The 288,358-nt window shown below is 37.1% G+C and overlaps 6 protein-coding genes across 11 annotated transcripts; 1 reads left to right on the top strand and 5 right to left on the bottom strand.

Annotated features, from left to right (window-relative positions):
• Nucleotides 1-31,324: 31,324 nt before the first annotated feature.
• CXCL8 (C-X-C motif chemokine ligand 8) lies at nucleotides 31,325-34,427 on the bottom strand. The gene is made up of 4 exons (XM_019720055.3): nucleotides 34,265-34,427; nucleotides 33,256-33,391; nucleotides 32,899-32,982; nucleotides 31,325-32,445 (listed from the first exon to the last, which is right to left on the bottom strand). The coding sequence occupies exons 1-4, from the start codon at nucleotides 34,326-34,328 to the stop codon at nucleotides 32,424-32,426; spliced, it is 306 nt and encodes a 101-aa protein (XP_019575614.3). The 5' UTR covers nucleotides 34,329-34,427; the 3' UTR covers nucleotides 31,325-32,423.
• Nucleotides 34,428-121,108: 86,681 nt separating this feature from the next.
• On the top strand, nucleotides 121,109-176,907 carry RASSF6 (Ras association domain family member 6). Of its 3 annotated transcripts, none has more exons than XM_019720835.3 (11): nucleotides 121,109-121,269; nucleotides 132,429-132,527; nucleotides 150,134-150,212; nucleotides 154,221-154,360; nucleotides 159,338-159,435; nucleotides 160,815-160,999; nucleotides 164,349-164,450; nucleotides 164,758-164,809; nucleotides 172,243-172,361; nucleotides 172,477-172,574; nucleotides 172,676-176,907. In XM_019720835.3, the coding sequence occupies exons 2-11, from the start codon at nucleotides 132,469-132,471 to the stop codon at nucleotides 172,749-172,751; spliced, it is 1,008 nt and encodes a 335-aa protein (XP_019576394.3). In that variant the 5' UTR covers nucleotides 121,109-121,269; nucleotides 132,429-132,468; the 3' UTR covers nucleotides 172,752-176,907. The 3 variants fall into 3 exon arrangements, with proteins under 3 accessions (XP_019576394.3, XP_074180561.2, XP_074180562.2); XM_074324460.2 differs by having other exon boundaries at nucleotides 121,140-121,322; XM_074324461.2 differs by lacking the exon at nucleotides 132,429-132,527 and having other exon boundaries at nucleotides 121,140-121,322.
• Nucleotides 176,908-178,603: 1,696 nt separating this feature from the next.
• On the bottom strand, nucleotides 178,604-213,625 carry LOC109440620 (alpha-fetoprotein-like). 4 transcript variants are annotated; one of them, XM_019720801.3, is made up of 14 exons: nucleotides 213,517-213,625; nucleotides 212,353-212,404; nucleotides 212,058-212,199; nucleotides 210,237-210,448; nucleotides 208,258-208,390; nucleotides 205,376-205,473; nucleotides 204,170-204,299; nucleotides 200,127-200,341; nucleotides 198,513-198,645; nucleotides 196,481-196,578; nucleotides 194,016-194,154; nucleotides 191,784-192,010; nucleotides 182,756-182,888; nucleotides 178,604-179,097 (listed from the first exon to the last, which is right to left on the bottom strand). In XM_019720801.3, the coding sequence occupies exons 1-14, from the start codon at nucleotides 213,596-213,598 to the stop codon at nucleotides 179,050-179,052; spliced, it is 1,842 nt and encodes a 613-aa protein (XP_019576360.3). In that variant the 5' UTR covers nucleotides 213,599-213,625; the 3' UTR covers nucleotides 178,604-179,049. The 4 variants fall into 4 exon arrangements, with proteins under 4 accessions (XP_019576360.3, XP_074180563.2, XP_074180565.2 ...); XM_074324462.2 differs by having other exon boundaries at nucleotides 200,127-200,308; nucleotides 213,517-213,618; XM_074324464.2 differs by lacking the exon at nucleotides 212,058-212,199 and having other exon boundaries at nucleotides 213,517-213,551.
• Nucleotides 213,626-217,212: 3,587 nt separating this feature from the next.
• On the bottom strand, nucleotides 217,213-230,896 carry AFM (afamin). Its single transcript, XM_074324812.2, is given in 11 exon segments — nucleotides 217,213-217,369; nucleotides 218,003-218,064; nucleotides 219,607-219,739; nucleotides 221,620-221,723; nucleotides 221,725-221,844; nucleotides 224,595-224,724; nucleotides 225,515-225,612; nucleotides 226,211-226,343; nucleotides 228,526-228,574; nucleotides 229,126-229,316; nucleotides 230,892-230,896. Coding segments are annotated over 10 exon segments (999 nt in total). The 3' UTR covers nucleotides 217,213-217,369; nucleotides 218,003-218,028.
• A 6,986-nt stretch (nucleotides 230,897-237,882) lies between these two features.
• AFP (alpha fetoprotein) lies at nucleotides 237,883-258,179 on the bottom strand. The gene is made up of 15 exons (XM_074318101.2): nucleotides 258,069-258,179; nucleotides 257,175-257,226; nucleotides 255,857-255,989; nucleotides 253,346-253,557; nucleotides 252,084-252,216; nucleotides 250,810-250,907; nucleotides 248,089-248,218; nucleotides 245,973-246,187; nucleotides 244,230-244,362; nucleotides 243,560-243,657; nucleotides 242,843-242,981; nucleotides 240,629-240,852; nucleotides 239,379-239,511; nucleotides 238,364-238,418; nucleotides 237,883-238,035 (listed from the first exon to the last, which is right to left on the bottom strand). The coding sequence occupies exons 1-14, from the start codon at nucleotides 258,151-258,153 to the stop codon at nucleotides 238,374-238,376; spliced, it is 1,830 nt and encodes a 609-aa protein (XP_074174202.1). The 5' UTR covers nucleotides 258,154-258,179; the 3' UTR covers nucleotides 237,883-238,035; nucleotides 238,364-238,373.
• Nucleotides 258,180-272,920: 14,741 nt separating this feature from the next.
• On the bottom strand, nucleotides 272,921-288,086 carry ALB (albumin). Its single transcript, XM_019720846.3, has 15 exons — nucleotides 287,971-288,086; nucleotides 287,223-287,280; nucleotides 286,240-286,372; nucleotides 285,293-285,504; nucleotides 284,640-284,772; nucleotides 283,748-283,845; nucleotides 282,126-282,255; nucleotides 281,005-281,219; nucleotides 279,670-279,802; nucleotides 278,469-278,566; nucleotides 277,278-277,416; nucleotides 276,440-276,663; nucleotides 275,090-275,222; nucleotides 274,375-274,442; nucleotides 272,921-273,095 (listed from the first exon to the last, which is right to left on the bottom strand). Exons 1-14 carry the CDS (start codon nucleotides 288,047-288,049, stop codon nucleotides 274,401-274,403), a joined length of 1,827 nt encoding a protein of 608 aa, XP_019576405.2. The 5' UTR covers nucleotides 288,050-288,086; the 3' UTR covers nucleotides 272,921-273,095; nucleotides 274,375-274,400.
• Between the last annotated feature and the right edge of the window lie 272 nt (nucleotides 288,087-288,358).

The raw sequence follows: 288,358 nt of genomic DNA, 5'->3' as shown, positions 1-288,358 counted from the left end.
GTGTGTGTGCCTGGAGAGAAAGTAGTCAGCTCTCAGTTTCTATATATTTGGCCTAGCCAAATTGAAAACTCAGCTTAGCAGTGGACCAGCTGATGTGGGAGAGACTAAAACAGAACGCTTTTAGAAGGTTGACTAAAACTGGAGCCCATGTGGTCTGTTGAAGGATCACTAAAGGCTCTAAACATATAAACACACACTGTAAGAAGATGACTCAAGGTCACTCTTTGGGCTACCTGACAAACCAATAAGGTATGTCCCTTAATTTGTCATGGCTTCCCTGACTCTTCCAAAATGAAGGTGTGATGAATTAATAACAGGTGAATGGGAGAAAACACTCAAAGCTAGGGAGTTGGGGGGAAGTCCAGTAATTTGTAAGTTGCATAACCAGGATAACTATTGGTTGCACCCATAGATAACATCTCTCTGCTTCGTGGGTATAATTTCATTGCTTAGAGGCTTTAGAATCTATTTCTAGTTGAAAAAAACAGTTGGTTTTTTTTCACTGTATTTGTGGAAGTATCTATATACTGCCTTGGTACTTTCTGTCCTACCTTCCTACTGAAGTCTTGCCTAACTCGGAAGATTGCGAATTTCCTCAGGTACTTCTAAGAATTCAACAACAGAGATGTGACCCTATGAGTTACTGTCGGCTGTGATGATAATCATCACTGTATTTCAGTTGCGAAAACCACCTCCACAACCTCCATTCTAACAATCCATTCTCAAAACACAAAAGATGTATTCAGGCCATAGCCACACCTAATGTTAGATTAAATGTTTTGGGGACTGGAGATTCAAACAAAGGTCTGTCATGTGGGGTCTCAGCTCCTGCTCCCCGCACAAAAGCGCAGGATATGGTGAGGCCAAAAAGGAACACCGATGGAACCATAGATAGGGAAGGCATACCACTATATTCTTGCTGGCGGCTGGATTGGAGACACAGGAAGCAGGCTCCACATGATCAGCAATCTTCCGTCCGCTTCTCTGCCAACCAACCAACCAACCAACCAACCAACCAACCAACCAACCAACCAACCAACACCACTTGCTAACTGCAATCCACGCTTGCTAACTTAGCCACGGCAATTATATCAGTGGCTAATGGCTGACCGGTAACAGCTGATGGCCAACCCGTTACAGCTGATGGCCATCTACTACCCAAGCCAGCACCTTTCCATGTGAGGCCGAGAGCCTGGAAACTGCTCTCTGGGACTCTGTCCCCACACGGTCTTTACAACCTCATGGGAGTTATGGTAAATCAGACCTGACTTTTTTGTGTATTGAATTGATAGTCTCCCCCAGAGGAATTCCCAGAGGAATGGCCCTGAAATTGTAGACAATAAATATTTTTGTTAACTTTCGTTAACTTTGTTTTAAAAAACAATCCTGTGCTTTTTTTTTTCAACAGAAAACTACGAAGTAGCAAATAAATAAACACACAAAAATGGGAGTTTTTGTAGCAAGACTAGTATACTGGGGCCCAAAGATCTTTTCCTACTGTTCGGCTCACTTCTCATGGTTTTCCTCAGTTTCTCATAGTTATTTTGTCATCTTAATTATGTAACAAATCTGTCTTGACTACAAAGAAAATGTACTGTTTGGTATTCTCTTTAAAAACACAGATGAATAAGCAGCATATACAAATTTCTAGGGATTTCCACAGAAAATCTCCTATTTCTTCTATGTTCCTATAAAAACAAAATTCTCTACCTTAATGGCAATGGACTATATGGAAGAGGCGAGATAGTCAAAAGCACCAGAAATGAACTTTTAGAAGTATCAATTATTTGCCCTATTAAGTAATCATAGTGAGAAAATGAAATGGCTTTGCCAAGAACAATATTTTCCAGAACTCCATTCTGGGAATTACCATAAAGAGAGGCTTCATTACTTAAAAAAAAACTATTTCCTGTAAGTTCATTCAGTATAAAATATAATGCAAAGCCACACTTGTGTATTCTATCTGCTTAACTTTTTGTCTCACCCAAGGCAATGAATGGATAAAGCGTGTTTTTCTTTCGAAGTGCTGATGATTTTGGTTCTGACACTACACAAGTCAAAAGATAACTGGCCATATGTTCTTAGGATGAACCCCTGGGGCACTACAGTGAAACCAAGAGTTGTGGCCTCAGCAGTAATTGGCAAGGCTGGTCTATGATCAGCTGTGAAGGAGGGGACTCTGTCTTCCTCTTTATCCAAATACATTCTCCAATTCTCTCCATTTTCCTTGTAGAACTTACCCATAATCAAAATATTTTTCCTCAGACAAAAGAGCTGAGCTGAGTTATGCATATCTTACTATAAAATTATATGTCTGGCTGGATGATAGAGCCACTGTTTTTTGCATTTTAATCAAAGTGTCTAATGAAGAATGAAGGGCAGTTATTTCCACACAAAAAAATTTCAAGCATGAGAAAGTAATGGGGAATTTGAGGGAGAAAAGAGGTACTTTCCAATCAGAGCCTAAAACTGCAACAATCTTACTAATAAAAAATTTGTAATGCCTGTGCTATGAGGACACCTAGGCTGCTTTGGGTTGGATGCTTTGAAAGTTCAACGATGTTGTTCTGTGTCTTAATCAATTTTCTGTGTTTTCTCATATATACCACTATCATTATACTAAGTTAAATTCTATTGCATAATTGTATTGTGATTAATTTATGCTCCAAATGACACATTTGTCATTCACTTAGAAAAACAGAAAACCATTTAGATCGTAAAGTCCCATTTTTTTTCTAACCACAATGAACAGGCTTCTACTTTCTCTTCTTTCAGTTATGTGGTGGTTTTATACTTTCCATTGAAGAGCTATTTTATTTTAGCTCATATTCCTCTCATGTTCTTTTTATTATAAGCCCCTTATGAAAAAGAACCATATTTTAAATAACTTGCACCATGAATTTTTAAATTGCAGTTGTCTGACATATTATTGTTGTGTTTGAACTAAAGAATAATAGGGGATTGCATATCTTATAGAAAACTTGGATTCAAAATAAGTAAAGAATCCTTAAAACTCATCAATAAGAAGACCAGCAACCCAATTAAAAAATAAATGGGCAAAAATTATGAGCAGACACTCTACTATAGAAGATATCCAAATGGCAAATAACTGTAAGAAAAGATGTTTAACATAGTTTGTCATTATGGAATTGCAAATTAAAACAACAAGATACCGCTATACAGTACACCTATTAGAATGGCTAAAACCCAAAACACTGATACCACCAAATGCTGGCAAGGCAATGAAACAACAGGAGCTCTCATTCATTGCTGATGGGAATACAAAATGGCATTGGCACTTTGGATTATAGTTTGGTGGTTTCTTACAAAGCGAAACACAGTCATAACCATATCATCCAGCAATCATGCTCTGTGGTATTTACCCAACTCATTTGAAAACTGTGTCTGTAGAAAAACCTACACAAGAATGTTTATAGGAGCTTTATTTATAATTGTCCAAACTGGATGCAACCAAGAAGGTTTTAATTGGTGAATGTATACAAAAAGTGCTGTGTCCATACAATGGAATACTATTCCGTGATAATAAGGAATGAGCTATTGAGCCATGCGAAGTCATGGAGGGATTTCATATGCACACTGCTAAGTAAACGAAGCCAGCCTGAAAAGGGTACATACTGTATTATTCTATTTGTGTGACATTCTGGAAATGGCAAAACTATAGAGACAATAAAAAGATCAGTGGTTGCCAGGGATTTGGGGGACAAGGGGAAGTAGTTTCGATAGGTGAAACAGGGGATGTTTTAATTAGGGTGCTGAAAGTTTTGTATATGATATTTTAATGGTGTATACATCACATTAGGCATTTGTCAAAACCCACAGAACTTCATAATGCAAAGAGTGAACCTTAAAGTATGCAATTAAAAAAAATTAGAGGACTAGGAGATTCCAGTATGGAATACAGAAAATGACAAAGCAATCTGTTATACAAATATATGAAATAACCTCATGAAGGAGTTAGGGAAAAAAGTTGCTGACCTAAGTAGCTTTGGAAATGATTGGCGTTTGTAAGAATTTTAAAGGCATATATAACAGTACATAATCGTGTACTCTAGTTGGTACAGGTGGCTACCGTGGAGGTACAGGTTAATAATTCTAAAACCACTATACAAGGAACAGGACAGTTACATAAAACTATAGTGGGAGCTGTTTTTGCACCAAGTTTTCTAGACTGGTACAATGATCTTGAAATAATGCAAATAAAATTATGAAAATTATGCGATAAAGCACACACAAAGAACCAGGCAGTATTGTGCACAGCTGGCCCACAATAGGTACTCAGTAAGAATGAAGTAATTGGTGTCTTTTTTTTCTCCACTGCTGCAAGTTAACTGTTTCAACATTTCAAAATTCCTCTTTGGGGCCAAGCTGTGCTCCACATCCATCGACATTTGGTTGGCTGGCTGCATCTTTGCAGAGCTGGCCAATGTGGGATGGCCTCTTCCCTGGCAAAGATGTAGATGACCAGTTGAAGAGGGTCTACCAACCACTGGGGACACCAACCGAGGAGCAATGGTCCACAAGGACCAAGCTGCCAGACTATAAGCCCTATTCGATGTACCCTGCCACAATGTCCCTAGTGAACATCATGCCCAAGCTCAATGCTTCAGGGAGGGACCTGCTTTAGAACCTCTTGAAATGTAACCCAGTCCAGTGCATCTCAGCAGAGGAGGCGCTGCAGCACCCCTACTTCTCTGACTTCTGTCTGCCCTAGGCTCCAGACCTTGGCTGTCAGGCTGGGGCCTGTCTTATCCTGGCCTTCTCTAGGGAGGGGAAGAAAAGTATGGCTGCACGGTGCACTGAGCTCCAGCTGTGCTGGGCCCACCAGGGTGGAGGCATCCTCACCTCAGTTCTTTCTCCATCCAAGAAGTTCATTTGTTATTCTGACAAAAATTTTGTAAGATACCAAACCAGAAGTTGGCTCTGTTTCTTCTATTGTGTGACCATCCCCTAGATTCTAACATGCTACTGCCCAGTCAAGCACTGAAATCTGCATAGAAGGAATTGTGCCCTGTTGGAATTTATAAGAAAGAAATAGTCTCTAAGTTTTTTTAATTTAAATATAGGTCATCTAACATAAATGTGGATTTGGTACAACAAATCTTATGGAGGAGTTCTATTTAACGGTTCCATTATCTATATTTATTGAAGGTAAATTTTGATGTCCTCTATCAATTATCTTGGATAAGGTTGAAAAAATATTAATGGTCTGAATATAAATTAGAGAACATATGGTATCTGTATGTTCTTCAAGAGAACATAAGGTCTCTCTCCATGTTTTTAATCATAACTTAATGAGAATTTATTAGTTACATGGAAAAAGAACAAAAATGCATATAGGTCAGAGAAAATGATGTGTTAATTAATACCCCAGATACAAAGAAAATGTATAAATTTGTCCCCTAATGTCCAGTTGGAAATCCTGCAAATGAAAGGTTATTTTGGTATCAGAAAAGAAATTTCCAACCATTAAGCAAGTTTTCTAAGGGAACATTCAGATTACCTATAAAGAATAAACACCAGATTGGGACTATCTTTCCCATCAGCAACTCTGGAAGCAAAAAGACACTGGAAATTCTGAAAGAATATAATTTTCAACTTAACATTCTATATCCAGCCAAACAATCAATCGTGTGTGATGGTAGAAGACAAAACACAGTTTCAGACAAGTAAAGACTCAGAAAATTTACCTCTTGCAATTTTTCTTAGGAAGTTCCCTAAAGATGTGCTTCAACAAAACAAATGAATAATTCTACAATGAGGGAAGACACAGGTTCTAGCAAACAATGAATTCAATCAGAGAACAAAGTGGTCAGAGAATAACCTATTCGTACTGGAAAAGGAGTTTTGGGGTCCTGGAACAGAAGGTTTTGAGAAAATATAATAACTGAATTGGGGGGGGTGCATAGGAAAGATAAAAACAAGTAGTAAATAAAAAAGGAAAAGAAAATTGACTGAAGATAAACCAAAATTTTTACAACAAACAATGTTATTATCATATGTACTTTTATTTTCAGTAAATATTTTTTTCATAGAATAGATAAACAATGTTTAATGATTTACAAATTTTATAGTTGACAAGTGCAGATGATTTATGGTCATAGAACAGAATGTGATAGACAATATAAGGAGACTAAGTTATCAGCTATTATAGCAAATAGTCAATTAATGTGTATAAATAAATAAAATCTTGACTCAAACACATTATTTAGAGATATAGCATTATATATCAGAACAAAACATCTAAAAGCTTTAAAAATGGTTGTTTCTGGGGACTGAATGTCGGAAGAGGGAAGAGATGTTCATTACAAGATCTTCTGTAGTCTTGATTTTTAAAATAGTGTTTTCATCACTAATAAAAATTTTAAAATAATGTAATAAAAAATCAATTATATGTTATTTTTTATTTAAATATTCCTAGATATTTCCTTTTTTACTCTCCCCAAGAATGCTGTTATCTATTTATAAATATTGAAGTGGTGTAATTGTCAGCTATAAAGAAATGTTATTCTTGCACTTCCTATTTCATGGAATGCAGGAATCACTGAAAATTTTCAAAAGAAGTTTGTTGCCACATTTCCTACTGAAAGATTTGAACAAATCTTAGAACTTTGAGTTCTATACACCCATATTTTTGGCAGCATTATTTACAATAGCCAAGAGCTGGAAACAACTCAAGTGTCCATCAATGCATATTCATAAAATAGAAAAAATGTGGTATATCCATACAACGGAATATTACTCAGCCTTGAGAAGGAAGGAAATTTTGACACGTGCTACAACATTGATGAACCTTGAGACATTATGCTAAATGAAATAAGCCAGTCACAAAAGGACAAATGTTGTGTGATTCCACTCCTACTAAATATCTGAATTAGTCAAATTCATAAAGACAAAGTATAATGGTGGTTGCTAGAGACTAGGGGGAATGAGAAGTTATTGCTTAATGGATAAAAAGTTTCAGTCTGGGAAGATGCAAAAGTTCTCCAGTTGGATAATGGTGATGGTTACCCAACAATGTGAATGTACTAATGTCTCCAGACTTTACTCCAAAAACTTGTTCAATTGGTAGATTTTACGTTATGTGTACTTTACCACACATACACACAATTTTTAAAAACTTCTTGTTCTAAAAAAAAAAAATGAATGAAACCTTTTTTGGGGTAAAAGAAGGCCTTATGTAAGTATTTAAAAAGTAATGCTTTAAATATTATGTATTTTTTGCCTTAAATAGAATTCAGCATGTAAAGCATCTGGCATACTGCCTGACACAAAGCAGAAACTTAGTAAATGATTAAGCTACTTGATTATGGCTAGCTATCAGGTGGAGTTTTTGACGTTATGTTGTTTTTGTATGTGTGGTTATATGGAGGTTGTTTTGTGCGATGGGCCTGGATAAGGCTCCAATCTCTGTTTGTATCCATTGTTCTACCCTTTTCTCAGAGAACTGTAACTAAGTGGGAGATAATTTTGTAAACTATTAACTCGGAATCTGTCTTTTTGGTTTTAACTATGTAAGGTCAAAGTGCCACAAAAAGAACTCCTAAATATCAGATCACAGATGATATCTAGTCTTCACCTAGAAATAGACCTTATTGGAGGAAGTAAGAGATTCAAGCAAGGTGTTTACAGAGTTATATAAGACTTTGCGAACTAAAGTGTTTCTAGAACATTATTTCCTTGGTGTATTTTTGTCTTCTTTTCATTTGATAACTTTAAAAATGCTTCATTAGGTCTCAATTATATTAAAGAAAAGCCAAAACAAGAGCTTTGTCCATTGGTGGCTCAAATATAAAAAAGAGTTACATGAACCTATGGAGCCTCTATGACAGTGACAGTAGGGGTCATGATGAGAATGAGCCAATAAAGGGAAACTCAGGAAGACAGAGTCCGGCACTTAGAACTAGATGATCACCTATTCACACTTTCATCCCTAACATCTGGCTACAGAGGTTCTGTATTTTGTTTTGTTAAGAGAAGCGATGTTTTCTTATACTATATTTTTGAAGAGGGAAGTTTTCAAAATGTTTTGGCTAGATGTTTAAATTTTTGGATTTGTATATTTCAAAGAAAAGAAAAGTGAATACCACAAATGAAACAAATTTTATGCTGTGGACTCTTACTTTGCCAACTGAATTTGCTTGTAGCATAATTTTATTTTACACTATACACACTCATGTCACAGCAATGTAAATTTTATTATGAGGGAGAATTTGACAACTCAGCATTTTAATTTCATAGAAAGAAGTCCTTTGTAAAATTCAAAGTGAAAATTCCAGAATACTGTGTTATATTTTCAAAAATTGCTAAGAGAGTAAGTAGATTTTAAATGTTGTCACCACAAAAAAGAAATTGTCATTATGTGACATGGTGAAAGTGTTAGTTAATGCTATTGTAGTGCTTATTTTGCAATGTATGTTATGTATATATTAAATCAACACTTTTTACACGTTAAACTCACACAATCTTATATATAAATTATATCTCAATGAAGCTGGAAAAGAATAAGAAAGTCAATGTACCAAAGTTTAGTGAGTTATGAACACAAAGTCAAGTGATTGGGTTTCAAATCCCAGCTCTACCTTCCCTGGTGGTCTAGTGGTTAGGATTCGGCACTCTCAAACCCCAGCTCTGCCGTTAACCTGCGTGTGTAATCTTGGGCAAATCATGGTATTAAGCGTTTCTTGACTTTAGCTCTTGCCCTTTATTTCTGCCTGGAATAAGACAAGATGGAGTTTATCATAGTTAAGTAATTTGCACAAGTTCACATCCTGAAGGGTTAGGACAGGATTTAAACTCAGAGTCTAATTCCAGAGGCTGAATTCTTAACCAATAACCTTTAAAACACACATATAAGGCTAATTGATTTTCTACAATGGTGCCAAGATAATTCCATGGGGAAAAGATTGTCTTTATAATAAATGGTGCTGGAATATCTGAATAACCACATGGAATAAAATGAATCTTGATCTCTTCACACCAAACACAAAAATTAACTTAAAATTTATTGTATCCCTAAACATAAAAACTGGAATTATCAAATTTCTGGAAGATAACACAGAAGATTTTTGTGACCTTGAGGTAAGCAACATTTTTTAGACAAGATATTAAAAGTACTAATCATAAATGAAAAAAATGTTAAATCTGACTTCATTAAAATTAAAATCTGCTGCTTTTCAAATAACACTGTTAAAAAAATGAAAAATCGTGTCACAAACAGGGAGAAAATATTTGTTATACGTATACCTGATAAGATTTATAATCAAAATATATAACTTATCCAGCTTAATAATAAGAAGACAAACTTTTGAATAATAAATAAGGAAAAGTTTTAAATAAGTACTTCATAGGAAAGCGTATAATTGTCCAATAAGCACATGAAAATGTCTTCAAGATCATCAGATCTTGATCATAACTTTGTCAAAATTCATCAAATGTTACACTTTAAAAAGATACCTTTTACTGTATGTAAGATACTATATCTGGATATATCTACTTTTTCATATCCTTATTCAAATGAAATGCCAATATGGCAACTCCTTGGATTTGTCACAAATGGGAAACAAAGTGCCATCTTCACTTCAAAATTTCAGGTCTTAAATCCGGAGAAGGAAGCCAAAACACTTTTGGAGCCATGAATATTGTCCAGGCTCCAGTTATTGCTTCCAATTGGACGTTCAGAAGATTTATAGACAAAAGACTCCTGGAGGAAATGCTACTTACTGTATCCTTATCTGATTCATTTGTTCAGTCACCCATAAAATGTGGGATAATTCCTACCACTTTGCTTCATCATTTGCTACTTCTGAGGCTCAGATGACACCAAACCCATCTGAAATTTTCCTTCCAGCAAGTGAGGCTCACCCAGTGGTATGAAAATTTTCAAAGATGACTAACACAGAGCCCTGTCTTCTGAAAAATAATTAAACTTGTCATGTTTTAAAGATAAATGACACTGTTTATAAGTGGGAAGCAAAAAAAAGACTAATTTTAAAAGTACTTGATGATTGTCTATTATTCTTATAATAAAATTTTAGAAAGTTAAAATACAGAAAAATTAAAACATCTTTATTAATGACTTTTCTCTCTTTAAGCTTAAAATACTTTTCAGAAGTAAAGGTTTTGTTTGTTTGGCTCAACATTCATTATTTATTTAAAATTAAATATATTCAAAAGGCAAAAGTAGTATGCTTTTCATGTTTCTCTAGTGGTTTAAAACAAATTGTCAAGAACTGCTATATTTCTAATCAGATATTTTATAATGATTTCCTAGAATAGTTAACGAAATCAACTATATTCATCTTCTAGAGACTTTATGTAAAATATATCAAATATACATTTTACATATTGAAAAATTTTTCAGGAAGCATTTCTTTGGATTACAAGGACATCAAATAATATAGCTTAGTTGTCTTTTTTTTTTTAATATCTGCAAATTTAATTTTCATTGAGATAGCCTCTTGAAGTAAAAGTTTGGAAACAAGTAATAGCAGTGCAGTAAGTGAGTATTGATCCTGGGAGAGGGTCATGCATGTTGTCAGAATGTTTTCTCTCTGCTCCCACGATCCCTGCACCAAGTGAAGGGCGAGATGGGACAGTGTCAAGGTGCATGTTGCCAAGGCCAGAAAGGACCACAGGCTCGGTCATCTTTAGAGCATTTCACCAGAATCTGTGTCATCATCAAAATATTTTGGCTTCTTTTTGCAGTTCTACCAAAGAAAATCATTTACTTATAGAAACTTTAGCTTAGAGTCTAGGTTAACAGAGGATTTTATCGAAACCAGCCAAATTTTCTTTTTCAGAATGAAACCACAAAAGTAAATATGGTTTGAGATGACTAATCTCCATAACAGGGAAGAAGGAAGTTAGGCAAGTAAAAACTCAGAGGGATTTTTGGTGAAGGAAATATTTGAATCCCCTTCTCTTTCACTTTAAGAGAAAAAATTCCATAAACATATTAAGCCTTTCAATGTTCAGTTATAAAGCTTTTAAAACAGAAAAGTAAAATATATATGTGAATATCACCTATCTAACCATTTCTGAGATTAAGAAATATAACATTTCATTAAGTTTGCTTCTAGTCTTTTTAATTTAAAAAATAATGTAGATACTGAAACCCCACTGATCAATCCTTTACCCCTTCACGGCCCAAATCCTAGAATGATGGTGTCATTCCCATGAATATGAAGATTTACTATACATGCATGTTTCTCTAAATAATAGATACAATAGCATTATTTGGTGCTTTAACATTTACATGAATAGTATTGTACTGAACATGTCATATGTTTAAAAAATTCAAACTATTTCTCAAAGTCTTACCCATGTTCATCCAATTAAATGGAGTTGTTTCATTTTAACTCTGTATCGTAGCATCGTTTATCAGTTTGACTACTAAGGGACAGTAGCTGTCTCCACATCTTACTATTGCCAACAGTATTTCATGAGCATCTTTATACATCACTACTTATGTATATGATTGAGAATTTCTCTAGGGCAGACACTTAGAGGGGATAATGCTTGCGGTAAGATGTGCGTATCTTCAACTTTAACTAGGTATTGCCAAACTGTTTTCTGAGGTGCTTATGTGCCTTTATATTTCCTCCAGCCCTGTTGGAGTTCTCGTTTCTTCACATCCTCACCAAAAATCAGTGTTACCAGATTTACTGATTGTTGACTGTCTGATGGATATAAAATACTATCTTTTTGTTTAGTTTAAATTTGATTTTCTTTGATAACTAATGAAACTAAGTATCTATTAAATTTCTGTGAATTATTTACTCATATTCTCATTCTTTTTTTTTCTATTGGATTGTTTGTCTGTGTCTCATTGATACGTAGCAGTTTGTGATATATTCCAGATACCAATTGTGAAGAATAAGACTTTTATTGTGTTTAAAATGAATCTGTTCAACCATTTAGATGTGCCAATTCAATTTTAATCTCACTGAGTCTTAGTAGAAAAGCTTTACAATTTATTTCACTTCTATTCTGAGTCTCAAGCATTACTCTTAAATATTATATGTACGTTCTCTTACCTATTTTATTTTATTTTTTTATTTTTATATTTTCCCTCCCCTCTCCTGCCTCCCCCAAGACCCCATAAAACTTCTCTATGCCTCAATAGTTTCATCTGTTAAATGTAGAAAACAATAATACAGACCTCATAGAGTTGTAATGAAGATAGGACACTTAGCATAATGCCTGGCACAGGGAAAGCATGCTGTGTTAGCTATAATTATCATTTTATAAAATTTTTTTATTAAGCTTATACCAATATTTGCTATTCGTGATAACTCTCATTGTTCTTGCCCTCCCCTGCTCTCTGACATCCGTGTATTTAAAAGTTATTCCACAGCCATTATCCTGAGCCAACATCCAGGTGATCAAACTGTGTCAAAAATGGAGAGAAGGAAATCATAATGAGTGCACAGTGCAGACATTACTTAACTAATGTAGAGATGCCAACATAGGGATGTAGAGATACACGTCTCATATACGTGCCACAAATTGCAAGGTTTCCCAGAAAACTCACAAGAAGTAGAACTACCCTCCCTAATAATTTGGTTGGCTTACTCAAGAGAGCATCCTCTCTATGATAGCTTTTAGCCAATCATCTTACGTTAGGGGGAAAAAAATGAAAGAAGAAAACACAAGACTCTTTATTTTGAAAACTATCTGAGGTTTTTGCTCTTGTAAACTTTGGCTTTGTCTTTGTTTATGGTGGCAAACTTTATAAGCAGTGATCTCCTGGCTGATAATAGCTCTCAAGATCAGATTATTAGACACTCAGACATTTACCAGCCACTTGTAAAACCATGGGTAGCTTGAAATGAACTGTGCTGATAGTATTTACACCTCAGAAACTGGCAAATGCTGCAAAGCAGGGCTTTTATTTTGGAGAGCTGTTACCAGCACAGCACTATTACAAGCTTTGTCTCCCTCACTGTGGCAGTCATGAAAATGTACCTCTCAGATCTCAAACTGCAAAGACCCTAACTCACTGTTGGCTGCTGATCTCCAAAACCTACCACTGCTGTTGCCCCAAGACAAGGCTTGCCGAGTTTTCTCCTAACTGACAATAAAGCATCACAGGGACACTCAGGTAGAGCCCTTCCTGGGAGGTGCAGATGTCCTGGCTGGTGACTTGGCTCTAGGATTCCCTGATGACCTTACTGAACTTTGCTGTGAAAATAAAGCAGTCATAGGTACTATTATTTGACACAGATACAGTCAAATGGGCCCTATCCCCCAGGCATTGGCAAATGCTGTGCAACTCTGAGTTCTCATAGACAACTTCCATTTCTCGTAAGGATTTAGTACTGTAGCCATTACCTTTATTTTATAGCCTAGATGTCAGCTGGAGCCTTCCTGACCTTGGAGATCTGCTTAAATTTCACCTAAACACTGTGCCAAAAGCTTTGTAAGTATCCAGAGTCTCCTGCTTGAATCTTGTGAGATTGTCAGAACTCCTCAATCTTCTGTGATCATCCCAGTGCAAATCCAAAACAATCACTAAATTACATCCCCAAACATCAACTAACTCCAAATTGTCTTTGTATTTAGAAACTTGTCATAATACTAGTTAGGGAGGAAAAGAGCCCATTGAAAATCATGTGGTCTTCTATATCTCATCGATTCATGTCCTCTATTCTTTCTCTTCCTTTCTCATTTCAAGTTTTTCCACTTTCTCACACGATACCTCTACTCAACATTTTGCACCCTTTGGAAAATTCACCTTTTCCCTTATTTGCCCATTATAGTATTTTTGTCAAAAATTACATTTTTTATGGGAAATTCTGATAAATAAAATAATTTATTTTCATTATATTTTCTTCCCTCCCTCTGTCCCTCTCTCCCACATTTTTCTCCATTCTCTGAGGATGTTGCATTTTTATCAACCAAAAGGATTAACATTTAATTTAACTGCAGCATAGTCACACTCAACAAATGATAACTAGTATCAATGGAAAAGTACTAGAATTAACTACAATGGATTTTCATTAGGAATTGGTGTGACTACTAAAAATGCTAATATAGTAAACAGGTCAAGATCGTATTTTACTGTTATTGTGGTGTTGATTGTGATGGTTGCTATTATCTATTGATACTCTGTCTCACTAGATCACTTTAAAAAGTGTTGACTCCTTTTATTAGGGCTTTCAGTGTTATCTTTAAAGAGAATTTTGAGTCTCATTTTGCTATTGTTAAGTACTAATGATTCTTTTCTTAAAAATAAAAACTAAAATGAAATATATTAAGTGCCCACCACTGTACCAAATGTGAAAACTATAAAATATATAACATAAATAAGGTATACATTTGCATCCTTTTGGGATTTGCCAAGCATTGTAGCATAAAAATACAGATTTGGAAAGGTCATTAAAAATCATCTAGTCACTTGTTCTTGTGAAAACAATCTGAAGAAACGGAACTACGAAACTTAAAAATAATTTGTCTCTTGCTTGAAAAAAGTGACATTTGTCAGCCTGATAAAATAATTTCTTCCTGTATAATTGCAAACATCCTCTCCAAGCCCATAGCCTGCATTTACTCCAGTAATAAAGGTGATTGTAGATAAAAAATATATCAGAACAAGAGCAGAACTTAGTCTGTAATAAGTTTATTATTAATATTTGTATCACCTTAGGTCTTGCAAACAAGTTATGCAACCGTAAGGAACACTTACACTTTTTTGAAGGGTGGGCATATTTTTTATTTTTATTTTTTTACTAGCTCTGGCCAAATGCAGACGTTGCATTTGTCAGTCTGAAATCAAGGCACATAGAATTAAGGATCACTTGGATGCTAAGAAAAAGTAGAACTAGGAAACTTAAAAGATTTCAGGAAGCTTTTTCTGAGCGTCTTTCAATTCTGGAGATAAATTCTAATGCTAAGGATGATACTACTTATGCTTTCAAGGTTCTATTGATATCTGATTTATTTTTAAATATAAAATGAGTTTGGGTCCTTTGGGGGAATAAAAAAAACTGGGTGTATTTACTGTACACATGACTATATTCTACACTCTGGGACAGCAAAAATCGTATGTGCCTGAGGAGAAAGAAGAAAGAAACTACTCATCGGTGCAAATTCAATAGAATTGGGAACCACCTGGAGGAACCTCTTATCTTGGTAAGCTTCAGGGCAAAAAAAGTAGGAGAAATATAGCATTTCTGCCACCCTGTGTGTGGTAGTTATATAAGTATAAGGACTGTCCTAGCAGATCATTTTCAAAGAACATATTCAACGTGCTAGAATTGCTAACATTTGCATCACTGTTCCATAAGTAAAGTGCTACTTTAGTAAGAAGTCATCTTATTCATCAATGACTACAAAGAGCTGGAGGAGGAATGGAAGACAACTATCATTCCATTTACACCAGAGAGACATAAAACTAGCAACATTTCTGATTCAAAGGGCAAGTGGAACTTCGTAAAAGAGCAGAATACGAATTGATAGAAATCCCTCTCCGCGGTATAATGGTTAAAAAAACAAAGCAATTGGAGATCCACCTGTGTATCAACACACTTGTGCAGGTGAACAAGGAGCACAGCCATCAGAACGGGTAAAATCAAAAGACAGAATTCCAAGTATTGGAAAGAATGTGGAGCAACTGGAACTTTCAAACTCTGCTGAGGGGAGTATGAATGGTACAATTAGGAAACTTGTATGGCAGCAACCACTAAAGCTGAAATACACGTTATGTATGACCCAGTAAGTCCTTAGGTAAACCTGGTAAAAATATGCACATACATTCCTGCAAAGACATGTAATAGGATGTTCATAGCAGTACTATTTGTAGAGGTGTTAAACTGGAAATTACTGAAAAGTCTATCAACAATAGAATATATACATTTATTATGATATAGTCTACAGCATTGCAGAATTGAGAATAAATTACTTATAATTATACACAAAAATATAAATGAACCTCCTCAGCGTATTGTTGATTTAAAAAGCCAGACACAAAAACCTACATACTATATGACCCCACTTATATGAAGAAGAAAAAGAGGCAGAAAGCCATGTGTCAGAATTATAATAAGCCTTGGGACACAGGATGTGATTAGAAAGAAACATGAAAGAGGATTCTAGGGTACCGGTAATGTTTTATTTCTTGATCTGAGAGCTGGTTCAGTTTGTTAAAACTCAGTGAGTTAAAAAACATGTCCAGTTTTCAGTATGTATGTTACACTGAAATGAAAATATTTAAAAATAATCAGAAAATATTTTGTGAAGGAGTGTAGAAGAATAGAATGTAGATGACAAGGGAAGTGGCTCATCATGGAATATGCCATTTCTTCACTCCATGGTACAAAGTCATCATGAGACCTTTAAAACTTCCCCAGATTCTGAAATGCTGACCAGTTTCTATTTTTGCTATATTTCTCCACAAGCTTAAGGAAGTCATAGCCACTAGGGGGATATACGGCTAACAGCAATAGTGAAATGATTTCTCAGTTCAGACTTTCTGTTAATAAGGTGTGTACATATCACTAGGTATTTTATGCAAAAACTATATTACTACAGAGTTAGTGGCAAAGACACTTTTAATAAAGTGTTTCCTTACTTTCAGTATAAATAACTGTTTACTCGTCTGAAAGGTAGTAATAGTCATGGAGGACTGAACAGTCAGAAGCAGATACAGTTTAAGGGGCAAGTACAGATAACAGTAAAGGAGAGGAGCCAAGGGTCACTACTGGAAATCCAACCTAGGCTATTGCACCTAAAGAACAAGTGGAAGAACGTAGTTAGGAGGGAAAAAATGGTTAGAAGCTAAGGTTGCCAAAACAAAGTGCAAGTGAAAAAGTATTACATGGTTCAAGAAAAAAACCATAAGCTTTGCTTTTGCTGAATGCTGGCCAAGTTTTACTGAGCTGTAGGTCAGTCAAAATAAAGTCTTGTGACGGGAATCTTTATCTCCATATTTTATTATCCATATATAGGCCTCATATTTAATGCAATCTTTCTCCACCTCCATATGTCTCTCTCCCTATCTCCTGTTTCGGTTTCCTACATCATCACAATACAATTCATACTAGGATCTTGTCAACACTGGACAAAGGGGAAGAGTAGGAAGTTAAGACTGGGTAGAGAACAGATGGTGGCTGAGAATGCACTTGAGCTCAAACAGAGATGAGGACAATTTAATCAACTGCAGCAACAAATCCCACTTATGGCACCTTTGTGGTTTATGATATTATGTCCAAATATTGGTGAAACCTCAGACAGTCTGTAGTATCAGAAGGTCCATTGGAGTGGGCAGAGAATTCCCAGTGATGGCTCATTTTGTACTGAGAGTGAAGGTATGTCCAAATGTCGTAGCATTTCTGTTAGGGCAATGGGGACAAGGAGGGTAAAGAATTGTCTTTAGACTTCAAGAGTGGAATTGCCTGGAACTAAACTGGTCTAGTTAGTCCAATTAATGCTTGAGGTTAAAGATAGAACCCTAAGCCTTGGAGAGGACTGAGGTAAATGATAGAGGAACTACAGAGAAAATGCAGAGAGATGTATGAGTAAATGAGTCCTGGCTTTTGGTCTAGGCCAGTACAGACACAGATAGAAGGAGACATTACACAAGGACTGATTAAGAGAAATTATTAGGAAAACATGATTAGATAGAAGACCATGGGAGCTAATGGGCTTCTGACTGACTTGCTGAAACCTGCTCCTGGGGAAGTCTGGTTTAGTGCTTATATTTTTATTCATCCTGCCAGTATTAGCTTAAGAACTTGGGAAAATTGAAGCTCAGGTTTAGCCCATCTGTTGAACCAGCTACAGGTAGCTGGGGAAAAGAGTGAAAGGGGGCAGTCATTCATGCTTTACTCTCTTGATTTCTTTCAGTCCCTGTACCTCTTTTGTTATATTTCTTTTTAATTGGGCATAATGAAGAACAGAGGAATAATTTGACTTTTAAATCATATTTATTGAATAATATTTTCTTTGTATTTTTAAACTCTCTCCACTATTCCAGACACAAAAAAACTAAAACATATTGTGTTTCATATATGTGGTCCAACATTGATTACCCAAACCTAATCTAAGGCAAGTAGTCATGAATGGAACCATGGAATTAATTAAAGAAGAAATACTTGTAGTGCCCAATTTTACTATCAGATTTTTTAAAAAGTTCCTTTGAGGGCTTAGTTTTATGAGTCGCATTGGTGATCCAAACTAGTAGCCAAAAAAGTTTGACTTGGTAAGTTTTGTGTTTTAAGATAATTTGAATTATTATAACTGCAGGCAGACCATGTGTTCTCCAGTTCACCACAATCCCTCCTACCTCCTGCTGATGGTCCTTAGCTGTTACACACATTAATCTAACCTGTTTGGTCACTGAATATGATTACCATTACTACGGTAGATCTTTGATGTATTTTGAGAAATACACCTAGAGATGCGGCAAAGTCTCAAAGTGCAGTGTACTCTACTACAAGGAAAGGAAGACAAAGCTGTACAGATGTGGTTAATGATTAGCTTAGCTCCGTCACTGCCTAAGGGACATGCTCCCCACACACCAGCTACATAGCCCATGCACCAGGTTCATTGCTACTGACAGAAAAGTACAAATTACTACATACTGTACGTTTGTTTGTTTATTTACCTTGCTTCCTATCTTTCTACTTATTTTTTTCAAATAGACTTATTTTTAAACAGCAGTTTTAGATTTACAGAAAAATTGAGACAATATTACAGAGTGCCCATATATCTCACACCCAGTTTCTATTATTAACATTTTACTTTAATTACTAGGGTACATTTATTACCAATTTTAATCCACCAATATTGAAACATTGTTGTTATAGACTGAATGTTCTATAACATTCATATATTGAAATTCTCACTCCTCATGTAATATTAAAAGATGGGGCTTTGGGAAGAAATTAGGTTATGAGAGTGGAGCCTTTTTGAATAAGATTAGTGCCCTCATGAGAAGAAACATGAGAGCCTGCTCAAGCTCTCTGCTTTCTGCCACAGGAAATTACAGCCAGAAGTTGGTGGACTACAACCTAGAACTTTACCGTGCTAACACAGATTCCCAGCCTCTGGAACTGTCAGAAATAAATGTCTGTTTTTTATAAGCCACCCAGTCTATGGATCTTTTTTATAGCAGCCGGAACTAAGTCAATTAATAATAATCAAAATCCATACTTAGATTTTCATAGATTTTACCTAATGTCTTCTTTTTCTGTTCTAGGATCAACCCAGAATACATTACATTAGCTGTCATGTCTCCTTAGGGTTCTTTTAGATGTAATATTTTCTCAAAATTTTCTTGTTTAAAATGACCTTGACAGTTTTGAGAAGCACTGGTCAGGTATTTTGTAGAATGTCTCTTTATTGGAACTTGTCTAATGTTTTTGTCATAATTAGACTAAGATCATGGGTTTTCAGGAGGGGTACCACAGAGTGCCATTGTCATTACATCATTGCATTCTATCTATATGATTTATCACTGTTGATGTTAACCTGACAGATGTAGTGTTTTTCAGGTTTCTTTACTGTAAAGTTACTCTTCTTCTTCCTCCTTCCACATCATATTTTTTTGTAAATAGGATGCTATGGGCAGTCCACACTTCACAAGCATATGGTTGTGTACCACCTCCTTGAGGAAGGAGTAGGTATGTAAATTATTTTGAATTCTTCTGAATGGGAGATTCGTCTATTCTATTCCATTTACTTTTTTACTCCACCATTTATTTATATCAGTATGGACTCATGAATATTTGCTTTATGGGGTTAGAATATACTACTTCATTTATTTCGTTCTCAAATTGTTTCAGTTTTGGCCATTGTTCCAGCTTTCGGTTGACTCCTGTTCCTCTTTGAAATGCCCTCATCAATGTTTTTCAAATAGAGGCACTACCTTTCTGACTCTGGAAGATGCTCAAGACCCATCTTGTATATTTCCAGCCCTTGTCTTATGATCAGACATTTCTCCAAGGAACACTGATTTACTTTATTAGAAAATGGTTCTAGAAAACAAGACCTGGGTTCCAGGCATGCTTGTTGACACTACAGTATCATTACTTCTAGGTCCTCTCATCTGACAAAGGAAAGAATTATATATGTGTTTCCTAACTTATTTATATATACATCTATAAGTGTTTCTATATGAATTCATCTGTATCTATATTAAACTAAACATGACATCATACTGATGTCTGCAACTCTAATACATTACTACATGAATCATTTTAACTTCTTCCCTTGCTTATCTGAAAAGTGCTATAACAGTGAGGAACGTAGCTCCCACCATCAGCCTTCTATTACTTAATTGTTTAATTGAATTGTTCAGTTACATGTGTAGCAGTATTAGAATTTTCAACCCCTGCCCCCTCATGTCATAGGTTTTCCAAGAGTCAAATTTCAAAACTTAAATCTATAAAAGCTAATGTACTATAGTATGTGTAATGAAAGTATAAAAATGCCATTTATTATATTCCCAATAAATACCACACAGAGCACACCAGATTTTAAAAATCAGAGTTCTTGTATCTTTGTCCACTATAAAATCTGGTCAAATTTTTAAATAATTGGAGAAGGTACAGATTAAAAAAATACAGCTTATACAAAATCTATGTAACACTACATGTGGAGGGTATAATTTAAATTCCAATAAGCAGATATTACTAACTCCTATCTCCATTTTGAAATAAAGAAAATGAAACAGAATTTTAGTAAGCTGAAAAGTGAAAAGATTCCTTCAGGAAAACAGTTAGTGCTAGAAAATGGACTTGTAAGTAGAAGTCAGACTCTTTTTCATGTTAGCAGAGGCCTCATTCAAGCTTTAGTGTAAGACCTTGTAAATATACATATATTTTTTTAGGAGCTAAGATATCTACTTATCTATCATCTATATATATACATATCTGTAAATGAAATTTATAATAAAAAATTTTGCTTAAGAAAATATACACATGAGATGGTTATTAAACACATCTGGCATGTACTAGAGAAGAATAAAATAACTGTGGAAAGTTGGTGGAGAAATAACACATACATCATGAGGAGACTGTGGGAGACCTGCAGAAACTAGTTGTTCCTTTAATCAAACATGTCTCTATATGGGATTCCTGTAAGGGGAAAGTTGAATACTTTGGGAAACATAAAGAAAAAGTAAGTCTAGGCAGAGGTACTACATATCGAATACTTTCCCATAAACAATTCATTTAGGGGAACATTAAAAATATAAATGTGAAGGCATTTAGAGTAATATGGGATGAATGGCAGAAGATTCATTTAGGACGCACACAGTGGGAAGAATCACGTATAATGTTATTAATATATGAGCCACATCATGCCCGAAGAAATAGAATTGCTAGATAAAGTCTAGCTTCAGCCCCAGAACCATGATCGTTTGCAAATCTATTAGAACCCTCTTCTAGATAACGTCTAAAGAAAACTTTGAGTTGAAATATCTGAATGTTTCTCATATTAATTTTTCAACATGCTCTGCTTTTGAAGTCTATCTGTATATATATATAGAGAGAGACAGATAGATAGATAAATAATATTTGTCTGACTCGATTTTTATCTATGGGAATGCAAAGAGCATGGGAAGCCCTCTTTCTCCACTCATTAAGAGATGGGTTCATTGATGCTTAAGTAAACTTTTGGAGAATTCTTGATTGCCCCATCTGTAAATCTTGCGGGAAGGAATCAGTCTGGTATTTACTTTGTTACGTTGAAAAATTCCCCATTTGTTGTTTGTGTTCTCTGCAAACTCAGCTGATATCTATGAAACTTGAAGCAATCGCAGTCTGGTTTTCTTTTAAGTGAGTAATGGAGAAATCGTTGCTTTCTTCAGCATTCTTTTGTTATTGCAGGATTAATACAGTCTTAAGCAATTCTTTCTTACTGTATTACTACCACAAGCAAAAAGCAAAATAGTTTTTCATCCTTTCTTCTGACATTTTCAAACATAGCCTGAATGGCAAAATAGATATATTACAGTAAAAAAAAGCACCAATTACTTATTACCGAAAACTTGAGAATAAAAAAATTTTCTTAGGTAGCTTTAACCTATGAATCTATTTCTTGATGCATTTCTAGCAAACAAAACTAAAGCAATTATGAAAATTACCTGATTTTATATGTTGTATTGATAGAGAAACTGACCTAAAATGGTTCCCTGCCACGTGGAACTGACCTAAGATGGTGGCCCGACCAGACAGAGAAGTCCCCAGCCTAAGCCCCAGACCACTTCTGCATAGTCCCCTCCAAGCCACACCCTGAGCCAATCACCAGATGACACCTACCCCTTCCCCAACTCCAGGAAGTCCCCAACTCATAAAACCTGATCAAAACCTTGCTAGGGGCTCAGTCTTTGGGAAGGATCCCGCCGAGCCTGCCGGCGTAATAAAGCTGACTCTCCTAACTCTCTGAGTGCCGCTTGGGTTTTTTCTGGTCCTGGTATCCGTAACATTCTTGGTTCCCTGACCTGGAAACCCAACTGCGCGTGCCCCCTTGAGCCACCGGTTTGGGTGAGAGCGGACTGTGGGGTGGCGGGAGAGCTGAGACGGGGCTAGGTGTGCCCTGCTGATTTTGGCAGGCCCAGGACCAGTGACCTCCCACCGGCTCTGGCCTGTGACTCCCTGCTGGACCCCAGTAGAGAGAAAGGACGGACAGCCAACCAGGACATCAGACACAGTAAGACCCCAGGGCCCGGACCCAGTTAGGCCTGCCAAAGGGCAGAAGGGGAGCCTGATCACCTCCTGCTGAGTCCCACTTCAGACTCTAGTTAGGGCCATTGTAGAGGAAGACGTCTTTCCTCCCTGAATGAATGTGTGTGTGCTTGGTCCCCAATGGGATTCTGTGTGGATCCACTGCCTGTTGGCAACGGAGCCCGAGTGAGCCCCAACCTGCGTTCTGTGGTAAGATTGTAAGGCATAATGGTGATTCGCACTCTCGGAGTGCAACTGAGCCCTGGGCTTATACGGGCACACCTTAGCCAAGACGTACCCAAGGTTCCCACTAAGGACACGGCCAAGCGGGTGCCTGATTGAGACCCTTCCCTTGTCTACGTGACACCGAACATCATGGGAGGGAGTCACGGGAAGCCCACGGTTCTAGATTGCATGCTAAAGAATTTCTGGGAGGGTTTCGGAGGTGACTATGGGGTCAAAATGACCCCCGGATGTCTCCGCACTTCATGTGAACTGGAGTAAACAAGTTTTGATGTGGGATGGCCGTCAGAAGGCACTCTCGACCTCCCCACAATTCGCCAAGTCTACATAGTTGTCACGGGGACCCCAGGACATCCAGACCAGTTCCCTTACATTGACTCGTGGTTGGAAATAGCCCAAATCCTTCCTTCTTGGGTATGGTTCTGCTCCAATAGTAAGGGACAGTCCACGGGGCCATGCCCAGAAAGACATGACTAAGACCATTTACCAGGGAGACCCCGATGAAGAACCACCACCACCTCCCTACGCTCCACGACCAACGGGTGGCAGGGCTCTGCCGTTTCCAGACACTCTGCCTCCGTCCGACTCCCCCCCACCCCCACCCCGCCACCAACACCCAACCTCTGAAGCCCTCCCCAGGGAGCCCCTGATCCTACACACGAACCTTCGCTGGGGCCTGCTAGTCGACTTCGGTCCAAAGACCCACCTCCGCTTCAGCTGCCCCTCTGGAAGACCAGAGGGCCAGACCAAGTTGGAGATGACGGGACCTTCCAGCCAGGCTGCCCTGTCATCTACTACCCACCCTTCTTCACCACTGACATGTTGAATTGGAAACATCATACCCCAGCTTACTTGGAAAAACCACAAGCCATGATAGATCTAATGTAATCTATCTTCCACACTCATCACCCAACCTGGGAGGACTGTCAGCAGCTCCTCCGAACGCTCTTCAACACCAAAGAATGCCGGCGGATCATACAGGGGGCAAGGCAGTGGCTAGAAGAAGCGGCCCCCAGAGGAGTCCTGGATGCTGCCACCTGGGCAACCGAGGCTGCTCAGGATGCACGGCCTGATTGGGACTTTAACACTGAAGCGGGGAGAGGCACAATCTGCCATTACCAGGATGCTCTCCTACAAGGGTTGCGGGCAGGAGCCCAAAAACCAACCAATATGTCCAAAACAGACGATGTAACCCAAAATGGGGAAGAAACTCCTGGCGACTTCTATGAACGTCTCTGTGAGGTGTTCCGAGTCTAAACTCCATTTGATCCAGAAGCCCCTGAGAATCAGAGGATGATAAACGTGGACTTCGTCGCTCAGGCAGCTCCTGATATATGCCAAAAACTCCAAAAACTCGAAGGGTTCACAGGAATGAACATCACCCAGCTCTTGGAGGTGGCTAACAAGGTGTATCGGAACCCTGAGGTTGTAGCTAAACGAGAGGCCGATAAGAGGATGAGAGAAAAAGTAACCCTCCTTGTGGCTGCTCTCCAACAAGGAGGGGATAGGTCCAAAAGAAAAGGGCCTCCCTGTCGGCAGACAGGCCCCCATCCTTGCGTCCCACTAAAAGAAGACCAATGCGCATATTATAAAGAACTGGGCCATTGGAAAAATGAGTGCCCCAACCATCGGAAGGGAAAGCTCTGGCCTCCCCATGATCCCAACCCAACCAGCCCGGAGCCCAACTTCATAGATTAGCGGGAATCGAGTCAGACTGAGGAGGACCAGGCTCATTCTAACTCGGCCCACATGAGCCCACGGTTGACTTAGATGTAGGGGGCCAAACAGTGACTTTTATGGTAGATACTGGAGCAGAACACTCGGTGGTCACCACGCCGGTGGCACTGCTCAGGGACCGCAGAGTCACCATAATGGGAGCCACCGGGGATCAAGCTAAGAGCCGACTATTCTGCCAAGCTCGGACTTGTAAATTAGGAGGACACACCATGTCGCATGAGTTCCTCTACTTACCAGACTGCCCAATCCTGCTCCTGGGACACAACCTCCTTACCAAGTTAGGGGCGCAGATCTCCTTAGAACCATCAGTCAAGCCACCATGTCACTGCAACCCCCGTCAGAAGGACTTATTCTGTCTATCACCACCCCGAGGGAAGAAGAATGGAGGCTTTATGGGACCGGCAGTGTAGAACAGAATCCAGAAGCATACAGGGCCAATTTCCCAGAGATTTGGGCTGAAGATAACCCGCCTGGGCTAGCAAAATATAAGGCCCCAGTTTTGGTGGAACTGAGACCCGGAGTCTAACCCCAACAGTTACACCAATACCCCATCTCCAGGGAAGCTTGGGCAGGAATTCAAGAACACCTTGCCTGTCTCAGAGCAGCAGGGATACTCGTAGAGTGCCAGTCACCATGGAATGCGCCCCTTCTGCTGGTAAGGAAGTCCAATGGAGAATACCGGCCAGTGCAAGATTTAAGAGCGGTAAACCAAGCCACAGTCTCCCTATATCCAGTAGTCTCAAATCCGTATACCCTCCTCAGTCAGCTGCCCGAAGAGGCCGGATGGTTCACCTGCCTGGACCTGAAACATGCATTCTTCTGCATTCAGTTGGCGCCCCAGAGCCAATCACTGGACTCAACCTGATACCGGCCAGCAGCTCCAGCTGACATGGACTCGGCTCCCACAGGGCTTCAAAAACTCCCAAACCCTCTTTGGGGAAGCGCTAGCCTCAGATTTAGCCACCTTCCCTCTAGAAGAATCCCGCTGCACTCTATTGCAATATGTGGATGATCTGCTCCTAGCCTGTGCCACCGAGACCTAGTGCCAAACTGCGACACAGGCACTCCTGTCCTACTTAGCCGAGGCAGGGTATAGAGTCTCCTGGAAGAAAGCCCAGCTCTGCAGAAAACAAGTACAATACTTGGGCTTTGCCATCTTCAAAGGACAGCAGGCCCTCAGCACCAAGCGGAAGAAAGTCATCACCTCCCTCCCTCGGCCCACAACCAGAGAGCGCTCCGTGAGTTCCTCGGAGCCGCCGGCTTCTGCTGGATCTGGATCCCTGGCTTTTCGGCAATAGCCAGCCCTTATATGAGGCTCTAACTGGTCAAGAAAAGGTCCCCATGCTATGGACAGAAGATCAAGAACATGCCTTCCAGCAGCTCAAGAGCTCACGTGGACAGGACCCAGCCCTCGGGCTACCTGATGCTGAGAGGCCATTCCACTTATTCGTCCATGAAAAAGACAAAATAGACTTAGGACTGCTGGCCCAAACAGTTGGACCATGGCTCCATCCCACTGCCTACCTCTCAAAGAAACTAGACCCGGTAGCAGCAGGTTGGCCACCATGGCTGTGGGCCCTAGCAGCCACTGTGATTCTCATCAAAGAGGCAGAAAGCTCACCTTAGTCCAGAGATTCATAGTTAAAGTACCCCACTCGGTCACCACCTTAATGAACAGTCAAGGACCCCAATGGCTGTCGAATGCACAGCTGACTCAGTATCAAGGGCTACTCCTAGAAAACCCTAAGAGCTCGTTAGAAACTGTGCATACCCTGAACCCAGCCATTTTCCTGCCAACCAAGGAAGGGTATCCAGAACGTGACTGCATAGAAGTTATCAACGAGGTCTATGCCACCAGACCCGACCTCCGGGACAGCCCACATCCTAACCCGGACCTTACTCTGTACACTGATGGCAGCAGCTTCCTGAGGGATGGAAAATGTTACGCAGGGTATGGGGTAACTACCACAGATGAGGTACTTGAGGCAGGGGCACTTCCATCGGGATGGTTGGCCCAACGGGCAGAACTATGGGCACTAATAAGAGCCCTTACTCTATCTGAGGGTTGAAAAGTCAACATCTACACTGACTCTCGGGTACCTTTGCAACCTCCATATCCATGGGGCTATATACAAAGAAAGAGGCCTTCTGACTGCGGAGGGAAATACTATTAAAAATAAACAAGAAATCCTTAAGCTCCCACAATTCATTTGGCTTCCCCAGCAGGTTGCAATTATCCATTGTCAGGGCCACCAGAGAGGCAATGAGCTCTCAGCAGTTGGGAACAGGCTCGCCGACACCATGGCCAAATCAGCAGCAATGGGAAGCCCTAGTAACTACTCTTGGTTACTAACACTACCACCATGTCCCTCCCGTTGTACACAGAAGAACTCAGACGGGCAAAGTCAGAAGGGGCCACCAGATTGCCACAAGCGTGGTGGTAACTGCCCAATAGAAGACTCTTCATCCCAGCCCTGCTAGGTCCTCAAGTAACCGCTAAATATCACAAGTTAACCCACTTAGGAAAAACTGCTCTTGAAGGCCTCCTAGCCAAAAACTTCTACATTAGCCGGCTGTCAGCTCTTTGCAAGTCAATCAGAGAATGCTGCCTCACTTGTGCAAAGAACAATCCAAAGTCCAGCCCTAACCCCATCCCTGGGATTCAGAGAAGCAGTACTGCACCTTTTGAGGACCTTGAAGTTGACTTCACTGACATGACAAACTGCCACAGTACCGGTCTGTACCTACTCCGGGTGGGTCGAAGCCTTCCCCACTCGGACTGAGAAGAGCCGCGAAGTAGCCAAGATCCTCCTTAGGGAGATTATTCCCTGCTACGGGATTCCACTTTCTATCCACAGTGACAATGGGCCGGCTTTCATAGCAGAACTCCTCTAGACGGTAACCAGAGCCATGGGCATCAACTGAAGACTCCATATAGCATACCGACCACAAAGCTCAGGGAAAGTTGAATGCATGAACTGTACCCTCAAGGAGACATTAGCTAAACTCCACCAGGAGACCTCCCTAGGGTGGGTGGACCTCCTACGACTAGCTGTCCTTCGGGAGCGCTGCACCCCTGGCAAATCTGGATTCTCTTCCTTCCAAATTATATTCGGGAAGCCCCCTTTCCTGCTAACCAGCTTCCTTGGCAACAACATTCGCCAGCTGGGGTTCTCCAGTCTCCAAAACCAGATGGCCGCGCTAGGCAAGGTCCTCACAGATGTACACGCTTACATTCTGGAAAGTGTCCCCATTTCTCTCGGGGCCCCTGTACACCCCTTTACCCTGGGAGACCAAGTCTGGGTCAAAGATTGGAAGTGCGAACCCCTCCGACCCGGGGGGACAGGCCCTCACACTGTTATATTTGTTACTCCCACCGCTCTTAAAGTTTCAGGCATTGCTCCATGGATCCATCACATTCGGGTTAAAAGAGCCCAGCCAGAGGACGACACCTGGATTGTCCAGCCTGACCCGGCCCGTCCACTCCGTCTGACCCTCAAGAAACAGCCCGGATGTGCCTCGCTGTCGTCTGCCCAGCCTCCATCTTCACTGCTTATTGGACTCCTATTGTTTCTAGCCTTTGTTGGTCCTCTTGGCTCCTACCCCTGGCCAGCCCACTCCTCACAATCCTCCTCCTTGCTACCATCAGGCCACGCATAGTTAACGCTGTCATACATTTCATAGAGACCTCCGTCACCCATCGGGCTACAGCCCGGATCCTTGCCCTGCGGGGTTATCATCCTTTTAGCCCATATGATCATCTCTAAGTTGTTACCACTTACGATCATGAACGGGGGTCATGATGGAGAAACTGACCTAAAATGGTTCTCTGCCACGTGGAACTGACCTAAGATGGTGGCCCAAGTGGAGAGAGAAGTCCCAGCCTAAGCCCCAGCTCACTTCCGCATAGTCCCCTCCAAGCCACACCCCAAGCCAATCACCAGACGACACCTACCCCTTCCCCAACTCCAGGAAGTCCCCAACTCATAAAAACCTGCTCAAAACCTTGCTAGGGGCTCAGTCTTTGGGAAGGATCCCACTGAGCCCGCCGGCGTAATAAAGCTGACTCTCCTAACTCTCTGAGTGCCTCCTGGGTTCTTTCCAGCCCTGGTATCTGTAACAGTATGTGCAATTATGTATTATAGAATTTTACAATTAATACAATTTTAAGGTGAATACTTTTTTTATTATTTCTTCATACCTTTTTATTTTGGATGTGTGTCTGTATCTTTACACTGATGTTACTACTTGGTAGAATTTGATTTGTGAATTTATAATTCACACAAATGGATTAAAGGTATGGGGTAATAGATTGCATGTTTAAGTTTGTGTCCAAATCTGTGTCTACACAAATGAAACCTGTGTCTATATACTGATTTTACTAATATCATTGAGGCAAAATGAAGTAAAAATTTTCAATTCAGCAATTGACTGCCTTTTCCTTCTCTCTAACTCTTGCTCTTATACTCTCTTACTCTTTTTCTTTTTTGGCTTGGGTACATAATACCTAATTTCTAATTTGATCCACTTATTTGACTTTTTGATAGAATACTTTGCTGTCTTGGAGACAGTGACAATATAGATGACAGAGTGGAAAAATCATTAAGTATATTTTAAAAGTGATAAAGATAATTAAAAAGTAGGTTTTTTTTAAGTATTTATTATTAAGATTCACTAGGTTGGTGCAGATGTCTTCACTTTACTGTCAGAGATGGACATTGATCATATTAAAGAAGTATATTTAACACATTAAGAGGTTTTGTTTAAAGCTGGGAGTTCTTTGATGATTCAATCTCCAAATAGCAATAAAAATTAGCCCCCAAGATGAGATTTTTGAGCTACTTTTATGACTTCCTACTCCTTTTTGGAAGGAGACCCAGGAAGAAGAAGGGCTTACAGTGTTCACAATTTAAAATGAGATGTACCTGGAATCCACCAAAAGTTTTCAGTTCCAAATTTAAGCTTTCTAGAGAATTCTATAGTCCTTTAGCATAGCTTTATCTGTCAGTATTTGTTCTGTTTCATGGCAAACTCCAGTCACACTGAAATTTTTCACTTCTCAAATCATGTCATGTTCTGGCTTACAAATTACTTCTCCACTGCTGTCTAGACCACCCTTCCCCACACACTCTTCCCCTTACACTCTTCTTCCCTTTGTGTGGCCAACTCCCACTCATCCTTCACATTCTAGTTTAGACTTTCTCAGGGAAACCTAGGCTAGTTATGCAACGTAATTCCTTGATATCTGCTTCTGAAGAACCCTGTACCTCTTCTATCGACATTTTATTAAAATTACTTGTTTGCTATTGGTTTTATTCATTATGTATGAGATCTACAAGATGAAAGATGGCAAGAGGGGGTGGGTACAACAAGTGACCTTGAATTTGAAGAGAAGAATATGAAAGTGCATTTAGGCAGAACTCCGAGGAAGAAGAAGCCCCACAACATGGCCTGAGAAGAGCACAGGCAGGGAGAAATCAACTCTAGAGGGAACCCTATTTCTAAGAATAGTAAATATCAGGGTTGAATTTCTAGTTAGTTCCTGCTTGTGCATCACTTATACATTTTTTACTAATTCTACTATGCTGCACACTTTTGTGTTCATGTGCACTGGAAATTAGAAAAGAGAATGGGCTTTGTTCCACACCACAGATAATGGTGGACCCATAGAGAGAATTGTAGCTGCAGGTACAGAGAGAGTGTGTCAGGAGCTAAATGACATAGGAAAACTAGGTTGCAATGTGAACTAGTGAGAAGATGAGAGAGGACTCTCTTCCTGACTCCCCATTGTAGAGCTTTAAAAATGAGTGGGTTTAAAATACCCAACAACAACAGCAAATTATCTGGGGGATAGACAGTATGAGTCAAAGTTCTAAGATTCTTATTTTTTGACTAACAATGTAAAGTTAAGCATTGGTTAATTGGATTTCTTAAAACTGTGGATTGCTATTCATCATTTCTGGAAAGTTTTCAGCCTTTGTCTGTTTAAATGTTATCTCTAATCCTCTCTTCTGCTTGTAAAAATCTATTTTGAAACTTAGAATACCTTATCTCTGTATTTGCCATGTCTTTTCCTTTCTTTTTCCAATTTACTATCTCTTAATCTCTCATATAAATTCCAGATTCAGTTCTTTGGGTTTGTTTCCTAGATCTCCAATTTTCTTTTCAGCTGTGTCTAATCTGAGTTTTTTAGTTAAATTACTGTCTTTTTTACTTTTAAGAGTTTTGTTTGCTTGGTCTTTATTCACACATTGAACTACTTTGCCTCATAAGTGTCAGTTTTATCCCTCATTTTGCTGAGAAGCAGCTTATCACATGTATCCTCTTCCCTCTTTACTGACATATGGGCTGTGCTAAGATGTATAGACACCTGGGCTGCTTCGTGGAAAATCTAGTCAGCCTTATTAGCAAAAAGGTATATAGTGCGATTTGAGAAAATTTCCATCATTTTATGAAAGAGACTACTTACCATTTGTAACTATCTCTGGAAATAAGTTCTATTTTTCTACAAATCAAGGTTTGCAATTTCCAACATAATATACAAAATGCTAAGAAGAAACATTTATGTTTTCTAAATCATGTAGTTTTATTTTAAAATACAATCAAAGATATAAAACAATAAATTTTAAAACTACCAAAGAAACACAAACACCTGATGACCTTGACAATAAATTTTATTTTAAATGTGTTATAGTTACATTTATATTTCTATACCATTGAAAACAGTAGAAAAAAATCTCTTTGGGAGCATGTAAAAGTATCTTAAAGTAAAAAATAGAGTGTTAAAAAACCACAAGTATTTAAATAAAATTATAAGTATCTATTTGAACATAATAAATAAGTTTTAACCAGCAATAAATTACTTTGTTAATATTGTCTGGTGAATTTTTGTTGTTTTAAGAAAGATAGACGTAATTCAGAATTCTGGTGACTCAATACAATATAGTATAACAAGACAATACAAGGAGTATCAAAAGTAGGATTGCTAGTTCAATCAAAATTTAAGATAAATAATGGTGTACTTATACTAAAAAATTATTCACTGTTCATCTGAAATAAAAATTAACTGGATGTCCTATTTGTTTGCTTTTAATTTTGCTAAATCTGGCAACCCTGATCAAAATAAAACAACTCTGATCAAAATAATTCTATATATTGCTTAAGATCTAAAATAAATATAAATTCATGACCATCATTATACTATCCTATCAACAATGTGGTTTTTTTTTCCCATTTTTCAAATTCATGCACAAATATGACTATATTTCATGCTTAAATAAATATATAAATAATAAATAGGGGCATAAGTTACATTTGGAAATAATTTACATGATCATGAAAAAGTTAAATTGCTTCCATGTGTCCTCACATTTCTGTGAGGTAAGATGATGGGCTGATACTTTTTCTCCAGGCTAGTAATAAAGAAGAAACCAAGGCACTGTTGAACAGGCACTCATGGATCTTGGCCAGCAGACGAGGGTTGCAATATTTAACCAGAAAAATAATACCAGATTTCCAGCTAAATTTGAACTTATGGTATACAATGAATAATTTTTCAAATATAAGTGTGTCCTAGATATTCCATAGGACATTGAAAAAAATCTATTCATTGTTTTACTCAATATTCAAATTTAACTGGGCATCATGTATTTTATCTGGCAACTCCACACCAGACCCACACAGTCCATGAAGCACTAGAGTAGGTTTGGTTGAAGTTTCAGTGGCATCTTTACCAAGGAGAACACTTTTTTTTTTTCATGGATTCTTCTTCTCAGCTCTGAAAATAAATAAAATAAAATTTAAAAATTAACATCGTTCTAGTAAGAAGTAAAGTATGTTCCTTAAAGATATGTTTAATGTAGATACTAATAGTCTTAGATAGTCATGTGTTAGAAATGGTCTATATTTTCAACTATAAATACAGAGACCAGATAAGTTATCATCCAAACCAGGACACTTCTGAGAATGAAAGGGAACCATAGTAATAACACAGGTAACAGGCATAAACCCAGACTTCCCTCAACAAATTGAGATATATGGTCTCCTCATTTGTCAATACTACAAATTCACTATTGCTGCTCTTTTTTTTTTTTTTTTTTTTTGATTACAGAGGCAGTTACCTAAAAGAGATTTTCAGCAGCAGCAGGAAATTTATAGGCTGACTCTTGGACTGTATATCTCAGGATAAATGAAGACTTTAAATTACGTATTTTTTAAAAAATCAACTAACCTCTTCAAAAATATCAGCACAATCTTCTGCACCCACTTTTCCTTGGGGTCCAGGCAGACCTCGTTTCCATTGTTGAGCTTTACACTGAAATGAGAGATGCATGATTAAAATAAATTATTTAGTGGGTTTCAGACATCCCTTTGCCATTCAAGCCACGGTTTCTTAAGTATGGGCATAAAATCTAAGTTTAAAGAAATGTTGAGCTACAAATCATGGAAGGTACCATATTAAAATGTCATGAGGGCAAAGGATTTTTCTTTCTGTTCATAGTACCTTGAACTTTATTGGACACTTCCACCTTCCTCAGTTCTAGGTTTTCTAAAGTAAAAAAATCTAATCACTTTTGAAAGTACTTACATGATTTCTGATTTTTCACAGTGTGGTCCACTGTCAATCACTCTCAATTCTTTGATAAATTTGGGGTGGAAAGGTGTAGAGTGGGTGTTTATGCACTGGCATCGAAGTTCCGTAGTCATTCTTGACAGAACTGCAGCTGTCAAAAAAAAAAAAAATCAAGCAATTAATAGTTGATTTTATCAATAGGCACAGCTCTGCTAGCTAGCTACTCCCTCTTTAATTCTAGTAAGAAAACTTGGTGACTGTGTGTTTTTTTCTTTGTTTTAAAACTAGTCTTTCTTGACAACATTGAATACTTTCTACATAAAGACTTGGGGTTGTCTTTGTGCAATGTTGACATCCTTATAATACTTTCTTCCTATTTGATATTGCATAATCTTCTGTGATATCACAATGTTATTTATGGCAAGCAAACTAAGATTCAACAATAGGAAAATTGCTTTCAGAAAGAATTAATAGAAATATATAAGTGAGTTGCACAGAGATGTCTTGTATTTTAGCAAAATACGAATGCTTAAGAGAAAAGAAAAAATTGTAAAACTATATACCATTAACATTCTAACTATATTTGTTTTATAAAAGGCATCCAAGAAGGTCTATAATCTGTCAGGATGTCCTTAAACCAAACAAGAATTGATAGTTGTCTGAAGCTTGTCAAAATAGTACATGGAGTAAAATTACCTGAGTTATCTTGCTCAATATTGATAAATAATATGGATAATAAGATGTACTCTAAATTATAGATTTATGTTAAATACATGCATACTGCAGAGTATGAATGGTAAGAATGGAATGTCTATATTAACCAAACTTCATACTTTTCTAAGTGTTGTATAGATATACAGTCTAAAAAATTACAACTTCAATTGAATTAGTTCACCGTAAATGACTACAATTATTTTCTTTTCCTGAATAAAAATGATGTTTTTATCAAAGCATTAAGATAATCTTGCTATCTGAGCATTACATTTAGACACAGCAAAACTCTGCAACAGAAAGATGGGCTTACCTCTACACAGAGATGCAGAAAGCAGGAAAGCAGCCAAGACAGCCACAGCCAGCTTGGGAGTCATGTTTACACCAAGTGTTTTCTTTCGGCTTTCTTACTGGCTCTTGTCCTAGAAGCTTGTGAGCTCTGTTGTCCCCAGAGACTTGTGTTGGATGGAGAGCTCCTGTGGCTTTTTATATTATCGCAACAGATAGTGAACATATGCACCCTCATGCTTGCATTATGTCAGAGGAAATTCCACACTACGCAATTTTCCGCCTGCCCTTTGAGTGCCTGAGTCATCAGCCTTCTCTAATTGGTCTCTTATCAAGTTTTCAGCATGACTGAAGTTTTATTTGATCTTGACAATAATTTAACTTTATTTATTTTATATAAAAACATGTCTCTTTTAAAACATGTGTGAATGTAATTTTTAAATAGTTAAGCCTCTCACTTTGATTCATCATTATCAGTTGTATTCCTTTTTATTTATAAATAAACTTATCATAGTACTATCTGCCTGCTGTTAGAGTAAGGTCCTTTATGATTATTCCTTTATGGCATAATCATTTCGGCAAATTATTATGTGCTGCAACGATGGAGGACGTAAGCTAGTCAACCACTTTTATTGGGAACACAATTTATGAAAAGTCCTTTTCTAAGCATTTTGGGAAGTTTCCAGGAGCACATAACAACTTTTCAAAAGATTTGGTTTTGCTAATGTGTGTTTAACAGAATGAAAGGGCACGCCTTTACACCTTTCATCCTGTTCCACAAATATTTATCAAGTAACATCTGAGTAATGTGGGATCTAGAGATAGATAAGATAAACTACTTGTTCTTAAAGAGTTTGGTCTATCGAAGAATAAAGCAATATAAGGATCTGACTATATTACAGAACAGAGAAGTGACACCAAGACATTAATTCCAACAGGGGCAGAAGGGCAAAATCTTCCATAAGCAGTTTCATCTGAGTAGGGCATTGAAGGATGAGAGGTCTTTCAGAAAAAAATGAAAGGGAACCACAGATTCTAGATAGGACACTCAAGTGGTAACATGCAGATATGCTTATGCTCCAGGAAGTGGTTCACTGGAGCTACTTGGTTGGCGTGGGATGAGGTAACCTTAGTGGAAAGGTAAGCGGTGTACGCTTCTGTGGAAAGAAATGTAGGTTCAAACTCTGGTTCAGCAACCTAATTTTTATGTGGCTTTTAAACTTTCTAAGTTCCAGTTTCTATATCTGTAAAATGGGTTTAATAACCCATGAAGATAAACATATAAACTTTCTGGCTTCACCTTTAAACTGGTGAATTATCATCCAAGAGCTATGGTTTATATTTCTCATTTTGTCAGATGATTGATTTCCAAATTACGAAGACATTCAATCAACAATTATGTCCTAAAATTCTCATTTGCTTTAGAGGCATTCTTAATGACAGACTGGTTTCTGGAATACCAAATTGAGATTATACCAGATTATATCACGTAATGTAACAATATAATAAAATTCAAATGATATCAGTTCAAGTTATGTTTTGCTATAATTAAAACTCCAGATCAAAATTTGATTGTATTAGAATTCAAGCTGACCTTTCAGATTGAAAGTCTGTAGTATGAGAAGTGTTAAAATCTATAGAATTTCAGAACATTTAAGGAAAACTAGTTTAAATACTGATCTAGGATTTAAATTAAATTATTTGACAAAAAGTGATTGAAAATTGGACCAAGAGTAATGAAGTTTCAGAATGTGAACAATTGTGGTTTGGGGAGAAAACTTCCTTTGCTGTAAGATTTGTGTAGCGAGCCCAGCTAACTTCTTAAATATCATTTCAGTTTACTTGACATCATAGACACTGTGTGTGTGTGCATAAATTAATTCTCATAACAATGGGATAAGTAATAATATCCTCATTTTACAGATAAGGAAACTCAATGTTTCCACGTTCATTTATTCAAGTAGTGGTAGAGCTGATAGTTCAAAAACTTAACTAGTTTTATCTCTGGTCTAAAAGCACATTCACGAAAGGGAGTTGAACATACTTTTTTTCAGGACACTAGAACAAAAAAGGCCATCTTTTTTCTGACTCAATGTAAGTTTCTTCCTCCATTCCTCTTGAGTCCTCAGAAATCCATCTGGGTTTCCTTGGATAAGGGGAGCATTAAGCAAGGGAACTTAAAATAGTAAAAGTCTACCTTTGGGAAAGTACACAGTTTATAAAGAATTCTGCTTACTTCAACATCTTTCTACTTTCCCAAGAAGCTCGATATAGCAGTGAGAGTGTCCACACAGGTTTATGTGGAGAGAGAATGCCATGTTTGAGAGCTTTTCAAAGAGGTTATTTGGTTTTTGAGCAATCGTGTTTCTTTTTATTCTTCCAATGTACCTAAGATTTGGACAAAATAGGACCTGCATTACATCACCTTCTGTCTCAAAGCAAATGTTTATTATAAATAATGTAGTTTCTATTGTTTTTAACTATACTATTTCGGGAATTTGATGGTTCACTTATTCATTTAATATATATTATCTTCTAAAGCCAGGTATTGTAGAAAGAGATGTAATTACTGTGTAAATAAGAGTTTATGGGATATCAAACATTAAGCTGTTTATTTAAGTTCCAACCAGCTCCTGAAACATTGGAAACACTTAACAGAGAAGAGCTTCCAGAGACCTTTTTCATAACCGTGGGAGTAAGTCTACTATCCAAGCAAGGGGAGAGCTCAAGAAAGAGCTAAAAAAAAATGGTGGGCATTTACTTTCTCTACATCTGTACATGACTCTTCTTTTCCCAACAAATTGTCCACAGGAAAACTGAGTGTCTTTCGGTATGTTAAACCATCTAAGTAACACACACTCCTCTTCAAATAGGGATTTTAGAATTACGGCTTTTTTGTAAAACCAAACAAAATTGTATTTACAAAACAAAGTAGAACAGAGTGGGAAAAACATGAGTTTTGAAGTGAGATGAACTTGGATTTGAATCTTGTCCCATGCTTATTAACTAAGAGAAATTGAACAAACTTATTATATGCCTGTGTTATATTTGCTGCTTAAAATCTGAGCCATATTTCCTAATCCCAGTAGTAAAGTCTCAACTTGAATCTGGAATTTTTTTTCTCATTTTCAGGAAATTAGTCTCATGTTAGCAATCCTGGAGGTTAAGAGAATTATAGACAAATGAGAGATCTGAATTTGACTCACAGTGTTATTACTGCAAAGGTCATAACATAAAATTCCTGCTCTCTGAAATTTTAGTCAATAAAACTCAGAGTTAGCCGAAAGATTTAAAATGTGTTCATACTGTCTGCAAATAAAAAAACAATTATTTGTACTTTGTTACTATGTTAACTTCATGTACTCAAGTATGTCAAGGACATTTCAGTTCCATCTCCAAATTCAAATATCTTGAATTAAAAATTTGTGAAACTACAAAGCAAAGTTGGTCCATGCTGCTAAAGGTGTTCTACTTTTTAAAGAAAAGACATTTTCCAAAGTCTTGACAAGTTGGAGCATCAAATAGTTAAATGCACTCATTTTGACCAAAGTCAAGTCAGATTATGCATGGGTGTTAGAAAAAAACAAATCTGTTTTCAAGCCTAGTTCCACCACTTATTAGCCAAACAGCCATGGGATGTTTTTCTAGCCTCAGTGAGTCTCAGTTTCCTCATCTGTAAAATGGGAATAGTACCAGTTCCATAGGATCAGAGTGAGATGAGGATAAATGAGGATATGTATGGAAAATGCAAAGAATGGGGACTGGCACATAGAAAGTGCTTCATAAATGTCAGTTTTCTTCCCCTCTAATCTGTCATTTAAGTCACACTTCACTTTGCCTGGAGTAGGAAAACCACACTTATTTTTAAAAGCTTACCAATCAAAAAGTAACTCTATATTGGCACAATAGATCCCCTAAAGCTTACATCTACCCACTTTTATTTGTTTCAATTGTAGGGTTTTCTTTTTTATACCTAATAATTCAATTCACATTTGTGTGTTTTTTAAAAAGTACGTTTGAGATACACAGATGGTTAGAATTGAGTATCATTTCCAATTCTATCTCCCAAATCCATGAAAATTTTGAGATGGAGTTTGAAGGATGGGATAGAAGTTAAGAGACTGGTTGTGGAAACAGAAATTTATTATGGACTTGGGACACCTAAGATCAGCCTGTCTTCAACAGGAAAAAAATAATTACACATAAGTATTTATTTGTAATCACTTCTTTTCTTTTTTAAATTTATTAAACAAAAGTTTTACATTTGTTAGATATATACTAAAATCTAAGAAAAGTTTCACTTTTGTTAGATTTATACTAAAACCATTTAGAGATCTGTTTACTGTAATGTTTACAATAAAAGATATCTTTGAAATGAGAATGATTAAATATTATTTGTCACTGGTATTTCTTTCGTGTGAAGATAATAGGAAATGAAATCACTTGACAAAAAGGGAAGTTGGTATGTTAGAAATGACTGGACTTATATGTATGTGTAATTATATCTTGAGGTGAATAGGACCTACACATGCAATTGAGTCAAGTGACAGAAGAAAAAAATAAAAGACTTTAAAAATGCTGATTCAAGGTGGTACAATTGTATAAGGATTTTTTCTTCTTTTTCAAAAGTTCCTTTATTATTTTGATCTCTTGTTTTTTACAGATGTGATTATTTAAAATGTAGAATTAAGATGAAACTTCACAATTTGAAGAAAGTAGCTTAAGTGGAAAAACAAGTCTTATGTTATAATTCCTATATTTTGTCTCTCACAGCTCTCCTTAAAACTTTGATTATTTTAAAGGTTTTGTTTGAAAATATGAACTTCACCTTAACTAGTTCTGCGCCCCACTTCGGCCTTAGGGATTGCTGAAGTATTTAAGTCATAATTTGACTGAAATCCAAACTCCATGTTAGTGGCTTCTATTAAAGAGAAGAGCACTCAACCTGCTTGTGTGCTTGTTTGTTGACATAGGTCGCACCCACTTGACTGGAAATTCCACGAGGCCAAACACCACGTCCACCCTATTTATACTGTGAGCCAGCTTCCAAGTGCCTGCACCAAACAGGTGCTCTATTAACATTCCTTGAATGAAAGCACAAATCCCCCGCTACTCAGAACCTTTCCCAACAAGAGCAATTTCAACAATAGGAGGTGAAAATGTTTATTGTTGTATATTTTTGTTCTCCCTGAGGACAACCCAGAATTCAGTATGGGAACTCCAGTTTTAGTTCATGCTCTCCTTTAGTGGTTAATAGATGAAATAGTGACCAGTTCAGCCAGGCAGCAATTTCCTCCTTTGGTGAATTAACCATACAATCTCTTTTAAGCTGCTCCCAGGCTGGGGTAAGAGGCACCATACAGCAGGCAGGTAAGGGATGGAGAGCATCATGCAGGGACTACAAGTGACTGGCATCCACTGATGGACAAGGGCTCTGCTGCTTCCTTCTTCCCTTTGCCTGTGTTTCATGGACTGTGGAGAATCCAGAAGACCACACAGACGGTATTTCCAGAGGCCAGTGAGTGGACATGAATGGCATCCCACAGATATAGTCTAATTAACATTAAATGTGCTCAGACTAAACAGATTAGCTTCCCTTTTAGGTATTACCTCTGTGGTTCTTAACCTTTTTTATTTTAACCACTTAATCCTTTGAAAATATAATGAAAGTTATGTACCCTCTGCTTACCCCTCAGCCTAAATGTACAAAGTCATGCATCAAGTTTCAGGAAGTTTACTGACCCCCATTAAAAACTTCTAAGGAGTACGATCGATAAAAGAGTATATAAATTGGAGGTATGATACTTAAGAATAGTGACTGAAGCCCAAGTTTCCTGTCTTTAAGTCATGTCAACTGAAGGAGAAAATAACATGTTCTGACTACTGCTTGCTGTCCCTGGATGTGTCCAAAACAGAGACTTCAGAAAAAGTTCTTCAAGTTCTCAAAGAGAAAGTGGAGACAGATCAGAATGAGGAGGAGGAAGAGAATCTTCACATTAAATTCAAGATATGATTGACCTTTAGTTTTGTTGTCATCCACAAGAATAAATCCCAAAACTGTCCAAAAAGATGAAAACTGAGTACAACTTTCACCTGAGGCAAGCTGCTTAAATAATCTGCTAAAAGGCCGTGCCAGTGACAAAAGATGGCTGAGGTGGAGGGCAAAATTTTAATCCTTTCGTAATTCCCTTCAGGTCACGAACTAGATATATAATTCAAGAAAGAAAGGGGGAAAACGGGATGTTTTCACATAAAAAGAAAACAAAATTAGAAAATAATTCAGATTGTGGGTTTAGAGATGTGGGCCAGTCTCTCAGAATTCCCTAAATTTGTGCAAAATAAGGCTATAAAACTTCTTAATCCATTTGTTCTTAATCTGGTGTCCTATAGTATCTGATTTCCAGGTATGAGTCTGTTTTGTCTAGGTGCTTTATTTTCCCGTCTGGCATAATTTACTGTTTTCCATACCTAGAGTGCTCTCTTGACTGGATCACATTACTCATCAGAATTAAATCCCTCCTTGCAGTCCCTAAACCAGGAATGAGGAAATTACCACTTGCAGATCTAGTGGAGTTTTGAAACAAAGGAAAAGCTCTCTACTCCAAACTTGTTGGATGAACTTTTCATGCACTTCCTTTTCTCCAGCTGTGGGGGGGGGGGAGTGGCGGGGCAGGGGTGGGCGGGAGGGTGGACCTGGAAAACACCACTGGTACCATCTCCTACACAGTTGTAGATGAAAGCAAAATGAGCAAATAAGGGAAAAACAGATAAGAAATAATACACCCAGCCAGAGAAGCAGGACCTTGAAAGCACAGACTAATGGGACCCAAAGAGAACTGAGGCAGGTATTGGAGAGCCAAGGTTAATGAGGAGAATTAAAATGGTATGTTTCTTTTCTGAGCTTGACTTACTTAGACTTCAGCAATGGGTGCAGAGTCCTCACTCAAGAATAATTGTACTAACGGGATTTATTACTAAGTATATCATGTTTTATTTTTTGTATTAGTCACAATAACCCCATGGTTTTGTATTATTTTTTTCCATTTAACAAATGAGGAAACAGACTCAGAGAGGTTAAGTAACTTGCAGGGGATCACCCAACAAGTAAGAGACAGAGGTAGGATTTGAACTTAAACAGAATTCCAGAGACTCTGTGTCTCCTTGGGAAGTTTCTCTCATGCGTCTGCAAGTTTCCCTACTTTCTCCTACACTCTCCTGCCTGAGAGGATTTAGAAGGCTGGAGGGGAGGATCTTGATTCAGTGACAGGACAGGGACAACATAATCCAGTAGAAGGATTAGTCCCTCCTGTCACAGCCTCAGGTATTTCATTTGTAAAATGAGGGAAATTGTTTCTACATATAATCCCTTCTGTCTAATGTATTATTCTAAGAAGGATAGTATCTCATATGTTGAGTAGATGGAGAACCTCCTCTGGGAAATTTGACTACTTGTGTTAGGAGAGGACACTTGCCCAAACCTGAGATTCAGCTAAACTTCAAGAGAATTTGCACTTGCCCTTAAATGTAGCTAACGAAAAAGTCTCATTTGCAAGGTTTTTATCTGACCTCCTGAGGGAAAGGCCTTAATTTTAAATTAAGGGCTCAATGAAGAAAAGGCCTAGAACTGGAGGTCATGGTAACCGTGTGAGTTACTAGAAGACTTCTAGCCTCCTACCCCCCAAGAACGAGAGGAAATGCTTCCTGTGCTCTAGTCTCTCCTGACACAGTTTCCTCTTACTTGGTTTCCTCATGACTCTTAATTTCAACTGTTGACCCTTTATTGTGAAACACGTAATGCGGTTGGAGTTGGAAACAATTTTTAAAAGAAAGAAAGTAAGCAAGCTCACCTGATTTGCTCCAAAGCAAAAACATCAAATTTAATGCCTATCCCTTGAAAATATATGTAAATAATGGCCTCACTTTCCCATTATTCATTTATTCAACATATCTTTACAGAACAGTTTCTATATCTCAAGCATTTTTTCCAGTTGCTTGGAAAATATTAGTGAATGACATGAATAGAAATGGCTACACTTACGGGTGTTTTAGGTGGATAATGTTTGTGGGGAAAAAAAAAAAAAAGTAGAGCAAGGCAGGGGGATCAGGGTTTCAGGTGGGTGAGGGGATGAGCAGATTACAGCATTAGAGAGCCAGGCAAAGCCTCCTTGAAAGTTGAGAATGGGCTAAGAATTGAGGGATACAGGAATTAGCTAAGTGGCTGTGTGGGTGAATATTTTAGGCAAAGGGACAGCTGAAGTAACAGTTCTAGTTGGGAGCATGGTTTATATTTGAAGAACAGTAGGAGGCCAATGCACCTGGGTTGGGATGAAGGGGAGATGAACAGGAAAGGACAGAGAGAATACTGGGCCAGATCAGATAGGATTTGTAGGTCATAAGGATTTCTGCCTTCACGCTGAGTGGAGAGCCATTGCAGGGTCTGAAGCAAACCGGTGACATGATCTGACACTCTGGATGCTAGGGGGGAAAGAGTTGGGGGTAGGGGGCAAAGATAAATCAGGAGGAGGAGTTAGAAGTTATTGTGGAAATCCAGGAGACAGATGATAATAGTTTACAGCAGGCCAGGGTGGTAGTAGCAGGAGTGGTTACTACTGGTCAGCTTCTGGATATTTTGCAGCCAGCACAAAATCTTGAGGGACTATGTATGAGATACCAGAAAAAGAAAATTCACTGATGACAAAGACTTTAAGCGCAAGCGATTGGAAGGACAGTCTTCACCAACTTGCACACTTGAGAAAGTATCTAAGCTAATATTACAGTGGTATTTGGGTATTGGGCAATTATTGCCTAATTGAACACTTCGGGCTGTGTCCTGAGTGGAGTTCGTCTATTAGTCCCCATAGTTGCCCGAACTTGTGCGTATTGCCGGTAGTGCAAAAAAGACAGAGGCAGGAAGGGAGGGTAGAGGGCGAGGGGTAGATTAATATTTATTGTGTTCCAGTCACTGTACTAAGCTCTTTTTTAAATAAAAATTATATGTTTAAGGTGTACAACATGATAATTTGATATACATACTGAAATGATTACTACTAAAGTTGAGCTATTTAACATATCTTCTCCCATAGTTACTGTTTTTTGTGTGTGATGAAAGAACCTGAAATCTACTCTCAGCAAATTTCTAGCATTCAGTACAGTATTATTAACTATAGTCACCGTGCTGTACACTAGATCTCTCTATTCATCTTATGTAAGTGCAACTTTGTGCACTTTGACCAACATCTCCCTATTTCCCCCACATTCCCACTCCTGGGAACCACTATTACACTCTCTGCTTCCATAGCCAACATTTTTAGATTCCACATATAAGTGAGATTATGCAGTTGTGTTTTTTTTTCTTCTGTGTTAATACTCTGTTAGTTTAAGATGTATGTGTTTATTTGATCCATTCATCCATTGATGGACATTTGAGTTGTTTGTCATATTATGGCTATTGTGAACAATGCTTCAGCGAACATGGAAGTGCAAATATCTCTTCAATACTGATTTCATTTTCTTTGGATATATGCCCAGAGGTGGGATTGCTGGATCATAAGTTAGTTCTCTTTTTAGCTTTTTGAGGGCTGTCCATACTGTTTTCCATTGTGGCTGTACCAGTTTGTATTCCCACCAGCAGTATACAAGTGTTCCGTTTTCTCCACATTCTGGCCAGAACTTGTTTTCGTTTATGTTATTTTTTAAGTAATAGCTATACTCACAGGTGTGAGATAATATCTCATCATGGTTTTGATTTGCATTTCCCTGAGGATTAATGGAGTCGAGCACCTTTTCGTGCACCTGTTGACCATTTGTATGTCTTTGGAAAATGTTTATTCAAGTCCTTTGTCCATTTATTAATCAGGTGGGTTTGTTTTTTTGTGGGTGGGGAGGGGGGAGATGTCTGTTGAGTTGTATGAGTGGATATTGTGGATAATATCGGATATATGGTTTGAAAATATTTCACCCCAATCTGTAGGCTGCATTTTCACTTTGTTAACTGTTTCCTTTGCTGTGCAGAAGTATTTTAGTTGGATGAATTCCCTCTGGTTTATTTTTGTTGACTGCACTTTTGGTGTCATATCCAAAAAGTCATTGCGAACACTAATGTCAAGGAGCTTTATCCCTGTGTTTTCTTCTAGGAGTTTTATGGTTTCAGGTCTTACATTTAAGTCTTAAATCCATTTTGAGTTGATTTTTGTGTATGGAATAAGGATTCATTTTCATTCTTTTGCACATGGATATCCAGTTTTCCCAACACCATTTACTGAAGATTTTTTTCCGCACTGGGTATCCTTGCCCTTGTTGAAAATTAGTTGACCATACATGTTTGGGTTTATTTCTGGGCTCTCTACTCTGTCTCATTGGCATATGTGTCTATTTTTATGCCAGCCTCATACTGTATTGACATACTATTCATTAACATCTATGGTTTGCAAACAGAGTTTATCAAAGGGGTGGGGATGAGGGGCAGGAGGATATTTGTCCAGGGCTTTGTATTCACAGAAACTGTCAAAGCTGGTCTTTGATGTTATCAGTGAACACGATTGCCCTCTCAGCAACACAGGTATATTGATAGGATTGAAAACAGACGATATTGAACATTCAGCTTTGAACTTTTTATCCCATCTTGGACACAGAGCCTGAATGCACTATGACGTGCTTATATAAACATTTTTATATTCTACTACATAAGATTGTTTTTCTAGTTTTGTTGAGATATAATTAACATACATCACTGTCTAAGCCTGAAGTAGTTTGTCTTATATATTTGTTAACGTATATTTTTAATCACATGAACATATTATATATAATAAATTATAATATAGTTATACAATCTTAAAAGTATAATTTATTAAATGTAAGCAGAAAGCACTACCTACCTTCATCAATACACCAAAATAAGGGAAAAAGAAATTTTGAAACAATAAGGTATTTTATCTTTCCTGTGACAAATTAGTGTTCCAGATGCCAATCTTAAGCTATGAACAAATTCCAACCTGGGTGCATTTGGAATCTTGGGGCTTGGTAGGTAATGTGTAGAGAGATACTGTAGGTTGCCCTTAATCGTATTTACATAGCAATGAAGAAAGGTTTCTAATTGGAAAAGGCTAACCCAAGGAGCCCAGGTGATGTTCAGTATGTCCCAGTATAAGCCCTGCCTTTCGGTCAGAGGCTGTATTGCCACACTCCCTTCTGCAAAAGGAGACTTGCCGAAAGGTGTGGCAAGAGTTTCAGGAAATGCAGATTGGGTTTTAGGCAAGCAGCTAGTCTATTCCTCAGATTTTCTCATTTCTTAGGAACTATACCAGTTCTCTTGCTCATTTTCTGTGGTGTGTGTGTGTGTGTGTGTACTTGCATGCGTGCGTGCGTGCGTGCGTGTGTGTGTTTGCTGTTGCATTTAAACACTCAAGCTTATCATTTTCCACATCTATCTCCTCCCAGTTTCATCTTCATCAGAATTTCTAAAGCCTGTTGGAAAGTCGGCCTTCCAAATGCTTCTCCCATGGACAACTTGAGGCTCAAAGTTGCTGTTCTGAATCGCCTCAGTTAGGAAACACCATGAGGATCAAGGTGCTGCCTCTGCAGCACTGGCTGGTCAGAGAGTTTGTGGAGTGTGTGTGTGTGTGTGTGTGTGTGTGTGTGTGTGTGTGTGTGTGTGTGTTGGGGAAGGGGGATATCTGTCTAACAACTTGTTTAGGGTAGGGAGGAGTGAAAGGAGAAAGGAAGAAAGGATGAAAAAAGAGATAAGAAAGGAAGAAATGGGTGAGGTTGTTAGGATACCTGTTTTTTTCTCCAAAAAAGTAGGCATTTCCTTAATGCCAAGGATTATTAAAATGGTCACATCAAAATATCTTTGGAATATGTAGCAACACAATGTATAATAGTATATTGTACATAGTACAGCCTTTTAAAAAAATGTGGTAAATTACCCATGACATAACATTTGCCACCATAACCATTTTTAAGTGTACAGTTGGTTCAGTGACATAAAGTATATTCTTATTGTTGTATAACCATTGACACCATTTATCTCCAAAACTCTTAGTACTGACTTTTGAATAAAAATGATCTTGGTTCAAATCGAGGCCCTGATACTTCATAGAAGCACTTATGTCTGAGGCCTCAGCCTGTCTCCTTTATAAATGGTATATTAAAAAGAAAAAAAACTTAACAGGTTGTGAGGATTAAACAATAATGTTTGTAAAGTGCTTAGTATAGTGGTAAATGACAGTGTTCATTATTGTTGTTATTATGAGTTCATGGAATCTCGCCCCTTGTTATTTCTCCATGAATGACATGATTCCAAACCTTTCTATCATCACCTAGGGACCCTCACTCCCAGATCCCTGAGAAAGAAACCCCAATGCTCCGTAGATTTCTATTTATTATTATTATTATTATGATTATTATGATTATTATTTTAGGACTGTGTGTCATTTCCTATAGCAGGGAAATGGGGCCAGGAAAAAAAAAAAAAAGTAGCTGTTAAGGCAGTCAAAGAGTAGTCTTTAGCACAACTCTGTTCCAACACAAATTATCAACCTGTTTCAAAAACTATAGAGCAGCAAATTCTCTGAAGCAGTGAGGCAGGGCCTGGGGTGGATTAGGGTCTGGGCAGCTGGTCGTGGCACAGCTTTAACAGGGCAGCCTCCATCCACTCAAGGACTACTTCCCTGGGTCCACATCTCCTTCTTGTGACTTTTGTAGCTCTGGCTTAAACCAATGAAACGAACCATCCAGGAGGGCACAATCTATTTACTCCCCTGGCTGGGCTCCCACCGCATGTCCAGCTCTCCCCTCCAAACCAATGCTTCCCATAGTGTATCTGAGCTTGGTGTCATAGCCTGTCAGGCCTGCTCTGTAGGAAATTTTAAGGCAGGTTAAGTTTCAAAAACTCCTGTAGGGATTGCAATTTATGGAACCATTCTGAGTTTCCATACATTATCCCATTCAGCTTTCAAATATGACTCATCCTTTCTCCCTCCCTCCCTCCCTTCCTTGTTTCCTTCCTTCCCTTTTCCCTTCCTTCCTTTTTTCTTCCCTAACAGTTACAGTTCCTGATTATAAATATGATTCACATTCAGTGTAGAACATTTGAGCAATAAGAAAATATAAAGAAAACAAAAGTTATCTGTAATCTCACCACCCAGAGATAAAGACTTTGATGTACATCTTCCAATACGGTTCGTATATTTATGAATGTATATTTCAAAATTTGGATTATACTTTATATACAATTTTGTGTTCTGTTTATTTCACTTTCCACTCTCTTCCAGCGTTTACTATTAGTCAATATCTACATCTCATGATTTTTAGCATTTGTGATATATTATAATATGTGGTTTTACCAAGTTACTTTTTGAAACTTCTCCCCTGTTTGAGCCCCTTCCCACTTTCCCAGCTCCACAGCACGAGGCTGAGCCCTCCTTTCTCTGGTGTGGCTCACCGTAGAAATTTACTCACTGGTCTAACCTCAAGCTTCATTTCTCCACCATCCACTCATTTTTGCCCAGGGAACTTACTAAAACGCAAATCTGACCACTCCTTTCCCTGGCTTTAATCTTCAATGTCTACCCCCACCCCATGGCCTTCAAGACACAATTTAGCCCCTGGACACGACAAGAGTCCTGCCCTACTGGACCCCTTCGGACCTCTCTAGGCTCCTCTCTGGACTTGTCTGTTTCCTCTCCCACCCTCAGCTTCATTCTTGGCTCTTTGAGCTCAGTGCACATTCTGTCTGGAACACCTTTTCTCCACCACCACCCCCTTTTTTTCCCTCAGCAAACCTGCTGGTCCTTTACAAAATCTAGGCATCACCATCCTCTCCCCCTTGCCCTCGACCTGCCCTCATCTGGCTTCCAGGCTCCCAATCCGCTCCCACCTCATTCTGTGAGCCTACCTCCAGCCTAGTGGCCACACCAGAATCACCTGGAAGATTTGTTGCAACACAAATCTTGGGACTATTCCCAGAGTTTCTGTTTCCAAAGGAGGTGGAGGCAAGAATTTGCATTCTACAAGTTCACAGGTGAGGTTGATGTTGCTTGTCCAGGAAATAGACTTTAAGTCCCAGTGTTGTAGCCTAATGTGCCGTATTGTAAGTGATTTCTTTTGTTTCTTCCTTCTGGACAGGGGCTTCAATGAAACAGGGTCTGAATTGAACCCCAAGGTCTTAGTACATGGTGAGCACATGAAATATCTCCTAAATAGAGGAACTCTTCCAGGAGACCTCCTGCCTCAGCAACCAAGTGGTAACTGTGACCATACAAAGTTGGCTTCTACTGTGGGCCCCACTGTGATGGATGCCTCAGGCATGACTCAATACCAATTCCTGTGCAATATCATTTACTGACACGCTCCAGGAGTCATGCCTCTGAGTCTCTCCACCATGCATGGAATTTCCCAAAGATTTTAGAAATCTCCCTCTAAATCCCCTTTCCTTGGTAAATTTTCCAGGGTCGATGCTTCAGAAAATAAGAATAAAGCATTGTTTTCTTTTGGATAAATCACCAATTGTGCAAATGTCTCTCATTAACTTTGCTATTAGGAGCCACAAAAATGTATGGTAGAAGTTACATGAGGTTTATCTTAAAATTGGGGTAAATTGTTTTTGTATATGTAAATTATTTATATTTTTGGTAGCGGGTAGGGAGCAAGAAAGGCAGAACTTAATGTCGAGGAAAATCTAGTGTCATAGAAAAAAAGCCTCTTTCAATATGACATAATGAAAATGTCTCTAACAGAAAATGAATTCTGTTCTATTTATTACCCTACATAACCACATCTGCTTTCATACAGATGACAGGTTGAACCTAAACCTAAAGCTACCAAATTTGGGAAAATGATTGTTCATTATATTTCCCGCAGACACATGAGGCCAGGAACCAAAGCACTGCTTCCCTAAAGTGTCCTGGTTTCATTTTCATGTGTTACCGGCAATTTGTAGGTGTTAAGACAATCTTTTAAAACGTGCTAATAATTTGCATATTAGTAATTTCTATTAAAACTGCTAATAATTTCTATAGGAGTAGAAGATAAAAGAACTCCTGCTGACTCCGTTTTCAAAGACCCCTCTGAAAGAAATTTCAGTTTCATTAGGTGAGCTTGCACTGGACTGCACTTGAAGTCAACTTTCCCTCCCAGCACTAAAACAGATGAAGCAGGCCATAGGAGTGACCCAATTGCCTCAGTACATATTATCCCCTAATTTCTTTGCAGCTGTTGCCTAGCCTTTATGGGGACACCCAATTCTATTTGTTTTCTTTATTCATTAACCCCATAATCACCAGGGCACCAATTACTTAGTACGTAGTACATGAACACAAGTGTAGGCCACTGAACTAAAAACAATGACAATTCAGATTTATGTTCCTCATGGGTGATCAACAATTAACTAGATGACTTATAGGTATGTAATCAGGAAGAAAATAAAGATAGCTGACAACATAGACACATTGCAACTAATTTCTACCTATAAACAATATCAAATATGGAGATGAAGCAGAATCTTTTCCCCCCTCCCTCCTAATATAGGAGGACAAGATTTACCTTGAACAGTTCAGGTGGCTCTTTCTTGAGTTCTAACCTCCTACTGAGGCATAGGTAGTAATTCAATAACCAGTAAATAAAACCCCAGGAGTTCTTTCTTGTCAAGCTGGCAGAAAGTGGGCAGTCCTGGATCTCAGCCAAAGGAAACATTCTGATCACTAGTTGACCCTGAGCTGGAATTCAGAGAACCTAAAAATCTCTACTTAGAGACACTCACATACACAAAATACTTTGCAGCCACAGTTGACCAAAATTACACAATGATAAAAATGATGATTCATTTGATACATGTAAAATTAAAAAATGATTTTCTAGGTAAAGTGACAAAATCATTTATTTGAAGTTTTGATGATTTGCTCTTAGGCATCAATTTGCCAAACTACACAAGTAGCAGAAAGTGTCAAGACTTTACCTACGATGTAATTATGACAGCGTTTTATTTCTTTCACAATGTTCTTAAAAGGCATTCTGTGATTAATTTTGCTCATTACCATGCTTCTTTCATCCATTAAGTTAATATTTATTGAATGACATTAAATGCCAGGGGATGTGTTAGTACAAATGAATTTTGTGAACATTTATTAATGCAGTCCACTAAATGTTTTATTAAGAAAGTTTAAACACTGAATTTAAGATATTTGTGATATCGATATTAAACACAAAATTTATATTCAGAAAGTTCAACCCCCAAAAAATACCTTCAAGTATAAAATATTAGTTCAGCCTGTAAATGATAAGAAATTACCATATACTTCCTTTTTTGTCAAACAAAAGCAAACATAAGCTATTATCATTATACAAAACTCTGAGTAATGTCCAAAGTGGGGCGGCGAGTGGGAGGAGTAGAGAATCCTCATCCTGTGCTTCAGTTTAGCTTCATTTATTCCCTGAATGATCATACTCTAACATCTCCTCATTTGTCCTGCTTAGTGCAGAAGAAACAAACCTATAATTATTGGGTAACCAGGCCTAACAGGCACAGCTGACAGCGCTAAGAACTCTGAAGGGCTATGACCACCATGTGCCTCCTACATGGATTTAATTTTTCCCTGATCCTCTCGTCCCTCTGCCAGTTATTGAACCAAATAATGTTGGGATGTCAGCAGATTGTAATTAGTGTTTGGAGGAGAAAGCATGGCTCACTCCAATACTTGTTTCCTTCCCTGCCATGTGTCATAGGCTTTAGTGAAATAGGCAACTTGGGGGTTGAGCAAATGAAGACATGAGCACAGGACAGGCTGTAGGTGTTAAGTTGCAGGCTTCCATACCCCCAAGCACCAGGTTGGAGCACCCTGGTCCTCAGGGTTGCACAGCATCATAACAGATTGTACAAGAAGCCATGGGATAACATGGCTATCTCCCTGGTACACCAGTTTTAACGGGTATAAAGGAAATTAAAATAGTACTTTCATGGTGCATTGAAATAACCATGGAAAATGTGTTATGTAGGCAATGTGGCTTAAATCTTTAAGTTAAAACAAATGTTTTCAAAGGTATTTCACACTTGTGTGGGCCATCAGGCTTCCACCGCCGGTCCTAAATCCCTAGGCTCCCTATGTACCCTCCTCCTGTGCTGTCAGAGGTACTTTGGCTGCAAGAGTGAGAGGTGCTGGTCCACTGACTCCTACTCACTCCCAGGAGCTCTGCTGTGTTTAGCAACTCATTGTAGCTATGTGTGTTTATTTTCTGTCTCTTACCTGATTGGGCACTCTGTGAGGACGGAGACTGTGTAATTTAAATCTACCTCCTGCATTGCACCCAACACATAGCTTGGTGCATTGCAAATGAAGTAAAACTCACTAATTCCACAACAGATGTTCCTTGAGGAATATTCAAGGGGAGAGTTAATTCCAATCAAAACTGTGGAGAAGTCTACTATCAAAGTTCCCAAACCACCCCAATTCTATGTTACACTTCTGGGGCTCAGGACCCTCATTTTTTGTTTTTTCCCCCTTTTCAAAATCTCACTTTTGATTTGTCTTTTACAATATGAAATAAATGATTAATAAAACATAAAGTGTTCACCCTAATAGAAAAATGTGTGTTCCAATGGGGAAAAAATCTTTTAACTAGAGAATTACAGGCATCAGTCAGTGGGTAGAAAGAAATTATGTTTGTCATTGGACATTCCCAGTTCTTCTAAATGGACACCAAGTAGATGATTATATATTCCAATGACATAAGGCCAGATTTGTAATCCTATGCTGGATTACATGAGTCAGATTAACCACACTTTTTTTATGAAAAAGGTATTTTAAAAAAATCCAAAATGAGCTGTCATTTATAGATGACATTACATACTGTGGAACCCATTGGAATTAGTTACGGACATGCATTTAAATCTATGTTTCAGTTCTCTGAAACATAAAGAAAACCCCTTGATCCTTATGGGTTTCACTTTACTCATCTATTAAATAATAATCTTAGGAAGTTATAGCAGAGAACATTTAACAGTATGTTTTCTACGTGCTGGGAATTTTCCTTAGTGCTTTCCCTGTAAGTAAGTCATTTAACTCTTACAACGACCTTAAAAAGTCGGTACTACTATTATCCTCAATTTGTTCTCAGATGAGGACACTGAGGCAGAAGAGGTTATACTGCTTATACAAAGTCCCATAGAGACTAAGTGACAGAACAAGATTCAAACTCAGCTATCAAATCCCAGAGCCTGCCTTCTTAACCACATACCATGAGCTATAAATCTCTTCCAGGACTAAGGATCTACAAGTCTCTTTCATTCACCCATGATGAACATCTGATAAAACAGCATTAGTCAATGAAGCATCATAATAAAGAAACTGCACAGTAGACAACACTTGCATAATAAATAAATTATGAAGATAATGGATTGTGCCTTGTTTGTCCAAGTTTCTCAGTCATCATAATAATTATTTGAGGGTGACTTATCTAAACCTCTTTGTTCTCAGGCTATTTTAAAATTTGATAGTATTTGGATTCTGGATGCTAAGATCACTAATAAATCATCATTAAAGTTGACATTTTTCTGCATTTTGCAGATCCCAGCAGAATGGATAAATTCATCACGTGTAATCCCGTTGCACATAAGAGATCGCAACTACTGGGCTACTCAGGGTCAGAGCTAAGATCTGGAAGCTATAAACATCCTTAGAAATCACATAGTCCAAATTCTACATGATAGACTATCTTTTTCATTTTTCACTTAAGCAAATCTTTTGTTGTGCATTCAGAAACTTAAATGAAGCTACAATTCCAGGAGTTCGAAATAGTTGGATGTATTTTTCATGAGCAAAGAGTTTTTATTTATAATGTGGAATATTAAATATTAAACATTAACAAAGGCTCTAAATATTAAAAGGGACATTATTAACGGCACAAGAACTTAGCTATATTTTAAGACCTCTGCAGAGAATCCTTATTCAGTAACTTGACTTGGATTTAGGACTTTATTTTATGAGCTGATCTACACAAATCATTTCCCCCTTATTTCCCTTTCACTGAGAGATTTGGGTTACTTTTTCACAATAAAGCATTTATAGAACTCTTAACTATTAAAATATTCTCATTGCCTGCTCACCAGACCATGTAAACCTCCCATAATGGAGTCTGTACTGCAATATTAAAGGCTGATAATTAAACGTACTAAATGTTTTTGGTAAATTTCTCCTTTTCTTATAGCTCTTTCTAGGTCATCTAAACTGACCAGGATGTCAGGGAAGTGGGTTCTGAAACGTCCTCGGTTTCCTGAGAAAGTCACTCAGTCTCTTTGGACATCAGATTCTTCATCTACTGAACAAGGAGTCAGCCATCTCCATCATCCCTTTCTGAAGTTGTCCTAGTGATGAATTTATACATGGAGCTGCGACAGTGTTGGTCTCATTTGAGGGAATTGTCAGAAAAAGTAAATGTCATATCTTTTAAAGTTCCTCAATTCAATCATCTCAAAAAGTTATGTATCCCCAGATCAGATATACTGCAATAAGCAATCATTATCAGCATCTTGAATGTTGAGCAATTGTCAACAATATAATTAATGTGACTCCAGGATGAATTTTCCTAAGTCATTTGTTGGTGCTTCTGAAATGCGTTTTCAAAGTAGATACGAGGTAGCATACCATATTGTTGAGCACCGTCCTTGAAGGAGAAACTGATCAACATTCCTCAAGCAGTAATCAACTTTGGAGAGCATTCATTGAAAAGGGAGATAATGCCAAAAATATTTCACGGGAGACTTAAAATATTTCTGTTTAGCAATAATATTCTTACCTAGCTTCCTCAACTCAGGTTAACCTGATCCCCCTATTGTTAGCTTGTGTGTATCTTTTGCAGTTATCAAGTCTGCCAAACCCATCATTACCCACATCTTTCTACCGTTGAACAATGTACCCACAATGGCAGTGAAAAATTGAGCAATTGTGCACCCGGAGTTGGGAGGATTTTGTTCCCCAGGCTGTGAAATGTGTGAGTATTAAGGACAGCCCCTCATGTTATCCACTACTTTCATGTTTTATGAAATAATTGTACCACTCAATTCCTAAATTATGATTCACCAGTAAATCAGAGTTCTCCTTTAGCAACGCTTTCAATGGTTCTTTGTAAATATCTGAGCTAAGAGCAGTTCATACCAGGATACTCACCCCTCTTCCACATTCTGGGGTTTAAGCCTAGGTCTAACTTATGAAATAAAAATGTGGACATGGACTTATCTTCACGCATCTCTAATTTAGCTCTACAAAGCACAGAATGCACTATCAGACAAACCTGGCTCCTAACCCTGAGTCTGACACACTTGCCAATAGTGTGACTTTTAGCAAGTCATTAAATGATGAACTCTCCAGTTTCTTGTATGTAAATCTGGGATAATTATAACTATCTTGAAAGATTAACCAATATATGAGTGAATGTAGAGCAATTACACAATTGGTATTCAATAAATAGTGCAACTATTACCACTATCATGTGCTGAGAGAGTGACTCATAGATGCTTAATTTAAAGACCTAAATCAAACAAAATCTTAAGTCTGCTTCCACTTGTTGAGAGTAGCAATGAGCCATGACAAATGTTTCACTTATTTAAAAATGTGAATATTTGTAATTTTCCAGGAAGTTGGTACAGAAGAGAGCCTGACATGGAGGACAACCTCATCTTCTCTCACATGCTATTGGCACTGCCATGAGGTAGCATTTCTTCTGATAATTTAGAAAACTTATTCTGTACATGAGACTATAAATGCTGTCATTTAGATATGCCAACAATTCCATCCAGAATTCTGACCTAGAAAGTGTAAAGGGTAATGACCATACTCTTTGACTTCATGAGTCTAACCCTAAAGATTAGCAATATAAGACTATAATTTTTTTGTTCCTTTTTTTAAAATATCAACACTTACTTAAGCATCCTATGCTTTTTCATATATGTTGTCTTATTTCATTCTAACTACTATTTGAGATAGGCAATATTACTCCCCATCATCTATGTCACAGAGTGAGCTATCAGAGGAAGGGGTGGGGTGTATAACCCCATTTCTCCTTGCAAGAAGAGGAGAAGCTATGAGGGACAGCTGTGAGCCATTATCAGCCTCCTAGCAGCTGGGGGATGGGTGCACTGGCCCGGAAAACAGGATAGGGAGAGGCACCAGTGGGATCTACTATATTCCCATTTTGCTGATGGTAGAGGGAAAATGAGGACCAGAGCACTTCAGTGACTTTACCATGATCCCATATCTGATAATGGAAAGCCAGATTCTAAGTCAGACTGCCTAATGCCAAGACAAGCTCTCTTTCTACCACACCACAGGTGATTTATTGAAAGATAGGATGGGAGCCGTTGTGAATTTATATAAACCTCTTATAAAGTGGTAGATTAGAAGAATGATTTCATTAAGTACATTGCTCCTGTAAAAATTATTTCTCTACATGTTACCCTTCTCAATTTCAGCGGATGCCCCCTTCACCTTTGTTTTATGGGAATTGGAAAACAAATCCATGGGCGTTCTATCTGGGTCACCCACAATTACATAAAGCTTGATTTCAAGTCTTCTCAGAAATTCATTCCAACTTGCATCCTGTCCTTTGCATCTGATCTCATAGAGCAATCTTTTTTCTCTCCTTGGAATAATGATCAAGTCTGGGACTTGACTCTGCAAAGCTTGACATTAAACAGGCTTGCACTTGCATGCCATATGTCCTATAGCTCTAGATTAGAGGACATCTATGGTCAGCACTTGAACTATGACAACTACATGGCATTACAATGGTGGAATGGTCAGCCCTTCAATTCAGTAAATTAAGGATAATGCTTTGTCTAGGGCATTGCATGGGCATAGACTTAAAAGAAGATCTTTGCTTTCAAGATACTTTTACATTGAAGCAAAATTAGAGAAATGCTGAGATACAGAAAATACTGGAACCAGGAGGAAAGACATTTATTCTAACTGAGAAGATTGGGACAGGTTTTTTAGAAGAAAATGAAATTAAACTAAATTTTGAATACTGAAGAAAATTTTAGCAAGTAGTGTCATTTGAAGGAAAACATGAATTACGAAACAGGTTTAAGAGACAGAATTTGACGGTAAAAGATTCCCCTCAAAAAGCAAAGGTCAGAACTAGAATCAGGAACTAAAACAAGTAAATTAACATCTGGAACCCAAATCTAACAGCCCTAAGTTTAGAAACACAAGGAGGGTCAGATTTAGGACCCAGAGGATAAACAAATCTAAAACCAAAACCTAGAGTCACAAGTAAGGAGAGAGATATATCTAGCCAAGAGAAAAAAGCAGAACCTAAGGATACTGTGGGAAGTTTGAAAAGCGTCTTATTGGAAAGAGAGCTTGGGCATGGTTGTAACAGGAAGGAGAAGTGAATGACTAGGTTGCTTTTGCCTCAACTGGTCAAGGTCACCCTGAAGCTTCCAATGAAAACCTGAATTACGAAACAGGTTTAAGAGACAGAATTTGAAGGACAAAGCTACTTTGGGGGATGGTGCTTCACAAAGATTTTTTTCCAAGAATCATTTTGAGGACCAAGAGCTCTTCCTCCAGTTCAGAAGACAAGCATACTGATTGGAGAAGTAAGATCTGATTAGCCCAGGGCTGGGTCCTGGAAAGCACAATGGAAAGAGCCATTCTCCTTGACATCTTAGGTCTAATATCACAGGTTAGCAATGGCCTAAAATATCTCAGTGTTCCTTTTCTTTCTTTTTATTAAAATTTTTTTTTCAAACTGTTATTAGCATTGCTAATACATCTAGTGATCTAGGTATCATCACATCAGAACTGATCTACTTTCAGCTACCTGAATGTCCTAATTTGAAGTAGTAAAGAAAGGAGAAGAGGAGAAAGGGGAAGGAAGAGCAAGAAGAAGATACTTAGGGTCAGAATCAGTGGCACTTATTCCAGGGAGTGAAACAGTCTTGATGTCCAAGCATAATGTAACTGAACAGTCATGATTTAGGGTTCCTTCAAGAGGTGAAGCAAAAGGAAGAGAGGAGCGGAAGGTAGTATTTCCAAGTGGCTATTTGAACTAGGCATGGTGCAAATTATTTTGCATGACTGTTATCTCCATTTAATCCTCTTCACATTGCAAGTTGGTAAGTTTCCAAAAGTAAAGCAACTCAAAATAAATCATGTTTCCTTTTCCTGCATGCCTCCAAACTGAAGTGTAGGTCAGCTTGGCATTTTGGATCAATTTTGGACCATTGAAAGGGTCTTCAATGACCTTTCTTTAGTTCCAGATCACAATTAAGAATGCCCTTACAAGATTAAAAATCATAAGTTTCTGTTTTATCTTTATACAGTTAATAGCAGATATAACCTGATTTATGGATGAAGACAGAATGTTAAAAAATTTATTATTTGCTTCTGTTTTTATTGGACCATTATCCATTATGGCTCTAAGAAAAGTATTGGTATAACAAAGTGTAACCATATACAGTTCCTGGGATGTAAACCATTACTAATGCCTCTGCTTCTTCAACATCGAGAAAGGCTGTTATATCTCAGTGAGGCCACTATCAGCTCTAATGTTGTTCGTATTCCTACAGATGTGAATGAAGATTAAAATATTAATATCATAAGTATATTATAAGACTACTTTCTACAAAGAAAATTAAGACTTAAACAGTTTACCCTTGATTAACCACTATGCAAAACATTATAATTTATTCAACAAAAGTTGGTATTTGAACATTTCAAGATGTTGTTGAAATGGATGAAGTTTCACACAACCATTTAAAATATTTAAGTTAACATAGAGATTCAAGGTAACAGTAAATAAAAATATTTTAGAAAATCAAATTCTGAACACAATTTTTCCAATTAACTGTCCTATTGACTTAGTCAGTTTTCTATTAATTAAGAAACTTTTTTGAGCTGTCTTGTGTTCTTTGAGTATAATCTACCTCAAAATACTATTTCTTGGGTGTCTGCTGTGCTCCCAGTCATAGGAAGGTATCCATTACACACACACAAACACACACACACACACACACACACACACACACACGCACACACACACACTAAAAAAGGTGATAAAGAGAAATTAAAGTGGAGAAGCTCATCACAAGACCCCCATGACTGTCTTTACCTCTAGCACTTAATACTAATTCAGTTCATTTTTATCATTGCTATGCATCAGACATCTTTTTTGATTAATTAATTGTTTAAAAACTAATTATTTGCCAGAGGGTAAGGGGGGTGGGGGGTGGGAGATGAGGGTAAGGAGGATCAAATATATGGTGATGGAAGGAGATCTGACTCTGGGTGGTGAATACACAATGGGATTTATAGATGATGTAATACAGAATGGTACACCTGAAATCTATGTAATTTTACTAACAATTGTCACCCCAATAAATTAAAAATAAATAAATAAATAAATAAATACATAAATAAATACATAAAATAAAGTAAAATTTAAAAAAACCACCTAATTATTACCAGCTAACGAAGGCAGGTAACAATGAAGCCTCCTGAGGTACGATGGTGAGTGAGATAAATACAGTTCCTGGTCTCATGGAGTATATAATCCAGCAGGTTCATCATTCTCCTACCCCCAATTTTAGATTCTGTACTTTAAAGTATGTAGCTCTACATTTCCCTAGGAAATTGTTTATATTTCTCTATTCCTTGGTCCAAATTGGTGACATTAAAAGTAATCTGAGTGGGTTTCTCTTCATCCTATCATGGGATTGAAAGTTGGCAGGCCTGTGCAGTGAAGCAGAATTCATTCCTACAGTAAATGTTTACTGAGTACTAACTATAAACTAGATGATGGGGTTACAATTTTGGCAGCAGTAGACATAATCTCAGTTCTCAGAGAATTTTATATTCTAGAAGGATAGATTTTTTAAAAATAAGTAACTAAATTATCATGTGATACAATATAGATCCCAAGAATAGTGTTCACCCTCTCTTCCCCTCCCACACAATGTAGTAAGCACAACCCAGCACAAGAACCCAATAACACCTTATAGCTGTCTATGGAACCCCACTTAGTGATGGTGGCTTTGAAGAACCCAATGTCCTATGCAAACTGAATCCATGTGTCCCTAGCATTATTCAAAATATCTATGTTCAATCTCGGCATTCATCTCTACAGGCAAAGCCTTATGGCCATTTCTGACAGACAGTCTATTCTGCAGAAAATCTGCAGGTGACTCATGGTGAGTATCTTCCTTGGTAGTCTGGGCTCACCTGCTCACAGGTACATTTGGCATCACAAGCGAGGAAAACAGATCTGGTCTCGCTGGCTGTGTCTCCTGAATTCTTTCCTGTCATTGGTTATGTGATTGGAAGAAAGCCACTTGGCCTTGCTTATCTTCAAACAAGAAATGAAGGACTTGAGCCAGAAGAGATACAAAATTCTGATTCTGCATTTACTTATTCACATTATCATTAAACTCTGATTGGAGGTATGGCTGAAGACACTGGTGGGGACAAATGCACATCTCCAGTTTTTGGTCACATTGCTTTTCAGTGCAAATAACTAATACAGCTTCTCCCCCAGTATAAATGTTTTTCAGCATTAGGAGAAAACACTCACATGGCAGATATCACAGCAGATATATTTGGGCCACTCCATTTCCAGTGTTTGGGAAGAACCATTTCCAATTTGTTGCGTTAATGTGCAGGTTCAGGGAAATGCACTTATAAAGCACCTGGCAGAGTATCACACTAAATAAGTATGAAGAATGTCTTACTTTATTCAATTTTCCTTCCAGTATCCTTCTCTCTTTCTAGTCACCTCTTAATGCATTAAGTGACTTATTCCTAGAAATTCAGTTATGAAAATTTTGTATATCAGATCTGATTTCTCACTATGACACTTTATTAAAGTATAAATAAATTTTATGAGAAAAAGAGAATCTAGCTTAAGCTTTTATGAAATGTCACTAAGTAATTTTTTATTTCCTCACAATTATAAGTTTGACTGTCTTCGGAGATATAAAGTCATGCTTCCTATTAGCAGATAAAATAACTTTATGAAATTATGAATGGGTTCGAATTTTACTTTGAGAAGTCTCGAATAGATTTTTTTAATGAAAAAGCATTGACTGATTTCTTGTTGTGAGCCACTTATTATGCTGTGTCATACAAATATTGGTTTTATTTAATTCATGTAATAATGTGAGGAAAGTATTAACCTGTCTACAGCATTTCACCTGGAAGCTCACTTCCCCCTCAACTTATTTTCTTCCCTTGGATTCCATAATGCCTCACTTTCCTGCCTTTCCTCTTCTTCTCTTATCATCCTGTTGCTGCTTCTTCCTAGATTTCTGAACAATGACAGACCCGGTGCTCAGAACTTAGACCTCTTCCCTTCTCTACTTAACCCACTTCTGGGGACCTGGAATGTCTTTAGCACTTGAAAACTCCCACATTTATATATCGAGCCCGACCCCATCTGCTGACTCAATACTTGACTACCCAGCTGGCTTCTTGACATCTCATTTGGGCAGCAGTAGGAATCTGTCCAAAGTGATATATGGTCCGTCCCCAAGACTTTCCCATTTCTGTAACTGGAAGCTCCCTTTTTCTAGTTGCACAGTCTGATATTGTGATGACATTCTTCACTCCTCCATTATTCCCAGGCCTTCTTCATTTCCATTCAATCTGTTTCAGCCACATTGATTTTTGTTCCCTTTGATCCCACCAGGCAGATTCCTGCCTCTAAGCCTTTGCACTAGCAAAGACTCTGCTAGAACAGTCTTCTCAGATAGTTGCATGACTCCTTCCCTCTCCCTCCTTAGAATATTTGCTTCTCAGCAAGGACTTCCCAGATCATCCTATTTATAACTTAACTCTTCACCATCCTTAGCTCCCCATCTCTACCCCAACAGATACTCCCTCACACCTTTCCAGCTTTCTTCTTCTCTTTGATACTAAGCATTTGACACACTATATATTTCACCTTTTCATTGAACTCTCCACATTGCCATGTCCCACTAAAATATAAACTCAACAAGGATGAGCATTCTTGTATGTTTTGTTCATGGCTGTGTCTAGTACCTAGAACAGTACCTAGCACATCGTAGGCATTTAATATGTATCTGTGGAATAAATCTGCATTTCAAAATTGAAGCAACTGAGGGTCAATGAGATTAAAAACCTTGGTCTAGATCACACTGGGTAAATGACAGAGCTAGGACTAAAACCCAGTTCTGTCTGCCTCTTAATACTCCCTGACTCTGAGCTATCAGTTTTTGATATTAATTAATTAATTGATTAGTTAATTAATTCTACTTGATACCAAGTGACTCCAGACTTGAATATTCAACTGTCCACATTTGACCACCCAACTATCAACCTGACATCTCACTTGGGAAGCAGTATAAATCTCAAACATAACTTATTAAAAAAAAAATTCATTTTCTCACTTTCATTGGCAGACTGAGGATTCTGAGAACTAGGGATGGCCAATGGCCTTCTACTTAGAAAGGTTGTGATCTCTGCTATGAGAAAGGGAAAGGACAAGACCAGAGCTCCTTTCTCACAGGGCCATATGATTTGATTCTTTCTTTGGCCTCTCTCCATCAAGCTCAAGACTGTACATGCTTGATATAACATCTAAGATGTTATTTCTGCACATTCTTAATGCTTTGAGGAAACAGTAGACATATGCAAATTAAATTCCAGAAAGGAAATATCTATGAATTGTAAAGTTCACTGAGTTAGAACTTTTATCATGCATGAAAAAATTTTGTCTTCATGTGACTAAGATATATGGGACAGTCTATACCATTTTTAAAGACTTTACTTGAAAACAAAACAAAATCATGAATATAAAAGTTGGAGAACTGATAAAAGGCTAAAGTGCATATGTGTATCAATTTTTTAAAGATGCAGAGCAGAGCAATTCTAACTTAGTTCATACTAATGAAATTAATAAAGCAGTGGGGCAGAATAGAATTGTGATTGAAAGCATATGGTTTTGGGAAGCAGAATGCCTGGGATTTGAATCCCTGCATTTAGTGGATAATGCATAAATTTCAGATGAAAGAGAACATACCTGACAGTATTGCTCTAAGGATTCAGTGTGTTAACATGGGTATCATGAAAGTATTGTCATTATTACTATGGGTCTTGATCTCTACATATAACATATAACTCAAAACCTGTTTCAATGACATAATGAAGATGCTGCTTAAAACTTACAGGACAGTGTTTAAAAGCAAGCATCTGACATCAGATAATACTGGGTTGAAGACTCTTTTCCAAAGATTACCATCAGTGTGGACTTGGGACACATCTCATTTTTTCCCACATCTTCTTTCACAGCCTAACTATAATGTCAGTAGTACTTACCTCAAAACATGGTAATGAATTAAGTTATAATAGTAAAGAATTAAGTTAATACTCGTAAAGCCCTCAGGTAGAACCTAGCACACAATTCGTGCTAAATAATTGGGAGCACTCATTCTTACCACAAATAAAGTTAACTAAATTACCAGATGTAAATTTAAAATGTTATTCTAAGGAATTAGCTGATAATATGTAGCCTTATATACTATTCCCCGCAAAATAATTAAAAAAGATAAAGTTCTTTTATGAAAAATTCTTTAAGCTTTCTAGTTTTTACAACTCTGCTCTGACATCTTAGACAAATCAAGGACAATTCCCCAAAACACTAATCACAACTGAAGTTCAAGAATTCTTGACTTTCTGAACAGTTGTTCCTCAAACCTAGTCAAAGTACTCATTTCCCTTTTTACAATGACGTAAGCCCCATTCAGCATCCTGGCAAGAAAACGAAATGTTCTTAGACTTACTACTGGCGTCCTAGTAAACATGAGGATGCAACATTGTGGAATAACTTAAGCAATGGTGGAAATCAGAAAGACCAGCTCTCCGTCAGAGTGAACCTAATTCTTAGAAACCTTGCCTAATCTCTATTGCCATTTTTTCTTTTTTTTTTTTAAAATCAGCATTCCTCTGTTGCAGTCTTGGAGTCAGGAGAGACAGCAGAGCATCACCCAGCTGTTGAGGCAACCCTGCCTGGGTTGGAACCCCATCTCTGCATTTCTCTGTCTTCTTTACCTCATCTGAAAGACAGGAAATAGTAGCACTTCAGACTCAGAGAGGAGCTTGGAAGAGTGAGATCAGCATAAAGCCCTTAGCCAGCCATCAGGCCACGAACAAATACCTTCATGAAGTAGTTATATTATGAACATTGTCAGAGATCCAAGTAATCTGGAATTAATAATCCACCAATTCTTGCTAAACTGTAATCTAAATAAACGTCATGTTCCAAACTAAATCCTTAATCCTCCTCTGGACTTTTCTATTATAGTTTCCCATTTTCAGAAATGATGACGGTAAATGTCATATCAGAAGAATTTTTTATTAGTTTCATATATACAAAACAACATAAAGATCAGACATTTACAAAGTGATAACCCAACAAGTCTACTACACATCTGACACTGTACGTAGCTATTACAGTACCATTGACAATATTTCCTGTACTTTATTTGCTGTACTTTACAGAAGAAATTTTTTTTTAAATAATTGATCCTTGTAAATTTTTGTAGTTTCAAAGAGGCTCCTCTGACCAAAAAGTGCTATTATTTCTTTGTTCAGGAAAATTGCAGTTTAGTAAAACATTTACCAAGGATATTCTTGTATTGTATTATTTATTGTGTGTGAGAAGCCACTTAGTCCAGTTCAAGCACAAGTATGAAGAGAAATAGTTCAGAATTAGAATCCCAGCCCATCTTCTCATTTCCTGTGGGACTCTAGGTAACTCTCTGAGTCCCAGTTATTTTATCTATAAAATAAATGAATAATCTCTCTTTGGAAGATTGGTATGAAAAGGAAATATGTAACTAGAAACACATAAAAAGCCAGCCTACTGCTTAGCACAAAGCAGATTCTCAATATATATTTGAAGTTTCACCCTCTTTATAACCTTTGTTCTACTATCATCTCAAAATTCAATAATCTAGACAGCAATATGCATATTCATAATCACTCACATCAGTGTAACAATTTTGAGCTTGCAAATTGTTTGCATTTAGATCATTGGAAACGGAGACTCTGGGAACTTAATTGTCTTTTGCAAAGCTGCTAAGGTGCAGAGCTGAGAATGTGGGCCCAGCTCTCTAGGCCCAGGCCCAGCAGACTGCCTACTCTCTACTCCCTCCCTCAGGGTGTCTCATACAGTCATACCAGTGTGATCTATTCTGTACCAAGCAGTTTTCATAAACGGCAAGTGTTGTAGGTCTGTGGATTATTACTTCGGTTTAGAAATTTCAACAGAAATGCTGACGGCCATATTTTAAGTTGAAGGAGGAAGTCATAGGTGCTTTCCTGCCCTGGTCCTTACTTTCTCAGAAAGGGTCTTCCATGCAGTTCTGTGGACTCACACCCTTGCTGAAGACATCTGGCCTATCTTGAGTTTTGTGGAACTCCATGTGAGCCCTCGTGGAGTCTATCAAAGTAACTAACTAAGCCTCTGCTAAGATGTAAGTTCCCACAAGAGTGAGGAATTACATCTGTGAAGCATTAGCTCTGCTTACAGGGGAGTTCTAATTGTCTAGATTAGTAGCTGGGACATAGTTATGCTCAATCTGAATTGTTTTAATGAGGGAATTGTACTTCACATGAATAGGATTCTGACTTCACACGAAATTCCATGATCTGGCTATCAGTGTGAACTGCTATTAAACTTAGAATAGTTGTCCAAGAGTTGCCCATCTCATAGTGTCTCCCCATCCGTACTGTAAACTATTCTAGGACAAGGGTTGGGTCTTGCCTCTTGAGGACAGACTATCTAGCATGGCATGTATTGAACAGATGAATCACTTCTCTTTGAGAAATCACTTTTGTCTAAATTACCGAGTCACTTTGTATAGTCACAATTCCTTCCTAGAAGAATTCAGACAATTTGGTCCACACACAGTGTCAAAGGCAACATTTTCTTTAAACAATCTAGAATGCCAGTGTCCTAATCTGCAACCCAGTCAGCAAATGTTAAGTTAAAAAAAAAAAAAAAAAAAAAAAAAAAGTTGTCTTTAAAAGCAAAGAAGGTGAAAGGTTTGAAGGCTCTTTCTCCCAGTTCAGAGAGTGGCCTCTCTACAGAAAGCCCAACTGCCGGTGACCTCATTGCTGGCATCTCTTCCCTGCTTTCCTAACTCATTCTTTATATTTCATGAACGAATTAATGTTTGTCAAAGGGGAATTTTTGCACAGAAATATTCAGAGGAAACTCTGACTTAATATAACTCCTTAGCAAGAAAGAAAATAATAAGTAATTACTGTAAAACACATTTTCCCCATTGGTTTTGGGTAAATTTCTGCTTTGGCTTTCTATAGCTGTTCTTCCGATGACTGCCCTTCCAGCATGCCTTTTAAGTAGCTCACTCACATTCTGCAACAATTATTGTGACTATACTTAAGAAGCAGCGAACAGAAGAGTTAACTCGAGCCATGCACTCCTACAGCCAGAATATTTTCAAATGGAGACAAATACATGCAAATGTTTGTAGAACAATCCTACAGCCAGCCATTTCCAGTGAAAATTATCTCATTGTGCAGTGTGCAAACTAAAGGTCATACCATAATACAAATATCGTCTTTCTTATAATCTCTTCTTTAGTGAATGCGAGCTCCAGGAAAGCAGGGCCCTGGAGGTGCTCTCAGCACCTCGGTCTGTGACTAATAAGCTGTAGTAGAACATGGTAGGGAGTCAATAATCCTTTGTTGGATTGAGTGCACTTTAATGTGGCCCTTGGAATAATGTTAACCTAATAGACATCATACTATAATTAACAGTGCTCAGAAATGGAAATCAGGGACTTAATTAGCACCAACAAATGACTTCGAATGAGTAACCCCTTCTGAATCTCTCTTCGTTCATCAGAAACCTGAGAGAATTGGGGTAGATTATTTTTAGGTCCTTTCCACTTGTAAAATGCCATCTCTTTCCACCTTCACTAGGATAATTGAACACACCTTACCCCAGGACATGCGGACTTTCTTTGGTCATTGCTTGGAACAATATTTCTGGTAGAAATTCAGTGGGGACAATAAAAGTAGCCCCAGAGCTGCTCGCTGAGAACTCCTCCTTGGGAGTCTATACATAGTAATTTTAGATAGGGAATGCTCTGCCAGTCCAGCACATCTGGGAAGGGATGTCTAGCCCATGAGAAATAAATTCTTGATCTGTCAACACTTTATTTCTAGACCCTCGGTTAGTGTTAAAAGAATGACTCACCAATCAGTCCAACGAGAATAAACTCCTAGAGCCATCCTCTACCATAAGAGCTCCCTGGATAGATAAAACTAGAGAGCTGAAAGCTCAGGGGGGAAAAACAGAGCCACCCAGCGGATGACAGTGCAGATGGAGGACACAGGCTTCAGGGATATTATGTTCATACATTACGGCAGGTGAAGCTCAGGGACTGTAAGTGACACCTGGAAACACTTGCAGACCAACAGTGGTTCCTATAGGTCTGAGGGTCTATAATTCCCCTATGACAGAATACTTACTTTTTCCTGGATATTTATTTCATTTTAATGCAATTTCCTTCTGATGCATTATGGCCACTGAATTTTCACTTTAGTGAGTCAGTGTTCAAATCCTACTAGTCAAGAGGAGTTTTTCAAGTGGGAGCTTGAATAAAATGACATGGTTTCACCCTCAAGTGCCAGGCACCTCTATTCCAGGTTTAGATGTTGATTACTATCCCTTAAGCGAACCCTAGCCGCACTCTGAAATGGGAGACCGTGGGAGAGAAAGCATTAGAACGTCAGTAACACTGCCTTGTGTGCTCACTCTACCCCAGGGCCAGGCCTACTCCCAGCCCTGCTTGTAGGGTCGTGGCCTTTCTGTGAAATAAATACACTCCTTGGCTCCACCTTATAGGAAAATTGGGAGCGCTAGACTCTAAAGTAAGATAATATCATCCATAATCTAGGCCAAAAGAAAACCAGGAAACATCTGCCACAAAGGAATTGCCTCCGAGAAATTACTCTCCATGTCCTATTTGCATAAATTTGTAATGGGCCTGCCGTATCAATAGAAGAGGGAAAACAGCAAGACCTTGAGTCTACTGGCATCCTGTTGCCCTTTGCAGCCAAGGTCAGACTATTTCGCCTTTGCTCCATTTCTGTTCCTCTTAGTGGATTTAAGGCTGCCAGACCTGAAGCTGCAGATGATTATTATTCAAAAGTGTATGTGCTAAGAGTGAGCAGCCTGAATTGTGCAACATTTCCCTTAGCTAGTATTGCAGTTTCTTGAGTCATAAGCCTGACAAATAGCTACACCATTTGAAGCATGAAGCAGCATTTCCTGAGTCAGTGCATGTGAGAAAGAAGTTACGAAGTTAAGACGCTCAGGACCACCATGTAGGACTCCACAGCCTTATTCCAGCAGGTAGATTCCTCTCTACTTAATTCAATGACATTTGTTCCTACAAATTTAATGTAAACTTTAGACCTTCTGGAACATATGACAAAACACATGATGAACAGCACCTGGTATGCAGCCTTCTCCTGCCCTAACTGTGATAATCTCCCACCAGGAAATGACAATAGCTGTCTATTAATTTATAAGCAATTTGGGGCCTCTTAAGTGCCAAGTGCAAGTTGGGAAATAAATGTCCTGTTGTTGAAATTTCAACACTTTAGAACCTCTTCAAGAAACAACTATAAGTTCGTTCTTTCCATGAACAATGGAAAAAGAGAGATATTTCTTAAATACAAACAGTATATTGACAAATGTCAGGGTGATGGTTAAAGTGCCTAAACCATCAGTGGGTCTACCTCACATTGCAACTTTTCAAGGATCCATTGTGGAATCAAGAAAGGTGAGACCATGATTCTCCATTTTCCTAATAATGTGCCATTGTTCTATGCTATTGTAAAACAATTTAAATTGTCATTCCATTAATTGCCTGAAGACATCATACTTGAAAGAAATACTATATGTTCACACCCTGGGTAGAGCTGTCTCACCTGGAAGCCTTCACCATTGAAACTATACCTCAGTCCTTTCATAGTGAATTGGTTCTCCCCCAATTCACTATGCATTTGCTGGGTTCAAAGCATTATACTATGAAAGCTGTGAGAAAATACGTACAAATAGACAATTTTTTCAAAAAGATAAAAATGTACAAAATAATCATAATAATGACTTCTTTCTAAAACTCAGCTCTTCAGCTATTTCTTCTAGAATTCCTTTTCAAATCTTTCCCCAAGTCTAACAATCCCTTACCCCATCCCCATGAAAAGTTGTACATAATATACAACACTAATTTCTCTGTCTTGAGTACTTATTTTTAACTTCTAGGTACACTCCTTAAAGACAAGGGTCATGTGTACTCATTTCTTTCATTCCTAGTATCTAACCGAGAGCTTGAGTAAGAACTGTTACCATCCTCTCCTATTGACCTGTCTGTCCCTTCAGTCATAGTATGAGCCCCTTGACAGAAGGAACTGTCTTCTCTGGCTGCCAGAGCCCTGCTCAGAAAATTAATGTGTAACATGTTTATAGAATCGGTAACCTGAATACATGTGGAACCTCCAGAACTGTGTCCCTATTTAGGACAAGAGGAAACAGCATAGTCCTTATCCCATATGGCCTAAATATAACTGACAAATAGCGGAAAGAGTTACAAAGGAAACATAAGGTGGGAATCGCTTGGGAGTCCAAAGTGGCTTCTGCACTCTACTGCCTTGGTCGCACGTTCCTCTTACTGTTTCACACCATAGTTGTTGACCTTTGGTTCACCCAGTTAGTTGGTCATCCTTTTAAAGTTGGTTGGGGAATCTCATACCCCTTTCTCCTATTGTTTTCCCCTATTACAAAGCCCCTTTGTCCTTTTTTACCCCTCTTGTAGCTATTCTATTGGTTCCTTTCCTGTTGACCTAATTATCAGCACTTCATCTCGGATTCTCTCCCTGCTGAATCACAGAGGAGTGAAGGAAGACAGAACTGTGCTGGAGGAAAGTGCTACCTGCAAGATAATCAAATCTTCCTCACTACGTGTATTAACAACCTCGTGATCTGTCTCCTTTTGTCATCTCAGCTTGTATGAACTCACTTCCAGAAAGAAACACAAAGAATTTTAAAAGCTCGTACTGTACGGATGAATTTTGCTTCAGACAAGTTGATTCTGAGGTGCCTAAAGGCATGCAGGAGAGGAAGTTGTTCAAGCAGATTAAAACCTGGGCCTCAAAACCCTAGAGGGAGATGGGTAGTTCAACTCCGTGGCTCCACAGAGAAAGAAATCAGAATCAACACTTCTCTGTCTGGACCATCAGGACTCCACAGCGCCTTGCTTAAAACCAGACATCTCGGGAAGGCTTCTGCAAAATTTCATGGTTAATGGCTGAAAAGTACACTAACACTTTTTACACAAAATTTTGTGACCCTGATCTTTGGCACACCCTTCACAGGCCTCTCTCCGCTATAGACAGCCACCTCCCTTCTCGCTATGGTCTTCTTTATTCCCTCTATCAAAAAAAAAAAAAAAAAAAGTGAAAACTGTCTCATTCACAGAATAAGTGAATAAGAATACATATCTATAGTTTAAAATATTATTATAAAGTGAACATATGTGTAACCACCACACAGATCAACAAATACCTCACTAGAACCTCCTTCTCACTCCCAGTCTGATAACCGCTTCTCTGCCCCCTCTGGTAACCACTTCATGTTTTTTTAGTAATCATTCCCTTGCCTCTCTTTATACCTTTATCACCTGTGTGTGCATTTCCAAACAACATAACTCATTTTGCCTGGTTTTGTACTTCATATGCATGGAATCACCCTGTTTACATTTTTGTGTCTTGATTCTTTTGTTCCAAAATATGTTGGTGCGATTCATCCATGACCTTCTATGAAGCTATTGTTGGCTTATTTTCTTTGCTAATAATGCTTGCGAGCAGAGACTCTAGAGCTCAAGGTTTAAATCACACCTTCATCAATTTTCAGATGTGTGGCCTTGTGCAAATTATTCATCACTCTGTGTCTTCATTTTAATTTACCTGGAATTGATTTGAGGGTATGGTGTAGGTTAGGAGTCTGTCATAGGTGAACATCCCTGGGAAACAGTCTCTGCGATAGTCATGGTCATGCATGTGGTTTATTGGCAAATGCTCGCAGGAACAATACCCAGAAGGCCAGGGTGAGAGAAGCACGATTGGAGACAGGGGAACCTGAAGTGTGGAGCAGATGCAGCAGAAGCCTCAGCAGATCCTATGAGGAGCTGTGGAGCTGGGACGGCTCTTCCATGATGCCGCATATTGATAGATTTTTACCACCGCATCGACCAGTCTCTGGAGATGGGCTACTTTCAGGGAGGGGGCACAGCCTTGAGCAAGGCAGCTCCATTAGGCCCAAGGAGATTGCTGAGGAGGGATTGCAATGTGAGCTGTCAGCTAGCAGTACTCCTGGCAGCTGGGAAATTAGTGTTATCATCCTGAAGGAGAGATCTGGGCAGGCACCACAGCATCCAATTCAGGGTCCAATTTAATTTCTTTTATTCTGTGCAAATACTCAGTTATCTTAGCACCTCCAAGACCAGGCTGAAACCTGATTTCTCCTCAGGAGACTTCATGAGCCTCAGGTCCTTCTTCCTTTGTGATTCTTCACAATTTCAAGCCCTGTCTGTCCCATAAACTGTAGGTTCAAGTCTTGACTCAGGTTCTATTGCAGATCTTAGACTAGCTATTTAATCTCTATGTGCTTCAGTTTCTTCATAATTTGCTCTGAACATTCAATTGAAGGTGTTTATTACATTACCTCTTAGCTTTTATAATACAGCTCGAATTATTTTTACTTTCCATTCTAAATGATGAGTTTCTTTAGTTCAGGGATCACGAACTATTCATCTTTGCATTCTTATCTCCTAGCACATAGTTTCACCATATGGATACAACAGAAATTCAAGATAGTACTGTCCATAGCCTAGAATCCAAGTAGCATATTGGTTTAACAGAAAGAATGGTCAAAGACATTTATACGAATCACTCGTATACAAATCACTTGCTTATGGCAATAAAGCCCCAACACTGGAGAGTTTAGTTTAAAACCATAAAACTAGCAATTATTTCCTTAATTCAAAGGTCAATATTCCACCTACAATTTTCCCCCTAATAAAGGATGTCCCGCCCATCACCATCACTGCCCGACACAGAATCCCAGATTTCCCTGTAGGCTAGGGGGAAGTGAGGAACTGACATGTAAGGAGGAGAATGAAGAAGAAGAGGAGAGGGAAGAAAAGAAAATATAAGATATGGCAATATATTTATATACTCTTCCTCATAAAACAGCTTTTTAAAATGCTAAACAGGGTATCACTGAATATTTCAGTCTTTTATCTTTGGACTAGTTTTCTAAATATCTGAGCTACCCCAAAGAGAAAGAATAAATAAGACCTAAAGGTGAGATCAACTATCTAGAAGGTATACCACATAGAAAAATGAATAAGTATGCCAAAGGCAAACAATTTTACTTTTATCCTGGAAGCTCAGGAAATAAATTTTTGACATTTTAAAAATATCTACCTAATCCCTGACTTCAGGTATTGTGCATTCAAAAATATTGAGGCCCACTTTTTAAAAGATGTCTGGATTTTTTTTTTCCTTTTGAATTTTCGCTTAACAAACAGGAAACTCAGACACTGGAGCATTTCAATAATGGGTATTTGTAAACTATACTGGTCTGTGGCTGACACAGAATAAACGTTTGATGACTGACTCCATAGTGAGGCTTTAATCACCGAATGACACCAAATGCCAGGGTCATTTTAGATTTAACTCAATAAAAGAGCTTGTTAAGAAACAGGACTTTCACCTGATGTCCACCTCCCTTGTTGATATTTGAAGTGTCATGCTATCATTGGCCCTCGTCTACTCTGTCATATTTGTACTGAAGAAGATGCTTTTGTCATTTATTATGTTATCATGTCAAATGATAAGAATGGGCTCACTAGGAAACAAATTTACTAGAGTAAAAATGGAACAAATTTCCTTCTTATTTCTGGAAATTTCTTTGGGAAAGTGGATGTGAAATTAAGCCAGTGAGGTTGGATTCCAGAACCTTGTTCCTTACCTAGGCTGTGGAAAGAGAACACAGAGGAGGAGCTGACAGTGCTGTCCTCGAATCAGGTCATAGGGCTCAAACATGAGAAGAGTTGAAGAAACTCAGTGACCAAGGAGCTATTTGGGTCTATTCACAACATTAAAAAAAAAAAAAAAAAAAAAAATCTCTTTGTTAAAGGCTTATGTTGAAATGTTGAATTAGGAGGTTTTTCTTTCCCAGAACTATCTTTGTCCTCATTCAAAGTACCATTATATCGAGATCACAGCACAACTCAGTGAAGCAGAAATGTGTCTCTGCCTTTGGGGCTTAATCTCCTGGTAGCTATTATTTAGGTGATCATATAACATTGCTCAGAGCCTCAAGAATGTTAGTAGGCCAGTGGGGCATGTGGAAAGTAGGCCGTACTGGCTGTAGTCATGCAAGAACAGACCTGGGGATTTTGCTATTGTTTTCCTCCAGGCACAAGTGAGAGAGTACATTGTTAGCCCTGCCATGTGCAACTGGATGCCACAGTGAATTTTAGTGGCAAAGCTCTAACTAGATAAGATATTGCTCTAAGAAAGTGAATAACTGAGAAGATTAAGACTATCTGAAGATTTCAGAGTATGTTGCTGTATTTATGGCTGTCCCTAGCACAGGATTAACTGAATAGTGGATAGGTCAGGGCCAAGGTTCAAAACTGCACAGTGATGGCCCTCACAAGTGGATGGGATACTTGATGGGATTATTAATTTATGTCTTATGTTCCCTGTGTCCTTTGTATGCTCATGCCTCAGGGGAGCTCCAAATTTATTAGCTAAAGACTAACATTTGCTTCTTTTTCAAAAAGCCTAAAGTAATTGAGAAGTTTCGACTGGTAATCCTGGTAGGGGAGGAGAAAGAGGAGAGTGTCTGAGGAGAAAGAGGCCTGAGAAGGGGAGAGGAGGTATATTATCTGAGACTAGGAAAGACAGTAAGATCTGAGCTTCTCCTAGGAATGAGAATCTTGAACTTCTCTTAGCCTCTTAGAGAAGGTGCAGGACTCTGGAAAAAAAACTGGTTGTATTTTATACTTAGGAAAGTTAGACCCAAGATCTGGTGTTTCCAAATTGCAAAGATTTCTGTGCCCCAAGCATAGTCTCCGGATATGTGCCCCACACATGCAACTCTGGACTTCAGTGGACCATGTAGGCTTGGAAAATGTGTCTGTCAGGGATTGCAAGACCAAGGAACATTCTCCAAACATTTTCTTTTGCATGTCTCTTAGGATCCTTGAAGTATCTGAGAGGTGGGCTGGTGGAAACTAAGGAGCCCTACTAGTGACTGAAATTAAGTCTCCTACAATATTGGGAGACTAGGGAGTAGGGTCAGATTTAATATTATTTAATTTTTAAAAAAAGAATGTGAATTTTTCCCGTATGCTTAAGTTTACAGTATAAGATTCATATTCATACACAAGGCTTGAAAATTTTAAAAAGGGTCCTGAGTTAACAGCAATGCGTGTTTGAAAGATAGTACATAAGAGATGAACTCTTATGAAGGACAGGTTAGGAACCCAGAATTTAAGTTAATGTTACTGATTTTTCCATGGGTCCCAATCTTAATTGCAATAGACCCACAACAGAGCTAATGACCACTTCTTATTTCATAAAGCTTTGCCTATTAATCTGTGTATGTTTTTATAATTCAAAAAATGCAAGATAGAGAAAATAGTCTGCACGAGAATGTGTCAGAAAAGGGCTGCACTCCAGATACATATGTGAAAGTAAAGCAAGGCTCCGTACAATCCAAAGACTTTCAAGTCTTCCCAAATGACTTGCTTATGTAAAATATGTAAAATTATGATGATTTAAACAAAGTACTATCATCAAATGATGTGGATATTCGTTGACATATGTAAAAATAATATTTGGCCTGTAGGATTCTGACTAGAGAGTATAAAACTGTCCTTCAAAAGACAAAACATCACATGGGGTGTTCAAGTGTCACAAAATTAGTGGAAATGGGAAATTTGCTAGTTTTCTAATCATTGGACAAACTTTCCTGGAGTGGTATTTCAAACTTTGAATCCTGAAACAATCATATGAAAAAAGGGTAAAAGAATCCCCTGAAACTGTTATAGTAAGAAAAGACAAACTTAAAAAATATATATATATAGGATCATTGATGACAAGATGAAACACCTAGAATTTCACCTTTAGAAGCTCCATGCTGAGTGATTTATTTAATAAAGTAAAAAGCTAGAATCCTTTGATCCTCCATCTTTTTAGTGTTCTTTACCACCTCGTGGTCTCACTTTGCTCCTTACCCTTGCCCCTTTTCCTTTGATTAAATTTTCTGGCAAAGCACCTACTCCAGGTAAATTCACGTGCACTTTGCTTGGCCCCCTGAATATGGATGGAGAAACACACAAAACCGTGCTGACTAGTGTGTCTTCAAATTCATGACCACTAATCTCAAGGGACCCATAGGGAAGCTAGGTATCACTATTCTCTGCCTTGTCCTCTCTCTTTATAACTCCAACATTTTTTCACACCTTCTTATGTAGTCTAGTGACCTTGCTTCTTATTTCAGTGAACACATATAAGCAGTCAAAAGAGAAATTTCATAAGCCATCACCACCACATCGACCAACATGCCTGTATCTGAACCCACATGCCATAACTTCTGTTACAATGAATCAACTGCCCATGCCCCTACCAAGGCCAACTGCTCCACCTATGTACGAGATACCCTCCACTTTCAGCTACTCAAGGTCATGACTGCAGCAATCCTCCCATTTCATCATCTTCTTCTTCTCTCTGGAGATATATTGTGCAATTCAGTAACCACTAGCACATGTGCCTATTTAAATTTAAATAAAATTTAAAATTCAATTCCTCAGTCACGCTAGTCACATTTCAGGAGCTCAATTGCCACACACAACTAATGATTACAATAGAGGACAGCACAGATACAGTCAATAGAACATTTCTACCTATTGAGAGTTCTAGAAAATTATTCCCATCTGCATATAACAGGCTGCAATCTTGCATGTTAAAAAATCATAATTAAAGGAGAAAACTCTGCTGGCCTCTTTTCTTCCTCTGGGTACTATTCTACTCCTCTACTACCACTTAGATCATAATTCTTCAAAAGAGGATCTATACTGGCTGTCCTAACTTTTATTTCTCTTTTGAATTCACCAAATTAAGGCTTTCATCCTCACTATTCCATATAAAAAAATTTTTGTCGAAGTCACCAAAGACCTGCTGCTAATTGCAATTGTCTATATCAGTCCTCATCTGTCGTGCGGGAGACCCTGCTCGCTGCGCCATTTGTCATGCTGGGAGGCCTGCAGGGTCTCTGGTCCCGCTCCCCATACAAGAACGCAGGATATGGTGAGGCCAAAAAGGAACACACAAGGAGCCATAGATGGGGGAGTCATACCACTATATTCTCTCTGGCGGCACTATACTCTCACTGGAGGCTGGATCCACACTGTCCGCAAACCGCCATCCACACTTGCCAGCCCAGCCACCATCTTCTTGCCAGCCCCCATTCTTCCTCTCTCTCCTTCCTCCTAGCATAGCCACAGCAGTTATATTGTGGCCAATGGCTCACTGGTTACAGCTGACGGCCAACTAGCCACAGCTGATGGCCATGCAATCACAGTTGGCCATTTACTACCTGAGCCAACACCTTTCTATGTGAGGCCGAGAGCCTGGAAACTACTTTCTGGGGCTCTGCCCCCACACTCCACCCCTACAGGCTCTCGCCTCACAATCTACGCAACAAGCGTCTTCCGCGAGGGGACCTGTGCGAGGAGCCTGGGGGTGAATGCAATATCCTGGACACAGCCAGGGTTTCTCAGGGCACCACCAGTACTCCTGGGCACGGCCAGACTTCCTGGACTTCTTAGGGTACCACCTGTCTTCCCGGACACAGCCAGGGTTTCTCAGGGCACCACCAGTACTCCTGGGCACAGCCAGACTTCCTGGACTTCTTAGGGTACCACCTGTCTTCCCGGACACAGCCAGGGTTTCTCAGGGCACCACCAGTACTCCTGGGCACGGCCAGACTTCCTGGACTTCTTAGGGTACCACCTGTCTTCCCGGACACAGCCAGGGTTTCTCAGGGCACCACCAGTACTCCTGGGCACTGCCAGACTTCCTGGACTTCTTAGGGTACCACCTGTCTTCCCGGACACAGCCAGGGTTTCTCAGGGCACCACCAGTACTCCTGGGCACAGCCAGACTTCCTGGACTTCTTAGGGTACCACTAGTTTCCCCGGGCACAGCTAGGATTTCTCAGGGCACTGCCACTTTCTCTGGGAACAGCCACACTTCCTGGACACAGCCAGGGCTTCTCAGGTCACCACCACTCTCTGTGGGCACAGCCACACTTCCTGGACACAGCCAGGGCTTCTCAGGGCACCGCCACTCTCTGTGGGCACAGCCACACTTCCTGGACACAGCCAGGGCTCTCAGGGCACCGCCACTCTCTCTGGGAACAGCCCGACTTCCTGGGCACAGCCAGGGTACCTTCAGGGCTCTACTACTCTCTCTGGGAACAGCCCGACTTCCTGGACACAGCCAGGGCTCTCAGGGCACCGCCACTCTCTCTGGGAACAGCCCGACTTCCTGGGCACAGCCAGGGTACCTTCAGGGCTCTACTACTCTCTCTGGGAACAGCCCGACTTCCTGGGCACAGCCAGGGTACCTTCAGGGCTCTACTACTCTCTCTGGGAACAGCCCGACTTCCTGGGCACAGCCAGGGTACCTTCAGGGCTCTACTACTCTCTCTGGGAACAGCCCGACTTCCTGGGCACAGCCAGGGTATCTTCAGGGCTCAGCCAGACCTCTCAGCGCACTGCCACTCTCTCTGTGCCTCTCAGGGTACCCTGCTGGAACAACAGCGACTCACAATCAAGGTGCTTACATATTCTCAATGGTGGCCAGTCAAGAGACAAAAGCAAATATCCCCCAGTTCCATTAACTACAGTTCCCAAACAAACAGTCAAGTGGTCCATTAAATTAGGGATGGAAGGCAATTCCCCATAGTCCATAGTCATTCACCAGGGCTGTCCTGGGGGTGAGGGACGACCTTGACCTCACCCTCATCTCCCACGGAGGACTCAGCAAGCGTTACCTCCTGGGACTACAAGTCCTGCATCCGGGCTGCCTGAACAGGAACCTCCCCGGCCCACAGGGCTGCAACGACCTTCGCTTTCTCCGGCCTGTGCTGGTTGGGGAACCGTCCACATCTTTCCACCTCTCCACGGGGCTCCATCTCTGCAACAGCTGCATGGCTTTTCCTGTGCTGGTGGGAGAACCGTCCACGTCCTCCCACCCCTCCACGGGGGTCCAGCTCTCCGGCAGCTGCTCCTCCTGGTCTTCCTCAGGCTGGGTGTTCACATGCACAAACTGCTCCACCGTCCTTTGGAGAGCTTTGGCTGGCACCATATCCTGCCGACTACGCCATGTGTCATGCTGGAGACCCTGCTCGCTGCGCCATTTGTCATGCTGGGAGGCCTGCAGGGTCTCTGGTCCCGCTCCCCATACAAGAACGCAGGATATGGTGAGGCCAAAAAGGAACACACAAGGAGCCATAGATGGGGGAGTCATACCACTATATTCTCTCTGGCGGCACTATACTCTCACTGGAGGCTGGATCCACACTGTCCGCAAACCGCCATCCACACTTGCCAGCCCAGCCACCATCTTCTTGCCAGCCCCCATTCTTCCTCTCTCTCCTTCCTCCTAGCATAGCCACAGCAGTTATATTGTGGCCAATGGCTCACTGGTTACAGCTGACGGCCAACTAGCCACAGCTGATGGCCATGCAATCACAGTTGGCCATTTACTACCTGAGCCAACACCTTTCTATGTGAGGCCGAGAGCCTGGAAACTACTTTCTGGGGCTCTGCCCCCACATCATCTTAATGAACACAGTTGATCTGGAAGCATGTTCCTTCCCTTGATTTTCAGGACCCCACTCTCTCTTGATTCCCTTTCTACTTCTCTGCTACCCTTCTCAGTCTCCAGGAATAGATCCACTTCATTAACTTCAGGGCTACATCTTCTGATCTCTTTTTTCTTTCTGCATTCACTCCCTGAATAATCTCATGCAATCTCATTGCTTTAAATACCATCTTTGAACTGATAAATCAAAAAGTTTATCTCCAGTCCAGACCTCTTTTTAAACTCCATACTCCTTTATCTAATTGCTTCTTCACGATCACCATTTGCATGCCTAAAATGCATCTCAAATGTGGAATGCCCAAAATTATTCTCTGGTTTTCCCTCCTAAACACAGCCCCGTGTCTTGTTAAGTCTTCCCATTTCAGTAAACATCTGGTCCATTCTTCAAATTGCTCAAGCTAAGTGTTGATTTTAGTAATGACTTTTCCCTTTGTCCTACTCCTGCATCCAATCCATCAGCAACTCTTATCTGCTATCTAGTCAACATACGTATATCTAAAATGCAGCCACTTCTTAGTTCCTCTTCCACTACCAGTAAAGTTCAGGCCACCCTTATCTCTCACCTGAAGAATTGCTACAACCTCCTAATTGGTCTAATTGGTCCACCTACTTCGTCCCTTACACCTCTACAGTCTATATTTGGTTGGAATGTATTCATTCTGAAGGAATAAAAGAAAGACTTTTGTTACAATATAGGCCTTATCATGTTACTACTCAGTTCAATATCTCCGGTGGCTTTCCATCTCACTAAGATAAAAGTTAGAAGTTCTTCTAGTTGCTCTGTAGTTCGTGAGGCACCTCTCTGACCTCATTTTCTGCCATTTGTACACATTGGTCTGTGTATTATATCACAGCCTTCTTGAGCTGGCCTACTTACAACTGCTTGCACTTTCTAAGCACACCCCCTCAGAATCTTCCTCTGCTTTGCATGGTCTTCCCTGCTGCCTTCTGTTTTCTGTGCAAATGCCCCACTTTGGAGAAGTCTCCTGACTACACTATAAAAGACAGCAATCCGCCAGCACTCTCTCTTCCTCTTCTCCATGGTATTTGAATGACCAATTTGCTCACTCTGCCAATACTTTTTTCTTTTCAAAATAATTCGTGAAACCATCAAGATTCAATAAACATTTTATAAAAGAAATAGCAAATAAAGCTGTTAAAGAGGTGTCATAGTCCTTACAGTCCCCATTTTTCTCCTTCTCTTCACACCTACAAATCAGCCTGGTCTATTATGACTTATCCTAACATTGTTTTTGATTCTAGTGTTCACACCAGAGCTTTCATTTCTGTGTGTTGCTTGTATGGAGTGGCTTCTGAACTACTTAAGTCTCTCAAATGTGAACTTACTCATTATAAGTAGGTACAAGCATCTATCTGCTTTATTTTGTCTTCTAGTGTATCTATGCTTGAACATTTATATAAAACTCATTTAATTATAAGTTGCTTTCCGTCTCTTCCTGCCTTATATTATGGAGAGAATATTATACCAAGATCCACTAAATTATGTGTGTAGAGATTATAGTGCTTCTGCATTTGATTTTTGCATAGTATAGTATAAAATATTTTTTAATGAGGAGTTTTAATCCGTATGGTTGTAGACAACTGATCCAATCTAACACCCTCATTTAGCAGATGAAGAAACAGAAGCAAAGACTTCCAAGAACCATGATGTTGGTGACAGGCAGAGCTGGCACAGCACAAGTGTGGAGTGACTTTCATTTACTCCTCTTTTTCTATAGCAGATTGCTTCAATATGGTTCACATTGTAAAATTATTAATAGAAACACTTGTTAAATTATCCTGCTTGCCTAAGAATTTTTTCTTTTAAAGGGAAATTTTATTCTTAATTGGATTCTCTGAAATTACATCAATGAAAGTTTAATCCTAATTGGATTGTCTGAAATCACTTTAATTCTTAATCTTCTTACAGAAGTCTGTAATTTGAGAGACTCGACCTTTTATAGAAAATAAAGTATACTAGCTCATAAACATAAGCTTTCAAAGGGCCATCACACACAGCCATATTGTGCTGATGGTTGTAACTGCTCCGTTTCTGTTGATTGTTTGGTTAAGTCACCCCACTGGCACTCTTGAATGTCAGTATCAAATATACAGAAAATGCTTATCTTGTGAGAATGTCTTTAATTCTCATAGAATAAGTCAATACTGCAGACATGAAATTACACATTGCACAGAGAGATCAGTAAAATAGCAGCTTTTCAAATGTAACATGCAAATATGACAGAAGTGACAAACTGCTCCAGGTTGTAGATTAAAATGTAGTTTGCTTATAAGAATGGTATTGGTGGAGGTCAATACATGAGGTACAATACATGGTAGTCAGCTTTGAAACAGTTTGAAAGGAGTTGTCTTAGATGATCTCAAAGTTGTCTTTGAGTTTCACTTCATATAAATCCATAATTTTATTTACTTATCATCAAGCAGATTAATTGTGTGCTATCTGTGCACAGATATGAGTGTTTCCTCAACACATATTGTCAGCAATATTAGTGTTTCTGCTATAACATGAGTCACAGTGCTCTTTATTAAAATTATTGGATATGTGTGTGGTCTCATGGCAACACTCATATATTTATTAAGCAAATATGCTTTGAACACCTTCTGTGTACCAGGTGCTGGGAACATGGAGCCAGCGAAGATGATCTCTGACTGCTTTCATAGCACTGTCTGCTCCTGAAGAAGAGAAAGCCATGTCTTTCATGTGTGTTCCTCCAGATGATGGCTTAGTATGGCGATTTGCATAAAACATGTTTTATGGACTTGATCAAAAGAGAAAAACAAGTGTAGTTTAAAAGGAAATAACACACACAATACTGACAGCAGGGTTCAGCAGGCCTAGCCCAGAGCCTGAGGGCCTCAAACCGTTTTTGTCTTCTCTTTTCCAGTTTCTCATAATTTTTTAAAAACAACATCCTCGATAGGTAGTGAGAGATTCAATCCCCCTCTCTGAGAAACATCAAAACATGCAGAAAAAATGTCTAATTTTAGGACATTAACACCCTAGTTTGAACCAAATCAAAAACATTATCTAAACGAAACTATAATACAGGACAACACTCTAAATTCCCATTCATATTGTACCACTGAAAAACACTAGATTAGCAATGTATTTCCTTTATTTCCAAGGATTACTGATGATCAGAGCACACAAATCAACCCGTCTAAATTGTCAGGAGATATCTTGAAATTCATCTCTGCTTTCTCCTTAAGGTTATTTTCCGACTTCCTTAATTTCATTCAAATATAGTGCTGACATCAGCTTTTTTCTTCACCGTCTTCTGGTGATCGATCAGTCCCAGGAGATGAGCTCAGAAGCCTGTCCCTCCTTTTTTCCCTACGACTTGTCTAAATGGGCTTCAAGAGGAGTTCAGAGGTTAAGAATACCCACACCTCTGTGGCTCCTCACTCTGGAGTGCTTTGGGTCCAGCGAGCCCGTCTCTGACATCCTTCCATGACCCTTGCATTCCTAATGCTTATTTGTGAAAACATTCTGTGTCTAAACCTTGCTGACCTCTTTTTTCCAATAAAAGATCATTTGAGAATCCTACCACCTAGGTAGTGGTAAGTATAACGGCTCTCAGCACTTCTAGAGGTCTGTGAATCTTCATATTGATTAAAATAAGTAGTGTGAACACATAGACAGATCTTTCTTTCCTTATACTCTCTCAGGACCACTTGATCCTACTGCCTACTCCTTGTTCCTGAAAATCTTTCTTTCCTGCCATTACACAATTCTGGTTCCACTATATTCTCTGTGGCTACACTGTACTGGTTTATTTTGTAACCTTTTTTCCATGTTTTAAAATATTGCTGTTTCTCTCTCTGGTTTTTCCCTTTTTTCATTAGAATTTCCCTTACCCAAGAAACCATCTATTTGCTAATAAGTCCCAACCCATATTTTCCATGTAGAACTCGCTTGAATCAAAGCACTATGTATCTGTGGTCTCCTGGACACACCCGCTTGGATGGCTTGTGGTTCATCCCAACCAAGTAATCCAAAACTAATTCATCAGCTCCCTCTTGATCTCCCTTTCTCTTGTTTGTAAATGGAACTACCAGTTACTTAGTTGTCCAAGCAACTGGAAGCTCTCCTTGACTGGCCCCTCTCTCTCAACCTTCCAAATCCTATTAATAACCAAACGTCTTCTCCACTGACACTTTACCAGTCCACACACCCTTTATCACTTGCTTGGATTACTAGAAAATCTCCTTCTTGCCACAAGTCTTGTTTCACTCTACTTCATTCTCTCTGATGCAAGCAAAACGACTCCTAAAACACAAAACTCATCATGTAATAACCTGAAAATTCTGTGATGGCTTTTCCACGCCCTTAAGATAAAGACTAAATTTAATTTGGGATTTGTAAGGCCCTTCATTAACAAGCCCCTACTGAGTTCTCCCCAGTCTTCTCCCACACTGCCCGCTAATACTCTAAGACCAGGTTAAACTTCCTCCAGTTCTTAAAGTGATATGTTCTCTGTTGCATTGGACTTCTTTCTACACCAGCTTGTCCATCTTTTCGGAACACTCTTCCCTCACTTACACAGGAAGTCTTTATACATAAATTTTTATATTACTTATATCTCAGTTCTTGGATTATAGGTAGTTCAAATATTTTTTTGCTATTGTATGTTTTAAATGTTAGACAATGGACATGTGTTAATTTTATAACTTAAAATTCAATAATATATACATACCCTGTGACTCAGTAATTCCACTCTGAATAGATATACAACAGAAATGAAAACATATATAATTCTCCAAGATCCAATTACTTTTGAGAGAATTTTTGCCTTTTCAAATTAATTAAAAGTGAATATTTTAGGGTTTTTAAAATGATAATTGCTACCAGGTACAGTGAACCTCTCTATACTATCTTTGCAATTTCTTATTAATTGATTTCAAAATAAAAACTTTAAAATGAAATAGTCATTGACATAAATATTATCTTGTAACTTTAAATAACGTCCTCTGAAAAATTAAAATTCAGTTGGCAACTGAGTATGTGAAAGGCAATGAATTATTGATAAGATCTGTTCTCAATGTTACTTTATGGTTTAAAAACATTCCTTAAATGAATCATTTGAATTATTTATATTTATTGAAACACAAATATCAAAGAGGTAAATGCTGGACTATGATTCAAAAGGAATAATTATATTCTTTTCCTGGTTCCTAGAACTCCATGAACCCAGAAGTCCATAAATTAGGAAGCCTTAATGTTATAAATAGAATGACAAATAAATCAAGAAAAGTATGATAGGGTTTCAAAAACTGAGGATTGCAAAACAAAAAGGATCTAGGCCAACTGCTATTTTCCTTTTTCTGCGAAGTACCTCATATCAGCTCCCAGAAAGATGGTTCAGACAAGACCTGGGAGAGGAAAAGGGAGCAACCTTCTCGGGGTCACAGACAGAGTCAGGCTGCTTTGCTTAGCACAGGAGCCAAAAACAGCCACCACATGGTGAGCACCTTCTCCTCCATGCTTCTGTATCCCTCTTCTCTCTCTCTTTTTTTAATTTTTTAAAATGTATTTTTCAATGACCATTTACATATATTATATTAGTTTCAGGTGTACAAAACAACATAGTGATTAGACATTTCCATACCTCAAAAAGTGATGACCCCAGTAAGTCTGACCCCCGTCTGACACCCTCTTCTCTTTACTTATGTCTCCTTCTTCTCCTCCTCTCTTCATCTGCCCATACAATCTATCCTTCAGTTATGCAAATCAAAATATTAAAAGTAATGATACCCTTTATAAATGGAAGGGATCATCAGCAATAAAATTCCACTTGGAAGTCTGAGAGGTTTCCCCAGGATCTTATGGCCAAAAGAGAGCTCTTGATACTCCCTCCACGAAGTGACAAAGAGGAGGCTTGGAAATGGTCAGAGCCGAGAGAACACATTCAAGTCTGAAATCTGGGACAGCATAGAGAGCTCCTGGATATTTAGTGATTGGAGAAACAGCAGTTTTGCAATGAACATCATGTTTTCAAATGAGCATGCTTGGATTTACACACTCATAAATTCAAAAACTCTTGCTTCTTCTGTCCTTTTTGATTCCACCCAGGTGTCCACGTCGGACCTGTCTTGGTGTGCTGTCTCCATACCCCATGGCTAGTCCCACAGTGCTGCCACCAGATATACTTTCACTTAAATAGAATTAAGAGCCAACTCCTTGTATGAGCATGTCATTAATAGACAGAAGGGCCTTTGCACTTGTTGTTCCTTTTGTCTGGAAGGTTCTCCACCCAGATACATGACTGGCTCCCTCCCTCACTTCCTTCAAATCTCAGCTCACATGTAGTGTTACCCATGAGGCCTTTCTTCCACCCACTGAAAATGCCGTTAACCTATTGACCTCTATCCACTCATATGCTATTTCATAGCCCTGATAACTCTCTGATAACATGTATATTCATCTAAATGTGTTCATTTGTTTTTGTGTTTTGCTTGTGTTGGTGACTAGAATGTAACCTCCACAGGAGAAGCGACTTCCATTTGCCCAATCTCAGCACCTGTAACAGTGCCTGCAATATAGTAGATGCCTAACAAACCTTTGTTGAATTAATTAATTAATTAATTAATTTAATGCACCGAATACATTTGATAATTTTTTAGAACATGAAAAAAATCCTTTAGAACATGAAACAAAACAAAACAAAACGAAAAATAAACCACTGGGCAGATGGAAAAAGAAATTGTCAGGGCTGTTTTTCACCCCCTGGTTTTTATTCATGCTACCTCTTCCAAAGGCTTGATGATAGCTTTCTCTTAGGAGATAATTACAGTTCATGAACAATATGGTAGCTTAGTTGTTTCTTATTTTCTGGATATGACCATAAAGCTGTAATCTTCCTAGAAGGAACGTTTACAAGGCATGTTTTACAAATTTAATTGTTCTGATAACAAAACAATGGCTAAAGTTCAAGAATAGGACCTTGTTGGAATGTAACTGATGTATAAGGTAACCTATATCCTCCCAACACACTTTTTTTTTTTTTAATTTTAATATTTCTAACCTTGGTTTGGTTGATCTGGCTTAGCTGATCAGGTTCAGGAAACAAGTTTCAATGTTTAAAATACTAACAAAATTTAGCAATTGTTTAGACACTTTTCTCTTCCCCAATCTTTGCTGGAGGCTACACCAAAAAGAAAAAATAGTGAAGTATAGTTTCCTAGCTTGACAGATCCTAACAAGAGTAAAGAAAGAGGGGAGAAAAAAAGGAAATGTTCATTTTGTCCTTCTCTCTTAGATTTGGATGGCAAATCACCAATGTGTTCGGAGTATTTATAAGTTTTAGTTTCCTGAGTGATCCTAGATAGAGGACATTCTCACAGGAGGTGTGTCTGATATTATATTTAGTTTCTGCGTTGCATCAGAAAGTATCTTCTATTCAGATGACTCAAAGCCATTATTTCCATTTCTACTCCAGTCTCTAGACAGCCTGTTGGACTCATCTGTTTGAATATCCCATGAACATCTTGAGAACTCCCTGTTCCTGAATTGAACAGCAGTGGGACTGCACACACTTACTGTGTCCCTATGTGAAATAATGCTGGCGCCAAGAAAAACAACTTAGCTTCTTGACCCAGGAAGTGATCTTTCCTGGAAATTAAGACTGTGAGCCAATTAGACAGATTATTTATCCAGACTTACCAGCTTCTCACCTAAACTTGCTTCAAAACATTTGTCTCCATGTGACCACTAACCCCTACCACTCTCCTCTTTGCAAAACCCTCCTTAAAACCCCCAGCCCAGGCCCTAAAATGCTATCATTCCCCTACCTTAATTCAGTATTTTGAGATAGCACTATAACTGGTTGGTGTTCTAATAAACTTAGCATTGTTTGATCACCAGGGTTTTCTGGTAGCCTTCTGGGGAATTGACAGCTAACAACTGAAGTGCAATTGTTTGGATTTGACCTCATTATTTCCTCCCCAAACTTACTCTTTCTCCTTTGATGGCATTGGAATCCACCCAACATGGTCAGTGAAAACCAGAATTTTCCTTGACTAGTCACTCTTACCCCCAATAACCAATCAACCCTAAGGTTAATAATTTTATTCCTTAAGTATTTCTCAACTTTCCCCTTTTAATTTATTGCTGCTGTTTTTCTACTCTTTTTCCATCCTCACCCTGAGTATTTTAGGTAATTCCACCTACCTGGCTGGAATGGTTGCAGGCTGGTATTGAGGATACTGCCTAAATCCTACAGATGCTGCCTCAATCCACATCTCCCAGGGTGAGGGTTTTGAGGGCTTCCCACCCCTTCACTCTTCTGCAAGGATCAGGAAGCAGGATTTGCTGGGCTCTCTCTTCTATCTGAATAATATATCCCCTTTCTTATATCACAGTGACTGACTCCCCTGGTTACTGTTACCACTGCTTGTTAAATTGGTTGTGAAACAAGGAATGTTGCTTGGACCACCCTAGACGAAAGACAAGTTTGAAGTTATGCAGGTAATTCTGAATGGGAATGTTTTCTTCTTTCCAGAGTCCAACATTCCCTCAAGAAAACGGCAGGTTTTCACCCCATCAACTTCAACTACGTAATAGTGGCTTTGGGGATGAAAAAGAAAGAAGTAGGATTTACCTATTTATAGTCCCAAGTCTACCTCATCATCTCATTGGCCACAATTTTTAACATTTTTACTAAAATCTGACATCTTTTTATCATCTTCTTTTTTTCTAAAACTAGCAAGGTGCCAAGCTGATGTCTCAGAACTGAAGTGTCTGGATATTGGCTTGCAGAGTTCTCAATGAAAGCAGCAACTGAGACCGAGAGCCTGTCATTTACCTATAGAGACAACCTTGCTATTCGGACTTCTTATGGAACAAAATTTCAGCGCCAGGTGAGAAATTCCCAGGTCCTGAGAAGTCAGAATTATAGACTGATAACATGAGCTGCCTGTAGGCTGTGGGAAGACCCACAGGGACTCCCCTCACCATGTAAGGAACTTCTTGCTGTCTTTAATGCTTACATAGTTCCAGGTTATTTTGAACTGCACCATTAATTTAGTCAATAGCACATTTGGGCATGGTTTACCATGAGGTAATGGTTAAGGTTGGGTTTTGTCTGTTTTTGTTCTTTTGCAGTGAGGGTTCCCCTTTCAAGTCAGCAGATGACCATTTAAGAGGAACTAAGATTAAATGACATGACAGTGAGGAAATCAACCCCAAAATTCAAAGCTGAAAGGTCTGCTTTCAAAGAAAAAGTTTATATTGATTAAATGCTAACCCTGGTTATACTTCATAGAACCTGATGACTTAGACTTCCGTTTTATATTAATTTTACTAATGAAGAAACAGAGCAGGCAAGGCGATTTTAAACAACTTTCCCAAAGTCCCACAGCATTTAAGTGGAGGAAATTGGATTTATCCCTGAGCCTACACACTTAACCATTTTTACCAGGGTTTCTCAAAACATGTTCCACAGGAAAGTAGTCACACAAGCGTCTCCATTAAAAAAAAAAAAAAAAAAAAAGATCTCCTTAATTCATGGCAATTCACTATGAACACTGTCAAGTAAAGAGACCTGTTTGTCTTAGTATTACACAAAGTTTCACAAACTTACCTGAACCCAGCACACTTTTCTACATAACCACCACTGACACCCCAAGAAACACCGAGTTGCAGAAACAGAAGTCTACCATGTCGATAGAGGATATGATCCCAGACTCACTTTACATCTTTTCTGGCTTCAGACACAACGTATCACAAAGAGGCTTGCTCCACATTTCCCAATTGAGTCCCGTGTGTGTGTGTGTGTGTGTGTGTGTGTGTGTGTGTGTGTAAGTGTGCGCTTTAGTTTTGTCTGGTTGGAGGACCTCCTTTGAGAAGATAGGCCTATCAATTCTTGGTACATAAGATCACTAACCACATTGCTAGACATGGGTCATAATTGCTCCATGGCTTCCTAAAATTGAAAATATTACATTGAACTGAGCTCAGCTGGCTACCCTATGAGGTCAGCCAAAGTTCCCATAGGTATAAATAGAACAGATCAATAGAACAGAAGAGAAAGCCCAGAAACAAACCCATGTATACATATGGTCAATTAATTTATGATAAAGCAACCAAGAATATATAATGGAAAAGGACAGTCTCTTTAACAGATAGTGTTGGGAAAACGACAGCACATGCAAAAGAATGAAACTGGACCACTGTCTTACACCATATACAAAAATCAAGTTAAAATGGACCCAAAATTTGAACTTAAGACCTGAAATCATGAAACTCCTAGAAGAAAATATAGGCAACAAGCTCCTGACATTGGTCTTGGCCATGATTTTGGGGGATTTGACACCAAAAGTAAAGGCAAAAATAAACTAGTGGGACTACAACAAACTAAAAAATGTTTCTACAGCAAAGGAAGCCATCAAGAAAATGAAAAGGCAACCTACCAAATGGGAGAAAATATTTGCAAATCTCATATAGGATAAGGGGTTAATATCAAAAATATGTAAAGAAATCATACAACTCAATAACAAAGCAAAAAACAAAAGAAAAAAACCCCCAAACAATCCAATTACCAAATGAGTAGAGGAGCTGAATAGACATTTTTCCAAAGAAGACAAATAGCCAACAGGTATATTCTCTTAGCAACTCTCAACTATACAATATGGTATTATTCATTATAGTCCCTGTGTTGGACATTTCAGCCCCACAACACTTATTTTACAGTTGAGAAGTTGTACTTTTTAATCCTCCTCTCCCATTTCACCTCCCCCCCTCCTTTCTGGGGACCACCACTCTGTTTTCTGTATCCATGAGTTCAGTTTTTTAAATTGCTTCTTTGGTGTGTTTTTTTTCTTTTTTAAAAATTCCATCTATAAGTTAGAACATACAGTATTTGTCTTTCTCTGTCTATCTTAGTTCACTTAGCGTAATACCCTCAAGGTCTATTTGTGTTGTCACAAATGCCAAGATAGTCTTCTTTTTATGGTTGAATAATATTGCGCTGTATATGTACCACTTCTTTTTTGTTGTTATTTTAAAAATGTTCTGGGCGCTCAGAAGATGAGGTAATTAATTCCAACCTCGAGATTTAGGAAGTCTATAGAAAAGAGTTGAAACATCAATTGAGTCTGTAAGTGATCAAAAGAAAGCTTTCTTCGATCTAGTATTTTCTTCTTTGATATTCTAATTGTTTCTATGTTAGGAAATGAATGTTAACTTTTTTTACTTAAAAAAATCCTGTTTGTAAATAAAAAGAAAGGAAAATTTAAGAAGAAGTTAATCTTTTCCCTTCCAAAAATTATGCACCCTACAGGTAACAGAGGACAAAAATGCTTAGACACAAAGTCCTTGCGTTCAATGTTGTATAGTATTCACAGTACACCTTGGTCCTTATGAATTGTGGGGATCTGGACAAATAGTATACCTGTCTTTACTTCATTTCCTCATATGAAAATGAGATAATAAAAGTCCCGTTCTAAAATGTTTTTGAGTAGTAAGCGAGATAATGCACGTACAGTACTTGTCTCAGTGCTAGCACTTAGTAGATGCTCATTAAAATTGACTATTAGTAAGACAATCTGAGTAGTTCTATAGAAATTTGACCTCAGGCAAGTTATAGTCTCCTTCCAAGAATCTGCTTTCATGTGTTAATGATTTTCTCATTAGTTCCTTGGCCTGTCCGAGAAAGCAGTGCGGAAAGGTTGCCTCATCAGAGAAAATAGCATAAGAACATGGTAGCTAGTCTCAACTTGACTCAGAGGTTCTGAGAAAAGCAGGGTGAGTATCCAATTTCAGGACCTTCCAGTCTCACAAGTATTAAAATCATTTAACAAAATTCCCTGAGTAAATCAGGACTTGGTAATAACAGGAAGAGCCTTCTTTTCATCACAATATTAATTACTAATTCAGGGTCAAGGTGAGAAGTATCTTTAAATGATAGTAAAAAGTAGTCATAGCTGAATGTAGTGAGCTCTGTAGTCTCTGGGCTATGCACTTCATAGACATTCTCAAATATTTGATGCTCGCAGTAACCCAAAGATGTAGGTACAGTTCTTATGCTAACTTTTTAGACAAGAAAATAGATCCTTAGAGAGATCAAGGCACCAGCCTGAGGTCACACACCAGATAAGTGTGTCAGTGCTTTGATCTGATCTCAGGGTTCTAATTCCAGAGCCAGTACCTTTAACAACTCTCCTGCACTGTCTGCCTGGGTCAAACCCACTGCCTTATTGAAATAATTCATTCTGAGTGGACTAGAAAAAAATTGTACACACATGATATAGATGCAGCTTTTAAGTGTCCAGAGAAACAACCAAAATGTTATCTTTTAGACTAGGACACACAATCATGTTTTATCAATACGTTGCCCACATTTGCATGGTTGCCAATCATCAAAAACTCTTGTATTAGTTGAATAATGCCAACCGGATATTTCATTGATTCAAAATAATCCTAACTGCATATGACGTGAGCCTTCCTAATCTCTCAATACTACAACCTCTGCCTTCAGTTAAGCCAATCTTAGCATGCGATCCTCTGTAAGATGAAGGGCAGTGATGGGTTCCAGGTATCCTAAAGTCATATGGATGTTACTTGGTGAGCTTACATGATCAAGTCATCATATTATTACAATGAAATCAACCCCAGAATTTAACTCTTCTGAAACTAGGAGCCTTGTGACTGAAATGGTAAGTATTCTATTTTGACATTGTGAAGAGCTTGCCTCTCAATAGATTTTTTTAAATTTTGAAAAGAGTTCATTTTTTTGTTTGACATATATGTAGCACTTTGGCATCAGGTATATGAAGAAATTAATAGAGGAAGTTTCGATCCTTGAAAATCTTAAATTTTGACTTGAAAATAAAGAAATTATTTTTAAAAAAAGCTACTTAAGAAAACTTAAAACAAAAATACTGATGCGAAATAGTGATCAAAACCAATTTGTTATACTGATTATTGGGGCACCTATCTTATGTAGCCAAGCAGTTTTCTAAGTTGATGCCACTGGTATATTGGTATATAGGCCCTGTATAGAACTGCTAACATGATATATGTCTGAATTTGGATAAATGCAAATGACGATAATCTCACTTACTTACATAGTGCTTTCTCTGTGGCAGAGAGTATTGTCATTTAATCTTCATTATAGACCTATGATGAAGGAAAGTGAGGCAATGAGGTCAAGAGAGGTGCATCAATTCACCTGAGGTCACATAGAGGTGGCAGAGCTGGGATTTAAACCTGGAAAATGTGGCTCCAGAGTCTGAGCTCTTTACCATCATACTCTGACTCAGTGTTACTCCTAAAATATCCGCTTCAAGCCCAAGGCAACTCCTAATCATAAGGAAGTTCATGCACTAGTCTTTCATTCAAGGAACACTGCAAGACTGACCCAGACTGAAACGGACTGGAAATGTGCAAACTAACTGGTCTAGCCAGGGCCTACCAGACTAACCAGCTCTCACCGAACTGCCTCCTACCAAGAGAACGCTAGGTCAGGATGATCAGCTAGAGGTACTGATGGATGCATGTGCTCCTCTGCCTGCAGTGTTTATGTTTGAAGAAAGAAAAGTGTTTCTGACACAAGGAAGCCCCCCCTAATGATTGCCCCTACAGATTATAAAGTGTTGCATTATGTGACTTACAGACCCTGAGGATAGAGAAGCCATAGGTCTCTGCCTTCCAGAAAATCACATTCTAAAATTCCTTATTGGCAACTATTCTTGAATCTCATTTCCCTCAGATTTTCCTCAGTTATCTTAAGTATTTCATTTGCAAGAAATTTCTGCTATTCCACATTGGTTCCATCTTTATCAAACTGAGAAGTGAGTTGACTGCCATAAGTCAATTTATGAAAACCAGCCAGACAAGTTAGAGTGAATCCTACACCCTCATGCCTTGCTCTGATTCAGCCTAGGCATTACTGAGGCTTAGGGCGTGATGAGCTGGCCCCCAGCAGTCCTGCTGTCCCTCATCTGTGAGCTCTGGGAATGATATGCCCCGACAAGCTTGGGATGGATAGAGAGATTTGTGCTATGGAAACAACCTAATCCCATATACGCCAAGTGATGTCAATCCATGAGTTGACACTGTCAACACCACTTGGTGTATTCACAACAGCTGGAAAGTCATTGCCAAACTGCCTGAAGTACGGTAATAAAAAAAAATTAAAAGTATTCAATTATGTCAAGACAAGAACTTTGTCTTATAACTTTGCCAAGTAACTTTGCCTGAAATCATGGGTTTTGGTATTATTATTTTCAATACAACATTTATTGAACATCTACTGTGAGCCAGGAAATATGGCTTCTTGGAACACAAAAAATAAATAAGACATAGCCACCTCCAGTGAAGAATTTATAATACAGTATTAGTGGAAGAAATAAATATTTATGATTTATTGATACAAGGGGAGCAAAATTTGTCCCCTTTTCTCTTTGAGAGAGACTTACTTTGATGTTATCTTAGAACACTTGTTTATAAATAGCTTCACCTTCTTAGTCTTAGATTTTGAACAGAGCAACAAAGGTCATACTGTTTTCAATTGCTAGGTGAAAACTTTTTAAAGTTTTTGATGGTGACTAAATAAGAAATGACTACTCTTGTTACTAGAAATAAAATTTTCATGATGCAAACTAAGAACACTCTCATGTAAAGAAATAAATCAATTTGGAGGTAACAAGCCTGCTGACGCTTGGGCTGATGTCTAATTGCTTAATTCAGAAATAGTTTGAACAGGGAAGAAAAACATTTATTAGCATGATAGCGACTAATAGTTGTCAGTCCAATTGCTTATCCCCTTTTTTCCATGCTCAGAGGATCCTGATTTGACTGTGTGCCCTCCACACTGTGACAGTGTGAATTCTGCCCCCTCAGGATTGAATTATGATTGATCTAAATTCAACGTGATAATCCCATTCTCCTCTTCCAGTGACCAGTTTAGAGGTTGACCTGTGACCTATTTCTAGCCAGCTAGATGACAGGGCAGTGTACTAGGGAGGCTCCTGAGACAGATTTTCTTCCCTAGTAAGATAGAAGCACATGATAAATATGCTTTCTTTCTACTAAGAGCATCATCTTGTGCAGGTGTGATACTTGGGCGTTACCACCTCCATCTTGTAATCATGATGAAAGACACTGTCAATGTGATAGGACCACAAGAGCTTTGATAACGTGGTCAAGCTGCTGAGCCACTCTTAAAACCAACCATTTAATGAATTTCTGTTATGTGAGATCATAATAAACAATTATTTATGCAAATGAGCAAAGTACATTATCCCAGGTTCAAAGACAGCAAATCAGAAGGGCTGAGATTTCAAACACAGATACATATGGTTCAAAAAGCCATTGGCTTGGTCCTCTATGCCAGGATAAGGAAGTGAAAAACCAAGAGAGTAAGAAATTGATATTAAATATCCTGGCTGTCTCCTTTAGAGGGTGTCCTGGAACACTACTAAAGTGAATACCCTTATAGCATATACTGGGCAAGTGCAGAATTGTTCAGGAATTTCTGCTTCTTTTTCCCAAAGTCAAGGTCAGCTGTAGAGCAGCTCGTAGCATTCTGACCAGTGGAGTTTAGCTAAATGATCCTGAGCAAGACAGTTTGGTTTAAAGCTGCATAAGGGACTCAAATCCAAATGTCAGAAGTAGCAACAATTTTTGATAGTTTTCAGTCTAAACAGATACTGCCTGAATATGCGTTGTTTTTGGTTTTCAGTTGTGCACAAATTATGTTCTTCAAAAACTTTCCAGAGCAATCAAACACATTTCTGAAGGTGTTCATACATGTCAAATACTTTAACAACTTCTTTTTCATGATAAAATTGAGTCACCTTGTACGGAAAACAGAGGTATCTATTTCCTACAAGTCAAAATTACTTTAAGAAGGGTAGAGCAATTTGAAACACTCCCAGAGAAAGAATAACATTCTACTGTCACTGATAAAGATGACCTCGGGAGAAAAAGCAATTCTTAGAAGAAATGCAAATCAAAACTGCTACTTAGGCAGAAAGAACAGGGCACAGGGCCATGAGAGAGAAGGAGGAGGAAGAGAAGAAGGAAGTGTGAGAAACAAAGGAAATGAGACCATTCTTAAGAAAAGGCACAGCCACAGCTAGTTGTAATAGATTATAATACTATTAACATTGCAGGCAGGTAAAAACCTCCATCCCCTGTATCACCATGCCAGTTCTCACAAAGGTCAAGTAAGAACAAGGGAATCCCACTTCCCCATGGGAAGAAGTGGTCAGCAGAGACCCGCCCTGAGAAGCACCCTGGGAATGCCTGCAATACTACCCCTGAATATTTCGCGCCCTCATTCAAACATAATCCTAAATTTCTTTGTTCTTCAGGGCAGTTGCCCTTTTCCCTGGCCTGCCCACACCCATTATTTTGGGAGTGTATTCTTTTTCTTTGCTTTAATAAATCCTCTGCTTGCTTGGTTTTGTTCATGTGAATTTATTTGTACATCCTGGAATGCCTTTCTGTGAGGATATAAGAACCTCCTTTTTTCACCGGTAACAAAACCACAATGAGATATCAACTCATGCCTGCTAGAAAGGCTAGCATCAAAAGACAAGAGATAACAAATACTGGTGAGGATGCAGAGGAAAAGGAACCCGGGTGCCCTGTTGGTGGGAATATCGGTGCAGCCACTATGGAAAATAGTATGGCTGTTCCTCAAAAAATTAAAAATAGAACCATATAATTCTACAATTCCACCTCTTGGTATTTATCCAAAGTAAATGAAAATACTACCTTGAAAAAATATGTGCACCCCCATGTTCATAGCAGCATTATTTGCCATAGCCAAGACATGGACACAACTTAAGTGTCTACCAACAGACAAATAGATAAAAACAATGTGATACACACACACACACACACACACACACACACACATCGATACACACACACACACACACACACACACACAGACGAATATTATTCAGCCATATAAAAGAAGGAAATTCTGACATTTGGGACAACTTGAGGACATTATGTTAAGTGAAACAAGTCAAAGAAAGATAAATACTGTATGATATCACTTATATAATCTTAAAACAATAAGAACAACAAAAACCCTAATCTCATAGAAAAAGAGAACAGATTTGTGGCTACCAGAGGCTGGGGTAGGAGGGTCACAGGGTGTAAGGAAATTAGATAATGAAGGTGGTCAAAAGTTATAAACTTCCAGTTATAAGAGATATATGACCTGGGGATATAACATACAACATGACTATAATGAACAGTGCTGTGTGGTATATTTGAAAGTTGCTAAGAGAATAAATCCTAAATGTTCTCATCACGAGAAAAAAAAAATCTATAACTATCTAAGGTGATGGATGTTGACTACCCTTACTGTGGTAATTATTTTGCAATATATTATTGTCAAGTCATTACGCTGTATACCTTAAGCTTATACAGTGCTGTATGTCTATGATATTTCAATAAAACTGAAGAGGGATAAAAAAGCAATTTCTGGGAAAGAGAAAGAATCTTTCATGAAAGGCTTGTTCCCAGAACTGGGTGGTGATGGGGCAAGGGGGGAAATAAGCATCTTGGAGCCTGGCTCATCAAAGTGTAGTTCAGGACCCAGCAACATTGACATTGCCTAAGAGCATGCCAGAAATGCAGGAGCTCCCATCCCAGACCTACAGGGTCAGAACCTGCAGGTTAATAAGAGCCCTAGGTGATTTGTATGCAAATCAGCTTCAGAAGCAATGGCTTAGAGCAATGGTTCTCCATCTTGGTTGCACTTTGAATTTTCTTCAGAGCTTTAAAAAGCACTGACTGCTGGATCTGACCCCCAGAACTTCTGATTTAATTGTTCTTGAGTGCAGTTGGGGCACTGAGATGTTTTTGAAGCTCTCAGGTAATTACAACGTTCAGTCAAGCTTGAGAACTACTGATTTAGTGGGGCTATGGTGGCAGTTCCAGTTTATTTCTTCTACTCAGTGACACTAGAAAGTATGTATATTTCAGTTTTAGACCTGAAGCCATGAGATCCGGTGACAGGTGAATGCTTTGCAATGAGATGTAGGACATTCAATAAGAAATCATGGATTTCTGAGTGCAGGCTCACTTTGCTTCTATGATAGATTTTTCCTTACAATTGTACATGTTCAATGAATCTTTATAAATAAGAATAATCTTTGTGCTCTTCATATCTATCATACACTGTGCTAAACAATTATATCTCATCTTTCCATAAACTCTACAAGGAAGGCAATATTGCCCTTCTTTCTCAGATTTGGAAACTAAGGCTCCGAGATCTTAAGGCATTTACCAGTGTCACATATTTGATAAACAGTGCTGTCAGGATTTGAGGACCAGTCTTTCTATCTCCAAAGCTGATGTTCCTTCCTTCCATCTAATTGCTTCCATGTAAACACAGATCATTTCAAATTCACCAAGTTCATCATTTCCATAAATGTTTAGATAAGTCATTTTGAAAAGCAAAGTTATTTGATGCCATCACCCCTAATTTACCTACTTTATACATTACAAAGATTATATGCATCATTCCATTGAATCCTGATAGCAGCCCTACAGGGAAGATTCTACCAATTTCAGTTTACAAATGAAGATGTCGAGGCAGGAAGAAGTTAAGTGACTTGCATAGAACCACACTGCTTATAACTGGTGGACCTAACAATTGCATGGTGGCTACCTAAGTCCAGAGCCCATGTTTTTAGCCAAATACTGCCACTTACAGGGAATATGGGATGTCACTTCCTATAGGGATACAGTTTAAAAGGGAAAGTTCTAGACAGGCCTGTCCAGCATCAATTCCCTCTGTTGCCCTTACCCAACAGATCTGTGATTTTCCTTTAAGGAAATACCTGTAGTAACCATGTTGTAATCAAGGAGTAACTGTGCTCTTTAAGTGGATTTACCTACTTCCAGTTCCAGGTTATGATTATTCAGCATATTCTCACATCCCTTGCAACAATGTTCAATGTACCCTTGTTCAATCTGCATGAAGAACTGGAAATAATCATTTGACATTGTGAGTAGTGCCAGAAATGGACACGGAAGCATGTAGCCCCAGGTGCTGCCGACAGCCATCTTTGTGACCACGGGGTCACATCCTGGCTGAGGAGAAAGCCAGAATGAAGAGATAGAACCAAGAACTTGACCAAAACATGTCTGATGCTAGATCTTCCTTTGGTTATCAGTTACATGAACCAATAACTCTACATTGTTGTTTAAGTCCCACTGACTCAGGTTCTCTGTAACTGAAGGCTCTTAACTGATATATAGATATGTACCAATACTGTAAACTTTGGTACTTAAAATAACTTTAAATGAGGGATTCACTTTCTACATAAAGTAACAAAGGCTTCATTGTGGACATCTTCCTGAAGATAAACGATATTGTCTCCAGACCAAAGCAGTGACCAGATCATCGTTGGGCAGCTCATCTAGATTTGGTAACTTAAAATTCATCATGATAAGCTCATAAGAATAAAGGCATTCACAATGAGTTAATCATGTTACTATGCATCAGTTTGTGCAATTGTGTGAAATGCAATTTGTGTCAAATTCACAGAACACAACTTCATTTTTCTGAGAATGTGGAGACAATGTAAGCAGTCATAGGTACCTTTGAGTCTCAGAACAGGAAATGATGTGGAGAAATAAAACATGACCAGACTGATTGCTTCTCATTGAATTCAAAACCATTTCCCCCATGAAGTTTTTCTCAGGAATTCAGAGAATTACATAAATGGAGCATGACTCAGTCTCCCCACTCACCTCATTTATTGTCAGTTTGCAAAACTTGGCTTGCCACATTGGACCTATAACCTACTTCATAAGCCCTTTCCATCATAAGAGACACCTCAGCAACCTATTTCCCCTTCGCATGTTTCCTGTTGGTGTCTCACTGGTCTTTCTACTTATCCGCAGGTAGTTGGATCAGCTCTAATCAAAGTCAGCGGAAACCTCAAAGTTTCAAAATGCCACACAAGCAAATGACAAGAAGTGCACCCACCTAACACAAACTGGATTATCGTCTTTCCATAAGCAGTTCTATGATAAAAATGTTTAAAAAGAGAAATATATAACAATATGTGCATATATATGCACAAACATATATACACACATATATAAATATATATTAAAATATTTGCAGAGGAGGAAAAGTGCCAAGCATTTAATAAAATTTTTGTTAACCTACTACTTGTCTGACGAAAAGTGTACTGAAAATTGGGGAAATTGAGAGAGAAAAATATTGTGTAAGTTAGAGAAATTAACCTGGAAGGCTAGATTTAGATACATCAACCTTGCCTCCAATGTTCTAGCCACATTAAATTGAAATTACTAACAGGTGTGTTACCATGCAAAGGTCCGGCTGCTTGCCGCAGGAAAGCCAAAACTCGAGAGGTGAGGTTGGTGGAAGAAAAAGCAGGTTTTATTCCAAAATGTCGGCATTAAGGGAAGACAGTGGACTCCCCGTCACAAAGACTGTCTTGCTCTCTCATTATTGCCGATAGGTTTTATAGACACGCAAGCAGAGGCAAAGCAAAGGAAGGAGAATTTGGCCAGGCAACTTCAGGAAAAGGCGTTACCTAGAGGCTAGTCTGCCCCAGGGTCAGGGGTGAATTCCATACAGACACACACAAAAAATCCTTCCCAAGTTACCAGACCAGGTGTGCACACTGGTCTGAAGTAAACAGAACCGTTGAAACTGGTAAGCATAGTAAACACACAGTAAACAGACAGAGTCATCAAGGTTTGGAGGGGAGGGAGGAAAGGGAGGGAGGCAAAGAAAGGAAAAACTACTTTCAAAAAGTCCCAAGCCAAACCAATGTCAAATTGAATTATATCAGAGGTCCAAATTTCAAAACTAGAAGATACAGGGTCACTGTTACAGGTGAATTGAAGAAGTTGTCATGCCATCACCCAGGGCACCACAGTAGTTGATCAGTTGACTGCATTGCTCATCATGTGTGAGGGGGAAACCACACCATGGGGAGGGTGTGTCACTAAAACGGCATTGGGAAGAGCTTACCAGGTCTGACAATGAAGTTCACAAACAGATCCTAGCAAAAGTGCTACATACCTCATTGGTGTATATCACTACGGTCACCTTCAAAGTACTTCCCTTGGGAAGCTATGCACTGATGCCAGCACCTACTCCACCCTTCAAAGCAATTGTGCAACTCTTTCTGGAATGGCCATCAGAGCTGTTATCGTATTACCCTTGATGTTCTGAGTGTCATCAAAATGTTTTCCTTTCAATATTTCCTTTATCTTCGGGTAAAGAAAGAAGTCATTGGGGGCCAGATCAGGTGAGTAAGGAGTGTGTTCCAATACAGTTATTTGTTCACTGGCTAAAAACTCCCTCACAGACAGTGCCGTGTGAGCTGGTGCATTGTTGTGATGCAAGAGCTATGAATTGCCGGAGAAAAGTTCAGGTCGTCTAACTTTTTCATGCAGCCTTTTCAGCACTTCCACATAGTAAACTTGGTTAACTGTTTGTCCAGTTGGTAGAAATTCATAATGACTCATCCCTCTGATATCAAAAAAGGTTAGCAACATCATTGCAACAAGTTCACAAACTTAATTGTCAGACCTCGTATTTTAGAATTTGGGCTTGTGGTAGGTAATTTGGATCGGGATTGCTGGGGAGGGGGGGGCGGAGGGCTTTGCTTAGGGTTGGATGTTGTCAGGGAGTGGGATGAATCATATCCAGACGGAGGGAAGACTAGAGCCACACTAAAACTGTAATTGGTAAAGAAGCAGCAGGCACTCTGAGTAGCCAGGATAGGGGGATGTTTGATCGTTTTTGTGGCTTAAACCATGTTCATGACTTTGTGTTCAGATGTGGTTATGGACTTGGATCTACATGGTGTCTTGGATCAACATCGTCACCAGGTAGATTGTCTGACATCAGTGTTCTGTGAAATCGTTTATTTCAAAAACAAAACAAAACAAAACAAAACAAAACAAAACAAAACAAAACAAAAGAACATTAAGATCTTGCTGGGAGTGCCAGGCCAACTCTTGAAAGTGAGGGGCAGCTTTTCTCTTTCTCAAAACAATTCAAGTGTTTTGGTATCTAATCATATAAAGCAAATCTTCCCAACAAACAAAGAAAAAAGTTCAAAAAGATTAAAAAGGAGATTTGTAATCACATGGTTCTCTGCTTTTTCTGTCTGACTTATTTCGCTCAGCATTACACTCTCAAGATCCATCCATAATTTAAAATATGAGTAGGGAATTGTTTTATTAAGTTAACTTTTATTAGAGCAAGTTGATAAAATTTCTTATGTTTGTCATTCAAATATGAATAATTTTTTTAGTCTTTGTCCAATTTTTTTGGACAAAGTTTCAGAATTAACTGAACAAATTTTCTTTATACCAAGAAAAATTGGGCCTAATTTTAAGAGTCCACAAATATCTGAGCTAGAGATGTTTATAAAGCATGGGCTATCTGGAAACATATATTTTGATGTATGTTGCAGCAAACCTGCAAAACACTTTTTAAAAGCAATTAGGCCATAGAGGTCAGAAGGTTTAAAAACATACGTGTGCTTTGAGTTAGTAATACTAATAATGGGACTTTATTCTATGTAAATGTTCTTTTTAAAAAGAAAAATTTCATGCTTAAGATGTTATCACCAAATTATTCATAGCAATTAAAATTTAACAGCATTCTCATTTCAAACAGTAGAAGAAATTTTAAATAAATTTGCATCTAAATTTCCTAGCTCTCTCACTAAGTCATAACTTAAATGATCATTACCGGAACTGCAATAGCCCATCAGAATTGTCCTGCTTTGAGTCAAATGCATCCCAGAAGGGTATGCCCTTGGTGAGGTGACTCCCTGTCACTGAGACAATTGCTGAAGGAGCTGAGCTGAAAGCCATCTGCTCACAACACTCCCATAGCTGAGCAATGAAGGAGATTCTGGGGCACAGCTCATGTCTACTGCAGTCTGCCCCGCACTACCGGGCTCCACTTCCTCACAAACATACAGAGAGCAGCTCTTCCAGGACTCTAGGGGTCTCTTTTCCTTGGAGAAATTTGGGAGAGGAAATCAAGTGGGAAGAACTACAGTCCCTGTCATTGCAAATAGCCTTGGCATCGCAAACGATTTTATCTCCCTCCTCAATTATCCAGTATAGATTTTCTTTCTCTTTCTGGCACCTCTGCTTGTCTTGGTGACATGATCCAGAAACTTGTCCTCAAAGACCCAAAAGCCCTGGTCGCCGTGACCTTCTCAAGCCAGGATTGCTACACTTGTCTATTTATCGTCAAAATTGGGCAAGAGAGTGCCAAGAGACACCTAAGTGGATCACCTGAGTTTGAGCCACTGGTATGGGATCCCACATAACATCATGTCCAATCAGAGGACACATTTTCCACAAAGGAGATAAGGGGTACAGTCATGAGCTCCACTGGTACTTAATAGTGCCTGGTACCAAGAAACCTCTCATTATCCTCAGCAAATGTGTGAGGGAAGAAAATGAGCCTACTATGCACATAAAATGGCTGAATGTGTGTGTGTGTGTGTGTGTGTGTGTGTGTGTGTGTGTGTGTGTGTGTGTGTGGTGTGCTTCATTTGAGCAAATGAAAGCAGAGTAGGTGTTCAATAAATATGAATTGAATGAATTATAATTATGCATGTACATTTTGCAAAACAAGGTACCGTGTTTCCCCGAAAATAAGACCAGGTTTTATATTAAGACGCATTAGGGCTGATTTTCAGGGGATGGCATCCTGAAAAATCATGCTAGGTTTTATTTTCCAGTTAGGTCTTATTTTCGGGCAAACACGGTTTAGTTTTATCATTAACATTCTCCTTTCTATCTCCAAACACCACAGGAACAGCTGCTCTCCAGCCATAGAGAGAAGATAACTACAATGGAGGACACAGACTTTTCTATTTCTATTATATTCAGTTACATATTCTATTTTTGTGTTTATATTATGTTAATCCTTCACAGGGTTTCTAACTCTCCTGTATTTGCCACTCCAGTCTCCTATCTGCAGGCTGGCAGATCAAGCTGATCACTATTTTTCAATGAATTAGACATGGCTCTATTCAATGTATGCTATTATCTGAATGAATTTGGGCAATTTAATTATTCATCACAAATCAAAAGAATATAGCGAAATCAGTAGTGTGGAGAGCACAATTACTTACTTTATGACTAGCTCAGTTGGCAGATCAAGTCTCTAAATCTACGACCGCTGCTGTATAATAAAACAGTCAGCTGAACCTCAGCTCCTTTCCATTCTAACACGTTGTTAATGTTGACAGTTCTCATTTAAAATGCAGCTGTAACCTGCACAAAAAAGCATTTCACTTCTGCCACGAGAGGGCACCATAGCCTAAAACTTGAGATGAGGTTGCCGCTAACCCTACTGCATTGCAGCTGCAGTGAGACATTGCATTGTATTACATTGCATTGTTTTTTTGCTGTGTTGTACTGTAGTGCATTGAATTGCATTCAATTAAACAGTACTGTATGATATGGAATTATATGGTATCTAATTGTATTGCCTTAAAGAAAATGCTCTCTATCTGCTATATTTTTTAATTGATTCCTATAATTGATGCCCTTAATTGTCATTGTCTTAAATAACCGTGGCTGAAATTAAAGCACAACAAAGGATAATTCATCTAAAAAATTCTTCATCAGACTCATGTAGAAAGAGATGGCATGATACAGTTGAAAGGGGGTGCATGATTCAACCTATCTTGGGAACCATGGCCTCTTCAGAGCCTAGAACACACAGCGGGCACTCAAGAACATGCTTCAATGACTTAGACATGGTTCTATTCTGGGTGAACTTGGACAATTTATTTAATCAAATATTTCTCAGTGTGTCCCCTGATTACCCACAGTTAAATCATCGGGGTGTTCAACTATAATGTTATATCTTAAACTACCTTAGATCTAATATATCAACACTTTTGTGAGGTGATGGTGGTTGTAGTAGGTAATTTGAATTTTAATCCGCATTTCAATATACAAATCCCTTGTGTATATTGAAGTTTCAGAAGTACTGGCTGAATCTACTCCCTGTCTCACTTTTCTCCCTTTGTTCATCTGAAGAATTCATGAATTAACTAAATCAATCCTTTGTTACAAGTGCCTCTATGGAGTCATCACCAACTGTAAGGAATAGACAACGTGGGTCCTCACAGTCACAGAAGCAGAGCTCAGCCGGGGAAGAGTGGGACTTGAGCCCCACCCATCACTTCTAGTCCCTTTCTAGCTCAGCCGCCAGCGGGGGCCTTGGACATGACAGCGAGCAACCTCAACCTGGGTACAGGGCCCAGCAGCGAGGATGGAGGAGAATTTTTGCACCCAGCACTGGAAAGAGAAGCAGCAAACAGCAGTCAATGCTCTAGGCCAAAGTCTGATCACTGCGCCAGCAGCATAGCATCACCTGGGAACTTGTTAGAAATGCAAGTTCTTAGATTTCAGCAAGGGCTTACTGATTCAGCAACTCTGGGAGTGGGGCCCAGTAGTCTGTGTTCTAAAAAGTCCTCAGGCGATTCTGATACATGCTGAAGGTCCAGAACAGTGCACTGTCTGTCCGTGGTCCCTTAGCACAAGCTGAGCCTGCAGAACTTGAGTTACTGTCCTGAGTCCCGAGGGTCCCCATGGCTTCTGGGTGGGCAGTGGCCGCAAAGTTGGGCCTCTCCTTCATGCGGCAAACAGGATCTTTACAAAGAAGAGCCTCTTGGAAAGTCTCGCAGACCCTTAAATCATTACTAAAAACACTTCTATAAACATAAGTGCTTATTTATTCTCACAATGCCACTTTGAAAGAAGGAAAGATATTATCACCATTTTGTTAGTGACTTCCAGGTAACTAAACAATGTGAAAAGGGTTCAGTTTGATAAGATTCAGGGGAAATAGTCCTTTTAAAATTCTCTATCAGTTCATAGTCTATTAGGCTAAAAAATTTTCCCCAAAATATATCAGCCTACGATATTCATATGCATGGATGGCAACAGTACTCAGCTTTATGTCTGAGGCTTCAAGAAGGGCTTCACTGTATGTTTGGAAAAATAGTCCATCAGGAGCAAAACGACTCCCTTCTGCAATCGAGGGCCCAATACCATAAGGACCCATTAAACTAAAATTTAGACCATGCCTTTCACCTCATAATGTAGTCCAAAGTAAATATAATTATTGGCATATTCAATCACTTGTTAATCTAATCAATCAACAAATAATTTTTAGTGTCTACTGCATTCCACACACAGCTGAAACCACTAAGATTACAGCTGTGAGCAAAAGAGAAGAAAAGTCCTGTCCTTGTGGAGTTCATAGTCAAGTGAAAGCAGGTGAACAATACGCAAATAAAGAAACAAAAAGTAATAAGTGCTATGGAGAAAGTAACGCAGGGGAGGGAGATAGATGATACTGGGTGGGGGTGGAATTGCAATTTTAAGTCAGTCAGTCAGAGAAGGAATCTTTACAAAAGTGACAGTCCTGTAAAAATTTAAGATAAGCCACTTGTATGTCTCATCTGGAGGAAATGTATGTCAGATAGAAGGGACAGCAACTGCAAACACTCTCAGTGATCTCCAAGAGGCCAACGTGGCTAGAAAAAAACAGCACTATAGACAGGATTGGAAACCATGGTTAGTCATATAATAAGAAGCCAGATTGCATAGTCTTTAATGCCACTGTCAGGATTTGAGCTTTTACTGAGTAAAATAAGGAGCGCTTTGAGCTTTTTAAAACACAAATAACATGACCTAAAAGGGGATCTAAAAAACTTGCTCTAAAAGGAACCCTTTGAGAATAGGCTGTTTAGGAGGAACAGGATGGAAGCTAGAGACCAGTTATTAAGTTTTACAAAATTCATGAGTGAAGCGATGATGCATCCGACCAGGTGATAAAACAGAGGTGTTAACAATTGGAGCATCCTAGATATATTCTGAAGATAGCACAAATAGGGTTTTCCATGGATTGGATGAAGTGAGAAAGAGAGGGGATTTGAGCCTTGCTCTGTTTCATGTCCTGAACAATTGGAATGATAGATTTACCATTTACTAAGATGTTAAAATTGCAGCTCGGGGTGGGTACTGATCAGGAGTTTGCTTTCAGACATTAGATCTGAGACGCTTGTTGGAAGCCTCAGGGTGAAACACTCAGGCTTGAACACCAGCCTCTCCATAAAGAAACCCAAGGCAGGGGAAACAGTGTGGCCTCAAATGGTTGCAGATGGGGGTCAGGGAAAAAAAATATGGGGAGATTGGGTTGAAATCCCTACAGAAATCTAGAAGCCCTTAGAGGAATTTTGCTGGGGCTGATTTCTGGCGCTACTTGTCAGAGAACACATGCCAGTAAAATGTGAGCTTAACTTATGCCACGTTGAGCGACATTTCACCCTGACAAGAGTGTCCACATCTCCTTTTACAGTGGTTTTGGGGCTAAGACAAATGTTTAGAGCAAAGAAAGTTAGGAACACAGCCTCTCTCAGTGGCAGCAAAGAAAATGTCTGCAATGGAAGGAGCCATGAATAGGTCAAGTGGTCACGTGTAGAAAAGAGAAACATGATGTGTGTCCCAGAACTGCAGCTTCAATGTCACTGAGTGTGGGTTCCTGCAGCCTCAAGCCCCCCAACTTTATAAAAGAATAGCAAAGAAACAGATTCAAAGTGAGAGCCTGACAGGTACAAGGGAACCCTCTGGCTATAAAACTGTAATGGAAATATGAGCCTTTTAGGTTCACGTCCCAGGACCTACACCAATAGGAGCCTGAGCTTTAAAAAAAAGCCAACTCCCTGCTTCTGAGGACAGTTGATGTGGAGTTTAGAGGAGTGGTTGTGTTGTGTTAGTTAATCCCTTCATGTGCGCTCAAAGCCTGGCAACACATCTTGAGAAGAGCTCTCAGCCTTCTGCCAGCAAAGGTGATCATAAGACCTTGGTCTGGATGCAAGAAGCCAAACTGTGTGCAAAAAAAGAAAAAAAGAAAAAATATGGTGCAATGGGTTTTCAAATCCTATCCCTGCTCTCTACCTCTTTACCTTTTCCCCAGGCCTTAATTTTGCTGGGGTGGGTGCCAGGGAATGGAGCAGCTGGTAAGATTGATGTGGATTGATGATCACACATATAATTAGGAAGAGGAAGAAGAGTTGCCCCCAAAATAACCCCCCACTCTTTTATACCTCACGCACTGACAATTATGAAACAACGCTAGTCCATAGAAAGATGCTGTAGAAATTAAAACATTCTTCCTTTTTTCTATTGCCCTTAATAGCTATAGTACTTGAAAACTCATTAAATCCAAAGTCCTTTGAATTGTATACAATAAGAGGATTATATCTATCCTGACATAAATATCATAAAAACCTTACATATGTGTCTGTTTATATATGTATATGGATGTGCATGTGTATATGTTGGAAAGGAGGAGGGGGCAAAACTGGCAGCTACTTCAGAATTTAAAATAATAGCTACCACACATGCTTGCTCTGTGCCAGGAACTGTTCTAAAGGTTTTGCACATTCACTGCGTTTACTCATTTCGTCTTCACAATAACCCAGATACTACTATTTTCCTCGTTATCCCTGTTCTATGCATGGGGAAACTTAGACACAGAGAAGTCAGAAGCAGAGACACGATTTAGATTGAGGCTATTAGTGCTACAGTCCCTGCGCTCCAGGGCCTTTCTCCCTGGGGTCCATTTGAAAAGTACTGGATGGGCAGAGTACCTAAATCTGCACATCTGATCCTACTTAAAGAGATTTTTCTACAGTAGCTTCCTTGTTCAGACCTTTGCTTGCAGGAACATGTTGGGAGTTTGGAACCTTTGCCTGTAGAATGAAAAATGAAAGATTAGGGGAATGGAATGTCACATTTCAGGACATGTCTGGGGGGAATTAAAAAGATTTAGAACGTTGAGCTTTTCTACTCATTCACTCCTTCCTTTCAACCGTGATTTTCTGACATTCCTTTTCTTACTGACAAACATCTGCATAGCCCAAGACCAAAAGAAAACCCCCACTTCCGCCCTAAAATACAGGTCTGCTAGACACTGAAGGAACAGTATTTGTCAGTCATAAAAGCACAAATGAGAATGTTAAAGACAACGTGGATTTAATATTATGTAATTCAAGAAATGTCTTCATCTCTCCCGCAATTATGTAATGATGATCGCTGACACCATTTAATGAGTAGCCACTATTGGTTGGGCAGTATCATATGCTCTCACTAACCCATAAGATAACCCTACAAGATATTACCTCCAGTTTACATACAAGGAAACTGAGGCTTCCGCATTCTCCTTTGACTACCTTCACCCTATCTACACTGGATTTTTCTCAGTCTTTTTGTTTCCCCTGCTCCTTTCTGCCATCTTTTTTCACATGCTCTTCTTTCTGACTATAATGCTCTTCCCCCAATCCTCTTTAAATTATAATACAGTTTAGAACTGATGTAAGAGTGTAATTATACATTCATTAGTGGTATTTTCAAATGTCTCTCTCCCACTTGATATTGTGAGGTCCATGAGAGTAGGGATTATCCATCAGTGTCTTTGTTCACTATCATATGATCAGAAATTAGTGCAATACCAAGGACAAGGTAGGAACTTAACTATGTAGGTTGCATTAATTAATCTGCCCAAATTGGCAGAGGTACAAATCCGAGCAAGTTCTCCTTGGCTCCAAAGCCTAAATTATCTCTAGTATTCTGCTACCTACAATAGATTCATGACATTTTAGGTAAATAAATCAACCTTAACTTATGAAACTATAAGGAGATGTCAAGGAAATGGAGCCTGGCAGATAATAGCACAACCATAGTTGCAAAACATAAGCCTTGGGTTGAATAGCATTGCAGAGCCTTTCAAATTTGGAATTCATGAAGACACCCTGTCTTAGCTACCTGTCTTCTCTCACAGTTATCTCTCCATCTGTCTATCTAGACATCTGTGACTTTGGTTTGTATAACTCTTTCTACTTTCACCATCTCAGATTTAATTTCAGTTTGTCACTTAGATAGACAGACATAGATGATATAGCTACAGATACAGATAGAGAAATAGGTATGTATTTTTATGCTTTTGGAAAGGACTAAAATGGATACTTGAGTCACAATGGAAATACAAAAATTTCAAAATTTTTTTCTGAATATTTTATTGTTCAGTCTACCTTTGTTTTTTGTTTTTTCATTTTTTTAAAAGTTCCATCCCTCAGTTATAACTCTTAATATCAGTCTTGGAAACACCATTTTGTCACATTTGAGATCTTTGCTCTTTCCTGCTCATACCTCAGTAAACAGAATAACAACTGCTATTTATTGAGCAACTGTTATGTGCAAGGTACATAGCACTTTGCTTACATCTTCTTATATAACATGACTCCCGTCTGAGGTCTCTATCAAAGTCTCTGAGAGGTTAACTACCCAAAGTCCCCCATTCAGTATGGAGCAGAACCAGAATTCAAATTACATCTGATCCCAAGGTCTCTGTGTTCTTTCTTCCACATTGCAAAATTGCTAGAACATTTGAACTCAACCTAAAAGAAATAATAAAGCCAGTCATCTCCAACGGCAGGGACTGCTTGAAACTTATGAATACAGTAAGTGTAGATCAAGCTACACTCACCTTTCATTGTCTCAATCAAACTTTTTCTTTCCCTCTTATTTCTCTCTCTGTTTGCTTCTTCATAAAGAAAACTAAGAGCACCTAACTAAATAGTAACCTGGAAAATTCCTGAGAAACTAATCTGTAATCTGAGAAAAAAGATAAAAAGGGCCTCCTTTATGTCAAGTACTTTACAAACACTAACCCATTTACAACAATGCATAGAATATTATTCTCATTTTGTTATTTTTAAATTTGTTATTAAAGGTGGGACAAAAAGCAATTGTGGATCCACCTAAGAAAAATAATAGTCAATAATTCATAACGTTTTTTTAAGCCTGCCAGTATGTATTAGACCTTTTAAATGAAAAATAAATAAAGTCAACACTTTGTTACCCTCAAGCACAATGACTGATCCAAGTACCCAGTGTGTGCTATAAGCAGCAGGGTGGTTTGAATGTGAGATGATGGGAGCTGTCAATAATGTGGTCCTTTAGCAATAGGGCAAACATGAAGGGAGAAGTACAGAACCCACCGTTATAGTCTACATTAATGAGAATTGTTTAACGTTCATATGTCCATGATTTCCTAGCTAATTCCTAATTTCGTGTATTCTGTCTAGGAACCAGACAAACTATTCCAGTTTTGCTTCGAAATATGACCACTATTACAATACATCCCTAAAGAAAGTCCAGGTGACAACTTCACTTTCCATACCATTCAAATGTTGAACTTGAGGTTTAAGTACACTTGGCCTTAATTACTACAAGCTGTGATTACTTGAAATTAAAATTTTCATACAATATATTACTATTACTACTACTACTACTACTACTACTACTACTACTACTACTATTTTATTCATTCTTTCCCAAAACTTGAAGAGATGTCTCATATAATATTAAGAAGTGTGTGCCTTGAGGGAGAAGGAATGAAGAAACAGAATGGAATACAAATCAAATTGACAAAATGTCATACTTAGAAAAACAGCAATCACTGTCATATTCAATTGAATTTCTTTATGTTTTGTAGACAATTACCAGTTTTAAAAAGCAGTAACAATTAAGGTGGGAGAATGATTAGTGTTCATTTCATTTATTTAAATTATCCGCCACTCATTTAAAGGGTACATTTGTTAACAACAACAAAATATCCCTTCCTACGTTTTAAAATTTATTGAAACATCATTAGGCCCTGTGTTTCTTTCTGTCATTGGATTTTGAAAGTATGTGTGCTTTTAAGTCTCTTCTCTCAGGGAACAGAGAGTATATTCAAACAAATAGTTGATGAGAACTTCCCAAACTTGTGGAAAGAACTGGATCCTCGAATCCAAGAAGCAAATAGAACACCTAATTACCTCAACCCCATTGTATTGAAGCTGTCAAAAATCAACGACAAAGAAAGAATCCTCAAGGCAGCCATGGAAAAGAAGGTGGTAACCTACAAAGGACAGCCCATTAGAATATTGTCAGATTTTTCAGCAGAAACTTTACAAGACAGGAGGGAGTGGAACCAAATATTCAAACTATTTAAAGAGAGAAATTATCAGCTACGAATAATATATCCAGCAAAGATATCCTTTAGATATGAAGGAGGAATAAAGACCTTTCCAGACATACAGAAGCAGAGGGAATTTTCTAACACACGACCACACTACAAGAAATACTAAAGGAGGCTATTTGACAACCATCAACAGGCACAATTTGTGGCAACCAAAACATAAAAGGGAGAAGAGTAAGGCCTGAACCGGAATATGAGAATGGAGTAAGTAAGAATGCTGAAGAAAAAGGAATACTCTAAATATCAAACTTTCTTTTACATAAACTTAAGGGTAACCACTCAAAAAAAATCCAGAACTGAAATATATACTGTAACAAAAGAAGAAACAGAGGGAAAAATCATAGAATACCACCACACAGAAATAATAGACAACAACAAAAAGGCAAAGAAACAATGGAGACGCAGTCTTACCAGAAAACTAAAGATAGAATGACAGGAAATCCTCACATATCAATAATCACCCTAAATGTAAATGGACTGAACTCACCAATAAAAACTCACAGAGTAGCAGATTGGATCAAAAAACTAAACCCAACCATATGCTGTCTCCAAGAGACACATCTCAGCTACAAGGACAAGCATAGACTCAAAGTGAAAGGGTGGAAATTGACATGCCAAGCAAATGGAATCCAGAGAAAATCAGGTGTAGCCATACTGATATCAGATGAAACAGACTTCAGGGTGAAAAAGGTAAAAAGAGACAAAGATGGACATTTCATAATGATAAAGGGGACTATACAACAAGAAGACATAACAGTCATCAATATTTATGCCCCCAATCAGGGAGCACCAAAATATACCAAGCAACTACTAACAAAACTAAAGGGAGAAATTAACCAAAAGACAATTATACTAGGGGACCTACATACATCATTGACAGCTATGGATAGATCATCCAAACAGAAAATAAATAATGAAATAACAGCCCTAAATGACACATTAGATAAAATGGACATAATTGGCATTTATAGAGCACTTCATCCTAAAACATCAGACTATACATTTTTTTCTAGTGTACATGGAACTTCTCAAAGACAGACCATGTATTGGGACATAAAACTAGCCTCAGCAAATTTAAGAATATTGAAATCATACCAAGCATATTCTCTGATCACAAGGCTTTGAAATTGGGTATCAACTGCAAAAGGAAAGCAGGAAATACCACAAATACATGGAGATTAAACAACATACTTTTAAAGACTGACCGAGTCAAAGAAGAAATAGGAGGAGAGATCAAAAGACACATAGAAACAAATGAGAATGAAAATACATCCTACCAAAAATTTTGGGATGCAGCGAAAGCAGTTTTAAGAGGGAAATTTATATCATTACAAGCCTATCTTAAGGAACAAACAAAATCCCAAATAAATAACCTCATGTTACACCTTAAAGAACAAGAAAAAGAAGAACAAATGAACCCCAAGGTCAGCAGAGGAAAGGAAGTAATAAAAATCAGAGCAGAACTAAATGAAATAGAGAAAAAATTAATATGACAAACAGCTGGTTCTTTGAAAAGATTAACAAAATCGACAAACCCTTGGCTAGACACACTAAGATAAAAAGAGAAAAGACACTAATAAACAAAATCAGAAATGAAAAAGGGGAAGTTATCATGGATGCCACAGAAATACAAAGAATCATCTAAGAATAGTATGAAGGACCATATGCCACCAAATTCAATAACCTAGAAGAAATGGACAAGTTCTTAGAAACATATAGCCTTCCTAGGCTGAACCATGAAGAACTGGAAAATCTAAATAGACCAATCACCAGTAAGGAAACTGAATCAGTCATCCAAAACCTTCCCAAAAGCAAAAGTCCAGGACCAGATGGTTTAACTAGTGAATTCTACCAAATCTTCAAAGAGGATCTAATACCTGTCCTACTCAAACTCTTCCAAAAAATTGAAGAAGAGACAGTACTCCCTAACCCATTTTATGAGGCCAACATTACCCTGATACCAAAACCTGGTAAGGATAACACAAAAAAAGAAAACTGTGGACCAATATCTCTGATGAATACAGATGCAAAACTCCTAAACAAAATTCTAGCAAATCGAATGCAACAATGCATTCAAAAGATTATTCATCACGACCAAGTGGGGTTTATCCCAGGGGCACAAGGCTGGTTCAACATATGCAAATTCATCAATGTGATACATCACATAAACAAAATAAAGGACAAAAATCATATGATTATATCTACTGATGCAGAAAAAGCATTTGACAAGATACAACATCCATTTATAACTAAAACACTCAATAAAATAGCTATAGAAGGAAAATACCTTAACATAATAAAGGCCATATATGACAAACCCTCAGCTAATATCATAATTAATGGTGAAAAACTGAAGCCCTTTGTTCTACATTCAGGAACACGACAGAGGGGTCCCCTATTACCTCTGCTTTTCAACACAGTGTTAGAAGTCCTAGCCAGAGCAATCAGGCAAAAGGAAGAAATAAAAGGCATCCAAATTGGGAATGAAAAAGTTAAATTGTCACTCTTTGCAGATGACATGATACTGTATAAACAAAACCCTAAAGACTCCACCAAAAAGCCATTAGAAACAGTCAATGAGTACAGTAAAGTTGCCGGCTAGAAAATCAACGTACAAAAGTCCATTGCATTCCTATATACTAACAGTGAAATCTCAGAAAAAGAAATACAAAAAACAATTTATTTTGCAATTGTAACAAAAAAAATAAAATACCTAGGAATAAACTTAACCAAGGATGTGAAATACATGCTGAAAACTATAAGACATTTTTAAGAGAAATTGAAGAAGACACAAAGAAATGGAAAGAAATTCCGTGCTCATGGGTTGGAAGAATCAACATAGTTAAAATGGCTGTATTACCCAATGTAATACACAGAGTTAATACAATCCCCATCAAAATCCCAATGGCATTTTTTAAAGAAATAGAACAAAAAATTATTAGATTTGTTTGGAACCACAAAAGACCCAAATAGCAAAAGCAATCCTAAGAAAAAAGAACAATGCTGGAGGTATCACACTCCCTGACTTTAGCTTGTACTACAGGGCAACAATAATCAAAACAGCATGGTATTGGCAGAAAAACAATGGAATAAAATTGAGAACCCAGAAATAAAACCACATAAATATGGACAGATAAATTTTGACAAAGAAGCAAAAAAAATACAATGAAGAAAAGACAACTTCTTCAATAAATGGTGCTGGTAGAATTGGAAAGCCACATGCAAAAGAATGAAACTGGACTGCTATCTGTCACCATGTACCAAAATTAATTCAAAATGAATCAGACTTAAGCACAAGACCTAAAACAATAAACTGCATAGAAGAAAACATAGATACTAAACTTATGGACCTTGGGTTCAAACAGCATTTTATGAATTTGACTCCAAAGGCAAGGGAAGCAAAAGCTGAAATAAATGAATGGGACTCTACTAAACTTAAAAGCTTCTGCACAGCAAAAGAAACCATCGACAAAATAAAGAGGCAACCAACTAAATGGGAGATTTTTGCAAACAGCACCTCCGATAAGGGACTAATATCCAAAATATACAACTCAACAACAAGAGAAACAAACAACCCAATTGAAAAATGGGCAGAGGACCTGAAGAGACATTCCCCAAAAGGATCTACAAATGGCAAATAGACATATGAAGAAATGCTCAACATCAGTAATCATCAGAAAAATGCAAATGAAAACCACAATGAGCTATCACCTCACTCCAGTTAGAATGGCTATCATCAACAAGACAAATATTAACAAGTGTTGGAGAGGCTGTGGAGAAAAAGGAACTCTCATACAATGTTAGCGGGAATGCAAATTGGTGCAGCCACTATGGAAGGAGATTCCTCAAAGAATAGAATTACCATATGACCCAGCAATCCCTCTCCTGGGTATCTACCCAAAAGTTCTGAAAACATTTATCCAAAAGGACAAGTGTGCTCCAATGTTCATTGCAGCTTTATTTATGGTGGCCAAGACATGGAAACAACCAAAATGTCCTTCGATAGATGAATGGATAAAGAAGTTGTGATATATATAGACAACGGAAAACTATTTGGCAGTAAGAAACGATGAAATAGGAACATTTGTGACAACATAGATGGATCTTGAGAGTATAATGCTAAGCGAAATAAGTCAGACAGAAAAAGTAGAGAACCATATGTTTTCACTGATATGTGGTATATAAACCAAAAACAACAAAAGAACAAGACAAACAAATGAGAAACAAAAACTCATAGGCGCAGGCAATAGTGGCTTCCAGAGGGTGGGGGGGTTGGTAGATGAGAGTAAAGGGGATCAAATATGTGGTGATGGAAAGAGAACTGACTCTGGGTGGTGAACACACAACGTAATTTATAGGTGAAGTAATACAGAATTGTATACCTCAAATTTATATAACTTTACTAACAATTATCACCCCAATAAACTTTAAATAAATAAATAAATAAATAAATAAATAAATAAATAAATAAATAAACAAATAAATAAATAAATCTCTTCTCTCCTGTGACAGAGAAGACGAATGGAATACATCTTGATGTGGCAGATTGTTAGCTCCTGGAGGGCACAGGTTGTCTTATTTGTCTTTCTGTGATCATCTCTGCACCTGCCTGGCACATAGGAATTTTTCTTTTTCCCCCCCTTTTTTTCCTAAAAGAAGGCAGACTTCCCCTTCAGCACCTTATTTCAATATGTCTGAAGTCTTGGAAGCAAGACTACCTTACATTCTCCTACAGATGGACCTTGAGAACTTGTTTGGTGGTTTTAGCAGAGGAGCATAGCTACTTCTACACCCTTGACCGAAGAATGGTACTTCTGTATCACACAAGGTCATCCTCTTGGACCTAGAGGATCATGCAGCTTTAGGAGGGATGGACACGGAGTAGGTGAGGGAGGAAGGGACACGGCCCAGCCAACCAGATCAGCTGAATCAACCCTGGCGATCAATGGAATGACAGATGTCCCAGCCAGATTGCTGACACATTCCAGTAATTTTACAGTGACTAAGCTGAATTCTTCCCACTGGCCATTACACTAACAAAAAACAATGTATATTGAAGATAAGAAGCTGCCTCTTGGGGTGAAAAAATGCAGTAGAAATGGAAATTATTTTGATCACTTCTCAATTAATATAATTATTTTTCATTATTCAAGTGTAAAAGTAGTTGTGTGGCAATTATCCTCACCATTAGGACAAATCATAGCCTGATTTAAAAATCAATATAACTACAAGAATATACAATCACTACAGAAGGGTGAGGTTTTTAAAAAATGTGTGAACTACCTAAAAGTTTTTAAATAACCTGTATGTCCATCAGTAACAGCATGGTTTTAATTAAAGTTTCGGGGGAATTTTGAAGGGGAATTTCTCCTCCCTTATCATTTTTCTCAACAAATAATTTGTGGGTTGTTTTTTTTTAAATAAAGTTCTAAAGTTTTGTTTTTACAGGAAAGTAATTGCATGTTCCTTAATTTGAAACAGGAAAAGACAGTTTATTCTACAAGCTCAAGACAAATGCTGGGATTTTTCCCAGAGAATCAATGTTATAATTGCTGTAATTTATTAAGATCTCTATGACAAAATTCCCAATTGTAAATTACATTTATTTTATACTTTGCATATTGAAAAAGTAATTTACCATGTTGCCTCATTATGAATGCTTTCTTATTAAGGTAATTTCTAGTTAGATTTTTATTGAGAGTCCCCTCAATGCTGGGATCTACGCTGCTTCCTTTCCACTTCACTTAATGCATAGCCTAGGCTCCACTACAGCCTCAGATATAAAATGGGGTATTAGGCCGTGAAACAAATTGACATAAGTGGCCCATGGCAACTGGGTCACCTAGTGTTAGAATTAGATGATTTCTTGTTCTCCTTTTATTTTCTTCAAGTTTTAATCATCTCTATATATTTTTCAGCAGTGATTTAATGGTCTATGGAAATGACCTAATATCAAGATAACTCACATCATCTTTCCTTTTTCTTTTTCCTCCTGCTCTTCTGTTCCATTTCTATGGGTCATTGCATCCCTGCAACAGAACTGTGGTAGGAGCATATTGTGATACAAGTGTATCACTTGATTTCCAATTAACAATATATTGGTAGTTATGCACATTCGTGTGTGTGCATGCTCGCATGTGTGTGTGTGTGAAAAACACACCAGATGTGTCAGTTAGCCTGTACTCTAAAACATACCATGTTAGCATTTAGTGGCTTAACACAACAACCATTGATGCAACTCATAGTTTTCTGTGTTGGCACTTTGAGCTGGGCTCAGCTGGGCAGTTCTCCTGTTCTCAACTAGACTCATTTATGGGTCTTCAGTCAACTGCAGCTTAGTGGCTCTGCTTTCAGGCTATCACCTGGGGTACTGGGACAACTGGGCCAAGGGTCTCATAATCCCGCAGGCTAGCCCAGGCTTGTTCATAGGTAGTTCAGGGCTTTAAGAGCAACAAGAGGGTAAACCCCACTGCACAACTGATTTTCAAGCCTCTGCTTATATCACTTGGTATTGACCCATTGACAAAAGCAAATCACATGGCCAAGCTCAGAATCATTTAGGAAAAATCCTTCCAAAAGATATAGAAAGGCAGGAAAAATCAGGGCTGTTACTGTAGTCAACCCAACACTTATTTCAATGCCCTAAAATAAGTCATTAAATAAGAAAAATATCTGTTTTTAGGAGCCTTTCTCCCCTGGTCCTGAAGTTATCATTTACTGATATGGATTAGCCTGCTGGCCTAGGATAAATTGCCAGTGATAATGGCGAATGGTGCAAATACTAAATATAAACTAAATAATTATTAATATAGTGAAATGTTATCTATGGCATTACAAGGTTAGAATAATTGTGAACAATTTGTACTTAGTATTTATAATAGTGGTTTCTCTAATCAGGAAAAAAGTATGATCTATATTTATTTACTCAACACATATTTATTAAGCCACCATTATTTGTTCTGAACCAATGTTTCTTAAGCCTCTCACCTGGGCCTGGCATTATTCTAGGCACTGAGGACAGAGTGGGGGAACCTAGAAGTCAAGGTTCCTCTTCTATTAGAGCTTATGTTTTAAGGAGAGGAGGTATAAAATAAACAGTTCACTCAAAACGGTAGATATGCATTCAATAATAAACAAAACAGTAAAATACATTCAGATAGTGATAATTGCCATTAGTACAACAAAATAGGGGACTGCGATAGAAAAAAAATGGAGGCCTTATTTGGATTGAACAATCATGGAAGGCCTCTCTAAGGAGGTAAGATTTGAGGTGGGGAATAAACAGAAAAATTAAAACTGTGACAAGAACAGAGCTTAGCAGAGGCAATATCAAGTACAAAGGCAGTGAGGCAGGAACCAATCTGGTCTGTTCCAGGAAGAAAATTCAAACCAGGGCAGCAAGTACAGTGTCAGTACTCAGGAGTAGAGAAGCAGTAAGGTCGAAGATGTTAGGGAAGGGCCAGGTCACGTGGGCCTCGGAGGCCATGGGAAGACGTTCAGATTAAGAATTTATCACAGAGGCAGGGGCGTGGGGGCAGCAACCAACAGAAAGGTTTTCAGCAAAAGAAATCAGAGGTGGTAATGGGACCTGATTTTTGTTTGTAGAAGACTACACTGGCTACAGGTAAGGAATGGACTGTAATGGGAAAAGAGTGGAAGTAGAGACCGATTAGGAGGTCATCTGCAGTATTTGAGCAAGAAGGGATGCTGGCCTAATCCAGTGGGTAACGGAGATGCATAGACAAAGATACCACATCAGGACTTGTTGGGAGTGGAAGGAGGAAATGAAAGGAATCAAGAATGACTATTCAAATTTGGCCTGAGCAACCATGAGCTTGCCAGGCACTGTACTAAGCTTTGGGGATAAAATAGAGAATAACACATAGTACTTGCCTTATGGAGTTTATAATCTATAATTATTTAATAAATGCTACTTGGTTAATAGAGTAATAATTTAAAAATTAAGTTATATTTAAATATCCCAGTTTTTAACACCATAAAGCCCAGATGGGTTGAAATGTTAAATTTAATAAATAAATAACTAAATAAATTAGAAGGAAAAAATACTTGTATGTATATTTTAAGGATGGAAAAGCATTTTAACACTGAGATGTAAACAATGAAGAAAAATATTAATGGATTTACTACTTAAAGTTAAAAAAAATTTTATGTCTAAAGTGTACCATAAACAAAACTAAAAAGCAAACAATACTGGGAAATATAGTCAGAGCATATATGACAAAGAGCTGACGTCCTTAATATATAAAAAAATCTTATAAATCAATACAGAAAAGATGAGCACAGAGTACAATAAACAAAAAAGCAAAAATACAGAGTAAGTCTAAAGAAAGAGTTCAATCTTACAGGTAATTAATAACATACATATTTAAAACAGGATGTGTTTTTCTACCTTTCAAATTGATAAATGTTTAAAAGAAGAATAAAAATCCAAGAGTTAACCGAGCAATATAAAATTCACACTTTTTTTGAGAGAAATTCTTTTAAAATATCATTCCCTTTAAACTGGCAACTTTATTTTTTGAAGTATAGCTAAAAGGCATAATTATCATTATGTGCAGTTGTATGTAAACATTTACTGCAGTGTTGTTTATAGTTACATAAATTGTCACACTAGGGAACTGATTAAACAAATAATGATATATTCATATGATGTAATATAGTGCAGCTAGTTAAAATCACATTGCAGAAAAATGATTGACATATGGTAAATTGTTCATAATATGTTTTATGTGAAAAAAGCAGGTTATAAAACAATAAGCCAAATGTAGCAGCATTTTGGTAAATACCCATAGAGAAACTATGACAATAAAGACAAATTGTTTGTAGTAACTAAATTTGGGAGATAGAATTGCATGTGATCTTTTTCCTCTGAATGTCTGTGGTTTTCAAATTTTCCACATTGCACATTGTAATTATGTACTTTTGATATTACAAAATAAAAATTACATATTTATAGAAGAGTAAGTACTCAAAAACAAAAGGAGTCACTGAGCCTCTAACTAAAGAAAGTAGTTGCAAATCAGTAATCAGAATAAAGGTTTCCAGGATGCTTGCAGATAAAAAATGCAAAACAAGGTTGCCCTGATACAGATAATAAACAAATGATCCCCACAGAGTGCAGACAATGGGGGTGGAGCATGGATTTGAACAAAGACTCCTGGAGCCTAGCAGCTGTAGAGACTGCAGGTCCTGTTAGTCATCATCCAAAGGTCAGTCCATACCAGCAGGGGGTTGTGGTGCCAACAAGACAATCAAACTAATACCCACAAGTAATAATACCAAGTCACAGTGTCCTCATATATGAGGTTGTAGAAGTTTTCATTGTGACCCAATAAACCTATTTGCTTGATTCTGTTCAGTTTATTAAAATAGCCCACAGAATGATAAATCTGATTGTTTCTGGTCTGTACATACCACAAGTTAACTAGATAAATTGGCTAACTTTTTGAACATACAGAACCCTTAAACTGCTGTAGCTGCCAAACATAACCTGCAAATCTTGAGTAGTGGTTTCCAAAAGTTAGCCAATAAAACAAACAGGTCACTCAAAACGGTATATATGCATTCAATAATAAACAAAACAGTAAAATACTTTCAGATAGTGATAATTGCCATTAGTACAGTCTGTGAATTTGACACTTGAACATGCAGGACACTAGAAATCAACTCTGCCAACTGAACTCATTGAAGGAATTATATTTAATTCTTTCTGAGGATTCTAAGGTTTATAGTTGAAAAATAACCTTTAAAAAATTATCAGTTCTTTACACAGGAAACAGGTAAAATATCAATTATACCAAAAAGTGTGTGTGTGTGTGTATGTTTGTGTGTAAATAATGGCACTTTTTCTTGCCACAGCATCTGTCACCTGAGGCTTTCTAAGTCTTTCGTGCCTACCTCTTTTTTTTTGGACTGATCTTATTTAATTTTAAATAAAAATAAAAAGTTCTGGTATTTCAGTAGTTTTCAAAGAGGGAGCTCCTATTTTCTTTTTTCTTTTTTTGCTGTGTCAATGTTTTTATCCCTTTTTTAAAACTTGAGGTATAATTGACATAACATATTAGCTTCAAGTGTACAACATAATGATTTGATATTTGTACATATTGCAAAATGATCACCACAATAGGTCTAATTAACTAGACATGGGTGCTCTTTTTGAAATTGGAGGTACTGAGGAAAAGCAAAATCCCCAAATTCAATCCAGTAGATAACAACTCAATTGTTGTTCATTTCCTGTTATACTTTATTACAATAGTTTTTAAACGCTGATGTCTACCAGATTCTTCTGAGGAGCTTATTGAAAAGAAACAGGTGCCAGCAGCCTACCCCAGATCAGAGTCTCATAGGTGCAAAGGCCTAAGGGTGTTCAGGTTTAGCAAGTTACATTAGGGTTCTGGTGCACCCTGAGGCCCTGAGGTGTGAGAAGCACTGCTCTGGGTGAAAAGGTACTGAGGGACAAAGGAGGTGGCACACACACACACAAAAAGGAAAATTATGAAATTTCTAATTGAAAAAGTTTTGAAAGACAAGTGAATGATGACAGTCAGTCCTAATTGGTGTCATTTCTTTCATAGACTATTTCTCTACAGTCTGGATAGACTAGAAAGTAGAGATTAGAATTAGTCCAGTTCAGTGGTTAAAGCGTTAACCAGAATGTCAATTCACTTCTCAAGAAGTGTGACAAGGAGCAAAGGAGTCTTCCTATCAGCTGCTCCGAGGAAAGAAAGTAAACACTCCCAACATGCACTGAGGCACAGGGAGTGGCTCAGGTTTCTGACACTTCCCTGCGGTGGCGAAAAGGAGTAATAGTTAACTGCTTCTTGGGCTTGATGACCGTGAGTGTGGAGGGGCAGTGCCAGCAGAGCCCCAGCGGTGCTCAGGTAAGCCGGGGCGCCCCTCCTCCAGCACTTGGCACCGACCTGCGCTGTGACAGGTGAGTGAGCACTGACTTTCCGACAGTCTGTGACCAAACAGGGGAGCAAACTGTGAAGCAAGTTCAGCTCAACAACTAAGGTGAAAAGGCTCCTCCGGCTCACAATGTGAACAACAGGTGAAAAATGGGGGTAGGGAAAGAACCCCTTTACTCCACTCGCTGAGGTCAAGTTGAGGTCAAGTTATTAGAAAGCAGAATCCATACAGGCAGCCAAGGTAAATGTGTGCACGTATCAGAGCAGCCTGAAACCCAGACATTACTTTCCCTCTTGATTTTTTCAGAATACCTATTCCTGACTGAGGTAAGCATGTGGGGAGGGGGAAAAGGAGGGGGTGAGGGAGGGAGGGAAGGGCGTGTGGAGGTCAGTGTGGACACTGAGGCCTTTCTCCCTTTTCCTCAAGGGAAATAGCTCAATGAGCACTTTACCTGGAATTGCACATTACTAGATATTAGAGTTCTGCCTGACACCTTTCTCTGAGTTTTCTTACGGTTACAATGTTGTATTGAATGAGCAGACATGAAAGGATTCAGCTAAACTTTTGTCTCCACAAAGTGACAGAGACATTCTCCACACCCTACTCCCCAGAAAAAGTTGAAAAGGATTTCTGATATAATTTAAGACCTCACCACAATGAGAGAATAAACATAACTAATTAAGTGGGATCCCCTGAGTTAAGGATACAAATTCTGAAGCAGGAGAGCCATAGGTTCAAATTCTGGCTTTTGCCACTTAGTATTTTGTTCCTTAGCAAGTTACTTAACCAATCCAAGCCTCAGTTTGTCATCTGTAAAACAAGCATCCTAACAGGATCTGCCAATAGGACTTTGATGGGAATTAAACACTTAGCAAGTATTCTATAAACGGTTCCTCCTATTAGCATTAAGAAATAAGCTGCTCTTCAAAGGATCCAGATCAGGGAGTGTGAGCTGAGCTGGAGTTACTAGAGTTGAGCTGGTTTCCAGAGTGGATCCAGGATACATAACAGATGGCAAGTGAGCAAAGCATGACCTCTCTGAGTGGCAGTGAAGTTTTTCTGGCTTCTTGCCACTTTTCAAATTGAGTACATGGCGGCAAATTCAAGCTTACTTTCTACTCAATCACTTTTATTTTGGAAAAATCCCGTTTATGCTAATCTGTTATTTCTAAAAAGGAGACACAACTTTATAGTAGGAGAGTTACACACAATCCCGTATTGTGGAGCCCATGACATTTGAGTTTTATAAGACAGCTTGCCTTTGAATAATTTTGAGAAAATTAGACCATAGAGTCCGTGTTGTTATATTGCAGCACATTTTGTACTGTTTATATTAAAGTGATGTAGACTTACGTCTGTATTGATGGTCAAGAAATATAAAACAATGATACCTGTATTTTATTGGTGTTCACCTCTTAAACTTAAATTACGGGGAAATGACCTTATTTTATAAAATTTTATTTAAAGGGGACTTGTTAATATTGCTGTTAGTTTTATCAGTGATGATAATTTTGAGGCAGGGACAAACTTGGTAGCTGTGACTAGCAAAGTATTTCCATTGATGACATTTTATATTTTTATTAATATAAAACATTTAAATGATTTGCAGTTGATCTTAGCTTAATCATCATTGTTTTAATGGATTCCTTTTTTCAAATTGCAGAGTAAATTCTCCAATGTACTTAAATTCTCCAGTTGGATATTGACTGGAGAATGGTGAATGGAATTCTAAAGCCAACCAAAATGAAGTTTATTGTTGTCCTCTAGGGTCTGATTTCATTTAGTGTGGTTTAGCTGAAAACTTATAAAAGAATTATATCCATTTAGAATAAATTATAGTACTCCTCTTCACTAAACAGTTTTTAAAAAAGGAAATATATCTTTAGGCCAAATAGGTATTGTTAGAACTTCTTAAACCAAGTTATTTCATTTTGATATTTCTTAATAGACATATGTCTAAACAATGCATAGTAGCCTCACTTGAGATAAATCTACTTAACCGTATCTGAGATTAATTTGAGATTAATTTATTTAATCACATAACTGGGGGTAAATCTTCTTGGTTAAAATCTATTTTAGTATACATATGTTTTTCTACTATTTCTAATGCATATAACATTTTATAATAAACTATTAAATGTTTTGGTAGAGAGAGGGCGAGAGAGAAATAATGGTAATTAAAAAAATTAACTTTTCCAATTATATTCAATATAGTATAGCATGTATATAACATGTCTTTTAACATGTAATTCAAAAATTTATATCTGATATTTGTTTTAACTTCCTAAAATAAGAAATACCCTATACATTTAATTGAAATAGAAATCTAATGCTAACAGTCAATTTACTTATACAGATTCATTGGTTACAATGCAGATAGGGAATTTAGGATTGTTAGAGATAAATGGATTTCATATAAAAGTTTATATTTTTAAAAATATTCAAGTATGGGTCAACTGAAAATACAACCTCTGAGAAAGAACGTCTTCTGAATAGTCTCTTTTTGCACTGAAGTCTAGAGTTAGAGAGAGTTAGGCTTTGTTGCAAAAATTAATGTTATGTTTTTCAAAGCTATTAAATATAGTGATTTCATCACTTCATAATATCATCTCAAGTACCAAACTAATACTACTGCTTTCAGTAGTTGAATATGAAAATGTCTCCTTTTTAAGTGATGAGAGTGTTATCTTAGTAGCTTAAATGGTTGAAGGACAACTTCTCCATCATCATCCCAGAGCCTAGTAAGGGGAGAATAGAGTCCCAATTCTTTAGCAGCCCATATATGAACAGGAAGAATGAGTCAAGATTCTAATGAAGTCAACCTTAGAATCTCTTCTTGGAAACTCAGATGAAGTGGAAAATCCATGAGTTGTACCACAGCAGAATTCCAGAAGATGCTGTTACCAGACTGAGCATCTCCCTCCCAGACTAAGTTCTGGCAAGATGCGTCAAATCCTTACATGGCTTAAAACTAGCTTGCTTCTGCTACTGCTCCTGCTTTTCTCACTCCCCTGAGGGCACTCTGGGGAGAATAATGCACATGGCATTATTAGCATGGTGTAAATATGCAATAGAATGTTAATGGCTTGGTATTTCAAATTAGATTCCACTCGAACTGACAGCAGTGGCATGCTGCCATAGAGGTCTGGTTGTTCATGCCAAATAGGTACTACATCCTGTTTAGTCCTGTCTTTAATTCAAGCACTGTAATACGTTTCTATTTATCTCAAAACAAACAATTCCTAACTGCTATCACTATCACTTAATAAATGATAGTTTTGATACTCTAACTCTTATACTCTCTCAACGTTTATTCCCATCTATGCAAATGAGACACCTTTCTTAGAAAAAATATGGAGTGAGATGTTTCCCAGAAACCAAACTTTTCTTGACTCTTTTCCTGTTTTGTAAGAATTGGATGACGGATAAAATTATAGATTTTTTTTCTCACATCCTTAAAATCATGTAATTGTATATAGATCTTCTCTATTTCAAGTTTGCAGGTCAGAGCTTGGAGAAAACTTTATTTTCTTTAGAGCTTTATGTTGGGGCTGAATACATATTTGTAACTTTTTTTTTTCAATATTAAAATTTCTTTATTTTATTTTAATTGTGGGGAAAGCATGCCCTAATATGTTTATAATTACACAATATGAGTAACTGTATATGAATACATTAGGACAATTTTATAAGCAGCAAGCGTTTTTCTAGATTTATATTTTGTGTACAACTTAGTAGAAGCAAAGACTTATTTGTAACTTTTAATTGTTTATTAGGGCCAAAACAATAATAAGAAAAAGAAACTCCATGTGTACAGCCCTTAATATAATCTTACTTAATAATTGAAATATACACTTGCTGTTTTAATGTGTTACTTTCTGTTTTTTTGATGGTGTATGTTACGTAAGATATGTTCCTCGTACATAATTTAAAAAATAGATAGAATAAAAAAGAAAATAATTATCACTCATTTTCATAGCTCTCAATTATACTATTTTAATATATCTCCCCATATATTGAATATATTCATTATTTTATATATGTTTTATCTATATACTTGTTCATATATATATGTATACATATATATTTTTTCTTTTTTTTTTTAACTAATAAGAGTGTTATCTTAGTAGCTGAAATCTTTGAAGGACAACTTCTCTATCATCATCCCAGTGCCTAGTAAAGGGAGAAGAGAGTCCCAATTCTTTTACAGCCCGTGTGTGTGTGTGTGTGTGTGTGTGTGTGTGTGTGTGTGTAATATACATATACACTGTAGGTAATACAAAACTGAAATAAGCAGTAATCTTATTCTAAAGGAACTAATAGTCAAATTGAGTAAAATAAAATATAGTTATAGAGAGGAAAGCAGTAAGTAATTAGAAAGCTGCAGACATTTTCCTGTGAAAGTTTAACAGCAGGAAAAATTTGTTTTGGCTGGGGAATATAGAGAAATTGATACCTGTGTGTTTTTATTTGTTTGTTTGTTTGTTTGTTTTAGCTTATTGTGAAATTATGACTGTCTTGACACTGAATGCACCCACTGGCCTCAGAAATAAGGGGTTGTAGATACAGATACAGGCTATACTTCCTGTGGTTAGCACAAGACTGGGTCCAAAGAAGGAACTCATGAAATATTTGTTGACTATACAAATGAGTGAACCAAATTTTCCACTTTTAAACAAGTAACCATTTAATTAATCCATGCTCGGGCACAAGAAGATACTTTAAATGCCTGGCCCATTTGAGTTAATTGGGGCTTGGATTCCCCTTCCATCCTCCGGCTTCCTTGTGGTAAATGGCCAGTGAGGGCAAGCCCACATCTAGGCAGGATACAGAGTGGAGGGAGGTGAATCACTGACGCTCTCTGATGCTCTCTGATGCTCTCAGGTCTCACTGCTGCCTGCACACTCAGCACTCCCCTTCTGCCTCCTCAGGCTCCTGGTCCTGTCTTCTTGCTCAGACCAATTCTACCTACTTAGTCTCCTCCCTTCCCTGCTGAGTCACATAGGTCTACGTGATCCTAGACCAACCTAGTACTTCCAGGACTGTGTATTTCTTCAGGACTTAATTGCTGACCATATAATTCTTATCTCTTGAGCTCCATTCTGTCTGGACAAAATGAAAAAGTAAACAACCACACTTATTACATAAGAAATCTTATTTCATACACACTCTAAGTCAATAAGCTCTGGCCCCAGGACTGGAGAGCCCTGTACAATTCACCCTCCCAGGAAAGTACATAGATTTGTAGCAACTATCTTCCTCCTCAAGTCATGTGTATTATGTTCTACCAAAATAATTGTGAACTTCCAAATTAAGACCTCCAGGTTTCTAGACCTGTGCTTTTACCTGTTTTCATATTTCCTCTCTATTTCTGCTAGTCATGAACTCTGTTATCCTCCTCTTAAGCCTTTTGAGGAAACTAGCTCAGACCCTTAAATCCACCAGGTCTTTATAATTTAAAAGATAGTCACAAGGGCCCTTCCAGGTTTTAATTTGCTATGAATCATGGGTAATGGGAATGGAGAGGGGAAACTATTTGAATTCATAGAGATATGTTTCACTTCAGCAATTAACAATAAAATGACTTATCAAATCACATTGTTACCTTTCAGGTATTGAGACTGAATACTTTCTTTAGCCGTATTTTAGATTCAGACATGGTCAGTATTATTTCTTATTCAATTAGCATATACTGCTTATTCACAAAAATTTTATCCCATTTTTATTTTCTTCTATAAATTCAATTCTACTGTCTTCCTAAGTTCAGAGAACAATGTAAAGGCTTTTGAAATTCTTTCATCACATCTGAAGTCGTCTGATTTACTTCAGCATAGGTCACAAGTTTACATAGCTATTGTTTGCCATCTTTAATGATACCTTAGCTATTTTTTTAATGAATACAAATAAGGAGCCAGTCAGGAAGCCACTGCAATGATTCTTCAGCCCATCGCTGTCAATTTGCACTTTTTTATTGTAAGAAGCTTCCATTGGTGATTCTTCAGTACAAGATATCTCCAACTTCTAGTCTCAGCTAAAATATAATGTTAACTATGAGGTCAAGAAAAGTTTTATAAATAGTACTTAATCCTCTGGGCCACATCTTCAACTTTACATTTAGTCAGTCACTCAACAAGTATGAATTGAAACCCTTCCATATTCCAGGTACAATTTTAAGAGCTGGATGTATACAGGTAAATTTAAAAAGCACTTATTGTAAGAAATTCATGTTGCAGTTGGGGAAGACAGACAATGTAAATAAATAAGATCCTTTTTCAGATATTAATACATAATTAGATGAAACTAATGTGATAGTGACTGATTGAGACTTGCTTAGGGAAGGCCTCTGAGAGAAGAGACACTTGGACTGAGATCTTCATGATGGGAAACAGGCAGCTATGTCACAGTCTAAGGGACAGAAGCTCCAAGTAGGAGGAGGAGCAAGTATAAATCCCTGAGACAGGAATAAGCTTAGGGAGTGACTGAAAACCAGAAAGAAGGCCAGTGTAAATGATATATAACCAATGAGGGAAATAATGAAAGGAGTGAATACTAAGACAGTGACAGGACCTTGCGAGTCATTGTAAGGAGGTTATATTTTATGCTAGTTCATTGTTGGAAGTCTTTGCAAGGTTTTAATCATGAGATGACAAGATCTGATTCTATCTTTAGAGTTACCATTCTGGATGCTGTGAGGAGAATGGAATACTGGTCACAATGGGATGCAGGGAAACCAGTCAGGAGGCTGACGCAGTAATCCAGAAGAAAGATGGTGGTGGCTTGGCTCAAAGTAGTAGCATTGGAAATAAAAGCTTTTGAGTTCAGGTTATATATTAAGGTACAATCAATAGGATTTATGTTTGGATTGGAATCTGGTTATGATGAAAGAGTTAAAAATAAGACTGAGTCTTAGTTTTTGGTGCTAAAAGGAAACAATTGTGGAGGAAAGCATTCTGGAACATTGGACAAAGTCAGTGTTTCTGTTTTGGCCATGTTGATGTTGAGAAGCCTGTTAGACATCCAAGTAGAGATTAATTAGGTAATGACATGAGTCTGGAGCTCAGCAGATAGGCTGGGCTGGAGATGGATTAGATGACCTGGAAGAAAGTATAGGGAGTGAAGAGAGGATGGCCACAGACAGACTGGTAGGACAAGCAAGCATTTGTGATCATCTAGAAGAGGTGGCAGAGGAGGCTAAAATGTTGCGGCCAATGAGACAGCAAGAAAACAAGGCAAGATTGTTGTGGTGGCTGCTTTGTCTCAAAAGCTGTAAGAAAGAAAGTGTTTCAAAATGAGGGAACAATCAACCTCGTCAAATGCTGTTCAGAGGCAGAGAAAACAAAGAAAGAAAATGAACTATTGGAATATGGGAGAAGAAGTACATGGGAGGTTGAATTAAAGGAACAAATGATAAACAATCTGGATCCAGGAAGGAGAAAGTCATGTTTGAGCAGCAAGGTGACCACTGAGGAACGCACTAGGGCACATCAGTAACTCTTTCTGTGGGTGATTAGAATGACAAAATCTAGGGGAAATACTCAGGTTTTAGAATAGAGAGCTAGGGTTTTATAAGCAAAGCCAGACTAAATCCTGTGAATGAGTAACTGGGATTTGTTGGGTTCATAGAGCACGCTGTGTCTGAAATGCTCATGTAGCTTCTGCTCTACAGAGTTAATTTACCCGTTTTGCTGAACGTGAGTCCTCTCCATGAAATCTCCTTCCTCTAAATGATACGACATCAAAGAGGATGACATTCCCAACTAAGGGGCAACATTCTTTGAGCAAGAGGATATGAGTAGGAAAGGAGAAGACATAAATTGATAATATCAATTCAAGAAGGAATGTGGAAAATGACATCACAGCACTGTAGATAGTAGGCTATGGGAGACTTGATAATGTCCCATTTGAGCAGAGACTGGAAGGAAGCAGAAACCTGGACCTGCAGTGACCAAAGTCCTCTCATGTGAAAAAACTGGTGAGAAGAGGCTCGGTGGTATGGAATTCCATTAGACTAGACAGTCTGGTGTTAAAGAAAACTTTAATTTTGAGTTTGAAAAGGTAGGTTTGGGTGGGATTACAGAAAGCCCGAATGTCAGGTTAAGGGGCCTGGGCTGTATTGGCTAAGAATGAGATCCCAGGAAAGCTTGTGGACAAGAAGATGATGTGAAATCATAATGGCAAAAGCATAAAAGGAAACTAGTCAAGCATTCAGCTTAGAGACTATTATGTATGCCTGATGAGATATGCTCATAGCCTTCAAATAGATGATATAATTTCAAACTAACAATGGGCTGAGGAAAAATATGCATCAGGAATTTTGTGAGAATAGCTTCTTTCTTTCTTTCTTCCTTCCTTCCTCCCTCCCTCCCTCCCTCCCTCCTCCTCCTCCTCCTCCTCCTCCTCCTCCTCCTCCTCCTTCTTCTTCTTCTTCTTCTTCTCTATCTCTCCCCTCCCCCTCTTCCTCCTTCTCTCCCTCCCTCCGTCCTCTTTTCTTTTCTTTTCTTTTCTTTTCTTTTCTTTTCTTTTCTTTTCTTTTCTTTTCTTTTCTTTTCTCTTTTCTTTTCTTTTCTTCCTTCCTTCTTTCCTTCCTTCCTTCCTTCCTTCCTTCCTTTCCCTCATTTTTTTGATTTTTTTAGATTGGTATTCTCCTGGAGAAAAATGACATGAAATGCCTTCCACACACCTTACCTCAACCAAAATAATCTGATTCAGAAGGGAAAGGAAGCAATCCCTCTTGTTCTTTTTTAAAATAAAATAACTGATCTTGTCTCTCCAGCCACCTTTTTATTTTGGCTATATTACTTATGACTGCATAGGCTTAAAGTAATGGTAATTAAATATTCAATTTCTGCAAAATGGAATGACTAGAAATTATTATATTTTAAATCTCTGGTTATACCTTAATGCCATTTATATGAAGACATAAAGGAGGATATTATTCATGTCTGACCACAGTTTCCAGGGCCTGAAGGAGACTTAAAAGCTGTTATGTCACACTTAATCAATCCTGCGTGTCCAAGCTTGATTTCAGCTGCCTGGAAACTTAAAATTATGTTTGCAGGACTGGGCAGGGTTCAGCCAGTTTGGATTGAGTTTCCGTAATACAAGGAATATGTTTCCTTGCACAGAATCATACAGGAAAAAATTCTTTCTAGAATTACCCCAAAACAGACTACCCACATTGGCCCATCTTTCCTTGCCTTGGGCCACTGATTCTGTCGTTTTTCAGCTTACATAATACAGGCTCCTCTTTTCTTCACACCTCCAAATATTGCCCTACGATCTCTTCTCTACTCTAGCTATCTTGTATTCCCATGTTGCCATAAAAATTTCAGTGATTGCAAAATGCGTCTTTTTTGGGTCACAGAAGCCTTTGAGAAGTTAATATCTTCTTAAAGAAAATAACACTGAGCTGCTAAGTAAGCAGAAGTTTAAAACTGACTGGGGTTTTTTTCCCACTAGTCTCTGGAAATTTTACTTTAAAACACAATAACAGCAAGACATCTATTTTTTTTTTTTTCATATATTTCTGGAAATTTCACTGTGAACTATAAAAACAGCAAGGCTTCAGAAACATTATTCCAGCCAGACAGAATTCCTCATGTGGCTTCTCTTTTGTTCTTTTTATACTTCTCAATAAAAAGTAAGCTCTGCAGCAGGAAAGGACAGCTTCAAACACCCCAAGCACATCTGTGCATTTATAGAGATGGAACAGGAGGATAATTTTTAAATAACAAAAACCTGGTAGTATCAGAAATGTGAATAAGATGAAAAAAAAAAATCTTAGCATGTATTCCAAATCAAATACTAAAAATTCAGAAATAGGACTATTTATAATAGGAGTTATGCCAAATTTGGACACACTGGATACATTCATTACTAGGAGCATAGCTCATACAACCATCAACTGTAAAGTGATTATCAGCATAACTTTGATCCAGGATTTCACTTATAAATTTTAAAATCATTAGCATTTATCATGGGCCAACACTGTGGTTTCTATAGTACTTTCATAAAAATAATGCTTCGCCCCTGTCTGCCTTTCCCTCTCTCTGTCTCTTCATCCCACAGTTGTCAGTCTCTCAAATTGATTACCAAGGGGAAGACGATATGTCAAGGTGTACATTTGTGGCTTATCTAATATTTCCTCATACGTCCTCTTTATCATCTTTTTTTTAGAATTTGTCAAAACTGAATTGTGTGTTTCCTCTTCCTTTACTACTATTTTCCCCAATTTATATGAAGAATATAATTTTCAATTTAAGGTGGAAGATGATATCAAAAGAGATAAAATGGATTTTTCTCAAAAGCACATATTGAGTAATAAGAACAGAGGGGAACATCTAAACATCTTAAAATTATATGGGTAGGGACGGGGTAGGAGGAGAGAGAAAACAACACGTTATCACTTGTTCCCAAAACAAGCTCTTATGAACAATCATGGAAAAGAAGCTTAGAGAATGCCATTAAGAAACTCACTCAAACCGAGTTATAGTTAAAACTCTGAACCCTAAGCTTATTTTCTTATAATTGAAGATTTTGGAGAACATCTCATGTGTGCTCAATATTAGTTCCCATATATATATATATATATATATATATATATATATATATATATATATATATTTTTTTTTTTTTTTTTTTTAAATCCCTGAGTAGAATCTTAGAATGGACCAATTTATAGAAAATTTAAAAAAAAATTAATCTGTATAATCTTTTCCAAACTGGAAAAACAATGTTGGTGAAAAGAAAAATGTAGAGGCATTGAAAACATTCAGGCCTTGCTTCAAATTTTCTGTTCCATTATTTACTAAGTATTTGAAATGGAGGTAGTAACACCCATACCTTACTGGGATAGTTTGAGAATTAAATGAGGTAAGGCCTATAAAATGGCTCACATACAGAGTGTAAGATCCACGGCAGGCACATAGTAAAAAAAAGAAGAAAAAAAAAAGTGTCTCTTTTCTTCCCTCCCCAACCCAACCCTCATGCCCATACATGAAACACTACTTTAAAACGCCCCCAAAATACTTTTACACACTAGGGACACAACAAAAAAAATTCAATTTAAGTCAGAAACTAATTTCTGAATGCATCACAGGAACATGCCATTAATATTATTCTGATGTTTTAGGGTATCCTCAGATGATCTCAAAAAGAGAGTAAAGATAACTATGACGGCTCACCAGTGTTCTTCTTGGATCTTCATAAATGAGAGGACATTTATCACCAGGTAACTATATACCTGTATTATATGTTATTCTACTTGCCAGTCATTTGTGGATTACACCCCAGCACTATGTCATTCTAAGCGTGATATATGATCCACAAGATCAATAATAGGAATCTCCATTTGAGACATTAAATAAGAAGTTGAATAAATACATCCCTAAGTACTGCTGAACCATAGCTTTTTATGGAACAATCACTCACATTTCATAACATACTTCATTTTTACTGTTTCCCTCTTAACATTGGGTTGTACAATTTATGGCCACATCCACAGCTGTTTTCTTACACACAGCACATAGTATCTTATGTTGCTTTGGAAATAATACAGTAAGGATTTGAAAATTATAATAGTAAAGATGAGAAGTGAGCCTCACTGAGCTAGAGCAGAAGCTAAGGAGGGGAAAAACAAAATGGTAAGGGGAAAAACAGTGGCGCTGGAACATGACCCACTTCTTACAAATAAGAGAAACAAAGCCAAATAAGTAAGAGAGGGAAGTAGATGCAAATGATTCAGGATTGGGAAATAGGAAAGCAGGAGGAACAAATGGTCAAAAATGGAATTAAAGCCACAGCTGGAGGATAGCGTGAAGTATAAGAGGTGGGAAGAAGACATAAAGTAAAAGATAGTGGATTCATGTATTCATTCCGCAAATACTTAGTAACGGCTCCCTGGGGACAGGTACTCTTCTGGATCCTGAGCATTCAGCAATGAACCAAACAAGACCTCTACCCTCATGGGGTTGCCGCCTAAAAAGGGAACACAGTAGTCTTCCCTTATCCAAAGTTTCACTTTCCAATTTCAGTTCCCCGCAGTCAACTGCAGTCTGAAAATATTAAATGGAAACTTCCAGGAATAAACAATTCATAAGTTTTAAATGGCATGTTGTTCTAAGTAGTGTGATGAAATCTCACCATCCCACTCCATCCCACCTGAGACATACATCATCCCTTGTCCAGGATATCTACGCTGTATAGGCTCCCCGCCCAGCAGTCACTTAGTAGTTGTCTGGTTATCAGATAGACTGTCATGGTATCACAGTGCCTGGTTTAAGTAACTCTTCTTTTACTTAATAATGACCCCCAAAGCGCTAGAGTAGCAATGCTAGCAATTCAGATACATCAAAGAGAAGCCATAAGTGCTTCCTTTAAGTGTAAAGGTGAAAGTTCTCGACTTAATAAGCAAAGAAAATATTTTTTTATGTTGAGGTTGCTAAGATCTATGGTAAGAACAAATCTTCTATCCATGAAATTGCCTAATTTATAAATTAAACTTTATCGTAGGTATGTATGTATAGGAAAACACATAGCATATATAGGGTTCAGTACTATCCACAGTTTCAAGCATCCACTGCGGTGTTGGAACATAACTTCTGTGGGTAAGGGGGCACTACTGTATAGTAAATATGTAAGATAAATGAGTTACAATATACACTGTCAGATGCTGAAAGGTATGAAGAATAAAAATAAAACAGGAAAGGGAGTAATGAGTATTGGGGGTGGAGAGCAGGCCAGTTATGATTTCATATTAAGATAGGCAGGGAAGTCCTCAGTGAGCACGGCAGGAAGCACCTAAAGGAAGCGAACTAGCAAGGTCAGGGAACATCCAGGCAAAGGGGACAGCAGGTTTATAGCCCTGAGGCAAGTGTAAGCCTAAAAGGAGGGAGGAAGCCAGTGTGGGGAAGTGAAGTAGGACTTACAGTAGGAGAAGTTGAGGTCAGAGACATATGGGGCCAGAACATAGAGAGTCTCACAGGCCATTGTGAGACTTCGTCTTTCCCACTTAGGTGATGAGAAGCCATTGAAGGATATTGCGTACATGAATAATTGGATCTGCTTTCTATTGGCTGTTAAGAGCAGACTGAAGAGGAGACAAGAGTGGAATCAGAGAAACTGTTGAGGAGCTGATGGTCCACGGTAGAGACTCTAGTGCCTTGGACCAAGGTGGCAGCAGTGGAGGTAGAAAAATAAAGGTCAGATTCTGGATATATTTTGAAGGAAGAGAAAATAGGATTTCCTGAAGGCTAAGATGTGGGGTGTGAGAGAGAGAGAATAATCAAGGATGATTCCAAGGATTGTGAGATTGAATGGAGTTGAAATTTTCTGATGTTATAAAGACTACAGGAGGAATAGGTTTGTAATGAAAGATCAGGAGTTTGGTTCTGAATATGTTACATTTGAGATTGAATAAGATCACCCAGGAAATAAGGGTAAATAGAGAAGACTCAAAGTCCAAGGTTATAAAAGAGTGAAATGAAGTAGGAAAAATCAGAAACAAGAAGGCAAGGCAGAAGTATATTGAGTAAAAAAAACGGGCAGAATGACTGTGGAGACTGAACAGAGAGGAAGCAGCTATGTAGCAGGTAATATTATCCATATAAATAAGTGACACTACTTTAGGATGTCAAGGTAACTGAAGCATTGATGGAGATACAAGGAGAAGACAAAAGTTAAGGAGATGGGACAATGAAATGAAAGACTAAGAAATTTATTTTTTAAATATTAAGTACATCAAATATATGGTGATGGAAGGAGAACTGACTCTGGGTGGTGAACACACAATGCAATATATAGATGATATATTATAGAATTGTACACTTGAGACCTATATAATTTTACTAACCAATGTCATCTCAATAAATTTAATAAAAATTAAAAATATATAGTAAATACAGATGACTGACAATGAAGGTCAGAAAGGTAGCACATAAAACAGAAGGTAAGAGGGACAGAAAGGTCTTAGAGATGGGTAAGAGATGGACATGGTAACAGGGTGGGCATTGTTGAGAGTACCTGAAAGATGACAGTTTGAGAAGAGACAAAGATGAAGGAACAGATAAGAAAAGGATGTGAGTAATCTGCAAGAGTAGCAGGAGGCAAAGGAGGTTCAAGGTAGATAGATGACAGAGAAGATGGGGGAAGTTATGAATAAAGGGTAAGAGACTCCCAAGAGAGTGACAAAAGATGAAGAATGGGGTAAGAACCCAGGACAGCCCCCAAAAGGTCCCCCTACCATATTCGCCTCCTCCCAGAGAAAATTACAGAAGGAAGAGAGGAGTCTCCAGAGACAATAGTCCTGGGTCTATACCGGTGTTCCTTTTTGCCTATGTGTCTTCTGTGCAGTAAGTTTGCCCAGCCAGGAAAACCAATTTACTACACTAGGAGGGAATTTCAGAGAAGAAAAAGTAGAGTATTAGAGAAGAATGTAAAAACCCCTGTACATAATTTCCTATTATTCAACTCTGAATGTCTGAGTTCAGCTCATGAAATCATAATTCCCATCTGCCCCTGCCAGTATGTTGATAAACTACTCCTGGGGCCCACCTCTCAGGTTATAACCTCTGAGGTTACAACAATTGTCCCTTAGTCTACTTCAGCTATGACACAACAGCTCTACTTCCTGGATCCTTGAGGAAGCGAGGACATTTCTCACTTAAACCTTTAGACTCACCCTCATGATCAGATTAAAATATACTCCTAACAGGCATGAGGTAACCTCAATCCACAGTCCCCTGTATGCAAACCCTGACACCAACATGAAGTAGGACATCTCTTCCCTGACCAAACCTCAAGACAAATGTCATAGGGAAATGAAGCAAATTACATTTTGTGTATTTATATTTTCTATAATTGTAAAAACTGTTAAAATATTGAAACATGTTCAAAAAATAAAGATCATCCATAATCTCACAATTGAAAAAAAATATATACCCCAATTTTGTCCTATTCTTCATCTTCTAAGGATTCTATTTTCCATATTTCAGATTGTACTGTATCTTGTTTTCACACCTGGCCTTATATTACAAATATTTTCACTTACCATTAAAAAAATATTTCTAAAGATGATTTTAATGACATTGTAGCATTCAATGATATAGGAATGCCAAAATATAATCATTCCTTTAATTTTGGCCTTCAAGATGGCTCCAATTTTTTGAATACACAAATGCTAGTTCATAAAAGTGGAATTACTGGATCAAAGAGCACAAATAAGTCTAATGGCATTGCTACAAATTTGCTTTCTAAAGATGTTTGATGAGTTTCCCTCTCGCCAACAGCTGAAGTCTCCTGGCTTATCTTTATCATCTCATAACATATGCTTGATTTCCTGAGGTAGAATGCAAATCCTTTGAGGGTAAGACCTAAGCATCTTTTGCATCCTATTTCCCAAGGTGGGATTCCTGGATGACTTTGGTACATGAGATGATTTTAGATGGAACATAGATGATTGTTTTTTATTTGGACACTTATGGAAAGTATTAGAAAAATATTACTAGCACATGAAATCTTTGATTTTACAAACATTATTGCACTCATGACAAATAAGAAACTTACTTAAAAGAGGAGTCAATTAGAAAAATATTGACAACAGATGATATTAGGAGTTGGCCAAAATCATGAAAACAATACATGAATAATTAGTTTGAATAGCGCAGCCGTAGTTCTCAGCCAGAATGTATTAATCACTTTCCTACAAAATAGCCTTAAAGTAAGAACTCTATAATGTTTTTTGTTTACCTCTGAAAATAGTTTTCATGAATACTTTCTAATAATCAGTAATATAAGAGGAGAAAGAATACTACCCAAATTTGATAATCTATATGCCTTCCCATTTTATAATTGGCCTGAAGTAAAATATGTCACAATGAAGCCACATATTTGGGGGAAGATATTTCCAAAGAAGGATCTGTGATTCTAGTGACCCTTGTTTTATGTCATATTTTTAATTGACTGAATTGAGGACTTATAGTTTATGTTCTATAACCCAGAGCCTTTTTCAAGCCCTAATTAATTGGAACTCCAAATGGTAAAGTAAAATATTATAGCATTTATACAAACACCTGACTTGATAATAGCATTTCTTAAAACATGGTCCATGGGCACCTGTCCCAGTCAGATGCTTGTTAAAAATGCATATTCTGGGCTTCACCCCACAACTAATTAGGTGATTCTGATGCATACTGAACTCTGAGAACCACTGCTCAGAGGGGGAATGGGTTAAAGTTTTAAGTCTTCTGGCCACCTGAAATAAACAAAATTCCTGGAGCCCAGGGCAATATTTACAAAATAGTGGACAGAAATTATAATGATACCACTGACCCCCTATGATATCCAACATGTCACAAATCTGGCAAACACTTCCATTCATTTATTCACTTAACAAGTAGTTTTTCTGCACTAGTCATTGCTCTGGTGAACAAGACAGAGTTACCAACTTATTAAGGGATTTTTATTTTTCTGCAAAGAAATACATGAAAATAATAAAATAGGAAAATAGAATCTGCTTAATGGAAATTTTGGTTTCAGCAAGTATCATGAGAACTATATACAAATAATAAAATAAAAGATCTTAATATTAAGCACAGTAATCAATATAACATGTATGTCTTACTACTGGATGAGAATTCTCTGAGTTTAGAAATGTCCTTGGGTGAAGGGTGTTGGCATAAATTAGCTTCATGCTCAAATGACTAAGGTTCCACTTGCTGTTTCGTTGCCTGGGGTCATCAGTACTCTATTGTTTCACACAGTGAATATTCTACGGGAGCTGAGCTTTTTTCTTTTTTTTTAAATGGTTCCATATAGTTGCTTTCATTTCAGGTCCTAAAACCAGGGCACTTTAGAGGTGAGTAAATGCCAACTTTGTGCTTGAAAACAATTCCAATCCAGCTTTAGAAATGCAGATGAGATTTCACTCTCAGAAACTATTAGACTTTTTCTCCTACTTAGGGACTTGATGCAAACCCTTGCAGGCTGCCACTCTTTTACCAGCAGCCCACAAGGCGTGTGTGCATTCCTATCCTTAGTAAATAAGTTTAATTAGCATGATGTAATGCTTTTTAGCAGCGAGTGCATTATTCCAAACAGTTTCTTTTCTGAGGGTGTTGGCCAGCACCCTTTGTTGAAACAAAGGAACCAGTACCTGCACCTCTGAGCACAAGTCCAGCACAAAGAGGCAGTGTTCAGAGCCTGCTCCTACCTGGCCGGTAGAGCCAGAGGGCAATGTTTGCCCAGGTTCATGGCCAGGGTCTTCTCTTGAGCAAAGGAAGTGGAGCGAACACATCGTGCCCAAGCATGCCCTGCAGGTAGGGTTATAGAGGGCACCGCTCTCCTGGAAGCTGCTGGAAGCTTGCTTTAGTACAGGATAAAGGATCCCTCTCTGACGTATTTTTATGAGTCAGGATCCTAAAATCAGCCAGTGGTAAAATGTTTGAGGCATGGTTAGGACCCTCTTTCCTAAGAATGAGAAATTTTATCTCTGTGGGGATTGTTTTTAAGTTTATTTTAAAATTCCCATTATTCATGTTTGATGACAGTGAAAATAAAAGAAATTTTCATTATGAGAAATTGGATATCACATCTATTTCTAGGTCACCAAAAGGTCAATAATTTACCCCCCAGATATGTGGAAAAAGGTCATTTATTAATCTTTCTTTATATCAGATAGTTTTCAATGAGCACATATTGTCAATGGTCATTAAGCATATCGATGACTGTTATTCCCAATGTATTTACTTCACATTTACCTATTTTATCATTTCAGTATGTTAAAAAACAATATTACCTGCCCAAGATCCACCAAACATATTTCAATAGAAAGTCTGATTAAGTCACAATTCAAATACTCTAGAACTATATTCACTTACGGAGTTTACTTGAATGTCTGGATATGTTAACTAAAAATAGGTCAGGATTTAATTTTCTATATTTTATTTCCTGAACAAATCATTAGTGAGAGCATACTATGTGCCAGGGGCTGTACTAGAAGCTGTGGTGTGTAATTTTTGAATCAAAATACACAAGAGAAGCTTCAAGCTGCTGATCTCCAGCTTGAACCTTCATATCAATCACCTGCAGAGCTTGTTAAACTCTTAAAGATTGCTGGGTTCCATTCCTAGAGTTTCTGATCAGAAGTTCTAGGCAGGAGTGAGCGTTTGCATGTCTAATAGATGCTACTGGCCTAGGAATCACACTTTGAGAACCACAGGTCTAAAGGCCTGATAACAAACTGAAGTAAGCGTTCAGAAGGAAAGGGACCCGGTTTTAGGAGAGAATAAGGATCTAGCCTAAGCAGGGGGTTCCAAAGACCTGAACAAAGAGGGAGCTAACAAGTTTAAGAGGGTGAGCAGGAGAGCATTCCTGACACAGGGAGCCAGCCCACAGTCCTTAGGGCCAGAGGGAGCACAGAGCTCCAGCAAGTGAAAGGTCCTCAGTGTGATGGCCGCGCAGGATACAGGGAAGAGCATCTCCTGAAAGGAGGCAAAAGAGGGAGAAAGACCCAGCAGGGCTTTACCTCCTGTGACAAGGATTAGGGGTTTTATCCCAAGAGCAACAGGAAAGAGTTTAAGGACATTAAGCAAAGCAGATGCTATGTTCTATGTACTCTATAGAGTGTAGAGAATTAGATGGAGGATGTCCCTAAGAGAAACCGGGAGGTTGCTTAATATGTGTATTTCAAATGTGAGGAGAAGCCGTGGTAAGTCATGGCAACCTGACAGAAGAGCAGGGGAAGAGCCTGTGTGTGAAGAAAGCACCAGTCTAGCTCATACCCCTGTGGACGGCCCTGAGGATCACTGACCACCTGTTGTGTTTCAGACACTCCAGTAACAATCCCCGTGGTCCAAGAGGCTGAAAGGCGTAACAGTAAAATAACTGAAAGACCTCATTAACAGAATAGCTAGATCATTTCCCCATCCCAAAGGAACAAGGGGCATCAGACTGTGAAGTCAAAGCAGTCGTCCTGAACAAGCACAAAAGCCCCCAGCTGTTCAGACACAAAGGGTGTTAGTTTACAACCAGCCTGCATCTGCTCCAATAATGACTGGTGTTGCATGGCACAACTGTGTTTACTTTCCAATTGGCTTTTTAAGAAAAATCTATAAAGCATGTATTTGAAAAACCTGAAACGAAAGTTTAACTCATGAAGAATGAGAAGCAAGACCCCAGTCTAAATGAGGCACCTGCCTCATGCCTCCATTCCCTCATTCCTATACGCAGTCCCACAGCAAATCCAATCAGCTCCACCTCCGAAACTCAGCCACTTCTCACCATCTAGTTCAAGCCATCGTTATCTCTTGCCTGGACAACTGCAGTAGCCTCGTACTTGGGCTACCTGCTTCCATTCCGTGTTCCCACAGTCCATTCTCCCACGGCAGCCAAAAGGTCTGTTCACAATGTAAGTCCCCGCATCTTGCTTGAGCCCTTCAAAAATTCCTGTTGCAGAATGCCTACCATAAGGAGTCTCTAAGGCCCATCGTGAGCTGGCCTGAAGGGACTTTACAACCTCATCTTGAACCAATTTTCCTTTTCTCTCTCCTTCCAACATGACAGGCTTAGTCTTGCATACAGGATGTGATGTGGCACTTACATCTCTGCCTGGAAGGCTCTCCTTGAATTTTTACATGGCTGCTGCTCCTTCCTATTTATTGAGGTATCAGTTTAATATTTCAGGCCTCCTGATCACCTTTTCTAAAACGTCCTCTTCAATGCACTGCATCACATGATCTTATTTTATTGTCCTCATGTAAAATAATCCCTATGTAAAAACAAGTATATTTCTTTATTGGCTCTTTTCGTCTATCTTCCTACTCCAGAAAGTAAGTCCTATCACAGCAGGACCTCATTGCTTGAATACATTGCAGTACCCCAGAATCTCTTATACTGTCTGTTACATAGTAATTCCTCAATAAATTTTGGTTATAAATAAGTGTGGGAGTAGCCAACCTCAAAGAACTAACTTGGGACCTGGGGAATCTTGGTTAAAATACAGATTCTGATTTCTAACAAGATGTCACCCAGACGTTCAGACAATATTTGGATAGAAGAATATTCTTAAATTCTATGATAGGCAGAATAATGACCTCCCAAAGATGTCTACTTCCTAATTCCCTGAACCTGTGAACATTTTACATTACATGGCAAAAGGAAATTAAAGTTACAAATGGAATTAAAATCACTAATTAGCTGAGATTAAAATAGGGAGATTATCCAGATGGGCCCACTTCCTTAAGGGTCTCAAGTGTGGAAGAGGAGCTACTTGAAAAGAGTTAGTGTGAGAGTTTTACTGGTAAGAATGACTCAATGGCCATGGCTGGCTTTGAAGATGGAAAAGGGAGCCAGAAGCCAAGGAATGTGCGTAGGCTCTGTAAACTGGAGAAGGCCAGAAAATGCATTCTCCCCTAGAACCTTCAGAAGAAATACAGCCTTGCTGACCTTGATTATAGCCAGTAAGACCTGCCTTCTCACCTAAAGAACTGTAAACTAATATAGTTGTGTTTTTTAAAGCCACTAAGTTTGTAGTAATTTTTTACAGCAGCAATAGGGAGCTAGAACAAACTTCCTCCCCAGGAATGCCTGAAGGAACAGTGTTCTTCAGCCCCTGAGTTCAGTAATAGAGGGGGAGGAGTAGAAGTTTTACTGGCCAGTTACATGAAACTATTCCCATTTTCATTGGAATGACCACCTATTTCAACCTGCAATCTGGCAGTAGAAAGTGTTCCTTTCCCCTAAGAGAATAATATCACATTGATTCTCAGCACCCTGAGATCTAAAAGAATGGCTCTTAAAGTGTGGTCTCCGGACTAGCAGCATCAGAATTACCCAGAAACATGTTAGAATAGCAAATTCTCAGGACCTACCCAGCCTTAGTCGATCAGGAACTACAGGGGTGGCACTCATACTCTGTATTTCAACAAGCCCTTCAGGTAATTCTGATGCTCACTCGTTTCAGAACCACTGTTCTAATTTAAGCATATGTACCACTGCATTTCATGTTGTCCACACATACAGGGGCACATGATTTTTCTGTAGCTTTCAAACACTATTTTCTTGGGCACTAAATATTTATCTGTTCTCTCCAAAATAATCGGCTACAGCAAGAAGCAGATTATTTCATCAAAGTGGAGGCAGTTTCAAGTCCCTACTTTGGACTGAATAGAAATATAAAAATCGGTACTGAGTTGGAAGTAGTGTTAGAGCTGTGAACCAGAGACCATACTTCTCTGGGTTTCTGGCCAGACAAGGAGATCATGGAGCATGCACTCCCCTCATTCTTTCTTCCCTGTTTACAAACTGCTTGGTCTGCTCCTAGGAAGTCAACTGCATGTGATAACAGAATCCAAGGTCTGATATGGAAGCAGCTCACTGCAGCCGCCACCTGGAATAATATTAATAGGTTGTGAATTTTTAAAGTATTTAGAAGCCAGACCATAGAGGGAAGGGGAATAGATAAGTGTCTTCCCTCTTCTGAGGTTGTTGGAAAACATGCTAGTGTATTAAAATGTCAAATACTGATATATACCCTTATAAAGGGATTCTCTTAATCCTGGGATATCAGATAGAGAACACATTCCTATTTCCTTCAGAAACACTAGTGCTTTAATAAATGATACAATCTTCTTTCGCCTCTCCCTTTTTATCCCCTCTTCCATGTCTTATCAACATCTAGTGACAGTGTTCTGAGTAGCTAAAGTCTTTCCATTAAACAGTGGAGTTTTCATAATCAAGAAAACATTTTGGGTGTTTGTTTTGTATCTACTGACTATCCATCACTTCAAGTTTCTTCTTAATATTGTGAAATTATTCTTCAATCTTTAATCCTTTTGCTCTTATCTGAGTTCTAGGAGTTGAAAACAGGAGAAAAGCTGAAAGTTCTACCCACTAATGTCTCCAGGGCCATATTTTACAGGGGCAATCTTGACAAGATGAATGGCCCAGAAAACATGAATGTTACAATGGCCAAAAGCAGCCAGAGCGTAGCTATGCAGTGGAGGTGAGACAGATCTGGTTATATTATCGATTAGATTCCCAATGGATTTCATGAAATTCCCAGATCCTTTTTATTATTGATAGGCAGCAATAAAGAGGGCGTCTTAGCATAGACAGGGTTGGAAACACAAAACAAACAAATCTCAGGCACTGTCACCCCCGTCAACAGCACTATTAATGATACTTTGGCAGAGTTGCTAGAAATGTTAGAAACCCTTTTCAAAAAGGGTAGCCTCTTCAAAGGAAGTCAGGAAAAGTTAGACAAATCTCGAGCTCCCTGATCCTTTAGGGTTTGCATTTTTACTTCAATCAAGATAGTCTTCCTCTTCCCAATTTGTCAGTTTTCAAACTGTGGAACTCAATCCCATCATTTTGCAATGGAAATGTGATGAACTTACTTTGCTAGCTGGGGCAGGGCTCCATGCAAATGTTGAAAGTCACTCTTTCCTCACCATTTAAGCCAGGAAATGAGGCCACAGGCAAAAATGACCTAAGGCTGTGGCCCCTTCTGGAAGAGGGACTGCAGAAATTTGCGATTTTCATTCCAGGATTCAAGTTGACAGTAATGAAGGATAAAGTGGAGTAAGAGAATTCTGTTACTGGTTGCAGACCTCAGGAATATGGAATGATGTTTTGTCTTGGCAAATAATAAGGCTCTACTTATTCTCTGTTCTCGTATTTCCTGGTTCCACCTCTTCCAGAACATTCAGGGGTTTATATCATGTTTTCATGAAAGTACAATTATGGAAATATTGTAAATGTATTATGCACTTATTATATAGAATTGGGGAGTATACAGAACTGCAACACAAAATGAAAAATCACAACCTTAATTCCCAGCAATGATCCATTTGTTTCCTTTACATGTTTAATTCATAGTTACTTTATTAAAACATCACATTAAGTTTTAAACTGTTTTTCAAACCTAATATAAAATTATTAATCTTTTGCTAAAATTTAACATTATGAACAAAATCAGTGTGAGGGTGGCGGGGGGTGGGGGTGGGACTAAATGTATAAGAGCAAGTTAGCATTTTTATTCTGCCTCAATTTTTCATCTCTTTGAAGAGACTCTTTCACATGTTTTAGGTCCCTGCTCTTAAACAGGGCAACACACAGAGCGGAATGTTGTTTGTAATGCTGCAGTCACAATGCAGTTCGGTGGCTGCTTGATTTGGAGTCTGAACATTTTTCAGCAAGTCTCCAAGAGACAGAAGTAACACAGAGTCAGGAAGCAGAGCCATAGCCTTTCATGGCTACATCTTGTGGTATTTTCCTCTGACGTTTATTTTGTGTTATGGCAGTGTTTGAAGTTTGTGTTGGGTTACAGCATGCACCAATATTTCTGGTTCGCCTTTAGTGAATCCAAATTGTAAGAATCACTTAGTAAAGAGTGGGACAGTGTTTTTAGGTTTCCAAGAAAGGGATCGGATGTCCACTTAATTATGCCATAAATCATTACTAAAACAAGAAAGAGAATTCTTATTACAACTGATATTTGACATCCATTCAATCTATGGCTGCAGGGCATAACTCACCTCCACCTATCATACTGTCCAATGTGCACACATATTACAGTTTTATAAAATCAAATAAAGATCGTTTCTTCCAGCCAGCCAAATGCGTAGCATGATAAGATTGAGGAACTCATTTCTTGCGAAGTCTGTTATTTATGGCAAACATCAGAATGTGGGTAATTCCCATCTGCTGAACAGCTGCAATTCAGACCATAAAGTGCAAAGTACACCTAAGCATTTTACAGTTAACACTGGATCTACTATTACTCATTGAAACCGAGCTGGGAGCCTTAAAGGAACAGGAGCCCTGGGCTCTCCTCTGCACCCTTCCCCTATATCTGTCACCCCTGTGTTAAGTCTCTTGCTGGAAACCATCCTTCCAGGAGCTGTAATGAATAATTCTGGGTGTCTATTAGGATCCTCTTTCTGCACTGCCAGTGCACAGTGCCAGCTTCTGTCCTGGGGAAAGTTAGGATTCTGTGTTCATGCAGTTAGAAGTCTAGTTTATATAGAACTTTGCCGTTTCTTAGTTTTGTAAACTATCCAGATTATATATTGTGTGATGACATTTTCTAAAAATTCCAGCTCTTAGAGAATCATTGTCTTATGTATTACACATAAAATGTACAGGCTGTTTCAGCCTTTTTTCTACTTCATGGGCACCCCTGTGGCTTCTAGACATCATAGATTTGTAAACTGAGAAGATTAGGCATGGAATCCATTTCTTATCCCCCCGTTTATAGCTCTGTTAGGGCAATTGAACAGTTGGTAAGCAGTCTGGTGTTGACTGGGTGGGAAACTCTTTGGCTGAGAGGGAAGAGTGCGCAGATGCTCTTTTCCCCTTTCCGGGGGGGATGGTGGAGTGGTGGACAGGTCCATGTGTAACATTTAAAAGGACCCTAAAAATCGGTTACAATTGCCATTGACAAGTTGATGTATATTAAATCAGTGTCCTTTTTCCTGACTAGGGACTGCCTAAATAACACTTTAGTGATTACATTTGGGTCTCCTAAACCATATAATCCCTATGCTTATTTTTGGTCATTTCTAGATGTTAGATCCTTCAATATATGTGAGACATTTGATCATTCTTCCATGGAATATAGCCTTACTCATGCAACTCTATTCCAATACTGTTGCAATGGTCCCACTCATCTTGCTGCATTTTGTGCTGTCCTGAAATCTGTTTCCATAAACTCCCTAGTGGCCCTTACCATCATCATGTCTTTTTCTCTCTTTTTTTTAATTAATTAAATTTATTGGGATGACAATGGTTAGTAAAGTTACATAGGTTTCAAGTGTCCAATTCTGTAATACATCATCTATATACCACATCGTGTGCTCACCACCCAGAGTCAGTTCTCCTTCCATCACCATATATTTGATACCCTTTACCCTCTTCTACCAGCCATCATGTCTTTCTCTTGCCTAGAACCTTCAGTAACTGCCCATTGCTTGCAGGGTGAATTCTAAACTTCTCAAAATGGTTCATGAGTTTCCTGTCTATTTTTTGAGCTCATTGCTCACCCCTCTCCATTTTATATGTTGTATTCTTAGAATCCCAACTCTTTGACCTTTCTCCACAAAAATTGCAGAGAGCGCTACATGTCCTGTCAATGTTTTCTTTGCCTGGTAAGCACTTCATACCCTTCTTGCTTAATTCTTACCCTCCAAAGTTTGCTGTAGGAAACATCTATTCCTCAAAGCTCTCACACACCTTCATAATATGACTGAGGCCTCTTGATTATGCTCACACAGCAAATGTATGAATGAATGACCCTTAGTACAGGTCTTCTGTTAGAGGACATGATTTGAATCAGTCAGCAGATGATCAATTTGACAGTAATGCTTCAGCTCCCTGTGCCGCTGATACCAGCAAGTCAAGTAAGAACATTACAGGCTACATTTTCTTCCCAATGTTCTTCCATCAGGTGCATAAACAAATCATCTTCAAAAGTTCCTCTGGTAAGGTACATGCAATTAAAATGTGATGATGTTTTAATATTTGGAATACATTCACCATTGCTATAGTTGTTTACCAAATTTCTTTTCTTTGTTGTTTTTAAAATATTTTTATTTTTTTTTTATTTTTTACTTATAGTTGACATACAATATTATATTAGTTGCCAGCATACAACATAGTGCTAAGACATTTATATAACTTACAAAGTGATCACCCCAACTAGTCTAGTACCCACCTGACACGTACATAGTTATTACCATATTATTGACTATAAGTAAAAAATTTAAAAAAAAAATGAAAAAAATATTCCCTATACTGTACTTTACATCCCCATGCAAATTTGTTGTCCACCTACCTTCTGAATTGTCTTTATTTATTCCTCACTTTATTGCACCATTAACTTCCTAATTTTATCTCAATGCTATTTTAATGAGCTCTATTGTTCTTCACACTACAGTATCCTTCAAAGTGCCATTAACAGTCAGAAAGATCCTGCCTGTGGAGAAAACAATATGGAAGACTTCTGTAGTATTCAGTTACGATGTGTTACACGTGGTTGATAGATTGGCTGACTTTCTCTATAAAGGACCAGATAATACATATTTTAGGCTTTGTGGGCCATATGGCTTATGTCACAGCTACTCAATTCTGTAGTTATAGCTGGAAAGCAGCCATAGACAATAAGCAAACAAATTAGTGTGTCTATATTCCAATAAAACTTTATTTACAAAAAACAGATGGCCCAGGATCACAGTTTGGCAACTCCCTTGGTCATTTGGAGGCTTATTACTGTGGAGGAATATTTAGCCAAGTTTTGTTCAGCTACAGAAATATTTTTCAAGTAGCTAGTTCCCAGGGAATAAACTTTCTAATTATATATGGTCCTGAGGTAAATACTTAGAAGGATACTTGCGCCATACCTTATAGTGCAGTTTTATCAGAAACAGAACCTGAGGGAATAAGATTATGTAAAACTTCATTTGCTTTAATAACAATTCTCACAGATCAGCATATCAGGAGCTGTATCCCAGATGAACCGGAAATTTCAGTATGCTGTCCTGGCATTCAATAAATGAGAGCAATAAAAGTGTTTATGCTCTTTACAGGTACTATAATTTTAAAGAAATATCCCACAGCTAGGACTCCGAGGGAACAAGATCAGTGTGCCCAATGATACTTAGAATAGAAATATTCATTAACACTAAAATTCTAAAGTAACCCAGTTGCAGAATGGAACAAAAGCATGCAGGAATTCTGCATAATTTTTGTATGTGGTGATTATGTGGAGTGTATTGATCCTTGAAAAGATACATGTAAAAAATTGCAAGTGAGAAAAGTCAAATGGAAAAAACATATTTACAGGATATCAAACATGTAAAAATTAATATGCATTAATTCTACCATTCAGTATTCAGTAAGTATTTATTGAATAAGAGCCTACTATGAGCAGGTCTCTGCTCTAAACACTGGGAAGAAGATAGCAACTAATAAAATAAATCAAAATTCCTTCCTTCTTGGAGCCAGTAGCATTATGGGAGGAAGCCATATATTGAGGACTAAAGAGATTTTAGTGATTGATATATTTGGTAATTTAATATAGTAAGATTTCTCCTCATAAAAAAAAATACACACACACACACACACACACACACACACACACACATACATACAAAGGGTGCCAAAAAATGTATATACATTTTAAGAAAGGAAAATACTATATTAAAATTGTAGTACTCAATATATACCAATAACAAAAGATGAATACAAGTCACATTTGACTTCTGCAATTGTGAAATAGTTACCATCAGCATAATTTTAATATAGTTTTATCCTTTCTTAAAATATGTATACATTTTTTGACACCCTCTGGGTGTGTGTGTGTTTGTGTGTGTATACTATATGTAATATATATATACACATATATAATATATTGTATATATATATATATATATATATATATATATATATATATATATATAATTACATATGATCCTGAGGTAAATACCATATATATATATATTATATATATATATAAAGGTTTTTCCTTCGTTTGATATGTTTTGTTTTGCTAGGAATAAAAATTCCTCTGATCACTTCATTCAACCACTGTTTGTTGAGTTCTTCCTATGTGCCAGGTCCTCTTCTAGGCACATGGAATATAGTGTGAACAAAACACAGAAACACACCTATGGCACTACCGTTTAGTAGGAGAGACAGATTATAAGAGAATATAAAACTATATAATCTTACAGTAAGAATATGTAATACATAAGAACATATGATAAATGTTATAAGAATATTAGAAAAATATATACGAGGTTAGATGGTGACTAAGAGGTAGAGGTAATAAGGAACGTGAGCTATGAATGCTGAGAGAAGGCCAACTTCCAGATTGGGAGGTCAAGAAAGACTCCTTGAGAACATAACTTTTGAGCAAATATTTTTAAAAAATGAATGTGCTCACTGTGCGATAGTATGGGGGAAGAGCATTCTGGGCAGAAGGATCAGCAAGTATAAAGACCATGAGGTGAGCGTGTGCCTGGAGTGTTCCAGGTTCACCAAGGTGGCCAGTGGTTGGAGTACAGTGAGTGAAAGAGAGTGAAGTAGGAAATGAGATTCAAGGTGTACCAGACCACATCACATCTGGCCTTTGAAATCTTTGAAAGGATATTAACATTCATTCTAATAATATAAAGATATTGGAGAGTTTTGAACAAAAGAGAACTGTGATCAGGTGTGCATTAAAATAACTGAGAATAAACAATAGGTACAGGGAGGCTTTTAGGAGAATGTTGTAATAATCCAGGTGAGAGACAATAACTTAGACCAACAGAGTAAGTAGGATAAGCATTTCCAACTGTGGTGGCACAGAGGAAAGGATGAAAGTATGTCAGGAGACTCTGTTCCCCCTGCCAGAGCCCACCTACCACACAGCGGAGAGAGATTCAGGAGCAGAAACCATCCCTGAACCCTTGATCTATTTCCAGTGGCGAGCACAACATAGGACATGTTCTAGATGTTTAACTTAGGTTGGTTAAATATTGCAAAACAAAACAGGAATATGTAACCAAATTTCTATTTCCTGGCTGCCTCTTGTTACAGAATACTCTCTTCACCACTTTTGTCCTCAGTCATTTTCCCTTCTTTGGTTATTTACTTATGAATTAGCACCTTTAACATTTACTGATGTCTGAAGAAAGCTTCAGTTTTCAATGACCTACATTAAGATAAAATGACAGAACAATAAAGATTCCATTGAATCATTTTTTCTATCTCATATCTTTATGGACTGAAAGCACTATGATTACCTTTACCATTAAAGAGCCTAAGACTGATTGTAACTGTATTTTTTTTTTTTTTTAGGGAACAACTTAATTCTTTATTGAAGACCTATAACATTTTTTATGGGAACCAGACAAATCTGCATATTGTATATGGACAGGTAAGTCCCTCAGAGAAATGCAACATAGTTAATTCACGGAAAAATAATTCCATGAAGTACACAGGAGTCAGAATGAGTGGGAGTCCATAAGCCAGCAGCATAAATGGTCTCAGAGAAACAGATGAACCTTTAACTTGATCATGAGTTTTTAAAAAAGTGTATCACAAAATCCCAGTCCTGAAACATCTGTGACTTTCCAAGCATTTTGGGGCAGGGGAGGATAAGAAAGCATTTAAAAATAACTTCAATGATATACTTGCTTTCTACTTTAAAGACAGTGTGTTAATATCTTTTGAACAATTCCACTAGAAATTTATCCTGATATTTTCTTACAAATGCACCAGGTTGTATTTAGAAGAATATTCATGTCAATACCATTTGTAATGGAAAACATTTGAAGATATCTTGAGTCTCTATCAAATGGAGAGTATTTGAATAAATCATGACATATCTGTAACATAGTTCGATTTGCTTACTAAAGTGAATGGATGTTAAAATGAACATGTACTATGTCATAGTAATAAAACATTTTAAACTGTTAAATGCAACTGACAGGCTACTGTACACACTGGCCTCAGATCATTCCTTCTTCCTTCCTTCTATTCTCCCTTCCTTCCTTTTTCCTTTCCTTCCTTCCTATCTTTTTCTTTCTTTTCTTTCTTTCATTTGAATGCCTCATTCTCCATAGGTCTGTCCACTCAGTCTTGTAATCTAATAGAGCTCACTTCCCATCTTTACAATATCTTCCTGGTCCCAGGGAACATCAGAATTTTGTAACTTTCTGTTTTAAATCTTCAAATTTGATGGTACAGCATTGACTTTAGGCCACCATGATTTGGCTTAAATCTGCAGTTGGGACAAAAGGAAATTTACAAACTGTTTTGGCCTTTAGTAGTGAACTTAAATGATTTAGTTCAATTGAATATTTCAATTACCTTCCCAAATGTAATAATATACAGAAGAATAACTGATCCCTTTATTAAAAATGGACCAAATTTTAAATTATTTTAATAGTGTCTTATATCTTAGATCTTTAATATGTGTAATGGTAAAAGTATAAAATTTAGGAAAAGATCAACACTTGAAGGAAATGATGATTTATGTTTTAATTCAATAGTTTCCACAAAATCCACAATGTTGAGAAATTTATTTTATTAAGGAAAGTATTTGAATTTTTATGTTATGAATCTGTAAGTTGAGGCATGTCCTTTCCAAATCTGTGAATCAGTCCTCAATTTACAACATAAAAGTCATTTAATTTTTTAAATGAAGTCTCATCTTTAATTTTAAAAAATTATCTGAAGTAAAGTATACAGTGAGAATATCAGATTGTTTAGTCTGTGCCTCTTTACTCACTGGTCGATAAAGTAGAATCTGGGACTATCTAAATCTTCTGATTTAGTGACAATGACAGACACTGTAAAAGGGGAAGCCCATGGAGGATAACATGTAGCTTTCTTAACCTCTGATTAATTAAATAAGCAAATATTTATTGTCTACTAGGTGCCACTCCCTATTCTAAAAACTGGAGATACAGAATGAAAGAATGAAACAGAATGTGCTACCTTTGTGTTGCTTACATTCTAGTAGATGGACAAGAAATAGAAGTAAAATGTATAGTATGTCAGATGGTAATCAGCAAAGCGAGGAAGCGGCTCAGGAATCTAAGTGGGGTGGAGGAAGAGGAACATTTGACCAAAGACTCTGAAAGATGTAAGGGAGCAAACTTTGCAGAAGTCTGGGGGACACACATTCTGGCAGAGATAGCAACCTGAAGGAAGGTTCTGAGGCTGGCTGGTGTAACGAGGTAGAGTGCAAAGCCAGTGTGGCAGGAACCTTATGAGAATGGGAATTAGTAGACAGTAAAGCAAGAGAGATAACTGACAAGGGGAAGGCACCAGAGTGTGTAGGGTCTTGCAAATCATTGTAAGGACTTTAGCTTGTACTTGGAATGAGATGGGAAGCCACTGTGGAATTTTGACTGGAACAGTGACATTTTCTAAAAGGATTCATTCTAAAAAGGATCTCTCTAACCACTGGGAATATATGAAGGGACAAGAGAAGAATGAGGCAGATCAGAAAAAAACTATTACAATAACTCAGGCTAACAATGGCATGGACCAGAACCAAGGTAATGGATGTGGCAAATGTGGCCATGTTAGGGATTGTTTTCAAGGTGGAGCTAATGGGATTTGCTAATGCATCGGATGTTGAGTATGAAAGACAGACTAACAGTGACTATAAAATTCTTGGCCTGAGCAACTGGAAGGAGGGTGGTGCTATTTACCAAGAGGGAGAAGACTGGGAAAGGAAAATAGTTATGGAAGCATTATCAAGAGTTAGTTAGAAACAAATTAAGTTTGATGTCAAGTAAATGGTTTGACAACTGCAGTTCAGCGGGGAGGTTTGGGCTGGAGACATAAAATTGGGAGCTTTTTGTTTAGGGATGGCACCTAAGGCTCCGTAAGATCACCAAGGATATTGGTGTAGATCCAGAAGAGAAGAGGTCTAAGAATTGGGACAATGAAATTAAATAAGTGTAAATAAGCCTCCAGGGATAATTATTTAGTTAATCTCTAAAGAAATGTTTTCTGAAATTAGAAAATATTCTGATATTCCTTACATGACAAAACATAGTATTCTCTAATAATAGTTGGACTATTTCTTCTTGAAAGCAAGAATTAGGTATCCTCAGAAGAGCAGTTATTCTTTGAATTTTTGATATAAGAGATTAATTAAAGTATCACTAGACATGGAGGTTGTTATACATCAATAATTGAAACGTAGTATCTGCATCATGTACTGACATTTCAAAGAGCAAATTACGTTTGGGTGTTAAAAACAACTGATTGATAACCTGACTTCTCAGTAATCTGAAATGTGATCTCAAAGGTGGTAGAAAAAGCAAAACTTTGTTTCAGGTGGCTCCAAAGCAGGTTTATCTGCCAAAGAAATAATAAGCAATAACATCCATTGAGCATGTATTACATACCGGTCCTAGGAATTAGGTACTATGATGTTAATTCTTTAGAAGAAGCAGCCCAGGTTTAAATGTGTTCAGTCACTTGTCCCAGGTCACACAGCTAGGAAGTAGCAGAGCCAGGGTTCAAAGACAGGTCTGTCTGATACCAGAGTCTGGAGTATTTATTACACTCTCAAATAAGAATTGAGTCATTTATGTTTTTTTAATAATTTATTTTTCATGATAACAATAGTTATTGGATGGTTGGAATAGGACTCTTCTTAGTTTCTATATTTTCCAAATTGCCTATAATGATAACACATTACTTTAATAACAGGAAGAGCTTTACATATGTGAGAGAAAAATACATTACAAAATAAGTTCTATGGGAATGTGCTTTGGTATTAATATTTACATCCACTGACTAAGTGTTCAATATATGTCTGCTAATTTTTCTTGGTTTGCATGGAGTTTCCTTCTTTTGTTATAATATTTCCAACTTAAAAGAAAGTATTCAAATGTTACTGATTTTTTTCAAGACTATAATTTCTGTTTTATATTTTACACTGTTTTTACATACATTATTTTACTCGTTCTGCATAATAACTTTGTGAGTTAAATGTTTGCTATGCAGAAATGTGGAAAGAGCCACTAAATCTCTCACTAGCTGTTCTTCTGATTTCTAACTTAGTACCGTCTTTAATTCTACTTTAATTTTAAGTTAGAGAGAATTAGAGAATTAAACTTCCACAACTGAAAAATCACAGAGTTCGGAAAGCATTTTTAGCATACTGTGCCTTCTGATGAGCTTGTCATTATCAATATGACTTACTTCACTCATTATAGCTGTTGTCAAAACTAAAAGAATATTTCAGAAATAGAATGAATTCATAGGTAAACTGAAAAGCCAAATAATCCTACCTAGGAATTTACTTTTTTATCTATTAAGATGTCTTACAGACGTAATTTCTACACCTTCAGTTAAAATATTTACTTTCTATAAATAATACAGAAACAATGTTTGAGATGATTGGTTTCTTCTCTAGACTGAAGATGGGACACCAATTGTTGAAGGAATGTTGGACATTTTCTGGGGAGTAAAACGGCCTATACAGCTGAAAATACAAGACGAGAAACAAATCCCTTCTTGTACGGTGTTAAAGTCACCAGATGTCTTTTCCAAAAGGTAATTAAGCTCTTTTGTGTTTTTAATTCTTTAGAAGATGATCTTCATATTTATTTTATTTGTATGCACGCTTAAAGATAGGAGCTCTATTAAATGCTTATATATAATCTAATTTAATTGCCCAGCAACTATATGAAGTAGGTATGCAGAAACCAGAGCTATGAAAGTTTAGGTAACTCATGCAAAAACCCCAATTACCATGTGAAGAACTGGACCAAACCTCAGATCTACAAGGTCCAGAGCCTGTGCTCTTGACCTTTCTGCTGTACTGCTTCTCTCTTGGAAGCCTGCATTTCTTCTTTGGAAAAGACAAAATGTGAAGGCAAGATTTCAGTAGCCCTGGCCTGGTCATCAAAAATAAGGAGATAAAATTTGAATTTCTCTTCTAGGAACAAAGGGCTCTTCCTGCTTGCTGGAAACTTAATTATGTTCCACCTGATTGTCCTAACCCTGTTCAGCAGGGTACAGCAAAGTGTATTTGAACCTCAATAAATGTACAAAACAGTTCTCTGCGTGGGTGTTTGCAACTGTACCTTGAATATATAAGTTGGCTGATTTTTCATTACCCTTCACAATTTTTAGAAAAACTAATAAATATTCCCAGAAGCAATCATATGCATTAATTTTTTTTTGTTTTCATCCTCCCTCTCTCCCTTCTTCTCTTCCTTTTTTAGTCCTTGTATTTCCAACTCATTTCCCTTTTATGTATACATAAAGGTTACCAAGCCTTCGTTTCATCCATCCCCCCATCCATAACTAGATGGGCTGGAGTTCTAGCAGAAGAGATGACGGAGAGAGAGCTGCCAGGACCATTTCTGTAATCTGATCTTTGGCCATAAGCAAGGAAAACCAGAAATCATTTTGAGGGAAGCTCTGCTTTTCCTTTGGAGAAAACATGGAAGCCCTGCTATGATTTTCACCTTGCCAATCTTTCTCAGACGTGATGCTCCAGCAATTCTGAACATTTTGTAATTCTTTACGCATTCCGTGCAGCTTATTACTTTCCTGACCCTCTGCTTGGAAGTCTACCTGCTTCTCAACATCCATTTGCCTGACTCTCTTCTACCAGTCCTTTAAGATTCAAATCAGGTAACGCATTCTCCAGAAAGCCTTTTCTGACCTCTCAGTTCTGTACTAGGTGTACTGACAACTTTTCTGTATCACTTTCAGAGCATGCCATTAACTGCATGTTTATGCACCTATCTCCTCTTCTAGCCTGCAAGCTCCTCAAGGGTGAAGAGCCTGCCTTCTCCATCTTTGCTATCCCAGTACTCAGCAGTGTACGTGGCACAAGAAGAGACACACAATATAGTATCTAATGAAGTCCCCAGAAGCCTGGTAGTTAAATTACCTCTGCTCTGTTGTAAGAACTGTCTCTCCATCTACCACTTCTGACTAATCTCCCATCCAAACTAACGATTGCCAGTTGGCAAAGGGTCCAGGACTTATGGAAGAGTGGAAGTGAGACCACAGGCTTAGGCAGCTTGATGATGCCCTGTATCCCTCACCTCCAGGTACTAGAGATTTTAAATGAGAAGGAGCATCATTTAAAAGGAGAAACTACTCATGGGCCCTGCTTTTGGAAAACTGTATAAGATATGATTTGAAAAAATTATCTATCATTCTTTCTGTTACCTAAGGATTAATTTCAAAGTTCTCTGAGCCACCAGCTCCTTTTGATGCATTTTAATTATTTGATTCATGAAAACTTGATAAGTGTGGAACATAATGGGAAGATGTCAAGGAGATGTAGCAAGATGTTTGTATTCTCACATTAAGCCATTTTTATTTTGAATGGCTATCCCAAGATTTTTTTTTTCTCAAATAAAAATTTAAGAAACTTGTTCCTAGAAATCCCGAACAAGGCAATAATGATGCCTCTTCGCATAATGTGGCAGATTAATATCCTCACAAAGTACCTCCCAAGGACTCCATTTGCATTTTTCATTGTTTATCAGAATATTGCTGTGAGTCAAACAGGAATTAGTTTCAAGTTGAGAAAGAATTCCCTAGAAAATGGTCTTTGTCCTTTACCATAATAACAAGACTTAGGGGAGAATGTCTGAGGGCACTCTTTCAGTGTATCAGATCTTTCTGGTGGGTAAGAATTGTCAGAAAAAAAAGATCCCATTCCTCTCTCTTACACACACACACACACACACACACACACACACACACACACACACGCAATATTAGATTCATTCATGATTAATTACTCAAGAATCCTTTGTGGGAACCAGCTGGACATTCAGCAAGAAGGTACAGCATGATTTGGAGTGGCTGTCCCAGGGCCTTTGATTTCCTAGTGGGGTGCATAGCCACCTAAGGTACTGGTCTTTGTTTCAGTCCAATCCTAGACACCCTCACTCTGGTCACCACCCCTAAGGTAGCATTGATTTAAATTCTGCCTCAAATGAAATAGTGTAAAGAAATGGACTATTCCCTCACTCTGTAAAATGTCTCTCAGATTCCCTTTCCCATACTGGGTTTCTATGGGTACAACTTACATATCTGTTCTCACAGGATCATAGATTTGATATCTCAGAGGGTGGATGTGGAGTAAAGGGAGTGGAAATTTTTACTCAGCTGCAAGAAGGGCTGCCATCTTGTGTCTTTTACTTCACCCTTTGAGAGAATCATCAGTTTGTCATACTAGTTTGTCTTAATTATCTTTGAAGTGAGTTACACTAAGTCAGCTTAATGGGAATGGTTGAAACTCAAAAATAAATCAGTTTGATCTGTGATCATTTGGTATCCTTTATGGATTCAATTCTATGTGCAGTACATTGATCTCTCATATCTGGTCTAACTATTTTCTTTTGAAAACCTTTCATTTAAAAAAACACCACAGCTTTATTGAGGTTATTTTTGTGTGTGTGTGCCAGTTTTCATTTCTGTTTTTAATATCTTTCCAAAATCAGCTTTGGCATGTTTTGGACAAGTCATGGCAGAATGAAATAAAGAGCAGAAACTGGACAGGTGTACATTTGAATAATATTAATAGTGTTTCTTCTTTCTTACAATATGGGTGGAGAAATGTCCTCATTCTATCTGTCTGTCAAATTTCTATTTCCTTTTTCTTCTGCAACTCATTAGAAAACCTCCCCACAGTTTAAATTTGCTAATGATATACATCCTGAAGCTTGGTCAGAATAATGCAGATAGTCTCGCACTTGAGCAAGTTAAACTATTTGATATTATATAAGTTCTAACCAATTTCCTTTGGAACACTCTGGGTAACTGCCCTCAAGTTTAGTCATGTGCACAGTTGTATGCAGTGATACTTCAAATGACACAACAAAATTGGTGTAGTCTCCTAAGATAGGAGGGAGGAAAAAGGGATAAACACTTCATATATTGAACCACATTGGTCTCCCTGTATTTGTGTGACATCCCTAAGCTGTAAGAAAGTGAGGACAGTGCCAAGTCTCCCGGGGTTTCTAAGAATTTATACTACATCACTGCTCTGGCCGCTTTGGCATTCTCATGTCTCCCATACGAAATAGCATCAGGTTCCTTTGCCTTTTTAGTTTCTGCTTTTCTTTGGTATTCTGTCTTTTCCATCATTAACCCTCTTTCTATTTCCACCTCCTTTTGTTTATTAATCTTCTATATGTTGGGGAAAATGGATAATTTCATCTACCCTAAGAAAAACTACATCCTGAGTCAGGGCCTAAAAACTTCTCCTTTTAGTTAAACTTATTACTTATAGTTCTTGGACATTATGACATTTGTTTTGACTGGCTATATTCCAGGTAGTAGAGTTTACTGGGAAATTAATTAACAAATAATTAGGATTGCCTTATCTCTTTTATAAGGCTATTGTGAGGGTCAAGTAATGTAAAAGTTTTAAAATGAATTAAAAATAATTCAAAGATGAAGGGAGAAAGGATCATGGTTATTCATATTTACCACCGCTAGTATTAATAAACATTTTTTTGTTGCCACCAGAATTCATGCCACAAGTTCCCTATGGGCGAATATTTTTTTGGTCATAAGGAAACAGACATTATGGAAGAGACATTTAGTAGAACTAAGACTGGTCCCATCAGTAATAGTACCTATTAACCTAGAGCTATCCAGGAATATCTTAGATCCCTAATGGTTCTTGGCCCATCATGAAATGGATACAGATGATGGTGATTGTTACGAGGATGACAGTGAAGATGAGGATGATCATGATAATTGTTAACACATATTGAGTGCTTACTATGCGTTGGGCACTGTTTTGAGAATTTTACACAAATTAACTCAGTCTTCTCAACAACCTCATCCTAACACACTGTTACCATCTCCATTGTAAGATAAGGATGCTAAGGCATAGAGAAGATAAGTAACTTATCTAAGGCCAGATAAACATAATAAAGGTGAGCATTGGCCCAAGTGATAAAAATAAGCAGTTGCACAGTTTTATGTATTCTGGGCATTAGAATGTGTTGAAAATTGTTAGTATCCTATGTAAATTGTAGTTTTCTAGGGAAGACATTTCCATACACTTTCTTACTTTGTAAATTGCATTCTTCATAATAGTTAAGAGCTCTAAAGATAGGCACTCTATCTTAATTTGGAGCCACACTACCTAGCAATGCTTTGAATACAACAGGAATTCAATGCATGTTGGCGGAAGGAAGACTTGTATCTGAATTCTCTAAGGAACATGTTAAGATATCTGTATAACAATGGATTATGTTGGTTTCTACTAATTCCATTTACACATGTATTTTACAAGATCTGTATAACCTTGAGTTTCAGTGTAACTGAATTATTGTGTCAAGATATGCTCAAAATAAGGATGTATTTAAAACACATGCTGACCACTCTAGTATAAATATTATTTTAATAAAATTGTTATAAATTAGAGTGATATGTCTACCTATAGAGGCGCACAGTATTATATATATGCTGTAAATCTGAAAATTATCATAGACCACATTATAAATGGAATTAATGTCACTTACAAGATATATTATTTTTCAGGGGAATGACACGCTGGGGGGAATTTGATGATCTTTATCATATTAGTGAACTGGAAAGGACCCAGATTCCAGTGTCTCAAGCAATGACTTCTCAGGAAGGTCAGTGTCAAACTGTTATTAATGAGGAGATTTAAAGCATGAATCATAAATGTTTCGTGGAAATTTTACATTTCACACACTGCTACATAATAAACTCTTATTTCATATAGTTTTAAAAAGCCTCTTAGGAGCATATTAACTTACGTTGGTATAGTTCTGGCATGATGTTTAAGATCTTATTTTACTATATAAAAATATGATGATTTCTAAAACTTACATCAAGTCACTTAGATTTATTAGATTAGGGAGAGCTAATGGTTTGAATAAAGTCTGTGTCCATTTGAATAAAATTGTGTCCATTAAAAATTACTTTCCCCAAGGATTAGTATCATTTGTTATACTCAGTAGCTTTTTCTGTTACGCCATGCCTCTCAAACTAAACTCCACGTGTTTTTAGAAGTTGAATATTTTAGTTAGTTCATACTTACATAATACTGCTTCTCAGGAAGAGGCAGATATAATTGTGTCACTATTTATATTTGATGGAGTTGTTTCAAGCATTTATTTTAAAAAGAGAGAAATCTACTTGAACATCAAATGAGTTCATATCAAACTTGGCAAACCAATGGAAGGAAAATGCCAGCTCTTATGACATGTGACATCGGTAGTCATAATAATAATGATGATGTGATCGTAATGATATTATTATAATAGCTGTCATTTACTGAGACTCTACTGTCAGGCTTGATATCTATTTTACATGTATTTTGTTTTTCATATAATATATAGATATCCAAGGAGGAGCTGATGACTGAGGCCGGGGGCAGGTTCATGTCCCTGGGGAGGGGGGAGGGTGATATTACCAAGCTGGCCTCGGACAAGTGTTCCTATTGGCATCACCATTATGAATCTACCAACAACTTTCAATGTTTAGCTATTTATTTTTCAAACCATTTTCAGTTCAGCTTCCTCTGCTGTCACCGTAACAACCTAGATTCTATAACAAACATGATGTTCCTTTCAGGATTCCCTTTTCTTTATCGTATGTTCTCTTAACATCTTGTATATAAGGATGCTTCCTTAGCCCCTTGAAAATACTCCTCTAAACCCAGGGGCATCCCAACATTTTGACACCAAAGATACCATGAAAATCTACTTGCATTTAAGCACTAGTGCTAGAGAAAGATGAAATATCTCATGCCTATTTAATGATACTCTAAATACAATAGAAAATTATTTAGAATCCCCAGGTGAAATGGAACACAAACGCCACCAGAGGGCCCTATTCTTACATAAGAACTGCTATTGAGTCGCTGTTTAAAAATTAGAGTCCATTGCTTAGCTATATATTTACTTATTAAATACACATACAAATCCTCTCAGGATGCAAACAGCTGGGCGGCTAAATGATATGGATTTATCACATTTATTCTTCCCAGATTATTTATCTTATCACAACAGCACTCTGAAGCCTCATACAGATGAAGAGCCAGAATCCCCCTTGCTCTATAGAACCATGAGTGAAGCAACCCTGGTGAGAAAAAGGACGAAGCATGTAATGATGGACAGAAAAATCAGACAGGACCATAGGGCCTCTATTAATGGACACTTTTATAACCATGAAGTGAGTTACGATTCCACTGCTATCGTTTAAAATAGTGTTGTCTATTATGCTAATAATACCATTCAATTCAACCTACAATTAAAATAGTAATAATTACAATAGTAGTAGTATATTTAATATTTATTGGGTACGCTCGATGTGTTAGGTGTTAAACTACCTGTTTTAAATCAATTCTTGGTGAATTTCCTCATTAATCACTAAAACAATGCTATGAAGTAGGTACCATTATTTCCCCTATTTTACATATGAGTAAACTGAGGTTCACAGAGGTTAAGCAATTTGTCTTAGGTCACACTGCTTTTAAGTAGCAACTTTGCCCTTGAGCCCAGCTTTGTCTGACTCCAGAACCCAAATTCTTAGCCGCAGTGATGGTTGAACCCTACCTAAGTGGCAGGTCCTGTGCCAAGTAGTAGTAACACAAAAATGAGTCAGTTGATGCGTCTGCCAGCAGTGAGCTCAGGACATGAGCAAAGAAACCTGCATATCGACAGATGTCATTAGAATAATGTAAGTGCTACAACAGAGATTGGTTCTACATTTGAACATTAACATTTAAATAAAAGGAAAAGGTCAGCCACAGTTCTATTTATTCCAATAAATCCAATTTCTCATTTTGCCATGTTCCCTTCCAGTTCTTATATATACAGAGGGTGCCAAAAAAAGTGTACACATTTTAAGAAAGGAAAACTGTATTAAAATTGTAATAATATATACTGATAGCAAAAGATGAATACAAGTCATGTTTGACTTCTGCAACTACAAGAGGTGCTCAAAGTGGTTACCATCAGCGTCCAGACACTTCTGATTACGGCGAACTACTGCTTGAGCAACGTTGACCGAAGTGTCCACTTGCATACATTTTTTTGGCACCCGCAGCATATATACGTTAGTACAGTTTTTATATAAGTACAGTTGTAGTTTAGATATAATTTGCATTCTGATTCTTCACTTAATATGTGTTAAATTTACATGTGCCTTTCCATAGTGTTTTTAAGATACTACTTTGCTGAAGGTAGAAAATACATTATTTTTCTAAAACAAATATTTTTCATGTCATGTACTTTAGCAATCATTCATCCATTCATTGAATACCTATTTTAAAAGCACTTACTCTATGCCAGGCACCACTCTAAGCCCTTTAATACAAAATATTAACTCATTTATCTTAAGGTTTTTCCTGTAGAGCTTTTTTTTTACCTTATTCCTTCTTTTACAACCCTTGTAAGGGTACCAATATTGTGTCTTTGGTGACTGCTAGGGACAAACCTCCCTTCTAAATTCTTTGTTCAAATTAGACATTTTTCTGGGTCAAGAATTACCCTCCTGGCCATAAAGTAACATTGGCAACCTCCCCTCACCTCCTGCCCCACACAGATGTGCGACTACAATTGTCCTGGTTTCTTCTCAGCATTCTGCTGTGTGCGGTCAGCTTGAGGGGTTATTTGTGCTAAGGAAGGCTGTGAAAGCCACATTGTCCAAATGGGTGGCTTCCAGACGGGGTCCCCTGTGCTAAGAACAAAGTTGGCACTAAGTCGGCAGCACAGCATTGTGGTTAAATGGTTCAGTATTTCAGGGCTACAGCTTGATGACCTGATTTCAAATTCTTGTGGAGCAAAGTTAAAAATGTACTCAATTTCTTAGCCCTAGTTCCTTCATCCTTCCTACTTTACAAAATTATTGATGGGATTAAATGAAATAAAGTGAGATAAGCACGGTGGATGGCACAAAAGAAGAACTCAATTTACATTAGCCTTATTTTTGTTGCTTGAAAGAGATCAAGCTTATAGTACAGATATTTCATACAAATGTCATTCACTGCAATTTAGTAACTAGCAAAAAAGAAAACTAAAGAAAACCCCAAACCCAAAATACTCTATCAATAGGTATGCAATTATGAGCATATAGAAACTTAAATTGGTATAGGTTTTAATGTTTTTATATTGTGAAATTTATTGATAATTGCAATATTGTTAGGCTGTGGATATTAAGGCTTAGAGGCTTAGGTTGTGACATTTATAGAAAAATTGTGAATATGACTTGATCTGTGGTATATGTCTATCCATGCAGTAAGAAATAATCTTATAACAGGGTTCTATTATGTGTTTTGGCCAACCAAACAGATATTAAGAATTTCATTTGAAAATAAAATTCTGAAAAACATGATTCCAAATTCATTGTATGTTGGCACGTTAGAAGGTCTCTTGGGTCTCTAGTCCTACTCTGTTATAAATGAAATCACTGAGGCCACTTCAGGTCTCAACGTCAAATCAGTTGACAAAGTTGGACTTAGTAGACACTAGAGTCTAGGTCTCCTGAATCCTAATCTAGTGCTATTGCCAAACTCCACGAAGATATCAAACCGCCTTAACATACCCTCACCTTAGTGCCGCAGGCACATACGTTTCTCCAGGGCGCCACAGAACTCATAAGCACTGCTCCTAAGTGTCCCAGTGACTCATCCATCCATGCCTTACAATGGCCACAAACACGGAATTTTCTCATACTTAATAAAAGTTTATTCCAAACATTCTCCCTATATCTTCTGAAAACTTATTTTCATATCCAGAGTTTTACTTACGCAAATTCCATGGATATATATATATATATACTTTAATGTTTATTTACTGATCTCCCAGTATAGAGCTTATCTATCTAAGATTCCATTAAGCCACCCCAAAACCCACTCATCTCCATGATTTCTGAACCCACCCCATTTCTTCAGTCTTGGAGCACTTGGAGATCACAGACATAAATTAGATATATGGAACTAAACCTTTACTTAATGTCCTGCTATATTTTAAAATATACATTTCATTCCATTCTTCTTACATTCTGCTACCTAACGATTGAGAATGTTTTTCCTTTTTCATGATCACATGGAGTCATAGTTCCTTTGAGTGTCATAAATTATACATGGTTCAAACTAAAAACAATTTAGAATAATTATTTCCAAGCAGAAGGAAGACATGGCATGTGAGTTTGAAAACGCCTATTCTCATTATGTTTTATTTGTGTTTAGTTACAATAGTTAACTTATTTTGAAATCTTAAACTATACTGAAGAATGGTGTGATTATCTAGTGAAAGTGTTTTTAACATCTCAATATTTTACCTAACTTATTCTAGAAACAATATAAGGCTGCTTAAAAAGTAGTCATAATATTTCAACAATAGCAAAGAAAGCATAAAATAAAACACTTTTTTTAAACTGGTGACTCTGGATTGATTGATTGATTGATTATTGATTGATTGCCCAAAGAAGGCCAGTTTCAAGATATTGGCTGTTGTTAGTTTTATGTAATTTTAAGGACTTATAAGACAATCTTTTTTTTTTTTCAAATTGTTTTTAGACATCAATTTTCACTCCAGCCTTTGGATCAGAAACTAAGGTCAGAATAAACAGTAACATGAAAACTGAAGAAGTAATAAAGCAACTTCTCCAAAAATTTAAGGTAATCTTTATCACTGAACTGAGCTGTAAATATCTTGTATATAATTTAACTGTTAACACATAAATGTTCTCTTCCAAAAAAGACCTATGAACATGTAAATCTGAATTAAATATTAAGTTCTAAAGAATTATTTTCTATGTATGACACCTTTTATTAATTGTGCCCTGAGAAATTACATTATTCTCAGGCAGTAGACGTTTTATGTCTGAAAGTGAGGAAATGGATACATAGTTTGCTCATGGTTGGCTTAGAAAACATCATATGAGAACAAAGAATTCATGTCTGTTCATTTTTTTTCCACTGACAGATTGAAAACAGTGCCCAGGATTTTGCACTTTACTTTATTTTTGCAACAGGAGGTAAGCAAGCTTGATTACTCTTTTTACATGACTCTAGTGGGTTATAGATTTCTGCCCACTGGGAAGGCAGAAGAGCAGTTTCCCTCATTCTGTGGAAGAAAGGGAGAGAAGGAAGAAGTGAGTGAGGGGAGGGTATTTTAGAAGGACCAAAGAATAATGGCTCTTAGAAGAGTTTATAATATGAAAGAGATTGCATTTTGGCCAAACATTCAATTATCTGAATGGTGATCAAAGCCCTGGAGAATTCATGGAAGTTACCAGGAATTGTTAAGCATTGACCTGTGTACTCCCTTCCTTTTTGCTTTCCCTTCTCACTCTAAATCTTACTAGAGTCATCCTTGCATACCATTTTTCTTTGATCTTGTTATCATTATCTTTTTCTTAGTAGTGTGTCTGACAAATGTGTCAGGAGTGTTTCTCTTCCTCAGTAGAAGTTATTGGTAGGGAGTAAAAGGTTAGAAGGAGGGCATTGAGAAGGCCCTATATGTGGGGTGCTAGGAGCAGGGAGTGAAAGAGATTAAAGAAAACATAAGGTGATACTAAAATTTTTTAAAACTTCAAAATTGAAAAAATTTAAATGTTAAATTGTTGAAGTAGCCCAGGTTGTAATTTAAGTGTCAGAATGTTTAAGCCAGAAATGAATAGAAAAAAATATTAATAATACATTTTAATGTCAGACTACCTATAAGAACATGAAAGAATAATCTACAAACATATACAAAATTAAGCCCTTATAATTTAAAAGTTTAAACATAAGAAATATATGTAAATTTTTGAAAATTCTAATAATTTATATATATTCATACTCTCATTTAGGAAAAAAATTGAAAAGTATAAAATAAAGATAGAAACAGTGAACTATATAAAAATATAAAAGATATCAACAGAATATTATGAAGAACATTAGAAAAAAGATTAATACCTGCAATACAGAAAAGTTCTTGCAAAATGATAACAAAATGACAACCAACTCAATAAAAATAGAAATAAATATGACAAAGGAATTCAAAGAATAAAAAATTAAAATGACTAATAAATATTTTTAGGAAAAGTCTTAAACTCAAGGAAATAAAAGGATTTTAAAAATGCAGTAGTCAAAGAAATACAAGTTCAACCCAAAATGTAATATTATCTTGCACTTATCATATTGGCAAAATGTTTTTAAGTGATTCTACATATCGCTGATGTAGATAAGGGTAAAGGGTACTTTCATTCAATTTTGGTGAAAATATGACTGTCTTTGCTTTTTCAGAACTCATTCTAACTAACAGTCTTTATTAAAATTTACAGTATACATATCTTTTATCCTAGAATCCCACTAGTGGGAATTTATTTCATAAAAATAGAAGGCCTAGTACCTACAGATTTATGTGCAAGGCTGTTTACAATGACAAAAAGATAAAGACAAATTTACCAGCTATAGAGGAATGATTGAATAAGTGATTATTATTCACACATTAAATAGAATGAGTTAAATTTATACCAGCTGAATGGAGGAAGTTCTATAATATATATTAAGTGAAAAATGCAAGATGCCCCAAAATGTATATCTATAACCCATTTTTGTAAAAGAATTACACATCCTTATTTAACTATGTGGTATGTATGATCATATGATCAGGGAGAAAGATATGTAAATACCAAGCCATTAACAACAATAACCTAGTTAGTGTGTTAGGGAGAGAGATGCAGAAAAGAGAAAGGGAAGGCAGAAAAACACAAAAGCAAAACAACACACTAAATCATGTTGTTTTTTAAATATGTCTACAATAAAAACAGAGTATGATATTACCATCTTTTGTGTGTTTGTGTGCACAAAGAAATATAGGAAGGGATGGCCACTCAGTGGGTAAGGCTAATTGTCTCAGAGTTCTAGGATTCTAGGTGATTTTTACTTTCTTCCTTATACTTTTATCTGTAGTTTCAATTATGCGTGTGTGTGTGTGTGTGTGTGTGTGTGTGTGTGTTAACCTTATTGAGGAATAATTTGGAATAATTTTATATATTGTGTATATACATATATATAATTATTGTATTATATATATGCAAATATAATTGTATATAATTAAAGTGTACAACATGATGACTTAATACATATATACATTGTGGAATGATTACCAAGATAAAGATAAGAAACACATCCATCACTTCACATAGGTAACCTCTTTGATTCTTGTGCTAAGAATGCTTAAGATTTATTCTCAGTAACTTTCAAGTGTACAATACCATATTATTAACTAGTCACCATGTTATACATTAAATCCTCAGAACTTATTTTTTTAATAACTGAAAAGTTGAACCTGTTGACAGAGATCATACCATTTCCCCTCCCCAACAGCATGTATTATTTTTAATAAACACAAAAAGTCTGTCTTCACTCTAAAAATACAATTCTTTAAAATTTCACCTGTGAAAATTGTTTTCTTTTCTATTTTTTATCAAAATTCAGACATGAAAGCAAAAACTGAAGATAATCATAATCAGTACCTTTTAGGGACCATAAACAGAAAAGAATGCAACACATAGTACCTGCCTGGGTAGTGACATGGAAAATGAAGATGGGTGCATTTTGACAACTTATATCTACTAAGCCCATGATCTATAATCATGTTTCTCAAATTGTAGTGTATTTCAGAATCACCTAGAGAGTTCGTTTAAAATACAAATTCCCAAGTCCTTCCAGATCGAGGGACAGTCTAGGAATATGTATTTCTAATAATTATTTGTGATTATGAAACAAAATAGTGAAGCAAAAAACCTTGCTGTATAATATCAAGAATGGAACAAACTGAAGATGCAAAAATAAGTTAACGTAGATGTAGAGGTCAAAAGAAGATTCTTGTGGGGTAATGAGAGGAGCTAAATTGTCGGGATTCCTTATTGCTTCAGAAACGGTAGAGGAATAAGAGAGGAGATCCAAGATGGTGAACTAGATAAACACTGTGCCTGCTTCCTTCTATGAACACATTAAAATTATAAAACAACTAAATTATAGAACAATGAATCTGGAGAATCATCTGAAGCCTAGCTGAACAGAAGTTTTATAAATAACGATGTAAAAAGAAGTCACGTTGAGACTGGTAGAAAGGGCAGAGACACAAAACAGCTATTCCCAAACCTCCGTGTGGCGATTGAGAACCACGAGGGATATCTCGGCCATGGAAGTTCCCTCCAAAGGAGCTAGAGATCCCAGCTTCACACCAGTCTCCCCAGCCTCGCATACTGCTGCCGGAAAGAGGAGCCCCCACAACATCTAGCTATGAAAAACTGAGGATTCTGACCCTCTGGGTGTGACAGAAGGATGCAGGAAACCCAGACATCCTCTTAAATGGCCCGCACACAGATGCACTCACTCGCAAGCACTCACCTTGGGTTCCAGCGGAGGGACAGAAACCTGGGGGTGTTGGAGACATACGGTGGGCAGAGTGAGGTATGTGGTTTTGTGGCAAGGTCTGGAGGAAAGTCAGCATTTTCCCTCTGTGGGGGTCCTTCTCCTGGGCAGCTGGCAGGCAGACGCCATCTTTCCTGTGTTGAGCCCGCCCCCACAGGCCAAATCTGAATTTGATTGGCCTGGTGAGCTTCACTCACTCCATTTGTTGACTCACTGGGATCCCGCCGCTCCCAACTCACCCAACACCAGCGGCACGTTCTCCAAGAGCAGCCAGCTCCACCCACATTGTCCTCTTTCTTGGAAAACTATCAGAGTCCAAGGGCCCCAAGCAGGCAGTGACTGGCCTCAGTGTGCTCTGAGACTTTTGCTGAGAAGCTTCAGGCTCAGCACAGACACCAAACCAGAGTCTACATTAACCTGGTGACCACACTCTTCCCACTCTACTGACTCCCTGAGATCCTGCCTCACCCAACTTCTATACTGCACAAGACTTTATCAGTGGCTGAAACTTAAGAGAGCAAGCAGGTGGCAGCAGACCTCGGACATCCTGGCTGTCATGTGGGGTGGCAGGTGGGGTCTCTTCTGGGCTCTCTGTCCCCACATAAGAACGCAGGACATGGTGAGGCCAAAAAGGAATACCCATGGAGCCATAGATAGGGGAGTCATACTACTATATTCTCACTGGGGGCACTGTAGTCTCACTGGAGGCTGGATCCACACTGTCTGCAACCCGCCATCCTAACTGCAATCTATGCTTGCCAGCTCAACCACCATCTTCTTGCTAGCCCCCATTTTTTGCTAGCGTAGCCACAGCAGTTATATTAGTGGCCAGTGGCTCACTGGTTACAGCTGACGGCCAACTAGCCACAGCTGATGGCCATCCAATCACAGTTGATGGCTATTTACTACCGAGTGAGCACCTTTCCACATGAGGCCAAGAGCGTGGAAACTGACCTTCTGACTCTGTCCCCACACTGGCATTTTGTGAAGCTGCCTCAGCCCCGGTATTGGTGGCAGACATCCTCAGTTCACAGTGTGGCCTCTCCCATGTGCCTCCAAGCTAGCAGGCAGTGAAAAACTATAGATTGCTTCGTAGTGTCTACCAGTTCCTGGCCAGTCACAGGTAGTGGTAACCTGGAGCCCCTCATAAGAAGCCTCAGAATCAGTATAAATGGAGGTTGGCTTCAGACTACAGCAAAGCACAGCCCAATTATCCTGACAAGCATCACATCCAAATGGTGGTCTCACCAGGGACCACAGCCTGCTGGGCTGAATTCCACTCAGTGGGGTAAGCATCCAGAACAATTGCCTGTAAGCTGGGGATGTGGTCAAACCCCACAGCCAATCAGCCTGATGGTCATTCATACCCACTGACATGCCCATAGTAATCAAGGCTCAACTATAACAGGAGGGCATATACAACCCACACAAGGGATACTCCTGGAGCACTTGGAACAAGTGACCAGAGAGACTGTGCCAGGGCCCCACAGGGCACCTACTACATAAAACCACCTGGCAAACACTGGGAGACGTACAGACCTACCTAATACATAGAAACTAACAGTGAGGTTGCCAAAATGAGGGGGGAAAAAGAAATACATCCAAAATGAAAGAACAGGAGAAAACTCCAGAAAAAGAACTAAATAAAATGGAGGCAAGCAAACTACCAGATACAGAGTAAAAAACAATCATTATAAGGATTTGTTCAAGGAACTTAATGAGAACTTCAACAAAGAGATAACAAGCATAAAAAAGGAAATAGAGACCATAGAAAAGAACCAAACAGAGTGAAGAATACAATAACTGAATGAAGAATGCACTAAAAGGAATCAAGGGCAGACTAGATGAAGCAAAGGATAGAATCAGCAATTTAGAAGACAAGGTAGCAGAAAACACCCAATCAGAATAGCACAAAGAAAAAAAGCATTTTAAAAAAAATGAGAATAATTTAAGAGCCCTCTGGGACAATATCAAGTGTAACAACATTTGCATGATAGAGGTACCAGAAGGAGAACAGAGAAAGCAAGGGATTGAGAAGCTATTTGAAGAAATAATGACTGAAAACATTCTTAACCTGGAAAATGAAATAGACATACAAGCCCAGGAAGTGCAGAGAGTCCCAAACAAGATGAACCCAAACAGGTCCACCCCAAGACATATTATAATTAAAGTGGCAAAAGTTAAAGACAAAGAGAGAATCTAAAAGCAACAAGAGAAAGGCAACTAGTAACTTTCCATAAGATTGTCAGCTGATTTCTCAATAGAAACTTCGCAGGCCAGAAGGGATTGGCATAAAAACATTCAAACTGATGAAAAGCTAGGGCCTACAACTGAAAGTACTCTACCCAGCAAGGCTATTATTGAAAATTGACAGACAAATAAAGAGATTCCCAGACAAAAAAAAACAACAAAAAAAAACTAAAGGAGTTCATCCCCACCAAACCAGTATTATGAGGAATGGTAGAGGGACTTTTTTAAAATTAAAAAAATAATAATAATGATCAAAAATATGAATAATAAAAGGGGCAATAACTACATGTCTATCAACAATCACTTTCAATGTAAATGGATTAAATGTCCAATCAAAAGTCATAGGGTGGCTGAATGGATAAGAAACCAAAACCCTTACATCTGCTGCCTACAAAAGACTCACTTCACATTGAAAGACACACACAGACTCAAATTTAAGGGATAGAGAAAGATATTTCATGAAAATGGAAACAAACAAACAAAAACATTGGGGAAGCAATACTTATACCCCCCAAAATACACTTTAAAACAAAGACTGTAACAAGAGCCAAAGGACCCAGTAATCCCACTTCTGGGTACCAGTATTTATCAGAAGAAACCCAAAGCACTACTTCACGGGGACGTGTACATCCATATGTTCATTGCAGCACTATTTACAATGGCCAAGATGTGGAAGCAGCCTAGGTATCTGTCGATGGAAGAATGGACAAAAGAGGAGGTGGTACCTATATGCAATGGAATATTGCTCAACCATGGAAGGAAATGGAGTCTTGCCATGTGTGGCAGCATGGATGGACCTGGAGGGTACAGTGCTGAGAGTATGTCAGACAGAGAAAGACAGATGCAATTTTATTTTGCTGTATGTGGAATTTAAAGAACAAAATAAACAAACAAACAAAACAGAAACAAACTCATAGATATAGAGAATATTTTGATGGTTGCCAGATGGGAAGGGGATTGGGGAAGTGAGTGACAAAGGGGAAGGGATTAACAAGTACAAGTTGGTTGTTACAAAGTAGTCACAGGGACATAGGATGTAGCCTAAGGCATATAGTCAATAATATTGTAATAACTATGTACGGTGTCAGGTGGGTACTAGATTTATCAGGGTGAAAAAAGTGAAGGGAGTAAGAAGTACAAATTGATAGTTACAAAATAGTCATGGGACTGTGAAGTACAGAATATGGAATACAGTAAATAATATGGTAATAACTATGTATAATGCCTGGGGGGGTACTAGAATAGGCAGGGTGATAACTTTTTAAATTATATAAATGTCTAACCATTATGCTGTACACCTGAAATTAAGATATAATAATTCTGAATGTCAACTGTAATTGAAAAATTTAATAAGGGCAGGAGGAAGTTGAAGGTGAATAAGAGGTCCAAATTGCCAGGTATTAAACAGATAAGTCACAGGGATGTAATGTACAGCATAGGGAATATAGTCAATAATAACTTGGTAGTGTGGTAAGGTGTCAGATGGTTGCTGGACTTATGGTGATCACTTCTTTAGGCATATAAATGTTGAGTAACTATGGTGTACATCTGAAGCTAATATAATGTTGTATGTTAGCTATATTTTAATAAAAACCTTTTTAAAATTGAAAGAAATCTACTTTTAGCTCATTTAAAGATTTTAATTTTAACTTAACTCTTTTGAGCGAATGCCTCCTATTGCATGTTCTTCTTTCAAAGCAAGCTAAAGAAAGAAAATGAATGGATAAATTATCTTTCTTCTTTTTCTTTAATATGGACTCCTGATGTAGTTGGTTCTTGGTTTCCTTTGCAGAGCAGAGACGGCTAAAGAAAACAGACATTCCACTACTGCACAGGCTCCTACAGGGACCATCCAAAAAGAATGCTCGCATTTTCCTCATGGATAAAGATACAGAAGAAATTAGCAGTGATGTATGGACACCATCATCCTAAATCTCTCTTTGCTTACCCCTGACTCAGACCCTCTGACATAAATTTTCTGCTTTCTTTTGTGTTTGTGTGTGTGTGTGTGTGTGTTCTTTTTCAGGTGGCTCAGTACATTAACTTTCATTTTTCTTTCCTGGAATCCATCCTTGAAAAATTAAACGAAGAAGAGAAAAGAGAGATTCAAAGAATAATAACAAGGTAAGTCAAGAGTAAGCAAAGTAGGTGCTCACTCCTTTAATAAGTGTAATGCACAAAATGTGTCCAATTTTTAATACTCTTTTTCTCCTTTTCATTTTCAGGTTCAGTACAGAAAAAGCTATTATACTGCAATGTCTCCAAAGTAAACAAGTAGTAAAAACAGAGACGACAGTTTAGTAGTATAGGCCACTATTGCTAAAACACTTCAACAAAATTAGAGATGTTACTACTTGATGAATGCACACATTCTATATTGCATTCATACAACTACATATGAACTTTAATCTGTAGAAAATTGAATGTCGTAACAGCTTGTCTCTGAGATGATGAGGTAAACTAGGGTTCATAATTGGACTAAAATGAGCTTGAATTTAGTTTCAGTAACTGAAATAAACTTGGATACTGTGTATTCCAAATAGTTTTTATAGTGGAACACTCAATGAACTTGAATTTAAATAGCATCTTCAGATATTATGCAGTTTAAATTTCTTTTAGCTTGAACTGTCAAGAGAACTGGAATATCATCAAACAACTCTAGAAAATAATTCAGAACTAGCAGCTGCCAACTCGTGAAATAAAACAGAAGCGTATTCTTACCCCCTCCAAGGAATCTAATGGTGACAGTGTTTTACTGCTCCTTGAAAACTCTAACATTTTCATAAAATCTAGGGCTGTCTTTCTGTGGGTAGGCAACTTTTGGCTATCTGTAACATAGGAGCTCTCTGTCCTTTGGAAAGGAAAAGATTGTGGACACTGTTAAGAAATCCAAAATGTAATTTTCTCAACCTGAGCCTTTCGTTTTGCTCTATTCTATGATAACGTCCAAAACTATGCTTACGCTTTTTTCTTTTAGGTCAGTTGAACTAGTTTATTTTTCCAAACAAATATACCACAGAGACTTAGTATATTTAATCTGCTAGAACAAGATTTAGCCCTTAATAACCATTGTTACTGAATGAATACAAAGGATAAAACAAAGCTTTAGTAGCTGAAGCTAGATAGGGAATCCAGATTGTTGACTTTTTTCTCCAAGGCATCTCATTCCATAAGGTAATGCTCAAGATACTTACAAGTCTGCTAAACCAATCTGAAAGGAAAAAAAAAAAAGAAGCACTGAAAGTGCCACAAGTACCATCTATGATTTTATTTATGAACTCTTTATCAAAATGGCGTTATATGCAGCTTTCTTCCATTCTCTAAACTACTTCCATTTGCATTTCTCATAAGCATTGTATTAAATTGTTGGATTACATTACATGTACTATATGGGATAATGTTGTATGTACAAAGCCCAGTTGGAAGATTAATTATCAAAATATGAAACTTTTTTAAAAAAAAGGTATTACTTCTTAGTGTCACCAAAACCTAAACTGGATGAAAGGAAAAGTGTGCTGTGATCTTTTTAGTCCTAGGAAATCTCTTTTACTGAGTAAAACAGAGGTTTGATCATTATTCTTCATTTATGTATTAATAAGAAAAGACTCATCTCACTAGAATAAGGCAAATACAATAGTTAAAACTCACTGAATTTATAAAAAATTTAACTTAACAGCAAGTACCTGCCATAAACATGACAAAAGATTCATGTTGAATATATTGAAAGTCTACAAAATACACCAGAAAAATACCGAGTGTTGAATGGGGGGTGGGGGTGGGGGGCACAAATGGCATGCAAAATAAAATCAAAGAAGAAGAAATGCCAATGGCTACTAAGTATGTGACAAAAGTTATATCTTTACAGTGATCAACTGTATTAGTCTGTGTCCAATCAAGAGACAAAAACTATACAGTAATTTAAACAGGGGGTGTTTAGTATAAAGAATTATTAAGTGGTGTTAGGAGAGTAGCTACTCATAAAAGGTCAAAAGAGGACTCTAAATGGTAGCCTAAGGCTGAGCGAGAGTACTCCAAAAAATGAAAAACTTGGAATGAGGGGTTCAGAATTCACTAGAGAAGCTGTGGTTGCGGGCCACTGGATAGAGAAGTTCACGGGTTGCCCAGGCCAGAGCAGAGGCACAGTCATAGGGCAAGCAGAAACAACCCTCCGGCGTGCAGACCAACCTGGGCAGATGGGCAGGTGTGCAGAGAGACTTGTGCAGAGAAGCTTCACTGCAGGTGCAAGCCTCAGATTATATAGGGCCTATGTCTGGAGGTCCCCAGGAAACAGTTTGGGGGAGCAGGCAAGCCAAGGCTGAAGGGTGGGCACAAAGATGGAGTCAGGGGTACTGCTGCAAGTGCTGCTAGAACGGGGAGGTGCAGGGGCCTCCTTTGAAAAAACCTAGTACAACTTTGTGTATGACTCGGGCTGTGGCATCCTCAAGGCTTCATGAGACAAAGGTCGGCCATGTGGCTCACTAGATGGCCAGCCCCACACAGCCCTCTCTGGGAACAGGCACCTAGTTGAGGAGAAGATACAAAGAGCAATGATTTAAGCTAGGGTACAGGCCTGCACTAGGTTTCCAGGCAGGGCCACCACAAACCAAATAAAAAACTGGAAAAGGGGTTGGGGAAATAAAGGCTAAAGAAAGCTGCACCCTACAAGCAACTAGCACTGCAGAAACCACACTGGAGAAAAAAAAAAGTCAGCTTCCCAGGAGGCAGACCAGCCAGTCCTTAGAAATCAGGAAAGACAAACTTCATCCTACAATGTTTCTCTAGTTCCCTTTACTGACAAAGCATGACATACAAGCTGCAAAGAAAACATTTAAAGGGTCCATATCCATTTCACAGAGCTGACAGCGAAGAATGAATTTGGAGTGTAGAGGCAATAAAATAACTGGCATGTCAACAAAACACAAAGTAAAGTGAAATATACTTTTGGTCTATTAATTTATAAAGATTAAGAAATGATAATATTACTCAACAAATTACAATGAGATGGGCTTTCAAACTATTAGTAGAAATGCAAATGTATACAATTTTTCTTGAAAACAACTGAACAATAAGTTCATCCTATAATTCTACTTTTAGAATCTTATATTGAAATAATCAGACATACAAAGATATTATGCAAAGATACTTACTATATTCCTCCTTATTGTGATAAAAAGAAGTAAATTGCCTACATTTTCAAAAATAGAAAGATTAAAGGAAAGAAGCATTTATCCCATAGAATGTTATGCAGCTATTAGAATTGTTTCCAAATAAATTTTAATCATAGGAGTAAATTCTCCTTGTGTATCTAAATAAGAATATACACACAAATATTCCCAAATATTTACTATCCCTAAAAATATGTGTTTGTACGTGTGTAAACACTAATTTTTGTAAATACAACTCACAAACTAAAAACAACATGTTAAATGTGGTTATGTCTGGATTGTAGAATTATAGGTAATTCACCTTTTTGCTATGCTTATTAAATATTCTCTAATGAATGTGTTACTTTTTTAAATCAGGAAATAGAAAAGTTATTATTAAAATATTACCAACAAAAAGTAGCAAGTCATGCAAATACAGAGTTCTACTAGATGCAAAAAAGTTCAATTAAATTATTTAAGTGTGACATTAGCATCACTTGTGTGGTAGTTTTAAAATTATCTATAAAGTCTTTCATACTCCTTCTTTCTAGAGGTATAGCCTAATTTTCCTTATCTTGCAAGTGGATTGGACTCAGTGACTAAATTCTAGTGAATAGAGGAAAGCAGAACAGGGCAGTGTGCAACTTTGGAGACTAGGTCATAAAAGTCACTGTGGCGTCCTCCTTGCTCACTCTCAAGGATCACTGACCCTGAGGGAAGCCAACTGCCACGTTCAGAGCAGCCCTGGGGAAAGGTCTACATGATGAGAATGGAAGAGACCTTTTGCCAAAAGCCAGCAAGGAATTGAAGCCTCCTCTCCACAGCTATTCGAGTGGGCCATGTGCTAGCTCTAGTCAAGCCTTCGGATGATTACAGCCCTGTCTAATAACTACAACTTCCTGAGAGACCCTGAGCCAGAAAACCCAGCTCAACCACTCCAGATTCCTGATCCTCAACAATTATATAAGATAAGAAATGTGTGTTGTAGTACCCTACTAAAGTTTAGGATTAGTTCCTCCACAATAGATAACTAATCCAATTTCTGAGACAAAAATCTGTTCACTTCAGAGTCATCTTTGCATATAGAAGACTGTAAACTTCTGTCACAAAACAATTTATCCTTGTTTCAGATGGTCCAAATATTTCACCACCAGTTACATAGTAGTTCAAATTCAATTCCAGATAATGTTATATTTATTAATGGTAGAGGACCTGTCACATCTATCTTTGTATGTACCTAATTTGCTGTACCTAATTGTTGTGTCTTGTGTACAGAATATGCTCCATAAATATCAGTTGAATACAGAACTGAACGAATTAGTGAATGAGTGAATAAAAGACAGAGCGAATGAAGTATCTCAAACACTTTTGTAAAATTCCCTGGATATATGCCTCTTTTTTCACAAATCTGATCTAGCAGCTGAAGAAATATGTACAGAATCTGTTCTATATGGTTTTCCCTAATATGATGGTATATTTTATTATCTCTTGGCTGTATGAAATATTCAGTTAGACAGTGTTACTATGGAATTTTATTTAGGGCTGTTCAGATTGGTTTCAGGGACTGAAGGGGAAAGAAGTCCAATTGCAAGGCAGTTGATGAGGTGGAAAAGATGGCAGATGTATCTACTGGGTTGGCATATCTACATATGAACGGAACAAAAGAATATGATGCAGTTAGACAGGACAAAACTCTTCAGTGGCATCAATTTGTCTTCTAAATTAATAATAAGAGCTAACACCTAATAGATTGAGCCATTTGAAATTGTTGATATTTGATCTAAAAAGCAGCAATTTAATATTGTGCAAACTAATAGCACTTACCATTTGCCAACCACTATTTTAAGCGCTTTACATATATCAACTCATTTAATGTTTATTATAGTACCGTAAGGAAATTGCTCTTTCAACCCAGTTTTGAAGATGATGAAAGTAAGCCATGAAGATGGTAGGAGATTTTCTAAAGTCTTTAGTAGAAGAGGTAGATAGAATTTGAACCTACGGCTCCAGAATCCACACTTTTAAACATCAAAATATGACCTCACCTTAAATCATACTCCCTCAATCTGGCATTCTTATGTTATCCCTATTTGTAAAATGGGAATAATAGTGTCTACCTCATGGGATTTGTAGAAGTTATAGGACTAATATTAATACATGTAATAACACAGTATGATAGTACAGGGCTGGCACTTTGCACAGGAGTGTGTTATAAACATTAGCTGTTATAATTAAACTACAATATGTCCCCACCCATTATTGTAGCCCTATCTTCCACTAAGTCTTATGCCCACAACTACTTACTTCTTGTCTTAAAACTAGCCAAACTGGCTCACTCACCGTTCTGTGAAACACCTCACACTTCACCACATCTCTCTCTGTTGAAACCATGCCCATTGTCTAGTCCTTGACCAGGGTCACTTCTTCCATGATCTTTCCTCGTCTTTGTGACACTGTGTGATCTCAAACTCCTATGCATCACATTATCAGTTAGCTCTGCTCGTGACCCTGGACATTTGAAATGTACCCTTTATTATAATTCCTTATGTGTTTATATTTTGCATGAATTCTTGAGTGCTCTGGTCTCAATCATATTCATATTCCTCCCTGCAGCAGCTAGCACAGTGTATTGAATGCAATACGTACTTAACGTCTGTTTATTGGATTTAACTTGCTAATGTATAGGAACATGTTGAAATCATTGGAGTGAGGAATACTATTTAAAATCAAGTAAAGAGCACTATAATGAGATTTAAATTTTTTCTCTAATCAAAATAATTCACTTACTTAAGAAGCACTAAACTAGTACTGATTATTTTTTATTACCCCCAAAACATGTGGAAAAGTAAAAATAAATCCAAATAAGATTTTATATCATTTATGCCAGGATTTCCAGGGAAAAGACTACTATTAGAAATCATCAGTGGAAACTCAAATTAATAGAAACATATTAGGAACCCTTGGTTCTAATGTCAGTATCCCATACACAGGGTAAAGATGAAAGGCAAAACAGTTATGAAGGTAACTTTATTATAAGCACATTTCATTCAATTCATCAATAATCACTTTTAAGAGGTGTAGATAGAAACTCCAGTTGCACTTGGGGTCTTTTTCTCTCTGAAAATCCCATAGCCAGTTCCCAGTTGATGTGGAGCCCATTACATCTATCTGAGGCATCACAAAGGTCCCTTGATTTCATGTTTCATTTTGCTGTTTCTAGGAAGCAGGAAGCTTAGGAGGGAGGGAGAATGAAAGTGGGTTTTATGAGGGTAACAGTAAGTAGATTTCTCTGCTGAGTAGGAAAGGAAAGATTTAGTGTAGACTGGCTAGCGTTCTTGAGTAATATTGTGAGTAGCTGAAATATTATTTTGTTGATTCTTATTCTATTTTGCGTAGTAGACATGAGAAATAAAATGCACATCTCAGCAAAGATTCTATGTCGACGTTTGCTGGGATCATTTACCTCCCAAGAGAGACTGGCACTTTTCGATCAGTTTGGATTCCTGAGGAAAAAAGCAAATAAGCACATCTGTGAGGAAGAGAGAGGAAAAACCAACAAACAAAAACACCTACACAGCTAGGATCCCCAAATAGAATATCTTTAAGATGTCCCTGTTGTATGCCTGAGTTGGGTTCTAATGTGCCTGCTTCTCAAGATCTTAGAATTTCTCACAGGACTAGTCTGTGAGTTTAAGGATTTAATTAACTGCAATGCCTCTCTAACTTTTAGGACCCGAGACTTGGAATAAATAAAAATTTGCTTCCTCTTCACAAAAATATGGGACTCTTTTGCTGCAGGGTAAAAATGGACAACATTAGCTTCTCATTGAATCTTAAGACTGCTCTAGGCTAATCCCTGACTAGTCAATAAGGAGTCAAGTACAGGGTCTCAAGAGGCATAAACCACTAAAATAGATTAGATTATCTCTACCTCTTTCATAGATACTGCTGTAGACCTCTATACATATAAATTCCAGCAGTTTTCCCAAATTTTTACCTGTATTGTCATTATTCAAATAAAAATCATTTGTAGAAGCCCAGATAGATAGATGAAAGTGAGCTCTTTAACCAAGTGAGAATGGGACCTCCAGAACTCCGTGGCTAAGATAGGCACAAGCGCGCCCGCACACATGCGCACACACACACACACACCCTGACGGTTAGATGACTTGCACTCCTCAGAACCCCTACAATACTGTGGAAAATGGCTAGAAGTCTATTAATTTAGTCCTCCTTTCTACCCTCAAATAGTACCACACCTAAATCATCTAGAGAGACTGGAATCTGTTTAGACTCATTGAAAAAAAACAAAAAAAAACAAAACAAAACCTCTGGAGTTTAAGGTATTCTCACTTGTTTGGTAACCCAGACTTTTTAAATCAACCTTCATGGGAAATTTTCCCATAAGCAACCCCAAGACCCTCATATTTAATCTTATTCATTTTCTCTGAACCTAGCAATAGTGGAGGAAATCACATTTCTCCACATTAGTCGTTCCTGACCTTATTTATTCCATAGTTCCTTGGTAAGTTTCTAATTTGTTATGATAACAAATGCTGGCGGGGGGGTGGGGGGGAGAGTTTCTGATAAGGCTGAGGTAGAAGAAAGGCATTATAATGAGGAAAGTCCTACATGGAATAAGAAATGATGATATCTCTACATCCTGAGGTAAGGCCCAAGCAAGATTTTGAAATACAAAACATGAACTCCTGATGAAATGCAGGTAACAGAGAAAAGAAAGAGGAAACATTTTCCTTGCAGAGACCAAATCGGCCACTCTGATATCCTATAATCCTGGACATGTTGGGAGACAGCTAACATGTCACTTATCCTAAGACTTAGGGATAAAACATTGCCAGTCTATTTTTCCATATTCCGTGGGAAAAGCTTTTCAATTATTTTTTCCATTCTACTCTTTGGACATAACGATTTGCCAGTATCCTTTCAAAATGTGTTGTCTCTCATCTTTTTCAAAATTCCAATGCAATAACGGTAAAAATATACAAAAAAAAGAAAAAAGAAAGAAAGGAAAGAAAGAAAGAAAGAAAGAAAGAAAGAAAGAAAGAAAGAAAGAAAGAAAGAAAGAAAGAAAGAAAGAAAGAAAGAAAGAAAGATAGATAGATCACTATCAATGTAAGAGATATTGATGAACTTCTGGGGGGAAAAAAAAGCCATTGGTATGATATGAACCAATATACACAAACTTCAGAAATAGGAGCTCAGAATAGTAACATGAATAGATATACCAGCAGTAAAAGACCAGAAAGTCATTGATGTCTGAGCTGCTTTTGTTCTTATCTACTGTACAGCCTGTTTTTGAAGATTTTTCTGTTTTTCAAAAACTTCCTAAAGATTCCTGAAGCTACCACTATCCTTTCAAAAACTAAATTTTACTTAGGTTAGTCAGAATTTGATCCTATTATTTACAACTGACTAGACTCAACTAACATACCAGCAAAAATATTATGAAACTATTTGGATAAAATAATATTTATAAATGAAGGACCCAGAAAGTTTATATTCCATGTACCCATTCTGAAAAAATACATACATACATATACACATATGAATGCAGCCCAACGAAACTTAAAAGAATCCAAGAAAAAAAACAAAAAAAACAAAGGGGATTTTAGAAATAATTAAATTTACCTAGGATTACACTGAAAAGAAACCCCATGTGGACAACCATGAATTAGGACTAGAAATTAGTAGATTCAAAGTGAAAGATTAAGTCAGAGGACTTTTTGACATACAGCTTTAAGATGATAGAATATTCTATTTTAAAAACTGTATGATTAAGAAGCTGAAATATTTTAATGGTGTGATTAAAGTAGGTGCTTTATTTGTGAACATGGTAAAACAAAGACAATTAGAAACTCTCAGAAAAGAAGGATGTACTAGGAAATCATAGTACAAACATACAAAACTAAATAAATGTGGCATGATTTTCTACAGTTGATAGTAGGTAAGGAAATATATTTCATTTTATCTTGACACATTTTAGGGTATACAGGATAAGTCAGGAACCAATTGGTCAATTCATTAATGGTATTGCTATAAATAATTTTCCAAGTAAATGGGCATGGCAGTGTTCTAATACAAGCTTATTGACAAAAACAAGAAGTGGAATCGATTCAGCCTGAGGGGTGTAGTTTGCCTACCCTGGACTAGACCACAGATATAAGACTTTTAATATAACATACATGTACAGTTTAGCTGAATAGGTAGAAAAGAGTCACCGAAGGTTGTTAAGGCATTCATGAAAATTGTTACCTGTGAAATGATTTTCTGGGCCACGCTAAGCTTATCCACTGTCCTAACCAGCCCCAGCCTGTTTTGACTGTAAAGTCTGCTTTATTTTTTTAAAAATACATACTTGCATTTCTCTACTCACATACAATTATCTACTGTATCTAAGTTTCTGCTCCTCAACTCATGTCCCTGGGAGAGCTGTCCATCCCAAGTCCGCTACATGACTTTACATGAATATTCTATGCCACCACGATATTCTTTGAAATTTAAGTCACACAACTTTACCATCTTATGAAAAATAATTTATTTGTTAACTATATGCAATTAAATTGCAGAAAACAGTCTCCTGGTAGTCAGTTTGGTGTGTATGCGCAGATAGACACTCTTTTCTGGCCATTGCTCTTTCCTCTCTCTGTTCTCCTACCCCTATTCTAATGATCTTCTAACTACTGAGAAAATGAAATCCTTAGTTTCCCTAGTTAACCTGCAAACTACATTTGGTGACTCTTCCTGATTGTGCCCTCAGAAATTTCTAGAACAAAACTAGCATTTGCTCAGACAGGTCCTTAAATGGCTATTTCTTATAAATTTTTCTGTATTTCCAAGGACACCATTTCTTTATAATTACCAGAGTCTTCAATTCATCCTTCTTTCTCCCACCCCCAATTATAAACACGCCCAGTCCATCCGGTGCCATGACTCTTGTATTCATCTCCATTCATGTCTCACACTCCTAGTTTCCTCAAATAAACATAACTATTAACATATCCTAAAACCAAATATAATCAATTACACCAGTCCATCTAGACAGTGATTTTCTCCTAATTCACTCATAATTGGAATAGAGATTTTTTTTAACTTTAATAACCGCTAAGAGTACAGAGAGAATAGACAAGGAAACAGGGATACCTCTTCTTGGAAACACATTTCACTTTTTTCTGCTTGGCAGCACATCTTCACCAGGTGAGTGAAATCCACAATAATTGATTGGAACTGCATCTCTGTTGCATATGGTTTCTGCTTCACAAGGTTGCTGAGAAGTCTGAAATCAGAAATGCGTGGTAAAAATACAAGCACTTCCTCAGTTCTAGAAAGGCTGCTTGCAAACCAGCCTTAGTTATTTAAAGCTACATAGGACCATGCCTTTTCATCACTCCCACTCCTAAGTTTAAAGACCCTCAAAATGCCCTGATATCTTCATACTTTTCACAATGTCCATCACCAGCTTCATGTTTTATTCAGCATACTTTTCTTCAAGCACATCTCTTCCAAGTAAGTATTATATTAAATTTAATTATCTTCATGTAATTTTTACTAGGGTAAATATTTTTGTTTTCTATTTTCATTGCATGGAATGGTAAATAGGTTATATAGTAAATCAGATAGTTTTCCTATAAGATTTGTTGTAAACAACACTTATAAACAACAGCTTCCAAATAAATATTACAGCTATACACATCTGGAAGTTGAGGGCCCTGCACATGATAAAAACAGTAAATTAATTTGAAATTTCAATGGCTTGACAATCATCTCAGATTTCTCTCACAGAATGAGTTTCCATCACAACTATATAAACAAGTGTTTCAAACCACTCTGAATATTTAAAATTGTAACCAGGTTTCTGTCTATTTAATAAAAGAGTATTCCAAATCTTCCAATGTTATCTTTCCCTTCATTTACTGTTTTAGGCCAAAAGAAACTTAATCACAAAGGAAACAAAGCATGAAGGGTAGGGGAAATGTACATTAATTGGAATTTTACTGCTTATCTAAACATCTGTGGCACCCCAAAGCCATTAATACAGTAACGCCAAAGACCACTGATCTCAGATCACCATGACAAATATAACAGTAATGAAAAATTTTGAAATATTGCAAGAATTACCAGAATGTGACAGAGAGACACAAAGAGAGCAAATGTTGTTGGGAAAAAAAATGGCACCAACAGACTTCCTTGATGCAGGGTTGCACAAACCTTCAATCTATAGAAAAAGAAATATCCAAAGCATAATAAAATGAAGCATGCCTGGACAAACGAACATCATACTCAATGATGAAAGGCTGAAAGTGTTTTCCTGAAGATCAGGAACAAGACAAGGATGTCCGTATTCACTCTTTTATTCAAAATAGTACCGGAAGTCCTAGCCACAGCAATCAGACAAGAAAAAGAAATAAAAGGCATCCAAACTGGAAAGGAAGAAGTAAAACTGTCATTATTCGCAGATGACATGATACTATATATAAAGAACACCAAAGATTCCACACAAAAAAACTATTAGAACTGATAAATAAATTCAGCAAATTAGCAGATGCAAAACTGGGGAAGGAAAATTTTGAGAAATAGTGACAGAAAATTTTTCAAATTTTGTAATAAATATTGATCCTCCAAGCAGCAAGCTCAAGGGATACCAAGTAAAATAACCAAAAGAAACCCATACCGAGATACACTATAGTCAAAGTATTGAAAACAAATTACTAAAAGAAAATCTTGAAAACAGCCTTAGAGAAAAAGACAAATTGTATGCAGAGGAACATTAATACATAGTTATATTGATTTATCATAAAATTGGTGCAAGGTATAAGACAATAGGAAGGCCATATAAAGTACCAAAATAAAAACAAATTTCTCAACCTAGACAATGCCTTCAAAAAGGAAGGCAAAGTGTCAGAAATGGTAACTTTGCAGGTAAATATTTCTTATTGTATTTATCATTTTTTATTGTTTTTTAATTTTTAAAAGATAGTTGGCTGTTTGAAATAAAAACACAGTGTAATGGAATTTATTGTATATGTAGAAATAGATAATATTACCAAAAGTGGAAATATAAAAGAAAAAATTATGATTTAAAAAGAAACAAACAAACAAAGTATGCCTGTACTTGTGAGACTCATCCTGAGACAAGAAGTCAGGCTCATTGACTTCCATTCATTAGGAAAGGCTTGGTTAGTGGTAGACAGGAGAAATTCTGTGATTCCAGTTGGGTCTCCATTGGACCCATATCTGAGTCATTTGGGATCAGAATAACTCTTTGAAAAAGTGCTATAAAAGTACTTCATAAAAGTCCTGCAAACCATTAAGACACAAGCAGCACTGCCATGGTACCTGCTAAAAGCATATAATCCTGGGGGTCAGTGGAGGGTATTATTTTCTTCTTACAACTAAACATAAAGCAGCTTTGTCACATCAAGGGAACCAGTCTTCAGCTGAGTGGGAGACAGTGGTACCTAGAGGGTATGACTGTTCCCCGGGGTACAGAAGCCGTGCCAGGAGAGCATGACTGGAGAATTCCTGGGGCGTAGGAGAGGTGAAGGGAATTTCATAAGTTCTTCCCTGAGGATTCTGGGGATATTTGCTAGAACTGAAATTTTGTATAAGTGGGTAGTAGCAAGAGTATGCAAAACTTGCATTATTAAATATTAGATTGATAGACTGTGGACAGAGGGCAGTTGTGGACACCCCCCTCTCCAGTGCACTTGTATACATATGTGACATTATATGTTCCTTATCTAGTACATATGTTTATAATAGATATTTCTGCCATGTTGGAATAAAAGCATTATAATTTTCTTCTCTCTACTGTATTTTCTTAATATTCTGCAATGATTATGTATTACTTTAATAAGAAAATAAATCAATATTTTAAAAGAAATAGAGTAGTACAAGTATTATTTTTTCTATCCAACTGTACCTATTCCATCTTCTAATCAGACCTAAACTTGATTGCACTCGAAAGGAAACATTGTACTTGTTTGTGTCTCTGTATAATTCAAGTCTGTATGGTTAGATATATAGTCAAATCAGTTTATGCTATCTTCAAAGAAAAAATATCAGTTTTTAACAAATTAATTATTTAAAGTGAGAAACATGGGCTATTTCCCATTGGAATTTGGTGGATTTTGGCTCAGAATATATTTTACTACAGAAACAATATTGCTCATGATGCTGAAATTCACTGACCAACCCATAAATAGCCTTGGATAGCAAAAGTCCCAGGTTGCAGAAACTACCATCATTGGTACCTACACAGTGAGATTATCCTGTTTCCAAACACCCATTTGGAGCATCTATGGTCTGGCTTAAGGGATTCAGCACCACAAGGGGCCAAAGCTGGTGTAGGAAGAGGACAGAGTTTACTGCTAATTCATGCAAAATCTGGAATTCTCTTTCCTTCTAATGTCATTAAAAGGGCACAATCTGAAGTCAAACTTGCTTTGGTTCAAATTAGGTCCTCCACTCACTCGTTTGTGTGATGGTGGGTGAGAGACTTAACCTCTCTGATCCTCATCATTATAAAGAAAATTTGAATACCTACATTGCAAGGTTTTTTTAGAACCAAAAATAATATATTCAAGATCTGGTATACTGAAGACACTCAATACATAGTGGCAAAGATAAAGAATTATGATACTAATGATAACAGCACAACTTGCTTCCATTTCAAATTATTGACTGCTTCCAACCATGGTCTCCCTCCTCCATGACTCCCACAATAAATGGTACATCATCATAACTTTTCTTCTATTTATTCATGTATTAATTCAGTACATAACTGATGAGCATCTTTACAATTTCCCTGAGGATCTGAGTTGTAGATTCAACAATTACAGGGAAACCTATACATACTCTACTTCTCTTTTCTCACTTACAAGCTGTGGGATTCCAAATGCCTTCATGGTTTGGTCTTTCCCAACCCCTCTAGTCTCATCCCATAAAAGTTATCTCCCTTCTCTCACCCTATGCCTCCACACACTGAACCGCTCTGCTTTTCTTTTTCCCCTGCTGAGTCAACTGGTTTCTGAATGCACTTACCCAGAGGAACAAGTAGAGGGAAGATGAGAGTAACTGTTAGGTTTCCAGAAGACCAGCCCGCAGCTGCTTATTTAAACAAAGAAAACCACTCCCATTGCACTGCTATAGGCAAGGAGAGAAAAAGAAGAAGAAAGAGGAGGAGGAGGAGGAGGAGGAGGAGGAGGAGGAGGGGGAGGGGGAGGGGGAGGAAGAGGAAGAGGAAGAGGAAGAGGAAGAGGAAGAAGAAGAAGAAGAAGAAGAAGAAGAAGAAGAAGAAGAAGAAGAAGAAGAAGAAGAAGAAATCTCCCATTATGAGAAGGCAAAAAGTCTGGGAAGGAGATTCAGAGCGGGAGTATCAGGATGTCACGTGAGCTCTCCTTGGCACTCCAGATGTAAAGGCTGCCATTTCCATAACTAGGGACTCTGTGCCCCTTGGAAGCTGGACACCCCCTCCCCAGTAACTATGTCATATGCTTGTCATCTGCTTGCAGTTGCTTTACCTCTCCTGCTCCCTCCTCCCTCCCCCACTCTGATCTCTCTACCTACCAACTGAACTGCTTTTATTTAAAAATATCCCCCTAATCCTTTCTATTGTTTTAGTTTTACGTTTTTAAATCTTAAATTTTATTTTACTTTTCAATGTTATCAACTTCTTTTTGGTTTTTCACTTCTATGATATTAACTTTTACTTTCATTAAATTTATCCACCATTTTATTTAAAATACACTTTAGTCTTTACATGCTGTCTTAAATTTTAACATTTCAACTCAATATTTTTTTTATTTTTCTTAATTGGATTTGAAATTCTTTTACTTTGAACTTCTATGTCTGTTTTTATTTTCTGTGTCCTATTCTGAGACGTTAACTTCTACCTTCCCTTTATTATCCTGCTGAATTTTTTTTTCCTCTTCAGGAATCCTAATCCCTTCACTTGTTTTTTGTTTTTGTTTTTGTTTGTTTTGTTGTGTGTGTGTGTGTGTGTGTGTGTGTATTTTTGTTCTGGTGGTCAGCCAGAATTATATAAGGGTGAAAGCCATGGAGAGAGCCCTTGCCACTATCCCAGGAAACTGGAGGGTTTTTTTCCAGCTGGCCTTTCACTCCCAATATGGACCCTCTCAGAACATTCCAGAGATCCTCAATTAACTCTCTCTATGCTATTCTTTTCTCTATCAGAGAACACAATAAATTCACTGGAACAGGGATGCTTTCTAATATTTCACACTTATTATTATTTCGCCCTTATATGAAGAGCTCCATGTTTTAGAAATTACAGCAGTATTATAACCCCTCAATTAGGGCACACTAACAGCTCGATGTTGGCAGTTAAGTTTATGCTTTTTGACCCAGACTGCTTGGGTGCAAATTCCAGCTCAACTACCTAGCTACCTGTTGCATGATCTCATACTAGGTCTTCTTCCCTTCACAGACTCAGTTTCCTCATAATTAAAATGGGGTAATAATATTACAGACCTCATAAATTTGTGACAAGAATTTGTTGAGATGACATGTAGAAAGTGGTACCTATGTATGCACAGAGAACTTCCTCAAGAAAAAGCTAAGCCTGCACTCCAGAAGTAAAAATAGACTTCTTTCTCCTAATGTTCTCACATCAAGCCTGGGCTAAAGGAAGAATGACTAACTAAATGCTGCTACAGTGTTCTTCGGGTGCTTATTGGAAAGTTTTGAAGTCTAGTTTATGAGCAGCTCACCTCACCTGGGGAAATGAAGAAAGGACTTCAAGGACCAGCGGGCGTATAAGAACACAAGGACTGTGATAACACAGAACCAGTAGCAACCTTGTGTTTGCTGACCACGAGAATGTGTTCATCCCCAAAGCAACAAATACTTTGCTTCACTTGGCAAGATGATATTGTCAGACTGATAATATTTAGACATTGCAAGAGTAAGTCTTAGAGTAAATAAGATAATTAGAAATGAGGTACCACTTCTAATGTTCTTGGGGGAGAAGGAACAGGGAAAACCAGGGCCTGCTTTTCCTGAGGACAGGGTCAGGGGCCTGTAGGAGGGCAGGAAGCATGGTGGGCACGCTAAGGGAACTGCCCCACTGTCAAAGGTGGAAGTGCTTTCAATGCATCCTGCTGATTCAGAGACACTGGAATTTCACCCTTTGGCTTTTCCTAAAACAGTCACCGTTTGTCGACTCCAAATGGGGCCTCGAACATCACGTCCATCATCAGCAGAATTCATTCCCAGGGAGAATGCCTGGACCATGGGAGTAACTTGGCTCTAGCTGAGTGGGGTGGGGGTGAAGTAGATGGTCGATGGCACTAAGAAGGACATTTCTTTGCAGCAGCAAACAAGTAGCTTCTTTTCTAAGACCTGATAATAAGGGTTCCATTCAATCCATCAGTGTGATGTGGGATAGGGAGAATTGCGAGAAACGCCAGCCACTTGTCAGCTCTCAGGAGCTAAGGGCAGGACCAGCTGCCCTAAGGTTGTGTGTGCTGCCAGTGGTACTTCCAAGGCCGAGCTCGTCATGCCTGTCACCTCAGTCACGTCACAAAGCTAAATCTCCCAGATCATCTGCCATCATACTGATGTTTCTACACCCCTAATCTGAACCATCTCCTGCCTCCTTGCCCTCCCTAACTTATCCTCTGTCTGCTTTGTAACTTGAGACTTTCTCATCAGAAAATTTCCCTATATCCACAGCTTCTTTTCGGAACTTCTCTTTCTGGCTCTCTATGAAAACATGGGGCTCCCCAGAGGACACAGCTGCCTCTAAGATCTCTCAAGAGGAAGCTAATTTTGCTTGACTTCTACTTGCCTTAGCACCTAGTTCTCTTACTGCTTCCAACATACTTCTCCTTCATCCTCTTTTAAAAATCATAACTCCTTTGCAGTATACGTCACCAAACTCAAACATCCCCCATCCCTGTTTATTCCTGCTGTACATAGAAAACTTTGTCATACCCCTCATTTTTGATGAATTCAGAACCAGTTAATTGCTGTACATTCCATTATTATATTGACATTCATCATTTTCTGTAATTTCAATAACTACATTAATGATCCACATGTGACAAATTTTTTTTTAAATGGGCCTAATTGTCTATCTTTTTCTGTACCCATGTCCTTTACATTGTGACTTTACAACTCTTCCTATCAAGAAGTGAAGTCTATTCCCACACCTGTTTAATACGGGCTGGGCATATGACCTGCCTTCCAGCAAAACTGGCATTGCATTGTTCCAAACCTGGGCCTTAAAAGGCCTGCACACTTTCCCCCTTTCTCCAGCTACTATATGAAGAAGCCTGGATTAGTTTGCTGGAGGACAGAAAGCCACATGCATCAGAGACAAGCCATCCTAGCCAAGGAAAGCCTTCTGCCAGCTGTCTTAGCAGCTGACTTAGCAGTTGAGCAGAGACTCTTGAGCCAGCTCCACTGAGGATGGCTGAGGATGGCCCAGGTCAGCAGACTCATCCAATCAGCCCACAGATACTTGAGCAACAATAACTGATTCTGTATTGAACCACCACATTTTAGCATGATTTGTTATGCAGCAAACACTAACTAAAATATCATATGAGGAATGGATGAGGGAAGAGATTTGACAATGAGCTGCAATGGCAGGTGGGCAAGAGGAGGGATAGCACAATGGAATGACTACATATTTTAATCGATGCTGGAAAAGCAAGGTTGGAAAAGACCACTGGGCTGAATTCTATTGCTGACTTTATCCAGAAACCCTTTTTACATAGAACACACATTGGGAAACCCTGATCAAACGTAAAGTGACTATGTTCTTCTGGCAACATTTCTGATCAATAACCTTTAGTACCAGTAAGAGCAACCAAATCAGAATAGCACTTTGTAAAGTAATAACTTATATCCATAATTTTTTTTAATTTACAAATATTTTCATATGCATTATACATATCATGCATATAATGTGCACGTGCACACACACTCATGCGTTTCCCCTGGAGATCTATCTGCAAAGTAAGAGTATAACATCCCAACCTCATTCTCAGTTAGCAGTGAAATAATAGGGACCTATCCTTAATCAGCAACACAAAATATCTGTAAATAAATTATTTCTTTCTCTAGCTCCAGAAGTAGAAATTTGGTTGGAAGTAAGGAAACAGATTTCTACTTAATAAAAAAGATAAGCGTTTTAGTTAAGTGTATCTAGAGATAATTAGGCTGCTTTAAGCAAATGGTCTTTCCATTACTGGAAATATTCATGGAGAAACTGTACAATGTGTTTTAGAAGGATTTCCTCAACTTCAGGGTGGGGATGATTGATTAATATCTAAGCTTCCTTCCATTTTCAGTATTCTTTGATATTATATGTTTTAAAAATATATATAAATGGCATTTAAATATTTATTTCCGGTATTGTGAGTTTTTAGTGATATCCTGTTTTTCTATATTCTGAGAAGTTACTATAAAGACTCATCTGGTAAAAGACACTGTATTATAGGACGTGGGTGAGTGAGAGGAGAAGGAATCAAGGATTGCAGGAGCTGAATTCACAGATATTACATTATCAACCAGCTGCCACCCACTACCAATCACCCCCAAACCGTTCTAAACAGACAACACAGTCACTCCTAGTAACAGTAGTAAAAGTGGCAGCAAAAGTAATGACGTACTATGAGGCGATGCACATCACTCCAATGGAATGTTCCGAAACACTTTCCCCGCAGACTGGTCCTGCATAATTTTAGGAGTTTCTATGGCCCAAGTGATGAGAAATTAGAACAAGCTAAACAGATTATTGCCAGACTTCTCTGGCTTCCATTGTTAATGGAAGGTATGAATTTCTAAAAGGAGCAAGGAAACAATATTTCCAAACTTATTTGATCATGGAACACTATTTGTATGAGACCCCCTTATAAAACTAATGTTCCAAAGTTCACATCTTAGGAAAACTACACGAATGTACTTCTCTGTCAATATTTTCTGACCAATAGACTTCATTCTCATTAACTGATCAAGCTGGGGTAGCAACCATGTTAGCCAAAACTGCAAAATTGCATAATATTCTCAATTTTACTTGACCTCCAACATAACATTTCACCACTGCATTCATTATGCAGTACTTATATCTGCACCCACTGTACAGTTCTCTGCACCTACTCCTTTGTTAGCAGAAGAGAACAAATTAAGCAAAGATCCTTACTTTTGCTTTTCAGTTTGGAATTCCTCCTCCTGAGCTTTGCACAAGCCCTCTTTAAGGTTGATAATTTGGTCACAGGATAAAGGTGGAGAAATGTAAGTTCCATCGACTTGCAGGTCATCAAAGCACGGCTTCCTGAAGGCATAGGAGTCATCACAGCAGTGACCCACACCGACATTGACAGGCTCTGCCTCATGTCTTCTGCATAAAGCTCCAAGAATTAGCTTAGCCTTTCCCAGGAGAAAATTAAAATAAGAGTCATAAAGTTTGTGGTCGTTATTTTCTTACCCATAGCAAATAAGGCTATATTTACGTATTCTCAAATTCTAGTTTCTGCTAGTTCAACTTGGGTTTCACTGTTCGGGAAAAAGCAAGAGTGTTAGGGCAGTGTTACACTCCACTAAATTAAAATAAAGCCTCAAGTCAACAGTACTGCTAATTTGACTCAACTGTAAGAAAGATGATTGGAGTGCTAAATGAATAAAAAAATGAATAAATGAATGATGAAAAAAATTATTAGATCCTATTTCAGCTAACGCCTTCATTTTCTTGTTCTTTTCTAGAACTGTCACTTTGTCTTGCTCCCAGTGTGTCTGATACTTATCCTAATGCTGCCTACAAGCCTGCCTGTATGACTCTCTGAGTGTAATGGACACCCAAATTTGCCGTCTCTTATGTATTTGGGAATGAAGTAATTGGAACCGGTAGGCATCAACATTTACTGTATGCGTTTACCCATCTTGAAGAGATGGATCACCTAAAAATAAGGCTTTAGGAAAGTGTAAGTCTAATTGAAAGAGTTCTACAAGGAAGGCATGACTATAGAATAAAAATTTATAATAAAATAAAAGGAAGGCAGGGCTAGATAACAAAATTTTTTAATCTGAAAATTTTTAATACCCATATTTTAATTCAACTTCCCAAGTATTAACATTTTGATTCAGGAATAAGTGTAGCTTAGCTATTAGGCCCAATTATGCCTGCCATTGGAAAAACATTGTTCATTGTAAATGAACATACTGGTGTTGTCTAATAAATTTAATACTTGTGAGTTTGATGTAAGATGACAGAAAATATAAATATTTAGCCTTTGATCCTAGTTCTTGACACAGGGCTTCTGAAACCCCTGTTTTGATAAGAGCAGTAGGAGCATCTTTTTTCTAACAAGGTGACTCTGGGTGAGCTCCTGGATTGGGGCTAGTCATCAAAAAGATCAACATGTGATTAGAACCTTGGAATTTTCAGCCTTACTCCTCATTCTCCAGAGAGAGGAGAGTGACTGAAAATGGAGTTAATAATCGATCATATCTGCATAAACCAGCCTCCCAAAGATCCCAAAAGTACGGTATTTGGAGAGCTTTCAATTTGGTGAACACATCCACATACTGTGGGGGTGAGGGGTGATGGTGATGCACTCCAAATCCACAGGCACAGAACCTCCTGCACTCAGGACCCACTCAGACCTCACTTCATGTATTTCTTCATCTGGTTGTTCAACTCTATGCTTTATCATATCCTTTAATAAACTGGTAACCATAAGTAAGTGTTTCCCTGAGTTCTATGAGTCATTCTAGTAAATTAATCAAACCCTAGAAGGGGGTCGTGGGAACCTCTGATGTATAGCCAATTGGTCAGAAGCACAGGTAACAACCTGGACTTGCAATTGTCATCTGAAGGGGGTGGGGGAAGTCATGTAGAACTGAGCCCTTAACCTCTGGGATCTGATACTATCTCCAGGTAGATAGTGTCAGGACTGAGTGAAATTGTAGGACACTCAGCTGGCGTCGCAGAGAATTGCTTGGTGTGGGGGAAATTCCCCCACATCTGGTGTCAGAAGTGTGAGTGTGGTAGTATTGTGAGAGTAAAGGAGAAACACAGCAGGACGACTGGGTATTTTTCCTATACATTTGATTAGAATGAGTTAGTCTAAAGTCAGCATTATCTTTAAGTTGCTGGCAAAATCGCTTTTGTTGACTTGAAAATCCAAGAAATAGACATGATCCAGGCAAAGGCCTGTTGAATCTGACACCCCCAGGGTTAGGTCAGAGGCTTCCTTACCACTGTTGCTAATCAAAGACAATTGGCATGAGCTGACCTAAAGAATTTCTCCCAGGGACAAAATTATTAGGCTCCATTGACAGTTCAGAGACGTGTCCACTGACAGAAGATTGATTGCTGGGGATTGGAGATTAGAACTTCAAGAACAGGCAAACATGACGTCACAGATATGCTCACCGTATCCTCCATGCAGAGAAACTGTTGCTCATGACTCAGAGGGCAACATCTGGTGGCAGCAGCTGCCATGTTCTTCGTGAACATAATCAACTCTTGAGCAGATAGCTGTGGGGCTTTTTTAGTATAAAGGACCATGAGCCTGAAAGAATAATTTCCTCTTACTCCTGGAAATGATTATGTGCCTAAAATGAAGACTTCTACAGAGGTATCCTCAATATCTGACATTATCTGGGATTTAGGATGAATAAGGCATTAAACTGAGTTTAATTCTATCCTTTCAGTCCTTCTTCCAATAGCCTAACAGCTTATTCAATATACCTGGCATTCTCTTCCAAAATCACACATTGCGATGTTAATTATGTTGCCTAGAGAAGGGTTCTTCAAAGAAACACCAACAATGCAACTTTCAGTGTTTTCTCTTTTGTTTTCATGTAACCTTATGTATGTGGAAGATTAATACTGTGCCCCTACTTACACTAGTATTTAGTAAAATCCTATTACTTTTTCTGTTTCTGCTTACTGGAAAGATTCAGCTATGTAGATTTTCTTTTGCTTTCAACTGGGGACATTTGGAAAAATATCAATTTCTTTCCTATACAGTATAGAGACATGTGAATATTCATAACAGTTTTCAATTTGTTTATGTTAATAATTTATCTTTAAACATACAATTTTAGACTTGTCAGACTCTGAAGACTTTAGAAATTATTGACTTCAGGGAAAAAGAACCTGTGAAAAATTTGCTTCACCCTTATCCATCTTTTTCTACTTACCAAGTTTAACTATGATAGCTAATTGGGATGGCTACAAAATCAGACTCGAGTAAACAGCTTCCTAAATAAATACATGCATAGACCATTAAAGCTTTTATTGGTTGTCTACAATGTGTAGGATTAGAGTCTACAAAAATGGTCAGGAAACAGTCCCTACTCTCATGGGGCTCTCACCCAAGTGGGGGAGATAGACAAGTACCCTTGGCAGAGGGAGAGGAATACAGAAGAGCCTTAGGTACACATAGAATGATTGAATCCCATCCCAGGGAAATCAGGCAGGCCTCCTAGAGGAAATAACATGTGAACTGAAAGCTGACAATAACTAAAAATGACCCAGTTAGAGGGGAGTGAAAGTGGGAGGGGAGTATTTGGGAAGTCATTGAATGTGATTCTGTTTTCTTGATTGAAGGAGATTGAGGATTGGAGAGTGCAAAGCTTAGTTACAGAATCAGATTTACATTGTTTTTAAGATAATTATGGTTGATGTATAAAGAATGAACTGGAGGTGGGCAAGAGGCAATGTGAGGGAAGAAACAGTTTGAAAGCCATTCCTGTAATCCAGGTGAGAGATGGTGAACTAGAAGAGTGGTGGTGGGAAGTAAGGGATGTGGAGAGAGATTTTAAGGAGAAAGACTCTACAGATCTGGATTTGAGGACAACAACTAAAAGAAAAACCAGAGTCAATTCTTGCATTTATGTTACATAAAAGAATTTTATGGGGAAAGAATTTAGCTATAACATCCACTGAAACAGTCAATCTAATCCAGTGGTTCTCAAATTGTGATTCCTGGACCAGCAGTATCAGCACCCCTGGGAACTTGTTAGAAGTGCAAATTCTCCCCCCATCCCAGAAACTCTGGCATTGGGGCTGTATTTTAATAAGTCCTCCAGGTAATTCTGAAGTTTGAGAACCACTGATCTAATATTTAAACTAGACATTAGCAGCTGAACACAGCATAAAAGAAAAGTAATAAGTCAAATATTCTCTCTGAAACAAGAATTCTTTTTCTGGTTCCATTAATCTGGACATGCAATTTAAGCTCAGTAATAGGGGACATTATAGTAAACTGAATTTTTCCTTAATAGTCTGCTTCCAAATAAGACTATTATAGCATGATTCTAAAGATTCTAAATATCGGCTTCTGTTTTTTGATATACTAATCTTTGAAATACATTGGGATTTATCAGTCTCTCTGCACACAAGGATTTGTGTGTGTTTCCTCTGGCAAATGACTAAGGTAACTAAGGCAAGGGATCCATACTATTCTTGGTGGCTAAAATACAAAATTTGCTATGTGGACCTGATTTAAAATGGACAAAAGAATCCCACATTAGCTCTTTGTTGCAGCTTTGACTCAAAATTGCACGCAAAGCCCCAAACTAAATGTCTACATGTGAGGGACTGAGCCCCTGTGAGATTGCAGTAAGGCAGCCAGGGGCTGGTTGGCTCTCTAACCTCTGGGCATTAACTGAAATCTGGAAACTGGCCTGGAAAACAGTGGAAAAGCACCTAAAGTTATGTGGACACTATCTTATCAAGACAAAGATAGCTAGGTTAATTCAGAACTGGCTTTTACCTTGACCTTGGAGACTTTTAAGGTTGGATGGAGACTCTTTAGCAAATTCCAGCACCAAGAGTTAACAAAAACTCACTAAACAAGTATAAATCTGGACAATATCTTACAAACATACCTGTCATGGAAGTTATTATCTCCTAATTTTTCATGTAAATCACAATAATTTTTAACACGCTCATGGCTTTCAAGAACCACTCTTCGAAACATCTCTTTCTGAAAAATAAAGATAGTCAGTGTTTATCTATCATTGCAACAATATATCTTGAGGTAAGATTGCAAAACCATCTTCTGTAATCATTAAGTGTAACTGTTTTCCTAAACCCAGGGCTTTATTTACTTACTGAGTTAACAAATCTTGAAAAACACACTTTGCTAAACCAGGAATGGCTATGTACTTTGTGGAGAAAAAAGAGGAAGAGCAACATTGATATTTGGCTTCCTGTGACAAAAAACTCATTTGTGATTAAATGGTATATTTTACAAGCCTCAGGCAAATCATTCATCAAGCCAAAAATAGATCATTAAAGGTAGTTTATAGACCTAAATTTGATTGGTCAGTGTGTGTGTGTGTGTGTGTGTGTGTGTGTGTGTGTGTGTGTGTGTGTTTATGGGTTGTGATAATATAGCCTTACAAATAACCAGCAAATATAGAGATAAAGATATAGATATAGAAATATAGATATGTATTGTTGAAAGTAAACTGACATCTTAAGAAACTTAACCATAGAGCTGGGAGGACTATGGGTGGAGCTGGGCCCCTTGTTATCTCTCTAGTCTTGACTTCCTGTTGAACTCTATGGTAACTTCCTGGGGAGGGATTCAAATAAAGGAGGGATCCGTGGTGGGTTCCTCCCTACTTCACACATGGGTGGCTGGTGGGCAAGACTCACTGGTGGGTGTGCATTCTCTCTTTGGTTCTTTTTCTTCCTGGAATAGACCATTTTCTTTTGGTGGATTATCTGGAGGATTATTTGGCCAGTCGACAGTATTAAGAAGTCATAGTTTAATGAAAACATGTACCAGCCTTGAATATAGTAAAGCTCCAGAAATACACATTGAAGTGAATCAAACGGAATTCTCAGCTCTAACTGCAAATTCAGAGTTCTTGGACCACACAAATAAATTCCAGTGGAAAGATACAAGTGACCTTGCAGGCTTAGCTGTTTGGTAGGATCACCAAATCCAGTCCATTGGATCCTAATAAGCAATACTTGTTACAGTAAAAATTTTACCAGACTTGCAAACTATTTGCCTGAGTTTAACCCTTACCCTTGTCTTTACTGCCTGTGTGACATTGGGCAAATCATTTGAACCTCCTGAAAAATCATTACTCCCACCTACAAAATGTTGTTAGTAATTCTGGCATTACCTATGTTACCAGGCTGTTATGAGGATCAAATAGGATATTGGTTGCAAAGTTGTTTTGTTGACTCCAAACATCCATGCTCCTGTATGTGTTACTATTAACATAATGATTATTGTGGAGGTCTGCTGGTGATGCTATTAAAGGGTACTAACCTACAGGAGACTGAATCACCTTCATTTATCCTCTCTGGGAACACCAAGATACTGGAGTCCAGACAGGACAAGAGATGTCTTCCTTCTCCACTCCCACCCCTCCCTTCCCCCTGTAAATATGCAAATCATTGTTTAGAATAACAAAAGCCAGAACCACCTAGCTCCTGGTAATCCCTGAATAATGGATGATCTGGTCAAATTTGTAAGATCACCTACTTTTTTCATGTCAAATGTATAACAGGAGCTGCTGCCTGTAAACAGTACAATTCCTGGCCTGAAATAGGGACAGTTTCCAGGACTGCTTGGTGGAAATAGTTGACATTCCCCTAACAGGCTGTGCTTTCATGCTACCTGCTATTGTGCCAAGCAGACTTTCACTTTAAAGAGGAGATGCACAGAGAATTTTCCATGAAGCACAGAATCCATTAGACAGTGACTTGCAGAAAGATTTGCTACAGTATGACCTGTGGTCTTCATTTTAGATGGAAATTATATTTGTTGTGCAGTGCTTACAATTAGCAAGAACATGCATAATCATCTCACTAAAGTATGGCACTAATAGCACTGTAATTTTTCATATGTTTGTAATCACTTCTGTATAACAGGTTAAAAAATAAAAAGGCATTTACCCCATGGCTATAGCATTCCAGAGGATCTTCTAATTTACAGCATTTTCCCAATAAATTTTGATATACTGTAACCACTCTTAAAATCACTAGAAGTGGCAGCTCTGGAAGTCTCCTTGAATATTCATAAAGAAACCTGTAGTTATATGAAACATATTAGAAAGTAAACAGTAAAATTTAAAGAGTTTTCTTTGAAAAGCCAATTATAATTATGAAATTTATTCAATATTTTAACTGACCTTAAGACATTTGGAAACCTTGGGGCCTGGCAGAGAGGTTTTATTGACTATGTTTTGACAGAAGGAACCCAAATCAATAAAATTACGTGATGGTTCCAAAGTCACACAGTAGTGAGTGGCAGCTCCATAACTTGAACCTAAAATATGTTGATTAGCTGATAGTTCCCGGCTCTGGATCTCCACTTACTTCTCTCGAAATTAATTTCAAGTGTTTGGGTGAGATTACATGTTTCTCAATGACCTTTGAGGCTAGATTTTATAAGTATTACAATTCTTTCAAAAGTAAGTGCTAGCTAGGTATTAAATCACCATATTCCCCTCTTTTCCATGAATAGACCATGCACAATCTGCAATTCTTCTGGGGTACAAGAATGAAAAATCTGGACTCTAGAATATTTTGAAAGGAAACATACAATCAAGGGAGGCACTTTAGGAGTGATCCTAGCCAACCTCCTCAGTTTACAGTTGAAACACAAAAGCCTAGGGAAATTAAATGGCATGACACATTCCAAAGCTTATGTATGACAAAGCTAGACTACAACTCAGTTCTCCCAATTCAGTCTAATGTGATTTTCACTAGTAAGTTGTGCCTATCAACTTTTTCAGTATCAAATGCGTGTTTAGGAATAAGTGGGCACAGAAAGTGACATTTACTTTTATAAGCCAGTATCAATTGAAATTTCAGAAATATAGCTACAGTCATTCTATAAAGAACTTTAAATTTAAAAAAATTTTAAAAACTCAAATCTTATGCTTTGTTGGAATGTAATTGCTCCAAATAATGCTTCACAAAGGGACTTTGGAAATATTTCAATCACACAGCAATATCATCTTAACATTGCATATTAAACTCAGTTTGTCTTATGCACAAATTAATATGCACTTCTGAATTGACAACAGAGATATTAATACTCTGTCTCTCTAATCTTTAAATGCTACACTATGGCTTTAGTAGTAGGTATTAAATTAATTAGAATAGAAGAGTTGACCAGGTATACCAATCTGAAGCTTTTAGAGATACCTCTAAGTCTCTTAGAGTAAAGCTTGCCAACATTTGATCTCGATTGCATTTTTAAAGATTCCTGTGTTAGTTGTCAACATTTAAAAATCAAAAGACTTCCAGCTTTTCTCAGAATGCAATAGACCCAGTCACCCAAAGACTGCATGCCAATATGGTAACAAGTGGCTGGAGCTATATAGTAGCTGCCAATAATGGACTCCATAAAACATCTATTCTTGGTCACAATTCCCATTCCATCACTCATTTGCATCATTGGCTAACCTCTGTCATCATTTAAGTTTAAAGCCTGAAATAATATTGCAAAGAATCCATAATCATAACATTCCATCATTAAGATTTTACAAAAATCTGTATTACTCTTGTAGGAAATCATCTTGCTTGTCAGTGAATTGTTTGCATACAAATTGATCTTCTGTAAACCTGCTGAGTGGCAGGGATGAAAGATCAGGTTTATCATCATTTTCTGAATTAATAATGCATTCTCCTCGGAATGGCACTGGCAGTGCACAGCATGGAATGATCTTGCTGGATAGGATAGCCTGTTTAGAGCAGATATAGTTCATAAGCTGACTCTATAAAACATAAAAGGGAACAGTTATTTCGATGACTTCATTCTGAACTTATTTATTTGTATTGTTATTAGTAGAAAACCAGAAAAAACTTTGCTTCTTATATTGCTTTATCCTTGGCAAACTGAGAGACCAAAAACATCATTTCTAGTGATTCATTCTAATAAGAAAAGCTTCTCTTTTTGACCTTACTTACTCAAATGTCACAAGTACTTTTAACATCTCTTAAAGAATTTTAAAGGGAGACAGAAATTATTATTGTTTTCATGTTTAACCCAACAAAATACAAATAGTTTTATTGTCTTGCTATTGCTATTATTACTTTAGGATCCCAGTTAGGAAACATTTGTTTCTGTCATTTACTATATACATTATGATTATATTACTATAACATTACTATTATCCTTACATATTTAACATGTCTACTTGTACATAAATATGGGTACATGCACACAAATAATTGTGTGTGTGTGTGTGTGTGTGTGTGTGTGTGTATAAAGAAACTAGTCTCTATACTTAAAGAACTCACAATCTAGTTGGAGAGTCAAATAACTAAACAATAATAATAATGCATTATAATAGAAGTTGTAAGAGAAGTTCATGATGCTTTGGAAGAAAACAGTGTTTTGCAATCCAGACCAGATGGAGGTCAGAGCAAAGATCTTGAAAATTTTGAGTTTGGAAGAACAAAGAAGTGAGTTGGAAACAAATGAAGAGGAAGAGCAGTCTAGAATTATTCACGTTTATATTAAAGAATCTTAGAGGTGAGAGGACATGATATTTGTGAAATGATACATAGAATATTTGGAGGTTATTGAGAAAATTTAGTTCAAAAATGATGAGGACTGAACCAAATGAGTATACTTAAGAGCTACTGAAAGGTAGAATTGACAAGATTTAAAAAAAACAGTAATCAGATTGGAGTCAGGGAGTGAGATAAGGACAAAGGATCTAGAATGATATATGACAGTGGGTTGGTGGTAGCACAATTTACTGAAATTGGCATTCAGGAGAAAAGAGCATGTTCGAAGAAGATGGCTAAAAGGGAAACCAACGAGTTCAATGTTGGAATATAGAGTTAAGATGATTTAAGGCATCTATTAGACATCTTCATGGAGATTTCTTCTAAGTAGTTGGTACTGTAGATTAAGGACTCTTCTTCCTGAAAGAAGAATAGGCTGAAGAAATAGATCTGAGTGGTAAATTGAAGCTATATCCGGGGTCAGGTTGAGATTGATAAGGGTGTGTGCTAGTTAAGTAACTAGCACCACTCAGTGGCGTAATAGAACCAGGGTTATTTCTTTCTATTGAGAAGGGAGGAGTAGTGCCTCTAGGCAGTAGTTCTAGGAACCAGGCTGACAGAGCCTGTGTCATTTTCAACCTGTGGCTTCTCACGTTGCCTTCAGATGGGATGTTTTTTAACCAGGAGATTTTTATGGACCAGGCTTAGAAATGGCATAAATCACTTCTAACCAGAATTCTGTCAGGTGGCCCCATCTAGTTGCAAGACGGACAGGAAATGTAGTTCATGGTCCAGCAACTAATCTAGGCTACGGAAGAGGAGAGTGAATACTTGCTGGATGGCTATCCAGTTCTGATTGTATGTGTAAAATAAGAAAGGACAAGGCCAAGATCAGATCTATGAGGAATACCAATTTTCAAAATGTAGTAAAAGAGGGGAAGAAGACTGATGAAAGAAACAGTAAGAATACATGCATTCTGGGTAGAAGAAAAACTTCTCCTACAATCTGTTGTCCTCCATAACAGCACCTTTGCAGGCATCATTGGAAAAATAAACTAGTGCAATAGTTGACAGCTGTAGCTCTGTACTCAGATTTTCTGAGTTCTGATTCTGACTCTGCTGCTTCCTCTCTATGTGACATAGGCAAGCTACTTACCTGTGTGCCTTGATTTCCTAATCTGTAAAATGGGGATAAAATAACACTTCCTAAGGTTGTAGGAATTAAATGAGTTAATATTTGTTGAGAACAAAGGAAGGAATCTGGCTCAGAGTAAGTACTAAAATAATGTTTGTTAAATAAAAGTAAAATGCTTAGAATTAGTGCCTGACACACAGAAAATATTTTTTAAAAATTAGAACTATAGCAATTATTATACAATCCTAGAATGTTGGTCTAATAATGCCATGCAGTCAGAGAAAGAGAGAGAACCTTACTATGTAAAATTGAATTATGTTGATACAACATATATATGTTTATCTTGAATTATATCACTTAATATTAAAAATTAAAATCTATTATAAGCATATTTGCTTTATGAGTTGGTGTGATATTTTGTAGCATCATGCTATGATATAATGAGCACTAATAAAAATAGGAAACTCTCTAGGACACGCAATTCAAATGTGTACAATCCATACACCATTCCTGAGAGCATTAGGAGAAATATTCTAATCAAAAGAGAATTAATTCAATATAAAAAAATAAACAGTGGAATATAGTGCATGAAAGAAATGATAGTTCAAATGAAATAAATATTAACTGTTATTTAAAAAGAATCAGTATAAAGAAACTAAGAAGTCCACCAAAACTAAGAAGTCCATCAAACAACTGAGATAAAAGCAACTAAATAAACGAGAGAATTAATAAAGTAAAAGCAGAAACACAGTAGAACTGTTAAATAAGTTCAAGAACTTTGCCTTGGAAAAGACCAAGAAATTAAATAGTCCCTTTGAAAAGCTAATTAATTAAAGGAGAAAACACAAACACATGGGAAAAAGAGGTATAATTACATAATTGATATGTTTAATGATCAAATAATAATATTATCATGTAGAACCCTATATTCCTAAATGAGAAAATGCTGACGAAGAAGACTTTTTAAAGGAAAATGTATATTTAAAACCTTGGTGAAATATAAGTACACTCTCATTATTCACAGTAGTCACATAAATACTGAATTCATGACTACTGAATCATTGACCCTAGGGGAAATACAGGGTTAGGTTCTGCAAGCCTCCGGCCACATTTTCACGAATAACAGATCAAGACATAACCTCATGTTGTGTACCTTTCTGTTTAAAGACGCCTTATTTAGTACATATTGATGATTCTTTCATATTGAACTCACAGCTGCCAGCACCGTTACTCATGCATAAACAAAGCTTATCTAACACACATATTTTCTCTTTAACACCCATCATGGTCTTCTTGTGTTTAGAACACTAGATAGCACTTCAACACCACCTTTGGGGCCATTTCAAACAGCTAAATTACCAACAAAAAACACAAAAATGAGGAAAACATGGCACTAACTAGACTGCAAAAAGAACACTATCTACAGTATGGAAACTAAAACAAGAAGGCAGACCCTCATTTGGTTCCATCTCAGCTGGGACTACATGTATCAGGTGACTCAAATTTTCCAGTTCTTTGAGCATGCACAAGTCTGCGAATGACCACAAAAGTGCTGTGAGTATAGATTTTGGAGTTATAAATAAATTTTAGTGAATTCACAAGTATAGAATTCATGAGTAATGAAGATGGATTGAAAAATGTGAAAATAAATCCATAACAAAAGAAATGGAAAGGCTGTCACACCAGTTTCTAATCCATCCCTGCTTGTTTAACAGACAAGTTCTTTCAAACCTTCACAAAACCGGTTAAGTCTTAATAACATTACATTTATTTCAGAAAATTCAAAAGGAAAAAAATTCTAATTCATTTTTTAGAAGTTAGCATGACTGCATACCAAAAATACCAAAACCTGATAAATGACAATTCCTTTTTTAGATTCATTATATACCACTGCAACTTTTATTTAAGAATTACTTTAAAGGCTGAACTGAACTTTAAGAAGAGAGGATCTTACCCTGCCCAACACGCATGCTACTGTATTTCCTTCACAACAAGTCTGATGAAGATTTTTAATATCAACAGCCAATTTGGCAATTTCAGAAAAGTTAGCTTTAAGTTGTTTTTTAGTCAACAGAACCAATTCCCTGAAATGAAAAATAAGTACATTTCAAACAGTGCTTTGAAATTGATATTTTCTAAAATTAGTTCTAGTTTATCGAGTAACCAAAGTAGAAACACACTTGCAAGTGTAGGGTGAAGAGAGTATTAGAAATGCTTTCTATTTCTTCAGTGTTAGCATCCAGGGCCATCTATGATCTAAGTCACAAAACAAACACAATTCAACTCATAATTGTGGAAAATATAGTCATTTTAATCATTTAAATTATTGCTTAAAGAAGTCCAGTTGTTTAAAGAGGATATTTATCTGACCTTACCTTCCAAAAAAAGTTCTTCATCATAAAGACAATAATTCTAGGAGGTTTGGGTCTCCTTTTCCTCTATTGACAATTGAGCAACATCCCTGAAATTTCTCTGGAAATAGGGAAAATGTGCATGCCTTATAAGGAGAGCTGAGCTTTCAGGCAGCCCAATGTTGTCCTAAATTGGGGAAGATGACACAAGGAAGATGTATGTCTTCCGGAGTCATGTAGGACAGAAACACAATCTGGGCCAGGAAAGAGGTACATTGAGTAACATCAGATTTTCCTCCCATCCCACACTCCTCCATCCCCACTCCTAAATACCACTGTTTTTTGTGTTCTGCATAACATTGGAGCCAAAATCTTTCCTAGCTTCCAAAAGAAAGGACTACCTTTTATCCTCCAGCCTTTACTATGCAGAACAATGAAGCGGCTGCATTTGAATGTACAGAATCCTTTGTGCAGTGAGGAAGAGACTAAGGAATTTGAGCAGATGGAAGAAATTGAGGCAGAAGTTAATGGGTGGAGATGAGGATTGTGTGATTTCATGCACAGCCCTCTGCGCCCTACTGAACAGGCAAGTATTAGGTTGGTGCAAAAGTAATAGTTGTTTTTGCAATTATTTTTAACTTTTTAAACCGCAACTACTTTTGCACCAACTTAATAGCATACGTGTAAAGAAAGTAACCAGGTTTGTACTGAGAGATTATTAAATGAAAGATAAATGATTTTTCAAATGACTTTAATCAAAAAGGTGATCCAATAGCAACAAAGTCCACAAATGTAAATAGGCAACTTACACTGATTTTGCTACTTTGTGGTTGAATTTAATCCCAATGTCACATAAATGATGATGCCTCAAAGATATTTCTCTAATGTATTTTCTGATAGGTTTTACCTGTAATTAGAAAAACAATACATCAAAGAAAGAAGATAGCACCAGAAAAAGTTAATTTCATCATTAGTAAAGAAGGGAGAAAAGTAAAAATTTTGTATCTCCTCAAAATTGGAAAGTTTTTAGTGTCTTATTTAAAAGAGGCCAAATGCAACTGCATAATGTGGTTTTTTGTTTCCTTTTATTTTGTTAAAAAGTAGCTTCTCACTTCCCCAGAGATCACTTGTTCCAGTGACCAAACATTTGAAATATAAGGAGAACAAGAAAGTAAGCAAACAAAGGTCCAGAGGGCCACTAGAATATGTTTAAAATGTCTTACAGTTGAATTTCTGTTTTATTCAAGTTTCTAACTCATCTTGGACATGTTTGCGACTGCTTATACATAATATATGCTCCAGCTTACAATACATGTTAGTGCAGTTCCCCTGCCATAAATATTCTTTAACTCAGGATTTTCACTTTTGAAACTATTGCAACTAAACTTTTCTTAATAAATAAAACCATAATTATGCAAAAGAAAAACATACATGTTTTGTATGATAGTAAAAATTTGGAGACAAATAAAATGTCTCAACAGCTCAGTGATGGTTAAATACATGATGGCACATTATTTTTGAAAAGATGTATACTTCTAATAAAAAGTAGGGATGTTTTAATTTCTCATCAAAACTCTATGTTCAGTGTGATCACAACAATGTGCAAAACAAAATCTGTAAATGGAAAAAATAAATGAAAGGAAATATACGAAAATTAATATCTCTGTGTGGTAGAAATATAAGTCATATTTTTAAATTTCGAAGAGCTCTATATTTTCACTTAAAACATTATATTGACTACATAATATTTTTACTTTAGGTAACTGTACCTTATGATGCTATTTTTAAAAACAATGTATTTAAAGGAAATATTCAAACCACAAAACTGGCATAATAATCATAATTATATTTATAATTAATTATAAATATAAGTATTTTTATCCTTATTTTATTGTATTATACTCATTTGAAATCAAATACAGGCAAGCTTATTTACTTCATAAAATAGTATCTGAGCACTTAACTGATAAAATTGTGTCTGATCATAGACATAATTTTTGCACAATTGGTTATGTAATTTTTTCTGAGGATGGAGCTGGAACTACTAGGAACAGACATCCTGGAAGCAGCAAGGCTAAATATCACAAAGAGAGGTAGAGGAGGAAAGAACTCTTAGGTAACTTAAAAGCATTTGCTTACGCTTAACAGTATAGAGGCATGTTATACATTAAGGAAAAATTTCCACTGAAGAGGGTTAAGGTTAAGAAAACATTGTCACTTAAATTAGTAAATGGCAAGTTACCTACAAAACTCATCTGAATGAAATCTCATTCTTCAGAAATTCTAGGTAATGAGACATAAGTCTACATGATCACTTGCTTTTAGTGTTTAATTAATATGAAACCAAAAGAGAAAAACAATGACTGTACTGCTTAGGAATTGAGAATTGGCTTCAGAATTGTACTGCTTAGGAATTGGGGTTCACCAAGGGAAGAGTGGAGAGGGAGGTAAGAATAAAAGATGATAGATATAATAGATAGATATGACATGATAATAGCTACAATCATCGCGTACTTAGCATATGCCAGAAACTCTTTAGATACATTATTTTGTTTCTTACACGAGATAGATGATGAGCTCAGTAGGACAAATTGGTTTAGGGTAATAGAAAAATAGGGGGTTAAAGGAATATGAGGTAAATTAGCACTGAAAAGAGCAAAGAAAACAGTAAAGAAGAAGTGGCATTGCCTTTAGCCTTCAGGAATTCATCAAAATGATGATCAAACTACTACTAATTTCAACACAACCTTTGGAAAAGCCATCTGGTGCTCCCTTCCGGTAAAGGTGGTTATTTTATGTTGATATATTTAGAAACTAATAATTGTGCATAAAAAGTACTTTTATCATGGAACTAATCACTGATTTACATCTATTTAATGAAGGAGAAAAGGCCACATTGTTAAAATTAAGTGTGGCCAACTGCATTTTCCAAAGATGGCTACAACATCTTCTATCCCATGCTCTTCTTCCAGTGAGACTTTGATAGTCTTCCCAAACAAGTATGTATATACTGTCCCCTTCAAAATGACAAGGTTTTATGGTGAGTCAACCAATGGAGTATGGCAGAAGTAACTTCTGAGGCTGGGTCATAAAAGGCCATACAACTTCTGTTTATCCACTGGAATACTTGTTCTTGAAGACTTTGACCATATGTAAGCAATCCAACTGCCCTCAGGCTGCCATGCTATGAGGAAGCCCAAACTAGTCAAGGCAGTGAGCCCACATGGAGAGGCTCTGAGTTATATGAGAAGAAAGAGATGTTGAAGCAGCCCCCAAGTGCTTCAGCCCCTCAGTTCCAGTTCAAGCTGGAACTGTCTGACTACAGCCATATGAAAGATCATGAGCCAGAACTGCCCAGATGAGCTCTTCCTGAATTCCTGACCCATGAGAGATAATAAAACAATTATTGTTTTGAGTCATTAAATTTTGGGGTGTTTTGTTATATAGCAATAGTAACTGAAATATTAAATATTTATTAGGAAGTAATAGCTGTGCTAGATCATGTTTCTACAATTTTAATGACTATCCAAATTGCCTGGGTATCTTGTTTATGAGCTTGTTCAGTAGGTTTGCAGAAGAGCTTAGATGCTGCATTTCTAACAAGCTGCCAGGTGATGCCTATGTTTCTGGTCCACAGTCCACACTTTGCCTAGCAAGGCTCTCCATAACACTTGGGAAATGAGTATTTTACCTTTTTCTGGAAGCATTCAGTCTTATTTTCTTCTTGGCAACATGACTGAATAGCTGTTTCATAGCAAGCAGACATGGTCAAAATAGTGGGTCCATACAGGAATGGATGCTTCCTAGAAGTTTCATAAATGAACCTAAAATTCGACAAATAAGAAGTTGTATAATTTAGAATTCAAGAACATGTGCTGTTACTGTTTCTTAAAAACTTAGGGTTCATTTAGTCTTGTTGACCTGAAACTTCTAGAGTATCATGTTCAAAGAGATGAGATAGCACTATACTTAAATACATCAAATGTTCGTGCTGGATATGTCACTGAGAGGTGAGTCACACATTCGCTGAGTGCCCATGAAGTGGCCGACTATAGCTTCTGGGCCAATGGGGAAATAAAATCAGTAATCAAAACGTTTCATTTTTCTAAAAGTAGTAGAAGGTAGAAAGTTCAGTAGTCTAAACTGAATTTTTGTAAATGCAGAATTGTACAGCAGGTTCAGGGGAATACAATTTAGAAGCCATTGGTGGGCAAAGAGAAGTCGCTCAAGATCATCATGAAGTTCTTTCTAGACGAGGTGAGGGACTGTGTTATCTTTTGATTAAGTCCAAAATAGCTGACTTTTTCTCTAGCTTTGATATAAGTTACTGTTTCTGTAGTTGAGAATTAATTAAAGTTCTTGGCTTATAATTATGTGGCAAGTAGGTAGAAAGTTACTTTCCCCTTAAATATTTATGGTTATATACACATAAATTAAAATTAGCATATAAAATAACTCCTTAATTACTGACTTCATTGTAAATGTTCAAGAAGAGGTTAGATTCACTGCCTGAGTTTTGGTTAGACTTTTTAATCTCTGAATGTTTAGCCCAAATCTGATTCTATAATTCTCATCTACAATGGATAGAACTACAGTAAAGAGGTAGCCAAGCTCATGTTTTGGTTCCCATTTGGTTGCCCCTAATGTCAGACAAGTTGGAACCTACCGAATGCCCCCATCCTTTAGTCCTTTCTCCCTAAGTGGCTGGGGCCACTTAATTTTTTCTTGAAGATTCAGTAATCTCTGGGGCAATTCTGGCCTTCTGTGGGTGAATTAAAGGAATTTACGTTTATTGAGTATCAAGTTACCCTGTCTTTTCATTCGTCTCTGGTGTGGAGTTTATGTCTAAAATCTGAAATCAAATGTCTATCGTGCTCTTTACACTGTAGATCCAGCAATCAGATACTCGCTTTATTATGCGTCTGAGCCTGTATTGACAAGACGGCAAGAACTGCATTCCTTAAGAACTGAAGCTTTGTATTTCTCTTATCATTTCTACTTTTCTAGGTATTGATGTCCTACCTCTAAACACCAGCCATTTGCTAGCACCTCACTACCAAAAGGTAGACTTGTCCTATGCTAAGTAGGAAACCAAAGTTTAAGCTGCCTACCCATTTGCTATAATGCTATTCACTCCAGGTAGGAATCACAGAATCAGAATTCTTGAGTAGAAAATTCGCCTCTGCCTAATCTACAATTTTACTTATCTCTAGGTTCCCTAGGTTCCCAATGACAGACTATTTCCATGCCTATCAGTACCCTTTCTGCTATCCCTTAATGAATATCCCAAACGCCAGAGCCTGCCTCAGCTATGAATACCTGCTCTCTGTCCCCTGTAATCTCTGTTTATTATGCTTTGCCTGTTTGACTATACCTTGCAATATCATTTGTTCCTGGTCTGACCAATCTAATTCTTAAGGAGATGGGTCCTTTACAGTCCTAGTCATTTTTAATGTTTCATGGCACAGACATAATCATCATGCCCTATTCAATTCACTAAGACCAAAATTATAATTCTGAGGGAGAAAAATACATTGTAGCTTAAATTTTCAATTTAATTCCATATAATAAAGCATTGTGTTCTCAGAGGCTCTTATGTTAAAAAAAGACCAGTCTTCAAAATTGGAAAACACTCTTCTTCAAAGACAATGGTAAGAAGGAATGACTTACCTCCCTCTCACTGACGCTTGATTCTCTTTGTCCATCTCACAGATTTGCTCAGGATTTGGAATTTGGAATATATCACTGTGACCTTCATCATCTTTTTTGTATAATAGGAAGCACTTATGTCTTGCTGTGTTATTTATATTGCAACAGTTAGAAAACGCATGTTTGTCAACCATTCCTTGGTTATTACAAATATGCTCCAGGAAGGTAGTCATCTGTAGGAGGAAATAATAATTGAAAGGGAATACATGTATAGTCTACATTCCTAACCACAGGAAAGATAACATATTTTTATTTTTAAAAAGGCAGCTGAGTACATGATGCTACACCTTGTAACCAATACTTCCCAGATATAGTTTTTTTTGAGCAAAAGCCTTTTAGGTTTTTAAGTCTAAATTCCCACATGCTGGGCATTGACCAAATAGAATTTATCATTCTCTCCTTTCCCATGTAATTGCTTCATTTTCATACATTTGATAGATATTAATATAAACATAAGCCAGACTGTCCAGGGCCTAAGGAAATCAAGGTATTTTTAATGAGAACTGTCTACCAAGAAGTAGATGGTGGTGTACTCTCCTTGATTCCTACTTGTTTTTAGTTTGGTATCCATGGGAACTTATTTTAAAAATTAAACTCTGAAGTAATGTGCACTCAGTACCAAATATTCAAATGGAAATGTAATAATTCAGTGAGTTTTCAACTATTTTTGGGTGGCAGTAAATGTGTGGGATGCTGTAAACCACAAATAATGTGTTTTCAGATTTGGGGGATAAAGGCATAAAACCTTCATCTTTTGAAATGGAAATAAGAGAAATCACTATAAAATTAAGTGAGACTAGCCGCTGGCAAAAGTACTTCATTTAAAATGTGTTTCTAATAAGACTGATAATTCTCCTATGTCTACTTAGATGCTAGAATTTAAGAAAAGATAAATAGGTTTTAGCCCCCAAGAAGATGGAAAAAAAAATCTATAAATAAAGGAGAAAACTATTCAGTTGTATTTTAAATTGTTTGGCATGAGAATAATTTATACACACACACACACACGCACACACACACACACACACACAGGATGCCAAAACAATTTATACACATCTTAAGAAAGGAAAAATTTGTATTAAAATTGTAATACTCAATATATGCCAATAATAAACAATGAGTACAAGTCACATTTGACTTCTGCAATTACCACACATACTCAAAGTGGTTACCATCAGTGTAATTTTAACACAGTTTTCCTTTCTTAAAATCTATATACATTTTTTTTTTTTTTTGCACTCCCAGGAGAGAGAGAGAGAAAGAGAGAGAGATGATAAAAATATGTTAGTGTTTATCAAGAATTTGTTAATCACAAGATAGACATACTTTACAAGACACAATAGTAATGCCCAAGATTATCTACTAACTGGGAAAAGGAGCCCATAATAATACGTACTTCTTCCTTCTTTTTTATATTCCCTAAGAAACCTTTCAAAATTATTTCAATTTCCCAGGAACATTTATATGAGGATGTCAGACAAGAGTACTTTAGAGATGAGGCAGAGCAATCAACTTAAGTTAACACATTGACATTCTAGGCTCTAATTCATTCCTTTAAGTGTTTGGTTCACAGAGGCTGATCTCCCAGAGATGAACTGATAAACTATAGGTTTACAAGCCTACACAGATTCTATCTTGAGTATGAATCATGTATGTATTGTTGCCTTACAATCCCCTACCTAATTATGCAAATAGCCCCCCTCAGAACTACATCTTTTGGTGGTAATTTATTTGAGAGAGAGAGACAGAGAGAGACAGAGACAGAGAACTTGATTCACCTACCAACTGGTAAGAGCATTCTGAAGGTGACTCACGCATCTTGAGGCTCTTGCACTTCTCTGCAAAATCTAACAACTCTTTAACTGTGGTTTGTACTTCTTCATAAGTCAATTTCTGAAGAAACTGAGCAACCATAGTGCTAATGCTGAAACAACAAAACACTATGTCACTGTTAAAGATAGAATCAAATTCTTTTCCTTCATCTTTCTTTGTTATATCACTGCCCCACTCCCCTCCCCCCAAATAATTAATATGATTTCAAATTTCAGGCAAAAAAAATATTGATAATAAAACTCACATGTCTCTTAAGTTCTCCTCCAGATAATTCTGGCTACCAGTGTGTTGCATGGCTGGGGGAAAAAATTGAGATTTTATATGTATAAGAGGAAAGTATCCAAATTAAAATCCTGGTTTACAATTCTGAATCTATATTCACTCATAAATTTCCAGATCTGATTTTGGTTATCATAATAAATCAGAACAAAGTACCAGAATATATCTTCACTGGTATTTAAATGTCATTCTGTGAATGACTTATTTCTACTCAAAAATATTGTGTAGTTGAAATCTATCATTGGCCTACAAATAAGTTACGTGTACTTGTGTTGACACTTCTGAATTAATTAAACTTGATGATTTTGTTATTTAACTCTTTACATTAGAAGTTATAGCACACCCAAGAAATATTAATAAAATTAGAGTTTAGCTTTGGGAACCAAAGTGTAAACATTAACATTTCGTCAGGTTTATTTTGGCAAAAGCAGTGTCTCACACATCTTGGATTTACTCATCATCTTCATCTTCATCACCTCCCCCAGGACATACACATACACATGTTCTCTATTGAAAACAATGTCTTCCTTCTCATACTAATAGCTTCTAAAGAGCTTAGCACCTACTTAATAAATAAAGAAACCATTATTATTCACTGCATTAACATAGTGAAAGGCTTTGGAGGCTCAGTTATTCTGAGTTCAACTTCCAGCTCTGATACTTAATGTGGTCTTGGGAAAATAACTTGAGCTCTCAGGGTTTCTGTTTCTATACCTATAAAAAAGTTCTCCTACAATGAGTGGTTGTTAAGATGAAATGAAATCATGTGTGAAGCATGGAACACAACACCTGGCTCATAATAAGTACTGAATAATGTATGTTTAATATTATTTCTGTTACTATAGACACTGTTGCTTTATGTAAAATCATGTATCCAGTTTCAAACACAAGTTTGAAATGTATCATTCCCTCACCTAGAGTGAAAGTAATGCTAAAGTGAGATCTTCTTGGGGGTTGCCTCAATATATTAGCTCTCTTTCTATATTCATCCTACAAGTTAATTTCCAGGAGTTTTTAATGACCTTATTGAGAGTGATGAGCACTAAGATAAGTCTTTCCATATGCATTTTAGTAGCCACGTCTTACTCCTGGCACATGGGGTGTGTAGACGGTAAATAGGATTCCCTACCTGTATCTAGTAAAGTTCTCTGAAGAGTTTGACATTTAATGTAGCTGAAGAAAAGAAGAGATATGAGTCTACCAGTCTTCATTATTTCAAATGAACCTTTATAGAAGGTGGTCTATCATTTGAGAGAATTAATACATCCTTTTATAGTCTTCTCAAGTAATTACTATTAATAATTAAGCTTGTTCTGCTGAATATTTTTTCCAGGCCACTAAGAGCCTGATCAAATTGAAGAAATTCATGACAATGAAGAAATATTGTTAATGGATAGCCTTTCGTTAATGAATAACTGGATTTTTAAATGAATCATGTCAATGTACTTGGTTTTTCAAGATTATACAACGTAGGCCTTGTAATTAAGCAATCAATAAACACTTTTGGTAAATATCTCATTTCCTGGAAATGCATATTGACATGTACAAAGTTCTAAGTGGCAGAGGAGAAGATAAACGTGTACTACCCCAGATTCAAATCAAAGGCTAAGGTCTGGGTTCCAGTACTAGGCACATTTTCAAGGCTCTAAAGAGAGTGGGGAGCATAGGCCTCTAGAACAAACTCAAGGGAATGGGACCTAATATATTGAGTGCTTACTGTGAGTTTGGCACTTTATACAACTATATAATAACAATACTTTTATTTTTTGCATAAGACTCAGGGTCATATAATTTGCTTATGAACTCACAGGTAGAAATTCAGGTTTGTCTGACTGCAGCGCCCACACCACCCAAGAGCTAATATTAAAAGCTGAGGTCCCAACACTACTCAGCTATCATCATCTAGTTCTTGGTTCTAAGGCAGGAAAGAGATAATTACAGATTAAGCAAAAAGCCTGAGATAAATGTAAATTCCAACATTTCTCAGAAATGGGTGATCACTGGCTACTACTTTAACCATCCTGTCATCAGTTGCTACATTGATAGGTGGTGAGTTTGACCAGGTAACCTCTATGGCTGGCAGTCCATTGCTTGATTCTGCTACCCACATATTCTCATCTCTGGTCTCTTAGGCAAAGAAATATCACAAGTGAGAGAGCTATATTTGCCTAAAAAATAACAGCAATAAAAATCTGTTATTTTTAGGTTTGGAACACAGTGGTTTATGGTAAAGAATGTTGATGGCCATGTGTGATAGAACGCCAAGTTGATCGAAGACGTCTTTGGCAGGTTTTCATTATCCTTTTCAGGGTCCTCTAAACAGGGTCCTAATGTTCAATATCTCTTCAGAGCCATTTTCTGGAGGTCTCACTCTAAGCCTCCAGGAACTCTCAGAAATGGATTTATTACTCTAGGGATGGCAAATCCTTTTGATGAGTGCTGACAGACTGTCACCCATTGCAGACATTACTAATTGATCACTGCACTCATTCTGTCTGAACCAAAGCTCAGCCTTAGAATCATTCACAGCACAATGCCACAGGACAGCCACTATTAATTGATTGGAGTTGGCACTTAAGGAAAAACAAAAACTGTTGTATGTGTGCTAAGCTGATTCCTTAAAAAAAAAAAGACAAAATTAACTTCCCATGGGAACCGTCCTCTCAGAGTAAGAGACTCTTGAAAACATAAACAGATGTTAAGTCCTCTAATAGTGACTAATGGTGGAATTTTAGATGAGAGGAAAGACAAGTACTGGGGATTATTTAAGTAAAAGCAAGGGAATGGTTTTGTGATAAGACTCAAAAGACAGCACAGAATTTATTGTCTAAGAGAATAATATCTTCACACGGAACTTTAAAATAAAAAGAAAAAAATGGATGCTATACAAGTATAAGAAACTCTGATGATTTTTTATAAATATTATTTGCCCAGCAAACCTAATTCTTGTCCAAGTCATAGAAACAGAGTTCAAAGGAACCTTAGAAAACCCAGAACTGGATCCCTAGAGCCTACCAAAAACCTGGATCGTGACTTGCTCATGTACACGCAGTCTTGGCACTCATTAATGCACCATGATCACATTTACAAGCATCTCTAATACTAGAAAATTCTTCCTGCATCAAGTCTAGGTATGTTCTATTCACCGATATGAGTTTTGTCTGAGCAATACAGAATATAAGTCACTTGGCCTCATTCTAAATTCTGTCTTGTCCACGCAAAATATGTGTTCTGAATAAACCATTCCTCTTCCTCTTCATAGTGCAGTAGTTATCTGCTTTTTATTGGTGTGTCCTCTGGCGTATCAGTAGAGAATTGTATGTCAGTTTCCTCTGTGATAATAGAGTCTTATGATGGCAACTGGTTCCTGGAGCTCTGGATTCATATCTACTGTTCTTAGTATAGCATTGAACACAGAGCAGAATCCACTATTAGGTACCAAATAGGATTAGCTAAATGTGCGCTGTTTCACTTCTGTTTGCTGAACTTATTATCCATTATTTAAGTAAAACTTTCTTATTTGTTGTCCTTATTAGTAAATAAGAGTGTTTGGGAAAATGGTAAAAGGACAAAATAGCTTCATGAATTCAATATCTGTTATCTACTAGTCTTTGTACTGGGTACTTTATATTACAGTATAGTTATTTAATACAGTTCTCTAAAGCCTTTGTGACAGGGAGATCATTCTTCCACCCTAAACAAAGAAATGAAGGTTTTAGATTGTAGGGAACTTGTCTGAGGCCGTACAGCAAGTTAACTGCAGAAGGAATTTGAAGCGCCTCACTGCCTTCTCACCCCGCACCTTCTGCTTCCTTAAGTACCTGTGCAATGTGCACCCACAGCAGGAACCTCTTTCCATTTCTGCACCTGTGGCATCATACTTGCTTGCTGGCTTACTGTCCTTGCCCGCTGCCCAGACACAAGAACTGTGTCTAATTGGCTCACATTTGTATCCACAATGTCTGACACACACAGTTGGAATCTAATACATATTTGTTGAATAAATGAAGGAGAATCCCAAAGACTGTGCTCTGAGTGCTAGACCAAAAGAACTCTGTGAACATTATCATGTTACTACCTATTAAATGGTCATCGTCTTCAATTTCAGACACTGAGACATGGAAACCTTTGTTTAGAGAACGGTAGTGATGATCAGACCATGAGCCCATGACCAACCTTCATTTCCTGGCCTCCCAGTTCCTACCACTCCCTCTCCTCAGACATCACTGCCAAGCACTTACAGCTCCAACATAACAGCGATGTTTGGCTTGAATGGAGGGAGAGAAAACTCACTGTCACTTTTCTCCCTCTCTAAAACGACAGATTTTATAAGGATACAACATGGCCACACCTGAGAGATACTATGTACAGGAGCTGAGAATATTGTAATGGAATTAGAGAACTCAAACTTTGGTCCTGCCAACTACTTTTCATATGATATTGAACAAGTTAGTTGATCTCCCCTAGCCTCCGATTCCCAGTTTGGAAAGTGGGAATAGAAATGATGTCTATTTCAGAGTTGTTAGGGTTAAATGAGATAACGCATGAAAAGAAGCTAGGACAGTGCTTGGTACATTGAAAACATTCAGTGCCAGCTACAAGGCATAGCAATGTAGTTGTATGCCTTCAACTCCCCGTTTCCTTCCCAGTGGCAGCAAGAACGGGATTTGTGAGGATTCTGCCCCCACAATTGCTGTTTCAAGTCCTGCCTTCCATAGAGTTAGGTTTATTTACTAGCCAGTGAGCCAAAATGCTGATGGAATGAAAGACTCTTGATTGCTTAATTTTGTTATCAAGTTGACACATGACATCAATCTTTGAGAAATAGCTTTATAGTTTTGTTGTTTATTGCTTGCTGCAGTAACATAATTTCAGGTAAAGGTTCCAGAAGAATCTTTTTACTGTGTTCTTCGCAGAAAATGAAATTCACCACAGGACAGATGAAAGCAGGTAAATTGGCCTTCCTCTCTTTTCTCCACAATCTGGGAAGAAAGAATAGTATGCTCTGCAGCAAAAGAATATGAAATATTATAACTTGGGTGGTGGAAAGTCATGTGTATAAAAATTGTTAATGGTAACTATGTTTTGCCTGTTGTAGATCCAAACTCTCTTCCCAGACATTGAACGTCATTGCTATATCTAGGCAACATTTTGTTCCTAAGGTATGCGTATGAGTATTACATAAACTGCAGAGGAGAGGGCATCCTTTATATATCTTTTTGAAATCACAAACATATCACGTTTTGTTTATGTAAATGCTGCAGCAAGACTCTTGGAACAGGTTGACCGAGGCCTGTCTGCCATCCTAATCCTTCTTATCTCTGTCAACCTTCAGATATTCGATTGCCTCCCGTTTCTGGTCCAGAGAGCTGAGTGCATCGGCTGAAAGGCAGAGGAGTGCGTGCCTTTGGCTACTTAGAAAACTGCTTGAACAGGAAAAAGAGCCAGCACAAAAGCAGCAGTACTACCCCATAAAGAGTGGTAGATATGTTACAGGACCAATATTGGGGTACAAGACATGGAGGATGAACCAGAAATAGACATTGAAGCAGGAGAGAGGAAATGCCAGGGTGACCAAATAAGCTTTGGCATTTGATTGAGATAGAAAGTATTACCTTTGGTAGTTTTTACTTTACGTTTCTCAAATAGCCTGGCTTTTGGCTGCCAATTTTAGACCCTGAGAGGGGAAAATAAAATTAAATAAATAAATAAATACATACATAAATACATACATACATACATACATACATATAGGAAGAAAAATTTAAGACGTTATTTAAATTTAGAGAAGCATGATGCCTTGAATTTTGGAAAGAAAAATTAAACCACTCACATATGGTACAGGGAGACAGTGAAGAGCACTCTTTCTTCAAGTGAACTTGAATTCAGGCACCCAGCCTTTTATGAAGTGCCTAGGAATTCATCCCTCCCTTACAATGGCTTCAACGTACACACTCACTCAGCTAAATGCTATTAGGTATTAATACCCTTTAATTACATTAAGTCTATTAAAAAAAAACCTAATAATATGTACCAAAAAAAAATAATAATTCTCACAGACTAAGCATTCACTTGGAAAAAGTAGAGGGCTCTCAACCAGATTGAAATCCATGTGTGAGATGTGTGCATGAAGTATGCAAGTGTGCACAAAGTACGTGTGTGCACATGAATTGTGAGTGAGTCTGGAGTGGAGTGGAATGGGTGTTGCTAGGAAAGAAATTGAGAAAGAAAGTTGGAAAAGAATGAAGAAGTACTTCCAACGAGCCATCCATTGAGGCTGGCATTCACAAGTACCTGAGAATCCTGGAATGGGAGGGTGAGTCAGTCACAGACCACAGTCACTGGAGAGAGAACAAGCAGGAATACATCTCCTTTCTCCTCCTCCTCTACCCTTTCCTCCCACTTCCTCACTTCACATACATGTATTCTCAACTGAGAGATGTTGGGACAAGGTGCATGAAGGTGGGACCCCCGAAAGACTTCACATACTAATACCCTTCTTTTTCCTCTCCCCTTGGAGCTGATTAATTTCCTTTGCAAGTCAGTTTGAATGTTTGTTTTGTTAAGGTTATTCAAAACAGAAGGGTAAGAACTAAAGGTATAAAGGAAGGATAATGATCACTGTCCTCATTTATAGATGGTGAACTGCAGTTCAATTGAAGTTACATGGCCAAGACTAGTGGCATCAGAACCTGAATTTTTCTGACATCTTTTCTTACACCACGTTGTCACCGAGGAGACAGTGCCAAAATCCTATCACAGACAGCTGCACATTAGCTGTGTAGAAATTGTGCTGTTAAGTGTGGGCCTCAGAGACATTGTTGGGAGGAAGCAGGATCCTATGGGGAGTTCTGTTTTATTTTATTTAACCAGAAATACCAGTTGAACTTCAGTGGAAAATAAATAGAATTACCTTTTTATTGAAGCAATAAAATGGCCCAATAAAATACAGAGTACCTAAATAAAAATATAAATGTAAAATGTTTAATGGGAAGAGTTCTTTGTATCAATGCATAGATTAGTAGTTCAAAACATTATGCATGACCCACATGGATAATGTTGGTCTTCCCAAGGATGGTTTCTCAGTGAATTTAAAGTAGACTCAGATTGGTCAATCATATTTCCTACCTCCTAAAGTAAAACATTGACATCAATTGTTAAGTGTTTGTTGTTTTGTTTTGTTTCAGTTATTTCTCTGAGTCTACATGACGGAACCCACCGCATTACTGTAACAGTCTGGAGCGTTTTCTGCATTGCAACACTCTTTCAGGAGATCATCGTGCACTCTGGCCATTCTTAAAAGCTCTGGTGTAGACAGTTCTGGATGTCTCCTTGAGTATTCAGAAAGAAACCTGTAATATAAAATATTTTCTGTAGTAGAACTTGGAGAGAAAAACACTAAATCCTGCTATCTCTTAGATTTTTACATCTAGTCAGATGTCATACTGAATCTGCTCTCAGATGCTGAGATCCTCCTCTGGTTTGGTGCATTTTGACTACAGGAGATCATTTTACAAAGATTCTCTTTTATGCTGTGTTTTAAATTAGCTACACTTTTACTTGAGAGGATAGAATTGTTAGAGTTATTTAGAGTTAATTATTAAAATGATTATATCCATAAAGCATCAGAAATAGTATACTCATATCATGCCACAAATACTTTAGAAAATACAAATCAAGTATAATTCTATTGGAAAACATATTCGGACTTTCAGTTTGAGATGGTAGAAGTATGGCTTTCTCCCCACTCCCACTGTCACCTTGGTGAGTAAGTGGAGCAGCCCTCTTTGTCCACTCTTTCATCCTGTCTCTTGTCAAATATGGAGTAATCACTCCTGCAGCTCTAAATCCTTGTCAGTGGCTTCTAAGGTCTCAGTGAGAGGCTCCAAGGGTATAGGCGGGTGTGGTTTGGGGAGAAAGTGAGAAAGGGAGGAAGAAAGGCTAAAGCTTATTACGCCCTTAATAGGTGCTAGGCATTGGATCAAGCTTTGGACATAATAGATAAAGATATTCTTTCTGGCCTTTATAAACATTTTCTTATTTAAGTCCACTTAGTCCTCAAGATAGTACTATTTTATAGCTGAGGAAACTATGACTCTGACCAGTTAAGCACCTTACTATTAATGGAAGTATGAAATTTAAACCTAAATTCCATGTGATGCCGAATTCTTCCTTTTTAAATCAAGCTTTCTTTTCAAGACTGGATCATTTTCTCTAAGTACCTCAACTGCGCTGTTTATATAATACAATCTTCTCCATAGAAGAATCTTATCCATTCAAAATAAGTTAAAATGGTTCATGTTTTGTAAAACAATACCTCACAAGAATTTTTCTAGTCCAAAAAACTCTTTTCAACGCTTTTGTTTTGCAGCCTTTGACTGTCTTGATTAATCTTGGTTTTCCTGACATCATCTCTCCTGCTTCTCATCTGCCTTCTCAGTTGCATTCATAGGCTATATTCTCAAGCCTTTCCGAGGCTGCCAGGTAGAATGGACCACTCCCTCCTCTGTCCTCATATTATGTAGCACATACTGCCATCAGAAATAAAAGAACATTTCCTGCAATCATTTGTATATGCCTCTCTTCCCATAGTGATGAAAGCTAACTATGGATAGAAACCCTGTTTAACCTAGTAAAGTCTCTGGATTAAATTTCATTACCAATAAACTTTGAATAAATGAATATTGCATGAATTTTATATGTAATGAACTAAAGCACAAGGAGTTTAACCAGTGATTCAACCATGAGTGAAATCTTGGCCCTTTGGCTCAAGTCCACTAGCCTACCCCTGAACAGCTGTCGGTGGCATAGCTTGACAGTTAAACCTGCAACTTTTTAGACTAGACCTTCTGGAGTCAAATTCTAACTCTTCTATTTTTTAGCTGTGAATCTTGAACAAGTTATTTAATTTCTTTGTACCTCAGTTTGGGAGAAATCATATTTATTTTACATGACCTTGTGAGAATTAAAATAGATAATCTATATAAAGTACGTAGCCCATTGTCTGGCACATATCAAGTTCTCAATAAATGTTAGCCATCACTATAATAACATTATAGTTGCATTATCTTAAAATCATGTGAAAACACTACAATGCATAACCAGGATTTTTTAAAATTATGTAATACCCAATAACTTGAATGGTTCCCATTCCTTCTACCCAAATTAGCCAAAATAGGTCAAATCATAAGTTTCTGTTAGGCTTATAAATTTCAATATAGAGTTTTTTTACTCATCCATGAAGCTGTCTTGGTCAGCATTCCATTCTTCACACACATTTTCATTTTCAGTGAATTTTGCTTCTCTTAGAGATAAATCCTTTGCTTGAGTAAATTATATTATCTTTGCTTGAGTAAGTTATGCACTCGCCACCCTCTGGTATTTTCTTTTCACAGCACTCTTTGATTTTGCTGGACATGGAATCTTGTTTTCAACAAATATAGCTTATAACTTTGCTCTGTATCAAGTAAGAATGAAAAATGACTTTATTTTCACAATTTCTTCAGGGCTGGATTTCCCTTTATAATAGAATGTAAAACCAATGATGAGCATAACATCCGTAATTGCTTCATCAGCTAATTTGATAGTTAAATGTATTTAAATTTTGTATTAATTTAATATCCATAAAGTTTTATATTAAGACAAACTTTATTTCTCAGGATTTTAGGTGATATACCTATGAAAAATAGACTATTAGAAACAGGCATGCATTGTTAAATATTAATCTTTTAAATGCTTTACCCCTACTCCTCTGGTATATTGACATTTTTAATTCTAAATATTTCTTTCCAATAAGAGTTTACCTGTGCTTCAGTGAGGACCACCAAAGACATGTTACTTAATATTTCCAATCGTAGCTTTCTTCTCTTGTGGCCTGAAAATTATATTGCCAATCACACAGTAGAAACTCAATAAATATTTGATAAGTAAATGAAAGAACAGTAAACAAATGAACCACTACAGCAATTACCAGATAAAAGGCTTCTGAAACATAAGAAGCTATCCTACTCATTATTGTCATTTCCTATGGATATTATTAATTTGAAGCTGTTCAAATTATCAAATAATGTACAAAAAAAACAACAACAAAAAACAAAAAAAAAACCCTTACTCTGTCACCTCTCCCTAACTCTCACTGCAATCCTGACCTGCACATAAACTTTTGAGAATAAGGGAGAGGGTGATGTTATCTTATTTACACATTAGTTGGATACCTTTTTAAATTTATTTTTTATTTAAGTATAGTTATTATACAATCTTATATTGGTTATATTACTTTCAGGTGTACAATATAGTAACTCAACATTTTTATACCCCAGTAATTCTAGTAATCATCTGTCACCACATAAACTTATCACAATATTATTGACTATATTCCCCTTCCCCTTTTCAATCATCACCGTACCCCCTCTCTTCTGATAACCACCCCTTTGTTCTCCGTTTCTGATTCTGATTTTGTTTTATTTGATTGTTTGTCTTATTTTGTTTTTTCGATTCCACATATAAGTGAAACCATATGGTATTTGTCTTTCTCTGCCTGACTTATTTCACTTGGCATAATACCTCTAGATCCATTCATATTGTCGCAAATGGCAAGATTTCATTCTTTTTTATTGCTGCATAACATTACATTGTATGTATATACCAGATCTTCTTTATTGATTGGCATCTAGGTTGCTTCCATATCTTGGATATTGAAAACAATGCTGCAATGAACACAGGGGTGCACATATCTTTTCGAATTAGTGTCCTCATTTCCTTTGAATAAATACCCAGAAGCGGAATTGTTGGGTCATATGGCATATCTATTTGTAGTGTTTGAAGACTCTCTATACTGTTTTCCATAGTGGCTGCACTAGTTTTCAGTCCAACCAACAGTGCACAAGGCTTCTCTTTTCTCCACACCCTCGCCAACAAGTTATTTGTTGACTTTTTGATAATAGCCATTCTGACTTGTGTGAGGTGGTATCTCATTGTGGTTTGGATTTGCATTTAGTTGAATAATTTTTAAAAAGTTGATCTGGCCCCCTAGTCCCTTCTCCAGACTTGCCAGAACAAGTCTGTACATTTTTCCCTCCTCTCTGTTCCAACTTCACGTGAACTACATTGAGTTTCATCAAAACACCAGGCTATTCCACAACACTTGACTTTGTTCAAGCTCTTTCTCCTGCCTGGAATCTTCTGGTGAACACTGAGGGTGAGGAATTGGATGTCGTTCTGGGCTGAGGTGAGAAATGGAATGGGGTTGGCACCATGTTTCCAATAAACCACGTAGAACCAGAGAGCCAGTCTTTGCAAACATATACGCATCTCACCTAAGGCCATCATCACTCTAGGCAACACATCTCTTACTGTCTGGAATTCACTTCTATTTTGAATGAACTACAGTTCAATTCCTCTTATTTTTCCATAAAGACATCAAACAGAAAATTAAGGATATTATATAATCCCTTTGTCTCAGCTCCAAACATCATAGAAAAATCTTCACTTATATCCTAATTCGGTACATTGTATTTAATATTATAAAGCCCCCATCTCTATAAACAGTCAGAAAATGCAAAAATAAATAGCAAGTGAGATAGCTTTTAACTGGAGTACAGTTAGGAAAAAATAATTATTGGGGATATCTGTTGTCCACTGTTTGAAATAAAATGTGCATATCTTCATATTTTAAAATTCAGATTGCTTAATTAACATACTATTTCACTGTGAATTTAAAGCAGTAAAAACTAATTAAAAATCATTAATAAAAAATCTAATCTAAAAAAAAAAAAGAATCTAATTTCAACCAAGAAGTCAAGATATTTTAAATGAAATTGTGTTACCTTTGTGTGCATGAACAACTTAAACTAGGTCAATATATTGACCAGTTTATGCTCTTGGAGAATCACTTTAAAGAATAAATTTATTTTAAATTTACATATCCACTTATTTGGAAAGACTGTTCCTAAATACCCTGAGGGAACTCAGAGAAAGCAGCTCTTAAAAACATAATGGTAACAAATCATTCTCTGAGCTTTACTACTGTTTTCTAATATCTCTAAAAGAGGATTTGCAATATTAAAGATAACTTTAATCTGGCCAAAATGAATGTTCACAAATACTAAATTCCTGAAGTTTTATGTCAAGAATGTTTAGCCATGTAAAACAGAATCTGCTGAGTACTCTAAAAACACTCCCCTGTATACTGGGAGAGAAAATATTTACCCCGTCCCGGGTGCACTGCTCCACATCCCCTTCACAGCATCCATCATACTTGGAAGAAACATCTTCTAGGAGTGAGGTAAGTTTCTTAAATTCAGTCTTGGGGAATTTTTGACTAAGTACAGCAATGTTTCTGGAAAGAAAAAATTGATAAGTCACTAAAACAACTTGAACAGTAAGTAAGACAAGAGGCAGTTCTTTGATGGTACAGTATAAATAGCTGCAATAAGCATTGGTACCCTTGTTTTTTCATAGATATCTTTACCAAATATCTGTTTATACATTGCACAGCCTGAATGCTCACTTTGAAAATCCTAAAATGATATTTTGAGTCCTGGATCAGGACTGGGGATAAAAGGCCTGAGAGATATGTTCTCTTCCATGAAGTTTATAGCAAAGCACATTTTGTAAGGACTGCCGTTTTCTGTTGTGAGCCCATGGCAAGCATAAATAATCTATCACAGAGCTCTTTCCTGCTGATTTATTTGAAATCTCAGAATTTTTCTCGAGACATTGCATTAGCACCATTACTAGTTGGTTAGGGTGAGCAGTTGAGGTAAAATTTATCCTTAAATGTTGTCTCCTTGTCATTAAGGTGAAAGATGGTTGGATAACTCAGTCTAAAGCACTTGGAAGTTTCAAAACTCTGGGTGGGAACTCCCAGACCAATTCAGATTCCCAAGTAACAACAACAACAAAAATCTCAGAAGTCGCCCTCTTTCTCTCTGGGGTCTCCCTACTTCTTGAGTCTTTTCTCATCCCACCTAATGTCCTGGTTCTGAGCTACCACATAGACTGAGACCCACCTCAAAACTTCTGGGGATCTAGGAGGAGTACAAATAGAAAGAAATTAATGATTTAACAAAAATGGAACATGGACAAGTAAATATGAATAGAGACAAGATGCACATTATAAAACTCACAAAGATTTTAAGACTTGAGGTCCAAATTTCCAATATGCCCCACAGACAGTTTCTTGATAAGAAGACAATGCTTTTAAATATTGTAGGACAGGTTGTGCCTGAAGGAGAAAGTGGAAATTCTGTTGAAGCAAGAGCAAAATCCCACTATTCTCTTATTGCTTAACTATATGTCAACCAAACTGTTCTAATGTTTGCTCAGAAACAGAAAATCTAGGCAGTGTTTGTTGTAGTAAATTTACATATCAAGAGAAACATGCATTTGTGGCACATTATAAAGAGAGGCCTGTGTTTCTGACAACTCCCACTTGGTGGGAAGGCAAGCAAGGCAGCGTGCTGGGAGCTCGTCCATCTCTCCTGGATGATTCTGTTTTATAGTTAGCTAAAAGAAGGCTTGCCAAAGACAGAAGATAAAACAGAATAGTTTACCTTAATATGAACTCACTAAGGCTTTCTTCCAATTTACAAGGAAGACAAAGCCAGAAGAGAGACTCTGGAAATGGAAAATTGTCTTTTGAGGGTCTCAGGTAATAAGAACTTTAAGATCAGTAGCAGGTGACCAATGGGGTGAAAACCAGTAAAATAGAAAGAGAATGATTATAACTGATAAACAACTCTTTTGCTATAATTTAATTTTAAATAAGGATTTGCTGTGTTAGGTAACTCCGTATCCTTTAATCAAATAAAGGTAATGCCCACCTTTGTTTGAAAGCAGTTGGCTTTGTCTTGTTCTCTGCAACATGTTTTAGTTATCGCCTCAAACCGAGCTGTGACCGTAAGGAGTGTAGGGGCGAAAACAAAGAGGTTCCTTCCTGAAACTTCATAGATATAGCTATAAAAGAAAAAAGAAGAGAAGGAGGAAAAGGAAAGAAACAGGAAAGAAATGAAGGAATGGTAGACAAGGGGAGGGAAGAAAATGGAAGGGAAAGGAAAGATAGGAAAAGACAAGGAGATCAAGTTGTGAAAATGAAAGTGTGAAGAAGAATTTCACATCACAGAAGTTTTCAGTCTAAGGCAGCATTATCCAGTCTCCAATAAAAGTTTCTGAAGTCATATCATTGAAATTGCCACCTCTAAAATAAGAGTGATGCTTGCAGTTCCAATCCTGAACACTGAGGTATGGCTATTGTCCTCCCCTCCCCGTGCTACCAGATGGTCAGCCGCTCTCCCATGTTTAAAGACTGGCCACCAAGGCGTACTCCATCTGAGATTCGGATCAGATTCACTTATGTTCAAATAAACTTGTGATTTAGGTTTCAATGAGTATACCAGCCTTCAAGAAAAAGTCTCTGCTTCTGCAATTACTGTGCTATTGAAAACAGATTTTTGCTAAACATTTATTGATTTAATGTTTACCCTCAGTAAAAGCTGCACTTTCCCTTTGGGAAGACTGTATTATTTCCTCCACTAGCAATTTGGCACCATGCAAGCACTACTTCTGTGCTAGGGCTTATCACATTAGGAAATACAGATCATTAATGAAAGGATCTTGAAAGCAGGTTTCATATCTTATTCATGTTTATATCCCCTACACTGCACACAGAATCATGTTAAATGAATTAATCACTCAATGAATGCAACCATGTTCCTTTGGAATAGATATTAGATATTCTTTAGCTTAAGAATAATTCTTTAATTAGATCATTTTTCTACTTGCTTGCTTAGAAAAATTAAACTTCCTTGCTTAGAAAAGATTCAGTTACTTTTATAAGCCTGGCATTTCTCTTCAGGACCCAGAGTAGAAAGAGGAAGCAGAAACACTACATTAGCTTTCTCATTACGAAAGAAACAGTCTTCTTTCAAAGACAACCTTACTGCAGCAATGGGAAAAATTATGCTTTTGTGGTAGCTCCTTCCCAGCACACATCACTTCCAGTAAAGCATCATTCTGGACAACAGAGAAGTAAAAGACACTTCTCATTTATTGTGAATTTTCTCAACCTTCTGAGATAACACAATGATGAGTGAATGTCACCCTTAGGAAAAAAGATTGCAATTTTCCCAATATCACCGGCACAGTATCTTTACCCACACCATTGACAACCATTTTGCACTTTGGGAAACTTTCTCTATCCTATCCTGAGGTCCCTTAACCTCTTACTTTTCTTTGTTGCCTATCTTTCCTTGTATGACAGCTTTTTTCCCCCCTCTCCCAATGTGACAGGGTCAGAGTGTGAATATGTTGGTAACTTATTTAGCAGTGGTATTTGGCAATACTTTTCTAGAGATGCAGATGGTGACTATATTTGGGAAAGGCCAAGAAAACAGGGTGTGATAGTAGAGTAGATATTGAGACAGGCAGCTGAGGGTACCTCTGTACTTCTGTGCACTTTGCAGGCATTTTGCTGCCCTGTGTCTGTATACATAAGGCATGGACTGCTAGCTCATTGCCAAGTTCTCCAGTGTGTCATAATATAGAATTGCAACTCTCCTAGGAAACTACCTTACCCTAAATACCCAAGTCAGGCCAAATAAAAATGAGGAGCATGGAGCAGCTCTCTTTTTATATTTTAAGCCAAAATTTCTCTGTGTCGACAAACTTGCTTATCTAAGAAATGCAAACAATTTACTTATTGATAATTTTGAACACTATGGGAATATCACGTTAGCCAAGCATTGATCTTTATATTCTGTCACAGCTTTTACCAACATTTCTACTCCTTCAGAGGATGCCTCCTGAATATACTGAGCAAAGGCAATGGTGGTGCTGCAACAATCCACACAGAGTACACGGTGATTACCTGTAGATATACCACGTATGTCCAGCAAAAACCCACAGGAACATCTACTTGTTGACTAGCCTCAGGAAGTTATCGAAGTACGAGGCTATAAATTTTACAACTTCTTGATGATTCAATTGCCTCACCTGAATTTTATGATTAATATTGTACTTACTTTTTCGATATGCTGTCTACTTAATTAAATTATTTTGAGAAGCATTAACATTTCTGGAATATATCAGATAATATTATGATAAACACCATAATCATCAAAAAGGCTTTAGAGAAACTCACATATATCCAAATTTCTCCTCTATAAATTTCTGAGTGATGCTGAAATCATCTGAAAAACAAAAATATTTAGGTTATTATGCATCCTGGTATTTTAACATTTTTCTAATAAATAATTATGTCTGATATCTAAATTTACAAAGTATAAAATAGAGATCTGATGGTAGAAAATAATTTGCTGTAGTTAACAAAAAGGAGAAAGTCATGTGAACCAAATATGGGATCTTAATCACAGCTGATTATGTGCTCAAGACACATTCGTTAAATTGAATTGACTTGAATTAACCTCAAACTGACCAGACTTTAGATTTGCCATTGATGGCTCCCTAGCCACAAATGTCAAATACCAGCACCATTTCCATGTTAAGTACTTATCATGTATGACTAGAAAAGTAATATAAAGGTTAACTGATACGTGATTTAATGCTGCAACAAGAGATGCCATACATGCTGGTGGTCAGTATAGTTTATAGTGCCAGCCAGATACAGACATTTAGGTAATCTCTGGACTAGTCTCAGATCACTGATTCCCTCCCAATGAGCATATACTAACCAGGGCACATCTGTATTTGCCCACATAGACTACTTTTATGGAGTCCTTACTTTTGCAAGGTATTGTGCTGGACTCTATGAGGCAATCAGTGATGACCCAGACATCTCCCCTGGACGTCACGTTCCTAAGTACTCTCAGTGCAAATGACTCATGAACAAGACTACAATCCAATTTAGAATGTATATGACATTCTAAAGTAATGTGAGTACATATATGACAGGAATGCTTTACGGGTGAAGAGCTAGAAGTGGATTATAGGGGGAGTGGCATAAATTGAATCTGAAAAATGTACACGATTTCAGCTAGCAGAAAAATAAGAAGCCTTGTGTTTCTATGTGGACAGAACGATGTGAGTAAAACACAAAGGTGAGAATCCTTGGGATGTTTATAGGGGAAAGTCAATTAATCCACTTTGATGAGAAAGTGGGTCATAAAGAAGAAAAATAGAACTTAAGATAGAAAGGATCTGGGTCCAAATTACGTATAAAGCTGAGTTTGGGCTTCAATTGGAAGCCATGAAGAACCACTGAAATTTTTATATAAAATAGTAAAATGATCATTTCAGTATGGTAAGAAATACCAGCCAAGTAGTCGCACAACTAATATGCTGGGATCTCCCACAGTGCCTGATAAATAGAAAGTAACTAGAATATTTGTCAAATAGATGGATAGAAGAATCAAGAGCTGGATGGGAAAAAAGCTCATCAGGAGACTTTTGCAATTGTCCACTTGAGAAATCAGCAGGACATCAGTTTGGGTAAATGGATATACAAAGGAAAACATGAATGCAAAAGATGTTAGACTCAAAAAATCAACACGATTTTTAAACAAGTTGTTACAGGAGGCAAAGGAGAAAAAGAACTCAAGAATGACCACTCTTCTTCAAGTCCTGTGACTGGTCTCTCTAGCAGGCACTGCAGGAGGTACCAAGTTGAGTAACACACAATCCACATCTTCAGAGCCACTGTGATACTTATGGAACCTTTGTGCAAGGTACAAAAAGATGCTCCTTCCAGCCTAGAGGAAATACAAAAAGACATCCTCTCTGAACAGATGAAGTTCAAAATGTTCCCCTTTGGGGTAGAAGAAATATAAAAGTCACCCTGTCCTGCAGGCTGACACTGCATTGGCAAGGCTTGGGGTGAGGGATGTAGGTGTATAGACATGGGGAGATTTAGAAACTGTAGGGTTGGAGGAAGCTAAAGCTGTTTTCCACCCCGTTGGGAGATATGTTGGACAACAAAGTTTTCACGAAAATCCCAATTCAAACCTGGTGTTCCACTGTTATCATACACTATATACATTTGCAAGAAATACGAGTATTTTCAAATCCAAATTATGCTTCCCAACAACACTCTATAGTGACATAAGGCTGGTGACCTTTTGCTGGGTATGATAACTGTCTCTGTTTATAGATTGGGTAATATGACCACCAAAATGCAAAATCTGGGAAGGGTAGTTCAGGATATCTGCTCAGTATTTATAAACTAGTTGGGGTGAGGGGAGGAAAAAACAAGTGAAAATTAAGTTGAAAGAAAACAAGGTAAAAAAAATATATAGAAATTATCCCAACTTAGTCATTCCTTAGCTGGTACACAAGTAAATTTCTTACCTACATCTTGAGGCTTTACGGGCAAGGTTAGACACCCAGTCAAAAAGAATAAGAAAATAACGAACCTGTAAGTTTTAACTGTTTCAATTCTTTAGAAGTCACTTTCACAAAGGAAAGTAATGTGATTAAGGAAAACCAAATTTTTATATTATTTTTTGACACTATTAGTAAAAAAGTAACCTGTTTAACCTATTCCTCACATACCTCATATTTGATTATTATTTGATCATATTACAGAATTTTTGCTAATTATTAACTAGGAAAGAAATATCTGTGTTTCACTGGAAAAATCTATTGAGTTAGGAAAAAGGTCCACAGGTTAAGTATGTACCTTACTTAATCAAATAGACAACAAAAATAAAAGAAGAGAAAAATCTTGAAATATTGCAAATGTTAGAAGAAAAAGAACTAGAGTAATTCACTAAAGAAAAAACATAACCAAAAATACATTAAATTTCCCTCATAATCAAAAGAAGTTAATTTTAAAAATAAAAATATTTTTTTATGTATTTGATAGAATTATGAAAAAGAAAATAATTAAGATATAGCATTCTGGTAAACATACAGCAAAACAAGTGCCCATATAATCAAAGCTTTTGGAGAACAATTTATAAGGATCAATAGTCTTAAAAATATTCATGTTATTTGAACTAATCATTCAAATTTTTGAATCTATACTAAAAATATGATTCTAAATATGGAAATATTTAAATATTTTAAAAAGAAATCTATTTCTTAGTTATGTCCACCACAAGGGCCTGAAAGCAACCAAGTAGCAAGCAGCACATTTAGTGTCCACATCTTGGGTTCTAAACACACTTCTCTATTACAAGGATATTGGGCTTCAAAGAGAAATAAATTATTCCAGGACTGGAAAATGAAAAATATAAAATGAGCTGAAAATATCATGCCAGAAACTAAGGAAGTGCTCAAAAACTGATGTGAGCATGTCAAAAAGAGATAAAAGCCAATGGGACAATTTGATAATTAAAATAAATAATGATAGGAATGCATTATACTCATTAACATTTTGAAAAAGAATTCATGAATCTATACCAACAAAAGTAAAATAAAAGTGGGGGTAGAAAACGCTCTTTTCTACAGGAGAATGCCAACTAATAAATGTAGTTAGAAACAAAGTATAACCATTCGTTACTATCATAGGAATAACTAATTTAGGCTAGTTTCATGAAAGTATGCTAAAGTCACTGTGAGAAATTATTGGGCAATAGCATATTTGCAGTTTCAAAGTATCACTCTACAGATTACTTATTAATTACAGATAAAAAAGACATCTGTGTAGGTGGATAAGTAAACAGTGGTATAGTCACTCTGAGTTTATATTTATCTTTATAATTAATGAATGTAAAGAATATGCAATAAAGAAGGAAATATTTCTATATAATATTTGGAGAAAGAGCAGATTCTAAAATTTTATGTTATGTGTAGAAGATGGTAGAGTTAACAGACCTATTAAACCAAAAGGAAAGGAGGAGGGAGTGAAAGTGAGAAAGAGAGGAGGTGGAGAAGGAGATAAAGGAGAGGGAATAGGAGAGAGAGAGAGAGAGAGAGAGAGAGAGAGAGAGAGAGAGAGAGAGAGAGATTGAGAGATTGATTTTTTCCCCCTAGACTGAGAATCAGGCAACTGATATGGTCAGCATCTTTGGTTGAAACTAATGAATGTTACTGATAGTGCTGACCTCTAATTGGTCTTTTGTCAGGGGATAAACCTGTTTCTAGGTATATGTATATTCAATTATTAGAAATCAATTTGCTTTTTATTTTCTTCTCAGATATATTATAGTGTCTCCCCCTTATCCATGGTTTCACTTTCTGCAGTTTCAGTTACCCGCAGTCAACCACCATCCAAAAATATTAAATGGAAAATTCCAGAAATAAACAATTAATAAGTTTTAAATTCCATGCCATTCTGAGTAGCGTGATGAAATCTCATGCTGTCCCACCAGGAAGTGAATCGTCCCTTTGTTCAGCGTATCCATGTTGTATATGCTCTCTGCCTGTTAGTCACTTGGTAGCCTACTAGGTTATCAGATCGGTTGTCAGAAAGAGAGAGAGAGAGAGAGAGAGAGAGAGAGAGAGAGAGAGAGAGAGAGAGACTGACTATATTCACATAGCATTTATTACAGTATATTATTATAATTGTTCTATTTTATTACTGTTGTTCATCTCTTACTATGTCTAATTTGTAAATTAAACTTTATCTTAGGTATGCAAGTATAAGAAAAAACAGAATATGTAGGTGTCAGGCTTCCACTGGGGGTCTTAGGAAATATCCTCTACAGATATATTATTTTAATATCTATAGTGAGGTCACCTCTCTCATTCATGACATTGGTAGTTTTTTCTCTTTTTTCCCACTGATAAATCTGGCTGGAGCTTTATCAATATTATTGATCTTCTCAAAGAATCAGCATTTGGTTTCCTTGATTTGTATGTTTTCCTTGTTTTTTTTTTTTTTCTGTTTTCCATTTTACTGTTTTCTGATTTTATCTTTATTATTTCCTCTCTTATGCTTACTTGTTTTAATTTGCTCTTTTTTGTCATTTAATTTCTTAAGGCGGAAGCTAAATTTGTTAGTTTGGGATCTTTCTTCATCTGTAATATATGTTATATGAGGATAACAGGGGTATAAATTACAAAACAGAGTGCCCTTATTGATATAAATTTTAAGTATTGTCTTAGCATTTCACAAATTCTGATATGTTGTCTTTTCATTTTAATTCAATGCAAAATATTTTTAAATGTCCTTTTTGCTTCTCCTTTGATTCATGAGTTCTTTAGAAGTGTGTTATTTAGTTCATGAATATTTTGGGATTTCCAGAGACCCCACTATTATTTATTACCAATTTAATTTCCATACTACTAAGCAAGTCTGTGGATTGTCCCTTAACTCTCTGAAAGTGGCATCTTTGGGAGACAAATTCCTTATATAGTAACCCACCATTGGGGGAGGTGGAGCGGGGGCCAGCAAGATTGGAAGAGCTAATTCTTAAGAGTGGCTGCTCTGTACTCACTTGTTTTCAAGTTTGTCACCCCCACAGAAGTTTTTAGTGTACCAATATCAGGAATGAGAGAGGTGACATCACCACAAATATTAAAATAACAAGGGGAGGGGGGTGGCCGGATGGCTCAGTTGGTTAGAGCGCGGACTCTCAACAACAAAGTTGCTAGTTCAATTCCCACATGAGACAGTGTGCTGCGCCCCCTGAAACTAAGATTGAAAATGGCGACTGGACTTGGAGCTGAGCTGCGCCCTCCACAACTAGATTGAAGGACAATGACTTGGAGCTGATGGTCCCTGGAGAAACACACTGTTCCCCAATATTCCCCAATAGAAATAAAAATAAAATAAAATAACAAGGGGATATTTTGAAAAATATTTGCCAATAAATTAGACAACTTAGATGAAATGGGCAAATACCTTGAAAAACAAAACCAAAGCTCACTCCACAAAAAAATACATGATCTAATCCTGTTCACACCAGGCAGTCTGGGTTATTCTGATTTGTTTCACAGCAGTGGCAATGGGGCAAGTGATAGTCTTCTTTGCAATTTAAGAGCGCAAGTTAAAATCTCTCACCCCCTCCACCTATCCACCCTCTTTAAAACCAGCTACCCTAGATTGCCGCCTCTCCCTAATCCCCATAAATACACACACTAGATCTTAAGAGTCTTTACCCTCCTCTGTGGTGTATTGGATATTTTATGTTAATTTCTCAGACCCAGGCTTCTCCTTCTTCCCGGTGTGGGTTTTAGAAGATGGAACTGGCAACTCCTCAGTTCACTACCTTATAAGAGTATTACAGCCGTGTGGTATTCATCCACATAGACAACAAGTATTTATAGAATGCCGGTTATGTTCCACACACTGTTCAGCATGCTGAGGATGACAGAAACGAACAAAACAAACTGAAATCCCTGTCCGCGTGGGGCTTACACTAGTGATAGACTGAAAAATAAAGTAATAAACAAGTAAAATCTAGCGTATATCAGATGGTGCTAAGTGGTGTGGGAAACAGGAATGGGGTACTACTTAAAATAGGGCAGTTAAGAAAGACATCATCATTTAGCAGATGATAATGAGTAGAAGTCTGAGGCATTGATGGAGTGAGTCCCACACATATCTGAGGGCAGTTTTCCAAGCAAGAGGACTCGCAAGGGCAAGACTCTGAGCAGGAAATTAATTGGTAACTTGAAGAAGAGCAAGGAGGTCACTGTGCATGAGCAAGGAGACCCAGTGGACAAGGAGAAAGAGAAAAGGGCAAAAAGGTATCATCATGTAGGGTCATTGTACAGACTATGCATTTATTCTGAGTGACATGGGAAGTCACTCTAGGTTTTAGGTGAAATAGTGGCATAGTGTGTGTGTGTTATGTTAGCTCTGACTCCTGACGGCCCTGTGAATCTGTGTCCTGTCCTCAACAGCCCTCTCAGCTCCTGTAGACTCATACCTATGGCTTCTTTTATGCAGTCAATCCATCTCATATTTGATCTTCCTCTTTTCCTGTTGCCTTCTGTTTTTCCCAGCATTATTGTCTTTTTCAAAGAACCCTGCCTTATCATGATGTGCTAAAAGTAAGACAGCTTGAGTTTTGTCATTGTTGCCTCCACTGATATTTCAGGCTTAATTAGTTCTAGGACCCACTAGTTCTTTCTGGCCATCCAAGATGTCCGCTGAGCTTTTCTCCAGCATAGTGTTTTAAATGAATTCATTCTTTTTTTCCTGTCAGCTTTCTTTTCTGTCCAACTTTCGCATCAGCACATTGTAATTGGGAATATGAGGGTGTGGGTGATCTTAGCCTTGGTCTCTAATGACACACCTTTACTCTTGGTGATTTTTCCTAGTTCTTCCATTGCTGCCCTTCCAAGTCTCAACCTTCTCTTGATGTCTTGGCTGCAGACATAATGTACTTAGGTGTAAAAGATCACTTCAATTTGTATGCTGTGACTAGAGCTGTGGGTGGGGCAAGGAGACTAATTAGAAAGCTATTGAAATAATCATATGTGGTATGATTGTGGCTTGTACTACAGATATTGAGAAACAGTCAAATTCCGGATGGACTTTGAAAATAGAGTCAACAGGCTTTGTTTATAGATTGAATATAGGAGTGATATGGAAGAGAGGAACCATAGATGACTCTAAAGCTTCTGGCTTGAGAAACTAGAAGGATGGACAAGACAGAGAGAGAGAGACAAGTTTGGGACAGGGCAGAGCTCAGTTTGGAATGTGTAAAGTTTGAGTTATTTCTGCATTATCAACGTGGAAACGTCCAGAGAGAAGCTGACATATGAGCCTGGAAATTAAGGAAGAATCCAGGCTAGAAATATAAATATGTGTTGTCAACATCTAGCTGGTACTAATGCACTAAGCCAAGATGAGATCACCTAGGGAGCTAGTTTAGATTCAGGATAGGCTGCTCTGGGGACACTCCAACACTTATAGGTCGAAGAGTTGCAGAAAATGCAACAAAGAAAACTGAAGAGATGCAGCCAATAAGATTGGAAGAAATCCAAAAGCCACGTAAGAAAATGTTTCAAGGAAAAGGGAATGCTCTATTGTCAGATTCTACTGAGAAAAATCAGATAAGCTAAAGACTGAGAATTGACTACTAGATTTTGTAGCATGAAAGTCATTGGTACTTTGACTAGAGAAGCTTTCACCCTGAGATTTATTTATTGTTTGACTAACTTGTCTTTTCAAAGAAGTAGAAATGATCTCAAATCTCCAATGTATTATTGTATTTGTGTCAGTTTGTCCTTGTATTTCCAATCTTTTTTTTTTCTTTATATACCCCAGTGAAATGTCATTTGGCTTATAAATTTTCCTGACAGTCTTAACTGAACTCTTCTCTTAACAAAAAAAATTTATTTTTCCTCTATAATGTTTTCATATTAAATTCTACTTCATCTTACTGTGATCTCTAAGTCAATACTTTTCAGAATTACAACAAAATCAGACAAAGTCCATAGATGTTGCAACAGAAGTCAAAGAAAAATGTGAAGTACAAAGCAATTGATTTAGAACTGAAAGCTTATTTTATTATTCCAGAGCAACTGCTTTCTCCTACAGGAAAGGCCAAAGTGTGAATGTAATTTTTAAATTTCTATTCAAAGCTAATGCAATAAACAGCCTCCCTACTGTAGACTGATCTTTTGGTCACTTGCTGACCTTGCCCCTCTCAGTTCTGTCCTGTCCCTACTCCTTGGCTTCCACATCTCATGAGTTATCCTTCTAATAGGTGAACACTGATGGTTCTCTGTTTAGATATCATTTTGGTCCCGTTATCTATAATGTATTATCCAAACCCTTTAGAATAAAGCCAATGAGAATCTGACTCAATCCTACATAGCTTGCACATGATGCCTGATCTTCCGTATCTATAACCTTCCTACCCACCCTGTCGTCCCTAAAACCATTTATCATGTTTTGTCACAGGCTGATTTACTCTTTCATAAATTTGCTTTCTCTTGCACTTAAACTGATGAATACCCACTCATCTGCTAAGACTCTTCTTAAATGTTTGTCTCTTCAATCCAGTATGAAACTTTCCCTAGCCAGAGTTGGTCTCATCTACCCTTTTATTCTCTCAACAATTTGTCATCACATCTATTAGAGCCATAATCTTGTTCCATTGCTATTAGCTGCTTCCTTCTCTGCTTGAGCAACTGGAGGACAGTGACTGCACCCAGAACAGGAATTGGTATCCAGTAAGTGCCCAATAAATATTTGTGGAATAAAAAAATTAATTGATGAAAATATTAATTACTTTCGATCAAAACAACTACAGTAAACACTTATGTTTTTAAATGTCAGAATGGAGAACTGAACAAGAGAAAAAAAAGTAGATGTTAAATGGTGAGTAGCATCATTCCTAATGGCTCCTATAGAAACGTAATTTCTTTTCTCATCTCCAGCTTATCTGTAAGAATACTTAAGCGGTCATTTAATGAATAATGTGCTCTGGAGGCACCAAACTGCACTTCACTCATGAACATTTCTGTAGTTCACCAAGTAATCTAGACTTTAGTGTTGTAAATTCATCCTTGAATGGATTTAACCCCTACAATAACCAATGCTCAATGCTTTTTGACCGGAAACTGCTTCAGACATACACAAAACCATTTAAAGAAATCATCTTTAAGTTTTCATAAACAAGCAATCTAGAAAAAAGGAAACAGTTGAAGATACTTTATTTCTATGGTAAGGAAATGTCACATAAGAGTCTTGATCATTTTATTAATTTGTAAAAAGTATTAAGTCATTTAGAATTAAAGACGAAAGTTCAGACCACACCATAAAGACATATTTTGTCTTCTTCTCTTCCCCCTATAATATGAACAAAAATATATTAAGTGCTAATTAAATAAATAGGTAATTGGTCCTATTATTTTATTTCAGAAAAATATTAGATAATGATTTCTTCTGATGGCATTCTCTGAAGCCTTTGAGATAACTTAAAATAATTTTGAGTTAGTTGAGTCACTAATTTAACATTGTGGGCAAAATTTCGTTTCAGTGTCTTTAAAGTTTTTTATTGAATTGTATTTCTTTTTTAAGAAAAGCATTTAACGATAGCTCTCGGGATATATTTGACTATGAATTGATATTGGGGAAAATCAACATTATATTTATCCTTTTCTGAATTTTTTGTTACCTGAAGTAATTTAAACTCCCAAAGCTTCACGAGTTTTTGAAATCAGTTTTGAACCCTGCAAATTAAGAAAAAATAAGAATCATCAGATAAAGAAATGGATGCCAGTCATACAGTTAATTCTCCACTATCCAAGGGTGAATTCACAGGTATATAGATTAACCAAGTTAAAAATAAAGATATACATTCCTGATGTCACCAAGCTGGGACAATGCAAGCCAGAAAGAAAAAAAATCCACTCATATCAATAGTAGATTTTGGTTTTCCTATACCAATCGCTAAAACACAGCCACATACTGAGAATTGCACACACTCAAACACATTTAATTATATTATCTATTGAAAAACTTGACAGTTCTAAATATAATCTATTCTTGGAATTTATATTAAAAAATCCAAACTTTTACGTTTTTAGTCTTATTAAGTTGGCCAAAAGGCTAAATTATAGAATATATTTTTTAAATATAGCGATGATACATTCAAATATATTTAGTAATACAAACTAAGGCTTATAAAATGTAGCCAATTACAAATCCAGCTAAAATTGCTAAATACTTAGATTAAGATACTTCCTAAGCTACTCTGTTGATATTCAAAGGCTGCTTCCAGATGAATTCAAACATATTTTCTATAAATATTTGCCCAGTATCGTGTGCACAATACATTTTCTATTAAATCCTTTTAATCCATTTAGCTGAACTGATAAATTTTAGGTCAGATAGTGTCTACATTATCGTCAATTAATTATACACTCAATTTATCATTTTCTCTACTAGGAAATAAATCAGAATTATTAATTCTTGTAATATGGCTTAAAATTATATTTCTTCCTAATATTTGGTTAGGAAACTGTAATCATTTTTTAAATGTCATAAAATTCTTCAATCTATTTCTAAATAAAACTTAAATCTCTCTGGTATTATTTTACAGATATACATCAGTGGGGGTATTATTTTCATTACTCATTGCAGAAAATTCTGTATCAAGTATTCTGAGTGTGAAAATGAGCTACACATACCTCTTCAGCAAAGCAGACTTCTTGTTCTTGACCTTGGCAGCACTTTTCCAGTAGTGCAGAAAAATCTGCAATGACAGCCTCAAGTTGTTCCTCTGTTATTTGTGGCTTTTGCTTCACAAGGTTAATGAGAAACCTATGATTTAAAATAATACAAAATACAAGAGAAGTCTGAGTTATATTTTTCTAAAACCCTTCCAGTATATTTTTCAGAGCCCTAGCAAACCTATCCGTAAACCATCATTGCATCAGCCCATCACCAGACTTGCTCATACACCTTGTCAAATACTTTCATCAGAAAGACCGAGGCTAGAAACATGCCACGTGTTCCACTGGTGTAGACTTGCACAGATTATAGATGAAACATTATTTCATAGTTCCACCATACTTATATGTAGTGAAATACAGTCTTTTTCTTACTTGCCTAGAATGTCCTTTCCAGTTCTCTCTTCTAAATTATGTCTTATCCAGACTCAAAGATCCAAGTTTCCAAACCCCCGCCATCCATAATTATCATAGCATACCTGAACACTGTCATACTAACTGCCTGCGTTACTCATTTAGCAATACTTTCATGTTGGAATTAATGTTAAATGGGGCAACAGGGAAGGCTTGCCAAAGGAGGTAGCATTCTTACCATACTTTAAAACATGCCCCAGATTGTGACAGAGAAAAAAGGGAACAGGTGTTCCAAAATGAAGGAAGACCATTTACAAAGAAAGCAGTAATAAAATGCATGGGAGTTTGGAGACCATGACTTGCATTGACTTGCATTACCATGACCATTATAGAACGCCTCCCACAATGAATTGAAACGTGCATTCCATTTCTTAACACCCATCCTTCATCGTTCAATCAAATATTATGGCTATTGTCTTCAAAGAATAAATAATGTTTAAAAAAGATTCAATAGTGTTTTTCTAGTGTTTTGAATGGAAGTACCCAGCCTTACTGTAAAGATATATCGTAATTTCCCCAAATAGATTGCCCGTTATTCCTCAATCTCTAAATGCACTACAATAGTAGTTACAATGGTGTTTTTACCAACAGGGAATTGTCTGCTTTAGTAAATTTTTCCAAACCTATGTGCCAGTAATGCTGTTGACACTGAGACAAAACTTTTTAAAGCCACTTTAAGTGCTTTGGGGTAATTCTCCTAATGAGCCCAAGAGTGTTGAATGTGTAAGATAGAAATCTCAACTAATATTTGGCGTTATCAGTCTTCTCCATGCCAGCAAATAACAATTTCTTACTGTTGCTTCATTGTTTGCAGTGCTACACCCTGAGCTTGACACAGATCCTTATGGAAGATGAACTTGTCGTCAGAAAATGGTGGAGGGACGTATGTTTCATCCACCACCAAGCTGCTAAAGCACGGTCTCCTGTTGGCATAGGAAGAAGTGCAGCACTGCCCAACACCAGGGTTTATAGGAGTCTCTTCATGCCTAATGCACAATTGTCCGATAATAAGGTCAGCCTAGTTAGGAGAATGAGTAAAAAAGAAAGCAAAGAGATTAAGCATTAGCTGTAAAACTGATTCAGTTTTCGAGAATATTATTGTAATAATTTTTAATGTCCAGTAATTTTTAATTAATATTACAGGAAAATGTGCTGTCTGTGCAGGACCGTGTGCTGCCATGTTGTCAATTCCTATTTACCTACTTGTTTGGGAAAAGCCTCAGGATTTATTGACAGATGTTCCTAGGTGGTGTTGAAGACAGTCCCTTCAGCTATTTGTGTCAGCTATTTGAAACATCTTCCAAAGGGGAAACAAATCTCTGCTGTGACCTAGGAAATCAATACATGGCTTATATTTTCCATGTATATCTAGTTGAGTTTTCCATTTTACTTTTGGGATCCAGGGAATTTCTGAAGATAGGAATAGCACAAACGTAGTGTCCTTTCATATAGATCTATGTCTATAGATATAGCTACAGATATATATCTATATATGTATATAGATAGATAGATAGATGGCTAGATACAGATATATCTAGATAGATAGATATAGATATAGATATAGATATAGATATAGATATAGATATAGATATAGATATAGATATAGATATAGATATAGATATAGATATAGATATAGATATAGATATAGCTACAGATATATATGTATTATATTATATACTATATATATTTCCTGTAATATATAATATATATATTTATATATTATATATAATACATATATATTGATATATTATATCTATCTATCTATATATATATATATACATATATATACATATATATGTATATATGTTATATATGGAGAGAGAGAGAGAGAGAGATAGCATGCTAGTATATGCCCTAACTGATAAGAAATAGGGATAGTGTGTGTGTGTGTGTGTGTGTGTGTGTGTGTGTCTTTAGGGCTTTCCTAGTTAGAATCCTCCTACCTTCCACACTTCAGAGATACTTCTTAAGCACCTACTAATAACTTGTAATGTGGGCAAACATATTTTGTGCATATTATGTATCAGGCTAGTGCTGAGTGAGTTTAGCAGATTACTGCGTGACAGCCATTCTATGAGGGCAGCACAATTTTTATTGTCAAATGTCAGATGAAAAAAAGCTCAAGCTTAGTGAGATAACTAGCTTCCCCAGTGTGACATGACTAACAAGTGTTGAAAGCAGGATGGGATTGTAGGCAGGAGGCCTCCAGCACCTCCACTCCTGAGGCATTACATCCTGCATCTTCCCCACATGTGGAATTCAATAAACGACAAAGGTGATGCTTAATCAAGGAAACTCTCCTTTTACTCTTCTAATATTTGGTGAGAAGTTCCAAGACATGAAGACTAACTAACAAATAATTCCCTGTCATTAAAGAGAGGAAAAAGGAAAAAAATTGATACACAATTTTGTTCACAACTGTGGGAACAAAATAACGGAAAGTAAGGGGGAAAAATAATAAAAATAAATCAACCTGTAATCACATGTGTGACATTAGTGATTTCACTAATGAGAACATGGGACTTACCCTGTTCTGTACCCTACACTTTGCCAAAGAGAACAAATTGTTCCTAATAGCATAATAAGATTATACTACAAGAGGTAAAAATATAAATACGGCTAAAAATAAAATGACTAATTTTCATCTATCAAAGATGAAGCTTTCTCTTTTTTCTTTTTAACATTAATGTATTTAGTGAACAAAAAAAGGAAATCATGAATTGAATGATGTGTTGTTGGTCATTCTATCTTCCCTATACATAAAGCTTGCTCAGACATTGTTGAATAAACTGGTTTTACTTCCACCAGCCGTTCTAGAAGGATAGGAAACCTGGCCTTGGGCTAACTGTTCAGAGCTGAGTTCTCACACCCCCTCTAACTAAAACTAATCAAACAAGTCTAGTAAAGCCACCTTCAGATTGGTTTTTGCCATTTTACCTACATGGGAATTAAGAATCTATTTTAATCCAATAGGACAGAAACAAGATGGGACTAAACAAAACACTCACCGCTCCCTCACCACAGGCCAATTGTTTGTCTTCACTGAGCTGGCAACAAGTGGCTGCTGCGGTTGCCATTTTCCTGGTGGAGGCCATCAGCTCAGGTGGGGTCAGCTGAGGGGCTTTCTTTGTGTAAGCAACAAGAAACCTGAAAGAGGCATTTTTCACCAAATCCTGCTAAGTCATTTACAAGTTTATGGACTCCTCACTTCTCAAAGACCCTCTTTTGGGATCAGAAGACATGAGCGCAGCTCATTTTTTCATCTACATGGTATGTGGACCAGCTTTTGAGATTGTTTACTCTAACAACCACTCCTTATACTCCCATCATACAAACATATCACAACGGGAAAACAAACTCAGGACAGGTTGACTCCTATTCCCAACTTCAGAAGCTTAATTGATTTTAACTTTGGTATTTTGGTGTTTTAATGATGATAGACTATGACACAATGGATATCTTTACTACAAAAAATCTGCACGGTTTGGGGGAACCCAAAGCCAGTGCCACAGGTCAGACTTCACAGGCCATTCTTGTTGCTTCCTAAATGAGGGAAATGGAAAAGGTTGCTTCTATCAGGGGAAATCAGTGATGATGTTTACACTGACTTCCAGGCTGAAATGGGGCCTGAAACTAGAGTAGCCATGGGTGACTAATTTAGATGTATATTTCCTTCACCAGTTCATAATTTTATATCACTAAAAATTCTACTTAAAAAAACGTACGCATTTTGTAGATAATATTCTCCTAGTTTTTGGAACAGGCCACAGCTTCGTTTTGCCAATGCTTGGCTCTCCTGGATATATTTCTCTAATTCTTCTTCCTGAAAATATAAGCATTATTACATACATTTTTTTTCTTCCTGGACACTTAATTTTGTATGTAGAAATTGTCCAATAATATTTTATCTTATTACAGTACCAACCTTAGAGAAAGCAATTTTAGAGGTTTGTTTTTCGATTTTTTTTTTATATTAAAGATGGTAAAAGATGGTAAAGTGTGAATTGTGAGAATTAAAAGCAAATGGACATTGGACATTGGGAAGATCAAGTTTAAAAGTTTGCACATCACAAAGTTATTTGATAATAGGATTCAATCTTTGAGTAAAGGATTACAGTTCTTTCTACACAAATTCTGGCCTTTCTGAAGCTGTTCAAAAAATGAATATTTTTATTCTGTGCTTCAAAGAACTTTTGTGTAACATTTTTATTTCTAAAGTAAGTCACTAGTTATTGACTATTAGTTAATAACTACTTAATATTTAAATGACTAGATAATAGATATAATTACCTAACCACGAGTTAATAATTAGATGCTTTCAAAGTAACAACATTTTTAATAGATAATATCAAACCAGTATTTCAGATTCCTCCCTAGAAAGCTAGGGAAATTTACCCCTTTATCCTGGCATTCAAGAGGGTTTTCAGACTGGGAACATTTCTCCAATAACTCCTGGTATCCTTTAGCGACTCTTAGAATTACTGGGACCGCAAGCTTAGTATGTCTTCTTGAATATTCATAAGTAAATCTGAAATGTGTGTGAAAAAATATCATGCTATTAGAATTAAGAGAAAAATTATTCCTTCCTTATATGGCATGCAGAAGTTAAAATTCAAATAAATAACCCTGGAAATCAAATGTGATTTGAATTATATGCATGGCAATACTATTCATACAAATTATAATCTCTCAAACTTTTAAAATGGTGTTTTGTTTTCTTTTCACCCTTCATTTGGCTTTTTAATTGTGCACTTTATTCAACAAATATTTTTCCAGTGCCTACTCTATGTAAGCATTTCTTTAAGCAGCAACTTTTCAATAATATATAAGATAAAATGTCTGACGTCTCAAAAGCATACATGAGAGAGAGACAGAAATGAATGAACAAGAAATAGGTCATCTAATTTCCAGTACTGATAAATCAATGAAGAGAAATAAAGGAAGATGGAAGACAGGGAAGGGGATGACACCTAAGTTAGAGTGTGTGGTCAAGAAAATTCCCTTTAGGTAGCTGTTTCCGACCGGAAGCCTGGGTGAAGTAAGCCACACAAGTGTCTGGGGGAAGATGATTCTCTGCTGAGAAAATTTCTAATGCAAAGAACCTTTCCAGTTGAAGAACTGCTTCTATTAGATAAACAATTAGCTGTGGATGTGTAGGGATGTATAAATTTAAAGATAAATCTTGAATTTATTCATTGTATTCCAAGGTTATAGAAATAGGTTATGTTAGTTCCGCCACCAAGAAATTGTCAGTATGGGTTTCTTAAATCTGGATTTTGTTCTTGTTTGCATAATTTTATTTAGCTGTATAAGCAATGTGTGGAAGTCTAATTTCAATGCAGGAATAGAGTAATATCTTCAGGGAATATTGAAGAGAAAATTGGGCCATTATTTTCATTACTACATTAGAAGCAGACTCTTAAATTTAGAAAGACCCTTGGAGATCGTTAAGTATAACATCCTAAGAGCTGTGCAAATCCCTCCTCTGATAGTGTCCGTAGATATACATTGTACATTAAAGGAAAATGTATTAACTGCTTGCTTCCCTTAAAGGCAAACAGAATGAGAACATGTCCTATCAATTACATTACAACACAATCCTATACTGCAAATGTCTCTAAACACCTTTTCATTTTCTTACAAAAATAAAACATGTATTCAATAAATAGAAAATAAACTATTCCAATAAAAGCCCTATCTAGCATTATCTATTGAGTTATATTTGGGGGGAAAGTTTTTAAAACATGCACAGTGAATAAGCACATTCTTAATCATGAACCTTTTAATTACAAAAATGTTCCTATCCTATGTGTAAGTTCAATGGTAGTCTTCATACGAGTCATACAGGGATGACAATGTTACTAATTCCAGAAAAATTCATTAAAAATAAAATACAGCCTAAAAAGCAAACCAGTTAATAACAGTAATGGTGAAAATCTCATCAATATAAGATAGATTCCATTCCTTATTCCCTAGTTATCTGCTCAAATATATTTTGGCTCAGAACATTCTAGCATTATTTTCACATAGTGAGCTCAAAAACCATAGCCTTCACTCCCTATTTCAACACAAAGCTGTCAGCCGTATAATAATCTTTACTTGTGCGAACATATCAATACATTTACAGAGTGTGTTTACCTTGCCATGAGGAGATCTTTTTCCCTCGAAGAAAACTGGTTGAAATCTCTCTCTCCTAAAAACCCTTTTAGAGTTGGAGATAAGCCTTCAGGCTTGTCATCATTTTCTGCATGAATTATGCATTGACCGAGTTCAAGTATGGGCAATTTGCAACATTCTGCTATTTTGCTTGACAGAGTATCTTGTTGAGAGCATATGTAGGACATAATTTTTCCCTGTAATAAGAAAAATAAAGTGTAAGTTTTTAATGATTGATTCTTCAATGCAGAACCTCAGGGCCAGTTCTATGAAGAAAGGAAAGGAGGAATGAAGGGAAGGAGGAAGGAAAAGTGGTATGAAGGGGTATGAAAGAAGGGGAGGAGAACAAAAGGGATGAAAGAGGGAAGAAAGAAGACATTTTACCTTGTCTCCTACTTTCTCTATACTTTGCCTTTCCTCACTCTTTTCCACCTACCCGTTTGTTCAAATCTTTTCATAGTTGTCAGCTAAAACCTACTCTTTTAATAGAAAGCTTTTAAAACCAAGAGAGAAATGTACTCCTCAAACCAAATGATACAGACATTGACGTATATCTTTCTATTCAGTATTGAAATTTGCTGCTAGACAACATTTACTGTTGATGTAACATGGAGAGCAAACTTTCAGCTCCATCTTTAACGGAACAATCTGCAGTGACCCACTATGACCTCCAGAGGGCAGTCTAAAGATAATGAAATGTCAGCGCACCCCAGTGGCCAGAAAGAAGCAGACCTTACGTATGGATACATTCCGATCACAGGACTAAACATTCTGTGCATTCTCCGCAGGGACAGTTAGATCCCATTATTTAGCCATTAAAATCCAACTCACATATCATACTGAAATTAATTTTTCCACTTTAAGAGAAAAGGTGGTTATGAGCTCCAAAAATTGAAAAACTGATTTTTTAAAAAAGACCATACAAATTAATAAAATTATCAATTAACACTGAGAAAACTGACTTCAAAGTAAGACAACATAGATCTTATTACTTTCCCTAACGTGCAGGTAAATACTTCTAAAGAGAAAAATAAATGAAATAGGAAAATCTGTCTTTGGGGCAGCCTCCTCTCAGTTCATCTTCCCCAACTCCTTACACACCAGGACCTCTGCCTGTGCTCACAGACTGTCACCTTCGGGCCTCCCCTGCAGCCTCACCTTTTTGCTGACTTCCAAGACTATCTCTGCCAGACTGCCTGCCATGGGACTGGGCTAAAGTGAGCATTTTATCTTCACTTTCAACTTTCTGGAAATGATGTGTAAGCCTCCTTAGAGAAGACGGTGTATCACAGGGGACCAGAGAGGGAGTAATTTGCGGATAGACAGGCCTCTTGTACAATATGTAGGAAGCCTAGGGTTGGCCAAAAGGGACCAGTGCCACACTGCTTAAATTGTGACTGACTATGGCATGCTCAAAGATTCTATTGTTGGGGTGGTTTGGTTTTGGTTTCTAATTCTCCTAGAAATCTTTATTCACACCTCTCTTTGACATGGCTAGCTTTACCTAATAGTTTCTTGCGTTAAGTTTGTTGTTTCTTGTGTGACTTTTCTGTATTCGTATGCCTTCCGTGTGCCAGGCATTTTGCTGACAGCCTATAGAGATAACAATGAACAAAAGAGATCCCCTCGCTCCAATGAGGTCACATGTCTTATCCTTCCTATCAGCCTATAAAGGCCTTGAGGTCAGCTTGTGCCTTCGTAGCAAGTGTCCCTAACAGTGGCTTGTGCATAGGAAGTATTCAATATATATCTGTCAAATGTAAGAACAAGTGGATGGAAAAACAAATACATTAAAAGTAAAGAGTCTTCCCCCCAAGATCTTATGTGGAGGCCTTCAGAGAGGTTACCATCTCCTTTAGAAGCAAGAATGAGTGCACACTGGTCTCACCAGAGGAGAACATCCATTAAGTGAAAGGAAAGATCAACAAAAAATGGTTCAGGTTTCACTATCAAGAAGTCTGTAACTTCACTGAGTCAGCTAATTACCATAACCCATAACCTGTGACCAACTCAAGTCGGATAGCTTTCTCCCATTTAGAATGAGAGCAAAAGAAAGAAAAGGGAGTAGAAATATCTCCTTTATAAGAAGGCTCTTCACCCCATCCTGCAGACACTCCAGCACATTTCCTCTGCAACATTCCTCATGTACGTGACTCACATCCAGGACCAGTTTCTGAATTTCAGTAAAATTAGCTTTTGAAAATTTTTGACTCAGTTTTGTAATGGTTCTGTAAGGATAAAAAAGAATTATAAATCAATCTTGGTTATCCATTAACATTAAATAACATTTATAGAGTATTAGTAGAGTTGAAACTCCAAAGAGAAAGAACTAAAATGTTTTTATTGCTTAAAAAGAAAAGGAAAAATGTTATAAGTCTTGTCGATTCCAGCCCAATCTTTCAAGGCTCTGTAAACTGTGACCTGGCCCCACACATGGTTTGGAAGTGATTTATCTTTCTCCAAAACTTTTCTTGTGTATTGCAATGAAATCTATCTTTTTGCTGTTCACCCCTGATGCCAAGCATTTGGAATCATTATAGTGAGTTGGTAGAAAAAGTTGAAAAGGATAAACAATTAAGAAATGGAAAATTCTATGAGAATGATAATCATTATTTACTCGGGCAGAAAAAAGTACTTCTGAGAATACTGGGAGGGGTGTATGTGTACAAATCAATAAAGTGGGACAAGAAAGTGGAGCAGCCTGAACATTCAGACATGTCATCATGCCAAGACATGTAATTGGCCCAAAAGGGAAACAAGAAATAAAAATTCTTGTTCCTTCTGCGTATTTCATTAAGTTTAAGAGATGTCTAGGTGAAACTGCTACTGCCTAGAGCAGCTGGTATTGTTGCTACAACTGATGAAGATGGGTTTTCTTCATAAATTTACAACATTTAAGTTTAATTGCTTATGGATATCAAATAATAGAGTCATTATAATAATATATAATTTCTATTTTATTACTAAGCTAAATTTAAATAAACCAGTTCATGAATCAATGTTTAACTTTCTAATGAAGTGAGAAGGTTAAGCATAACTGTGACCTCTTCCTAGAAGAAATTTCAGTCATTCTTGGAACTAACTCCATGACTAAAAACTTTAATCTAAGTCTCCACTGTGTATAATATTTTTAAATGTCATTTAACAAACAAAAAAGAAATAAATTTTGAATGCATATACTTAATACTCTGTGATTAGCAGCTCAGATGTTTTCCTATACTAGAATCTATATTTCATCATAAAATTTGAAGAGTACTTTAAACCAGATATGCAATTTAAATTTTTCTGGTAGTCACATTAAAAAATAAAATGGGACAGGTTAAATTCACTTTAATAATATATTTTAACACTACATATCAAAAATAATATGACTTTCATGTGTAACCAACATAAAAACCTATTAATGAGATAGTGTACATCCTCTTCTTCATACCAAGTCTTTGAAATCTGGTGTATATTTTACAATCAGAGCACACTCATTTGCACCTATGACATTTCAAATGCTCAGAAGCTACAAATGCTCAGTGGCTGCCATATTTGATAGCACAGCTCTAAACCATTGATAATTTTAATTTTTATATCTGATCTCAATGTCTCAGTTATTATGATACAGACAATTAGAGATCACTGACACAGTAGACAAACAGGTATAATAACAATAAATCATTGACAGCCATGGAACCAGACTGTGCCCTTGTACAATAAAATTGTTTTAGTCACATTTTTATGGGCAAATAAATAACGTATGTATGGCGTAGGGTGGGAACCTAATAAAATATTTCATTGTCAGAAAAAAAAAAAAAGAAATAATGACAAGGACCTAGAAAAACTGGCTTCTGATGTCCAGGACAGTGGTCTTGGACAAATTACTTTAATCTCTCTGGCCCTCAAGTTACTCGTGTGTAAAAATGAAGACTTTGGACTAAATGATTCAACTGGGTTTATAGTATATTCCTCTTCATTGTAACAACAAAGATAAAAGATGAGGTAGACTGGATGGATGGATGGATGGATGGATGGATGGATGGATGGATGGATGGATAGATACATAGATAGATAGATAGATAGATAGATAGATAGATAGATAGATAGATAGATAGATAGATGGAGGTAGATAGACAGATAATAGATTGATAGACAGATAAAGACAATCAAGGAAAAAGGGAGCCAGCAAATATGTTAAGTGTAAGAGTTAGCATGGTCAATTGAAAAACTTCAAATTTGCTTCGAGTTTTTAGCAGTTGCAACAAGAAAACAAACTTCAGTGAGTCACATTCCTTTTATCAGCTCAAAGAACACATGCTAGTTCTTCAAGCATGACGTTTTTTTTCCTCCTGATCCAAGATTCTAATATTATTGACTCAAGTGAATATTTTCTTAGGAAGCAACAATTAACATAAAGGACTTTATAGCAAACTAGGAAGCAACATTAATACAAAAAAATCCTTCTTAAGCCAAAAATATGAAATGACACTCAGTGAAGACTAATGTACTTTGAAGAGAATTTAGGAAAACATAGTCTAACTATGAGGTATAATTTGCAGGCCAGGGCTTAAAAGTATCTAGAAGAATAGACAAATGGTATATATCTCAGTAGTCTTTTCTAAGTATTATCTCATCTAGGTTAATAAGTGTGAAACAACGGACTGAACTGTGAGCTTCCTTCCAATCCTAAGATTTCATGATTCTTAATCACATTAGCTCTGATCAAAGGAAACTTCATTCTCTACAACAGTGCAAAGAGAAAATGAACTCAAATTGCAAAATGGTAATAGTTCTGCAGATCTCACCTTCTTCCCTGGATAGAACTTAAACTTACATGGCATGGAAGGTTCGGGGTCCAAAATTTTTCATTACTGAACATATATGTTGATTTAGCAAGCTGCTTTCTCTTAATTCCTTTGTAATTGGTGCTGCCTAGATATAGAAGAAACAAGGCATCAAGATAGTATGTATTTTCTTTTACAGGCTCCACTAATACAAAAACAACAGATATAGGTAAAATACGAAACTATAAAAAAATTTACTGCAATGCATTTTTGCAGAACTATATTCATTTATTTATTCTTTTAGGTTGGTTTATATGCATCTATGCCAGACAGATTTATTTTTAATACCTTGAAACAAAACCTTGTAATTTTTATATTTGGAATAGTGAATAAACAACTTACTTTTAGACAGCTTTAAAACAGATTGAAGGCTGATAACTTATTAAACATCTGCTCAGTCACAAAACCTAAGATTGTATTATAGCCTGACATTCTGGGCATAGTCACAATTCTTAGGAAATTTCTGTTGTAGGACTTCTGGTGGCAAGTTATTAATTCTGGATATTATTCTAGCTCTCTGAAACTAAGAAATCTATTTTCTTCTCTAATTCTAAGTTTTTTGTTTGTTAAATGACAATAACATACTTGACCCTTGAACAACGTGAGTTTGAACTCTGCAGGTCCACTTATATGCAGATTTTTTTCAATAAACACCTGTACTGTTGAATTGATCTACAACATTTTATACAGGGAACTTGAGCATCTATAGATTTTGGTATACTCAGGTCCTGGACCCAATCCCCAATGGATACCAATGATAGTTAAGTTTTGGGGAGAGTCAAAGTTATATGCAGATTTTCAACCGTGGTAGGGGATTGACACCCCTAATGCCCACGTGTTCAAGGGTCAAATGTACCTCAAATTTGGTCTAAGGATTAAAAGAAATAGTGAATATAAAGCATTTGTCATAGTTTTCACTGTTTTCTCTCTCTTGCTCCTTCTGTTCTCCTTTACTCCATCTTCTTTCAATTCCTTCTTTCACTACTTACGCCTCTTTCTTTTATTCATATTATCACCTCTATCTTTGTCTTTCTCTATTCCCACCAAACTCATTTCCTTAATAATAAAATAATTTTGGCGGAATAAATGAATAAAAAGAAAGCAAATCCAATTTTTTTTGTTGTTTTCTTTTAGCCCAATGAGCATCAGACTGCTGAAATATGCTCTATTCTGGAAATTATTTTCCACACACAAAGTGTATTTCCATTTTTAACTTTGTTTGGTTTTAATGAGTCATAGCCAGATATTCACACAAATATAATACCTTTGTTTGGAAGCATTCAACTGCATTTTCAGCTTTGCAACAAGGTGGAATTATCTTGTCATAGTGAGAAGCCAGAGAAAGAACTGTAGGCGCATACAGGAAGGGATTCCTTCTTGCTATCTCATAGATGCATCTATGAAATGAAATAGAACTGTAAGGTTTATAAGCACATAAAAGAAGATTTCTACTGCTTGAAACTGGACTCTGGAGTGTGTTTAAGAATTCATAAAACAATCATATTTTTTCCCATGTGCTGTCAAAACTTTTTCTCACTAAAAATCCCTAGGGGGAAAAAATCTGACAACTGATACCATATTCTAATTTAAGAACAAAATAGGCAGAAATGCTGACTATGATTTTTATTAAAGCGTTCTTTTCAATAAGCCTACTCAGACATGTTTCAGGAGCCAGCAAGTACACACCACCAAGTAAAACAGAAAGGTAGATTTTTTTTTTTCCTCATAAATGCAGAATGGAATTATCCACCTTGGCAGGTCTGCAAAGCAGAGATATTCTAAGGGCAGGCTCCCTAGTTCTCTGGCTTAGGTAGCAACATTGGAGATAGAAGTGATTAAGTGTTAGCTACAGGCTTTCCCAACAGAGAACCTGAGTTCAAACCCCAGTTGGGGATGTACTAGCAGTGTGCCCTCAGCCAATTGTTCTAACCTTCTAACCTTCAATCTCCTCATCTGCAAAATAGGAAGAGGAAGAAGAATGAAGAGGAAGAGGACAAGGAGAATTCAAAGGCTGCTTGTCAGCACTGATGTGATCATATGCTCCAAGCACACATGTTGCCATAACATGTGCACAGTAAGTGCACAATAAATGTTAGTCATGTTTGTGTGTCTTAACTATTCCTGGATCACTAAATTTTTTTTTTTTTATTGCAGGAAATTTATTGAACACAAAACACCAAATATTTGATTCCAGAAGAAGTCATTTTGTGTGGTACTTATATATTCTTGGGCAGACTACACTTGAGAAATTAGAAGGGAAAAACCAAGGTGCATCGCAGGAGACTAAAAGAACAACTGGTGGGTGTGGTGTGTGGTCTCTACGGCATCTATGTAGCATTCTATGGAACACAAACACACACTCAACATTGCTCACCTAATTTCCTAGTACAGGACCTCAGCAGATGAAACACCAAACATTATTTCTACTTCTCCATGTTTTACAGTAAATCTGTAAATTGCAGAGATACTAGATTCTGTTTAGTACTGCTCCCTTTCTGGGGATTTAATCTACCTTTGGATCCTTACCGGTTCATGAATGTCTCTCTGTTTTCTTCATATGCTTTACATCTTGTGACAGGTTCTGGAATTTGGAAAGGTGGGATGGATGTGTGACTGGCTTTTTTGTGAGCTAGTAAACAGTTATGTCTTTCCTCTTCACGTCGGCTGCAGCAGTCTGACAGTCCATACTTTTCAGGAATTTCCTTCTCATGGCAAATTTCTTCCAGAAAGGCAGATAGCTATAAGAAAGATTTACTTTTAATGAAAGACAACTAACTTTACTTAAAAATTCTGTAAAACACATGAAAAGTTTTCTAAAAGCCAAAATCAGGAGTATAGATTAAGAAAATACTTCCCCACACAAATTCCAATATACTTAATTTTTTATGCCTTTTGCAAAATGAAATTTTACCTTCTAAACTTGAGCAATACACATGACTTATTAAACAAATTTTTTTTCAAAGGAAAAAAGGCCATGAAATATTTTGTTCCCCTCCCCCCAAAATTTATTTTTCCTCTTTATTATATCAACAATTTGGCCCAAGGATATATACAAGCTCTTCTTTTTCATATAAGCCACTTTTCAGACATAGATACTTATTCCATGTGGAATTCTTATGATTAGACATTAATCTAAACTTGTATATTATTTTTTAGATCAAAATAAAAATAATTTGAAATGGAACAAAAAATAGCTACAAACACTTTTCATGGGTCATAATTACAGATTTAACATGTTTTAAAATGTACATTTTAAATGTTTAAAATCCTTAAACATCTTTTTGTTGCTTTAATTTTACCAAAGTCAGATGACAACACCAATATTCTGAAGAATGACTATGAGGAATACATGTATTTCATTCATTTCACAAAACACTTTATTTAGCTTTCATAACTGCTAATATTCTAAAAATCCTTGATATCTTAAGTAAGATTTCCAGTTCCCATTCTACATAAAAATTATGCCTTTAAGCCCATAAAGATAAATCACCAATCTGTAACATTATATTGAACCTCTCCCTGGAGGTAAAGTTGCAATAAATATGTAATGTATATTGTTTAATTTATACACATTTTTAGAAGATTATCACTACAAGCAAAAAACAGAGATGCAAAATGGGGATTTTTATTAAAGCATCAAATCATCAGAGTTAGAAAGTACTTTATATCTTTAAAAGGGCATCTCCTACACAATATTCCAAACACATTGACTTCTGGTCACTTCATCAACCCACCATGACAAAGGATTCTCTGGGCACTTTGTTCCATTTTGGGTAGCTTTAATTATTATAAAGCTGTTTTCTATATTGAGATAAAGTAAACAATAATAACTATCATTTATTGGATTTTCTACATTGGGATATCCTTATACTAAAAAATCTATTCATTGCTTATCTGAAATTCAAACTTAAGTGGGTTTCATGTTTTATTATTGTTTGTTTGTTTGCTAGATCTGGCAACCCTACATATGTGCTATGTACCTCAAACTCACTATATTGTAGGGTATCATTTAATGAAACTACCAAGGTTGTTACTGTGTTTCGCCGAAAATAAGATCTAGCTGGACAATCAGCTCTAATGTGTCTTTTGGAGCAAAAATCATTATAAGACCCGGTATAATATTCTATTCTATCCTATCCTATCCTATTAAAGACCCAGTCTTATATTATAGTAAAATAAGACCAGATTTTATATTAATTTTTGCTCCAAAAGACGCATTAGAGCAGATTGTGTTAGCTACGGGCTTTCCCAACAGAGAACCTGAGTTCAAACCCCAGTTGGGGATGTACTAGCAGTGTGCCCTCAGCCAATTGTTCTAACCTTCTAAACTTCAATCTCCTCTCCTCCCTTATTTTCGGGGAAACACAGTAGTTCTGGAGCCAGATGGCTTAGTTTAAACACTGGTACTGAGTTCCCTTAAGCAAGTTACTTAACCTCTCTGTGCTTCAGTTTCCTCAACTGAAGATTAGCATCTATACTTTAGGATTATTGTAAAAATGTAATAAATTTATATTTGTAAGCAAAGGTGATATACTGCCAGAGTCTTAGTTCACTGGATATCCATTCTGTTCATCAGTGCTATGTTCAATGTCATAAAATATTTTGATTATCAATGTGTATGTATCACTCTCTAGAATAATGCCTGCCACTATGTGCTTAATAAAAATCAACTCCTACTACTATTAATATATCAATCTCCATAACAATCCTGAAATGGAAGCTATTATTATCACTTATTTTACAGATAAGGAAATTAAAGCCCAAAGAAGTTAAGAAATATGCCCATGGCCACGCATATACTCTTATTTCAGAACCTTACCCCTCAGTTACCATGCTTTTATTGATTGTCTCTTTATAATAGGCACTCATTGTTTTCTCTCCTACCCTCTATAGCAATTCAGAATTAATGTAATGCCTCTTTCATACAACAGTTCTTTAAATGTTTAACTGTATTTCTCATGCCATCCCTGTATCTTCTCTTCTATAGGTTAAATTTTGGTCAAATATCACAGTGCTTTTTAAAAAGTATTCACGCACCTGGTTTTCTAGACATCCTGCAGGCTGCTCACCATCAGTGGGTTTCTCAATCACAGTCAGCACATCTTTTACCATTTTGTCTACTTCCTTATAAGTGGCTTCTTGAACAAACTGGGCAAAAAATATGGTAGCTCTGAAAAAAAGTACATATGAATGCTTAAGGAACAGACTTACGTCAAGCTTCTTTTTCTCAAGTTTAGTTTTTGTTTTCTGTTATGTTGCAACCTGTTTAGGAAGTAACCTTTGCTAAAACTTTATGTGAAATTAGGTTCTACCCATCCAGAAAAATGTCAGTGTTCTTCTTGACCTACTCCCATAAATATACATATGAGATAAGACAATTAAATTTGCGAACTTTCCACTGTGTAAGTGCACAGCAGAAAGTTCACGAATTTAATTGTCTGACCTTTTCATCTATCTGTTAAAAACCAAAGAAGTGGATTTCCCATGAGAACGGCTCCTCCTTTTTGTAATGCAACAGTAATGATCTATTTTCTTTATAGTTATCCATTTTCCTTAAGATTCCTTTTAAATTTAAGCAAATAATTGGTTATCAGACCACTTCCAGTGTCTATTCCTAGCATGATCAAAGTCTGACCCAAGAACATGGAGCTCAGGGATTGCGACACCAAAGTGTTACTTTAGCAGGATTCTGGTGCAACCAATAGGAGTAACACGTTATTTTAAATTTCTTATTAGAAACTCCAGAAGTGTGGAGCAGAAAGATAGCTTTCAAGAGAATAACATATTCTCTACAAATAACAGAAAATAGAATATTTTACCTCCTCTCTTTTGCTAGTAGGATTTAAACAGTATTCAGAATAAAAAATGTTGCAATATCAACTTGTTAGTAATGATGAAAAAATTTCCTGAATTTATATACGGTTGCCACTGATCAGATATCAACCTTCAGGTTCTAAAATCTGATTTGTCCAGTGGAATTGCAAGGAATCTAGAGGTTAACATGTAAAGCATGGACCAACAGCTCAACATCTTCAATATCAACTTGATATTCAATACAAATAACTTTTTCTGACATTGTCCAACTATCATTTATTGGATTTTCTACATTAGGATATCCTTATACTAAAAACTCTATTCATTGTTTATCTGAAATTCAAATTTAAGTGGGTTTCATGTTTTATTATTGTTGTTTGTTTGCTAGATCTGGCAACCGTACATATGTGCTATGTACCGCAAATTCACTATATTGTAGGGTTTTTAAAAACTCATAGGACTATCCAATTTCATTTAATTACTCAACTAAAATTATCATTGCTTTGCATATTTAAAGTGAATCTATACAAGCAAAACTTACAGGTCAGTTAAATTCACCTCTGCAGAACATGGGGAAGAATCCAATATGGAAGCTGGAAAGCAAAATAAACTTCATGAGAAATGGTGTTTTCCATTGTAACCAGGAAAGTACTCATTGTTACATGTAAATGTTTGTATTTAAGTTAGAACTGTACAGTTTTAGAAATGAGAAGACATTAGGGATCATCTGTCCAAACATCTTCATTTTGTACTTGAGAAAACTAGAACACTAAGCAATAAAGAATAATTTATAGTAGACTTAGCACTAAAATCCAGATTTATATTTTCCCATTGTTTGGTTCTCCCCTGTACTCTGATGCTCTAATAGGCTTGCAAATCAAATGGTTAAAAATGTTCACTTTACTCATCCTGCTGAACACACTTATACCGCAGTTTGCTTGCCTATTTGTATCCCAGTCACATTGTTTCTTCTTCAGACAACTAAATAATGACCCATTTTTTCCTGAAGAATAAAGATTTTACTGATATTACTTATTTTACCAGTCTGAGGGGGTTTTGTATGTGAAAGAGCCAGGATTATGGCCTGGTGTGTGTGTGTGTGTGTGTGTGTGTGTGTGTGTGTGTGTGTATACTTTTATATACACTTTTATATATACATATGTAAAAGTATTATATGTATACCAATTAAATAATGTACAAAAAAATTAATTCAACATGGAGCATACAAACCATTCATAGGTAATGCTAAGTACTGCCGTAATTTTGTAAACCTCTTGTAAAGTTACAAGTTTATCATTCATTTAAAGATATTCATTAATTAAATATTTTTTTCCGTGTGGAAAAACGCGTGGTAAATAAATCAAGACAAATGAATAAATGTAAATTCAACAATTTTGATATAGACAAAAGACAAAAAAGAAAAAACATAACTTACCTATTCCATATGCATTGCTATGCATTGTTCTGGATTTAGTAATATTTAGTAGGAAAATTAAAAACATTGATACCACCCACTTCATGGTTGTTATTTCGTTGTTGTTGGCAGTGGAGGGAACAGAATATTGAAAATCATGCTGAAATTCTTTTATACCCTTCTGAAGCGAAGCCTGTTAACTAGTAATCTTTTATTGGTATAACTGTTACTTTATTTCCTTAGGTTGCAAATGGACAACTTGCCAATAATTAACAGCACAGGGATTATTGCATTTAATGTTCAAGGACATCGGCCACTTTGGGGTAGAAAAAGAAAAAAACTTGCAAATTCCTTCCATGTTGCAAATATAACAAATATTCCTCTCAAACTACAGAGTATTCAAAGAGATGATTTTTCCTTAAGTTGTACAATAATTAATTTATTTCAAATTAAAAAGTTAACGAGACTATAAAGACACCAGACTTCATATGAAATTCAACTAAATGCATTAATTCATTAAAAAATATTAATTGAATGCCTGTCATCTGCCATGCACTGGACACATTGTTTGACCAATTAATTCAGACTTTCACTGAAGAATCCATTCTTGATTATTATGTTGTTGTTTAGCTCAAAAATCCTTTTCACTTGATTTGTGTGTTAATAATGTCCATTTTTAAGTATTTAGTGTACTACGTATGGCTTAACATAAAACTTAGAGTATAAACTCTGATGAACCAAGTCCTATAATGATTTTATTTGTTTCAAAATAATTTTGCATGTGTGTCAAACTGTGAAGTGGGTCAGCTGCACTGGTCATTTAACACTCAAGATGATTATGTTAATAGTAAATAATGGGCACTTACAAATGCCACCTGATTCTAGGAGTGGTTCACTGTATATCTTCCCTATCTATGAGGGTTCTCAATCTTGGCTGCACATTAAAATCACTAGAGGAACTTTTAAAATTCCCAATGGCTAGGCTGTACTCCAGACGAATTAAATCAGAATCTCTGGAGTTGGGACCTACACATCAGTAGTTTCTAAAACTTCACAGGTGATTCACTATTCCAATTAATATCAGTTACCACTGAAAAATCAAATGAGCTTTAGTAGGAAATAAATATTCATAAGACAAAATAATATGTAGCCATCAAAATAATTTTGTGAAGAATATTCAATGATATGGAAATATGCTCAAGCTGGTCAATTCAATATCATTTCATCAAAAACTTAGAGGGGACATATGAAAATGTCTGGCATATAGCAGAAATTTACAAAATTGTGATTATCTCAATATTATAGATGTACATTAAATAGACACGTAACAATAAGTAATATGCACATATCAAGCGAGAGGTGTGTTGTGTCAGCCACAGTCTCATTCATTGGGATGCTGATGAGACTAAACCATCCTTACTGTCAGTCCAGGTCCAATTTGGACCTTTCCTCTGATATTGTGTTAGGTTTGTGTTTTCCTTTAATCTCCTTCCATATTCTCCCTCACCAAGCAGATCTCTGCAATTCCCTGCCATCTGACCAGAAAGGCAGTGCAGTGTTGTGGTTAAACACACAGGCTCGGGACCAGGTTTGAATTTCTCCCCACCACTCATTCACTACCTGTCATGGCTGAGTTATTGAATTTCTCTGGCCTTTATATTCATCATCTATAAAATGAGAATGGTGATTGGACCTCCTTCATGAGTGAATCAGGATGAAATAAATTAATGAACATAAGTGACTCAGACTCGGGCCTTGCAGAGAGTAGATGGGAGTTTTATTTATTCATTCAACAAAAAGATGAAATCTGCATACCAAGCCCTGCAATTTGATGGGAATCATCAGCAACAACAAGAAGCAGGCACCATCCTGCTCTCACTGCATTTACCATCTCACAGGAGAGACAGACAGTTATGTCAGCAATCACAACAAGCTGTGATGGACGCAGTGCGAAGTGGAGTGAAGAGAGAAACACCTGGCATCTTTGGAGGGTGTCAGGTAAGGAGTAAATAACTTTCTGGAGTAAATAACATCTCACTGGGAATAGGAAGAAAAATTGGAGGCGAGCCAAATAAAGAGCCCCTCTCTAGGTAAATGTCTAGGTAAATGAAGAGTGTCTAGGTAAATGTAGAAAACCATGGAAATATCCACCGGTGAGGGCGAGCATGGCATACTTAAGGAACTGGAAGAAATGCATTTTCAATGAAATACAAGGTTTGAAGATGAGGGGCCTTATCCCATAAAGGAAATTTTCTGCAAAGTTGGCAAGGGCCACATCTCAAAGACTTTTTAAATCAAGTTTATACCTCATCCTAATATAATGGGAGACTATAAAAGGGAGCTAATAAAAATCACATTTCTGTTGTGAAACTACCTCTCTGTTATAGAGAGAGACAAGATTATGATAAGGAGATGAGTTAGGGAGCTTTTGAAATAATATGATGCAGTAATGCAGTAAGTGGCCTGGATGAGAGAAATGCTAATGGGAAATGAGATCCGTGGGTGAAGTTATGGGGTATGAATCAGATAAAAATCAAAGGAATTTACTTACTGAACACATGTTCAGCTTTGGGTATAGTGAGCTGAAGATAGAGTGACCAGTTTGCTCAAACAGCCCTGGTTTATGCCTGTTGACTTAGTGTAATTATTAAGCAGACCACTCTGATTTGTGTGTTGAAGTGTCTTTAAGACCTTGAAGTGGAGAAGATGGGCAGCTGAATTGTCCTTCTTACCCGCTGGAACAAGATTGTGATGAGAGGGAGATTCAGGAACCAACATCTTGTAGAGGGTTATTGTAGCCATGTGCCTGGGGGAGAAAAAGAGATTGTAATGAAAAGAGGTACCCCAAGGAGCACAAATTTTAAGAGGCAAGCTACAAAAGGAGCTTTGAGCCAGAGTTTGCCTACTAATTGCAAACAACCCTTGATCCATATGTGTCATTGCTCAAAGTTTAGGCTAAGTACATAGTTCACCTCAAATGCTTTTCCATTGCTCCAGTTCTTACTCTGTTTACTTTTTCATAAATCTTGAAACTGCTCAGAAGCAACAAAGCACAGTAAACTGGACTTCGGTATCAGACAGATTCTAATCTTGGCTGCGTCAATTATTAGCCATATAGCCATATGACATTAGGCAAATAATGTAATCTCTCTGATTCTTCATTTTCTCACATATGTAATGAAAACGATATTTTCCCTGATTTTTTTTTCTTGGTACAGATGAAAGAATGTATTTAAAGTATCTGATACCTAACAGACATTTCAAAGGATAATTACTTTCATGATTAGCATTACTATTAGATGTACTCTTCTTCACAGCAGTTAAGCTACAAATGTGATTGCTAGAAAATGCCATCTCTTCTGGACTACTTATTCTCTCTGGGATCCATTTTGGGTGTTTTTTTGTTTGTTTGTTGGTTTCAATGGTTGATTATTTGAAAATTTGTTTGTTTTTGTTTTACTTCTCTTCCCTTCCCCATTGATGCTTTTAAAAATATTTATCCATTCTTTAAGGTCTATATTAAATAATCTCCATGAATGCATATCTGATTACTCCCTAACTAGAGAATAACCCTCTTACCTTTGACAATTTAGAACACTTCTTAGATTGCTTTTTCATGGTCATGTTTGACTTTATACCACAGTCATTTGTAAGTTTATGTAATTCTTCCTAGACAGGTGACTTCAATGACTCATCTTTGGGACGTCTATGGTGCTTAGCACAAAGTCTGGCACAAAGCACAACCTTTATAAGTAGAAAATTAATGGCACTGAATCAGATTTTTGTAGTAAGGATCACTAATTGTCCTAAATTCATTTTACACAAATACCCTTCTCCACACAGAATTACTGAAACGTTTGCATTTATATTTTCTCTGATATTCAGGATCTAGATGCCCTGGGACAGGTCTGAGAAGAGGAGAGTGTCCAGACTCTTGAGAGGAAGCTAATGAGTCTGGTTGCAAGGCATAAAACTTAAAAAAAAAAAAAAAAAAAAAAAAAAAAACCCTCCATAAAGCAGATATAACTCACATTCTAGCAGGATGAATGTCTCCAAAGTCCCCTGGCCTAATGGGGTCTTCTGTCCCTTTAGATTTATTACCTTTAGTCTCATATTGATTCCCCCTATGGAGAGCAACAACAAAAATTACCACCACCACCCTCTTCAAATTTCTAAGAATTCAGGTGTCATGAAGAACTGCTTGCATTTATCCATGGCACCTGCGCCTCTTATTTCCTGGTGCCGCTAAAGTCTACATTTATCTATGCTTTATCTTCTCTCCTATATATGCTCTCTTTTCTTTGCCCTTTGCCCTGTGTTGGTTACCCCCTCAATCACTTTTTCAAGAAATCCCCAAAACAACTTTGTATCAAGGAACTTGAAATAGAACATGAAAAGTCTTTTTCAGAAAAATCCCCTAAATGATCCAGAGATTTCACATACTACTATGAGCTAAATGTTTGTGTTCTCCCAAAATTAATATGTTGGAGCCCCAACTCCCAATGTGAACCCTACCAGAAAATTGATCTTGAACTTTCCTGCCTCCGGAAATGTGAGAAAATAAATTTCTGTTGTTTAAGCCACACAGTATTTTGTTATGACAGCCTGAGCAGACTATGGTGGGCAAACACACACACACACACACACGCACACTTTTGTAAATATTTATTCTTCTCATGGGAAATACATGGAATAGAAAACTAGAATTATTATTTATTGATCATAAGCAAAGCCCACTATGGGGACAGAGCCAGGAATGCAGTTTCCAGGCTCTCGGCCTCACATGGAAAGGTGCTGGCTCAGGTACTAAATGGCCATCAACTGTGATTGGATGGCCATCAGCTGTGGCTAGTTGGCCGTCAGCTGTAACCAGTGAGCCATTGGCCACTAATATAACTATGGTGGCTACGCTAGCTAAAATGGGGGGCTAGCAAGAAGATGGTGGCTGAGCTAGCAAGCGCAGATTGCAGATAGCAAGTGGGGTTGGTTGGCAGAGGGAAGTGGATGGCAGGTTGTGGATCATGTGGCTCCTGCTTCCTGTGTCTCCAACCCAGCTGCCAGTGGTATGACTCCCCTATCTATGGCTCCGTGGGTGTTCCGTTTTGGCCTCACCATGTCCTGCGTTCTTATGTGGGGAGCGGGAGCTGAGACCCCACATGAAACCCTGCATGACACCCGCTGATTCCTAAAACATAGACTATATATTTCTAAACAATTTATCTTTAGTAGAGAAATGCTACTTGCTTTTTATGTTCCTAAAAAAGAATAACATATGTGCTTGCCAGTATTCTGTGCAAGGTAAGAAATTTGTGAGTAGAGGGAGATCCAAAATGGCAGAGCAGATAAACACTGTGCCTACTTCCTTCCCTGAACAAACTAAAATTAAAACTAAATTATAGAACAGTCAACCTGAAGTACCATCTGAACAGAAGTTTTATAACTAAAGATATGAAGAAGAAGCCACATCAAGACTGGTAGAAGGGAAGGAGACACAGAACTGGCTAATGGGGAGGTTGAGAATAGGGAGGGATATCTCGGCCATGGAGGTTCCCCCCGGAGGAGTGAGGGACCTGAGCCCCACACCAGGCTCCCCAGCCCAGAGTACTGGTACCAAGAAGAAGAGCCGCCACAACATCTGTCTGTGAAAATCAGCGAGGATTCCAATCATCCAGGTGGGACAGAAGGTGGTGGGAAACCCAGGTGTCCTCTTAAAGGGTCCGTGCACAGACTCTCTCACTCACAGGCACTCACCTTGGGCTCCAGCAGAAGAACAGTAACTCAGGGGATGTTGGAGACATATGGAGACAGCTGAGTTATGTGGTTTTGGGAGAGGGCTAGAGGACAGTTGGCATTTTCCCTATAAGGAGTCCTCCTCCCGTACAGCCGGCAGACTGGTGCCATCTTTCCTGTGTTGAGCCCTCCCCCTACAGCCAAATCTGAATCTGATTGGCCGGGTTAGCTCTGGGACTCCTCCCTGCTGACTCATCAAAGTGGATTAATTGACTTTCCCTAAAAACATCCCAAGGATTCTCACCTTTGTGTTTTACTCACATCATTCTGTCCACATAGAAACACAAGGCTTTTTATTTTTCTGCTAGCTGAAATCTTGTATATTTTTCAGATTCAATTTATGCCACTCCTCCTATAATCCACTTCTAGCTCTTCACCTATAAAGCATTTCTGTCATATATGTACTCACATTATTTTAGAATGTCATATACATTCTAAATTGGATTGTAGTCTTGTTCATGAGTCATTTGCACTAAGAGTACTTAGGAACGAGACGTCCAGGGGAGATGTCTGGGTCATCACTGATTGCCTCATAGAGTCCAGCACAATACCTTGCAAAAGTAAGGACTCCATAAAGGTAGTCTATGTGGGCAAATACAGATGTGCCCTGGTTAGTATATGCTCATTGGGAGGGAATCAGTGATCTGAGACTAGTCCAGAGATTACCTAAATGTCTGTATCTGGCTAGCACTATAAACTATACTGACCACCAGCATGTATGGCATCTCTTGTTGCAGCATTAAATCACGTATCAGTTAACCTTTATATTACTTTTCTAGTCATACATGATAAGTACTTAACATGGAAATGGTGCTTGTATTTGACATTTGTGGCTAGGGAGCCATCAATGGCAAATCTAAAGTCTGGTCAGTTTGAGGTTAATTCAAGTCAACTCAATTTAACGAATGTGTCTTGAGCACATAATCAGCTGTGATTAAGATCCCATATTTGGTTCATATGACTTTCTCCTTTTTGTTAAACACAGCAAATTATTTTCTACCATCAGATCTCTATTTTATACTTTGTAAATTTAGATATCAGACATAATTATTTATTAGAAAAATGTTAAAATACCAGGATGCATAATAACCTAAGTATTTTTGTTTTTCAGATGATTTCAGCATCACTCAGAAATTTATAGAGGAGAAATTTGGATATATGTGAGTTTCTCTAAAGCCTTTTTGATGATTATGGTGTTTATCATAATATTATCTGATGTATTCCAGAAATGTTAATGCTTCTCAAAATAATTTAATTAAGTAGACAGTATATCGAAAAAGTAAGTACAATATTAATCATAAAATTCAGGTGAGGCAATTGAATCATCAAGAAGTTGTAAAATTTATAGCCTCATACTTCGATGACTTCCTGAGGCTAGTCAACAAGTAGATGTTCCTGTGAGTTTTTGCTCGACATACGTGGTATATCTACAGTTAATCACCGTGTACTCTGTGTGGATTATTGCAGCACCACCATTGCCTTTGCTCAATATATTCAGGAGGCATCCTCTGAAGGAGTAGAAATGTTGGTAAAAGCTGTGACAGAATATAAAGATCAATGCTTGGCTAACGTGATATTCCCATAGTGTTCAAAATTATCAATAAGTAAATTGTTTGCATTTCTTAGATAAGCAAGTTTGTCGACACAGAGAAATTTTGGCTTAAAATATAAAAAGAGAGATGCTCCATGCTCCTCATTTTTATTTGGCCTGACTTGGGTATTTAGGGTAAGGTAGTTTCCTAGGAGAATTGCAATTCTATATTATGACGCACAGGAGAACTTGGCAATGAGCTTGCAGTCCATGCCATATGTATACAGACACAGGGTAGCAAAATGCCTGCAAAGTGCACAGAAGTACAGAGGTACCCTCAGCTGCCTGTTTCAATATCTACTCTACTATCACACCCTGTTTTCTTGGCCTTTCCCAAATATAGTCACCATCTGCATCTCTAGAAAAGTATTGCCAAATACCACTGCTAAATAAGTTACCAACATATTCACACTCTGACCCTATCACATTGGGAGAGGGGGGAAAAAAGCTGTCATACAAGGGAAAGATAGGCAGCAAAGAAAAGTAAGAGGTTAAGGGACATCAGGATAAGATAGATAAAGTTTCCCAAAGTGCAAAATGGTTGTCAAGGGTGTGGGTCAAGATACTGTGCTGGTGATATTGGGAAAATTGCAATCTTTTTTCCTAAGGGTGATATTCACTCATCATTGTGTTATCTCAGAAGGTTGAGAAAATTCACAATGAATGAAAAGTGTCTTTTACTTCTCTGTTGTCCAGAATGATGCTTTACTGGAAGTGATGTGTGCTGGGAAGGAGCTACCACAAAAGCAAAATTTTTCCTATTGCTGCAGTAAGGTTGTCTTTGAAAGAAGACTGTTTCTTTCGTAATGAGAAAACTATGGGATGTAAGATATAGGAATATATCTTCATATATTCCTTATGAAGAATTGGCTCCTCCATATTTAGAACAGTATTGGATGAGCGAGCTGGCCTCCCTAACTTTGTGATGTGGTGGACAGCAAATGCATTGCTTGACACAGAACTGATTCAGTGCAAAAATGATCGTGAGGCATCAAGGATGGTAATGGAGGTAATTCATAAGGAGTATAGTCAATAGTGTTATAATAACTACGTACGGTGTCATATTGGTACTAGATTTGTTGGGGTGATAGATGGGAGGGGGTTGGTGGTAGTGTGAAAAGAGGTGAGGGGATTAACAAGTACAAATTGGTTGTTACACAGTAGTAATGGGGATGTAAAGTAAAGCATAGGGAATATAGTCAATAATATGGCAATAACTCTGCATAGTGCCAGGTGGGTACTAAACTAGTCAGGGGATCACTTCTTATATACAGAGGGTGCCCAAAAAATGTTTACAAATTTTAAGAAAGGAAAAAAACTGTATTAAAATTGTAATACTCAGTATACACCAATAACAAAAGATGAATGTGTATACATGTGTATACATTTTTGGGGCACCCCTGGTAAATGTCTAGCCACTATGCTGTACACCTAAAACTCATATAAAATAATATTGAATGTCAACTGTAATTGAAACATTAGAAAGGTGGGAAGAAGGTGAAGGGGAATAAGACGTTCAAATTTCCAGGTATAAAACAAATGTCATGGGGATGTAATCTACAGCATAGGGAATATAGTCAATAATATTGACTATTATTGTCAATAATATTGACAATAATATGATAGCATGGTATGGTATCAGATTATTGCTGGACTTATCATGGTGATCACTTATTTAGATATATAAATGTTGAATAACTTTTAAAAGTTTCAAAAGTTCAGGTGGACACCTGAAACTAATATAATGTTGTATGTTAGCTATATTTTAATAACAAAGAAAGTGTGAGTGGGTGGCACTGTGACCTCACAATTTCTGTCATAAGAAAGTAATAAAATGAGTCAGAGCACATCTCCATTACCATCCTTGATGCCTCACGATCATTTTTGCACTGAATCAGTTCTGTGTCAAGCAATGTATTTGCTGTCCACCACATCACAAAGTTAGGGAGGCCAGCTCGCTCATCCAATACTGTTCTAAATATGAAGGAGCCAATTCTTCAGTACCAGAAAGAAGCAGTGGAGTGAATACCTGGATATTGTTTGTGATAGTCTATTTTTTTCTTATCGCAATTTAAAAAGGAAATCAGGGAATCATCTTTCTCATAGTGTAGAGACATCTTAATTTTGGAACATATTCTTAACAGTCACTGGAGCTCACTCTGCAGTCTGCTCTCTTATAGCTCTGGCCCTAGTACCAAGCCCAAAAACATGAGCTAAGTTTGTCTGAAACTGTTGATCTCCCCTTCCATCACTAGAAGCTAGCTATGACTCCTGATACTCTATTGTGTGGCTCCTTAAATCACCAAGGAAATTATCCCAGCTGAGGTGGGTAAGGGCTTTCATCCACCCAAATGGGATAGGTTTCCATTCTCTGTCACTTACAACACCCCCGCCCCCGCCCCGTGATACTACTCCTTATTCTCTAGTAATACTGCTCCTTAATTCAATTCTTCCCTTGAGATTCTTAAGATCAGCTTTTTAAGGAACCAGTACCTAAGGTCCAGATAGAAATTGACTAAGTGAATAAATGAAGAAATTCACAACAAAAAGACCCAAGTAAGACCTGAATGTATATAAAGAGTAAATATGAAAAAATCATCTTTTCATTTGCATGCTGTATTTTTCAGATACTGTCCAGGTAATGGCTTATAGTCTAGTGCTGAAAAATTATACAAAGTTCACGTGAATTAAATAAAATGGGAAAAAATGGCTACTAATCCACCTATTTATTTACCATCATGTGTAACACTTTATTAATATAAAATCTTTCATTAGTCAGAAAATGATTCTACCTTTCCCAGAAGAGATATCCAAAATGCTAAAATACTTTATTTGGTATCATGCAACTATTCATGTATTTATTCAACAGTTACTCACACAAGAGAGATGATTTGGATAATTTTAGATCAGTTGAACTGATGCAAAAGTGACACCATCATATGGAACTTTACTACGTCTATCAGTATGGAACATGCAGTTCTTGATGTATTTTAATTTGGGAGAATTTTCATTTTTTCATATTTTAAAATAGAATGTATCATTATTATTAGCTCAAAGCACAAACTTGCATGATTCAAATTTGCATAATATTCAATTTACTATATTTACTGTTTGGAAATCCAAGATATTATTATAAGGCAGGATGCTGCGATTTGTAGTTTAGAATACTTATAGCACATAGTATAAATCAATTTATTCATCTAATTTTATTAAACTCCTTATGTATCAGGTTATGCTAAGTGCCAAGGGAGACACATGGACTTCTAATTCATGGTCCCCTTTGGTGAGAAAAGGTAGCCATTAGTTTAGTGCAAAAGTCATTGCGCTTTAAAAGGTTACAAATAATTGCAAAACCCGCAATTACTTTTGCACCAACCTAATAGTTGAAGAGAAAGACATATAAATGAACTGATACCATTAACTGGGCCTGTTCTCAGGAGTCCAAACCAGGTGTGTTCAAATTCCAGCTCTAGGACTCAGATTTTTACATATTTAAAATGGATATGAAATCTACCATTATTACAATAAAACATGAAAGCTGTAATAATTCAAGTTCTAAGGGAAAAGGAGCATCAGAAAAGGAACTAGATAACTATGCAGGGACGTTTCCTCAAAGAAGGTGAACTTTGAGTTGAATTAATCAAATAGAGAGAGCAAGACATCCCAGGCAGAAGGAAAACACATACATGAAAAAGGATGGTGTGTTAATGAATAGTATAGAATTCAATCTGACTAGAATATTGAAGGGAAGGTGAAAAAAGAGATTGGAAAAGTGACTAAGAGGAGCAAAGAGAGTTGTTAGGTGAGAAGGGAAGGGTAGAAATGATGTGACTTCATGTATAATTTCTATTTAGCCAGTATATCTGCTATAAAACAGAAATCTTATCACACTGTCAACTGCCCCTTCACAAGCCAAATGCCTAAAATTGTTAACGATAGTAATAAAAATAACTGAGCCCTTATTGCTTAACTCCAGGGTTCACCCTTTACATTTTATTCTGCGTTTATGATGTACTCTGGATTTATGCAACACCAGCATGGGCCAGTGAAGTATACTAATTTCTCAGTTAAGATTTTGAATAATGAGTTGAGAAGCAACACTTACTTACTTATTTATTGTCCAATCTGTGCACATGAAGATTCTTCTTAACATCGTGTCTCCATCGTATCTTCCTGTCAGGTCCAGGACCTTCAGTTTGTTGGTACCATTTTATTGTCAAAAGCATCTCATTCCTGGCTAATTTTACATCTGCTATCTCAAGAAAAAGGTAGCAATGCTGTTACTACTCATGATGCAATGGCTCCTTGGAGCCTGTTTGTATTGAAGCAAATAAATCTTCTTGTCTCGATAGATCTCTATTATCATTTATTTAACTTAATACTAGTTATATCATCCCATCATGTCACCATGAATTCTGGCTCCCAATGACTCGTAAATTATCACTGTACTTCATTGATGATAACCACATATACAAGTCTCTGGTCATCTTAAATTTACCATTACACCTTTCTTAGCATAAACACATCTTCCAAGTATGTTTTCTCCTGAACTCTTAAACCATAATCACTGAATTCATAGAATGTGATCTCTTCCACTGTTAACTGCACCCCAGCCTTCCACACACAGACACCAACAAGGAGGACAGATGAGGGGCTTGTAGTGAAGCATGCAGAGTGCTCCCATTCCTGGGAGGCATGTTTGGCTTAAGACCAACCCAGGGGAGCACAATACGACAACGTGACCGCAATGACAGAAGTAAGAGAGGACATCAACTGGAAGGGCTCAGGGGTGTTACAGAGTAATGACCTCCAGAGTCCTCAAAAGATATATACATGTCCATCCCTGAAGACTGCGTGACACTTAATGTGAAGTTTGTGGAAGAACTGGAGTGACCACCCTGAGTGCCAGTGTCAGGGAGCACACTACATCAAGGATACTTGCCACCACCCCTGCCACCTTTGTGTACTATTGACACAGGCTGCTCTTTTGGAACAAAGGAAAGAGCTGCCCACACATGCAGGTCAGCCCAAAAGTCAATCAACAGCCCAGACCCCAAACTTACCTTGTGTCCAATGTGAGTGAGTCACCCGAAACTCACCAGTCATGACCTCACTGAAGAAGGTAGGGAAAAAATAAAGCTGATCTAAGTAACTTTGGAAAATGATGTTTTGACTGGAAACAATAAAGCTAAAAACAAAAGGAACTGTATATAAACACTGTCTCTGGTAGTAAATTTGTTTCTCATGAAGGGATGGGTCAACAACTCTGAAACACCTTCATATACATCCTGGGATTGAACAATTAAATAAATGGATGATAGATAGTGGGAGCCCACTTTCTCACTGTCAAAAAGGGAAGTTACAAATAAACAAGATGGGAGAGGCTCAGATAAACTCTGTGGTTCTGGAGGAGAGTCAGAGACATCAGTATCAGCTCATATGTAGCCAGACAGATGGATAAACAGAAAGATAGATACAGAAATGATTACAGGCCTGTGTATATACATGGGTTAGCATACAAACCTACATTTCTTAGCTCTGTTCCCTGAATCAGTCTAGAAGAAGTGATAACCCATTAGCAGTGAGCACACCAAGTGCTTAGAACTTTTTTTCTTATACCATTCTGTATTAAACAGAACCAGGGCCCTTGAAGAAATGGCATTTTCCAGGTCTGGGGAAGGGAACAGGCAAGATGAGCCTGAAGCAACTCATAGTGCCAGGAAGTTAAGAAGTATTCAACAAAGTTTAGGGGATGTCAAAGGGACACAAGCAGCCAACTTGAGAACCCCCAAAAGCCAAAGCTGGAATAATTTAAGTCACAAAATGAATAATATAGCATTGAATTATAACCCAAAGTATAAAATAAATATACGTGACTTCATGTGATATAAATAATTGAATAAATAAATAAATGGAGTGAAGCAACAAATCTTTTTTTACAAAAGAATTCAAAATATATATGTTGATACTCCTCCTTCCAGGAACTTCATCTCCTCCTTTCCTCCCTTTGAGTGTGAACTGGATTGAATAATTTGCTTCCAAAAAATAGGTGTAGAAAGGGAAAAATAATAACTGTACAGTAGAGAAACCTGGAAAACACTACCTTAACCAAGTGCTCAATCTCAACATTCCTGATGATGATTCATGTGGATGTCATGTACCTGCTGATAGGAAATGAGAAGAACACTACACACACACACACACACACACACACACACACACACAGACCAGTGTGTCTACCCCGTTCTGGTGGCCCAATCTCCTGCACTGTGCAGCAAAAGACATACGTGAAAGCCAGCCAGCCAGAACAATGCACTTGCGAGGCCATTGTCTCAGAAGCACAGTGACCCTTGGGCTCCTGGACCTCTCTTAGACTCAAGTGCCTGGGCAACTCTGAAAATCTGGTAGACGCTGCAGGAAGCAGGGAAAGCCAGGCTCCAGGGGGCCTGCATTTTGGAACATTTCGCTCCAAAAGTTTCAACTCTCCCTTTAGTGCCTGGACTGCAATACCATCCAGGCAAAGGTACTCAGATCCAGTCCCATGTGGGTCCAGGTGTACAGAAAAGCCTTACTCAAAATAGTCTACGTCTGCCTCTGGGATACTCGACAAGCCACCCATCTCTATTTCTCTCCTCCCAGGCTCTCTGACATTTGTGATGATTGCAAAAATGTGGAAAAGTATTTGATGCCATCAACATAAGGCCAAATTGGGGGTTGGCTGGGGGTGGGGCAGAGTGTGGACTGTAACATTCCAGATACAGAAACAGCCTTTTTTAAAAAAAACTTGGTACCAAAATCTTTTGCAGGCATTATACTTAAAATAAAACTGTAAAGCATTATTATTAGGGACAAAGTAAACAAGTGGTAGAATAGCATGTACACTATGAAACCAATTCTACCAAAAATAAAACACTATATACAAAGTAATAAGGAATAAATGACTTTTAAGTAGGTAAATTCATACACAATGGTCTAATATCAGTTGTTACCTCTGAGACCAGGGAAAAGAGGCCTGATATTGAATATAACATCTTAATTTTCCTTACTGTACTTTTGTCCAAGCCTCCTAATCCTCTCTTCCACTCAAAACTTGTTAAACTTCTTACAGTCTTCATGTATTGTCATCCTAAACTATCTTAAATTTCTTCTAGGATCAGTGTTTTTCCCCCATTCAATTAACTATCCTTACAATCATCTCTATCTTCTTTGCTTAGGGAGTTCTAATAGTAAGGAAAAGCCATTTATTTTATATACCTTAAGTGTACCACAATCTTTATTCTTTTATTCAGAATTATCATAATGTTAAAATATTACTTTAAATGTTGATAGTCCCTAACTCAGAAGAGTATTGATGTTTCTTTTAATTAAGTAGCCCATTCGACACTAGAAGTCCTCCACTGAAGTGAGGAAAGAGAAAACAGTGGGACTTGCACAGAACCTACAAAATAATCAGGATGGCAATCATTCTTTGAAAAACAACAGTCCTGAACCGTTATATTAGATCGTTTTTATTTTTTTATTAATTGCAGAACAGAGAAAGGAGGCTAAATGTTTAAAGAAATTTCTGGTCTTTAGACAGGCTGTTGGTTTTACATCAAATGAAAGGGAAAACAGATGAATAAGCTCTGGGTCTTCATTTCTCTTTCTTTTTCTTATTCCAGGGCAAGCTGGAAAAAAATAAAAAAAAATAAAAAATAAATACAAGTATTGCTTGTAAAATGGCGTGTGTTTTCCAAATCTATTTAAATGAATACCAAATTGCTTTGACTGTCTTTCTGCAATGCCCACCAATGATAATAATTCAAGCTTGCCCTAGACTCATGGCAGCTGAATTCTTTTGTTGGGCTGAGGGAAAGGACACCCCAGTAAGCACTGCAAAGTCTCTCTTCATCACTGATGTCATCGGACTTCTCAAGCTTTGAAGTCACGGGCTTTCCTCATCACTCCTCAGAGTTATTTCCTTAATGCCTATTTCTTACCTAAGTTAATTACAAACAAACAAGGTGTCTTCTTCAAGTCAGACCTCTAAAATAAAACCTTGATGTTTAGGACTAAAACGAATCACGTTTTGAAATGATCAAATTCCCAGTGATTCAAAATTGCTTCCTTGCCTGAATGCACAACATGCAGGTGTTTTCGTGTGGGCAAAGGGTAAGTTAAAATCCAGTCGTACAATAGACATTACAGTCAGTTTGCAAAGCATGGAAATAATTCATGCTAAACAACAGCTGGACACTTGCTTTAAAAAAGAAAGTTCATTCTATCTTTTAATTTACCCCCAAGTATTACAACCAAAATGGATATAACATGTTTATGGTCAAACATCTGAATTTTAAAGTGGGTCTTCTTTTCATAAGAAGAGAAAATTCTATTAAAACTCAGCATGTTGACACACTACAAACTTAGAGCAGATTCTTTACGATTAAGAATGAAAGTTCATATAAGATAGATCCATCATATTCTCCAAAGAAATGAATTTGTTATTGAACTATGAGGTTGAACCTTGTAAAATCATTGTCAGTCACCTCTTTTTAACCTACAAAAATACACTTTCATATTGTCCAGCCTGAACATATCCCACTGCTGAGCCACTGCTCAGTTGAATCGCTCTGTCTACTGTGTCACATTAGGTCAGAGCAGGACCGTGATTGACTGTCAAGCTCTGGTTTGAATTTTGAATTGTGGCTCCACCTCTCACTAGCTGGGTGATCCTTGGGTGAATTATGGAACCTATGTGCTGATCTGTGCTTTCATTTTCTGATCTGAAAAAATGGGAATAATAGTGGAACTTTGGCAACTATTTTGAGAATTAAATAAGTTAACATATATAAGTCGCTTAGAACAGGGCTTGGTCTATGTGGCTTTTAGCAAATGGTCAGTCAATCTTTGCTATTTTAATAATAAATATTATAATTATTAGTATTTTTAAATCCAGAGTATAGTTACCTGAGAAGCTTGTGATTGTGTTGTTTTTATTGTAATGTCGTTTTACTTGACTCAACAAGTTTTGGACCCTGAATACAAAGAAATGACAGGTTTGGGAAAAATATTAGCATCACTATTATGATAAAAAATTAACATTTATACAGCCATTGGTGATTAAAGAGTAATTTAACATATATCACATCCTTTAATTCTAGCTTAATACTGGACTCTCTAGAAGGAAACCTACTGAAATCCATTGTCCCCAAAGGAATAAAAACATCACTGTCAAGTCATAGGGGAAAATATTAAATGATTTACCTGTTTAAATATAAATTTCCCTACTAACCTGTAAAATCAAGTACTCAGATTCAACCAAATCACAAATTAGCACTTTTAAAGAAAATACTTAAATATATTAATGTTTTGATTTACTGATGTCTCTACCAAAAGATTTCAGAACTTCCAAATACTTCTATTTCTATTCTTAAACATCACAACTTTGGAAAACGAAAAAATATTGCAAACAATAATATGCTCTAGTGCAGCAGGAGATTAAAAAAGAGAGAGAGAGAAAGAGAGCTATTTAAGGTATTTTGTCAGACAACTGTATGTAGAATAAGATTTCTGCCCCACATGTACGGAATGTCCTGCAGGTATAGAAACCCCCAAGCCCTAGCCTGATCAGATGCAACAACAAAGGAGATTAGATATATTAAAATGAAGACAACTCCCGTACCTCCTCAGCAAAGCAAGCCGCTTTGTCAGCAGCTGTGCAGCACTTCTCTACAAAAGCTGAGAAATTCCCCAAAACAGTTTTCAGTTGTTCCTCTGTTGCCTTGGGCTTGTGTTTCAACAGCTCAACAAGTGCACTGCATTGAATCAAAACAAAATAAAACAGGGAAAAGGTTACTCACATAAAGAGAACTAGAGATGGCAAAGACAGTAGTGCTGCTGTTTGAGATTGTAAGTTTTGGAGCAGGTAAGTCTGAGCTCGAGCCCCAGGCTTGCCACTGTAAACTTCAATACTCTCATTGGTAGAATGAGGAAAATAAAATCTACCTTCATAGGATTTGTAGAAGGATTGAATGAAATCATCAATGTAAATTGCAAAACATGCTTAGTGTCAACAAATCTCAATAAATCTCTTTTCAGTTAAATCTTTGGAAAGCCTTATATTGCAATTAGAAAATTTTTCAGGTTTTGAAAGTTATGCCACATTGAAGTTTATAGCGATGTAAGAGCTAAAAATGATGTTTAGATGCTTAATTATCTTAGACTCTATTTAAAAGTTTCTAACCTGAGAATCTTTATATTCAGTCTTTGAAATTTGGCCCTTTGAAAGTGAAGAGTGGGGAGACCTTGGGAAATCAAATTATTCAAACTCATGGAAGCGGGTGGTTTTCTTTCCTTGACATCTGTAGAGATTCTAGTACTTGAGAGAATATAATATTGCAATAATATTGCAAAATATAATATTGCAATAGTTTTGCAATATTATCCTTAGCCTATGGCCATGATCGGAACCCACCAGAGATAATAGTAACTTTATGTTGTATTTCTAACCCCTTTTGACAGCAGTAGGGAGTCAAGACTCGGAATTCGCATTTCTAGATGTTTTTCATCCAAATTCCATTCTCAAAAGTTACATGTTGTGGGGTTTGTCTCACCTGTGGGTTGTCATAGAACAAAGTTAAAATTATCCTTTTTGCCTAGAAATAAGTTCTCCTACGGTTTTTACTAACAAATGTGTTATCTGAAGTAATGCATCAATTGATGGTTCAGCTTTTTGTACTGGACCTGTCCTAAGATATTATTCTACTGGAGCGTTTATTCACAAAATTATTCTGAATGATTTCTAGGCAAGATTATAATATAGTTTTGTTGGGGGTTTGTTGTTGTTTGTTTTTCTAAGAAAACAAAAACATATTCATTTATTCTTGACATTGTTATCACCTTAGTAAGACCAATACTTAAATATTCTTTTCTAAGGAATATAATCACACTACTTCCGAAAAAGTTACTAATTTCAAGGTGCAGTTCTCACTATCAAGACTACAAATGCATGCAGTAATGAAATACTCCTCACGTTTGTTTCTTGAGTTGTTTTTCAGTTTCAGGAAGTGTGCATATATCTGCATGGAAAGTGAATGTCTCATCATTAAATTCTTTGGGAACATATGTTTCATCGACTTCCAGAGCAGAAAAGCATGGCCGTCTGTTCACCAAGGATTCTGTGCAGCATTTGGTAACTCTTTCGCTCACTGGCGTCTTCTCGTGCAACACACACAACCGGTTCAGGACCGCGGACAGCTAAACAACAGGGAAGAGAGCGGAAATGTAAAAGAAGCATAATTAAAAGTTTTCTGTGAACTCCTACTTTCCAATGGACCAAGTGAAGTGTTGTATTTTAACTAACAACATTGAATCCAAGGTTGATTTGAGGCAGTGATTTGCTTATGTTCAGAACTACAAATAATAAGGGACATTTAAAAGTCTCTTTTAAAAGTCTCTTTTAAAAGTCTTTTAAAATCATTTAAAAGTGTCTAAGGTATGTGTTGGAGTGGCAGAAAAACAGCCTTATATTGATACATTACAGGAAAGACTCCAAAGAAAGTGAACATTTTTTTAATGCCAGAATAAAACATTGAAAATTCATGCAATTTTTCCAAAACAATTTATCATCTTTGGAATCTTATCTAAATTTTCATTCTGATGGTCAGGATAATAGGGGATCAAGTCCTGGCTCCCACTACCATATGCACACATGCACATATACACACATACACAAACACACACACACACACACACACACACACACACACATACACACACGTTAGTTCACTCCTGCTTCTGAAAGTTAGGTTTGTCAATATCCAAAGGCAAAAATTCATCATTATTAACTTATTATATTTTAAAAGACTCACATAGTCTTCTGCACAACCCATTCTTTGTGATTCAGGAAGCTTACAACACTTGGTGCCCACTACTCCTAGTTTTCTTGCAACTTCCACAAGAGTTGGAGTTGACACCTGGGGTGCTTTCTTGGTGTAACGAATTATGAGCCTGTAACAAAATATTCTGGGTGTTTTCAGCCAAGCAAGACACTTTTTTTTTCTAACATAGTACGTAAAGCAAAGAACACTTAGCCAAAATCAATTTAAATGATTTCCATTCATAAAATTATCTCCATCTCCAGGTTGGTGGGGTAGTGTGGGGGGAAACCTTGTCCTAATTAACTAGTTAAGCCTAACTGTGAATTGCACCTGTGCTGTATTATATTAGGAAGGTGACTTAACTTACTATAGTTCAGTGACATTCATATATTTGTTAATTGCTTCTTTCTCTCAATAAAATCTACTGAGAGCTTAACATCAGCACTGTGCTAAATTTGAATAATATGGATGAATTTTCTCATTTATAAAATGGGAGGAAAGATACCTGACTCAATAGGGATGGTGCAACATTAAAAGACATAAAGTATGCAACCAACCTGGTGTGGTATCTAATATGTAACAATCCTTTATTAAGAATGCCAATCAACATTGAAAGTCAATGCAGGACTGTAATCTACTCAAGGGAAGATGCTTGTTCACTGTGGTTCTAACTGAGGTTCCCTAGCACCCACACTTAGAAGAGTGCTGACCTGTGTAAGATGAACAATAAATATCCACCTCATGATGTGTCCCTTATTATCTTTACCTCCATAGGTAACACTCGATTAGACCAGGACACTAGTCTATCGCCTTATATGTTACAATACTTCTTTCATACTACTTATGAAAGGCCAACTATTTCCTTCTTTGTAAAGCACAGCTGTTTTTTGTTTGCCCATAAAGGATTCCATAACTGTCAAAGGGCATCCTCAGTTCCTATATCCCAAGATTTAGCATTTTCCTTCCCAGTCTCAAGAGGCCAGTTTTTTAAACTGCACTCAAATATAGGCCCCTTCATCCTTTTCAACTATTTTATCTCTCCTTCTCCAGTCTTTCTTCACAGAGAGGGATTAGAAATATATACTGTATTTTCAAGATTAAAAATTTTACAATGGGTGGTCTACATATTAAATCAAATAATTACAAATTGATCAAGAAAAAATAGTAAACAAAAATACGTACGCATTCTGGAAGCCATACTCTCCAATTTTTTCGAAAAGATCACAGTTTTCTTTGACTAATTCCTGAGGCTCATCCACAAGAGGTTTAAGTTCATCAAACTGAAAGATAAAAGAATTGTGTTTACAGGATTCCACCCGAGGACCAGATGCAGGCTGTTTTTTACCCCTATAGGCAGAATGATATCCTTCTTTCTTTCTGCTCTAAGCCATGTAAATAGACCTTTGATGGCAAATCTTTTATAACATATACAAACTGTATAGTATAAGTGATTAAAAATACTCAAGCTCCGGAGTGTGACTGCTGGCATTTGATCCAGGCCATCTGACTCATTTTATAGTAGTGCAACTTTACTTCCAATCACCAAGGTTTAGAAACCTCACCTCTAACAGGGGATGGAGATTATGCTCACCTCAGAGAATTACTCTGTAAACCATCTGAGCTAATGAAATTAAAACAGTGCCTGGAACGTAATAAAAGCTCAATAAGTAATAGCTATGATTGTGAGCATTATTATTAATCCGTCTCTCCAGTTGGATTCTGAGCTCTCTGAAATTAGAGATTGTACATTGGCCATCAGTTCCAACACAGTGCCTGTCCATCAGTTCGTAGAGGAAAGAATGATTTTCCTCTGATTCTAAAGTTTGGAAACCACTATGTACATTAAAAGTACTTAGTATACTAAACATGCTAAATATGCTAAAAATCCTCCAGAACAGATTTCCTCTCCTTACTTAATTTCTTGTAAAACCATTCCTAAGCCTTCTCAAAAAGATTTGAAAATATTCTAAATGAACAGATTCACAATCTTCCTTAAGAGGCTAATTATTGACGCTTGATACATGTTGGAATCAGGTTAACTTTATATCTAAGTTAAATCTCTTTTAATTACCATTTACTTTACTTTGCCTTATTTTGTTCTGAGGAGTGTAAAAAAGAGAAAGACACGGTCAAGATTTCATAAAGTTGGAGACTGCTCTCCTCAGATCTCTTTTTCTAAACTATTCTAGATTTTATTAACCATTCTACTTTAAGCTACTTTTTCCCCTTAAATGTTTAAGAGCACAAAATTGAAACCAACTCAAGAACATTATATAGTACTAAATCGTATCATACTATATAACGTTTTGCATTATTTTTCTTCCTTGTTATTGGAATGACCACTCAAAGAGCTACATTTTGTTTCTTCCTTTGGGAAACCTACCACTTTAGAATAGCATGCATGAGCATCAGCAGTGGCACAGCATTTCTCCAGCGTCGCTTCATATGCCTTGGCAAGTCTCAGCAGCAATGAGACAGAGTAATCAGGATGCCTTCTTGAGTATTCATACAAAAACCTAATTAAGATGAAAATCACATACACTTAGTTGAACAAATAAACAAGAAAAAGATCACATGAATAACCACAAAAGTAACTTATACGCCAAAGGTCTCAATTTGACTAAACCTCATGTGGTAAAGCTTGGTGGCTAAAGGCTAGGGGGTCAGAATTAAAGCTACCTTCATTCAAATCCTGGCTCTGCAACTTATTTGACTGTATCCCCTTAGGCAAATTATTAAAACTATCAGAGCCTCAGTTTCCTCCTCTTTCGAATGGGTATAATAATAGTATCTGTCTCATAAGGTGAGAAACACATGACATAATCTATGCATAACATACACTGTCTGGAACATATTAAATGTTTGATGATACTTATTAAGTATACTTTGTTTGATTTGGACTATACCTCAAAAAGATTTTGATAGATAGACAGATAAATAGAGATACATTCTTAAAACATTCTTTGCCCTTCCTGAGTGAAATCTTAAAGGGTATACAATTTTATGAAATACTATTTAGTGCACAGAATACTATTATAATCTAACAACAAAAATGCAAAAGTTTATCTCCACACTGACTGTCTATATATAATCATTTATTTTGGCATTTAATTGTGTGATGCCTTGCCATGCTACTGGACTTTTGATCTTTCCAAATATAAAGCACTTGGTAGTCAACTCCACACTTCTCTTTATACTTCCTGCTGCCATGAGATAGACAGATATATGATCGATGATAGATGTTAGATAGATAGATAGATAGATAGATAGATAGATAGATAGATAGATAATAGATGGACAGATATAAAGATGTATTATATATATTCACATATATATGTTATAGTAATTCAAGAAATAATCTTTGAATGAATAAAAAACAATACATATATAATTTATATATACACAAACTGTTTGTAGAGGTGTTTCCAAGAAATATCACTAAGGAGAAGGAATGGGGGTGGGTAAAAATAGAAATTTTTACTTAGTACTTTGTACTCTTCTATTGGTTAAGATTTTGCCATGAACAGTTATTTTTTATGACAATTTTTTTTAAACCAATTAATTTTTTCCAAAAAATGTAAAGGCTGGGAAATAGAAGGAAAAAGAAGCACTGTAGGCAACATGGGAATTATAACAATGCTAACTCAAAGCCTAAAATAGCTTCCTAAATCTTCAGACCATATCAAAGCTATGACAGGATAATTCCTTAGCTACTTACGTGCCCAGGAAGACATCTTTTGCCTCCTTATAGTTTGTGCAAACATCCTTATCATCAACATAATCAGTAGTTAATGAGGGCAGGTCAGCAGGCAAATCATCATTTTCCACTGAAGCAAGGCAGTGGGATTTTTCCAACAGAGGCTTATCACAGCATTCCTTCAGTTTACTGGAGATTGAATCTTGATTGTCACACATATATTTGGCAAGATCTGCCTGTAAGTAAATTGATGAAAATTGTTCAACATAAATTGACATTACTACACTTTCTTTTCAGACTTTTATTGTTGGCGGAACATGTCCGTTGTATTCTAAGAACAGACACATACCAACCTGCTTTCTGTGAACATTTTCAGTCTGTTCTTCTAAGCCTGGAGACTCAGAGAGAACAACTAAAACATTTCCACTCAATTAAAAACTAGTCAGCGGACCATGTCAGTTATTTATTAATTTTATATTTCAACTGTTAAGATATTTAAGTTTTTTGATAAAACCCAGTACCGTTTTCCCAAATCGTCCCCAAAATTAAGTGCAGGCATTTTGAAACCAAATAACTAAATAAAGTGTGAGAGATTTTTGAAAAATTAGTCAAGATCCTAGTCATAGGCCCTACTTACAAATGTAAAATATCTGCCTTAAATTTTCCAGAAAATATGACAGATTATGATCCTGGTATCTGGTCATATACTGACCTTTTGGAAAAAGACACATCATGCTATAAATATTTGTATATTTAACACAGTTAATTAAGGGGGAATATCGGGGGAGGATTACATAATTTCCAAAGACCTCTTCAGGTACCAGCCCTTCTCCAACTCTACCCACCTCCCAAAAAAATCTTAGAAATCTACCTTTGTAGCTGTCCTACTTCAGTTTAAGCCTTTGTTCTCAGTGTATGACTGAAAAGGATTGCAAATTAGTGAAAGTGTTCATCAGATCATTTAGTGAGTGGGATAGCCAGGTTTACCCCCAAAAAAAGTACCACAAGGCAGGGAAAGGACTGAGCAGATTAGGCATAGAAGACAATTTCAATTCACTGGCAGCTGTCACCATTATATTAAACAAATTCATTCTAGCAACTGAAATATGTAAGTACCAAAGAGAATACAGAGAATTCTTTACCCTGTCATCTGCACATTCAAGCAGGTCACCATGGCAGCATTCCTTGTGGATTTTGGTAAGATCTGTCACTAGCTTGGTAACCTCCATAAAATCAGCCTTGGGAAATTTTTGGCTCAGGCGAGCTACGGACCTAAAAAGAAAATTCTCCCATCAAAACTTTGTTAACATGCAATATTTTATGTGAAAGCACTAGGAAAATACTACTTATAACAAGAAAACTCAGAACAAAATAACATATAGAAATAATTTGTAACTTTTATTAGTTCTTGTTTTAGTGCTAGCTCTGAACCAAATTGTTATCTTAGGGCAAAATGTTTCCTTAGGGCAGAATTATCCATTGTAAGAGAGTGTGGTGGCTAGAAAGAAGTCCAGCAATTCATAAAATCAAAAATCAAAGAGGGATTCTGAAGGAGGTGGCATACGTAGGAGCATCAGGTTTGGAGCCCATGTCTGACTTCCAGATCTGACTTTGTGGCTTATTAGGAGTGTGATCCTAGGTAAGTTACTTAAACTGTCTGAGCTGCAGCCCCTATAGTGTCACAACAGTATGCTAAATCAGATTATTGTGAATATTAAATTAGATAATGCATATAAAAGCTTTTCATCAACTGGAAAGTGCCATACAAACTCCAGTGACTTTTTTATACCAATTAAAATACATTCTCCCTGCCTTCTGAAGAACAAGAACAGAAATTTCATAACTTCTACAAAATTAGAGAGTTTTAATTAAGCAGATTTTTACCAAGACATTGATACAGCACAGTCTCTAAACCCTATGACAAGATGTAAAAGGCAAAATATTCACATGCTTTCATAGGGCATTTCAGAGTTGCCTAAGTCTGTAAAAGATACTTCTTCCCCCAAACCAATCACAGTGTGTTTGACTGTGTATTATTTCACATTGGATTGTTTTGTTTATTTATTTGTTTGATTTTGGTGGTTAGATGGTAAAGTTGATAAGCAAAGATAGTTCAAATGATGGTTTCTAAAGACTTTGCAAAATGTCTATTGTTTTCACTTTGTCTTCTGTTTGTGTTGATTAATTGTTGACTAGCAAGTGAGGGACTGGGGGAATGGGTGAAGTGGTTTGTGGTTCAGATATTTAAGGATATTCCTAAAACTAGCTAAGTAATATAAAAATATAGACCCAGGCAAAAACAAGAAATTAAGAACAAAGCTGGAGCTATGAGAAAATGAGAATTAACCTTAATGGCTGAATTTAATTATCAGAACATAAAAGGACAACCAGACACTTTCAGATAATTGCAGGGGGCAGAAGGAGATAAAAATAAAGACCCTGACTACAACTTTATAAAAATAGTGGACCATTAGAATAAGATCCCTAGTCTTTATAAATAAATGGAGTTTCAATACCCTGTCTTACAAGGATAAAATATATATATCCTCTAAACTCTTTGACTACTTTGAAAAAACTGTGATAAAAAACAATGACAAATTGTCATTCATGCTCTGATTTTCACTTCTGTTAAGATTCTACCTTTTAGACAACCAAAAAGATGTATGTGAGAGTACTGTGTGAAAAGCTATATAAATATACAATTTTGTCAACTGAATCATCGTCATTTACATGATTATATAGCACAGAACAAAATTTAAATTACCATGCTTTGAAAGCTCTATCTCCAAATTTTTGGAGACTAGAGCACTTGAGTCTGTCTTTGGCAGATGCAGCCACTACTGTTTCCTTCAAAGCATCCATCTGCAAAAAGAAATAATTTTGAAAGTATTAAGAAAACAATTCTACATGAAATACCCCTTCAGAAGTTAGATGAGACCAAGTCAAATTAAATTTTAGAGAGATAAGGTACACCTAAATTCCCAAGTACTCACTATTGGCAATTAATTATTTTACTATGTAGAAAGAGGAAAAAGCAATTGGGTCGTAACGGAAGACTGGGTAGTTATGGGGAATGAAGGAAAAGAGTATAGGAACAGAGTATACTAATATCCTAGGGAATATAATTTTGCTGACTTCTTAATTTTGCATATAATTAATTTCAATCCCTCCTCTACCAACTCTCACATCAATAAACACCTTAGAAAAGGTGATGCAGTATATAATAAATATTTATGGAATATTAATAAATCCAGGATTCCGGATGCAGTGAAATTCTTCACTTTGAATTCCCTTCCCAATAAGAAACCCTCATGAAAAGATAAACAAAGCCACGGCCCTCTGCTGCACAATTTTACAAATGAGTTTCTGTATTTCACTATGGTGACCAACACCATAAAAAAGAGGAGGGATATTTAGACACAAGCACAGTGATTCCCTCTTTCAATGCACTTTGGCAAAATTTAAAAGGGAGGATTGAGGATGTGAGGGGCCTTCAATGAGGGTGAAAGATCTTTGGGATGGATAAGAGTGAGGAAGTCTTTTTTGACCATGTAAAGAAGTTTGTATCAGAGACTTTGGTTCCCTAAATCTAGCCATAAGATGCCCCACATCTGAGGTTTGAGGCTGAGCTGGTTCTGTACTTCTTCTGGGCATACCTTTGGTCCCAGGCAGGCAGCTTTATCAGCAGCTTGGCAGCATTCTGTTAAAACTTCTTTATATTTTTGAGCATAGTAAAGGAGTTCTGGGGCATAAAAGTAAGGATTTCTTCTGGCAACTTCATATAAGTACCTACATTTTTTTTTAAAGAACAGGGAGTTAATTTTCTATAGCAAATAGCATTGCAAGAACAATTGTAATCAATTTTTTCCCCAAAACCCAAAGACATCTCATTTACTAATTAAGCTCCATTTGCACATGATGATCTTGCCTTTTCATTCTTCAAGTCAATGAAAAAGTTAAACATATATATAAATTATATATACACACACACATAAAATAGTTAAGTATTGGTGATATAAGGTTATTGACTAAAATGAAATTAATTCTGAGAATAACTAAACATATATCTTCATAATATTATAATACGTGTCAATTTCAATTTTTTTTCTTACAGATCATATCCGGTTTCAATGAAAGATCTTTGATCAAATTTTTATCATGTAAAATTTTATAGTATCAAATATTACTTCTTAAAACCTGTCATTAGAAAAAAAGCTTCTAAATCTTAATGTTGAAAATATTTTGTTACAGTGAGTCTTGAACTATTTCATAATTTTTAATTTTGAAGCATAAAAATCTGATTACTTACTGTCCCAAAAACTTCTGTGCATTTTCCTGAAAGGCAGTACACAAAGCTTCAGGCTCTGGTCTCACCAGTGCAGGGAGAGTTGGGTTATCATCTTTGTGTTTCAGGAAGCATTCGTTTCTCTCAGGTTCTTGTTTTTCACAGCAGTCAGCCATGTCACCATAGGTGGCACGAAGAGATGCAACTGTACACAGTTTATCTCCAAAAAGAGTATGCTAAACGGAAGACAGAAGGCTTCAAATTTCTAGGCAGTATATTATTTTTTATACCCAAAGAATAGTATTAAAAATGCAATATACTGGTAAAACGTGGTTAGGAAACCATATAAAAATCTACTTTTTTCATAGGTTTAGAGAGTGTCCCTTGATTTGACCATCTATGTGTAATTTTTTAAGAAATAACTGTCACACTATTAATTACAGTGGATAAAATAGAAGGGCAAAAAAGATAGTCAATGGCTTTAAGGAATAAACGTTACTCTAATTTCCACCTGAGGCTAAAGACTAGGAGAGCAATCATAATTTAAAAATCAAGCACAAATAATCCTCTAAGTAGCAGCTGAATTCACATTAAGGAGGAAAGTGTTCAGATAGCTTCTCATTTGATCTGCTTCTTTGTGAGATTTCAAAACAAGCTATCACTATTAGTCTCTATGAAAAGAAATCAAACTTCATATTTTTAAAAGAGACTTTTACAAATGAAAAGCTTTCCATTTAAATACACGATAACCACTGGGTGTGGTCTCCAGAAAGTATTGTTTTTAAAACGGTGATTATAGCTAGCATGTCTCTATCATAGAAAAAAACGATGGTTCTACCTACTTTTGACTGTTGCTTACAAATATGGTCATTTAGTAATAATTGAGAAAACTAAAATGGGACTGTTTTCCCTTTGAAATGCTCAGGCGTACTTAAAAGAAGAACTAATATTCAACACCAGACTGTACTTACAAGGGGCTTGTCACAATTTGCAGCTGACTCATCAGCAACACATGTTTTTGCAAACTCAGTTACTTCATTTGTTAATTTTACATGCTCTTCAAATGGGCACTGCTGGAGATACTGAGAGAAGGCTACGAGCACCCTGCAACAAAGGACATAGAAAAACGCAGTATAATAAAATTTGAATATAAAGTAGGTTGCTATATTAGAGAAAAAGCATATGTTTTATATTTTATACATTGTACTATTATCCAGAAAGCCTAGTCACATCAGCTATCATCTGAGGCCTAACCAGGCATATGTGGCTTTCTAAGCAAAGAGGATATGTATATCCACCATGTTTAAACATGTGTGTACACGTGAGTAGATGCACACATATAGAGCTAACAAGCAAAATGTATTCTAAATAGATCTAATCGTTAAGACAAGGGCCATTGCATACGTCTTTTGACTATTTAAAACAAATTAAAAAAACAAAAAAACAAAACCCACACACCACATTTAATCAGCCTATAGAATGACATTGACCTTTAAAATATAAATTATTTTCTCATTTTTTAATAGATTAAAAAATACTGAAATGCTCTCAAGAAACCACAGATCTGTTTGCTAGGTAAAGAAATTTAATAAGTGTGCTGCAAAAGGAACCATATATTAAAGTCTTTCTCATCATCCAGGTTAAATAAAAGTGCCAGAGTTATATTTTCCAATGCATAGTACCCATTAGCCACATGTGACTATATAAAGTTGAGTACATTAAAATTAAATACAATTTAAATTTTTGTACTTCAATTGCACTTGCCATAGTTAAAATACTCAACAACATGTGGCCAGTGGCTACCATATTGGACAACACCGATATAGAATATTTTCTCCAGTGCAGAAATTTCTACTCTAGAGTCTGGACTCTGATGACAGGAGACTATAAGAATTTAAAAATAATAACCAATGCTATTAGAAACTTTAAATTTGACTTCAATATTTTAACTTACAGGCCTTTGAAATTTTCTTCTGCCAAATCCTTAAACCGATGAGCAATCTCACTCTTGGCTGGGGAAAAAAAAATATTTATTTAAAGTCTGATGAAAACAACTGATTAGGATATTACTTCTTATGTTTCTCTCCATTTGACTTAGGTATTCATTTGCCCTAAAATATTGAGCTCTGATCCCTACAGAAAATATTAGGATGACAGTGAACTATAACTTCTTTTAAACAGAAGCTATTCAATCACCAATGATACTATTTGAAAAATCATTTAAATCATTACATATTTGTAGCTTTATATTCAAATTTTGATAAGATCTAATTCTCTTAGTGTCTATTAACAGCTACGGAGAAGACAGTCTGAATGGAAGAATATAATACAAGTTCCATTTACAAGATTAATAACACAGGTTTTGTTGTGTGTTTGTTTAACACATCAAGGTATTTTGGGATAGGGCTTTGGGAATTTCAAGTTATCAATTATATTTTCAACTACATTCTGTGAAGTTTAAGTCACTCTAAGTTCCTTCATATGCAAAAGGAAATTATAGCTACTAAACAATTCTCACCATCTTTTTTTCACTTAGGATGTTAGAAATATATTAATAAGATAAATTCCTGTGGGTTCACAAATACAAAATACAATCATAGTCTAGAAATAAATGCTAAAGGGAAACTTCTTTAAAGATACAGAGTTTACTAAAATGTTCTTTTACTACGAAAATTTAAATAATAGAAAAATAGAATTCTTACGTGCATCTCGACGAAACACACCCCTGGAATAAGCAGAGCTGATCAAAAAGACAAGGGAAATAAAGGTTACCCACTTCATTGTGCCAAAGGCTTGTGGGTTTGAAAAAAGGGAAAAGATAAGATGAATAGAGAGAAATTAGTGCTAATATACTTCTTTAACCAATAATTGTAGATTATTAACTAGACTAATCTTTGTATTTGATTGGCTCCTAAGTGATTACAAAATTCATAATGTTCTTGCCAAAATATTGTTTGACTAAATCCCTTGCGTATGTTTGCCATCTGGAACTGCTTTCCCCACAAGACCTTGTCAATTCATTAAAGTTATGTAAAACATCTTATCAAATTTTACCTAAGAGTTTAAACAATCTGTACCTATTATTCATTA

Source organism: Rhinolophus sinicus, chromosome 1, assembly GCF_057876585.1.
Source record: "Rhinolophus sinicus isolate RSI-liver-muscle chromosome 1, RSI-T2T, whole genome shotgun sequence".
NCBI lineage: Eukaryota > Metazoa > Chordata > Mammalia > Chiroptera > Rhinolophidae > Rhinolophus > Rhinolophus sinicus.
Note: the sequence above shows the minus strand (reverse complement) of the source record. Positions and strands in the feature narration are given on the sequence as shown.

Excerpts from the sequence above, each read along its gene's own strand:
- CXCL8 (XM_019720055.3), bottom strand. The coding sequence starts at position 34,328 with ATGACTCCCAAGCTGGCTGTGGCTGTCTTGGCTGCTTTCCTGCTTTCT. Across the intron at positions 33,392-34,264 it reads TTCTGCATCTCTGTGTAGAG|CTGCAGTTCTGTCAAGAATG; the intron begins GTAAGCCCATCT and ends TTTTTTTGACAG. Across the intron at positions 32,446-32,898 it reads GTGCTGATATTTTTGAAGAG|AGCTGAGAAGAAGAATCCAT; the intron begins GTTAGTTGATTT and ends ATTTATTTTCAG.
- RASSF6 (XM_074324460.2), top strand. The coding sequence starts at position 121,219 with ATGACCGTGAGTGTGGAGGGGCAGTGCCAGCAGAGCCCCAGCGGTGCT. Across the intron at positions 164,451-164,757 it reads AACTTCTCCAAAAATTTAAG|ATTGAAAACAGTGCCCAGGA; the intron begins GTAATCTTTATC and ends TTCCACTGACAG. Across the intron at positions 172,575-172,675 it reads ATTCAAAGAATAATAACAAG|GTTCAGTACAGAAAAAGCTA; the intron begins GTAAGTCAAGAG and ends TTTCATTTTCAG.
- LOC109440620 (XM_019720801.3), bottom strand. The coding sequence starts at position 213,598 with ATGAAGACTGGTAGACTCATATCTCTTCTTTTCTTCAGCTACATTAAA. Across the intron at positions 212,200-212,352 it reads GAGGAGAACTTAAGAGACAT|CATTAGCACTATGGTTGCTC; the intron begins GTGAGTTTTATT and ends TTGTTGTTTCAG. Across the intron at positions 179,098-182,755 it reads AAATGTGTTTCCAAGAAGAG|GAATCCAAACTGATCGAAAA; the intron begins GTATCCCTGTTT and ends TTTTTTCCTCAG.
- AFP (XM_074318101.2), bottom strand. The coding sequence starts at position 258,153 with ATGAAGTGGGTGGTATCAATGTTTTTAATTTTCCTACTAAATATTACT. Across the intron at positions 246,188-248,088 it reads TGGAGTGTCTGCAGGATGGG|GGAAAAATTATGTCCTACAT; the intron begins GTGAAGAGCCTT and ends TTCTTATTACAG. Across the intron at positions 243,658-244,229 it reads TTGAATGCCAGGATAAAGGG|GAAGAAGAATTAGAGAAATA; the intron begins GTAAATTTCCCT and ends TTATATTTTCAG.
- ALB (XM_019720846.3), bottom strand. The coding sequence starts at position 288,049 with ATGAAGTGGGTAACCTTTATTTCCCTTGTCTTTTTGATCAGCTCTGCT. Across the intron at positions 286,373-287,222 it reads GAAGAAAATTTCAAAGGCCT|GGTGCTCGTAGCCTTCTCTC; the intron begins GTAAGTTAAAAT and ends CCTTTGTTGCAG. Across the intron at positions 276,664-277,277 it reads TGGGTTGTGCAGAAGACTAT|CTGTCCGCGGTCCTGAACCG; the intron begins GTGAGTCTTTTA and ends CCTGTTGTTTAG.